The sequence below is a fragment of the Micromys minutus genome, assembly GCF_963924665.1.
Source record: "Micromys minutus genome assembly, chromosome: 3".
Classification (NCBI taxonomy): Eukaryota; Metazoa; Chordata; class Mammalia; order Rodentia; family Muridae; genus Micromys; species Micromys minutus.
This window is the reverse complement of record NC_137972.1, coordinates 75,942,127-76,187,465: the sequence shown is the minus strand read 5'-3', so window position 1 is coordinate 76,187,465 and position 245,339 is coordinate 75,942,127. Positions and strand designations below refer to the sequence as shown.

The following is a 245,339-nucleotide window of genomic DNA, read 5'->3' as shown; positions in this document are numbered from 1 at the left end:
ATAGCTCCAGGTGTTATGTGTTGTTTTATGATCAGAAGCACACTCAGGGCACTGGCACACTGGGAATCTGTTGAATGCTGAGTTGTGTCAGGCTGGGCAGAGTCCTAAAGAGGCAGAAGGAAATATGTTGTGAATCTATGTGATGAGAAGGAAAGATTTCTCTGGAGGGTCAGTCTTGTGATAGGCAGAGTAAAAAGGGCACATCTGTGTAAACATTTCTCAAACACAGAGCAGATCTGTAGAGACCATGAGTTCTGATTTTGCTATTCTCTCTGTTTTTGTTTTATGAGCGCGCGCGCACACACACACACACACACACACACACAGAGACACAGGCTTATATGTCTAAAAATCCACTTTAATAAGGATTCTTAAATGGTTCAACCTCCCTTATAGTGACCAAAGGTAGGGGAGGAAGATGGTTAATAGGATAGGGGGACGTGGGCCTCTCTAGAAGTAGTTCCTTGGGGGTGATTCCGATATTTGTTGTCTGCGGTTCAGTCTACTAGCAAAACACCAAACTTGGATCAGCCGTAGTGGCTTGATCCAGAAAAAAACTGAAAGCATCTATGATAAGAAACATCTGGACCACCAGCAAAAGTTCTTTCTCTCTATGGAGTTACGGCAAGCAAAGGTCAGAGAAGGAAGTGAGGCAAACCGATGACAGAGCACCAACCCCTGTCTGCTGGGCAATACTTACACTCTTCCCGAAAGCGTGTGCTCCAGCAAAACATCACATGTCTTCTCACCAGGCGACTTCCAAAAAAAACACCATGTGTTTGTTCTCAGCAAAACACCCTCCCAAGTGTCTGTTTCAGCATCCTCCCATATGACAGTGTACAGAAAAACATTACAAAACCAGAACGCCCCCCCCCCACCCCAAAGACCTTGTTTTTGAGTCAGGGTCTTTGTGATAGAACTTGAAATCCTCCTGCCTCAGCCTTCTTAATGCTAGGACTACAAGCATATTGATAAAACAAATTAAAATTAGAATCATCTAGGCTTTGGAATTGTACCCAAGAAATAATTGCTGAGTGCAACATACCAAATTTTTTTGTAGGGATTTTTATGATTTTTAGCACGTGTAGTTACATCTTTAATTTATTATGAGTTAGTTTTTACATGTGATATAAAGATCTAATTTTATTTTTGAGATATTTTAACCAGTATAATTATAATATTACTGTTATAATTTATTTATCCAGTTATTTACAGACATTTACATTATCTTTTCAGTTGTGTTCTCTTTACTTTAGTTTTTTAAATAGATATTATCAAGGCTGGAAGGATAGCTCAGTGGTTAAGAGCACTGGCTGCTCTTCCAGAGGTCCTGGGTTCAATTCCTAGCACCCACATGGCAGCTCACAACTATCTGTAACTCCAGTTCCAGGGAATCCGACACCCTCACACAGACATACATGCAGACAAAATACCAATCAGTGCACATAATATACAATAATAAATAATTAAAAAGATAATACTATTTGGGGCTTGAGAGATGGTTAAGAGCACTTGCTGATTTCCCAAGGACCAGGGTTCAATTCCTAGCACCCATATGACAGCTCACAATGGTCTGTAGCTACAGTTTCAGGAAATCCAGTGCCCTCTTCTGACCTCTGAGGGCACATCTACTCATGGGGTGCACAGACATATAAGGACAACACACCCGTACACATAAAATAAAATGACAATAAAAACCTTCATTTAGGCACATGCACTGGGTTAAGTGTGTAATAGACTTTAAGCATATTCCCCTAACCCCTTCTCTTCTCATCCTTCCTTTCCCCAGTAGTCCTCCTATTCTCTTAAGTAGGTTTTAATACTTATTTTTGAGGTTGTCTAAGTTTATGTATTTGTCTACTTAAGGTCATTTGCATGAACCAGGGTGGGAGTTTATTTGCTAGATCAAGACCAACTTTCCATCAGAGACACCTCTAAGGAATATGACTCTCGATGTCCCAACAGCAATTATCTGCTGAGAGCTCCCTGGGGATCTATTATCTAGGAAGGGTATTTCCATTCAAACTATTTTCCTTTTTTTTTTTTTTTTTTTAATAAAGATTCTTTCACAAAGTAAGTATTCCCCTTGCCCTCATCATTGGAATAAATGTCAATTTAAATATACTCATCTACAGACTTGAACTAGGATTCTCATATGAGAGAAAACTTTCAGCATTTCCCCTGTACACCTTTCATGTCACACATTCATATGGTATTTTCTGTGTGTATATAAAATCTAGACACCATAAATGAGAGAAAACATTAAATTAGTCTTTCTGATGTTGACTTGATTTAATCTGATTGTCTCTAGTTGTACCCATCAACACTTAGACAGGTCACTTATGAATCAGCTTTAGCCTTTGTCTTATTTAATGTTTTATTGTTGTAAAGATACACCATGACCAAGGCAGCTCTTATAAAGGGAAGCATTTACTTGGGACTAGCTGATGGTTTCAGAGGTTTAGTCCTCATGGTAGGAAGTATGGCACTGTGCAGGCAGACGTGGTGCTGAAGAAGGAGTTGAATGTTCTACATCTTCATCCACATGCAGCAGAAGGAGACTGTATATCACACTGGGCATAGTTTGAGCAGATGAGACCTCAAAGCCCAAACTTCCGAATACATTGTATAGGGTATCTGCACAACTTCCTAATTCTCCAGTATATGTGGGTGTTTGTAAATGTCTTGACTTATTAAGGAGATTATCTGGATTGTCCTTTCAAGTTCTCAATCAATGGAATACTATACAGCAATAAGAGGGTGACCTACACAATGCCACAGATGAATCTCACAGACATTATTTAGAGTAAAAGAAGACATGGACAAAAGAGCACACATTATATCATTCTGTTCATATATAAGTAAAGAACAGAGACTAAAAATAGTAGTTATGTCTTGAGGCTGACAAGTATAGGCTGGGAAGAAACATAAAGACATCCCTGGATGCTGGAATGATTTGAAATCCCAATATAGACGGTGGCTATGGAAACATACTGAGCAGATACTGGTACACTGTGCCCTGTATGCGTGTGGCAAGAAACTGAGGCATGCCTTTCTAAAGAATCCATTCTAATGGGAAAGGCATTATTGACAACTAACATTGGTCGTGCATTGGCATAGTGTGGACAAACAGGAAGTCTAAGGATGAGGAGTCAATGGCTCAGCTAAGAACAGTAAGGCACTTGGTTAGGGGAAGGGGTTAAAAAGAACCTGGAGAACGCATCAGTCTATTCAGAGGTCAGGAAAGGAGAGACTGAGTTGTGTCTGAAAACTTAGAGCTAGTGAGGTGCTCAGTTAGTGTAATGCTGATATGGGATGTATGTAACTCTGGGTTGGATTCTAGCACCACGAACAACTTGGTACAGGCCTGGAATCCAGGTCATTCTGAGTTACATGCTAAGTCCATGCCAAAAGAAGCAAGTTAGAGGGGAACAGATCAGGGTGAAGCATGGAAGCTGTTGATGTCAGTGGGAAGATGCCTTTGTTCACTCAATGGGGAAGTATTGTTTCTAAGGACAAAGGGAAGCCGATAGCCTGGTTTTAGTCAGGAGGGAATTAGACTTAGATTTTAGGGAATGACTCTGGGAGGGGAACTAGAGAGGCCCTTGCAAGGTGGTCCAGGGTCAAGCCCAGGCTGGGTAAGAGGCCAGGAGCTAGGAAAAGCCTACTGTAGCTGGAGAGGATGATAAAAGGAGAGACCTTGGGTTGGCAGAAGTGCCGAGAGGGGAAGAGGCAGGATTCTTCTTCACTTCCTCCATTTTGACACGATCAGGTACAACGTTCGGTATTTGTTAACTCAACGTAAGCCTACACATAAATGTGGGGAGTCACTTCATTTGAGAAAATGCCTTCATCAGATTGCCCATAGGTAAATCTGTGAGGGCGTTTTCCTAATTAGCAAGGGATAGGATCCAGGTTACTGGGAATGGTGCCAGCCCTGAGCTGTGTAAGAGACTGGGTAAGCACTGGGTAAGCAGTGTTCCTCCACTGCCTCTCCTTCCCTCAGTGGAATGTTTAACTTCAGTAGACTCTTCCCCTACCAAATTGCCTTAGGTCATAGCGTCTTTCTCACAGTTAGAAAAACAGTTAGGGAAGGCCCTTAGCTGTACAGAAGACTTGGCGCCCATACTGTTGTTTGATTTGGACCTTGAACTTCTAGGGTGACTTTATTCATGACTTTACTCTTTTCTAGAAGGAGCTCTGTACTTTTGGAAAGTCTTTCTAGGCTGGCAGCACTGTTGCTGTGAACCAGCTATGAATGGGATGATTTGGTGTGTGTGTGTGTGTGTGTGTGTGTGTGTGTGTGTGTGTGTGTGTGTGTGTTGCATTGGTAACAAAGAAACAACTAGAGTATTTCTTCAATATATTAAATCCTCCAAGTTTTCCTCATCCCCCTCCGGACCAAGCAAGCTTTTTTTCGTTCCAAAGGAGTTAAGAAGGCTGGAGCTATTTCTCAACATACATTATCTCAGGTAGTTTGGCAATGGTGTAATTCGAGGAACCCCATTCCCTGCCCAGGAACCTTCTCCTCTGAAATATTCTGGTCAGGAGTTGGGCACAGAGCATGGAGCCTTATACACCTTTGTGTCTTAGGTGGGATGGTGGAGAAAGCAAGATATTTATAATCAGCTGGGAACAAACCGAATACAAGAAGAACTTTGCAGATCTGTCCATCTGCAAATCCAGAAAGGGCGGGACTGGGGAGGGAGCTCTGGCTCTCCTCCAACCTATCGGAAACTCCTCTCCTTGGATCTGAAAAGGAGTTAGATGCAAAGAGCGTTCTTCAGTGAACACCGTTGGTGCCTGGACTAGGCTCTGGCTGATCCTGCTGAATAGAACCCCGAGAGGGCTGCGGTGCTGCAGGGTACTGGGAGTGCGCTGCAGAGAAGCTCTGCACAGCGGTGGTGGCGGCGGCGGCAGCGGAAGCGGCGACAGGACAAGGCGCGGCGGTGCAGGTGTGCCTAAGGGAGAGCGACTGCCTCCGTTGGGATCCCCAGGGGCCGCGTTAGCCTGAGCTATCCAGAGACCCACCCGACGGTGCTCTGTCACGGAAGCGCTCGCTGCGGATTTTCCACCCAGGTAGGGGACGGTGATCCTCGAGGCGGTGCTCGGCTCCCAGGCCTGGCTGGGTGCGGTTGTTGGGAAAAGCCTCAAAGGACAGCCGAGTTGGAAAGCAGCGCACCGAAAAGCGAAAAGCTAGTACTTGCTGCTGCTTCCGGCTGCTGCGCGCTCCTTTGAACGTGGCTTTCCCCAGGACTTGAAGTGGAGGCACATGAACTATTGGCGCGGTAAATAGTTTCTTAACTTGGGCTACTGACATTTATAGCTGCTTTCCACATGCTTCCTGGGCATTGCTTTAGTTTCGACCTTACTTCTCCTAGACTGGCTTCTTCTCAAAGAAAGGATTAAATACATACCTACACCTGCTGGCTCTGGACTGGGGTTAGTGTGTGTTTCTCTGTGTGGAGGGCGCCCTCCGCGGGCGTGGGAGCTGTTTCTTAGGGTTTTGTTTCTGGATGGATTTTAGCGCAAGAAAAAGAACGTTTGTTTTGCAGGGATGGGTGAGCAAATGCGGTTAGCTAGGGAGGAGCAAGGCGCTGCTGTTCCCTTGGCAGACTGGTTGTAGACTGCATCTGTCCAGGTGCAGCAGATCGGCTACCCAACCGCCTTTATTATCCTGAAATCTCAACTGCATACAGGCTCCAGTTAAAGGTAACTTGATGCCATGTGTTGGGTAAGGGTGGGGCGCTGGGAGGATGCTTGCTGGTCCCTAAGCCTGTTTGGAAGGTGAATGTGGGTGGCCCTCCCTCAGGGAAGGGCAGGTGAGGGAAGAGAGGTGTGTGGATGGTGAAGAGCTAGACATTGCAGCCAGTTCGGTGGTCTCTTCTATGCTTTCCCTGTGCAGAAGAGGCGACTTGTTCTGCTTGCTAGAAGATGCTGTTGGTATGGTGAGGCACAATCTGCATCTTCCCTGAGTCACCAAATACTTGCCCAACGGTTTATGGGTCAGAGGTGGGACTGATCCTTAGGGATGAAGAGGTGATGGAAACAAAATCCTAACATGGCACAAGCTAACACCCAGTGGGGGACAAACACCTGTAGTAAGAAGGTGTGATTCAGGGATGGTGGTGTGAGAAGAGTGGAAGGTTGCAGAGAGGAAAAGGTAATTTTAAAAAAAGGCCCCCAGGGGGCTTAACAGGGAGTGAATTTGTTTTCTGATCTCTTGGTCTTGAATATCCTACAACTCCCTCCCAGCCCACCACCATCACTGCTGATGGGAAGGCAGAGATGGTGCTTGCAGAAGACTAGTGTGAACCAGGCACTCTTTTTTTTTTCCTGTTTTTTTTTTAAACAACTTTATTTTACAAAACAAAGATAAATGTACAGATTTTAAACATTTTTTGCTTAAAATTATACATTTTTTGTCAGTACTTTTTTCAAATTTTAACATAATTTTTATATAAAACTATATGAATATATTTTTTAGTCAGTACTTGATTTTTTTCAAGGTTTGGTTGTATGCCTTGAAAACTTAATAGTTACAATGAGCTAAAGTACATGTAAAACAAAATGTAACATGGAAATAGTTAAAGTTTTCTTGTTTTGTAAATTTTGTTTTGCTTTGTTTTGTTTTCTTTATTTCTTGGACTTCATACAGTCTGTGAGTTGTTTCTGGGGTAGTGCAAGCCTCTGGGGTTAGTATCCCACTATCAGTGACTGCATATTATGTCTGTTCTTTTGTGACTGGGTTATCTCACTCAGGATGATATTCTCTAGATGCAACCATTTTCTTAAGAATTTGGTTAAGTCATTGTTTCTGGTGGCTGAGTAGTATTCCATTGTGTATATGTACCACAATTTTTGTATCCATTCATCTTCTGAAGGACATCTGAACCAGGCACTCTTGAAGGCAGCACCGAGGGCAAAGCACACCAATGTAGGTTGGGGTTTTACCTTTATTCTCGTGAGAAGTATTTTCCCCAAATTTCTGGACTCTGAAATATTGAAATAGTATTTCACAAAGGCAGGGACTCTGGAAAATTTTAAGGGAGTTTCAGTGTAGAACAACTTCTGGTTCCCCGTCCTCCTCCTCCTTTTCCTTCTGCTCCTCCTCCTGCTCTTCCTCCTGCTCCTTTTCTCCTGCTCCTCCTCTTGCTCTTCCTCCTCTTGCTCCTCCTCCTGCTCCTCCTCCTGTTCTTCCTCCTCTTGCTTCTCCTCCTTTTCCTGATCCTCCTCCTGCTTCTCCTCCTCCTCCTCCTCCTCCTCTTCTTCTTCCTCCTTCTCCTCCCTGGTTGTTCATGCTTCAGTACAGCCCAGGACAACTCTGACCCAGTTTGTCCCCCATGGTGGAAAAAAAGGAAAGGTAAAGTTGTTACCATCCCTCTACTCTAGGAGAGGAACATTTATCCTTAGGGTTAATTCCTGTGGGACAAAAAACAGACAGTTTTGGTGGGTTATTCCTCTTGCCACAGGTGTGCCTTACAAGCATTTTGCAATTGAAACCATCAGGTATTTTAACAATAATCTCACACACCTACCTGTAGGTAGTGTGGCTTTGGCTTTTCTAAGAGTTCTGGTGTGGGTCTTAGGCAAGTATCTTAGCCTTTCTTTGAGCCTTGATTCCATCATCTGGAAAATGGAATCAATGGCAATGTCATGATAACTATATAATGCACAAGTATTTGTTCATTGTCGAACAATTATCATATATTAATCATCTGACATGAGGTCACTATTGAAGAACTGAAAGTTTGTTTATTGAGTACCTACTATGTGCCAGGCACTTCTATATGTGGCAACTATAGCATTGAGCAAACTCTGTGTGTGTGTGTGTGTGTGTTTTAATGACCAAAAAATATATATCCCAGGAGAAAAATAAATTAGAATAAGAAGCATGAGGAGTGTTGCAATGTTTGGAGAGGGTTTGGTGTCTGTCTGTCTGCCTACTGTCTATCTGTTTGTCTATAATTATCATTATTTCTATCATCTATTTGCCTATTTTATTTCATATCTATCTATTATCTATTATCTACTTTTCATCTCTATCATCTATCTCTTTCATATCTATCTATCTATCTGTCTGTCTGTCTGTTTATCTATCTATCTATCTATCTATCTATCTATCTATCTATCTATCTATTTTTTTCTGTCTATCTATGCAGTCAAAGAGATCCTTGACAACAAGGGCAACTTGACCAACTCTGGGGAAAGCCAGCAGTGAGTAGAGTAACAGAATCTGCAAAAGCCTGAGACAAGAGGCAAACACATTCATAAGAGAACAAGAAAGAGACCCGGGAAGCCGAGTTGTGTGAATGAGAGGGATGGTGGTGGGAACTGAGGAGAACATGAAAAGGTCATTGTTGTCTTGCTTTATGATTTATGTTTATATATTTGCCTCTAAGACTCAGTACTGATTTCTTGTTTAAGGACTCGACTCAGTTTCTGAGCTCCATGTTTAAAAGAACGTTATTTGGTAGGAAGTGGTACGTGTGCAATTCAAAACATGATCTAATGCAGCAAGCCAGAGAGATACATCTCTGCAAGGCAAACAGGGACTGAGGAGAGAGTTCAATGGCTCAGATTCCTATCACCCAGATGGAGGACAGTGCTTGCACATGTTTCTTTTCCAGATGAACCAGAGTCACCTTTGGTGAACAGTCTGCAGGTGCTGTCCTCACTAACCCACGTTTCTCTTCTTTGGCAAGAATCTCTGTGATTATGGAAAGGATTGGGATGATGTGGAAATATACTGACCTTCAGTGCACGATGAAGTGCATTTATGTATGGCTGGATGGCGAATTTATTTAGGGCTTCCATCCAGACACTTAATATAAAGAGCACAGCCTGCTGCTTTGTCCTTTGGAGAAAGCAGTGTTTGGGGATCTGAGGACTCTATCAGCTCTCTGTGGTGCAGCAAGCCTACTGCAGTGTTCCATGAGTAAAATGAGGGGGGGGTTGTTGATGGCTGAAAACCTAGTGAAAGCATCTGTGAACTAGGATGTCGGGAGGCTGGGTAAAGGTCAGGGTGGCTGGCTGGCTATCATCCACTTCATCTCAGAAGAGAACATTTACTTCTGCACATTTTTCCTATCCAAGGTCTTAGTTATACTCTTTAGTCTCAGAAACCTGATCTGTCTCTCTGGGCGATGTCAGAGTGGCTTTGTTCATCTGCATGCCACGTTATTGATCTCAGTGTGGGAGACACTGCATTCTATGGCTAGTGTATGTAATTTCTGCATACCTCCATCATGTTATCCAAGGTACAGAATGCTGGCTGTTCAAGATCTGCTTAGGAGAGATACCTGAAGAACTGGTCACACACTTGAAGCTTTGACTTAAAAGGCTACAGAATAAACCACCCTCAAACACAGTGACCTTAAACAACCAGCGTTTATTGTTTTTTCTCATGTGTAAGGAGTGGCCAAGAGATCTGAGTTGTATTTGTTTGATCTCTGTCAAGCTTGTTCATGTGACTTGGCTCTGTTGATGGAGAGTCTGAAAAAAAATGGCTGCTTTGGGATGACCTGAACTGGTATGACTTGGTACTGACCATGCTTGTCCCTCATCTATTCCCAGTAGAGCTGCGCATGTCCACATGGCAAAGGCAGAGAGCCAGGAGAAAGCGAAAGTGTGTGGGTTGGGGATGTAGCTCAGTAGAATGCTTGCCTAGCATGCACAGAGCCCTAGATTTGGTCTCCATTACCAAATAAACTGGGCATGGTGATACATGTGTGAAATCTCAACAGTTGGAAGCAGAAGAAGAACAAAGGAAAAAAGAAAGATGATGGAAGTGTGTTTGGTCTTTCTAAGTCTAAACTTATAGCTGACACACCATTCTTGATTCTCATTTATCAACAAACACAGTATACAAGGAAGCCTGTGTGAAGGTGTAAAGAAACAGAGTCCATGTCTTCAGTAGATCTTAGCCAAAAAGACTGAGGAGCAATTAGATTCAGTATTGCAAAGAGCAGGGTACAATGAGGGGGAGAATTTGGAACGTTTGGATCTTAATACTTAAGGTTCCCTTGGGCATGGAGGGGAGAAGGGTTCAGAAGCCCCTAGATGAGGAGCTATGCACAGTTGGTAGGGAGTCAGTCTTAAGGGCGTGGTTCCTATAGGTCATCTGTGCTCTACTGGATGGCCCTATACTGGAAATGACATGGGCAGCACATATTGGACTGAGATAGAGAAAGGCAGTTGTGTATGCTCACACACACATACACAGAGCAAACATGAAGTAGTAGGGAGGGGTTGGGTATAGGCATTGGAGCTGAGAATAGTTAGGGGAATAGAGAGGTGAATATGATCAAAATGCATTGTATGAATGGATGCAAGTCTCAAAGAGTTAAAGAAACACATTAAAAACTAAGTTCTCGTGGCTAGATCTCCTTTCTTTATGGATCCAATTAGAATGAATGAATGATGCTGCGGCAATCGTTCGTGATGGTCTTTTTTCTGTATTTATAGGCATCTTTAGACAGTCATCCACTCAATCTTTATTGGGTGGTCTTTAATGCCAGACATGTCATAGGCAGAACATGCAGCAGTTAAGCATTATTGCAAGCTGTATACCATGAAGCATTCATTCTAGTTGGGGAGGCAAATCTATAAATGCACGAGTAAATGTGTACCTCGTTAGGCAGTTAAGGAACAAACAGGGAGAGGAGGAGAAAGATATTTGAATGGGGTTGAGAAGATGCTGCAAAGTAAAGGGTGGGAATCAGGTAACTGATTGGTCCTGCCGCAACAGAGTGCTGGCACACTTCAGGAACAGGAAGTCAGTCTCTATAGAAAGGACTGGATGAGAAACAGTGGACACAATAGTATCCTGAAGTCAGATAATTCGGGACTTTGAGTGGACTTGGGCTTTGACAGAGATGAAAAGCCCTGGAAATTTCTGAGCACAGGCTGCTTTATCTCATCACTGGAGCTTTAGAGCTCAGACTAAGGAAGTCAGACAGGATGCTACTGCTGTGATCTGGGTAACAGATGATGGTGGTCTGGATCGGATGGAATGGTGGTTGTGATACTGAAAAGCAATCAAGTTCTGCGTATAATTGGTGGGAGAGCAGACACTATTTGTTATGAGTTACACAAGAAAAGAAGATTCATTATTTTTTGGTAAGGGGCAGGATAAATTAGCCATTATTTCTATTAAATATGAGCCACTGGAGAGCCAATGGAGAAGTCAAGTTCATAAATGTATTTAGAGTTCAGGGAAGAAGCCCAGGAGGGAGACTTCAGTCCCAACAACACCAGCACTGTCTTTATTTGTCCCCTCAATGAGCTGAGTCACTGCTATGTGGCCAGGGTCCAGAATTCCGCCAGCATGTGCTCAGTGAGTGTCCGCAGGGAGAAGGAAAGGAACAGTTTCATTCGAGGTAACTGCAAATGCTTGTTCTGGTGGGGCTTTGAAGTGCAACTCCATGAAGAGGTTCTATTTCTCCTCAAGGTCTTATGGGCAACTTACTATGTAGGACTTGGGGAATGAAAACAGGCCTTAAATGTGAAGGTTTCAATTGCTTATGTCTTATAGAAAGCAACAAGGTAGGGAAGAGAAACACGTGGAAACCAAAAAATAGCTCAGACTCTCTCTCTCTCTCACACACACACACACAAATCTTCCAGGGAGAAGTGGCTAAAATTCTGGGGTGTGATGTTCTTGGATTATTATTGTACTGCTTTTAATTTGAGATGAAGCAGGAGCAGTAAGGAAGAATTTTGGAAGGAGGAGAAAGTTATTTTAGTCAACTTATGCTGAGTGAAAGCATGTCACCAGCTTACTTGAAAAATCCCACCTCTACAGTATTTTGCATAATGTGTTTCTGTTTATAAAAGGAGAGACATAGGCAGCCTTTATTAGTGGAAAATGAGAAGGTTGGAAGGGGTTTCATCCCAGGTTATGTGCTGCTCAATGACTCCTCAGGGATTGGCTAATTTGGGGTGAGCATCAGTTTTGTTTGTAATATCTGGGGTAGGAGGACTGGAATAAGAAAAGAGAGGTACTGTAATTGAATGTGAATTTGTGTGTGTGTGTGTGTGTGTGTGTGTGTGTGTGTGTGTGTGATGTATATTTGTCTATGTGGGAATGCACGGTTGCAGAGGACAGAGGAGGATGTTGGGTGTCCTTCTTAGTCACTCATTATCATAGTCCTTTCAGATACCATCTTGCCCTGGAGACTGGTGGCCTGAAAATCCTAGAGATGTCTCATCTCTAATCCCCACAGAGCTATGGTTATAGGTGTTCCTGGGGCCATGCCCAGCTCTCTATGTAGGAGCTGGGATCCAAACTTAGATCTTTAAGTTTGCACAGCAAATGCCCTTACCCGTGAGTTATCTCTGAATCCGACTTTTGATCTTTCTGCCTCAGCTTTCTGCAAACATTATCCTTCTTTTTTTTTTTTGAAAAGAATTAAGTAACAATTGTCTCTAATATCGTGGTGATCGCAAACTGCCTCAGGACTTAGTGTCCTTTAGGACACCACATCTTTCCTCCTGCATCCATGTTAGGGACGGGAAAGCATGAGGCTCAGAGACACAAGCACCTTTATACAACCACATTTCCTTTTCCATCACCTCTGCACAGCTATAGGACAAGTTGGTTTTTCCTGACTTGTAGCTCAGCTGTCCAGTGGGTGAAACAGACTGTACAGTGTGGTAGCTGTGTATTACCTCTGTTGTCATCCTTGTGTGGTCAGCAAGTGACAGAAACTCCAGGCTTCTAGGACTGCTGTAGGTAGGAGGGTGTCACAGTTCTGATCTTTCCATGGTGGAAGTGCTAACGACTTCACTAAGGAGAAGGAAGAGAACCTGCTCTGAGTAATGAGAGCTGTCCATCATTCCTTGCGAGTGGGCTGGCTTTGGTTTAGGGAAAAGTTGAGCAGATTCCTTTTCAGGTCTGGAAAATGTCCAAGGGAGTAAAAGGCCTGAGATGAATTAGATCTTTTTAAAATATGAGTATTCTCTATATTTACATGTCAAATATTATCCCCTTCCTTCCCCTCCCATTCCTCTCTCCCTTCCCCTCCCCTTGCTTCCATGAAGCTTCCTCTCCCAATAACCCCCTCTATCTCAGCACGTTGGCATTTCCCTACACTGGGAAAACATACATTCAGTGGATCAAAGGCTTCTTAGCCCACTGATGCCAGACAATACTGTCCTCTGCTACATATGCAACTGGAGCCATGGGTCTCTCCATATGTACTCATTGGTTGGTATTTTAGTACCTGGGAGCTCTGGAGGGTATGGTTGGTTGATAATTTTGTTCTTTCCATGGAGTTGCAACCCACCTCAGCTCCTTCAGGCCTTTCTCTAGCTACTTCATTGGGGTCCTCGTGTTCAGTCCAATGGTTATCTGCAAGCATCCTCAACTGTATCAGTATGACTCTGGCAGAGCTTCTGGCTCCTGCCAGTAAACACTTTTTGGCATCATCAATAGTGTTTGGGTTTGGTGGCTGCATAGGGGTGGATCCCTAGGTGAGGCAGTCTCTGAGTGATCTTTTCTTCAATCTCCACTCCTTTATTTGTCTGTTTATTTCCTCCCATGAATGTTTTGTTCTCCCTTTTATGAAGGACTAAGGCATTTGCATTCTGGCCTTCTTTCTTTTTGAGCTTCATAAAGTCTGTGAATTGTTTCTTGGGTATTCCAAGCTTTTTGGGGTAGTATCTGCTTATTATTAACTGTTCTTTTGTGACTCGGATACATCACTCAGGATGACATTATCTAGTTCCACCCATTTGCCTAGGAATTTCATTAAGTCCTTGTTTCTAATAGATAAGTAATACTCATTTGTGTAAATGGACCACAATTTATGTATTTATTCCTCTGCTGAAGGACATCTGTGAGATTCTTTCTAGCTTCTGGTTATTATAAATAAGGCTGCTGTGAACATGGTAGAGCATGTGTCCTTGTTATATGTTGGAGTGTCCTTTGGGTATATGCCCAAGAGTGGCATATCTGGGTCCTCAGGTAGTGTTATGTCTAATTTTCTGAGGAACTGCCAGACTGATTTCCAGAGTGATTGTACCTGCCTGAAAGCCCACCAACAATGGAGGGGTGTTCCTTTTTCTCCACATCTTCGCCAGCATCTGCTGTCACTTGAGTTTTTGATTTTAGATATTCTGACTGGTGTGAGGTAAAATCTCAGGGTTGTTTTGATTTGCATTTCCCTGATGACTAGGGATGCTGAACATTTCTTTAGGTGCTTCTCAGCCATTTTATATTCTTCAGTTGAGAATTCTTTGTTTAGTTCTGCACCCCGTTTTTAAATAGAATTATTTGATTCTCTGGAGTCTAACTTCTTGAGTTCTTTGAATATATTGGATATTAGCCTTCTATCAGATGTAGGATTAATAGAGATACTTTCCCAATCTGTTGGTTGCCTTTTTGTCCTCAAAGAACAGTGTTCTTTGCTTTACAGAAGCTTTGCAATTTCATGAGATCCCATTTGTCGATTCTTGATCTTAGAGCACAAGCTATTGATGTTCTGTTCAGGAAAATTCCCCCTGTGCCTATTAGTTTCAGTTTACCTGGTTTTATGTGAAGGTCTTTGATACACTTGGACTTGAGCTTTGTACAAAGAAATAAGAATGGATCAATTTGGATTTTTCTGCGTTCTGAGTGCCAGTTGAACCAACACCATTTATTGATGATTCTGTACTTTTTCCATTGAATGATTTTAGCTCCTTTGTCAAAGATCAAGTGACCAGAGGTGTGTGGGTTCATTTCTGGGTCTTCAATTCTGTTCCTTTGATCTACCTGCCTTTCTCTGTACCAATACCATGAAGTTTTTTTTTTTTTTTTAATCACAATTGCTCTGTAATACAGCTTGAAGTCAGAGATGGTTATTCCCCAGAAATTCTTTTATTGTTGGGAATAGTTTTCGATATCCTGGGTTCTTTTTATTATTCCAAATGAATTTGCAAATTGCTCTTTCTAACTCTATGAAGAATTGAGTTTGAATTTTGATGGGGATTGTATTGAGTCTGTAGGTTGCTTTTGACAAGATGGCCATTTTTACGCTATTAATCCTGCTAATCCATGAGCACTGAAGATTTGTCCATCTTCTGAGATCTTCTTCGATTTCTTTCTTCAGACTTGATGTTTTTGTCATCCAGATATTTCACTTGCTTGGTTAGAGTCACACCAAGGTATTTATATTATTTTTGACTATTGTGAAGGGTGTTGCTTACCTAATTTCTTTCTCAGCCTGTTTATCCTTTGAGTAGTGGATAGCTACTGATTTGTTTGAGTTAATTTTGATTCAGCAATTTAGCTGACATTGTTTATCAGCTGTAGGAGTTCTCTGGTGCAGTTTTTGGGTTATTTAAGTATACTATCATATCATTTGCAAATAGTGATGTTTTGACTTCTTCCTTTCCAATTTGTATCCCTTTGACTTTCTTTTGCTGTCTAATATCTCTGAGTAGTACTTCCAGTACTACTATATTAAACAGGTAAGGGGAGAGTGGGCAGCCTTGTCTATTCCCTAAATTAAGTGAGATTGCTTCAAATTTCTCACCATTTAGTTTGATGTTGGTTACTGGTTTGCTGTATATTGCTTTTACTATGTTTAGAAATGGGTCTTTTATTCCTGACCTTTCTAAGACTTTTAACATGAAGGGGTGTTGAATTTTGTCAAATGCTTTCTCAGCATCTAATGAGATGATCATGTTTTGCCCCCCTTTGAGTTTGTTTATATATAGTGAACTATGTTGATAGATTTCCGTATATTGAACCATCCTTGCATCCCTTGGATGAAGCCTACTTGATCATGGTCAATGATCATTTTGATGTATTCTTGGATTTGGTGTGCAAAAATATTATTGACTACTTTTACATTGATGTTCATAAGGGAAATTGGTCTTAAGTTTTCTTTCATTGTAGGGTCTTTGTGTGGTTTAGGTATAAGCGTAATTGTGGCTTCAAAGAATGAGTTGGTTAATGTTTCTTCTGTTTCTCTTTTGTGGACTAGTTTGGAGAGTATTGGTATTAGGTGTCCTATGAAGGTCTGATAGAATTCTGCACTGAACTCATCTGGTCCTGGGCTTTTTTTTTTTTAGTTGGAAGGCTTTTGATGACTGATTATATTTCTTTAGGTGTTATGGAACTGTTAAGATGTTTTATCTAATCCTGATTTAACTTTGTTACCTGATATCTGTCTAGAAAATTGTCCATTTCCTCTAGATTTTCCAGTTTTGCTGAGTATAAGGTTTTATAGTAGGATCTGATGATTTTATTGAATTTCCCCAGTTTCTGTTGTGAAATCTCCCCTTTCATCTCTAATTTTGTTAATTTGGATACTCTTTCTATGCCCTCTAGTTAGTTTGGCTAAGGGTGTATTGCTCTTGTTGATTTTCTCAAAAAACTAGCTTCTGGTTTTGTTGATCATTTGTATAGTCCTTTTTTAAAAAAACTTGGTTGATTTCAGTTCTGAGTTTGATTATTTCCTGCCATCTATTCCTTTTGGGCATATCTGTTTCTTTTTACAGCTTTCAGGTGTGGCATCATGTTGTTAGTATATTCTTTCTACAGATTTTTTTGGAGGTGCTCAGAGCCATACATATTCCTCTTAGCACTCACTGCTTTTATTGTATCCCGTAAGTTTCGGTATGTTGTGCCTTCATTTTTATTAAATTCTAAAAAATCTTTAATTTCTTTCTTCATTTTTTCTTAACCAAGTTATCATTGAGTAGAGCATTGTTCAGCTTCCATGTGTATGTGGGTTTTATTTTTGTTTTTGTTATTGAAGACTAGGTTTAGACCATGGCGATCTAATGTAATGCATGGGATTATTGAATCTTCTTGTATCAGTTGAGGCCTGTTTTGTGACTGAATATATGGCCAGTTTTGGAGAAAGTACTGTGAAGTGCTGAGGAGAAGGTATATTCTTTTGTTGTAGGATGAAATGTTCTAAACATGTCTGTTAAACCCATTTGGTTCATCACTTCTGTTAGTTTCACTGTGTCTCTGTTCAGTTTCTGCTTCCATGATCTGTCCATTAATGAGAGTGGGGTATTGAAGTCTTCCACTATTATTGTGTGCTGTGCAATATGGACTTTAAGCTTTAGTAGAGTTTCTTTTATGGATGTGAGTGCCCTTGTATTTGGAGTGTAGATGTTCAGAATGGAGAGTTCATCTTGATAGATTTTTTCTATGATGCATAAACATTTTCCCTATCTTTTTTGACAACTTTTGGTTAAAAATCTATTTTATAAGATATTAGAATGGCTACTCCTGGTTGTTTCCTGGAACCATTTGCTTGGAAAGTTTTTTCCAGCCTTTTACTCTGAGGTAGTGTCTGTCTTTGTTGCTGGTATGAGTTTCCTGTATGCAGCAAAGAGCTGGATCCTGTTTACCTATCCAGTCTGATAGTTTATGTCTTTTTATTGGGGGAATTGAATCCATTGGTGTTAAGACATATTAAGAAATAGTGGTTGTTGTTTCCTGATATTTTTGTTGTTAGAGGTAGAATTATTTTTTTGTGGTTTTCTTCTTTTGGGTTGGTTTCAAGAAAATTATTTTCTTGCTTTTTCCCTCCTTGTGTTGTAGTTTTCCATCTATTATCATTTGTAGGGCTGGGTTTGTGGATGGATATTGTGTAAATTTGGTTTTGCCCTGGAATATATTGGTTTCTTCATCTGTTTTGCTGGATATAGTAACATGGTTTGGTATTTGTGTTCTCTTAGGGTCTTTATGATGTCTGTCCAGGATGTCCTAGCTTTCACCATATCTGTTGAGAAGTCTGGTGCAATTCTCATCAGTTTGCCTTTATATGTTACTTGTCCTTTTTCTCTTACTGCTTTTAGTATTATTTCTTTATTTTGAACATTTGGTGTTTTGACTATTATGTGTTTGGAGGTATTTCTTTTTTGGTCCCATCTATTTGGAGTTCTGTAGAGTTCTTGTATGTTCATGGTCATCTCTTTCTTTAGGTTCTGGAAGTTTTCTTCTATAATTTTGTTGAAAATATGTAGTGGGCTTTGTACTTGGGAGTCTTTGCTCTCTTCTGTACCTATTATCCTTAGGTTTGGCCTTCTCAGTAGCCTGAATTTTCTGGATGTTTTGGGTTAGGAACCTTTTGCTTTTTGCATTTTCTTTGACTGTTGTGTTAATGTTTTCTATGGTATCTTCTGCCCCTGAGATTCTCTCTTCCATCTCTTGTCTTGTATTGGTGATGCTTGCATCTATGACTCCTGATCTCTTTCTTAGGTTTTCTATCTCTAGAGTTGTCTCCTTTTGTAATTTCATTATTGTTTCTATTTCCATTTTTAATTCCTTCATCTGTTTGGCAGTGTTTTTCTGAAGCTCTTTAAGTGATTTTTGTGTTTCCTCTTTAAGGGCTTCTACTTTTTTATGTGTTTTTACCTGAGTCTCCTGTATTTCTTTAAGGGAGTTATTCATGTGCTTCTTGGGGCCCTCCATTATCAACATAAGGTACAATTTTAAGTCCAAATCTTGTTTTTCTGGTGTTTGGGGTATCCACTACTTGCTGTGGCAGGAGAACTAGTTTCTGATATTGCCATCTTGTCTTTTTTTTTTTTTTTGTTACTTATATTCTTCCACTTGCCTCTTGCAATCTAGTTATCTGTGATAGTAGATGATCTCATTGTATCTCTATGAAGCTTCTTTCTCCTGTGGGTCTGAGGGCTTGTGGGCTTAGGAGGGCGATTGCTTCTGTGTGTTCAGTTCCCTTTAGGTAGGTTGTGAGTTCCGACGACAGTGGGCCAGCTCTGGCTCTGGACACAGATGGGAGCTGGAACAGTCTGTTCCCAAGCAGCTCCAATATATTTGTGCTCCGAGAGTTCTCAGTGGTCTCTCCCCAGGAAGTCTGTGGAGAGAAAGTGGGGACTCACCCATGGGCTCAGGAGGGACAGAGCTCCTGAAGCTTCTCTGGGTGCTCAGCAATCTGTGGGCAGACTGTGACTCCTGATGGCAGTGAGCCAGCTCTGGTTCTCTGAATTAGATCTTAATATCCCCAAACTGAAGGGAGCTTAGAAAGCATGAAATCTATACTCCACATCTGGCCATGGAGAAGAAAATAACTTACCTAAAATCTTACATCAAGTATATATATACATACATGACCAGAGACCACAGTAGGAATGCAGAAACACAAGTGTCTGTGAAAGACCAAGAGACAACAGAAAAATGGAGCCTGGGTTCATTATACCCAGAAGCCATCTTAGGTGCTTCCCAGCCTCACAGACTAGTTGGGTCCTTCAGTAGCTTCCCTTGAATGCTGTAGTATTCTGGAACTCTCCTGGCGGTTCCCCAGAGTCCACGTCCAGTGAAGGTTACTTCTGTTGTCTTTCATACCTTGCCCAAGGTCTCTGCTCTATTGCCAGTCACAGAAGCCAACTTTTGCCTAATCTGTGGTATAGCAGATGGCAAAGACATGGGGAGCCTAGCTGGCCCAGGTCTGTGGGAGATGAAAAGTGTTATGTTCTAGGTGGAGTTCTGGGCCTAGGTGATGAGGCAGGAGAGTACACAGCAATGTCAAGATTTCCTGATTTTGACCCCAGAGGGCTCAGGGACATTGTACTGCCATCCCTGTGATGATATATTGAGATGGTTCAGACCCAGGGATCCTAGGGCCAGTCTGCACAAGTTCCCATCTGGGCTCTGCTTCTTACTCATATTAGACTTGTGTAAGTCATGTGGAAGTGTTGAGCCTTAGTTTCTCAATGAGAAAAAAACAGGAATGGTGGGCTTACCTACTCTGTAGAACACCGGGAAGGAGTTGTGAGTTCATTTGTATGGCGCTTTAGAGCAGGTCTTTCTTACTGCTTCCTGAGTACATACAAAGCACTCTCCCGGGAAGTTCTTCTGGGTTTCAAACTCATCACTGAATGTATCAAGTAGGAAAAGAAAAACTACTGTGCCATGCAGAGAAACTCAGTGTCTATCCCTCAAAACGTCCCCTTGAATCCTCAGCTTCCCAGCCACAGACTTGGCTATGTGTGACCTCAGTGGATCACACATATGATTTGGCCTTGATCACAGACAGACATCCAGAGAGGAAGCAACAGCACTGACAAAGTATACTGGTCCACTTGGTAAGGCTTTAGGTCAAAGACTCTGGAAAAATTTTTAGCAATGAAAAGGAAGTCTCTAGAACATTTCTGCCCAGAATAGGTGATGTGGAAATACCCGGGTGCTCTATTTGGAGCAGGTGTGGGAGAGGGGCAAGCTTCAACAATACCTCCCTAGAACACCAACATTTTAAAAGGAGGTTCTGATTCACAAGTCTGTAGTGGGGCCTGACTGTTCTGTACTCTAGAGAGGCAGGGAATAGCACTGGCTGGGTTTATTTCCCAACTAGTAGCCTAGATTACATGGTTCCACCTATGATGTTGAAAGTCTTACCAATTAGGGACTTCAGTTCATTCCTTTTCTAAGACATTTGATATACTAAAACCACATTATAGATATCCAGAAAATCAGGAAGAATAAAACCCATCCATAACTCCCATTGTGCATTTAAGCACACTGCATTTATTTATTTATTCAGAAATAACCATACTCACTATGGAGTATGTGATAAATACTGGAAAATTGTTCAAAGGTCTTTTATCCCTTTTCCTGACTATGCAGACTACATCTCCCAGCATCACTTCAGGTGGGTGTGGCCACACTATAGTTTTTTTTGTAGGGTTGAGAATGAGTGAGAATGGGTTGACCACCAACTGACCCTGAAAAGACTGAACCAACTTAAAACAGTTGACATTACCCACTGACATCTTTGCCATGACTAGTATGATTGTTACCAGCATGGAGTCTGGAGTTTCATAAACAGTTTTCTTTGCAAACTTATTGCCACACATGGTAGAAAAGACCTAGTGTGTTTCTTCTGCTTTTACACACACACATGCATTCATGCACTCACTATGGCCGAGATGACTCAGACTGCTTGTTCTTCAGAAATGCTTTAAATTTAAATAAGTACAGAGTTAGGCCCTGGGGAGATGGCCCAGCCATTAAGAACACTGTCTTCTGTTCCAGAGTACCTGGTTTCAATTCTCAGCATCCACATGGCAGATCACAACGGAATAAAACTCCAGTTTCAGGATCTTTCTAGATATTCTTTGTGTTCATATACCCTCTCAAGATACCAAAATCTAGCACCCTCTTTTCTTTCCCCCACTGTTTCTTCTATAACATGTTGGGAATGTTACAGCATTTCCTATTGTTTTGAAACCAAGAGACTTCCCATGATACTTACAGGCTACATAACCGCATACACAATGTTTAACTCCCCAGTCTCAGTTTTCTCACTAGTAGACTGGTCACTGTAAGAGAAGACCTGCTTCCTGGGCCTTCAGAAGAACCCTGAAGAAGAAGATGGTATGAAGTACTGAGCCATGCATAAAACTTACAACAGGAGCATTCCTATTGGTCTGAGTTGAAACTGCCATTTTGGCCGATGATGTCTAAGCTCAATTGTCTGATAAGGTTGCTGGTACATGGTGAGTGTATGCTTTATTTATTTAGTACTGGGCATGGAGAACCTTGAACATGTGTAGTTCAAAGGAGGATCAATGGATGCTGGGTTGGAGAATTTAGGAAGGTAGTGGAGGGACATGGAGGAGATCCTGACAATTTATCCCCTTAGCTTTTAGGTGCTGGTTAAACTGTGTTTACTAACAGCGGAGAGAGTGAGAACACAAGAGAAAAAGCAAGTCTGAGAGAAGGCGGGGTGTGTTCTGTGTCTCATGTGTTCTTGGGGTTGCTCTATATTTGGATGGTGACTGTCTCAGCTGAGGTTAATCCTCTTTGTTCCAGTCATCAGCCAAGGGATTAACTGCTTTAAACTCAAAGCTTTGCTGGCCCCACAGTGTGAGCTTTGTGCTGCCAATTCCTGAGATTCAGGGGGTCAATTTCTGCTGACCTAAGACAGAAGGTCCCTTTGTGGGCATTCCTCCTTATTTCTTCATGTTAGGAAGAAAGAGAAGGAAGGTCCAAGACAGGAAGTGATTTACTACCCCTGGCAGATTTATGACCCAGAATTCCTGGCTTGAAATTCTCTCCTTTGTACTGCTCTCATCTTCTAAGAAGGACTTAGGTCAAGGACCTTTGCTGAGGGAGCAGAGCAGTGAATTTATGGGGAAGAGTCTTCACTGGTGTGAATTCCTTACTGTGTTCCAGCAAAGTCTCAGTATGTCTGTGAACATTCTAGGCATCTGCCGCCCTAATAATAAGCTGTTTGGAAGTACACAGAAGGGACAACCCCCACCAGGATTTCTTCTGGCTTTGTTGTGATTAAGATTCATTTCTGGGCTAAGGGAACACTGCCTGGCCTAGTTGGGGCCCACACCTAGACCCAAAGGTCAAAATGTGAAGAGCCAAAATTGCATGTGGCAAGGATAGGGGGAGTTCTTCAAAGGAAACTACCTAAGTTTCCTTTGGTTGCTAGGCAGGCAAACCTCACAGTTATTTGCCAAATTGAGGGACTCCTCCAGCTAAAATAAGGTTCATGGAATATTAGCTTTATGGGTGAGCAGCATAGACTTCTAGAGTCTGACTATTTCTCCAGCTCTCCTCTAGTACTTAGGAGCTCAAGTGTTCACAATCGTCTTGCCTACTGTTGGATTACATTTAAAACACTAAAATGCACAAAAGTAAAAAAATGCAGACTTCCTCTTTAAATTCCTTTACCTATATTTTGTATGTATGTATGTATGTATGTATGTATGTATGTATGTATGTATGTACGTATGTATTTAATGTTTATTGATGGCCCATTGTGCCAGCTACTGGGATTAGTGGCAGGCAGAGAAGATGTGATCCTTGTTCTTAGGGGGTCTATCACAGCTTAATAAATTATAAGGCATCTCTGTTTATGTACACAAAATATACACAAACATTCTTAATATTAATCATTTATTCTAATCTCAAGGGAAGAGGGGCATCTGCATTGCACTGAGTTATCTGGAGGATGAACATGACTTTGCACATCCTCCCTGTGAGTACATTGGAAATGGAAGAGTAAAACCCCATCCTCAGACCACACTGCCTGCCACTCTGTGACCCTGAGACTGGGGGTGTGGGTGGCCTTCATTCGTGCAGCTTCTGTTTGCAGGCTCTGAGTGGGAGCTGGCACTGCAGGCTGATTTGTTGTTGTGCGGCGATGTTTGAACACGGGGCAGCATATTGCTTTGCTATGATCAATTTATTTGTGTAATCCCAGCGGCTGGCAGTGGTATAATAATTTTCAAGTGAGAAAAATAAAAACTATTTGCTTGGAGAGAATAAAAATAGGCAGAGGCTGAGAGGTATGTCGCAGATGACAGAATTCACAACGACAGGATTGTTCTGTGGCTAGAATTCCCAGTAGGGTTTTCAGAGTGCAGAGAAGGGTCATGCTTTCTGGAAGGGAAACCTTTCTTGCCTTCTTTGCATGCACCAACAAAGCTGGAAAAGTGGCCTTGGCTCTTGGGATTTGGTCAGGCTGTTGTTGATGGGGCATCTGCAAGCAGTCCTGCGTGAGAATGAATCCAAAGCTAGTGGCAGAGTACAGACTTAGGTAGTTGTTGTTCCCCTATGGTAAAAATATAGTGTGTGGAGTCTTTAGAAATATGGTCTTATTATCAACAAGTCAGATTGGGAAACAAGAAGCAATGACAGAGGCCTATATTATTTTAGGAGCCTCTGGGGTCTTATTTACCAACAATTCATAGAAAGGTGTCCTGTGCCCAGCCCTGGGATATTTGTACAACAATCTATGGCTTCTGGGAGGAGAATTATCCACCTGTGCAGGGTGCCTACTTTAAGCTGTCTTTTGTTAAATTATGCTCTTAATTAGCTCCCCATTTGGGTTTCATACATACTCAGCTTTAGCTAACTCTCCAGATACTGCTCCTTTCCCTATGCCTGTTTAAACCTTTCCACCCCCAGAGAGCTCTCTTCCTACTTTCATATCACATGTGCTATCTCCCCTCCCTTAAGAGCCCCATCTAATGCTCATTTTCTAGTTTTCTTACCACTATATACGCTCCAAGCTAAACATACAAACCCGAAAATTTGACAGGAGGATCTATGTTTGAGAGAGAACATTTTTTTTTTTTTTTTGGTCATTATTTTTGCTGAGTCTGTGTTAGCTCACTTAAAAATTTCTAGATACATATATCCCCCACAGAGTTTATGCTTTTATTATTTATAGTTGAATAAAAATATCATTGTGTACGCATAAAACACCTTTAGCTAGTTTCAGTAGCGTAGTGGTTATCGAGTTCACCTAACGCCTTTTCTATTTTTTTTAAAAGACCTTCTTATTGATTCTTTGTGAATTTCACATCATGCATCCCAATCTCACCCACCTCCCTGTCCCTTCATATCTGCCCTCTGTCCTTGCAACCTCCCCACCAAAAGAAAAATCATGTCATTGTGGAAGCTGTAGTGTGCAACAACAGTGTGTCTCCCACCACACCCGTTTATTTACACTTCTTTACTTGTCCAAATATTTGTTGCAATGAGTCATTGGTCTGGTTCAAGACCTCTGCTTCTGCTATGCTATCAACACTGGGTCCTCACTGGAACTCCTCTCAGATACACCACTGCTGCCTTGTGTCATGGAGATCCTGCATCTTGGGATCTGTAGGACTGGCCCCTGCACACGCTCTGGCAGTTCATAGAAAACCTCGTTCTATTTATCCATTTGTGCTGGTTAGACACAAACTAGAGTGGCCTGAGATGAGAGGCCTTTGACTGAGGAATTACCTCCATCAGGCTGGCCTGTGGCATGTGTGTGGGCATGTTCTTTATTACTGGGGCAGGCATGCTCATCCTACTGTGAGAAGTGCTATCTCTAGGCAAGTGGGCTTGAGTTGTATAAAAACCAAGTTGAACATGCCATGGGGAGGAAGTCAGTACACAGTGCATCTCTGTGGTCTCTGCTTTTATTACTCCAGGCTCTTGCTTTGACTTTCTGCTTTGGTTCCTCTCAATGATGGACCATGAAGTGTAAGGCAAAGCAAGCCCTTTCCTCCCCACATTGGTTTCAAGCAGTCTTCTTATACAGTGACCAAAAGCTTACTAGGTCATTAATTTATCTGTTGATGGACAGTTGGGTTGGTTCCATTTCCTTGTTGTGAACAGTTCGGCAATGGCTGTGCATCCACAAATGCTCTGTGGTAGGATACAGAGACACTCTTCCACCTCTGAGGTCCCTTAAGGTTCTCTAAGAGATATCAAATTTGGTCGTGGTGCATTCAGTAGGAGTAGGGCTCTCAAGGGAAGGTAGATTCTTTGGCATCTTCACCTATAGCAAGAGTTTGCTCAAACGCAAAGCAAAACAAAACAAAAAAGCAACAAATGCTTTACTTTACAAAACCTGGTAAAAGGCCTATGAAAGAGTCCCTTATAGACATTGCAGGTGCTTCTAGGACAATGACTTGTCCTTGGGAGCCTGATGATCTGTAATAGCATAAGAATGAAATGACCATTCAAAAGAGGTCTTGGCAGGTCCCCCAACTTTGGACCATGAAGACATAGAGTAAACATTTAGCTTGAAAATTGTTGTGGGCTGATAGCTTAATGGAGAATCCATACCTGCAGGGGAAGATGGGTAACAGTGCTACAAAAAATTGTTTCTTTTGGATTCAGTGAGGGCTTGGGATGGTGCAAGGAAAAAGCCTAGTGGTTAGGGTGAAAGCGGAAGTCCCAGGGATGCTTCAACAGTAGCTGAATCATAAGGAGGGACTTGTATGACCTTAGCTGAGAAGCTCATAGGCCCTGAGGAGGGCCAGTGCAATATGGTCCCAGAAAAACTACCTACAGACAAGCCATCATCGTTAAAGAGCTAGTCTAAGTAGTGCCGGAAATGAACATCTCTCTGTTACAGCTGAAATTATTATTTTTACTGGTATGTTTCACTTAGTCTTCCAGTGGGAATGACAAGCTAAATCTACCTCCTCTACCTCTGGCTCTTCTTTATGGCTCTGTTTTGCTCCCCTTTATGTGTGGAGCCTTCTATTATTTTATATACTGGTTAATGAGCTGTCTGAATAGAGGCAAGGCCTGGGGGTGTGGGTGTGTTGACTGATCTGCTTGGGGATTCTGGCTCTTATTCTTAATCCACGGCTTTTGTCTGGTCTGTAGCAGATGGAATCCCCCGCAGGAGGCTCAGGCCAGTTGCTCTACTTTTTGGAACAAGGTAGAGACCAAAATACATAAATAAAACACAGGCAGGGAGCCTATCTGTGCAATGAACAAAAGGTTGCCATTTCTGAGAGAGTAAGCTTTCCCCAATGGTAAGAGCTGTCTTTCTAAAGATAAATCCTTCTCTAATTTGACAGTCTCTCAGCTTTTGAGAGGAGATTAGATGGTAAAAGTGGATGAAGAAATAAATTAAGACATATCTAAGGCACTTCACAGCTATGGTGAGCATATCTGTTCTCATGCTTAGGTCTGAGCTGCCCAGTGACCTGCCTAGATTCAGCAAACGACTAACCAAACTCCTGGCTCTGATTATTATAAATTGATGGGCCATTCCTGTAGTGATCTGTTCCAGTTTTTTTCTTTTTTCTTTTTTTGTGTGTTTGTAACAGATTAGGAAATGGCCCACGTTTATTGCTGAAGTCAGTGAGGATTCAAGTTCTGCACCTAGGTAGCTGCTTCCTTTATGATTATTATTTTTATGACTAGGAAAACATTTGCTCAGGAAGCCCATTTGGTAAGAAGACCTTGAGACCCAGGTCTTCATTTGTGCTGCTAAGTGGCTTTCCTAAGTGGCAACGCTCATTCCAACTGATAGCAGTGATGGGAGGGTGCTCCCCCTGCACTCCCATGTTCACAGCGACTGTACTCATGAAAGGGGGCACCTGCAATCTAAAGAGGCAAAGCCATACTCTGCTGAACTGCACAGGTCCAGTTCTGTTGGGGTTCTTTTCTTCCCACTACTCGCTGCCCAAACATGGCACCTTAGGTGGAAAATTCCATATTTCTATGTGTGCTTTATACAGGCTTTGTATGTGACAGGATGTAGTAGACACTACAGGCATGCTAAGAATACTGTATGAAATTGCTTTTAGGCTGTGTGTATACAGTGCATGTAACTAGATTTTGTATTTAGGCTTGGGCTCCTTCCCAAAGACATACTATTATATATATGCACATAATAAAACATCTGAAAACCCTAGAATTCTGAAATACTTATTATTATTATTATCATCATCCTCATCATTTTCATCATTATCATTTCTCTGTGTAGCCTTGGCTCTCCTTGAATTCACTCTGTAGACCAAGGCTGGCCTCAAACTCAGAGAACTGCCTACCTCTGCCTCCTAAATACTGGAGTTAAAGGAACGCACCACCACACCCAGCTTCTGAAATAGTTCTGTGGAGCAGGAACATTCTTCAACCTCTATTTTACATTAATATTTTAAAAGTAAAATATTGTTGAGGTCTGTTGACTTCTGGAGTCTTGCCTGAAGACTACTTACAACATGTGTGCTCCCAGGATTCTCCTCGGCTGCGTTCTGTCTGCCCTCTTGTCTTGTTGATAAGTGTCTCATACGTTCAGGGTGTTGTGGATGCAGGTTAGATGAGCAACAGAGGCAGACTCAGAGTAAGGATTTATAAAAAGAAATCTCCTCCTGATCCCCTTGAACAGTTAGAACATGATGCTCACAAATGGGGATCCCAAATGGCCTCCCCGGGGACTTTCTGGGAAACTGGAGTAGCTGAACCCTTCCACCCCCACCTCCCTGGGAGTCTCTCTTGTTGAGTCAGCTCTCTGGTCTCTCTACCTGTGAAGCATTTGAACCCAGCTCCTTGTACCTTGTTTGCCAGCTCACATCATGCCAAGTTAGCTCTCCCAGTTCTGGCTCTGGCTCCTCCATTCCTGATGCCTTTACTTGCCTGATTTGTTTTTTCCAGTGATGTGACCAAACTGTAGGTCCCCATCAAGATACTACAAACTATCTGGGGCTCATCTTCCCTAATTTTTTTGTCTGTTTCTACTCCTGTAATTTTCAAGACATTATGAAATAAAAGCCAGAAGCTGTAGGATGGTATATCACATGAAATAAGCCAGACACAGAGAAGCAAAATGCTGCTCAGCCTCACTTCAGTGTGGAAGCTGGGATCTGAAAAGCTGAACTTGCAGAAAATAGAAGAGGAAGACAGGGTCCGAGGTGAGGGAGATTTGGGAGATCTTTATCAAAGGATACAATGTTTCAGTTAGGAGGGATGAGCTTGAGAGATACACTGTGCAATGATATGGTGACTATTGTTCACAACCACTTAATTCATGGAAATCGCCAAAGTGATTAAGTCCATGGAAGTTCACATATGAATTAGCTTTAACAGATGCTTCTACCATATATACTGATTTCATTTCTTCTTCTTTTTTTTAGAAAAAAAGATAGAAGATTTTTTCCATACAATATATTCTAATTATAGTTTTCCCTCCCCCATCTTGTCCCAGAAACCTTTTTACCTCCCACCCACTCAAATCCATACCCCTTTCTTTCATTAGAAAAAAGACAGACATCTAAAAACACCAAAATTATATAAAATAACAAACAAACCAGAATAGTACAAAACAAACAGAAAAAGGGACCAAGGAAAAAGTATAAGAAACACACACAGATGCAGAGATAAACACATTTGAACACACAAAAATTTTATAAAAATTGAAAATCAGAAATCATAACATATAAGCAAAAGATGTGTAAGTTAAAAAAATGTCCATACAAAGCAATTGAGGCAAAAAATTTTCCCAAATACCACTGATTTTGTTTTGCATTGATCATCTGCTTCTGGGTGTAGGTCCCATTGTTTTGTATCCCTTCATTAGAGAAAAACATTTTTTTCCTTTGTGAGTGATTATCAGTTGGATATAGTTTCTGGGTTAGTGATGGAGGCTTGTGTCCACTTCCCTCTCAGTACTGGGACCCCATCTGGCTTAGGCCTGTATAGGCTGTGTATATGTTACCAGACAATGTCTGTGAATTCATATGTGTATTAGCCCTGTTGTACCTAGAAGGCCTTGTTTCTTAGGTGTCTTTCATTCCCACTGGCTCTTACAATGTTTCTATACTTCTTCTTCAGCAGTTCCCTGAGCCCTGAGAGGAAGGATTCGATGAGGACAACCCATTTAAGACTGACTGCTTTAAGATCTCTCACTCTCTGCACATTCCAGTTGTGGGTCTTTGTATTGTTTCTATTCATTACAGTAGAGAGCTTTTCTGATGATGGCTGAGCTAGACACTGATCTATAAGTATAGCAGAATTTTGTTAGGAGTTACTTTATTACTACATTTCTTTAGCAGAACAGTAGTATTAGGTTTTCCCCTAGGTCCATGGCCTATCTAATAACAGGTTCTTGGCTACCAGAACAGTGTCAGGCATGGGTTCCATCGTATGGAGTGGGCCTTTAAACTAACTAGATAGTGGTTGGTTACTACCACAACCTTTGTGCCACTATTATACCAGTGAATATTGAAGGAAGGTCACCATTGAAGATCAAAGGTCTTGTAGCTGACTGTTTGCTTTTCTGTTATCATGCAGTGTACCTCTCAGTACTGTCAGCTTCAGTCAGTAGGGGTGAAGACTATGTAGGCACCACCTTGACTTGCCCATGTTCAGTGATCTATGTAGGTGTTGTTTTCAGCGATAGAGTCTTGCAATACGTTTGTTTAGAACAGAAAATAGCCTTGGCAATAGCCTGAGCTCTTTGGAGAGGGCGGTTTTCATGGGATGCATTTGCCCAAAAACTCATTTGGATTTAATCCATTCCTGGAACTGGAAGTTTTACTTGGTGATGAGAGATATTGAGTTGGGTCATTGCTTTCTCTATTATTTAGTGACTCCACTTATATTTCTTCTATATATGTATATATTTCTAAGAAGCTTCTGCTGCAGTTGGTTTCCTTATGACCCCTCAAATGGTCATTATTTTAAACCATTTCTCCTCATATTTCATTTTTTAACCCCTTTTCTCCTTCTCTCTATTTAATACTCCCATTAATTAGCTTTATTTGACAGTTTCACAATGTGTACAAATTTAAAAAGAACATGTCACACATGGTAAATACAGTACAATGTCTATTAGTCAATTAAAAAATAAAGAGCTTGAAGGAGATGCATTTTAGATGGGCTTTAAATCAAAGCCCAGATTTATTTCTGGTGGTTTGAATAAAATCAGCTAACATAGGCTCATATTTTTAATTTCTAGTCATCAGGGACTGACAATACTTGAGAAGGATTAGGAGTGGGTGTGGCCTTGTTTGAGGAAGTATGTCTCTGAGGTTGGGCCCAGTATCTTTTTCTTCCTTTTGCCTGTAGATCCAGATGTAGAACTCTCAGCTACTTTTCCAGCACCATACCTGTGTGGTATCATGCTGTCTGTCACAATGATGGACTAGAGCTTTGAAACTATAAGAAAGCCAGAAGGCAGTACTCCTCTAGGGCCTCTGTATCATCTCTTTCCTTTAGGTTCCTGCCCAGACTTTACTCAGTGATGGGTTGTTATATAGAAGTGTAAGTTGAAAAAAACACTTTCTTCTACAAGTGGCTTTGGTCATGGAGTTGAGCCATGGAGTGGTATCTGAGCTTGATGCTGTTCATGAGACACACATTGGTGGCTGAGGACTTGTGCCTTTTTGATTTGATGCATAAAGGAATCAAAGTGGTGAAGCCAAGTCATTGCTCTAAGGTTACACTGCCAATTTGCCTATCGGTTCTGAAAGGCAGATCTCCTACGCTTTATGACAAAGTCCTGTAAGAAAATGAATGTTACTTCCCACAGATCATAGAGGCCAAACCACACCTTGCTAGACACAGTTAATGAGCAGTTGAGTTTTGAGTTTTGACTCAATCTGTTAGATTCCTCCTCCTATGCTTTCATCTTTTTATGGAGTATGCCTTCACTGAGGCACTCCAGAGATGACCAAGGAGAGATTGACTGAAAAAAGGCTGGGTTGAACAGTTGGCAAGAGCATTGATCTCCTTGGAGAACACAAAAACTGGAACAAACTGAAGACTGATGTCTAGAGAGGTCCATGCAGAGAGAAAATAGGGCGCACCATGTTGCTCTGTATGCCACCCCACTGAAAGATGCTTCAGATTCCCTGGAGAAATACCTTTATTGAAACTTTCCATTTCTCAATATGAGACATTTTCCTGGGGTTAAACACCAGAGTGGAAAATTATGTTCTAGTTCTTGTTATGGTACTGAATTGCCATTTTTCTTCACCACACTCATTAAATTATCAAAGTTCTATTAAGATTTGCATGCAGTCTTCCAGCCCCAGGACCCATCTGTTCTCGCTATTTATTCTCCAGGGAAGTCACGAATCTGTCATTTGTGAATTTACAGTTTCTCATAGCTGTGATGCCAGTGGTGTTTCCTCTGCCAGGCTGCCATGAACAACTCCCCACGCAGGTCTCTTTGGGGAATTATGAAGCTAATAGCATCTCTTTCCCCAGTAAGTGACAAACTCTCAACTGAGTGTGAGGCACAGCACTAAGTACTAGAGGTGGGGAGGGGTGGTCTGTGGAAAATATACCAGACAAATTTTCACCCAAAGGATCAGGGCTTTTTATAAGTTATATGATTATGGTATAAATCTGACACAAATCCCACAGACTCATGTTTTGAACACTTGTTTCTAGATAGTGATGTTATTATGGGGTCTATCAAACATTTAGGAGAGAAGACCATGCTGGTGCATGTGGGCCACTAGGAAAAGGGCTTTAAGATTGTAACTTTGAGTTGGAGAGATGGTTCAGGACTTAAGAGTGCTTGCTGTACAAACAGGAAGATCAGACATTGGGTCCAGCACCTACACAGAAAGCCTAGAGACCTACAAATGCTTGTAGCTGATGCTTTATGGGGGATAGAACTAGGAACATCTTTTGTGTTTTCTGGCCTCTAGCACAGTAGAGAAAATATGAGTTACAGGTTCAGGGAGAGACTCTTATTCAGAGGAATAGGTAGAGAGTAATGCCTTGATGCCCTCTTCTGGCCTTCATGTGCATACACATACATGTACTCCTGCACACATATATACATACATACTTACACAGGCACATAGACATACACAAATAAATGAATCATAAAAATTGTAGGGCTGTATGTATTCACTTATAAGCGGATACTAGCCCAGAAAGCTCGGAATATCCAAGAAACCATCCACACAACTTATGAACTCAAAAAGAAGGAAGACCAGAATGTGGATGACTCAGTCATTCTTAGAAGGAAGAACAAAATGCTCAGTGGAGGAAATACAAGGTCAAATAGAGGAGCAGGGGTTGAAGAAAAGATCTACAGAGACTGCCTCACCTGGAGAATCACCTCATATGTAGCCACCAAACCTAAGCACTATTGCTGATGCCAAGAAGTGTTTACTGGCAGGAACCAGATATGGATGCCTCCTCAGAGGCTCTGCCAGAGTCATATAGATACAGATGAGGATACTTGCAGCTAACCATCAGACTGATCACAGGGACCCTAATGAAAGAGCTAGAGAAAGGACTGAAGGAGGTGAAAGGGTTTGCAACCTCATGGGAAGAACAACATCATCAACCAGCCAAAGCATTGAGGTGGAGAGGGTGACTGGGAGAGGGAGCACCTTCATGGAAGCAAGTTGAGGGGGAGGAGGGAGAGGTGTGTGTGAGGAAGGATATAACATTTGAAATGTAAATACAGAGAATATCTAATAAAATTGAAAAAAAAATTGTAGGGCTGAAGATATGACCCAGCAGTTAAGATCACTGGTTGCTCTCCCAGAGGACCTGGGTTTAATTTTCAATACCTACTTTTGGCAGGTCACAACAATCTGTATCTCCTGGGCCCAAAAGGCACTGTATACATGTAGTGCACACACATAGGTAAAGGTAAAACACCTTTACACAAAAAATAAAAATATGAAAATATTATAGCCTGGAATCTGACTCCATTTTCATTCTCTACTTTTGGTTGACCCTGATCATAAGTGTTTCTGTCACACGCTCCTGCTACCATGAATGTTCCCATGTCATGGATGTTCTGAAATATTCTGAAAGAGTGAGCTAGTACACAAGCTACTTCCCTGTTAAGCCATGAGCCAAATATTTCTTCCTGAAGTTGTTCAGTCAGATACTGTCACAGTGGCTCAAAACCAATTAACTTACACATGGAACATTTCTGCTGTCAGAAAATGCCTCTTCCCCCCAACATTTTATTTAAAGGGGAGTGAATTCCTTTTTACATCTGCACAAAAGTCAGACTGGGCAGCTTACACAATAGAAGTTCATTTTCTCGTAACCCTGTCCCTGGCTTCTAGGTAGCTATGCTTTCCTGTGTCTTCTTTTCTTGTCTTAATTTTATCTTCTTGTGCATGTAGTAGCCATGGGACTGGGCCCGTCCTGCCAGGCTCATTTTGGCTTTATCACCCCTTTACTGGGTATGTCTTGAAACTGAATCCCTTTCTGAAGTAGAGGTGAATTGGGAAATTCAACACTAAGTTGAAAGAGTACATAGTAAGTGTATGAGTCAAGGTAGACTCATCTGCTGGGGTGTTAATCTATGTCAGGCACTGAACTTGATTTCCCACTAATTTCCTTGGTTTCCGAGAAGTATCTCATGGGCCATCCAACAATGATCTCAGATGGTATTTGTATAATTATTATTATGATATCAGTACACAGGAAAGGGCATCAAGCATAGAGTGGGCAAACCTTGAAGAGGGGACGCTCCCACGCTCATTGTTTTTAAATATATCTGGGAGGAGGATATTATAAACAATGGTAATGATAGTGATAATGGCGAGTGTTTGGAGAGTGCTCCTTTTAGTTGGTCCATGATCAAATGATGGAAATCCATTGCTTGTTCATATTCAGAAATCACAAGAACACACTTATCCCCATAAGAGGTTGGTTAATCTAGTTATCCACAGGGAAATGGTCTTTCTCAGAAGACAGTGTTGACCATGTTTTCTAAATGTTACCCAAGGAAAAGCAGTTTTATTGCCAGCTACCTCAGAAATAAGTTGTCCATAAAAATACAGTGATATTGTGGGCCGTAGGGTGGTGGGCACTTTGCTAGGAATCTGGACATATAACTCATTTGCCTGCTTTAGCTCTGCTACACTCATTATCTTTTGACTTGCTTCCTGTATCAGATGGTGAATGGTAGAGAAGAGCTTGTCATGGCCAGATGAAGATTCTTTCCTATGTGTAGACCTCTTTTTGTGAAGAGGTGAGTGTAATTACAGTCCATGTCCCCATCTAGAAAGCTTAGGTGATGAGAAAAGGTTCTGTGTTCTACAGGGCTGGTGAAACAGGCTTTGTGCCAGTGTAGTGGTTTGAATGAAAATGTTCTCCACATACTCACGGGGAGTAGAACTACTAGAGGTGTGGACTTGCTGAAGGAAGTGTGCCACTGGCGGTTGGCTTTGAGGTCTCAGATGATTAAACCAGGCTCAATGGCTCACTCTCTTTCTGCTGCTTGCTGATTTAGACGTAGAACTCTTAGCTACTTCTCCAGTACTATATCTGTCTGCCCACCACCATGCTTCCCACCATGATGGTAGTGGACTAAACCTCTGAAACTGTAAGCCATTCCCAACTTAACACTTTTCTTTATAAGGGTTGGCATAGTCATGATGTCTCTTTACAGAAATAGAAACCCTATCTAAGACCATCTGATTTAGGGCAAGTGCTAAAATCTAGCCCATAGTATTTTGTTTGTTTTCTGTGGCTACTGCAACAAATGATTAGAATCTTGGTATCTTAAAACAGGAAAGGTTCCTCTTAAGATTATGGAGTGCAAAAGTCTCATATGAATATCAGTTAGCAAAAATAAAGGTATTTGTAGTATTGTATTTCTTTTGGAGGCTTTATAGAGGAAATCTAGTCTCTTATCTTGGCCAGCTTCTTGAGGCCAGCTGCATTCCTAGGCTTCAAATCCAGAATGTAATATTTTCAATTCTCTTGGATTCCTGCCCTCCTACCGCTCTTATTTTACTTACCAGAATTCCATGGTTGCATAACATCCTCCTAAATGACCTAGAACAATCTCTCCATCCTTAACCTTGCCTGCAAAATAAGTTTACCATATAAGGCAAATATTCATAGATTTTTGGGCTTTAGATGTGAATATATTTGGGAAGCTACCAGTATGCCCACTATAACTGCTCAGTTAGATCAGCCTCATAAAGAAAAAACTCACAGTGGCTATAAACCAAGTAAAGACAAAGCAATAAAGAAGCCTAAAGGGCAGCGATGTCTTTTAGGTAGAAGCAAAGAATCTCTGACAAATGCCAGCATGTCAAATAAGGAACAAACAAAAACTCCAGACAACATGACCAAATGGTGCTTGTTCCAGGATTGAAAAATTGGCCTATACTGAGAAGTCAATCGAAGTGATAGAACACATTGGTAAGACAAAAATAAGCCCATATGATTATCTCAATCAATACAATTAAAAAATTGGTTGGTTAAATTCAAAATCTTTTTATGTTGAAAATAGGGGGGTCTAGAATAGTAGTTCACCAAACTACTAAAGGGCACCTGTGGTGAATCCACAGAGAATGCAATACAGCTAGAGTTGAAGGACCGAATGTTCTTCCTTTGAGATCAGGAGCAAGACAAGGATGCCGGACAATTGTACTTCTATCCAATACTGCAGGGCACACAACATAAACTTTGGACTCAAAGAACTTAGACTTGGGTGTTAGTTCTGTCCAAACATATTGTTTTGGCCAATTTACTTAACCTCCATGATCTTTCTCCTGATCTGTGTTTTCCTTCAAACAACAAGATAATGACTGTCTCTATTGGAGGGTTTATGTGAGGAGTACATGAATGTCAGGCTTCCAATGCTGAGCTGGGCATATGGCAAGTACTCTGAAACTTTCTCTCTCCCATTTCTCATGGTGCTCGCTTCTCCTTAAAAGAAAGACTAGGATGAGTCTCGGGAAGGAGGAAGAAAGGTGAATTGAAACATTTCTAAGATATTCTGATTTAAGAAAAGAGGGGTTTATCTGGAATACAAATCGGCAGAATCTTTTGTGCAGTGTTCCAGAGCCAGCTTGTTTTGTCATGCCCTTGGTGTGAATGTGCCAAGAGAGCATCCTGTTCTCTACACCCACGCATCAGCAGTGCTTCCTCTGAGGCTGGCTCAGCCCAGGAGCTGATTAGAAAGCAGGTTGTCCACACTCCCTTTATTCTGTTCTTTTTGTGGATCACATAACTCCTTGGGAAAGGAATACCTGAGGCTCATCCCATTAAGGGGCTTATGTATAAGGATCTGAGAAGGCAGGGGGTAGAGGTGGGTGGAGAGGACGGGGTGAGGCATTTGGCATAGCTGTTCTTCAGGGCTCTGGCATGCTGTTTCCAGAGGCAGAACTCAGGTATAACGTGTGTCTATGAGAGCATAGAAAGTCATAAGGGCTTACCAGGATGTGTGTGTTGACTCTGCAAAGTTGTCAGGCTCAGTATTAGGTCTCTGAGCTTTCCATTTCTTCAACATAAACATTTTATGGGCTTCTGAGAGACTCAGGAGAAGATGGTGAATTATGGCATTTGGTGCTCTGCAGAGAAATCCTGAGGTATTTGAGCCCACCCCACTGGAAGAAAGAAGGCATGCCTGTGAGAATTCTTGTCTATGTCAGGTTCAACGAACTACCCTGTGAGGGGGGTTGGGCTCAAATCAAATCTAGGATTGTTTATACCTTCTGGGGATGAATCTCATCACCAGCCCCACCCAACTGTCTGATGGAGAGTCCCTCCTTTTCCCAGAAAGATGTCTGTCTCTTCCACAGTGACTCACCCTGAGGCTGTTCTTGGTAAAAGTAGGACTCAAGAGCAGGAGGCTGTGTCAGAATCTGAAGGCTGTTCTGCTCTTTCCTTTACAATTGACTTCATGGCTCATAACAGAGCTTTGTGCAAAGTCTGAGAAAGCAAACTGACTAAGACTCCCCGGGATCCCTGTGTTGCCATATACAAGCCTCCTGTCCTGCCAATGGGTAACTTACCAATGGCAGATAACTTCCCAGTGCTTATGTGTGTATTTAAGACCTGGGAGCAAGTTATTTCAGTAAGTGTTCAGCATGCTCTGAAGTCAATGTATGGTATAGTAGGTAGGACATAGAGGGCAGCCACATAGATGTCTGTCTCCTAAGACAGACTAAGATGAAGATATGGCAGAGAACTAGGGGAGGAGGAAGCTTTGAGGCTGAGCCAAGGGAGGTGGTAAAACTAGTAGAAAGGGGGTGTGGTGGGGAAGCTCAAATAGGCTTGCCCTGATTGCAATAAGTTGGAGGCAATGGAGATTTGGAGGTAGAGCATGATGGGCCAGCACAGACCATGCTCCTGGGAACAGCATGAGGAAGTTGGTAATGGGTGCAAAGCTCCAAAAGGATATTTTGGAAGCTATTGACTTGACCCCGTGTGGTCTGTGGATAGAAGCAGTATGGCTTCACTGTTTGGGACCCGTGTCCTGGAGTCAGTTAGCCTTGTCACTGTAGCCTGGGAACGTCTGTCTTCAGCCTCTGCTTCCTCACCTGTGAAATAGAGGGACAAGTGGGGCTTAGGGAGTGTTGAGTGGGATGGTAAAGAGCTTAATTGTCTTAGTGCTTGATGCTCAGGAAGAGTTCAGCAAAGGGAGCTCATACAACCTAATTCTAAGGGGATGCATATGGGGAGGTGTCTTAGTCAGGGTTTCTATTCCTGCACAAACATCATGACCAAGAAGCAAGTTGGGGAGGAAAGGGTTTATTCAGCTTACACTTCCTCATTGCTGTTCATCATTAATGGAAGTCAGGACTGGAACTCAAACAGGTCAGAAATCAGGAGCTGATGCAGAGGCCATGGAAGGATGTTACTTAATGGCTTGCTTCCCCTGGTTTGCTCAACTTGCTTTCTTATAAAACCCAAGACTACCAACCCAGGATGGTACTACCCACAATGGGCTAGGCCCTTCCCCTCCTTGATTACTAATTGAGAAAATGCCTTACAGATGGATCTCATGGAAGCATTTTTCAAGGGAGGCTCCTTTCTCTGTGATAACCCCAGATTGTGTCAAGTTGACACACAAAACCAGCCAGTACAGGAGGGAAGGATGGATGGGTTGGAAGGAAAGGAACTGAAGACCTGGACCACATAGGCAGCTGGTGTAGATCAGCCTGGCTGAGATCTACAGCTGGGCAGCAGTATGGGAAGGAGGGCCAACAATGACTAACTCTGGTACAATGGAAGGGTTAGAACTTGGTGGTGTGGGGAAGAGGTTGAGGAAAGTAGCTGGACTCAGCCAGCTGAAGATCCCAGGGAAGCACAGCAGGGTGGATGGGTAAGGAACTGCGGGTTGGGATTTCATGGGCTCAGTGGGCATCTGAGAGAAGTCTGCTGCAAATTCATGAGTGTGATCAAGGTGTGAGTCATAGGCATGGCTAGAGCTGAAGTCCCCCAGAGAGACAGAACAGAAGCAGAGGAGGAAGCGCCATGCACAAAAACCACAAAAGACAAAGACTGAGGGAAAAAAATGCTCAGAAGGGAGGAAGAGGTGGGTGAGGGGAGAGCAGGCAGACAACTTAAGGTAGGGAGGGCATCTGAATTCTGTCTCACAGTTCAGGTGAAACAGCCCATGATGGTAGGGAAGGCAGAACAGTAGTTTAGGACTCTATAGTGCATTCAGGAAGTTATAGCTCCTGGAAGCGTTTTTTTTTTGTGGATCCTCTCAATCAAGAAGCAGACATTGGCAAGAAACAAGCAAAGGCTATAACCTGTAAGACCTTCCTCTCCCTGAGCGATCCACTTTTTTAGGCTAGGTCCCACATCTTTTTTTTTTTTTTTTTAGAGGAAGTCTTTATTTTAGCTTACAGTTCATCACAGCTCATCAAGAAGAAGCAGAAACCTGGAGGCAAGTGCTGAAGGGGGTAGGGAAGTATAGGTCACTGGCATTCTCTCCATAGCTTGCTCAGTTTGCTTTTTCACACCTCCTTCTGGGACCATGTTGCCCTGGGTGGCCCCACCCACAGTGGGTTGGACCTTCCCACATTGATTTAAGATTCAAGAAAATGCCCCCTAAGCATGCCTACCGGCCCATCTGGAGGAAGCATTTTCTCAGTTTTGGTTCCTTCTCCTCAGATGTCCCTAATTTGTTTTCAGTTGCCAAAAACTAAGCCCCTTTGTTTCTCCCAAGTAGCTTCCGAATCTTAAAGGTTCTACAACATTTCCCAAAAGCATCACCAATTGGGGTCCAAGTATCCAAACATATGAGCCTGTGGGGACATTTTAGAATAAATCACAAAGGGGTTATGGACATCTAGAATCTGTACACGCTAGTTGTTCATGGAACTGGCACCATTTTACTTAAGCTTAGTGCATAGGGAATAGAAAAGGTCAAACGCTTTGAAATATCTGCATAGTCCCTTTTGGCCCCTTTGATCCTGTTACAGGAGAGGCCACATAACTGTTCGAAGTTTTGGGGTACAGAAACTGAGGTCAAAAGGCGAAGTGAGTTGAATAACATCACACACAGAGGAGGAGTGGAGGCAGAGACACACCCATACATTTGTAGAATTTTTTTTTTTTTTTTTTGGCCTATATCTCAAGCCTCAAATACAGATTTAGTCTCAGGGCTATTTAGACAATAAAGGACAGCATTTCCTTTTGTATCAGATGGATTAGTGATGTTAAAAATAGGGAACAGAACTGAGCCACCACCTGTCTGTTCCACTACTTGGAGGTAATATGTGTGGGAACCTTTTCTTTTGTTGAGCTGTCTGCTTAAATGCACAGGAATTGACAAATTCTAATGTTAGTCTATTTTGGAGGGAGTGTTAAATTATTCAGAGGCAGTCACAAATAGACTGTCTCCAGCAGCCTTGACTTCCTGCTTGAACTTGCAAATGTCAATTTGTTGAATTTACTGAGGGTCTGCAGATGAGGGCTTTAGCCAGGCAGGAGGCAGGAGGTTAGGCTTCCATCCAGAACCCTGGAAAAGAGTGTTGGGTGGATGCTGTCTGGAGTCTGCAACTCTAAACCTCCAGCTCTACCCCACCACAGTTTTAGTCTCTAAGCTGCAGGGTTACTTGGTTCATGGCAACAAAATCCTGGAATTGGCATGTCTGGTTGCTTTTGGTATCTCTGCATGGGGGTCAGGAAACCCCCTAGGTGTCTAGACCACAGGAAACTAGACCCAGGGCAGTGGTGAAAAATCTAGGGTTTTGCATTCTCCGGGATCTGTAAGGCCCACATGTGCAGAAGGATAATTTATAGTACAGTTTTAAAAAGTATGGCATGTTAATGTGCCTTAAAAGTCAAACTCTCTTATGACAGCTTTTTTTTTTTTCCAATTGCTCATCATCTGCTTTTCCAAAAACCTTTGTTCTTGGAGGGAACTGGCAAAGATTCTGGGTGTAGTTAACATTGTTCTGATTTTTGATCCTTACTATGGAAATACCTTGAAAGAGTCAGAGCAGGTAAGGTAAGCTGCAATGTTGAACGGTTATTTAATTTGTAAACCCAACCAGAATATCCAAGGGAGTGAAAGGGAGTTTTCTCTAATAATGGTTTCATGACAGGAGGCACTGTTCAGAGTAACTTGGGAGTATGGCCACACTAGAAAAAACAGGGCTTTGGAAAAGACTGTTTTCATTGTTGATTCAAGATACTGTTTCCTTACTGTGAAGCTGTGATTTGCTTCTAACGGGCAGATTGGCTTGGTGTCTGTCATATGCCAGGCTCAGTTCCTAGTGTATCTATTGTGATCTTCAACTAGACATGATATATAATCACTTCAGAGACAAGCCCCTGGGCACATCTGAGGGGATCTCTAGATTGGGTTAACTGAGGTAGGGAGACCTGCCCTAATTGTATGTAAACTGTGCACCAGAGTAATTTTCTTGGCATCTGACTAGGGATGCAGTGTGATCAGCTGCCCTCTGCTCCTGCTGCCTTGATGTCCCTGCTGGTACTCCCACCTCTGCTTTAGTTGCTTTTGTCAGCAGCAAGAAAAATTATTTTCTTATTTTTCTCAGACAGTTTAGAAAATAAGAATGGGTTTGCAGTGGCTCTTTTTTCAAAGATCATAAAGCTAGCAGCTCATGAGGGGCTGGTTCATAACCTGGGTGTCTCTCTCTCTCTCTCTCTCTCTCTCTCTCTCTCTCTCTCTCTCTCTCTCTCTCTCTCTCTCTCCTATACCCATATATACATGTGTGTATATATATGTGTGTGTGTGTATTTATGTATGTATATTTGTATATATATATACACACACACACAACATATATTTTCTTAAAAAAACAATAAAACCAGCAGCAATAACAAAATTTTCTCTACATCAAAATCCATTCCTTGGGGTTCAGCAGGTGAAGTAGAATGCTCCCTAGTCTTACTGCCTGTCCCTCTCCTACCTTTTCTTATATCCAAGAAGTAGAGAATTAACTCTTTGTCTAGATCCTATTGGGTTCCATAGAGCAATTTTTCAGTTGCTTTTCATTTTTTATTACCTCTCAAGGGGTCTTTTTAGAGCCCTGTTTCTGATAATTGCTATGGTTATCATTAAATTTTGATAGAAGACTAGGCACAGTTCACACACATGTGATTCAGGCTACTGGCAAAGCCAGTGTGGAAGAGTCTTTTGCGTGAGGAGGTTAGGACCAGTCTGCGCAGCACAGGGAGACCACCATCAAAAAATTCATATCACCAATAAGGTGTGTATGTGTTCATGTGTTTTGGGCATTTGAGGAGCTACCAACCACTGTGATGGCTAGGACATTTATTTCAAGGTATAGGATATTTATTTGAACCGCCTTGAGGTTCCAAATGCCCCTCCCCCAGGAGAACTGGCTATTGGTTTTTCCAGGCAGCATCCTGTTTTGACCCAGTGTATTGTTTAGTGCCATCATCTTTTCCTCTTCCCACGTGGTCTCAGATCCTCCCACGAAGGGAATGTTCTGCTTCTCTGCAGAAGCTTATCTATATGGTGGGGGAGAGAAAGCTATGGGGAGGGAAATTGTGCGTGATTAGGTTCTCCTCCCCCAAACCCTTTTCTCTAATCATGGCTCCCAGGAGATGGGCACCTTAGCCTCCCTATGCAGGAGGATGAGAACCACCACACGCCTAGATTTTTTTCTACTGCCAGTTTTTATACATGTAAACATTCTATACATAGCATTTAAAATTTAATATTTAACTAATCGTACGCACTAGTAGGATCTACTGTGGTATTTCTATGCATGCATACGACAGTTACTGCAAAAATGCAGCTTCTTTTCCTCCCCACCCATGCTCATTGTTTCTGTTATGGTTAAACATGAAGATAAATAGAAATACAATGTTTTGCATATTAATCCCGCATTAGATGCTCCTGGTCTTTGAAATGCCAAGGAGTGGTTTGTGTTACTTGGAGATAATCTAGCAGGATGCTTTTCAGGAAGCCACACATAGCTTTGGAGTAAAACCTCAGATCTAAGTAGGTTCAGACAGGCCTGGCCTAGCAAGCTGCTGGGAGGTTGGATTCGGGGTTAACATATTTGGGTGGCTAACTCTCCAGGGGCCTTTGGTGTATTCTTAGAGAAAGAACTTTTATCCATGTATGCTGACCTCAGCTGGCTGAGTACCACCAGGGAGCACATAGCCCTCTGATGCTCTGGTGCTGTCAGTGCCGTGAGGATCTTGGGAGTGGTTGCACTGACATAATTTGCTGAGCCTTAAACTGACAGTACTGTAAGACCAGACATTCCTTCCCCAGTGGTTGGCAAAGTGTGGTATCCATCTCAGCATGCCTGTCTCCTAAGAGCATGGATGCATGCTTTCTTCTCTTGGAGAGACAAGGATGGTGAGATCACTATTCTTGCCAAGCTTGAGAGGCATTGAATATGGTCATATGGAGTCCAAAGTAGAAAACAGTGAAGAAAGAGCAACAGCTTTGTCTATAATCCTGGGGGGGGGGTTTGAGTGGGTTCCCCATTGTTCTCTCAAGCTTACACTGTTCTCTTGCTAAACCTGGACCTCACTGATCGACTAGACTGTCTGGCCAGCAAGATTCAGGGATCCACCTCTTCCAAATCTTTTAATGGTCTAGGATTATAGGAAGTGTATCATTGTCCCTTGCTTTTGGTAGGTGTTGCATGTTAAATTCAAGTCCTTGTGTTTCTGTAGCAATTACTTTTCCAACCAAGCATTTGATCTCTTGAGAAAAGTAGATTTTTCACTACTTATGAAACAGTCTAGGCCAAAACCAAAGCAACAATTCCAAGAACATTAATATAAACATATTAATAATATTAACATCAATCTGAATATTTACCCTAATCTTAACTTGACCATAGCATTAACCGTAACTGTAACACACACATACCCTAAACCTAAATCAAATGCCTAATCCCTAGCTCTAACCCCAATACTAACCTTAGACCCAATTCTAGCACTAATCCCAACTCTAATCCTAACCAGTAGCATTAGTAAGAACAGGGCTAATAGGACTTCCTGTGATGACAGAAACATTTTGTATGCGCACAGAATACATGGGGGAGCCTAGCAGAACTTGCTAGCATCATATGTGTGATGAACATTTGAAATAAGAGTTGTGTGACTCACAAACAGATGTTTTGCATAAGCTACATTTTAGAGACATCTGCTTTTGTGCAAGACTTGAAAAGTGGAGCTGTGGTCAACAGTTTTTCTCTGCAATGAGGGGTGGGGCTCAAGGGAAAGTGAGCTGTGAAGAAACCAACAATTTCAACCCATAGGGCAGAGAAATCCAAACTTTTTAGGTTAATACCTATGTTTATTGCCTATCTATCGTCCAAGATGCCTCCATCAGCCATGTCTACTAGTAAAACAAGGAACAACAACAACAACAACAAATTTGTGTAACTGAGGAACTGAGTTTTACATTGTTTTGATCTTCAGTAATTCAAACTCTAATGACCTCATGTGATATGAGCTACAGCACTGGGCAGTGCAGCTCTAGATCAACCTTGTCAATACATGGGAGACAAGGGTGACAAAAAACAGGTCGAAAGACATCATAAAAATACAGTCAGTGTATTCTAAAGAAATGGGGACAAACCATCTGGTTTCACAGTAAATAGGGTGAAGTAGTCTGGAGACCATAAAAAAAGAGATATAGCCACCAATTACAAGTTATAGAACTTATTTGGCACCTACTATGGACAAACAGAAGAAAACCTCAGTAAAACTATTGAGAAACTTGAACTCTGTATATGTAATAATATTATGAAATACAGAATTTCTTAGATGTGATAAGAGCCCATGGATTTAAAAATATTATTATTTTTTATTATTAATGGTCTCGTTATGTATCTCCTACTTGCCTGAAACTCTCCTTGTAGACCAGGCTAGCCTGCCTCATTTTAGAGATCTGTCTGCCTCTTTCTTCTGAGTGCTGGGTTTAGAGGCCTGAGACACCATGTTGGTTTTCAGTTTTATTCCTGAGAGCTTGTTTGGAGGTTCTGGAATAGGAGTATAGCAACTCTTGTATCTTTGACTAAGAAATAGTCCAGAGAACACCAACCTCTATCACCAAGTGTGCAGCTTCAAGAAGGATGCCTATGAAGTGGAGAGAGAAGAACAGGACCCTGGCCTAGCCAGGCAGCTAAAAAGCATCAGTTTTGAGGATCTATAGGGTTGTGGTTGCAACCAATCTGCTCTCAGATGCAGATTGTTGCATCTGTTGGTTTTTGCTTATTTGTTTTTTTTTTTTTTAAATAGATATCATTGGCCAATTTTAGATAAAAAGCCACAGGATGTTGAGATCTGCTTCAGTGGTTACACAAGGGTGAAGAATTTGGCCAGGGTGCAACTGATACAAGATTTGGAAAGAGTTAATAATTGTGGGACTGTTTGGTGAATGCACAGAAGCCTATTCTATTATTCTTAACGTGCTTGATAGTCTCCATAATAAAACGTGAACTACAGCAACAACAGAAGGAAGTGAGGGAGACTTCTAAGGAACCTCTTTCTGATCTCAGATGACAACAGACACCATAGCAACAGCAACAGAAATCACTACCCTGGAGCTAAAATAAGAGCTGAGCAGTGGGCAGGGAAGAATGTGCAGTAATATCCAAAGAAGTGCAGGGCCTCCAAAGGGCAAACAGACCTTTCAGCAGTGTGGCAAGGATGCAAAGCTGGGTTAAGCTCGGGAACCAGAAGCAGGGGCTCCTCCTTCTGTGCCAGCTGAAGGGAATCACAGAGTCTCCATGTCTCTGACTCTCAGGGAAAACAAAAGCAGGCTTTCCCTGAAGGACATCATTTTCCATTACAGACGAGGGATCCCTATGGGTCAGAGTGAAGTAGCTATTTGAGATATTAGGGTGTATAAAGGGGCCATGAAAACAAGGTCACTTTCAGGATGAAGGGAGATGCTAAGTAATTCACAGGTGGGAACAGACAGCAGCAGTCACTGACCAAGACTGGCTTGGGGAATTAGACCACATGGGATCTCTGACAAAGGGGGGTGGGGTTTGGCATATCTGGCTTCAAGATACCGTCTTATCCTCCTGTTTCTGAAGTTTGATGGGTGAGAAAGAGCTGCCTTTCATCTGGAAGTTGCTCTCAATGATCTGTGTCACTGGCTCTGGATGTGTGTCCTGAGACCAATAGTTTAAGATCACCTGGTGTTGAGTTAGGAATTCAGAATTCTAGGCACTACCCTCGGCACAGTAAATCAGAAACTGTTTTGGAATGAATGATCTGGGTGACTCTTGGAGCATCAAGCGTGAGAGCCACAGGGGTAGGAAAATGTTTCAGGAGCTGAACTTTAGCCACAAGGGCAGCAATGGGTTCTGAAGCAGTTCTGAAACTTGATAGCCTTTGATAAACATTTCCTGACCATTGGCATATAATGGCAGTGTACTTAAGAACTGTAACAGTCAGGGGTGTAGTGGCCCATGTTAACCACTACAGTTAACCCCAGTGCAGAGATGGGCAGATATTTGTGACTTTGAAGCCAGTCAAGTCTAAATAGTAGATCTAGTCCAGCTAACACTACACAATGAGACCTTGTTAGAGAGAGAGAGAGAGAGAGAGAGAGAGAGAGAGAGAGAGAGAGAGAGAGAGAGAGAGAGAGAGAGAGTGGAGGGAGGGAGGAAGGGAAGGAGGGAGAGAGAGAGAGGTTATCAGAATTTTCTTTGCATTTTATATAATCATATTCAATTCCAAAAGTCTGGAATTCTTGAGAAATTGGGCAAAGATTTTTCCTTGAGGTAGGCTTTAATTAGGTGTTTCTCTCACCTATGTGCTGGTTTATGGAGATTTTGTGGTTAAGTTCTCATACACTTCTGGTTGGAGCTAGTTCTTAGCAGGCACTAACTCAAGCCTGGGGTTTTTTATCTACTTGTGATCTGAAAAACAGATCATTATGGTCCACTCTCTTTGTCTTTCTAAAATAATATGGAGAAGAGAGCTTCTGTACATCTTTTTCCACACTGGGCTTCCTGGACCAATCAGAATCTGCTTTGGGGCATGTACCTAGATATGTTTCAAATGTCTCAAAACATCTTCTGCTAAAGGTGTGCTCAAGTTTTTTTTTTTTTTTTTTTTTTTTTTATGCTTCAGTGTCGGCATATCACTTTGTATTAAGCACAATTGGCCGGGTCCCTCATTAATCGTAGCCTTGCTGAGAGTTGACATCTGGAGTGATAGAACTCTGCTTTCTCATGGCCACAGGCACTGTGCAGAATTCCCTGCTGTCTCAGCTGAACATATGCTAACTCTGAGATTCTCCACACTTCCCCCAAGTTCTCTTAGAATAGAACGATCATCGTGATGGAAGTTGGACGTGCTACAAGCTCTCAGGTGGCAGGGGGTGCAGTGGGGAATGGCAGGGAGTCACATGTTCTTAATGCCCTCATCTGGAACTGGCAGCATTATTTGTAGACTTCGGGGGCTGGGGGGGATGACTCAGCCCGTATCTTGCTGTTTGAAATGGGATCTTGAGTTGGGATTCCAATACCCACTTAAAGAGTCAGGTGGCCATATGCATGTTACCCCAGCATTAAGGTAGGGGTGGAGACCGGTCGGAACTCTGAAGCTCATTGTCCAACCAACCTAGTTAGATAGATAAGCCTCAGGTTATGGAGAGACTCTGTCTGAAAAACAAACGCTGTTAGGTGGTCAAGGAAAAACTCCTAACATTGGCCTCTTTGTCTCCACGTGCACGTGCAGAGACATGCGCCTACATGCACAAGTACATATACCACATACACCTTTGGTTGTTTGAACCCAGTTTTCAAAAAATTCCCATCAGTAGGTCTGTGTGGAGGCATGAGAAACTCCAGTTTTGGAAGGATTCTGGTGTGTAGCCCAAATGGAGCTGTTGCTGCCAAGTTCGAGCACTTCTAGCCAGGGCTTAATGCTTTCCCAGATCACTGGCTGGTATCACCCAAGTTCCACAGCATGCTTTTCTTCAGGAAGACATGGAATTTTCAGGCGCTGACAGCAGGGTAGTGAGCTGGTTCAACCTGGTCTCAATCCATGGGACAGGAGAATCTGTCTTGGTGCTCTGAGAAAGAGCCAGGCCCTGCTTCGAAGGTTGGCTTTGTCATTTACCACTGTGGAGACAGTGACAAAATGACCAAGTCTCAAGAGCTTATCAGAATGACAGTAAGAACATCAACCACTTTGGGGCCTTTGGAAATGAGAGAATGAGAGAATGAAAGTAAAGCACTTAGCTCATTGCCTGGCAGGATATGTGCTCTGTAATGAGTGCCTACTGAGGCATTATTTCTTTCTCAGAGGGTGACATTTTTGAGGGTCATTTTCTGGACTTGGGTCATGTTTTGACATTCTTTTTTTCTGCTAAGAGAATGAGATGGTGAATGCTATCAACTTGACAGGATTCAGAATTATCCAGGAGACAGATGTCTGGACATGTTTTTGAGGGAGCACCCAGACTGAGTTCACTCAGATGGGAAAACCTACCTTGCGGGGTCTGGATTGAATGAGGGAGCTGAGCATCAACATCCATCTCTGCTTCCTTACTGTGGATGTGGAGGGGCCAACCGCTTCATGCTCCTGCTACCATGGTTTTCCTTCCACGAGGGATGGTACTCTCAAACCCAAGAGCCCAAAATCGCCTTTTCTTGCCTTAAACCACTTTTGGCAGATGCTTTGTCCTCACAACAGGAGAAGTAGCTGAGACATGGATTTATAGTACATCACATTTGGGAGATGAAAGCGGCAACCTTGGATGTTTATGTTTAAAAGACTGATTGATACCTTCTAAAAGGTATTGGCAACAAAGCACCTAAGGTCCCATAATGTTCATGCAAGGATCCTTCAGCATTCATGACAGAGGCATATTGTATAGAGCAATGGGGACATGTCAGGTGACTTTTGTGGGAACTCGGTGTAGGCTAGACGTTAGTGGGACCTTGGAGGTCTGAGGGTATGTCTGCACCAATTCATCTGACACAGTGGGAAAGACCTGAGAGTTCTCATACTTCACAGGCACTTTTAAAGGTCCCCTTTAATTTGGCCTTCTTGCTTCTGCTGCTTCTCTGCTGCTACCACCCCTGCTGTAAGAATCTTCTTGCCCTTGCTTTCCTACAGTATGACTCTCCTGGTTCCCACCATTCCTTCTTTGTTCTGTTAGTGTGTCCAGTCTTCACATGGAGAACAGTTTCTTCAGCTTTCTTCCTCGCTGTGTTTGCTAATGGGTGTTCTCAGGTCCCCATTGGTCTAACTGACATTCCAAGATCTTATCAAGGGGAAACAGAATAACTTTTTGATAGAAATTACATTGTTTGCTCTTAATATACTATTTTTTCTCATCTCTCTCAAAGACAAATATTTAAGTAATGAGATGCTGAACAAATATAGGAATGCCTACGTGGGAGGTGGTGTTAGTATTAGAGAAACCAACAGGGTCCAAGATTTTGAGAGTTGGAAAAACTCATGACAAATTTATCATAGAGGAAAAACAAGAGGGAGGGGAAGGAGGAGAGACAGTATTACCAAAGCACAGTGCCTCCTATTATCACAGTGAGTGTGTGTGTGAGTGTAACATACCACAGTGTATGAGTGGAAGTCTGAGGAAAATTTTGGGGATTCAGGCATGTAAGAAGACCTCATAACTCCTTGCTGTGCCATTTATTTGACTCTTAAATTGGTTTTAATCTCAAATTTCTTCTATACTCCAGAGATAGTAATATAACCAAGACCATAAGTGAATGATCTGGGACTCACCAGAGTATTAATTAAAACCTAAGTTCTTTGTTATGCTTAGCTTCTCAATGCTTTCACTATAGAAGACAGTAGGGTTTATTTATGTTAGATGAGTTGGTGTTATGATTTTATATGCATGTGTGTATGTCAGGTGCCCACAGAGGTGAAGAGAGGGCATTAGATCTCCTAGGACTGGAGTTACCGATGGTTATATGCTGTCACAATGGTGCTGGAAATCAAGCCCAGGTCCTTGGCAAAAACAAGTGCTTTTTTCTTCACTGCTTTCCAACTCTCCAGTTCTGATAAGGCCCTTAAAATAAGTTTAGTTTATTCCTTGCTTGTATACATATATAAAACCAGATGAGAGTTTTTAAAAGGAATCACCTGGGGAAGGTGTATTTAAAATCAGATACCTGAGTCCTATTAGAGAAGACTCTATGAGCTTTTCCAACTGACTCTAACACACAAGGTTTGGGACAATTGGAACAAGTGGCAATCAAAGTCTATGGCTTCTATCTTCTGTTACAGGAAAGAGAGTCTTCTGTCCTGTAAAGTCTAAGGTCCTAGTCGTGTGAGACATGTGAGTTGTGGTCAAACAATTCCGATATTTGATTCTTGGAAAAGAGGGAGTACTGAGCTGTCTTTTGAGGGTTGGAGTTATGAATCTTCTTTGGAGCGGAGGAAATGAGGTTTGCCCCAACCGTGTTTCTGGGAAACTACAGCAGACCAAACACTTCACATTGAAAGACTTAGCTAGTGCCCATTACACCAGTAGGATCCACAGAGAAAGAGGTTGAGGTTGTATTTACTTTAGGAAACCAAAAGATAAACCTCAGGGCTGCTGTGTTTTGGGATCACAGCACACTTCAATAGGCTTTTTTTCCCTTGGTGTACTTAAAGTAGAAAAAAAAAAAATCTTCCCATGGATGTTAGTGGAGAGTGCATACAGTCTGGCTTTGCAAAAGACTTTTAAATTTATTTGTTAGTTAGTTAGTTAGTTAGTTAGTTAATTAATTAATTAATTATCTTTAACAGTTGATCTGTTAAACTTTTTTTTTTTTTTTTTTGAGAAAGATCACACATATCCCACTGTTCTTTTGGCTTTGCAGCTGAGGATGATCCTGAACTTTGATCCTTCTGTCTGTACCTCCCAAGTACTAGGATTCTAAATGTAGGCAACTGTGACCTGCCTCTTTGTCGTATATATTATATATAAAATATAAGCACACACATAATTGGTTTAGTTTTCTCTGAATAGAAGAATACTACTAATAAATAATGACAAGTTGAATGCCAGGAAAATGACATGCAGTTTTCCTTATCCCTTGATGCAAGCTTTCTTAATAATTGATGCCATCTTTCTAGTAGCTCCAGGACATTCCTTAAAAGAGAGATCCACCACAGGAAATGCCTAGAGAGGTTTTGTGTGTTGGTGGCAAAGTATTGACATCATGATCCCCCAGATTTTCTACTTCCCAGCAAAGAGACATATCAGAGACAAGGATTTAGCTTTTTTATCTTGGATGTAAAGTTAAGCCTTCTTTGGCTGCTGGGCTATTTTTTCCCTTTCTTTTTCTCCTTTAAACTAGGAAGGCACTATAATTAACTCTAGTTTGTTTCTAATGGGATAATTAATGTGTGCCTATAGGAGATTGCTGTTTCTTCTTAAGGTGTGATGAATAGGATTGGTTTTCATGAAAGCCACTTAGAACTCTAGCAGATGTAGCAATTGGCTCTGGAGAACATTCACACTGAATGGCAAGATATAACTAATTCTTCTTGGCAAGGCTTCAGTGGGGATTAAAGAACAGAGTCATTTTCAGACTCATGCTGGGCTTAGAGGACGGTGAGCGAATGGGAAGTCACCCATGCATCCAAGTCAGTCAGATGTGGCTCTAAATGTCAACCTATCATGACTGTGGGATTACTTGACCTGTGAATCTCCTTTTCTTACACATAAATGTGTCACAGAACTACTTTGGTCTGAATCATCTTACCTGATGCTTGGAAAGCTTCTGTGATTTGTAACTCAATCCATGAGCCTACAAGTTGGCTATGAGCCACTGTTCTAATTGTACACTGAACTCTTTTCTAGTCATATCTTCAATGCCTAAGAATTTATATTTCTTGACTGAGAAACAGTTGGTCTTAGTTCATCAGAAATTGCTACAGTAGTGGAGAAGTTAGTGTTGGGCTGTGGACAATTTTTAGTCATATGCTTTTAAAGTAGCTTAGAACTACCATCTAGTCTTCCTTACCATCTTAACAGAATGTTGGGCTTGGCAGCTCTTGAAGGTTATCGCTCAGAACTGAGCTGTCCTGTCCTGCATGGTTCTTTTAGTCTTGGCATCCTCTGCAGCTCCCTGTGATGTAATGTAAAAGTGAATCACTTCTGAGATGTTCTGGCTCCAAACCTTGCATCTGCTCTTCTTTCTTAGCACAGAAATCTCTATGTACTCCGAGTGATGTCTACATCTTTCCTTCCATTCTTTGAGACACTCAATTCATACTTAGAATCACTTACTAGCAGGGATTTGGGTTTGGAACACACCAGCAGAAAAACACTGTTCTCTCCCTTGGCCAGAAACCCCTCCGATATGCTTGAGCAGGACTGCATACTTGTCTGGATAGGAGAAGGAGAGTTCGAATATTGTAGACACAACGGCTCAGAGGGAATTAGTAGACTGGGCTCAGGGAAGATGGCTAGAGCTTCAGGGCTCAAGGGGCTATAGATTCCCTATAGTTGTAAGACAGTGAGTAGGTATTTTCATAAGTTTAAGATGGGTAGAAGAGTGGAATTTTTACTCTCTTTCTTCCTTCTTTCTTTCCTTCCTACATCCCTCCTCCTTTCAATCCCTCCCCCCTCTCTATGTGTGTTTCTTTCTCCTTATTACCAAGGATTTAAAAAATTATTTTCAAGCCCCTTCCACCCAGTGTATTTCTTTCCATGTATTTTTTGTCTAAATGTTTATATCCACCTTGTACTCTGATCCACTAGAGGAGTCTTTATTGAACTGTTGACTTTTCAACATGAACCAAGGTTCTCTCAGGTCTCTCCATCTTTGATGTGTTTGAGGCAGAAAGAGAGGAAAATTACATTATATAAAAGTTCAGCATTGGACAAGGTAGTGCTACCTGTTGATTTCTGATTAGGAAACTGAGGCACAGAGAGGGATTTACTTCAGTCACAGACCTGGAAAGTTCACATGATCACATCACACGGATGTCTAAGGACGAGCCCTTCTCAACCTCTGCTTGTTTTTCCTTGGAATATGCCCTTCAAGTGCTCAGTATGACTTAATAATGGTACAATTATATGCTCCCTGAACGGACTCAAACCAGGACAGTGGCTGAAAGCTGTTTTTCTAATGATGTTTTTCTAATATAACATCTTATATTGACTCTATGTTCTCTCTCTCTCTCTCTCTCTCTCTCTCTCTCTCTCTCTCTCTCTGTCTGTCTCTCTGTCTGTCTGTCTGTCTGTCTCTGTCTGTCTGCCTCCTTCCCTCCCTCATTCCCCCCTCCCCCCATCTGTCATTTGGTTTGCTCTGAGAGTCATGCCCCTGATTTAATCCAATCAACTCAGTTCGTGGTGGGCTGAATCATACACTTTGATCTTTTGATATTTTCTCCCAAAGGGTGAAAATGTTAAGATCTGCATTTGGGAAACAAGATGTGAATGAAACTTGGCTTTTTTATCCTCTGCTATTAAAGTTGACATGAAAGTGGATCCAGAATGCTCTTCTTGCTTTGATCTGTTCCTGATCCACAGACCTGCTCATGGGAGGCACAGTCTCTGTGTTTGTACTGAGTGGGCACATGGCCAAGAAAGAGGGCACCAATCTGACTACAGTTTTGGTCTTGGGAACTGAGTCCTGAGGCTCCCAGAGGCTTTAGCAAAGTCCATTGCACAGTCACGTCTGAGCAGTCCATTAGCAGAGTAGCAGAGCCTGGAGCGAGCAGAGAGCAGATGCTTGCTGGGAACAGAGACAAGAGAACAGATGGCATCCTTCCACTTTCCAGAGAGTCCTGTGATTAAACTAAAACCCTCTTCTCCTGGGAGGCTGGAGAGAGGGTGTGGTCCCCTTTCATCCTCAGGACCCTTATTAAACTGATGTAGTGAGAGCTGTGGCCTTGACCGCAGAGGCTGCCTCATCACATGCATGCAGCCCCGAGCTGACATGGAGCACAAGCAGTGAAGACACCTGGGTAATTCAAGCCCAAGTGATCCCGTACAGGGCCACAGACACCCAAAGTGATGAAGCATGGCATTAGTGGCGGTTCAGGAGCGTGGATGTCAATTGCCAGGTGGTTTCCGAAGAAGAGTTGTCGAGGCTCGATAATGTCTCTGACATAGATTGAGAATTGCAATTTATTTGTTTGTTTATTCTAAGGGATAAAGAAAATCAGACTCAGACTAATGAGAATTAAATATGAATAGTCTTGATTCAGTCAGTACAAGATCATCAGGGACAGATCTATGTCCCAATCAAGTCATTTTTTTTTGGCCCATTTCTATAATACACACTGCATGCTCAAACTGTGTGGAGCATCCCACCAGTACAAGTACAAGAAAGGCAGAAGTAGGGTAGGATTTGGGGGAAAGGTAAAGCTTTGGTAAAATAAAAATGAAAGCTTGTGAACAAAAAGTAATGCGGAGTGGCTTGAATCAAGTCTCTTGTTTCCTTGGAAACGACCAAGTTAAGGTAACTGTGAACTCTGTCTTCAGCATCAGAAAGCCCTGTGTGAAGCTGTACACCTAGGCTGGAGACTTCAAGCAAAAGGAATATGCTTCATTCTTACAGAGTTCCCAACAGGGAGGCTCCGGTAGGGTCTGATTTTCAAGATCAAGGTTTTGCAAGAAGCAAGGAAGCATCTGCACATGCAGTGTGTCCCAGGGAGAAGAGTGCTTCTTCTGATTACGAAGCTGGTTTTATCTGTCTCTTGTTTCCAGTCGGATGAGTGTCAGGATAGTCACTTGTGTGAGCTAATTTGTAAATTTTGTGGGTTTTTTTGGCAGGGGTTAGGGTTAGGGTTTATGTTTTTTAAAACTTGTAGTGAAAAATGTTCTCTCCTTGCAAGTTGCAAAAACCATAGAGTTAGTTTACAGGGCCTAAGGTTCTGAGCCAGACTAGGCAGGGGCCACCGGCTCTGCTGCTGTGACTGTTGGAATTTCCCAACACAGGACACTGTTTCCTATTCAAGTCGGCTGTCCACTGGCTCTCTTGATTTTCTCAGATGGAGAAATATGCACTATTATTTTCTCAATCATTAAAGGGTGGATCCACATCTTATACTTTACTAAATTCACTCCAAAACGAGCCACTTAATGTTGAATTGCTATCACAAAAGCAAAAGAATATAACGTGAAAGAATTCAAAGTGAGTATAGCAAAGAAAGGATGCCAGGATCATTTTTTTTTTTTTTTTTTTGTCTAGGCCTGTTAAATTTCATGAGTTTGAGGCTTACTCTGCTTTAAAAAAATGGTAGATCATGGAGGACTTTAGATGCCAGGAAAGTTTTAAATTGCTTCCCAGTATCACCAAACACATACCTTCTCCATCACATGCTAGGAAAAAGGAAAGGATGCCACAAGAAGGTATCTTACCAGCTATCTTACTTTGTGTTGCTATCACAAAATGTCCGAGTCTGAGCAGTTTATAAGCAACAGAAATTTATTTTCCACAGTTCTAGAGAGCAAGTTGCTAAGATCACAAAGCTATTGGGTTCAGGGTCTGGTGAGAGAAGCTGTGCTTCCAACATGAGGCTATATTATTCCCTCCTAATGTGGCAGAAATACCAACCTCTGTGTTCTTTCATGGTGAGAAAAAAAAAATGGAAGGATTGGGAGACTCTCTGAAGCTCTTGAGAGAAACAATTGGAGTAGTGGTAATCTCACCTCAGAATCATTTTCCTAGGGCATAAATCCCCACATAGGAGATTTAGAGGGACATAGTCATTCAAACCAGAGCCTCAAGTCTCAGTTTTGAGACTATGTTTATGTGCCATCTCCAATATCTCCAATAACTTGTGTCCCACTTTCTTGGGGAACTGGAATGCTTTAGGAACTCTGGCTGCACCGTCACAGCTTCATGATGGAGTCCAGTGCTGGTATTCTATAGATATGTCTTCTGGAGGATCTTTTTTCATCTGTACAAAGGGATTACAATAGTTATTATCTCTCCTGGTTGTTTTGTGGATTTGAGGAACTAGGCCAATGGCAAACCATCAGCACTGCGGTCTGTTGTACAGTTTTTCATAGCTGTGAGTTGCAATTCTGGGACAAGTTTACATCATGGACCTGCCAAATGATCAGTGCATGAATAAGTCTCAGAGCCAGATCTGGGTCATCAGAGATCAGAAAGCAGAAGAGCCGTTTGAATGCTGAAGGTCAGTTCCTATTATATAAAAGGATGCAGACAAGGATCAGGATGAAACGGATGACAGTGCATCATGTGGCCTTGCTTTTGACTCCATCAATTTACAGGGACGTAAATTTCTGTTGTTTTAAGTCACTATCCAATTTGTGTTGATTATTGTTATGGTAGACCCAGGAAAGTAGAAGACCTTCTATCTAAGAGCATGGGTCCTCAAGGTAGGCCCAGAACACCATGATGGGGGGAATCAAATGGAGAGGGCTTGGATCTTCTTTTTCCATGGCTAATCATTTGTTATTGGTGAGCGACCTGCCCTAAATGTTTGCACATATTCCTAATCCCATTTCATGACCTATGCTTGGGACTCAGACTCTTCTCACCAGCCTTCCATCCTTTCCCTGCCATATCCTCTTCCAGAGAAGCTGTGGAGGGAAGGTTGGCATGAGAAATCCCATTGGGTTAAACGGGCATGGTTGGGATTTGAGGCAGAACACGGGAGGCAGAAACAGAGTTCTAAATGATATGTTTATAGCTACCTAACACCACTTAATCCCACGTGTATCTAATTCATCCTTCCCGAGATCCATCTTGGAACTCTCCCTAGGTCCTCCCCTGCCCTCTGACCCTCTCTCTCTTTTCTTCTTCACCTCCCTTCCCCTGCCCAATCACTGTCTCTGGCCTTTATTTTACTAATTAAAATGGGAAAGTACAAATGAAGTCACCTTCATGAGAACTTAACTAGGCAGCCCTTCTTGGGGAAGTGGAATTAACTTTAAAATACGAACAGCTTCAGGACTATCTAGATCTGAAAGTGTGGCCAGAACTTGTTATACATACTTTGTCTCTCTGGCCTCCTCTGTACCTAGGTGCAGGGCCTGGTTGTCAGTCAACGATGCTAGACAAGGCTTTGTGTCCTAGATCTGGGTTTGTATCTCTGGATCTTGTGCCTGAGTGTTTTTCCTAGAAGCTAAAGGTCAAGTTTGGGGACTGACTCAACTGTAACCACTTGTTACAGAGGGGACCCCTCCCCTCTCACGATAGCCTTCATGAAAGGAAGGTGGTTATGGCATGATAACACCAGCAGCCAAACTTCTTCAGTTGAGTTGTAGTTGATAAGAACAAATTTAAGATAAGTTGAACCACTTGACTAAGTTGGAAAGATCAGATCTTAGTGCTTAGATACCATGTGATGGTTCTTGTTCCTGGCAGTTGAGAAAGTCAGATCAACTGGATTTTCACTCATTAATTCTTGAACCTGTATGACTTACCTAGAGACCCATGTTTATTTTAACTTTCAAAGCTATCTTCTCTCTTCTAAGAATCTGTGGGGCCCAGGTACCAATATTTGTGTGGATTATCATAGGCATCAATGTAAAATATGTGCTCCATGGGAGAGAGGCAAGGTCAAACAGAAATCAAGGAATGAGATTTTTATAGTATTTATTTATTCATTTTGCATCTCAATATCAGCAACTCCTCTCCTCCCTGTCACCCCACAATGATCAAGCCTTCATTCCCCTCCCCTTCTCCTCTGAGAAGGGGGAGTCTCCACCCCCACTCCCAAGAGACATTAAATCACTGCAGGACTAGGTGCACCCTCTCCCACTGAGGCCAGACAAAGTGGCCCAGTTAAAAGAGTGGGATCCACAGGCAGGCAACAAATTCAGGGATAGCCTCCACTCAAGTTGCTGGGGGGCCTACATGAAGACCAAGCTGCACATGTGCGATATGTGTGTGTGTGTGTGTGTGTGTGGGGAGGGGATACCTAGGTCTAGTTCATGTTCACTTTTTAGTTTGTAGTTCAGTCCCTGGCAGCCCCCAAGGTTTCATAATAGTTGACTCTCTTGATCTTCTGTGAAGTCCCTTATTTTGTGAAGAGATATTTTATGTCCCTGTCATGGAGGGCTCCAGGCCACTGATGGCTAGAGTCTAGTAGAAATGTCTCAGAGGGATTCAACTACCTGTAATACTTGGGAGTCAGCAGTATTGAGGCACCCCAGTGAGCCCTCTTCCTTGTCACACTAAGAGAGAAAGAAGCCCCATATGACATAGGGACTGCTTGGAGATGGAGTCTCCAGTGTGAGGTTATCTGATGAGCATGTACTCCTGGGAAAGGTTTATGAGAGACTCGGGGACTTACAGGGTTAGTCAACCATAAGAACCACAGAGCTCCCATTTCTTCCTTTTCTAGTGATTCTTCTCAGGGGTCAACATGAGGAGTTCAAGCCCAGAAAAACCCGAGGCATAGAAAATCAGAAGGCTGGGAAACAGACACAGGAGCTGAGGATGTGGGTGAAACCAGAGGAGCAGAAGCAGATTAGTGAGAGAAAGAGGCTCAGGAGAGATTGGTGCCAGTGGCTTTGGGTTTGCCATACTTCCTGGTGACCCACCTGGCTTAAAAAATACAAGGTCAAGCCTTGTCCTTCTCCAGTCATTTCTAGTTAAAATTCCACATCAGATAGTCAGATAAATGGAGATGTGATCGACTCCGTGAGACCATCAGAAATTCCCAGGGAAGCTCCTATGACCTGCTTCAAACACCACCTGGAAAGCCTTTGGGCTCTAACAGCCTGTTAGCCTTTGTTCTGAGGCAAAAACTCCCCAGGTTTATGAGCCACGTGGAGAATTCCTCACTTCCTTTATGTGGGCTGCAAATTGAAATTTTTAGGTTTCCATAAAGTGCAGCACAGATGCCCCACCTGGAAGCTAAAGGCTCAGATAACAAGAACAGGCATGAGCTGAGCCTGGCTCTTGTTACCCAGGGTCTTTTGCTGTTACACTTGACTTTGGTGGAGACTCATCAGGTCAAGACCCTGTGGATGTCACACATTCAACCATGGCAGCAGGTGCCTGGGCTGGACTTGGAAATTCAAAACAAGATCTGGGAGGATGTTTTCCTTGTTCTCCTTATCAAAGCCCTCTGAGACTTCTGGAAAGCATTCTTCAGAGGAAATAAATGCAAATTCACTAGGGTTTGTGTCAGCTCCATCTCGGAGGCTCCTATAAAAAGGTGTGGCATAAGAAGAGATGCTTTAGGTCCTAGAGGGATGAGTTCAGAGACCCTTGGGAGATGTAGCCTTTCTGTCTCTCCTTTTCTTCTCTTCCTGCCCATTTCAGCTACATAAAAAATTTTATTTCCACCATTTTTTTCTGTCTCCAAGATGACCTTATCTAAAGTAATGAACTTAAAACTTAGATTTCTTTGAGACTCTTCTCATAAATTTTTAAATAATTTTATTAGCATATATTAATTATACACAATAATGGGTTTCATTATGAGTTTTTCATGCACATGACGATATACTTTGACTGTATTCAGCCTCCTGTGACACTTTATTATCTCCCCCTGACTCCTGTTGATTACTTCCCCCTTCCAAATAGTTCTTCCTCTATCTTCACTTCCTCTGTCACTGTGTGTGTTGATGGATCTGACCCTGTTCAGTCCTCAACAAGTAACCATGGCTACTGTGACATCATGAGTGTGAGCTACATCATATGCAGAAGAAAACATTCTGTAATAACACCCTTTCTCTAGCTCTTACAATCTCCCTGCCCCTTGTTTTGAGATGATGCCTGAGTCTTGAAGGGGGTGATACACACATCTTATTTAAGGCTGAGCCTTCAATGGTCACTTACTTTCAGCACTTTTACTAGTTACGAGCCTCTGCATATGCATACATATTTAGAGAGCTATTTGATATGTACATTATTATATCCTTTTAGCAAAACAACAGGACTATCCTCCTCAGTAAGGCCCATGGCTTCACCAGCCAGGAAATTTTTGACCATCAGCACAAGAACATTTTTCGATGCTGAGAATGTCCTCGGCACCAATAGCTTGTTCTAAGTACTTTGTACATTGTTACTCATTTATACCACACAACAGATCTGTCATGAGAATGTTGCCATCAACCCATCATACAGAGAGGACCAAAGCACATCAGAGTTAATTAGGAGGCAGAGCCAAGATTTGAGCTGGAATATGGAACAAGGCTCTGTTTGTAGGATGAATAACAAGTTCATCAGACTGGGTGGGATCCAGTGTCTTTTACTTCTTGGCCTTATCTGCCTCATCTCATGTTTACTTCAGAATACACCACGTGCCCTCAATATCAGGTTCTTCCTTAACACCACCAAGTTTTCCCCACCCACACCATCCTCCAGATGTATTGAGTTCTGTATGTCAGGGACAATGACCATGGATTTAGAGAATTTGGATGAGTCCTGACTTTGCTCCCTCTCTGTACCCATGGGTGGTTAACTTCCTTCTTTGACCTTTTCTGTCTTCACCTGTGAAAGGTGGAGCTTGGATTCAGCAATCTCTGCTTATATCTAGCTCAGACATTCAGAAGTTCCATAATATCCACACCATGGTGGTCCAGATGAATGGAGTTCAGGGATGGTTTTTGATTCAGGCCTTTATATCTGAGTCCGGTTTCTGAGTGCACAGAGTCCAGCAGTTCCAAGGGAGGCTCTTATTTGGCTGGCTTGCATTGCACACGTATGACCTAACTAGACAGTGTTTCCTTAGTTGTTGTAGCATGTTTTTGGAGACAAGTGATAAGAAAAGAACTCTGCACACGTTCAGTACATGTGAATGCTTTGGAACACACTTTATGCATGATTACTTGATGTAGAACCCACAGGCATAAACACACTACTTGTCATCACAAAGGACAGAACTAGTGATATATCAACAACATAGACTTCAAAAACATATGTCAAATGAAACAAGCCAAGCATACACAATACAAAATTATGAGATTCAATTTATAGGAAACTCTAGAAAAGGATGATCCTTTATACATAAATGGTTTTTTGGGGGGCTGAATGGAAGTAGGGGTTACTGATAGCAACATCGAATGATGGGGTATTCTAATCCTGTGCTGTGATAATGCCGATAGAATTATGTAACTTCTCACACCTAGAGATATGTAAATAAAGTAATATAAGTCATATGTAAATAAAGTAATAGCGAATCTGAGAGTCAAACAGGAAAAGTCTAAAATAAAATATTGGCGTAGCATACTCAAAGGTTTACATAAGCAAGAAATTACTAAGAGAGATATACTGAGCAACATAAACATTTTTTTAAAAATCATGACAAAGACATTTAAAATGTGTGGCTGGAGAGGTGACTGAACAATCAAGAGCAAGGACCACTTTTGCAGAAGACACGAGTTCAGTTCCCAGCACCCAATCAGCTGGCTGTGTAGCTATGAAGTCATGTAAATAAAACTTTAAATCTTTCCAGGCATTGCAAAATGTGAAGAATTTACTGTCTGGAAATGTAAGTCTATTTATTTTTAGAGATTATTGAGATCGTATTTGTTAACATTTAAAATGTGTACTCCTTTAGTAAAGTCATTCCTGTTCTAACAAGCTGTCTTCCAGAAAAAAAAAATTCACAGGCAAATGTCTAAGATTACTTGTTGGGTTGTTGAAAAATAGCAAGATATGGGGGCAGGTACACTTTTAAAAATAGGGATGTGCTCGAATATACTTTGTTGCATCAAAATAAAGCAAGTAATGTAATATTGTATAGCTCAGCAAGAAGTAGAAGCATTGTTCCTACAGACTAGGAAAGTTATGTGTTACTGATCCCTTTTCTGTTCCTGTAACAAGTCAGACACCCTTGAAATCTGAGCACTGGCTTTGTGCTTCTGTTGTTCTGAAGTTGGGCAAGGTGTGGCTGGGTCTTCCACTTTCTTCTTCAGGCTATCACAGAAGCTCTTCCTAGGCCTCAGCCAGCTGAGCTCATCTGGAAGCCCTATAGCAAAGTGGACATAATTGTCACGTTGAGGTTCTAAGATGAGGTCTCTCTTCACTTCCTTGCTTGTTGTCATATCACCTAGAATCTACACACACTGTCAGCCAAAAGACCTTCTTTATCATTAAGCCAAAATAGTGTATCTCTCCTCATGTGTAGACTCTGATTTCCTGTTTCTGACCCATGGATTCCTTGAAAGGGTATTTGATTATTTGTACTTTAAAATTTTCTGACTTACATAGTATGTGTGCTCATGTGTATGTATGTGTACATGTATGCACCTGGATATTGAGGCCAGAGGTCAATCACTAATGTCATTCTACACCAACTTGTGTAAGACAGGGTGGCAGTCTTTTGGCCAATCAGTAAGCCTTGACTCTTAGAGGTAACTTCCCTGCATGGCACCATTAGACTGGGATTAAACTTGCCATAACCACATATTACAACCCCAAAAAATCAAATAGAGGTTGGTGCTTAGCATTGTTTCTACTGAGAATCAATGACATGATTTTTTTTCTAATTTCCTATTTGAATAATTTAAAATTGACTTTTAGTTTTCTGTTATGAGTCATAGAAAAATGACCATGAACCTTGTGGCCTAAAACAAATTTGTTCTTATACAGGCCTGGTGTTGTTAGGGTTGTGTTTCTTCTACTGGTCTTGTGGTCCCTTCTCTGTCTTTAGAACCCATCACTGACTGGGCTTTTGTCACTTCCTTTTGTTTACCCTTTCTCCTACTCTGCTTTGTAGGGACCCTATGAGGTTGTTGGGTCACCTGCACCACCCAGGGTATTTGCCTCATTCAAGGTCCTTAACCCCATCATGATCCCATACACATCCATAGGATGTAGAGGTTAGTGTCCTTCCACTTTCTGATTATCCCCACACCTTCTGCCTCCCAAGCTCCTTTTCTTGTCCCACTCCCCCCCACTAGAAATATGAGGTTTATTCTTCTTGTTCAAGTCTACACTTTCAGGGGATAGGCCTCTTGAGTCAAAACGGTGAGATAAAACAGAAAGAAATTAATTAAAAGGACTCTGTCCACACGTTGCTGATGAAGGACTTTCTTTCCCTTGGTCATAAGAGAGGATTTTCTCTCAGGGTTTGGTGCTTGTGTGGCTGACCATGATGTGGCTGCTGTGAGGGTTCAGGTTCTTGACTGTGGTTAACTTGGGACATGGACAGCCATGAAGTAAAACGTGAGGAGGCCGGCTGCCTCTTCTTTGTGTTCTGCTTTTCCTCTCCAGCATGCCTGCTACCACTATTTGCCTTCTAGAATCCTCCTGTAGTTGCTCTATCCAGTCTGTGCAGGGGTTTTTATTACAATCATCAGAAGAGATGGAGCAGAGTATATTCCTTCATCCAGCTAGATTGTTAGTAATGTAAATGACAGTGAGCCACTAAGCCCTTAGAGCAAAGTCAAAGAGTGTGGGCCTTGGCATTGGAGTTCTATCCCTCCCTTAACCTGAGCAGTTTACTGTACTTTATAAATGACCCTCTCAAGGTCCATTGGTCATCTGAGGTCTGTAGGACATTTCTTCATCTTTTTGCTGATGAGAAACTACTTCCAACTCTTCCTCCTCCCTCATGAGTTACAAGGTCTCTCTTTTTTTTCCACAATAGCTGAGGGAAGAGACTCAATCACAGGAACACACAGTGTGGATGTGCAGCTACTCCCTTGACAGTATGTGCCCAGGAAATGTTCTGACTGCAGGTGAGTGTCATGGGAAGGCAGAAAGACCTCACCTCGGGGAAGTTCATTCCCAAGTGTGAAAGGTGGACAGGAAATGGGCAACTGAAGAGTACGTAAGTGGTGTTAACACATAGGGCAGTGGGTAGAGTGGGGGCGGGGTGGAGTGGCATTGGTGTGGATAGATGGTGGGTAGTTTATAGAGGTCCCACCTGGGCTAAATTGTGAGAAAGAACTAAGTTAATAATGTGCTCACATGTAGGTCACCTAACCACTTGGCATTGAACTCTTGAGTGATATGCCTGTGATTTTCATTGGTAATATTAGTAGTTAAATAAGACAGTGAGAGACATGTTTAGAACAGAGTCCCTGACTTTCTTATTGTTGAAATGAGTGTAGAGACCATTGTCTTAGGGTTTTCCTGCTGTGAACAGACACAATGATAAAGGCAACTCTTATAAGGACAACATTTTGTTTCGGGTTAAAGGTTCAGAGGTTCAGTCCATTATCCTCAAGGTTGCACCATGGCAGTGTCCAGGCAGGCATGGTGTGGGAGGAGCTGAGAGTTCTACATCTTCATCTGAAGGCTGCTAGGAAAAGACTTGCTTCTACGTGGCTAGGAGGAAGGCCCCAACAGTGACACACTTCCTCCAACAAGGCCACACCCAGTAGTACCACTCTCTGGGCTAAGCATATTCAAACCACCAAAACCATTCATTGTCCATTTTAGCTCAGGTGTTCTGCTGTTTTCTGGCGTAGCAGAAACAGGGTCTTTACAGTGAGACTCTCTGCCTTCAAATCTTAGCTGCTGTTTGATCTCAGGCAGGCACTTGGATCTGTCTGGCTTCTGTTTCATTGCCTCTAAACCAGTGCTTCTCAACCTTCCTAATGCTGCAGCCCTTTAATTTCATATTGTGAACCCAACCATAAAGTCATTTTACTGCTACTTCATAACTCTAATTTTGCTACTTTTATGAATCATAATATAAACATCAGTGTTTTTCTGATGGCTTTAGGGGACCCCTGTGAAAAGGTCATTCAACCTCAGAAGGGTTGTGACCCACAGGTTGAGAATAGCTGCTCCATGGAAGCATGGTATACTGGCTGGTTGTGTATCAACTTGACACAAGCTGGAGTTATCACAGAGAAAGGAGCCTCATTTAGGGAAATGCCTCCATGAGATCCAGCTGTAAGGCATTTTCTCAACTAGTGATCAAGGTGGGGAGGGCCCAGCCCATTGTGGGTGGTACCATCCCTGGGCGGGTAGACCTGGGTTTTATAAAGAAGCAAGCCAGTAAGTAACATCCCTCCATGGCCTCTGCATCAGCTCCTGCTTCCTGACCTGCTTGAGTTCCAGTCCTGACATTCTTTGGGGATGAACAGTGATATGGAAGTGTAAGCTGAATAGACCCTTTCCTCCCCAAATTGATTCTTGGTCGTGATGTTTATGCAGGAATAGAAACCCTGCCTAAGACACATGGATAGTGCTCACTAGTGGCATTATTACTGTGTACACAAGGCATAGTAAGTTGCCCACAGGAGTATTGCTGCAACCTTTCTGAGCATAAGGAGTTTGGGTGTTTGCTCTGGGGTCAGGCTTGGATGGTGGTGAGTCTCTTCATGTCCTTGCCTGTCTGTAGCTGTGGCTGCTCACTGCATTCACAGGGCCATGTGTCAGGCTGGCAGCTAATTTTCTCCGAGCAATGGGCTGGAATGGATTAGAGAGGCTGTGCTCACAGCTGTAAAAATGCACAGACCACAGAAATGGCCTCATCTCTGCTCATGAGGAGAATGGATAGCTGCGGCAGTTTGTATTAGACAGCCGTTTTGCTCTCTTTTGTAAATAAACGCCACGCTTAACCCTCGGAGGCCAGCTCTGCTAGTTTATGCTTCTGGCAGTTTGACAAAGCCTGTGACTTGGGAGTGTTCTGAGAGGATGCTTAAGGGGATCTACTGTTGAATACTCTTTGCCTCATGGATCACACATGGAAAGAGATGAGTCAGGTTAAGGGCCTCATTTTGTGAGTAGAAACTCTCTTGTGATGCAAAAACTTTCCAGATTGGTAGCAGTGCTGATGGTCCTGCTGTGTGATGATGTAGTGGGTACCTACGTTTGTTCAGGCACACCAGCTGTGGCTGAGAAGATAGCTCAGTTGGGAAGGTACTTGCTTTGCAAGCACAATGGATGAACTGAGTTTTATGCCCAGAATCTACATTAAAAACACAACAGAACCGGACTGTGATGTTATGTGTATTTAATCCCAGTGCTGGGGAGGCAGAGGCAGGAGGATTCGGCCAATTAGCCTCAGTGACCCAATGAGCCCCAGTAAAAGATATTGTCCTCCAAAACAAGGTGGACAGAATCTGAGGAAACAGCTAGAGTTATCGTTTGGCTTCCACATGCACACACATGCACACACATGCACCTCCCTACCACGTACAGCTGCACACACACAAACACATTCACATAAAGCAACTAAACACACACACACAAAGTATACCAGCCATCTGAACACTGGGTTGTACATCTTTAATCCAGAATTTGAAGCAGAAGGAGTGTGAGATTGAGACCAGCCTGGGGTAACTCATGAGACACCCTCCCCCCAAAAAAATGTGGGTCAGTGTAAAGAACATATTCATAAAGCACACATGGTCAGAAGCAGGAAGAGCCAGCTTCCCCGACTGAGTGCACAGTGCCTTTTCTACTTGGCTGCAGACTCTCCCTAGCTTATTCCCTCTCTACCCCTCTTTTTACCCTTCACTGTACTCACACCACTTTCCCCGTGGCTTCAGTTTTAGACCTTCTCCAGAGGGCAAGCTGCTTCCCATTTTCTTGTAAGGTCTTTCAGGTAACTGACCCTCTGCTAAGCCCAGACCGTGAAACAGAGCTTGGCCTCTCGGGGTCACCTCAGGCAGCCCCTTCTGTCCCTTACACATCATTTTGTAGTTCTTTTATTCTGCTTTTGGGATGTGGAGCACAGGCTTCTTCAACAGGTGAAAAGTGGCGTTGAGCCCGAAAAAAAGCATAGCGAGAGGCTGGCTGATGGCCATAAGACCCCAAGAGTCCTTCCTCCTCAGGGCAAAGGCTCCTCTCCACTGGTTCCTCACACAAAGGTTCCAGTCTCAACAAGTAAAAGCAGAAAACAAGAGTAAGACTATGTGAGTCTTGTAGGCTCCTTAAGCTCTCTGGGCTATAATGATGAGGAACAGAAAAATTTCCTCCACAATACATTAGGTAAATTAATCTACTTAACATATAATATGAGTATTATGGGTATCTGGATTATAACAAGTTAACATAAACATTGCTATTGTTATTATTATTGCTTATCTGTTACTGGAATAAGCAAGAGCCAGCCTTTGAAAAGCCATCTCCTCTCTAGTGTGAAACTAGGTAGTAAGCAAGTGAATAAATCAATACCAAGATGACCTCACATCATGACACAAAGTGGTACATTTACTAGATTTTAATTATTCTGGAAGAAGGATGAGACTTTTTGATTGGTGGGCTAGGTGGGAGGAATTTAATGAAGAGACTTCATCTGAACTGAAAAGCCAGTACTGGGAGGAGTCAGGCACATGGCCTGGGAAGGAAAAGTGGAGAGCCCAGAGGGAGAGGTGAGCAAGCATCAGAGTCTGGAGTATTTGGAGAGTCTAAGGAGGCAGAGGGGGATGGTCCTGGGCTTCAGGCTTTAGGGATTAGTCATTAACTGTTCTCAGCTATGGCAAGCAGCTGGAATTTGATTCCTAAGAGCCTCATCGTACCAGCACACCAACATTTGAAGTTTCTATTGCAGCTAATCCAGGAGTGCTGTTTTCTATATTGATCCCTCTAACTGCATTATGATACCAGGTACTCTATTATGACACTACCCATCCCCTAGGCATGCGCTATCTTCAGAGACCTTCAGTCCCCCGTGTGTCCTCTGACCCACCTGTCCTGTAACCACACCCTCATAACATCTCTGAGTGACTGCCCAGCTCCAGCCCGGGAGGAAACGTTTCTTGTTTGTACCAAAAGACTGAGAGTTCTTTATCAGGAAGCTCTGCAGAAGAAGTTCAGGTATTCATGGATGGATATCATTGATAAGTATTTCTAACACCAGAATCTGAGTTAGCGTGCAAAGCATCTTGTTCCACTGCTGTGGTTCTCTAAGGCCTGGCCTTGCCTTTCATGTGGAGGTATCATGCTCTAACCCCTTACTCAGTACTTTAATGTGGGTTCACCTTAGTTTCCACCACCCATGGATTTTCATCATCCTTGCAATCTTGATCAAACTGTGTATTAGGTGTTTAAGTCATGCCTACTGTTGCCACTGTCAGTCAATTTCTCATTAATCATTGAGCAACTGATTGCATGAGTTCTTCCATCACGTGTCAAACACATGAAAGCTGAGTAGATTCCTGTAGAGGTGGTGGGCCGCTTTAGAACCTTGAGCAATCCAGGTTTGTGTGTCAACGAGAGTTAAAGGGCCCTGGAAACAAACAGTTCCTAGTGAAAAAAGTTGGGTTGGAGAGAAAGAGAAACCAGATTTGTGATTCTCATCTTTACCCCTTTGTTAAGTTGCTGTAGCCTGAGGTTGGTAATTATCAGTCCTGTATGTGGTAGCTATGTAAAAAGTTCCAGAGTGCAAAATGGTGTCTCTACATATGTTTAATACTTTCCTAGCTGGAAATTGAATGTAGAATGTCATGTTACCCTGAGTTTATGGAGGAAAAACTTAACCCAATGGCAAGGATCATTTCTCTAACTATTTTTCCCCTGTACTGTGAACTGTCCCATTCTATGTCCCATTAACATTTTTGTTTAGGTAGCATCCAGCATGAAAGATGTGCAGGCTACCTGGCCCAGATAGTTTGTACGTTGGGACAGATCCTCTGGCAGTAACTTCAGTTTGGGAACAGATGGAATCAAGTGTAGTCATAGCAGAAGCAAAGCTTTACTGAAGTGGCTTTGTGAATTTGTGACAGTTCTACAAAGTTTACTGAGAGATAGTTGTAGGCTAGTCATGGCTAGTCAAATCTCTCAGCATATATCTTCTGAGCCTGGTGGTCACTGCCCTTCCATGGGATTCATCTTAAGATACAGACCCTCGTTAGAGTGAAACTGAGCTCAGATATTGCTGTTATATCTGGGAGTGGGAGACTTCCACCATTGTAAAGTTTATAAGAGAAATGCTATGCAGATCCTCTTTGTGTTAGTATGATGAAACTTTTGAGGCTGTGCATTTTGGTTCTATATTCTGGTTGAGGGTTGAGGGTCCTTTTCTGGTCATAATCTTGCTAGCTGAGCCCCAACTTGATGAAGACCATCACAAGAACTTGGCAAGGGAGAGGGATCTTGTATATGTCTTCTGTTTTTCCTAAAAGGCACCAGGACTTAGCCTCGAGACTCTACTTGGTGACCTTCTGTAATCTTAGCTCTATCTAGTATGATTAGATTAAGTTGCCACTCTCCTGATTCTCAAGGTGTGGGTTAAATTATAGCATATTAAACTTTGGGGACATTTAAACCATACTCAAATCACCATCAACTCTAAGGAGAGATAAGTTGCTGCTACAGTTTAAATATGAAATGCCTCTTCTGGTTCCTGTGTTGAAATCTTGGTTTCCAACTGGGGGCGGTACTTTTTGGAAGGTGGTATAAACTTTAGGAGATCGCTTCTATTTGGAAGAAAGTAACTGGAGACAAGTCTTTGAAGATAAAATCTGATTCTGGACTTGTTTTTCTCCAGTTCTGCTTATTTTCTACCATGAGGTAAAAAAACTCCTCCGCTCCAGGTTCCCGTCACCATGAGACTCTGCTCAAGAACATGGAGTCAGTGGCTACATCCCAAATCTTCTAAAATCATGAGTCAGAATAAACTCCTCATCTCTTAAATAGTTCTTGGCATGTGTTCTGTCACAAGGAAAGTGGCCAACAAAGTTACCACGTGGTTCTGAAAACTATGGACATGCCATCCTTTCTATAAGCTTAGCAGCTGTTGCCAAAGAGGAGGAACAAATTTCGGGCCCATGGTATAGGGTTCTGTTTAGGCAGATATGAGTTACAAGAACTGAGTCTGAGCTCCAGATCCCACAGAAAATGTCAGGGGTAGGGGGTGTGTTCTTAAAATCCCAGTAAACATGAGGTGGGAGACAGACAAGCAGGTCCCTGGAACTTACTGGCCAGCTAATCTAGCCTATTTGGTAAAATTCCAAGCCAGGGACACATCCTGTCTTAAAGGAAAAGAAGAAGGCTTCTGACTCCTGACCCCCATATATGTGTACACACATAAGCACAAATACATACACACTTTTAACAAAATATCTATTATACTGAATGTCAAGAGGTCTGTGTCTCCACCTTACTTTTATTCTACCAATAAAAATGTAATTTCTCATCACTGACATATATGATTATTTCCAGGGAAAGTAAACAGAACAAACATTTCTCTATTCCTAGTAAGTGTCGATATTTTTGTCTGCAGAGCTGATTTGTTCTTCTGCTGTCCTCCTAGTGTGAATGGTCTTTATCTCTATCTGGTGAGTTGTCTTTAACTCTATTTGTCAGAAACAGCCGAGCCTTAGAACGTTGATCTCTTTTCCAGTGCTTAGTGGCTAATAAAGAGAAGTCAACCTTCAAAACCTCATGGGTCTGACTCCAAAGCCATGAACTTCCCCTCTCTCTTCACCTGGTTCTGAGACATTTGATAAGACACTTTTACTCTGCACTTGCTTTCGGGGCCTCCAATGATGTTTTATGCCAAGATTGATGCTAGGCATTTGTCAATGGAGAGAAATGAGACACATATTCCCGAAGTTGTCCCCATGCATCGAGTTCTCAGTACAGTCTTATGTGTTCTAGGGATTTCATAAAAAATGAAATTGAGAATATTACCCTGTTAATGGCAGTTTCAATTAAATGACTTTAGAAGATACTACAGTTGGTTTTTAAAATGTTTGTTTTGCCCAGGGCATGTTAAGCAAGTAAGCAAGTTGTAAAAATAAGATGAACATGTCAATATTTTCAAAGGCCAGGAGGAAAATTCTATATATATTCTACTCTGTCCTTGGCAAAAACTCTCTTCCCTCCCTCTCTGTTTTCCTGAATGTGGATCTGACTTGTTGGCTTCCTTGGTTTGTTTTCTCAATGGCATCCACTTGGCTTTGGGGCCTGGAGTCTTCAACGAGTGCCCTGACAATCACATAGACAATAACTTTGAGGTTTGATAAAACCGTTCAACAGAGGAACTTCGTCTGGGCAGGTGACATCTTATGATCAAGGGAATAAGCAGTGATGGTGTCTGCCATATGTCGTGGGATGTTCAGGGGAAAGTATACCTTGAACGTGTGACATACAAAGCTATACACCTTAAAATAGACATTGGAACTGGTTATGGGTGATATGGGAACAGAGACACAAGCAAATGTTTGCATAGCTCCTATCCGAACTACTCTTTCTTAGTATCTATAAGAAAGGTTCAAGTATTTTCTGGATAATAACTGGCTCTATGAGATATTTTAATAGCAGACCACAGAGAGGCAGAGGGAATCATCTGAAGAGCTCAAGTGAAGGGAACAGTTCATGATTAGCTAGATTAATTAACTAATCCTGCCTTGACTGTAGTCAGAATTTAGGGCTATCTTAACTTTTTTCTAAGTATTGATCATTGAAGTACCTCAACTCAAAGGGCATTTTACTGAGAACATCTTCAAAGGCACAGGTTAAGTAAAGCCACTCCAAGTGGTGCATTTCCTATTGTTTTTACTGGACTGTGTGTTTGTAATGTCTATCTTGTGTTTGGAGTATGCAACCCATGGAGGTGGCTATACAAAGCTGGTCTCCCTGCTTGTCACAAGACTACAGGAGCTGGGATCTCGACTGTTTTAGCATCCGAGCTTGATTTGAACTCAACTGATGTGCATCAGAATTGTGGCTTTGTTCCCCTCATGAGTGACATTTTTTTTTTAAACAGGAGCCACACAGGTGCTTGGATACAGAACAGTGCTCTGGAATTGTTTCCTTTGGGCTTGCTTCAGGGCTGATGCAACTGAGATGCTGTTGTGGGCACTGATACATTTGAGAGCTGATGGGGTTGGCAAACTGCAGAATGTAGAGGCTAAGAATTCCATGAACTGCTTGACTTTCAGAGAGATCAAATTCATGAAGTCCCGAGTAGTGTCCTCAGGTAAACTTCATCAGTGCAACCACAGCCACATCTTTCTTTTTTTTTTTTTTCTGTCTATGACATTGCGTATAACTTAATTGATTAAGTTTATCATATAACACCTATCATTAATCTCTCTGTTGGGATTCAGGGATGCGTGGTAAATAATTTGTGGAGTCCTTAGGTTCTGTGTTCCCCCATGATCCAGCATGTATTGATTGATCTGAGCATTTGAATTTGTCTTTGACATTGATATTTTGGCCATCTGAGGCTCATGTACAAACCTCATTAGCTGCAGGTACAACACGGGTGGCCAGCTCAGGTCAAACACCCTGAAGGTCATGTTTGTTGTCCTGTTCCAGTTGTACTGTCACATGATTCACAAGTGATTCCCATACATTTCCTTTTTACTTAGCTGGATCTCATCAGAATTTCTGGGGCTGGGAGGCAACATCTTTGCACTGAATGTAGTTTGTCATGTTTCCTCTGGGTACTTTTAGAATGGTGCCTTCTGTACACAGGTCTTTAAGCTGATTTCACAATATTTAACAATACTCAACATAGTTCTTGAGAGTCAATGAGTTACCTGAAGTCCCAGATGCCAGGGACCCAAGAGGTTCCCAGGACCCTACAGGGAGGACATTAGCTGGTAGCCAATTTCATAATCTTATTTCAGAGACTGGAGAGGAGAACTGCAACATTTTGGTTCTGTTTAGCTAGCTTTTATCTATGTATATGGATGTGTACACACACAAATTCAGAATATATTAATTGAGCCCCTGCTGTGCATCCGCTGTAGTGTGAGGCTCAAATGTAGTGCTGGGTCTGAAGTGTGCTGGTGTCCTTTACAGTGACAGTTAGATGGATGGCCATGCATCAGGCCTTGGAAGATTTTTAAGCTGGAGAACAGCCCTCTATGCTGGAACCCACCTTCACTTTACATTAATCATGAGGAAAACGGTCCTCTTCTTGGCTTGCCTACTTGAATCTGTTTTCAAGTGTCAGTATGTTTTTTCATTTGAATCCATTTTTTAACCTAAGAATGACAGTAACATTGTAGTTCCAGATCTTGCATTTGGAGATGTGTGTTTCAAAATGAAGAAAAAAATAGGACAAAATTTCAATGGTTCATTTTTTATCCTTGTCTTTTATATTTAAACTCCTAAGATGCCTATAATGTAAATCTCTCTTCCATCTTCCCCCTCCTCTTCCTCCTCTTTCTGGCTAGGAGACCAGATATTGTATTATGCAATTTCTTATGTTACTTTGCAAATGTTACAATACAAGTTCAGTCATAACTGTTACAGGGAAGGGGTGACTGACAAATGACAGTAATAACAGACACATTGTCACTCAGAAGAGTGACTGCCTCACAACAGTTACCAAACTGATCATTCTGACTACTGTTTATCTGACTCCTATCGGTAACCTGCTATTTAATTATAAGCAGTTGAAAACCACTAACTAAAAAAGCTTTTGGAATTAATCTCATCTTTTTACATTATACACAGTTAATTTATTATCAATTCAAATTAATGTCAGAACATCATTAGAGTAGTTAGAAATTACACTTTGTATTATGTATAGCAGGGGAAGATGGTCAGGTATGGTAGCTCACATGTGCAATGCCAGAACTTGAGAGGCTGAGTCAGGGGGATTGCTGTATGTTTGAGGCTAAACCAGCCAATGTAGTAAGTGCAAGGATAGCCAGGGCTACTACATAGCAAGATCATGTCTGAGGAAACACATGAACAGCCAAAACTAAACTCTAGAAAGTCAAAACAAGACAAACCAACAAAAATTCTTCTCAAACATCATCATCACCACCATCATCATCATCATCAACAACAACAACAACCACAATCACAACAACAGCATTAAGAATGAAAGGTCTAAGATAAAGAACTTGCAATGTGAGCATGAGAACATGAGATTAGATTCCCCAAACTCACATTAAAATGTGCACTTATAATCTCAAAGATGACAGGATGAGCTCTGGAGACAGGCCACTTAGCTTGGCTTATGTTCCAGGCTAATGAGAGGCCGTATCTCAAGCAGAAGGTGGAAGGTGTATCTATGCCTGAGGTTGTCTTCTGGACTCCACATATGTGTGGTGCATGCCCCCACCTCACCCACAAAAGGAAACTCATGGAAGTGGAAATGGAAGTGAAAGAAGCATCACAAAGCCCAGGAAGTCCCCAAAACTTAGGAGACCCCATTCTCAGCATTCTCTGCATTCCCCATTCTCTCTCAGCTCTATTAAAGTTTGGTGTGGAAAAAATCTGCATGGCATTTTTTTTCTCTCATATTACAAAAGGCCTAGTCACACAGTGCCATATTTTCCTAACATTTCAGAATCATTTTTAAAAATCTTTTTAGAAACCCATGAATTCTGAGTCACATTGCCTGGTTCTGCATTGATTTTTCTACATGTTCTTAGGCAGGTTATTTAATTTCTCAGAGGTCCAGTTTTCCATAGGAAGATAATATTCAGATAGAGAGATGCACATCTACCCTATAGTAAATAAAAACACTAGCGGTTCCCAGTCTGATGGATGCGAGAAGACTGTAAGATGCTTGGCACACTGCTCCACACATAACCAATCTCTCAGTCAAAGTGACTTTTCATTGCTTTGCCTAAGCATCGTGACTTGGATGTCAGATGTTGTGAAATCAGAGGAGAGTAGCCAGTTATTTATTGAGGATCGGTTTAGCTTTGGATAATGCTTCTAAGATGTGCTCCTTTCTCTACAATGTTCCTGAGGCAGCCTCTGATCATCACATTAGTACCCATTTCCCCTAACTCTTCTCTATTTTTTTTGCTTGTTTGATTTCTTAGTGTTTGTCCAAAGCTGTTTCCTTTGTGATCTTGAGAAAGAAATGGTTATACTCAGGGCTTCTCTGTTACATCAAATTGAGTTTCATTTCTCCATTGGCACCCACTTATCTACACAGCCATCGCCACCTCATTAAGAATTGAACAGTTAGATACAATTCCCTTCAGTTCTTCAACAATTTCTTTGAAAAATATAAATCAAAATGTCACAGTCTTCTTAAGACTTTTAAGACTATTTTGCACGAAACTGTACTAGAAATATCTGTAAACACTTGGTCTGTTCAAATTAATGAAATAACATCATGGGATATCTGTTCCAAGTGGGATAAATATTCACCGAATGTCTTTCCATCCAGCTGAACATCAGTGATAGGACAATGTAAGAAATTAAGCTTCAAACCTTAGTTTGTTTTGATCTGTAAATCGCAATAGGTGCATGTGACACATGTTTATTTCCCGTTTGCATGTTTTTGGACTTCTGCATGTATACCTTTGGCTTGGTATAATGAATTTCCTTGCTTCCTTTGAAAATATCACAAGGAACATTTGCTGCAGAACCTTTGAAAAGTGAAGCTGTCTCTAGTCACTGTTTAGAAGAGCCCTGGTCTTGTTAGCTTAGAACTCATAGCTGTTTTAGGAAGCATGGTGCTTCTCCAACAAAGTTTAAAGAACACAAGTGGGGTGAAGATGTTCCTAGCCCTCGTGCCTGCAGGTCAATAACCTTTGGGGATCTTCTGAGAAAACAGAGGTAAATGTTTTCAAAGAGCTTGGATGACAATTATGACTAACACTTATTCAGCCATAACCTTGGTCCTGGAGATCATTAGCTTTCACAATCCCCTGCCAGGAAGATATAATTATTTTTCTTTTCCACATGAGGGAACTTTAACAGCAGAGCGGGTTAAAAAACTTGCTAAAACACATGTGAGGCCCAACTTCACATCGTGAGTTCAATGCCCATTGCACTAGCACATTAGGTCAACACTCATTTTATTTTATTTTATTTTATTTTAACACTAGTTTTATAATTTGGGTGTCAGGACACCCAACTGTGCAAACACCAGTAGGATATCATTAGGCTTCTCTTGAGATGTGCTGTCAGTACTGAGGCTGTGTCTACCTATTCTTCTCACCCGCTCTATCATTAGCACCAACAGGTAGAATACATATCTCTACACTGTGGCATTTTTCCTTCTATGAACAAGGATGTATGTTTGGGCATGGAATTATTTGCTTTCTTTATCTCAGCAAAATATGCTCTGGTCCATCAGTGAGATGACCTAGACCTATGTAGCAGACCTGCAGCTTGGTCTTTATGCAGGTCCCCCAACATCTGGAGCAGGGACTTACACTGACTCTGTTGCCTGCCTGTGGATTATGTCTCCTTACTGGGCTGTCTTGACTGACCTCAGTGGGAAATGATGAACCTAATCCTGTAGTGACTTGAGGTGTCAGAGTGTGTTGGTACCCAGGAGGTACCTCACTGTTTTTGGAGATGAAGGGGAGGGAGGGGCAGGGGAGGGACTGTGCAAGGGGGATACTGGGAGGTGGGGGGGCTGTGATAAGGATGAAAAGTGAATAAATAAATAAAAGGGAAAAAAGAGATGACTAAAAAGGAAACCGATGTTGGTTTGTTTTACATCCAAAGGCTTGTGCCACCTCCATGGTATCTAGAGGGTACCTATTCGATAGTTCACTGCCACAGACATGTTTTATTTTTATAGAACGAGACCAGTGAAATAAGTTATTTTCTTTATGTTTTGCTGTGAGGTAAGACACCAGGCAAAGCACGGTGGATCATCTGATTTTAAATGGAAAAAGCATCATACACTGAGTTGGGTAAGGCTTGTTTCAAGCAGTTTGCAGCTTGGTGGCTACACTGGGGTTTCTAATTTTAAAGATCTCTTTTACATGTATTTATTTTGTCGGTATGTATGGTATGTGTGTACATGCACGTGGGTGTGAATGACTCTGCTAGTATGTGGAGGTCAGAGGATAACGATCAGGGCTTGGTCCACTTCTGCAATACGCATCCCTTTCAGGTCACCAGTCTTGGTGACAAGTGCCTTTCATATCTTGCCAGGCTTGATTTTTGTAATTGTTAAGAGAATGTAATTATATCTGCCTCAGGGCAGCTGATTCTAGATGCTTAATAAACTTTAAAAAACATAGAATGCTTCTATCTTTTGTTGGTGACAGAGGGTTGCCATGCCAACTGAATATACAAAAGAAACTTATTAGGGTTTGTTTATCTTTTTTGCATTTTAAAGAAAGGCCTGTTTGAACCTGCTGATTTCTTAGAACCAGGGCCTGACTTCAGTCATGCACAAGTCATACTTTTGAAGAAATTGACAGGCATTAACATTTTATAAACATTCATCCCTGTGTGCACGAACACTGCACTTCAAAAAATCAACAATCTATTGGCAGCACATTTTGTGGCATATGGTAGGAGGTGAATAATTTATCCGGCATGACTGCTTGAGGAAATATTTCTGTATATTTATGAGTAGATGCTTTTTCTCATTACTCAATAGATTTATTGCATGGGTAAAGTTCTATAATGTTCTTAAATGTTTCTCAGTAAGAGATGAATTTCAGAGTCTCAGATTCAATCGATAATTTTCTACTTGTCAGCAAATAGGAAAACATTCCAAGCAGCTTGCTCTCTGAGCCAGAGAACAGACCTAGGTCGCTGTCATCCATGCTGAAGGCTGCTCCTGCTCATGAACTTGATAACTTGCTTTTATTATCAGGAAGGCATCAGATTTGAAGATAAAATCCAATAGTTATTTATTTACGTACGGTCATAGCTCTAGGAAATGAGCTCAGGGTTTCCTGCCTGCTAAGTGAGCACAATACCTCAGTGCTAGATTCCCAGCCCCTTGTTTTATAATAATTCACCACAGGAAATCTTTACATGTTGAAATGCATATTTCAGATTACTGCTTTGACACTTAGAAAAATAACAGCAATCTTGAGATCATTTGATTTTAGGTCTTTTTTGGGGGGGTGTGGTAATATATTTTTTGTCTTTGTTATAAATACATGTGCATTTGCTAATTATTATTGAGTGTCAGTTATAATTAATAACTTTCTATATTCATTTACTAGGAAGAAACTTTGGGGATTTTTAAGAAGGTGTTTGCTGTATTTTCCTTAATCACTGTGTTTTGATGGTTAGGGTCTTTGGGAAAAAAATGAGCCACATAATTGAAGATTAAGGCAGCTTTATTTTTGTGATTCCATTTCTTTCTTATGTATATATGTGTGTATGTATGTATTTATACATGTATGTATATATGTATTTGTGTACATGTGTTTTTATGTTCTGTCTGTCTGTGTATACATGCCATGGTATGTATTTGGAGAGGTCAGCAAACAATTTTGTGGAGTTAGTTCTTCCCTCCTAATTTTATGTGACTCAAGGGATCAAACTTAGTGACAGGTTTGCACAGAAACGGCCCTTGCCTGTTGAATAAAATCATTCATTGGTTCCAGGGCAGCTTAAATTTTTTTATTAAAAATATTTTATGCATAGGAGTGTTTTGCCTGTATGTAAATTTCTGTATTATATCCATGTCTGGTGCTGGCAAGGCAGCTTTAAAAAAAATTACATTTGAATTTAATCAAAATAATAGCCAAAATAGCAGTTCTAGCAAAGATATTTTGTATTCATAAAATGTCTGTACTAAGAAATTTGGGGCCACTGTGTTTATACAGTATGTGGAGATTTCCTACTAGCTTTTATCTAATTATTTTATTGATATGTTCTCCTGCTGGTCCCATTCACACAGGAATGATTATAGACAGATGGAACTGGAGCTTTGCCATGGATCTGCCTTCCACAAAGACCAAGAGGTAATGCTGCTGGGCTCTGTCAGCATAAGGAGCCGGCCACTTCAGGCAGAGAAAATTTGGATGCCCAAACAAAATACTGTTCTCCTTCAACATGAATGTGTACTCAGATTGGTAGAAGCTAGAGATTTGTTTGAAAAGAATATTAATTTGAAAGCACTTGTTTGGACCCAACATGTATTACAAGACCCCTTTCACTTTTTTGCCTGACCCAGCTTTGCTGTTCTATGTCTTCTTTCTCACCTTTGTTTCCATTCTCCAAAATACCATCTCTATGACAGTGCTATGCCAATATTATATTTCATTTCTTCCTTTCTCTGTATGATGTTATCCTTGAAGGTCTGCTCATGTCCACAAATTGGTTCCCATTACTGTGGGTTCTGTATTATTAATGCAGGGACATTTTTATATAATGTACTTTGACTGTTCTCGTAGTTAGGGTTTTACTGCTGTGAACAGACACCACGACCAAGGCAACTCTTAAAAGAACGACATTGAATTGGGGCTGGCTTACAGGTTCAGAGGTTCAGTCCATTATCCTCAAGGCAGGACCATGGCAGCATCTAGGCAGAAAAGATGCAGGAGGAGCTGAGAGTTCAACATCTACATCTGAAGGCTGTCAGTGGAAGACTCACTTCCAGGGAGCTAGGATGAGGGTCATAAGCCCACACCCACAGTGACACACCTACTGCAACAAGGCCACACCTCCTGATATTTCCACTCCCTGGGCCAAGGATATACAAACCATTACAACCATGGTTTGTATATCTCGTTGCCTTCCTCGCTCCTCCTTTGGTCTCCTTCACCTCTACAAATTTTTACTTCTATTTTCAAGTCATACATGTGTATGCCACGGTTTTATGTATATATATGTATGAACATATATATGTATGTATATTTATGTATATATATATGATTTCCCAAATGACAGCAAATCTACAATAAGTGTCTCTCTACAATTGAATTAACTCATTTAATACAAGGGTCTCTAGTTAGACCCATTTTCCTCAAATGGCACAACTTTTTTTTCTTTATGGCTCTATAGGTCAGTTGTGCAATATACTAAGCTTTCTTTATTCATTATTTGGTCCACAAACACATAGGTTGGAACCATAATCTAATTGTTGTAAACAATGCTTCAGTAAACATCAGTGTGCAGGTATCTTCAGGATACAATGGTGTGGAGTCCTTTGCCTAAATTCTGAGGAGTACAGCTAGCATATGGTAGATCTATTTTAGTTTTTTTTCTTTTTCTTTCTTTCTTTCTTTCTTTCTTTCTTTCTTTCTTTCTTTCTTTCTTTCTTTTGAGGGACTGCCTTACTGATTACCATCATGGTTGGACTAATTTGCATTCCCTCCACCAGTGTATAGGGATTCACTTTTCTCTGTATCCTTGTTATCATTGCTCTTGTTTATTTAATGGCTACCATTATGACTGAGGTGACTTAGAATCTCATTATATTTTAATACACATTCCTCGGGTGAGTAATAATGTTGAACTTTACCCACATGTTTGTTGTCTATTTGTACTTTATGCTTTGAGAATTTATCATTCATTAACCTACTCATTGGTTAGCTTGTTTGATTTCTTAGTGTTGTGTGTTTTATGGTGTTATATTCAGATTTATTTCAGTTCCTCAGTTGTTTCCCTTGTTCTGTGGAAACTTTGTAAACTCATCCAACAGCAGATTTAATCAACTGTGGATGGAAAATATTTTTTAAAAATTCCAAACAGTGAAATTTAAACATTCTGTATTTTGTAGACTCTGCTGACTCTACTAAAATGCCATGGCCTGAAACATACCCCTGGTGGCCACAGTCTTTTTCCAACACCCACTGCTTAGAAGTTGCTCTTTTTGTGCCTCTTTGTGTACAATAGAGTGAGGCCTATGATGGCTGCAGCTCTATAGAATAGTAACTAAACCTGGGGATCATTTCCCCCTAAATAACGCAGTGTAGCAAGTATGCACACAGATTTTATATCATGTTGGTATTGTTTGTAATCTACAAATGATTCAAAATACTTAGAAATTATGCAGGGTGGACATGAATATTAAGCAATCTTTTGAAGGCAACTTGAGCACTCATGAATGTTGTATCCAATATTATGACCAGCAACCATAGGTATGGTGGATGACAGAGTGCGAATATGTGTCTGTGTTTGTGTGTGTTTGTTTATATATTTCAAATGCTTCTTGCTTCTGACTTGATAAAGTTATCGTTCTCTGAATTAGCATACTAACACCATCCAGTTCTAAGAAAATGTCTCCCTTAGAATATTATCATAAGTATACATGAAGAACGTAAATCTTTTTCTATGTGCAGATCTGATATATATTATCAATATCTATTATATATTATGATTATAAAGATTTTTGATAGAGTTCTAGGTTTTCCTCTGGAAAGCTCTTGTATATTTTTCTTTAGGATAATTCTTTAATATTTAAGGATTCTATTATTGTAGTATTTTTATCTGATTTCATATTCACTTCCTTATTAGTTTTTGATAAAAAAGATAAATAATGTTTCCCTTGGATTATCGCAAACACGTGAATGACCCACACATCCTATTGCTTTTAAGTCATAATTATTATGTGTTTTTATGTGCCCCCACATACTTTTCTTGCTTAACTGATTTGCAATGGCTAGTACTATGTTGTATATTTGTGGTGAAAGTGTGCATTTTTTTCTTTTCCTTATGGTTTTTGCTTATTATCTTAAATGCATATATTTTTCATTTGTTAAGATTTTTATTTATCATCATAAAATACTCATCCAAGCTGCTTTCAATATCTTCAGATTTCCGTTTTGTTTTTTACTTAAAATATTTTCAGAAACATGACACTGACTTAGGGCTTTTGTTCCACAATTTAAGCCATAGTCCTCAGATGCTTTCATGCAGGCCTGGTGCGTATCAGTTTCAAATGTTCCTTATACACAATCAGACATTTTTAGCTCTCCTGCAACAGGGCATTTTCAGCTTTATCTCTTTCTGGAATGAGACAGTAGAGTCATCGTTACCAGGATTTTGCTCATCTGCTTTCCCTGGTGATTCTTTATATCAGCTGTGCTATGTGGAACTTCACGTTCACGAAAATTCTTGGTTCTTATTGGTTCTTCATTATTGGTTCTTAGGGTAGAGATCCTTCTAGCAGTAAATACTATACTTCATTGTTATTATGTTGATTCTTACCTCAGACGAAGAAGACTCCTGATTTCTTTTTCAGGTTTTCTACCTCTATGGTTGTCTCTTTTAGTGTTTTCTTTATTGTGTCCATTTCGGTTTTAAATTCCTTCTTCCATTCCTTCATCTCTTTGGTTCTGTTTTCCTCTAGTTCTTTGAGTTCTTTGAGAGTTTTTCTTGTTTCTTCTTTAAAAGCTTCTAATTCTTTATGCTTTTCCTCCTGTTCTTGTTTAAGGATATCTATCATCATCTTGAGGTAGGATTTTGGGTCCGAGTCTTCTTTTTCTGGAGTGTTTGGCATTCCACTGTTTGCTGTGATGGAAGAGCTGGGTTCTAGTGTTGCCAGGTTGTCTTGGTTTCCCTGGGGTATGTTCTTTCTGCTTTCCTCTTGCCATATTATTGTCAGTGATTGGTTCTCGCCTTTCCCTTGTTCCTGGCCTGTGTCCCTGGATCTCTGCTGTTCCTGGTGGCAGATGGTCCGAGCGCCTGTTCTGCACCCAAAAGTCACCGGGTGGGAACAGAGAGCCCAATGCTGGGTTCCTGGTTCCCTGGATCAAGCCAGGCAGGGGTGCATTTTTTGCGCACTCGGCAGAAATCTCTCTGCCCCCTGGCTACTCAGAAAGCCTTCTCACCAAGCCTGTGTCCCTGGATCTCCTCTGTTCCTGGTGGCAGATCCAGAGTAAGAAGAACTACAGGGAACTAGTGACTACTGAGAAAAGGAGTTACTTTCTGTAAGGGATGAGCCGGTTATTTGATTACCCAGTGCAGATGGCCAATCCTGAAATCAGATACACAAAAAAACAAGAGTGGAGTCATCATGTTGAAGTTATATATTTGCACACATACAAACACACATATGCATATATACTCACACATCTGTCTGTCTGTCTATCTATGATAATAAAAATCGGGGAGAAAGAGGCTATAAATCTGAGAGGGAGAACACAAGAAAGACTGGAAGGATGAAGGTGAAAATGGAAAGTGAAAGGGGAAGTAACATAATTATATTTTAGTTAGAAACGTATTAAAATAGTAACAAAGAAAACATGAAAACACATGAAACTTCTCAGCTTTTATGTCTGTCCCTTTGTATTACTATAGTGCTAATTCTTAAGTTGAAGTGCATGTAAAGTGACCACAAAACAGATGACCGGGGGACCTATGAATGCTGTGAATTCAGTCCGGAACATCTCAAAATTATTCTCAAAAAATATGCTCTACATACTCTATCATGTTTAGGCACATGAAATCTCTATTTCTTATAGTAAGAACCCACAGAGTTTGCCCCTCCTTTTGAAGCATGATTAATGGGATTGAAAACCCACACTTATGTTTGCTAGTGGACAGTCAAAGATGAAAACTCAACAGAGTCTTTCTCTTGTAGAAACCTAATGAATGGCCATTGTACAACAAACAGTTGAATTTAGGCTCTATTTGGAGTAAGCAAAGGGGAACTTTGCAGGTGTCATGTACTAGGTGACCTGGAGGGGAAGATACTGTGTTTCAGTTAAACAGAAATGGCTGGAGAGGTGAGAGAGCAGGAAGATGTTTGATTGTGACAGGGGTGACAGACAGAGCAATTGTCATTGCACAGGAACACACGCCATCGTCCCCTCTTCTGCCTTTAAAACGTGTAACTGCCAGCTCAGTCTATCTCTGAGCTTTGTGAGTTTTACTTCGCTCTTCGGTGTTTATAAGTAAACATTCCTTCTTTTGTACAAATATGTACTCCTCTTTTCCTGGGGTGACTATCCAGTAATCTTCTTTTGTTTTGATTTGTTTTTGTTAGTTTGTTCGTAGAGTCATGGGTATTTATTGATTAACTAGTTTTCCTATATCTCTGGAAGGTTTTAGAATATGCCAGAACAAATTTTGGTGATTTCAGATGAATTACCCTAGGCCTCTGAAGACTCATTAGACAAGGTTCCATCATTCAGGAAACCCATTAGCAATGTAGGCACAAAATAAATTCTCTATTCTAGAAAGGTGCTGAAAGAAAGGAGGCAGTGTTTTGGGTTGATGTCCTGATACTCTTACTGTTTTTTGTGAGATGTACTGTTTGGAGCCCTTTTGAGTAGGTAAACCATTCACGATTGTTAATTTTCCCTTAATTTGCCTATAGCCATGTGCCGAGTTTTGACTGAGAAAGTATTTGTGAAATGATCTGTGTCCAGGAATGTGTGACTTAGAGAATTAGTTCATACTTTGACAGTTCTTTGTTCCCCTGTGGCACAAGGAGCAGCAATGTCAAAGTAGCTTCTGCTGTGTTGTGTTGCTCTCAGAGTGAAGACAACATGGAGCAGGCTATAGTAGACTAACAGTCAACCTGTAATGGGTTCTGTTTTAAGTCATTGGCATTTGGGGGCTATTTGTTATCATCCCATAGCTTGGCATGTCCTGAATGAAATCTCTTATCCTTGAGTGCATTGTCTACATTTGTTGACTTACCGCTGTCAAATTTATACTATATGGGAAAGAACATCTATTTGGATTGATGAAGCTTGCCAGAACTGTGAAGACTAAAAAAAAAAAAAAAAAAAAAAAAAAAAAAAAAAAAAAAAAAAGCAATCGAGGTTAAGTTTCTGTGAAAATGTAATTTCCACAAATATGATATTTGGTTTATGTTGTTCCCTATGATCTTGCCTAATATTCATGGTTGAAGATGGGCTTTGGAATTAGTATCTGGGCCACTTAATAGCTGTGTGGCTTTGAGTAATCTACTCAAGTTCTTAGGCCTCCTCAGCTTCAAACTATGCTCTGTTGTAGGGTTGTGTGCAGGTTGAATGATTTCAGCTAATACACAACACAGTGACTCATCAACTCATTAATATTTTGATTGTAATACTGTTACATACCTGCTAAAAGCATCTTATTCCCAAGAGTAAATCAATAGACACAGAGACCACCATGCTAACATTCTCTCATTCTTGCTAGGAGTCAGTTGGGAATGAATTGTATTTGATACATTTACAAAGCATTTGCTCACTTTAATGTGTGAAGAGCAAAGTATGTGGTAGAAGTGCAAGACAGGTCCCCCATAAAAACTCACAGTGAAGAGTGGGAGATAGGTGTCTCTTAGCATCGTTAAAATAAGATGCTCCTGTATGGAGCTACTAAAAAAGAATGACAAGAATCTGGTAGAAAATATGGTAGAGTGATATAAAATGCCCATGCTGATGCTGGCCACACATTGAAGAGAAAATGATATTTAACTAAAAAAAAACAAAAGACCAATTGGACACTCCTTGAATATGTGGGGATCCTCTTAGAGAAGGAAAACACTGGGAGGAGGATGTAGATGTGGCTACAGATGAGATGGGATACCAAACTGATGCTGGATGGAAGGCCATTGAAAATGTGGTAGAGAGCCTTGGACACATGTAGGGGTAGTGCTCATTGAGTAAATTCTCATTGCTTGGAGAAACACCAGTGATAAGAATAGAGAAAACCGAGAAATGTCACAAATGAGCTCTATTTATATACCAAGCAGAGATTTTGCTTATGGTTAGGATACTCTTTCTTCACTGTTTGTTGGGTTTTAATTGCTCAAAATGAAAAGTTTGCCAGTTAGGCTTATTAGTGACTTAGTGTGTCACTCGGGTAAGTCTTAAGGAGGGCCCTGTGGTATCAGCCAAGCAGAGGCTCAGGTACATAATGCTAAGAAGGCAAGGATTCCTGCAATGTGGCAAACCTTGGGATAGACACTTCATAAATGGTCCTGTCAAAGGGTAAGTTTGCAGGGCATAGGAATTTTGTCCCCTTTCTGCTTAGCCTGTTGAGTGTGACTGTCAGCCTTCAGCCTGTAGTTGTACATTTTAAATTGCAATAGAATCAAGGCAGAAGGACCTGTATGTCCTGCCCCTGACAGATATAGGAGTCAAGCAAGCCTATTAAAACATTGCACTCCTTCCAAGAGAGTTAAGAACCATAGACATAATGAGATACTCTGATTATTACTTTTAATAGCAAAATTCCAAGTTTTGAAAAGGGAGAATGGGTAGAGGAATTCAAGTTAATATAAACAGAAAAGTTAATTAGAAATATATACATGTTATGGTTATATCTCCAAAAACACATTATTGGAATCTATCTACATCTGTCTGTCTGTCTGTCTGTCTGTCTATGAGTCCTATGAATCCTGGAGTAGTCTCAAGGTACTATGTAGCTCAGTCTTGCTCCCGATCCTTCTGCTTCCTGGGGCTGGGATAACAGGCATGTGCCACCATGTTCTACTATTGAAGAAAAACAAAAGCTACAGTTTTTTTGTGTTTTATTTTTTTGAGTCAGGGTTTCACTGTGTAGTCCCAAAGTACAGGGTGTTTTTTAACTCATGGGGATCCACTGACTGCCTCCCGAGGAGAGTTGAGATTAAAGATATATCCCCAACTCCTTTATTTTAAGAGAAAAAAAGACATGAAAACAAATGTTAAAATTAGATGAAGCAGGGCAATACATTCATGGTGGCTTACTGAGTTATTCTTTCTTCCTATTTTTGTATTTGAAACACTTCAAACTATCCTAAGAAAAATAATGAAAACGATTTCACCAAGGTACTGAGGGCTATTATCGAAGCCATTCTCTGTAGCATTGAGCGGGTTTTGATTACTTCTTTGTGGCAACACTTGGTTTGCATCTATGATGCATGTGTGTAGGCATGTGTTTGGAGGTCTGCTGAATAGGAGAGAACATATTGACTCAAATGGAGTGTTATGTTTGTTCCCAAATCTAAAAGTATATTGTTTTTGTATTAAATTCAAAATATAGTACTTTCATGAGTAGAAGGGCTGCTTCTATGGGTAATCAAAGCTTGGGCTGCAAGGATGAATTGAAGGGTGTAAATGGGGAACAAGACAGGATATTCAAGTGGAAGGGCATTATGTCTAAAAAAGTAATAAGGACAATTAATTATAAAATGTAGGTCTATGTATGTTGTGGTAAAAATAAAATAAAAGGTTCTGTTGCTACCTTCCTGAGGTCTCACTAGGCAGGAACTCTAACTCTGGGAGCCACTCAAACAAGTGCAGTCCCTTAGGTGGTTAGTTACCAAGCCTTTCACACACATCTCATTCTATGAGCCCCACGCTGTATCTGCACGCTCCAGCTGCCTCTCTGCCATTGCTTTCACACACTGTCCTCTAAAGCCTGGTAAAATCATGACTCAACAATCAATAACTTATCAAACATATTTATATCTTAAATCATCAATATACAATACATCTAAACAATAAATTCACTACTGATTAATAAAGATATAAACTGTGCACTTAGACAAGATAAAACCAGTCTAGTTCATTTTGATCTGAACTGTCTTCCTTTGCTGCCTCCATCTTGAATCTCCCACTTCTCCTCCTCCCCTCCTTCCTAGATGTTTTCCCTGCCTATCCTTTCTTCTCATCCAATGATAGTCTTCACCTTATCCTGGATCTGCCTTGTTGCAAAATAACAGCATTCTACATATGTAGATGGTGGGACTTCACCCAGATTATTACAGCTGAAGGCGCATGAAAGGACCTGGTATCTGTAAACTTAAAACCCTGAGCTACATGTGGATGGTTCTCTAGGACCTGCAGAATCTCCTTTGGCTTTCAAATATACATTTAAGGTTTGTGGCAGCATAATCATTATTATAAAATGCAGTTTCCATTTTCAATATAAAACCTGCTTTATGCTGTCTAAATTATCTAGAGGTAATCTTAGTGAGTCTTAAGGGAAGAATTTTTGAAAATAATTTGATTCTTATCTACATCCAAGACTCTTCAGGGAGAGAATGAAAATAAATGGCTGTAAGATTTGCTGAAAGGGAGACATGTAGGTAAATGATGTATTAATGCTGTTGTATGCTACTGTGTTCCCTGATCATTGTTGTTGTTGTTGATGATATTGTTGTTGTTGTTGTTGGCGGTGGTGGTAGTGATAGTGTCAGTGTGTGCATGCAAGTATGTGTTTGACAAACAACAAAAGTTTTTCTTCAAAGTTGCTCTTTTCTGGGATATGGGTGACTATTGATTTTTTTATCAAATATTTTTGTGTTAATAGCTGTGCCCCAGGGTATAAACATCCTTAAGCATCTTTGAACCAAACAAATATTTTGAGGATCTCAGTGGAAAGCCATATGTTTCTTGGGATTTGTTTTTAAGTCACTATTGTAGCAGACAAGAAAATAAGAGTTCTGGGACTTGGGTTTCAAAATCCATGTGAGTCAGTGGGTTATCCATGTAATGAGATGGTGAACAAGTGATATTTATGGAATTGTGTACTGTGGGTGAGGCCTTGACAGCTCATTCCAGACTAAAGGTTATTTCAAGTCTGTCTAACAAAAATAAAGTATCTTTGAGCATCTCACCATCTGAGCACTGTGGCATCTGGGATGGATACATGCATTCTCAAAGAGGGATCCTCATATAAGGATAGGTTTGAAGAATGCCAGTCTTCCCATGGATGGCTGGTGAGACACAGATTCTCCCATAGCTCAGAGGACTGTTTTTCGCTTGACATCTACTGTTGATTCAGAGTGCCTACATTTGTATATCCAAGGTTCATTAAAAAGCATAGAAAATACCTTTATCTTGCACAAGTTCAAGCTTCCCTTCATGTTTATGTTCTGTTACTTGATAATTCACCAAGAGATTATGTTTCTATAGAGGAAACCTGGTGCTTACTTCTGACTGTAGTCTTTGCAGATATTGCTCCTGCAGAATCCAGGAAACATTGCTCTGTTGTAGTCAAGAGTTTGGTCTTTGAATGTATTTCTTCTCTAGAAGTATTAGGAACCAAGATGCAGAGAGAGTTTAGGATTATTTATGTTATTGGAACATATGGCCTTGAAATGTCCAGAGGTAATAAAAACAAATACAGACACTATTGTTATCTTGATGACTTTTGAACACAGTTTTTTCTAGAATATCAGAAAGGGAGATACAGGTTTCAGTAAGAGTGACTGTTAGAGGCTTGTGAGTGAGTGAGTGTGTGTGTGTGTTTGTGTGTGTAACATGTATTACATAAAATATATTATATATTATAATATGTATGTATTATATAAAATATATTGTGCCTACATATGTATATATGTATGTATGTATGTATGTATGTATTAAGACAGGGTCTTGTTATATAAAGACAAGGTATTGCTATATAGCCCTGGCTAGCCTGTAACTAAATTTGTAGCTCAAGCTGGTCTCCAAATGACCCAGTCTCCTATTTCAGCCTCCTTAAATGCTGAGGCTGCTCTCAGCTTCATATGAGTTTTGAGACAATCATGGTTAGTATGGCAGCCCTGGTATAACTCATGATGAAAGGTGGGGATCAGGTGAACAGTACTAGGTTGACTCATTTCTAATGTGTCAGCTAGAAACAATGTCTATTCCTTTTGGACATGAGCTAGATCCTGTGGTAGCAAGAAAAACATAAGACAAGAACTCTAAGTCAACCATTTCATGTTTGGCTTTGGTTGTACGCAGACTGTCATATCAGGAAAAAAAAGATACTGTTTCCTGGCCTGGATGTTCCTACTCCCCTCCCTCATCCATTTGACTGCCTCCTAGTCATCCTTAAAAGCTAAGCCCAGGTTCCTCTAGGTCTGGGAAGCTAGAATTCAGAGCCACTGAATCACCTTTTCCTGGTTGCTCCTACTAATAAACTTTGAAGTTTTAGATTGAGAGCCTTGTTTTAATTTTGAAATCTGGAAATGGTTCTTCTTGAATGAAAGCCATTGTATATATGTTTGTATATATGTTTGATATATGTATGTGTGTACATGTGTTTTATACACACACACACATACATACATATATATGATCACGTTTCTCCTGTTTTGTTTCATAGCAACACTATGAGGTTAGTACAATGTCTTTTTTTTCCCGTTTTACAGATAAAAATTCAAAAATTCAAAAGGAAAGGCACAGCATCTTACCCAAGGCCCAACAGGCAGGAGTTGAAGAGCTGATACTCAACTTTTGTAGTCTGGCTGTGGGGTCTGTGTCTAGTTGCTTGGCTATTGAACTAAGCTGCATTACTACACATCACCTGACCTTGCACCAACTTCTTGTTCCTCCCTCCTTCGTATCTCAGTTCACAGTGCTTTCAAACACTGAGGCTCATATTTTAGAGTCATCTTTGGCTTTTTTTCTCCTGTCACATATTTGGTCCATCTGCACATTTAAATGGCTCCATCTCTTGTGTGGGTCCTTCTGTTCCTAACATGTCCTTGATCCAAATTACTGCCATTCTTTGTTCAGATTATGACCAGAGTCTGCTATCTTTCCTCTCTGCTTCCTTTCTTATTTCAAGATGCCCTTCCGAAGTGTGTTTTCAACAAAACAACCAGAGATATCTTTTTAGAATTTGCCAAATCTTGCTAATTTTGGTCAATAACATTTATGTTTTCCAACTTCGCCATTTCTTCTTTTATAGGACACAATATGCCTTTGAATATATACATGACTCAGCCCCTTTTGTTCACTCAAATGTTTCTGTGTCCCTGGGGATCCTCTCTAAATTGTCTACACAACACAAACCCTGTCTCTCTTGTTCTGGATTCAGCTCATGCTCCTACATAGTCCTCATTTAACCCAAGTAGTTTACCATGTATTCGTGCATTGCTTTAAATTCTTCTTCCAGAAGTGCTCTCTCTCATCCTTCCCTCCTTCCCCATGCATACATTGAGAGATCACCCCCAAAACCCCAATTACCCATCGGAGTAAAACTGCTATAGTACATAGTTGATAATAATTTCTTATTATATCACTTTTGTCCAGTAGTTAATTTTCTGCCAAAGAATTCTTAGCAAGGTGAGGAGCCATTTAGCACAAGCAATTTCATCTATTGGGAGTCTTAGCTTACCCCATAAAGACTCCATCTACAAGTCTTTCTCCTTGTGGTTTACCACCAATGGATGATCTTCCTGTGCTGTCTAATTGCCATGATCCCAGTTCGGTAGGTTTGATAGCTGTTATCCTGTGTGTGGTGAAGGTGAAAAGGTGGCTGCTTTTTGGGGTTTGTTTTTGTTTTAGCAAAATATGTCTAAGAAGTAGTAGTAGTCTAAGTCACCAAGTCTTAGCCTGATCTTTCCTACCACCTGGAATGCCATTGTGTGTTGAAGCATCTTGATATGTGTGTGTGTTGTGTTGAAGCATCTTGATGTGTATGTGTGTGTGTGTGTGTGTGTGTGTGTGTGTGTGTGTGTGTGTGTGTATGTTTTACTTGCATTCAAATAACTGAAAGTCTGAAAGTTCAGGCTAAACTTTTTTCATTCATTCATTCATTTATTTGTTCATTCATTCGTTCATTCACTCACTCACTCATTCATTCATTCACTTTGCATCCTGATCACAGCTCTGCTTCACCCTCCCAGTCTTACCCTTACAAATCTTTCCCCTGATTATCCCTTCTTCTCCTCAGAGAAGAGGAAGCCTCACTTGGGTACCACTGCAGTGAGACATTTTGTTCCACCAGGACTAAACACACCTTTCACTCATGCCCAAGCAGACAGTTTTGTTAGGGGAAGTGGATCCAATGGCAGGCAATGGCCGAGTTTAAGACAGCTTATCCTCCATTTGTTAAGGGACCCACATGAAGACCAAGCTGCTCATTTGCTATAGATATGTAGGAAGCCTAGGTCCAGACCATTCAGGCTCTTTGGTTGGTGGGTTCATCTCTATGAGCTCCCATGAGCCCAGGTTAGTTGACTCTCTAGTTCTTCTTTTGGTGTCCTTAATCCCTCTAGCTCACTCAATTCTATCCCGAACTCTTCCGCAAGACTCCACCTGATGATTGTCTGTGGGTCTGTTTCCATCCACTGCTGGGTGGAACCTCTCAGCGGACAATTATGATAGGCTTCTGCCTGCAAGCATAACAGAGTATTATTAATAGTGTCAAGGGTTAACTCTTTTCCATTGGATGAGTGTCAAGTTAGGGCAGTCACTGGTTGGCTATTTTCTCAGTCTCTGCTCCATCTCGTACGCAGGACAGATTTGGGATTGAAGGTTTTGTGGGTGAGTTGATGCGCATCTCTTTTCACTGGACGTCACACCTGACTACAGGAAGTGGCCACTGTAGTCTCTATATTCCCCACTGGTAGGAATATCAGCATGAGCTACTCTTATAGATTTCCTGGAGCCTCCTTCTTCCCAGGTCTCCATCTAGTCTCAGAGATGCATCCTACTCTTCCATTTTTACTCTCAGCCCTTTTCAGCACCACTCTCCCCACACCTGCTTCCCATCCTTACCCTCTTTCCTACCCAGTTCCTTCTTTCCATCCACATTTGAAAATGATTTGCTTTGTCTTTGTGAGAAGCTCCTTGGACCCTCATTATTATTTAGTTTCTTTGGGTGTGTAGATTGTAGAACAATTATTATGTACTTTATGGCCAATATTTACTTATAAGTGAGCACATGACATGTGTGTCTTTCTGGCTCTGGGTTACCTCACTCAGGATGATATTCTCAAGTCCCATCTATTGCCTGAAAATTTCATGACATCTTTATTTTTAATAGCTAAATAACATACCATTGTGTAGATGTTCTGTAGTTTCTTGATCCAGTCTTTAGTTAAGGAAAATCTAGATTGCTTTCAGTTTCTGGCTATTAAAATAAATCTGCTATGAACATAGTTGAGCAAATTTCCCTGTGGTACAACAGTGCATCTTTGAAGTATATGCCCAGGAGTGATCTAGGTGGGTCTTGAGGTAAAAATATTTCCAGTTTTCTGAGAAATCACCAAATTGATTTCTAAATTGCAGAAGTTTGCACTCCTACGTACAATGGAAAGGTTTCTCTTGCCTCATATTTTTGCCAGCATGTGCTGACACTTAAAATTTTGGTCTTAGTCATTCTAACAGGTGTAAGATGGAATCTCAGTGTGCTGTTTCCATTTTCATTTCCCTGAAGACTGAGGACACTGGTAATTTCTTTAAGTGCTTCTTGGCAGTTTGAGAGTCCTCTATTCAGAGTTTTCTGTTTAGCTTTGTACCACATTTTAAAATTAGATTATTTGGTTTATTGATGTCTAACTTCTTGAGTTCTTTATATATTTTTTTGGATATTATCCCTCTGTAAGACATAGGGCTGGCGAAGATCTTTTCCCATTCTGTAGGCTTCTATTCTGTCCTATTGATTGTATCCTTAGCCTTGCAAAAGCTTTTTAGTTCCATGAAGTCATGTTTATTAACTGTTGACTTTAGTGCATGAGTTACTGGTCTTTTGTTCAGGAAGTTGTTTCCCATGCCAGTGAGTTCAAGGGCAGTTCCCCACTTTCTCTTCTATCAGATTTAGTGTACCTAATTTTATGTTGAGGTTTTTGATCCACTTGCACTTGAGTTTTGTGCAGAATGATATGGATCTATTTGAATTCTTCTACATGCAGATATCCAATTAAATCAATACCATTTGTTGAAGATTATTTCATTTTTTTCTTTCAAATTTTTTGTTTTCCCAAATAGGACTATTCAGATAGATTACTTGATCTTAATTTATTTGATATATATTTACTTTAATATATCACTTTGGTAAGTGATATATTTGTCTAGAAAATCATCAATTTTGTTAGATGTACAGGCTTTTGAGGTAAGACCTAATGATTCTTTGAATTTCCTCATTGTCTTTTGTTATCCTTCCCTTTTAGTTTCTAATTTTGTTAATTTGGATACTGTCTCTTTGCCTTTAACTAGTTTTGCCAAGGGTTTGTCTATTTTGTTGATTTTCTCAAAGAACAAGCTCTTGGTTTCTTTTATTTTTTTGTATTGTTCTCTTTGTTACTAATTGGTTGATTTTTAGCTCTGAGTTATATTATTTAATACCCTCTATTCCTCTTGAGTGTGTTTGCTTCTTTGTTTTAGAGCTTTTATATATACTCTTGAATAGCAGCCGGAGAACTCTGCAATTTCTTTATGAAGACACTTAGTGCTATGAACTTTCCTCTTAGCACTGTTTTCATTGTGTCTCATAAGTTTGGTTATAGTTTACCTTTGTTTTCATTGAATTTTAGAAAGTCTTTAGCTTCTTTATTACTTGCCTTGTCCAGGAATCATTGAGTAGATAGTTGTTTAATTTCCATGATTTTATAGGCTTTTTGGTCTTTCTGTTGTTGAATTCCAGTTTTAATATTTAGCAGTCTGATAAGATAAAAGGAGTTATTTTAATTTTCTTGGATTTGGTGAGGCTTGCTTTGTGACTGACTTGTGTCAGTTTTGGAGAAAGTTTCATGAGGTGCTGAGATGAAGGTATATTCTTTTGTGTTTGAGAGGAATGTTCTGCATGTTTATTACATATCTGTTATGTTTATTTCTTTCATGATATTAGTTAGTTTGATTATTTCTCTGTTTAGTTTTGTCTTGATGAGAGTGGAATATTAAAGTCTCCCACAGTTCATGTGTGGTGTCTGATGTGCAACTTAAGCTTTAGTAATGGTTCTTTTATGATTGTGGTTGACTATATATTTGACTATAGATGTTAATAATTGAGATGTCAACTTCGTGGCTTTTTAATTTCATGAATATGAAGTGTTATTCTCCATTTCTTTTGATTAATTAATCTTGGTTGAAAGTTCATTTTGCTAGATATTAGAATAGCTACTCCAGCTTGCTTCTTAGGTCCATTTGCTTGGAAAACATATTTTCTTCCCTTTATTCTGAGACAATGTTTATCTTTGTTGCTAAGGTGTGTTTTGTGTATGCAACAGAATGATGGGCTCCTGTTTTCACAATCATTCTGTTAGCTCATGTTTTTTTACCCCCCCCCCCTATTTTTTTGGAAATTCTTTGCATTTACATTTCAGATGTTATCCTTTTCCCATAATCCCATCATCCCTCCACCTCCCATTGCCTCCATGAAGGTGTTCCCTCTGACAACCTCCCTCTTCCACCTCAGCACCTAAACTGGGAAAACGAGCCTTTGTTGGACTCAAGGCTTCTCCTCCTATTGATGTCAGAAAATGCTAACCTCTGCTGCATATGCATCTCGGGCCACGGGTCTTTCAATGAGAACTCATTGGTTGACGTTTTAGTCTCTGGTAGATGTGGTATGTTTGGATAGTTGATAATTTTGTTCTTCCCATTGGGTTGCAGAACCTATTCAGCTCCTTCAGGGCTTTCTCTAGCTTTTTCTTTGGGGTCCTCATGTTCAGTCTGATGGTTAGCTGCAATCATTCTCCTCTGTATCAGTATGTCAGTGGCAGAGCCTCTGAGGATGCATCCATATGATATTCTTGCCAGTAAGAACTACTTGGTATCAGCAATAGTGCTTAGGTTATTGAGCCCATATGGGCTGTATCCCCAGGTGAGGTAGTTTCTGGTTGACCTTTTCTCCAATCCCTGGTCCTCTATTTGTTCCTTTATTTCCTCCCATGAATGTTTTGTTCTTCCTTCTAAGAAAGACTGAGGCATCCACTTTCTGCCCTTCCTTTTCTTTGAGCTTCATAAGTTCTGTGGATGGTTTCTTGGGTATTCCAAGCTTTTTGGGCTAGTATCCACTTATAAGTCAGTACATACTATGAGTGTTCTTTTATGACTGGGTTACCTCACTCAGGATGATTGCTTCAAGTTCCAACCATTTTCCTAGGAATTTCATGAAGTCATTGTTTTTGATAGCAGAATAGTACTCCATTGTGTATATCTATCACAATTTCTGTATCCATTTCTCTGTTGAAGAACATCTAGGTTCTGTCCAGCTTCTGGCTATTATAAATAAGGCTGCTATGAACATGATCTGTTGTTGTTCAGAGATATTTATAACCAATGAGTCTTAATTCCTGTTATTTTGATGTTGGTGATTTTAGTGTGTGTATGTGTGTGTGTGTGTGTGTGTGTGTGTGTATGTTTGTGCATATGTGTGTCCTTTCCTTATTTTATTTTTTGCTAGTTTGGAATAATTTATTTCCTGTGTTTTCTTGAGTGTACTTAACATATTTTGTTGGAGTTTTTCTTTTAGTGTTTCCTATAGGGCTCACTTTGTGGATAGGTATTTTTTTACATTTAGTTTTGCTTTAAATATCTAATTTTCTCCATCTGTGGTAATTGAGAGTTTTGCTGGCTATAGTAGTCTAGGTTATCATGTGTGGTTTTCTAGAGGCTACAAGATACCTGTACAGACCCTTCTAGCTTTTAGAGTCTCTTCTGTGAAGTCTGGTATAATTCTAATAGGTCTGCTTTTGTATGTTACTTTAATTTTTTTCCTTGCAGCTTTTAATATTACTTCTTTGTTCTGTTTGTGTTTTGGTTACTATGTGATAGAAGGATTTTTTTTGGGCACAGTGTAATTGGTGTTCTGTAATCTTCTTGCTTGTTTATAGACATCTTGTTTTTAGATTGTGAAAATTTTCTTTTATGATTTTCTTGTAAACATTTTCTTTACTTGGAGATTATACTCTTAGTTCTTCTATTCCTATTATTCTTAGGTATTTTCATAGTATCCTTGATTTCCTGGATGTCTTGTGTCAGGATTCTTTTAGTTTAATGTTTTCTTTGACTGATATACCAATTTCTTTTATTGTGTCTTCTATGCCTGAGGGTATCTCTTCCATCTCTGTATTCTGTTGATGATGCTTGTGCCTTATGTTTCTGTTTTGTTCTCTAGATCTTCGATCCTTAAGATTCCTTACTTTGTGTTTTCTTTAAATCCCTATTCGGGTCTTGAGCAATTTTATTCATTCCATAAATAATTTTATTCATTTCATTCTTTAAGGGATTTTTTTTTCTTATTTAAAGGCCTGCATCTGTTTGATGATATTTTCCTGTATTTCTTTAAGGAATTTATTCATTTCCTCTTTAAAGACCTTTATTATCTTTATAAGATTGGCTTTAAGGTAATTTTTCTTTTGCTTTGATTTTGTTAGGATATCCAGGGCTTTCTGTAGTAGGATAGCTGTGTTCTGAGGTTGCCTTATTGCTCTGGATTTTATTGCTTATGTTCTTATGCTGTCCTTTAGCCATCTGGTTGTTCCTTGATATTCCTAGTAAAGCAGGTATAGGGAAGGAACCTGTTTGCTCATGGTGCTGCAGGCCTTGTGTAGGCAGGCAGAGAGGTAGCCAGACAATTAACATTAAACTTTTATGATGGAATGTCCTTTTGAGCTTTATCCAAATAGTATTAACCTTTTCCTTTGACATTGTTATAAAAATGACACGACTGTTTTATGTTTATATTCTTTTCTTGGGTTTCACAGACTTTTAATGAAATATAAACACCTGTCCTGAAAAATTTCACTTGGGCATTTTCTTTGAATTTTCTGGAGACCTGAAATAGGATGATAATTGTCATAATACACTGGAGATTTCTTATGAACTTCCTCTGAGTCTCTAACACTAGGAATTCTCTTGATGAAGTGAGACTAGTGAAGTTGTTACTGGACACACAACTCCTGGGAGGGTGCTGATGGTGTCCTTATTACTTCTGTTGCCTACCATTTTTAGTAGGAATATTCACTGAGAAGGAACCTTACTCCCCTTTAGTGATGTGCTGAGAGCTGGTGGGTGTGGGCAGCATTTCTTGATGGTCACACATACCTCTGGTGCTTAGCTATCATTCAAATGTTTTTATTTAACTCCTCATCTCCATCCTATAGCTGATTATTCTTTTTCATTTTGGAATGATTGCTAACTTCATATACTCTCCAGTTTTCTTCTTTATAAACTTTAATTGCATTGTTTTATTGCAAAATATATTGCTTTATATTTTGAGATTATAATATTTTCCCTCCTCTGTGTTCCACTGTCCTCTTTCAAAGTTGTGAACTCTTTTTCTTTAATATGTGTGTATGTGTGTTTGTTTGTGTGTGTGTATGTATATGTATATATACAATCTGCATAGTCCTTATAATGTTTCTTGTATGTATATATTTCCATAAATAACTATTTGGTATTGGATAAGGAATTTGGGAGCTCTCTCCCTCAGAAAGACTATTTCTCTCCTGCTCAGCGTAGTTTTGTTGCCTGTAGCTTCGTCCAAGGTTGAGGCCTTGCCAGTGTTCCCTCTGTCATATTAGCTTGTCTGTTGGTGTCATCCTATTCAGTCCATGTTTGGTCAGCCATATTGAACTTCATTGGTGTAGCTTCTGACATTTCTAGGATACAACCTGAGAGCTAATTTTTATAGCTGAAAAAGGAAAAATTTAATAAGTTGCAGGAGATCATTGCTTGGATAGAGACTTGGGTGGGTCTAATTCAGAATCTATCATATCCTGGGCAAAACATAATACAGAATTAACACAGAGAAACTCATCAAGCCTATAATGTGTATAAACTAATACCAACAGATTCTGAGGTGTAGAATTAATAAAACCTAATGTTCTAAATGTATGTAAATAAAGGAAGCTTAATTTCCTTTTTTCTTTTCTTTCTCTCTTCCTTCCTTTCTTCATTTTTTTCTTTTGGTGTTCAGGTCTGGTGATAGAATTCAATGCTTAAGTTTGCTTACTGCTCTTGCAAAGGATGCAGATTTGGTATTCAGTACACACAATAGATGGATCACAACAGCCCATAACTCCAGTTCCAGGGGATCTAATACCCTCTTCTGGTCAGTCAGGGTTCTGTATATGCTTGGTGCATATAAGCTCACAAGGGCTTACACATATAAACATAAATAGCAAATATTATTTCTTACAACTTTATTTTAAAAAACAGAGATACATGTACAGGTTTTTAAAGTCATTTTGGCATAAAACTACATAAATATATTTTTGTCAGTACTTGATTTTTTTTTTAAAGGTTTGATAGTATGAGTTGAAATCTTACTAGTTACAATAAGCATAAAGTACATGTAAAACAAAACATAACACGGAAAAAGTCAAAGCTTTCTTGGTGTGTATAAATTAAACATAATGATTTTTTAAATACCAAAAATTGCAACAAGGCTATCTTCTTAGCTTTTGAGTTAATAATGATTAAGGTCTAGGTGTACCCCAGTCTGAAAGGGTGAATAACAAATATTTAAAAACAAAACAAAACAAAACAGTACCTAATGGATTAATCTCTCCAGGTTTTCTTTTTAACTCTTTTGCCTCATCTTTTAGAAAGTGCTGTGGACATGTTTTAATGAGCATAATTTTTCTCTCTTGGAGATGATAATTGCAAATATATTGTAAAAAGTCTCTTCTCCCAGAAATATATATATATAGCCGTGAGGATGACATTTTCATACATGCATGGCACATAGAGGCTATTTATTCATCGAAGGGCTGACTTGGATTGTCTTTCATTTCAGTGAGGAAATAATCAGATAACCTGACAGGAATTGTTTTTAATTAATAAATAGTTATTAAATAGTTATTAAATTGAATTTAAAAATTATAAATTAATTAATTATGTCCCAAATTCTGCTCTCTCATGTTCCTCCCTCACAGAGTTTCCCCCCCATTTTTCCTTTTCTTTGCCCCCCTCCAGCATCCCCCCCCCCATCTTGGTGCATCGAGTCTGCACAATTAGGTGCATCCTCTCCCACTGAGGCCCGAATAGGCAGCCCTCTGCTACATACATGCAGTATGACTCTTTGGTTGGTGGCTCAGTCTCTGGAAGCTCCCAGGGGTTCAGGTTAGTTAAAATTCTTGGTCTTCCTATGGGACTGCCATCTCTTTCAGGGCCTTCAATATTTCCCCTAACTCTTCTATAGGGGGTCTCTGACATCCATCCAATATTTGGCAGTGGCTATCTGCATCTCTCTCTGTCATCTGCTGGATAGAGCCTCTCAGAGGGTAGCCATGCCAGGCTCCTGTCTGTAAGCATGACATAACACCACCAATAGTGTCAGGCATTGCTGCTCTTTATTAGAATAAAATTGATTGAAAGCTTTGAAGTTTACTTGTCATTTGAGAAGGCCTGTCAACCTGGGCATACAGTGGGCAATGCCCTACTTAAAAGCTAATGATTAGGCATTCCTTTTGAGTAAGTTTGAGTGGAGTTGTAGGGTACATGCTTACTGAAGAGAACAGAATATTTTGTTCTGGTTTGTGACATGATGTTAATGTTACAAATATTTGACCTGGTTTTTGATGTATTTTTTCTTGAATATATTCTACAGTAGAAAAATGACATTGAGCAGTTAGCAGACCTAGGATGGGTTTGTGGGGCTGGGAAGGGGTCCTCTGATCTTGAAGCTTGACAGATTGGTGCTGTAATGTTAGGATACTTTATTGGTGTCTTAGAGTTTTACTGTTGTGATGTGACCAAGGCAAGTTTTATAAAGGACAACATATATTTGGAGCTGTCTCACAGGTTCAGAGTTTTAGTCCATTATCATCAAGGTAGGAGCATGGCACCATCTAGCCACCATGATACAGGCAGAGCTGAGAGCTGTACATCTCCATCTGAAGGCTGCTAGTGAAAGACTGACATCCAGGCAGCTAGGATGATGGCCTTAAAACCCATACCCATAGTGACACACCTACTCCAACAGGGCCACACTTTCTAATATGCCACTTCCTGGGCTGAGAATACACAAACCATCACCGTGTGCATTATCCCAAGTAGAAAAGTGAAATGTTGCTCAATGATTGGGGTACATCTCCCAGAGAGGTTGGAGAAGGCAAGAAGAAATAGTTAAGTTGAAAGTGATAGAAAATTTATAATTCTATAATAGACAAATGCAATCAAAAGCTGGGAATATAGCTCAGTGGGAGAATTCTTACCTAGTGCGTAAAAGGCCCTCAGTTACATTCCCAGTCCTATTAGATGATGGGATGTAAAATTGCATGGAGCAGTTCTCTCTAAATTACTTTTATGTTGGATATTTCTGTTGCTGTTATAAAGGTTGAACCTTAAAGCTCATTTCTAGTGATTGATCTTTTCATCAAACAAAACATCTCTCAATCCTTCCCAAACTGTTCCAGTTAAATGAAGACTAAGAATTCAAATATAGGAGCTTATGAAGGTCATTCTACTTTAAATCAGTAGTATATATACTCAAAGTTTCTTAATCAAAACTCTTCCTATCTTGGTGCTTTTGGTAACAATCCACAAACTTTTAGATGCCTTTTTTCCTTCAAAAATAAATAATTTGCATTGCTTAATATTTTTACAGAGCAATTTATGGTGTTGCTTAAAGAGCACTAACTGCTCTTCCAGAGATCCTGAGTTCAATCCTCAAATACTACATGGTGGCTCATAGCCATCTGTAATTGGATCTGATGCCCTCTTCTGGTGTGTTTGAAGACAGCTACAATCAACTCACATTAATAAATAAAAAAATATATAAATAAATAAATGTCAGGTATTTTTTTAATGTAAGACTGATAGTTTTGTAGAAGAGAGACTGCATCAAGGGCAAATCCCTGGCTTAGGAAGGATTCTCCTAAGTCTCTGTGGGTGAAAACAGTCTGTACAGTGAGCAGGTTGCCCATCAGGAAATGATTTGTCCAGTTTGTGCAAGAAGAGGGCACAGCTCTCTAGTTCGTTTAGTCGGCACACGGGCAGAAAAATAATTTCCTCACTTGCTGCAAAGTTCACGGCTGAGACCACAGAACAAGAAACAGATTACGAAGAACATGCACATTTATTTAATGTATGATTTGTGTGGCTCAGCAGGCTTTGGCAACACAACTTCAAAGTCGTGGGAAGATCTGTGCATTTTTGTGGACAGTTATGCAAACGTGTGATATGATCTAATTGGGGGGAGGTGGACTGTGCAAGAGGTGTTGTTTTTTTGTCTTTTTTTTTTTTTTTTGCTTTGGTTTTCCTGTTTCTTCTTGGTGTTCCTTGTCTTCATTTCTTCCAACTCCAGATGTGAGGGGAGGGAAGTCACACACTGCAGCCTCTGTACTTCAACTTAGAAGTACAGCAACCTGAAAGTAACCTCTTTCTTCCTTGGATTTCTAGAGGGAAATTACGGTGTGGCTTACAATAAAGATGTGCTTTTGTTTGCTTGTTTTCCATCATTGGAAAGAAAACAATAGAGTGTTAGCTGGTTTCAATAAGAAGAGAGAAAGTGGTTACAAATCATTTTCCTGATGACAGTGTTTAGTTGTGTGTTGCAGAAAGACATCTTGTGTTTGGTTTCACTGGGGGTGGATCCTGTGGCTGTCTGATGTGGGAATGTCCTTCCTGCAGTGATATGCCATCTGTTCCTAGTAGCTGGGGGAGGGGATTTGAGAAGCTTTTAAAAACATTCCTGCTAGAGCTCCTCCAAAAAGTCCCTTTTGGAGACAATTCTGTTTAAAAGATGGCAGTTTAGACACGGGAGGGTAGTAAGTATGATAGTATGCACTCTTAATCTTAGCATTTGAGAGGCATAAGCAGGAGAGAGAGAGAGAGAGAGAGAGAGAGAGAGAGAGAGAGAGAGAGAGAGAGAGAGAGAGAGAGAAGACACAGAGGAATAAGATGAAATAATAATTACAGTTTTGAAGTTGACCTGACTATTGCTCTCAGCTTGGTGGCCCTTTATTTCTTCCTTCTCCTGTTCCACACCAGGATCCTCTGACACAGCACTGCCAGTTGTTTCAATAGTCAGGGATGGTTTAGTAAAGGACACCATAATGACTGTTTGAGTTTTCATCACAGTAGGCTTGACTTGGTCAGGAGTCTTGATACATGGCATTTGGGAGGTGTGGGCGGACCCTACCTTCCAGGAAATCACAAAGAGCAGTCTCTGCAAGGATGGAGTCTGTACTCTGTATCTTTCAGGCTTCTTGAAAGATTTGGTACCACTGGAATTTTAAATGTAGCATCATTTGAACAGGAAAAGAGGCATGTGAAGGATGTTCACTCAGTTAGGTGAGCCAGTCAGGCATGCTCAATGGAGGCTCATGTGAAATTTTGTGAAGCTCCAAGACCATAGCCAAGACCAGGTATTTTACTGGTTGTCTCTGCACCACGTTTACCATGGTGCCTGGTAGACAAAAGTTAAGAGAGGAATGGATTTATTTAAGTTCATGGTTTCAAAGGGTTCTCGCAATTAAGATGGAGAAAAGAATAGTAGAGTGTCTCAAAGGAGTGTGGCTGGAGGGTGTGGCAGAGCTCTTCACATAATGGCTAACCAGGAAGGAGAGCAAGAGCAACCAGAAGCTAGGTGTAATCTTCAAAGACCCACCCCCAGTGACCTGCTTCTGCCATCTGTGTCCTATCCCTCCAAAATTAGTGCCACTAGCTGGAGATCAATGGTTTCAAAACATGGCATTTCGGATTCAACTGATAACAGATACAGACCTGGGATGGAACCTCTTCTGCCTTTTTCTAGGTTTCTAACCCTGGCAGTGTCATTTGGGTCTTTGAACTCCCAACAGTCCCTCTCCAGTCTTTGGGAGCATTATGTGAGACTGTGTATTAGACTATCCCAGACATGGACTATAGGCTCATCAAAACATTCTTCCTTTCCTGTCTTTCTCTTGTTCTCTAGCATTTGGAGTAGAGCCCAGAATGGCACAAAATGCTAGGCCCTATCACTGAAAGTGTTTGCATTCCTGGCAACATTTGAGCCCTTTCTAATTAGAAAGTTTATACTTTGCCAAGGCTGAATTAGGAGTGAGAATGGGGAGGGAGGGAGGGAGGGAAAAAGGGAGGGGGTTAATTACACAGAAGTAGTACAGTGGCACAGGGCATGCATGTCAGGGCAGAGGAGAATCATGGGGTCCATATCACTTAGGATTTAGTGAACTGGGGACAATTAAGAGATGGAGGTAGGGATTATGATGTATTGAAATGAGTTTAAAAATTCACTTCAGGGAAATAGATGGGGCTGCTGGATCAGCTGTGAGGCCTTTATTTATAATTTCCTCACTGAGAAAAGTAAGGAGGTTTTCAAAGACCCAAGGAGTTGTAGGCTGACTGAGTTAGACCATAAGTAGGCAATAGAGACCTGGGAACCCCAACAAGCAGAGAGTGATGCCTTAGTGGGTCTGAGATGCACAAGGCACTCACGTAAGGCATCCATAGAAGATGGGGCATCTCTAGGACAGGGCAATTTCAGGGCTAGTTTCTAGATAAAGGTATGTTTTTTTCTTCAAAAAAAAAAAAAAAAAAAAAAAAAAAAAAAAAAAACCAAAAAACAAAAATCAAAAGTATATGAAGACAGAGGCAAGTCAATACATATGAAGTAGGTCTTGTGGCTTGCTAACTCTCTTCAAAAATTTGCCTTTGCAATATGCGAGGGAAGAATAGTCCATACTCTACCTTGATATCTTTTTAGTTTCTCAGGCTTCCTTCTTCTTAAACCAGTAGGGCTATAGCCATAAAATCCCTTGCACATTTCGAAAAATTCCCCTTATGTTATATCTATGGGTATTTTATTTACATGTACATCTGTACAGTGTGTGATTTTGAGAATAACAATGGGAATGGGGTAAGGGCATTTATCTGGGGAGGAGGTACAGAGAGAGGAAAGTGAAGTAGAGAGCTGAAATGTGCATTGTTCAATGAAGGGTAATTTAGGTCAAATTAAGTGTTTTGAAAGTCTTGGGAGGTCACTAAGAAAGGAGGAAAGAAGGAAGAAGAGCCTGGTGGGGTTGGGGTGATTGGGATAAGCTGTATATTAGAGACATGTCAGTAGAATGGTAGAGAATGCTTGTTGCTAGACCTTCTTAGGCTTGGTGACACAATGTAGAAGCTAGTAGTGTCATCAGGCAATATATGTAGCCACAGAAGGAGGGATCATTGAACTCTCCTTTATGGTCCATTTTGTGGTGGGCAAGGGTAATCTCCAAGGTCAGCTGTGATTCATTATTGACTTAGTGGCTTGAACTATTTTATTTTCTATTTTTGAGGCATAGTTTCTACTTGTAGAACTGTTCTTCAGTTGACTCTATTTTGGGAAGAAGAAGGAAAAAAAAAAAAAAAAACAAGTCTGAAAAGCCCAGCAGGTTATAATCTATCTTCCTCTCTCCAGGAGATTGAAGTTTGCTGGAAATATGACTGGTTATTATAAATGCTTTCTTAGGGGGAGCTCACGTTGTATCCCAGGAGCCTTCACATGCATCTGTATAGGAGCAGAGGTTTCTATTGTAATAGCTTCTACTTTCCTTTCTAAAGAAAAATGTGTTTCTCAGATAAAAGAAACAGAAACAGCATCTGAGGCTTTCAAACAGGTCCCCTCCTTCTGTCTGACTCCTAAATTTGCCTCTGCTGATTCCCCCTTTTCAGGCTTTAAGGCATCAATTAGGTGATGTTTTCCATTGTTATTGAAGTTCTTCCCAACCTGACCCAACCCTTCTCAACCCGTTTCCATCTTTTCATTCACACGAGTCTTCTGGCATCTTCCCAAACTTGTCCACCATGTGCATGTTTTTCACCTGATACTTTGACATCACTTGGACCTGCTCGAGTTCACTGTCAGCCTCAGGGTTGTCTTTGGGTATAGATACTCCTAAGTGATTCATCATACAGGGATGTTTTCACTTGTGCCACACAGCGGATGTTCTCGGTTGGGTAAACTTGTAACAGGAAGCAGAATTAGAGAGAAGAGATGAAGATGAAACCCACCTTTAGACCAGAGACAAGGCGCTGTGTAACAAACTGGCTTTCTCAGTGACAGCCAACAGACATACATGTATAATCAGTGTTTTCTGACCTGTTGTTGGTGATGGGGAATAGTCCATGCAGCAGCAGCCGGAGATGCAGTAAACCAGGCAGGCAGGCAGCTTGCAGTAGAAGAGTCATAAGCTGATTTCTGAACTTACTAGCCAAGGGCAAGCAAGTTATGAGCTTTAATTGTGTCATCTAAGGGATGGAAAAGTAAAATTATATGCATCTGAATGTTGCAAAATTGAAGTAAGAAGACAAATTACTCAGTTCAGAAAATATTCCTTTGCACTTTCATTCCTTTGGTGAAGACCATTCCTGTATTCTTCTTCATTACTTTCTTTGGAAATGCCAGCTTAGGGGTAGGGCAGATGGCTCTGTCTGTCAGTAAAAGTGCATGCTGCAGAAAACTGAGGGCTTGAGTTCAGACCACAACACTTATGTAAAAAACCAGGCACAGAAGTGTGCAGCTGTAACACTAGAGTTCTCTCTGTGTGTGGTGGTGGTGGTGATGGTGGAGACAGTTGATCCCCAGAGAGTTTACTGGCAGCCATTCTAGCTAATCAGTAAACTTGGCATCAGGAAGATACTTTGTCTCTAAAAAAGTAAACTAAAGGGTGAAAAAGGGGAACAATGATTGTCTACCTCTGGCTTACACACACACACACACACACACACACACACACACACACACACACTCACACATACACACACATAAACACACCTCACATTTCTTGGCACAGACACCACACATTTATACACTTAGACATACCACACAGATATATGTCATATACACACTCTTACACACACAAATGTAAATAAAATACCAGTCAGATGGATTCATTTAAGAAATAAAGTACATTACTATTGTATATACTGTGTAAATCATAACAGCAAAGCCAATAAACACACCACTATATTGTGATACCTTCTGTAAACTGCTGTTGTTCCTTTTAAAGTTTCTTAGCTTAAGGCCTGTTCCCATTTTATTATAAGGGACAGTTAGAAAGTAAGCAGGAAGCTGGTAAATCTGAGCTGTCACCTCTGAAGATTCTTGCCTCACAAAGAACCAAATGACCAATAGATAAAGACTCACTTTTTCTCTCTGTAATTTGATGCTATCTAAGACAATAAAATCATCTTAGGCACCACAAAGAGCAACACCCCTGCTCTCAAAATGCTTACTTTAGCAATATTCATTTTGGGAACAAAATATAAATATGTGTCCATGACTCAAGGTCATAGAGGAGATTCAAGAGGTGTGGAAGAAGGTTAGGATTTTAGACCACAGTGGCATGGAGATGTAAGGTTCCAGCAGAGTGGGGGTACCCCAAGTCTAAAAGTTCTCCCCAGGAAGACTAAAGAGTTTTGTTTGTTTTGAGGTGAAGCTAACATCCCCATTGTCTTTTTGGCTCTATTATACTTTGAGACATAAATGGTACATGTAGACCAAGGCTTTCTCTGTGTGGTGTATTTACACATAGATGGGAAGGCAGGGGCGCTGGTGCATTCACGGTTGAGTTTCTCCTTGGTTGTGGACACTGTACCAAGTTTTGTGAAAAATGTTACTCTCATAACAAATCTAGGATTTTATAGTCTTCTCATTTCACACATGAAGAAACCAAAGCTCCCAGGGTCAACTATTTATAGAGCTGTGGTCTATACGATGTCAAAACTCTGCTTTCTAACACCGACTCTAAGGCAAGACAATCTGGGGAAAATGTGATAAAGTCAAATCAAAGAGACAGGGACTGGCAAGAGGCCTGTAAATTTGATTTTAGCTTTAGACCAGGTTTTGCCATTTCGCTATATATCTCAGGCAGCCCTTAAATTTATAGTGGCCCTTATACCTTCATCTTCCCAGTGTTGGGTGTACAGCTGTGCACCACTCCATGTGGGCCCATGACTGAGATTCGTTAGGATGTGCTCCTCAGAGGTCTCCTACACTGTGGGATGCCTGGCTTCTTGGTCCATGGTTCCTCAGCATGCTTATGTTGCCTAGGGTGCAAGCCTGCTGGCATCTAACTATTCTGTTTTGGATGAACCAATGGTAAACTGCTCAAAGACTCCTGATCCTTTTGTAGGTTGTATTGTGGGCTGAAACCTTGCTGTTAGTACTACCTCTTCTTGGAAAACTCATATCTTTCTTTCTGTAAGTCTGATTGCAGTGGTTAGGCATCTCTATTAAGTTTGAACAGCAGCTCCTGTCTCCTTCCCCTCTGGCTCAGCTCTTGAAAGCACCTAGGTGTTTGCAGTCAGGTTGTCTCTTTTGTTTTGCCATTGGATCACAAAGATATGATGATTTGCTTCCAGTGCAAGAATGCTTAAGCCAGGGACAGATCTTTAATGTTGAAGGGGGGCGCTTACTACCAAAGCAGACTTGGGTGCTCCTTCTGCTATGGGATACTCTTGCCCAGGAGTCTCCATTTGAGTAGCACTCAAAGGCTTTCCTGGCAGGGTAGACCACTGAAAACATTGTTGTGGCTTTAGAATGCAAGCAAGAAGGGGAACTATAAACTTTTCATAGAGCAAGGAGTAAATACTTAGTTCTTATTAAGATTACTCTGTGAGAAATATTTGTATAAAATAACATCTACAAATGTCTATAACACCATGGATATTGTTCATTTAATAGACAAATACATGATTTTCCTGCTATAGCTTCTCATTTCCCCCTTTTCTAAATAAAACTCCCTCAAAAGCATAGTATTTTTATTACCATATCATTTAACTATATAAATATTTCCAAGTTTATTTGCCTGACCACTGTTTAGCATGAGTTACTTTAATATTTATTATATAAACAATGCTATACTTGATATTCTTCATTGGTTGTTGTCCTACTTTTTCATTTTAAAAGCAGGAGACATTCTCTAACTTCAAACTAAGTCTGGCTTGGCTATAAAGGGTTTGGTTTAGTTTCTAGGGTAATAAGTCAGGGGTTATCAGGGAGTTTGGTCTTGTTTAAGCCCAGTTGTCTCTCACAGAACCCAGCTTTCTGTTCTAATACCATGGAACTGAGATGGGCAGTTTGGCTAAGAAGGATGACATACCCCTAAGGTTATAACACAACCCAAGTGGGGCAAATCCAGAAGTGATTGTTGGAGTTCCAAAGAGTGGTTTCCCATTTCCAGCCAGATGAGTGGGTGAGTTCCGGTACTTTCAACCCGCAGTTGATGCAGCCTCTGCCAGAAACACCAAGACGTTTAAAGAAATACCACAGATTTTATGCTCAGAAACTTGGTAATAACCAACCAAGCTCTCTTAGACCACTGACTGTGTCCCCAGCAGCTTAGCTAGGATGTTGTCTGCATTTGTAGGATGTGAGGAAAGACATGGCAGCTTCCTCAGCATTCCTTGATCCGGCCCTCTCATTGCATTTTTCTTTACAAAATTAAAGTATTGATTTAAGCATTATTAAGCCAGCTGGGTTTATTTACAGTAAGTTGGGGCCCTCTGGCTCACAGGCCTTTTTTTGACTTGCTTCTGGTGAGACGACGAGTAACTGTTAACCTTCTTGGTTGAGCAAATATTTTCAAAGGCTTGCTATGCTCAGAGACTATGCATTTGGCAATGCTGATTCAAAAGTGAAGTAAAAGACACTGTAATTCCTATCCTGGGCTTATCCATAGATTGCCAGCCGAGAAAAACACAGTAAAGAATGAGGCATTAATTACTATCATATAATATGATAATACGGAAATATGCATATACCAGTGGTTTTAGAGAAATTCTAAATGTTCAAGAATTACAAGTCATCAAAGTTGTCAGTCCATGAACATTGCTCTTCATTCGAAAGAGACACTCTCCTAGATATTAAAATAAGAAAACTTACATTATAGATTTCTCAGATGGCACATTCTGTGTTTGCATAAATACAGAAAAAGATATTGGAGCAGATGGCTACACAGAAGCCATCCAGCACTGTCCCACTGGAGAGATAAAGGGCTGGGTCCTCATAAGTCAGGCAATTGACCCAACATCCCACAGTGGCTTGAAGGCTTGAAGACAAGTTTAGGACAGCAGTTCAGTTCTCTCAATACAGTGACCTTTCTCATATCTCCCGTGTCTCCAAATATTTATCATTGGTGTTGACTTTTCAATAAGAATGAAACCCAAGGACAAGCTAGTTAAGGGAGGTGGAGGTTTCACCTACTACTAGGTCCTTGGATGGGTGCAAATGTAACTTTATAGAAGGTGTATTAGCTTTCTCATTGCTGTGCTCAAAGCATCTGATAGACACAACTCAAGCAAAGAAGGACTTACCTGGGTTTACAGTTTACAGTAGTGATTCTCAACCTGTGGGTCATTCAACCTCTTTAGGGTTGAATGGCTATTTCAGAGGGATCACCAAAGATCATCAGAAAACACTGGTAGTTATAGTATGATTCATAACAGTAGCAAAATTATAGTTATGAAGTTGTAATGAAAATAATTTTATGCTTGTGGGTCACCACAATGGGTCATTAGGAATGTTGAGAACCCCTGGCTTATAGCATTCAGTTCATTAAGGTAAAGGAAAAAAAAAAGGAGGAATCCTTAATCTTGCATCATGGTAGGCTAGGAAACAGGAAGTGACATTAAGTGTCACATTAAGTCCAGGAATTATACACTCCCCCAGATCTTCCCTGAGTAACCTACTTCCTCTATCTAGGCCCCACAGATTGACGTTCCCACTGCTTCCCAAAATAGTACTCCCCAGAGACCAAGCATCAGAATACAGGAGATTACAGAGCTATTTCACAGTCAAGCCACAATAGGAAAAGTGAACAGAGGCAATCATATTTCTGTATGATACAGAAGCTTTCCACAATGATGGTACAAATATCAGGAAGGTCTGTAGTGAGTTGTGTGAAGTGTGGCTGGAAGGTAGGAGAAGTGGGTTCAATAGTAATAAAATAATACAGGGCCTGCTTGTTCAGACTTTTCATAGATGAGGCCAGTCATTTCCTTTGGGCATTGGGTGGGCACCTGTGGAATGAAGATTTTATGGTATACTTTTGTAGTAGGACAGAGAATTCTTTTTGTGAGTGGCTTTGGTGGAGATAGGGAAAGGAAAAGCCAGAGAGGTGTTCTTGAGACTATTTTTCAAATACAGAGGTGCCATCTTTGGGTTCAGAATGTCCTGAACTCCAGCAGCATCTACACTCACAGGGATGCACATAAGCATCTCTTTGGTATCTATCTGAGTTTGGTGCCTCATTCCATTCTTGTTCATGATAGAATAGATGGCAATGAGTTCCTCCTCCTCCTTCCTTCAGGTTTTTGAGATAAGGTTTCTCTGTGTAGTCCTGGCTATCCTAGGAATCACTAGGATCATGTAGATCAGAGTGGCTGCAAACTCATAGAACTCTCTCTGCCTGTCTCTGCCTCTTAGGTGCTGGGATTAAAAGTGTGCACCACCACTACTGTACCACCATCAATGAGCTTTTTAAGGAACATTTTGTCACATGTTTCCATGTATGTCACAGTCCTATAATCAGAGGTACCTGAGGGTATGACCTGTCTATACACAGGGTACCCACTGTGTTCTTCCTTTGCCCTCATGAATTGGGGTGAATTCCTCTTTGTAGCCCATTTTAGCTAAAGGCACGACTACCACTGACTTCGGTCAAGCAGGACAGCAATATTCCAGTTCTTCTGTGCTTGCTCCTGTGTCTTTCCTGAAGAATTGTCTTCTGTTAATGCTTGCGCTGAAGTAGACTTTGTCTGTGCCCTTAATATACTACCAGAGAATGACAACCTGGAGAAAAGCTTCACATTTTATTTTCTCCCCCAGCTGTGACCAGGCTATGCCTCCCAACTTTCTTTTCCAATAAAGCTTTCTACTTGGTCCTAAAGTGGATTCTAGGAGGTGCAGCAAAATGAACCCTCAAATCTATACCCCAGATATAAAAATAGCACTTAAATATTTATGAGGGCCTGTATGTATATGAATTGTCAATATTTCCAAGGAGAAAAAGGCTATGGCTGTTGTAAGCACAGAGTTTAGCAGATTAGATAGACTTCTTTTCAGGAGAATCAGTTCTATAGAGGTGCTCTGTATAGATTACAGCAATATTTTCATGTCACAGATCTACACATGGATCTACACAATTAAATAATTTTTAGTGATTATACTGAGTTTGAATGGTAACCACTGTAACCTAATTCGAGGTTGTTCCCATTTCTTCTCTGTTTATCAATTTCATTTGGAGTCAACATTCACTCCTACCCTAGACCACCCCTGATCTATTCCCTCATGTTGTGGACTTGCTTATACTGGATGATTTATGTAAATGGAATGAGACAATATGTGGCCTTTCATAACTAGCTGAGTATCTGTCTAATCTGATGTATGTATCACTAATTTGGTCCTTTTTAATGTCAGCCCATATTGTACTGCACAGACACATGACATTTCATTTATGTGTTCATGAGCTCATGGATATTTATGTTATTCCCATTTTAGAGTTGATGTAGATGTTACTGCTGTTAACATGAATGTGCAAGTCTTTGTATAACCATATGTCTTTGTTTGTCTTGGGTACTTTTTTTGCATTGGAATTGTTGGGGTTTTGTTAAATATATGTGTAATATTTTAAGTACCTGGTAAACAGTTTTTCTAAGTGGTTGAGCCATTTCTCACTTTCACCAGTGGTTTCTAATAGTTTTAGTTTGTCACCTCTCAGCCCACACTTGCTGTCATCTGTCTGCTGATTACAGCTATACCAGTGGGTGTGTGATAGTGTCTCATTGTTGTGTTGAATAGGTTTTTGTTCAGTTCTTACAGCTTTCAATCTGACAGCGTATGTTGTGAATCACCAAAAGAGAACTGTGAATTAAGGATGCAGCATTTACCAAATGTATTTGCTCTTAGAATCCCCTTTTCTCTCTTAAATGAGTATGTTCAAGTACGAATAGTGTTCAGACTTCTGGGAAGAATTACATCTTATTACAGTTTTGTTTGTAACTTTGTTCTAAACAAGTGTCTAGGGCACAATGGTTTTGAACCAAGTAGCCAGGCTAACATTGCAAGATTTAAAGAAAGACAACAAACAGATCAGCACTACGAGGTTTGGGAAAACAGTAGTTTGCAATCAATGTCTAAATGGGAGTTTGCTCTCTGTACTTATTTTGTTAGCCCAGCCCAGATGGGTCCAGATCTTATGGGAAGAGAGGTGGGATCAAGCCAGGATCCTGGCTACATTTTAATTCCCAAAACTCAGATAACAACCTTTACATCACATGGATGATAATAAAATGAGATTTACATTGTTAGACCTGTCAGACAGGAGCTATGTTGACACGTTCACAGATGACTCACCAAATCCCCACAATGTTGTACTTAAAACACCCATTAACAAATGAGGATACGGAAGCACTGAGAGGCTATTAGTAGCTTCCACACAGGTAGCAAGAAACAGCAGAATCAGGATTTGAATCTGGGTCCCTCACAAACAATGTTTGAGATATATTCTACTACCATGAAAGAAGGCAAATCAGTCAGAAAGATCCTTTGTTCTAATCACATAGAAATGACAGAGGTCTGGAAGTACTGGTAATCTAACCTTTGGCTGTTTGGATTCATGGTTGATTCAGTCTCCTTGGTCTTCAGCTTCTCACCCATATGGCATATCCTATTTTTTCTACACATCCAGTTCTCTTGTTTCATTGTCCCCGGCACAGAGTTTTGTTGCTTACATCTCCACCAGTGAGATCTTTCCAGATCTTGGCTCTGTGCACCCTCTTCACTCATTTTCACAATCTCCACTGCATCTTTAGTCAGGGAGCAGAGCAACCAGCATTTTATTATATCTGGGACTCCAGTCCATGGATCAGTGCTGCCTTCATGAATTAAATGTCTTGTAATGCCCTTAGATATTCCCAGAGCTATCTCTCCCAAAGGATCGTAAATCAAGCTGACAAGTGAAGATTAACCAGGTGTAAGTTTTATCACTGAGTGATGATCTATGTTTTTTTCATTTTACATTTTCATAATGGGCCAGCATCTTGAGAATGCAGTTAAGCTGTATCCATTTATGCAGGGCTGTAAGCAGCAAAGATCCTGGGAAATGCATGGTGAGGGTGGGGAGAAGACCTCAATTAAGGAAGTAGAATCTACTTTCTATCAAGATTAGTTCTGAGGCCAGCTGAGTGTGTGGCCCTGGCTTGATTCCTTGGATTCCAGGTTCTTTCTTTCTGAGCAACCCTAACTTTCTGTTTGGATTCAGCTTCTTACTCAGTCCCTGGTACAGAACCTCTGTGTTCACTTGGGCACATCCTTTTATCCTCCTTGACCTCCATCTTTCCATCCACAACACAGATAATCATGATTCATTCTTGGCCCCGAGTGTAGACAAGGCATCATGGGAAGTGATCATATTAGTTCTTAGCTAATGCGTTGCTCTTGTGGGTGTCTTTTCATTGCTGTTTAGTTGGTAAAATTGACTGTTTTTTCAAAAGGCTAAGTAACAGATGCTACAGATTTTATACATCAAAACTGGTTATGCCCCAGTTCCACAGACTCTTAGAAGTCCTAAACCAAGGTGTCAGCCACTTGGTTCTTTCTGAGAGCCATAAAAGACACTGTTATCAGCTCACTTACCAACTGTTAGTGGCCTCAAGCCTGCTGTAGCTTGTAGATGACACTGTCCCTGGATATCTACACCATTTTCTTTTCATGCATATCTATCTCCCTGTCTCTGTATTTGGATTTGCTTCTGCTTTTTCATAGGTCACAGTTACTTCTCCTAAGGTCTTACTTTATCACTTCAGAGGGACACTGGTGTGTGTGTGTGTGTGTGTGTGTGTGTGTGTGTGTTTATGTGTGTGTGTATATATGTGTTTGTGTGTCTATGTGGGTCTATGTGTTTGTATGTGTATGAATAAATGCCTAGGCAGAAAAAGTCATTGGGTACCTTTTCTTCTTACCCCCCTCACATACACTTATTTTGTTGAAACAGGCTCTCTCAGTAAAACTGGAGTTTACATGGAATTTCATTTTCTAACTATGCCAGAGACCAGCAAGTCCAAGAAACCCCCGTTTCCTACCACCCAAGCATTTCCTGGCATCTGAACTCAGGTTCTCATTCTTGTGCATAAAGCACTAACCCAGGCTGGAGAAATGGCTTAGCCCTTAAAGGCTAGGTTCATAACCAATAAAATAAAATAAAATAAAATAAAATAAAGCACTAACCAATTGATCAGCATCTCCAGTCTCAGATGCTATTCTTAATGAGATTATCTCTGAGCTCCTGAGGGTCAGGGTTCAGTTTATCTTTTGTGAAGTAAGCAATTTAATGCACAGGGTTGCAAATGACTAATTGTTGTGTTCTCTAGAATATATTCTGTAAAAAGAAATAACTTGGCATTTGTCAGTGAGGTAGAAGCGTCAAGACATAGTGAAAAACACTTGACAGGGAGACCTTCTACTTCAGTGCACTTGACATTCACAGCCAGATTTTAACCAGATTGGGTGAGTGTGGTTGGTTTTAACAAAGACCCATTTCTTTCCACAGAGAAAGTCCTAGAATCTTTACCTAAAGTGGCATTTCCCACATATGCTTTCAGAATTGGAAATCTTTCCTTCCTGGCTCGTGACATTTTTCTGTGGGGCCTCCAGAATAGAAATAACAGAGCAGATCTCAGGCGGTTGGCACTCGTTCTCCATGTGACAGCATCCTACTAATGTCTCTGCTGTTCGTGTGTGATTTACTGTCCTGGTAGGGTTCCTAAATGCACGCAATGAAAACTAATTTAGAATGTTAATCTGACACTGTCCTGGCCAGCCTTGTCCAATAGAAGTTTATTTACCGGAGACAGCGAACATTTTCTCAAGAGCAGAGGGAGAGTCATTATTCTTAACATTTCTTGCTAACTTCTTCAGCACAGTTGCTCTGAGTCCCCCAGGTAGGTAGTGGTGCTAATGAAAAATGATATTTCAAGGTCTGATTTCCACACTGCAGTTCAGTGTCTTTTGGAGACGGGTCCTAGAATTCCATTCCTAATGAGTACCCTGGTTTGTTCCCCCCCCCCCCCTGCCCCTGTAGTTGATAATTAGTGTTTTCTACTAGCCTTCATAAGAAAATGCATTCCCTCATTGGAGGTAAATGGTTCCCAGAGCTAGAGTCTGTCCAAGGCTTAAGGTGGGGGAAAACCAGGTAGCAGGTATAGAGTAGAGGACCCAGACATGGAGTGTGGGAAGTTAAGAAGTCCAGCAGCTGCTGTAAGGGAAAGTGGGTGGGGTTTAATGTGAAGTAACATCTGGAAGCAGGAAAGGACCATGAGCCCCATATGTGGTAGGAGGTCTAGTAAGGGTTGATGGCTATGAATTTGTTTGCAGGTGGGCAGAAGTGAGGCATGGGCTTCTGTCAGCTCTGATGGGAAGAGATCTGATATCTACCTGAGTCAGAAAATCTGGCTCCTGGGCCACAGCTGGAGTAGAAAAGGGATGAGAGAGAGACCTCACTGGTACTGCTGAGAGCCTGCTCACCTAGACGGGGCCTCAGGGCTACCTGGGGTGCTATGTGGAAACTCAAATTTCTGATGATCGATTGGCCTTTCTGAGAGCTCTGGAGACTGTCTTTTCAAAAACTCTTGTGTGACCTAATGTGTCAGTCACTCGGGACAGCATTCAGCACAGCCCATAAGGGACTGCGAACCTTGCAGAATACTCTACCTTTGTGAAGACTGTGCTTTCTTACTAACCTACTCTGAGTGAAGCTTGCTTTATCCGTGAGATGAAATGTTCCTGCCTGCTTCGTGAATTCTTTCCCCTTTCCTCATCATCACCCTTTCTTTCCTAACTTTCCCTGCCTTCTCCAGTTCTTTATCTGTAGCTCATTTTAAGTCCACATTTAGGTACATATGGTAAGCATCATTCAGTGATGGCTCAAATCTTGTGAGAATTGAGATTTTAGAATAGGAGTTCTCAAATTTTCTAATACTGTGACCCCACAGTATGTTGTAGTGACTCTAAGCTATTATGTTCATTGTTATTTCATAACTGTAATTTTGTTACTGTTAAGGTTGTAATGTAAATATCTGTGTTTTCTGATGGTTTGAGGATACCTCTGTGAAAGGGTCATTTGAAAACAAAGGGTCATGACCCACAGGTTGAAAGCCACCTTTCTAGAAGGTAGCTTGGTCAGGGAATCTACCTCTTGGGTGTTGGACTCAAGAGAAGGAACCTGTGATTAGATCTGGGTTCCTTGGACTTAGACAAGACTGGTTCCTGATTTTCTAGAACTGGAAGTAGGAAAATAATATTGCCTGAAATAATATTGACCTGCAGGCTGGGTATTTCATACATAATCTTATATGTTAAGTACTATTGTCTTTTCCTTACACACAGAAGCCCTGAGGCTTAGAAGAGTTGTATACATGCATGTCTGCTATGTACAAGAGTCAAGTTTCATGAAAATCTGGGAGATATGGCTTTGAGTCTCATATTTGACTCCTGTTGTTACCCACTTGAGCCAAGTACAAGGTCATAGCAACCTCTGAGCCACAATGCTGATCTTAAAAGCAAGCTGTGTCCCAGAGAAAGCTATTTCTGTGTTCTACATTTCTAGATGTAAAGTGATACAATTACTTCATAGAGAAACTAGAAAAGCATGCATTTTTCACAATAGAAATTGACCCATAGGATAGTTCTACTGTTGGAAAAAGCATGATAAGTTAAAAAGAAACCCATAACACAAAATTGCCTTGTATTAAAAATTCCTTAACCACTTTCTTTTGCATTCCTGTATAAGATCTGATCTTTGACCTTCACTGGGTTCTTCAAAGCTCAGACAGCTTCTTAGTCCATGGTTCCATTCACCAGCCACACCAATTCAATCCTCACTTAGCTTATGTGAATTCAAATGCTTAACCAAAGTATAATTTACCTTACACATAAATTATGGGTATTAATAACTATATTTATTTAATTCAAAGAACATGTCAGAATCTCAGCCTTTTGTAACTATTCTCTTTCCTGTCTCTATTCCCAGGTGATAATCTTCAGTAGAAGGACTGTAGCCAGTGAGCTGCCAAGCACTGCCCCGACCTTGTCAAAAAGAGCAGCTGGACCCAGTTTTAGTCAACACTTCTCAGCACAGGCCTCTGTGTCACAGAAGGAGAACAGGCCAGCACTTGACAGTTTCCAAAGATATTTAACACACATCAGCACAAAAGGCTATTAAAGTTGTCTTTGTATGAATTTGGTGGATTAGAGAAACAAATTAAAAAGGTGCTTTGATTGAAGAAGTCACATGGGCAGACTCAGCATTTCAACGATATAATAGATAATGGTTATTGGAACAGCCCAAACAATTACCACGGAACAAAAGATATAGCTTGAGTGGCTGCCAGGCAATCTCAGAACCAAGGAATGGATGACTACAGGTATCGGGACAACTATGAGGGCTATGCCCCCAGTGATGGTTACTACAGGGGCAATGAACAGAACCCGGAAGAAGATGCACAGAGTGATGTTACGGAAGGCCATGATGAGGAAGATGAGATCTATGAGGGAGAGTACCAAGGTATCCCTCATCCAGATGACGTCAAGTCAAAGCAGACTAAGATGGCGCCCTCAAGAGCAGATGGCTTTCGGGGCCAGGCAGACCTGATGGCTGAGAGGATGGAAGATGAGGAGCAGCTGGCTCACCAATACGAGACCATCATTGATGAGTGTGGCCATGGGCGCTTCCAGTGGACCCTCTTTTTCGTCTTGGGTTTGGCCTTGATGGCTGACGGAGTGGAAGTGTTCGTGGTGAGCTTTGCTTTGCCAAGTGCAGAGAAAGATATGTGTCTGTCAAGTTCCAAGAAAGGGATGCTTGGTAAGTAGAAACTTCCAATGGTCATTTTCCTTGTGACATCAAATATATGAAGGTAAAGGAGAATATATATGTATACACACATGTATAGCTTATCACTGTTAGACACCTCAAATATGCCATAAAGTTCCACAAAGTTGTAAGTTTCATAGTCATTTATTCATTAAAATGCTATTATATTATGGATATTGATTAATTTATTGACTTAAACTTTCATGGCTAGTATCATAGCTTGTTTTTCTTTTCAAGCCTTTTTGATTCTTAGCTCTTTCTTTGATTCCTGCATCTTGTTCTCTTGAATGACAGACTATTCTATTAAACCATCTTCCAGATCCAAGTCACAATATATTTTGGAAGGAGTAAGCTAGTGGTCTCCTCCATTATTCCTTCTTTATGTATCTTCCAAGAATTCTATGGCATCTTCTCCCAGCTCCTCTTGTACCAGGAGTTAGTGGCTGAGTGCCCATGTGGCTTGAATAACTGATGGGCTTGAACATACCCACACGCAGAGTCCCCATAGGCAGTTAAGAACCATGGTGTGAAGCACAGATGGATTCTGAAGGGTAGAGGACCAGCTTGCAAGTCAGTTAGCAGACCAGCACTGTCAGATCCAAGCCTTCTCCATCAGGGTTCATGGCAGGGAGGATTTTGTGAAGTTATAGAGAGGATGAGTGTGTAATAGAAGGCATACATCATAATAGAGACAAGAACTTGTCTTGATCTCCAAATGGTCTGAAAAACATATGCACCCTCTACATTAAGTGTCTATATAGATCCCAAGATATATGCAGCTTTTGAGAACTTGCCATGAGCCAGTTTATCATTCAAAAGCTTTCCACACACCAAGTCCATTAATTCAACAAGTAGGAACATATTTCTGGTCTACAATGTGCTGGTACTTGTGACACAATCTTGGAGAAAAAGACTTCCTGTTTCTTCACACTCACTCACACACACACACACACACACACACACACACACACACACACACACACACACACACGACAAGAAGGTCTTTATGAACACAGATTGAATAACATCAGGGATAAACACTGGAGTGTGTCTTGTGTGGTTCTAGACTGTGAATTTGGAGAAGGAGTTAGCAACCATTTATGAAAAGACTGAGATCTTAAACATTTTCAAAGCCTAGATGACCTCTGTCATAGCTATTCAAATTCCATCTCATATAAAAACCTTCTGGAAACAATATGTCAACTATTGGATGTGATTGTATTTCAGTAGAACTGAGACTGAACTTGGGAGGGGGTAGCAGGAGGACTGTGAACTTTAGCACCGCTTGTGCTATTTAGTCAAACTATCACAAGATCAGAAGAAGTAAAAATGCTTAGATAGAGAAATGTGAAGAACTGTCACCAGATAAACAAAATAACAGCAACCAAATCTCCAAAACTAGCTGAATATAAAATTCTACTCTAGACCATTAAAACTTGTCCTATATATTCCTGCTTAAGCTATGCTGCCATTTACATCAGGCATGATCAAGAAAATCAAAGGAGACTGAGTCTATAAAAACAGATGCTTTTAGAAGCAGGAGTGCTACTCAGCTTTTAAAATCCAGTAGAAGTTTTAGTTGTGCATATGTCCCCCGCCCCACACACATACACTATTCACCCTTAAATATTGAATAGTAGGTTTTAAAACATTTATTTATTTTAACTTTTATGTGCACTGGTGTTTTGCTTTCATATATGTCCGTGTGAGTGTCAGATCCCCTGGAACTGGAGTTTAAACACTTGTGAGCTGGCATGTGGGTGCTGGGAATTGAACCTGGATCCTCTGGAAGATCAACCAGTGCTTTTAACTGCTGAGTCATCTCCTCAGCTCCCCATAGTAGAGCTTTGAAAAGGCAAGGAAAAAAAAAACATTTCCAACTGAAACCAGTCCATTTGAAGTCGCCAACTTGTCTTTGTGCTGTGCCTAATAGAAACCCGTGAACTTGTTACTTCTGACATTGTCAGTGGTGTCTTGCCCATCAGTGTTTCTGGAACCACATGCCCAGCAACTGTATTAGTAGGACTGTGGTATTGTGGCAGCTCCTACTTCTCTCAGGACAAATGCTGGGCTGGAGCCGAGCGAATGTGGTTATGATCTAGAGAGCTCAGACCGGTACAATTCTGCCCTCAATGTTTACCAGGAAGATTCTTTGACTCAAGCTGAGAAGAACACATAGACCCTGAGCATATATTTCCATCTTGTATGCTCAAAAGACTTTTTGTATGGTCAAGAAAATGTGAATCTAAAGTTGATCCAGGAGGGCAGATGACTAAAGGGCTTGGAGTCACCTTGAAAGTTAGTCACATGTAGAAATAGATTTGGTGTGTCAAGCAGGGCATGATGGCAGGACTGTCTGATGTCTATGGTCACGGCTTCTTAATCTTGGGCTTTTTTCTTAATCACGAACTATAGAAAAGAAGTCATGCCTCGTGCAGCCTTCTCTCCGTATGGGATAATGCTATACTGGGTAATAACTTGAGCAAGGGAGACTGACCATGTCAGTCTGGCAATGAATGACGTTATTATCAGTCAGTGACCTTAGGCAAGTTCTAACTCCTGTAGCTCAGTTTTCAGGAGGAATAAGTAAGGATGATGACACTAATGTTGGGGGGACTGAGATAATGCAGCAGGCAGATAATGGATGATTTTCTAACGACTCGGCTTTCTCCTTTGTGCCATGATACCCTCCAGCCAGTGTGTGCGTGGGTTCTGATTGTACAGTGGGGCAGCATGGGTGTCAGAGCCAGGCTGATTGGGTTTGAAGTGTCCCTGCTGACTTTTAGTGGGGCAGCCTCAGAAAAGTTACTCAGTTGCTTTGTGCTCTGGTTTCCTCACATGTAAAATGTGGATTAAGGTGATGCCAGCTCAGTCAGATTTTGGTGCAGCTGGACTGAATTCAACTGTACTGGATTTAATGTAGTTACCTTGGCTGAGTTACAAGAGACCCTTACAGCTTTTTATTGTTGTTGTTGTTGTTGTTGTTGTTGTTAACTTGATTGCTTGGTAGTGATTAGTCACCCATACTCAGGACATCAGATTTGCTCTGATGACTTTGCACGTATTCTTTAGCCAAATGATGCCCTGTAGACTCTTAAGGTCAAGCCGCTTAACCTCAACTGGAAAGGGCTTTTGTGTTCCAGAACTTTTCCTCCTCCATTTCCATTATTTTAAAAGAAACTCTCATAGGTTCAGTGTCTAGCTTGACTCTCAGCTAATGGCCCAAAGAAAACAACACAGACAACCCACGTTTAACTCAGAGGTCATTTTATTTTCTTTTGGGAAAGAAATGAATTAGTTCAGAAAACTAAAGATGATCTTTTGTTATCTTAGTTGTTTGTTTTCTTGAACATTTATATTTTAGCAATCCACTCGCGAATAGATGACCAGATTCAAGAACATATTGCTAACACTAAATGTTCAGCCTTGCTTCTATCTGGCAGTGATCACCATTAAGACAAGGAGAATGCACCCACTTGTTAATTAAGCATTCCATTCATTCTTTTAATTGTTTATTTCTTTTATTTTTCCTTTGTATGCATGAGGTTTTGTGTTCACATGTATGTGTGTGCATGTATGTATTTGTGTTTGTGTGTGTGTCTGATTTGCACATCTATGTTTTTGTAGGCTCAGGGTTATTGTGAGATATCTTTCTTGATCTCTCTCTATGTTATCTATTGAACAGGGCCTATTGCTAAACCTTGGAGCTCACCAATTCTGGCTTGTCTAGCTGGTCACCCGAGACTCTCCTATGTCTTACTCCCAAGCACTGGGATTATAGGCATCTACACTCCTGCCTCATCTTTTCTGGTGATCTGATCTCCAGTACAATAAAGACTTTATCTACCAAGCCAATGGCTCATTACTTTCTTAATTTTAAAAAGGGAGGCAGAGGTGGAGATATGGCTTAGTTGGTAAGAGTACCTGCTGAACCCAGGTTCACTTCCCAGCAGCTACAATCATCTGACCCCCTTCCAGTTCTAGGGGGTCTGACACTCTCTTCTGGGATTTCTGAGCACCAAGAATGCAGTTAGTACATTTATTTTTATGTAGTCATAATACACACACACATAAAATAAAAACAATAAACATTTTTAAAGTTTACAAAAGGGTTTTGGCTAATTCCATTCATTGAAACTGAACATCCTAGCATGTATTCCATTTTGATTCTATTCCTAGTCTTTTTCTTTCTTCTATTTACAAAACATTTAATGTTTTGATTACAGGGTCTCTTTTAGCTCAGGCTAGCCTGAAAATTGCCACAAAACCAAGCATGGCCTTGAATCCCTGGCTCCCCTGATTTTACTTCCCAAACACCAAGATTATAGGTGTGTCTCCATGCTTCAATTTTGACTCATTGAACAAAGATATTTTATTTTTAATTCTGTGTAAGTGAGTTGGGTATGTGTGTGTACCATTTCTGTGGAGGCCAGAGGAGAACATCAGATCCCCTGGAGATGGAGTGGCATGTGGTTTTGAGTTGCGCAACTTAAGTTCTGGGAATAGAAATATCGTTCAGTGGAAGAACACCAAATACTCTTAATCACCGAACTATCTCTTTACTCACAATTTATTCACTAAAACAAATTATTGAACATTAATAAGTGTCTATGGTATCTCTGGCTGATAGAAATACTAGGCAGACCAAGTATTATCATTCAGAGAGTCTTATTTTCACAGCAGAAATTGAAATCATAAGTAAATAAAGAACAACATCACAGTAATGTACAGCATAATGTGGTATGGTACAATACAGTACGACACATTACAGTATGACACAGCATAGTATGAGACACTACACTATGACAGTGCAGCATGACAGTACAGTATGACACAGTAAAGTATGACACACTACAGTATAACATAGTACAGTATGACACAGTACAGTATGACACAGTACAGTATGACACAGTACAGTATGACACAGTGCAGTATGACACAGTGCAGCATGACACAGTGCAGCATGACACAGTGCAGCATGACACAGTGCAGCATGACAGTATAGTATGACATAGTACAGTGTGTCACAGAACAGTATGACACAGTGCAGTATGACACAGAACAGTATGACACAGCACAGTACGGCCCAGTACAGTATGGCACAGTATGTACAGTACAGTATGGTACAGTAGGGTATGGTACAGTGTGGTATGCTATAATTGTATGGTGCACTATTCACCAATGGGACTTTTACCAGATAGGAGAGAAATAAAGGCACTGTGAGAAGATGTGTTGGGGGAAGGGAAGCTTTGGACTGAGGGTTTTTGCTCTTACAGGGTTGTTCTGTTCTGAGATGGTTCTGTGACCTTGGGCTGATCTCAATATTTCTTTCTGAAACATAAAGATTTTAGGTGACTGATAATGGAGCTAATAAATCATGCTCTTTGAAGTATATGTGTGTATTCCAAAAAGTGTGTGGGGTGGTCAGATGACAACTTGTAGGAGTTCATTCTCCTCCTCCATCATGAGGTCCTGGGGTCTGAACCCAGCTCATCAGGATTGGTGCCAGTGTCTCTACCACTGAGCCATCTCATTATCCTTTTTCTATCTTTGACTTTTCCTTTACTTCCCTCCTATTTTAACTTCCGTTTAAGTGATAGTAATGCATTTTTTTTTTTTTTTAGTTGTGGAAAACAAAAGCACCCTTCAGGTCTCTCGGTGTAATATTGTGATGCCTGCTACTAGTAAGGTTGAGGCAGGAGCATGGCTAGCCTGGGCATTTTATCAAAAATTTACCTCAAAATAAAAGATGAGAATATTACCGAGAATACAGTTCAGTGTTTAGAATGCTTGTTCAAAATACGCAAGATCCCAGGTCCAGGCCCTAGTACCATTTCAAACAATAAACAATAAACAAACACATAAAGCATTGGCTTTCATGGTAGAGAGTTCTAGACTTCCTAGTGTGACGAAGCATTGATTTGCTTCTTTCAATTGATATTGAATGATTAACAGTTACACATCAGATTTCTTTAGCTAATCTAACACTTAACATGGATGGTACAAAAGACAAACCACGAGCATCCTTTCTGTGTGAGCTTGCTGACATGATACCTGCTCTTTACCTTATAAATGGGGCACTTCAGATTCATGCCTCTCAAAGGAGAGGGAACCTCACTTGTAGGCAAGAGTGTCATGCTTGCCTGCAGAGTCCTGATTTTCTGAAAGGTCTCTTGGTGCACATTCACTGTTTAATGCTTGGTAGATTTTCTGGCTAACTGGAGTTCTCATGCTTTAGATCGTATTCTTAGACTAACATAGGGCCCCTGGGATTTGGAATCTGCCTTGACTATGAGGAGAACATTGAACCATTCCAGGGAGGCTAATCCTCTGGCATAAATTGTGAGTTGAATTTTCATAGTATCTCAGAGATGAATTTGTTACTCTAATTCGTGAAAATTTATCTCTTAATTATTTCATATACAAAGGATTTCTGAGTGTCAGGGCAGAACATTTGATTTATGATCTTATATAATAAGATAAATATTTTTTAGGGTTTGAAATTAGCAAACCAGTTCCTCAGTGGTGAGGAACACTCCATGTCCACAGGTCTAGCACTAGATCATTTTTATGCATTCCTTTCTGTGACCCATTGTTCAGCTGCTCTCGCCACTATGTAGGGCTGCTTAGGTTACCATGACAGCCAAAGGCTCTCTTACTGACTGCCATGTATGGCAGTGGCAACTTGAATCCACAGGCAGTGGAAAGTTGTTCAGTGTTAAACAGTTTTCAAGGCTCTGCCGATCCTAAGCTGGATGGCAGCCATGGCTATCCCTTAGCATCACCCAAGAAGATGTAAATGAATACAGACCTGGGGCTGGGGATGTTCAGTTAGTAATATACCTGCCACATAAACATGAAGCCTTGAATTTGGATACTCAGAACCCATGAAAGTTGGTAATGGTGGACTATAACTCTAACCTTGACAGTGGAGGAGAGCAGTGGTGGGGACAGGTGGATAGCTGATGTTCATTATCCAGCCAGCCATCTGACCAGGTCAATGAATGAACCTGAAGTTCAGTGAGAGAATTTGTCTCCTTGAATCAGCATATCTATATCTATATTTGTATCTCTCTCTATCTATCTATCTCTCTATCTATCTATCTATCTATCTATCTATCTATCATCTATCTATCTATCTATCTATCTATCTATCATCTATCTGTCTGTCTATCTATCTATCTATCTATCTATCTATCTATATATCTATCATCTATCTATCTATCTATCCTTACATATGGAGAGTGATAGAGGAAAAATAGTTAATGTCTGCTGTTGGCTTCTAATCAAATGTGACTGTGCACATGCACATATGCACTTACTTATGTTGACAAGTGCATTCACTATTCACATATGCACATTTACCCACACATATACATACATATATATAAGTATGTAGACCATAGACATATATCACCCCTTTCTCTGTCTCCCTGTCTCTGTGTCTTCGTGTCTCTGTCTCTATCTCTGTCTTTCTCTTACACACACACACACACATACACACACACAGAGAGTATATATCTGTTTCTAGGGTAGTTTCTCTGGTTTTCATTGGAATCCCCAATGGTGGTTTATGGGCATGAAGTGATTTCATTGTGTACTCAGGGGTAGATATCATCATCACTGAACCACTGACTCTTAGTCAGCATGGACTAAAGAGGTGCCAGTACCCTTCTTTACTCTGTGCTATGTGAGATAACATGATTTCCAGGCAGTCTTCCTTGTGTTTTCTTTGATAGTTTGTCTATCTACTGTCTTGGTTGGAAAGAAAAGATGGTCATGCGTTTGAGTCATGTTCAGTACAGATTCCCAACTGTTTCCTTGTCATTATCATTTGTCTTTAAATGATCCAGATATATGAGCAGAGTATGAATCCCAAGTTCCCCAGATGAGGAAGTGTTGCTTAGAGACCTTCAGTGATGAATGCTGGATTCCACTCCCTAATGAAGTTTTCTGGCCCTGTGCTCCCTTCATTGCTCTAGCCTTTGCGTGGGTTGCTTTCTGCGAATGAGGCTGGGAGGTTGATTTTTATCATGTACAGATTTCTGTCAGGGATGTCAAAGAAATGGAATCTAAAGAGTCACCTTGTATAGTCATCTGAGCTATACAAGGGTCTGGTGCATGACATCACTAATCTTATTGCAAGGTAAATAGTGTATCACTTCACAGATGGGAACACGTGGACTCTAAAGTAACTTATCTAAACTCATTGGAGAGAAAACTAGGATTTGAAACTGGTTATATCTAACTTGACCTATTGCTTCTCTGTTCCCTTGATCTACCATCCATGGAATACTTTGTTGTTGCCGTGACATACATAACCTTAACCTTTTGTATATAATGCATCATCTAGTAATTACAAGTGAAGGTGCTGCATTTTCAGCCAGGTGCTGGAATCAGGAACAAACCATCTTCGTACATGAGAGAAGTCTCAGCCAGCTATGTCACAAAGGCCAGGGGACAGCAGGAGTATGAGTAATTCCTTGAGGCATAGACTGTCTAGGACAGACCTCCAGAGAGTTGGGAAGCAACACTTCCAGTTTAAGAAAGATGTCCCCTAGGTCATGTTTATTACCATGAATAATAGACACAACAGCAAGACACAAATGCTTCTCCCAAGTTCTCTTCCAGCAACTACATCATTAGGTGGAGCAGCTGGGTCCCATGTAGAGTTCATGACTACATAGCTAAAATGGCCCTGTGTAGGCTGGTGGGAGTAAAACCTGTCTTTACTTATAAATCTTAAGTTGAACAAGCCCAGATGATCTTATTTTTACTATGCAGATGATTGAGTTTTTAGAGGAGAAAGCATAAATGTCATAGATATTAACGGGGGAGAAGGAAGGGTAGGAGATAAATGGTTCTATAAATGCCATGTCCTTTGATATGCTCCCCCCACCCCTGGGGTGGTGTTGGTCACTGAACAAACAGGATGTGAACACCGTCTTCTCTAGGGGCGAGCTGACCAGGTTGCTCAGATGTGCAGAGTGAGCACTTTCTGTATAACAGCAGGAGATTTGCTGACTCAGGGGTACACATTAATCTCTGTTGGAGATGTGCAGAAAATAGCTCAAAGAAGCCACCCCCGACCTCTCTGCCTCACCTCTCCTTGGCTCTGCCGAAGAGAACTATTACTTTTGAAAGAGGATGTATTAACTGATTATAAGTCAACCACAACACCTAAATGACAGTGTTGTAGAACCATGTAATGTCACACATGAACAGGATAGGGGGGTGCTTCTAGCATGCTTTTTATTTCCAGATTTAAGAAACAGCCCCACAGAGGAAATAACTAGGTCAAGGTCATGAGTCCTAAAACCAGAACCTGGGCCTCCTTTTTACTGACCATCTTAGCTAGGGCTTCTATTGCTGTGGTAAAATACCCCGACCAAAGCAACTTGAAGAGGGAAGGGTATATTTTTTCTTAGAACTCTCAGGACACAGTCCATCACTGAGAGAAAAGTCAAGCTAGGAACTTAAGACAGGAACCTACAGTCAGGAACTAAAATAGAGACCTTAAAGGAATGTTGCTTCCTGGCTTGCTCCCTGTGATTGGCTTAGGGTGCTTTCTTATATACCCCAGGGCCACCTACTTAGGGGATGTATTACTCACAGTAGCCTAGGTTCTCTCATATCAACCAGTAATCAAGAAAATGGTCTACAGATTTATCTATAGACCAATTATCAGGAGACACTTTGTCAATTAAGAGTATATCTTCCCAAATGGCTCTAGCTAGTGTCAAGTTGGCAAAAACCTAGCCAGAACACAGAACTCTTTTCTCTACATCAAATTGTCTTGCCTTTGTTGCTAAGAAAAAACTATTTAAGCCAGTCAGATGATCTTTTATCTGTGTTATTTCTTTTTATAGGAGACAATATGTGCATAGGATATATTTGGCTGCTTTTAACAGTGGCTTTGAATCATAAAGGCACCATTCATTTACTGCTCCAGAATTATCAAAGCATGCGCTCCAAGCATTGATTCAATGCCTTGGTGGTGTCAAGGCTGTAGGTTCATGTCTTCATTTTTGCTATTTCCTTCAGATCCTATGGCTACCACCACAGTTTGAGGCTTTCTACCCACTCCTCAGGGCAGTTTTCTAGGTAGAGAAGGGAGAAGTGTGGTGGGCAGCCTTCATTTCCCTCTGTGTTCCCTTTTAATTTGGCATGATACATTACTCCAAGAGGATGCCTTATCTGCTCCCCTTCTCCTTGGATTATCACCGGCAAAAGAACAGGATGAAGACAGTCATTTTAAGTAAGATCTAAGTCATCCTTGGGGATTAGGAATGGAAGAAAAATTTCAGAAAACATTTCAACACCTGAAAGCAAAAAAACAAAACAGAACAGAACCAAAAAACCAACTTAACCAACTAACCAAACAACAACAACAGCATCATCAACAACAAAAACCAACACAAGGATCTTCAAACAAGGAAGAAGAGAAAAGAAAGTATGTGTGGGAATGCAGTGGACAGGGTTCACAGCATGCACTACACTTTTTTTCTCAGGTTGACTTGATTTCAAAGATTAGCTCTAGCACTACCTCTGTCATCTTAGACTGGCTACTTAAGCATCCTGATTTCTTAATAAAATTAAGATATCATTATACTTGTTTTATACAACATTCATGAGGACTAAATAAGATAGTGCACGGGATGGTTGTAGAGATGACTCAGTGGTTAAGAGCACTCACTGTTCCTGCAGAGGACCAAATATTTGGCTCCCAGTACCCACACGGTAATTTATAACTATTTCTATCTCCAACACAAGTGTTTCTGACACTCCCTCTAGACTCTATAGTCTCTAGACATGCATGTGTGTACATGTATACATGCAGGCAAAAGACTCATATACATAAAATAAATATTTAAAAGGTTAATGCACAGAAAGGCTCAGTAAAGTTTCTGGTATGTAAGGATCTCTCAGATATGATTTTATACCTATATTCTCCATATATTTACTCTGTACAATAAGGAGTAAATATTATTCATTGGACTGTAATTAATAAGGCATATAAATCTTTGTCCTAAAAGGACAAATATTTTCTCTTTGGAAGAAATATAAGAATCAAAGACCACTGTTCCTCTGCCTTCATTTCTCTGTCAGAAATTAAGGAAGTTTCTGAACTCAATGTACTGGCTTTGTTTATGAGACAAGGTCTTGTGTAGCCCAGGCTGGCCTTAAACTCATTTTGTAGAGAGGATGACGTTTAACTCCTCACTTCCTGTTGCTAGTTCCCAGCACTGGGACATCCAGCATGCACTGTGCATGACTGGTTTATGCAGAGCTGAACATTGAACCTTGGACCTCAAGCATGCTAGATGGGTACTCACATCCTCAGCTTCAAGAACTTAACACACTGCTCAGCATGTAGATGGCTCAGCATGTCTTTCTCCACAATGCTGTCACTCCTGCTACCAGCACCAAGGTTATAATAGTTTGTGTTCCATATGTATCAGTCACTCTGGGTGTCTCCTAGGGTACCCCTTATTGTCTATACCTTTATTCACATACAGTGATGTGCCCCCTTTCCCATTTAGGTCTTTTCTGAAAGCCATTTACTCTGTTTCTGTAACCAACTTCTCCCCTCAGAGTGTTACTTAGCTGTCCAGTCTCAGTGTAAACTAATTTCTCTCTCTCTCCCTGTAGGCCATCACTCTTGCCTCCACCCTCTGTGAGCCTCTCTCTCCTGACTAAAAGATGTAAGATTTTAATCAATTTCCACCACAGTCTATCACTTCCTACTCAATCTCATAACAAAAATTCAGTGACCTCTGGGTCATGGTGTTTGGGTATTTTAGGAGTTTAGCTCCAGGATTACTGTCCTATCCCAACGTCAAAATAATTCTTGGTGCTTTCTGTTTTTAATAATGTTTCTTATTTATTATGAGTACACTGTAGCTGTTTTCAGACACACCAGAAGAAAGCATCAAATTTCATTACAGATGGTTTTGAGCCACCATGTGGATGCTGGGATTTGAACTCAGGACCTCTGGAAGAGCAGTCAGCGCTCTTAACCACTGAGCCATCTCTCCAGCCCCTTCTTTTCAGTATCTTGGCCTCTCAGTTTCTCTGCATCCTCTCCGACAGACATCTGATGATGTGACTCTTATTGTCTCTTGTACTCACAACATTCATCACTGAACTTCCCTTTCGTGGCCAGTAATGAGGATCGCTGCACACTGCACTGATTTCCTTGTGCATATTCCTCTCTTGGATCCCCCAGTGCTGATTGCATCAGCTCCGCCATCAATCTGTCTTTGTAATCTACAGCTGAATGGCTGGTGAGGATCATGCTCGGTTGGGTGCTGACCACACTAAATTCCTGATCAAGGACAGATAAGAGTTGTTTGTGTCCCCAGCCATTTCTTTTTCCATGAATGATAATTGCATTCCTTACCCACACTTATCCACTCCTGAGGACTTTGAACCCAGGCTCATACTCTGGCTTATAACCGTACTTCCTCTTTCCCTAAGAATAACAGATGCAACCAGAGGGAAACATGCACAAGTCCTAGGTCCTATGGCTTCCTGACTCCTGACCTCTGTGCTGTCACTGTCCTCAAGTGAGTCTGGGAATGGAAGCTAATCATATAAGCTCTCATCACCTGTCATCTACCTGGGACATCACTTTAAAAATTCTCATTTCTATTCCATCAACAGTTTTTCTCTTTCTATGGATTTTTTTTCCTATCAGCACCCAGAATGCTGTAGTTTCTTCAATGTTTGCCCACAAATATTTTTTTTTTAGTCTGTTTTTGATAAAGCCCACTGAATCCAATCTTCTCGTTCTCCCTTGAACCCACTGAGCAGGTTTCACTCCCAATCCACTGCAGAAGCTTGCCTTCATCACCAATGGGTCCTGTGTGTCCAAGCCTGTAGTCAGACATTTGTGCTCAACATCATGACCAGGTCACAGCAAGTGCTGCCATTATGGTTCCTTTCTGCTCAGCACACTGCACTCTGTAGACTTCTCAACTGTCATCCCCTCCCATTTGTGTTGCTGCTCATTGGCTGTCTCTTGTCACATTCTATCTTGAAGGTTTTTTTTATCCTTCTAGTCTTTAATACTGGAATATCTAGTGCTCAGTGCCCTGCTTTCTCTATCACCCCCATATCTCTGGAGAACTCACTTCACCTCTACTTAGCCTCTACTGCCCTTCTGACTGATGTTACTCTCGATGCATCTTTGGAATCCAGTCAATTCATTTCACCTCTCCTGCTGCCATGGTGACCCACATTGCCAGCACCACTCACTTGGAGTACATAACAACTGTCTCCTTACTGGTTGTCATGATTCACCTTGTTGAAAGGAGAAGCTAGGGGGAATGGATAGTCAGAGGAGGCCACTCAGAATCTAGGTTTGGAGTTTGAGAGGGAACCAACATGTGAAAAACTTCAGATTGAATAATGGCAGTGTGTGCAAGTGCCAGAGGAGACACTGAGGCAGGGAAGTACATAGGACGTCAATATCTAGGGGCCACTCAATGTAAATAACATGTTAACAGTGTTTGTTACAGGTTCGAAGAGCAAGTGATTTGACCTGTGAGTTATATACTTTTTTAAATGTGAGCATTGACTACATTAACATACTATTAAAGCACAAATCAAACAAGGCACATGGGTTCTCAAACAATAGATAAAAATAACTTTTGCTAGTAGAATATTTTAAAAGCAGAGTTTTATTTAGCAATTCAAATTTCTTTTTCCCTTTGAAACGATAATAAGATCTGCCAAACATAACTCAGCAGTTATTTGATGTTAAGTAGTTGCTGCTCCCTTTAGATGAAATATCTGTCTGTCTTTCTGTCTGCCTGCCCACTCTCTATCTCTCTATCTATCTACTTATCTATCTATCTATCTATCTATCTATCTATCTATCTATCTATCTATCTATCTATCTATCTATCTGCTTATCTATCTAATCTATCATCTGTCATCTGTCATCTATGCATATATTTATGTTTATGTATGCATCTGTCATGTATGTAACCATGGATATATATTATCTATTTATGTATCTTTCCATCTATCATCTATTATTTATTTTCATATTTATAAAAGAACACTCCTTGTGTGTATGTGTGTGTGTGTGCATGTAAGTGTGCACATGCATACAAGTGCCAGAAAAAACGGAAGGTGTCAGATTCCCTGGAGCTGGAGTTACAGGTAATTGTAAGCTGTCTGACATGGGCTTGCGTTTATGTCCATAGCAAGAGCAGAAGGTACTCTTAGCCACTAAGGCAACTTTCTAGCCTCCATCTTTATGTTTCGGTTTTCCACATTTCTGGCCACCTACTCCTTATCAATGCCAGACTGGCATTACCCAAGTGTGTTATTTATCTTCTTTAAACATCTGGTTTGGAAACCTCAAGGTCATGATGTATGAAAATTCATTAGTTTGTATAATTAAAGGGATCCACATGACTCATCTAAGTATGTGTGTGGGAGACTTCTACTTAAGAATACAATAGATGAAGAAAAGAAAGTATAAGCAAACACTGAAGACACAAGAGACATCTAGTCATGGACCTGTCTCCAGTTTGGGCTACTTATATTTGTGCAAGAAATATCAGAGCAGGTTAACTCTTTGTAACTGGTTTGCTCTTATACTGCACTAGAAGTACCTTTGAAAGACACACTTTCTCTTTTGGAACTTACTATATATGCAGAATAATTGTAGGTAAGGCAGGTTAGGGGCAATGACACCTGGGCCATAGATGTATGACTCTTCTGGTAGCTCTTCTGAGCACCATGGATGGAAATCTCAGATACAGTCACTACCCAGCAATGCCTTAGCCCTTTGTCTTAAGGTTATGTTGTGATGGCTGCTGTGGTTCTTGCTGAGAGGGCTTAAGCCAATATCTGGTGAGATCTTAAAACAGTCGAGGAGTGTCACAACTGGCTCAATCTCAGAGTAAAGCTGAGGGACATATCAAGAGATCTGGAAAAGGAACCAAAGTCTATATGGCAATCTCTAAGCCCATGTAATGATTCGCCATGACAACAACATGGAGACAAACAAGTCAGAATTCCTCTGAGTGGCCATACTTATATATTTAGAAATATTTGTAACAACTATTAATGAAAGACCAAGTTTTTGTTATTCCCCTTTCTCCTTTGTTTTAACTTAGGGAAGTTCCACCTTCCAGCAAACTAGGAAAAACTCATTTATTTGCTCTTATTGCTCTCCTGAAAGGTCATGAAAGCCTAGTGTAGCGATTCCATGGTAATCCCCACTAGACAAAACGGAAAGCTAAACCTCTTAACTATGACATGTACAAAATGTTAACTCACCCAGAGGTTTTTTAGGATCTAGGTATGATATATAAATAAAGCACCTGTTAAATTTACCCAGCACTTCTTTTCTAAAAATTGGTTATTTTATTTATTTACATTTCAAACTCTTCTGGTTTCCCCTCTGCAATTTCATATCTCATCCCCCCCTTCTATGAGGATGCTCTCCCACCCACCCACTCATCAACCCACTCTCCCCACCTCACCACCCTAGCATTCTCCTACGCTAGGACATAGAGTATACACAGAGATACCTTTAAGTTCTCTTCTTGATTTGAAAGCAAGGTAAAGAGTTTCTAAGCCACATGCATTATAAATAGACCTTCACAAATTTATCACCATGTAAGTCTATAAACCCAGACCCTAGACCAAGAGAATATCTTCCTTTCAGAGGAAGGTATTTTTTTTTAATTTAAACAACAACAACAACAATAACAGAAATGTACTGTCAGGAACTATCTTATATAGATGGTAGGTGAAATGGAGATAGTTTAGATAGGAGAGCTTGATTTTTCTGTGGGACTGTGCTGCTAAAAATCAAATTCAGTCTAGCCTGTACTTAGAAGGTCTATTCTAAGCTATATAGGTATTCTACAGTTGAAACCAGGGAGTTATAAGTATTTTTCTCTGCAAAGTGTGTTCATAGAGTAAAATAAATATTTGGAATGGTAACAGGGAAAAAGAGCTAAGAATACTCCTAGGAAAAATTTTTCAGTATAATTAGCACATTTAATTTCTATGTATTTAGGCAAGAACCAAAGGTTAGGAATGGCTTCTCCATCCTGGGATAATTGCTAAATAATATGGCTAACCATATAAGGTCTCCTTTTTATTCATGTCACTCTAAGTAAATACAATCGGATTATACATTTCTTTATAATGCTTAGAGGAAGTATCTAAGTGTGTGGGAAGAAGAATCTTCTAGCAGGTGAGGGGGCCTGGCAGATGCCTGCTATCTGGAAAGCAATTTGCCCTTCCATGCTGGGGACCACAGACTTACTGATCCCTTTTAAACCCATGGTTCTGTTTCTCAGGCCCTATTCTGAGCAAACTAGGAAGGCAGATAAGGACATATGCACCTTTCCTGGGTTATTTATGAAATGGAAAAAAAAAACAGACTCTGGATTCTCCAATGCTTGAAGTGATGTTGACCCTGCAACCACAGAATGCAGTATTATATCCACAGACACACTAACAACCATCTTCTAGTGGCACTAAGATACGCAGGTTTTCCTTTATTGTTACACCTTTTTCAGGGTGCTGTTCATGGTTTCCCATGGAGAGTATGAATTATTTTATATGACTTTATTTATGGAACAAATATTAATAGCTTCTTTGTCTTTGGCAGTACTGGGGATGGAATATAGGGCCTTGCATGGCACTTTTCCATTGAGTTACAGCCCAAGCCCTGAGAAAATATTAATGGGACACCTACTATGTGCCCACTCTAACAGTGGGTGACTTGAGCAGAATTGACAAAACTCCTGCAGTCAAATGAGTTTGATAAGCCTTAAATACAAGGTTGTCTAATAGCAAATAGAGACATGTGGATGGAGGAAGAGCTTGTTGTGGAAAGGTGAGCTGGGTAAACATGTTTGTTTGGGACAGGTGTCAGCAAGCCATGGCCAGAAACCCTGTGATGTATTTCTATTTGTACTACATAAAGGGATTTGTATATTAATTTAAAATTAAATAAAGGTATGATAACGACACATGCTTATGAGTGATAACTTAATATATGTTTGTGATATAGAATTATCAAATCTAGATAATAGCATCCCCCATGACTATAAAGCAGGTCTCCTTGTATAGGCCTGGTTGCCTTGAAACTTGCCTTGTAGACTAGTCTGACTTTGAACTCACAGAGATATGCCTGCCTCTCCTTCCCAGGTTCTGGGATTAAAGGCATTACCATACCCAGCTCTTTTCAGTCTTTTTTTAAAAATTAGATACTCTCTGTATTTACATTTCAAAGGTTATCCCCTTCCCCTTTCTATCCCCCTCCCCCTCCACTTGTCTCCATGAAGATGCACTTTCTCCCAATCACCCTCTCCATCTCAGTGCCTTTGCATTCCCTTACATTGGGAAAACATGCCCTCATTGGACCAAAGGCCTCTTCTCACACTGATGCCAGACACCGCTATCATCAGCTACATATGCAACTGGAGCCATGGGTCTCTCCATGTGTACTCAATGGTTGCTGTATAAGTCCATGGGAGTTGTGGAGGGTTTGGTTGGTTGATAAAGTTGTTCTTCCCTTGAGGTTGCAAACCCCTTTCAGCTCCTTCAGTCCTTTCTTTAGCTTCTTCATTATTATTCTTTATAAAATAAAAAAATAAATCTCTATAAACTATAGCCACCTTCCTGTGTTGTAGAACACCAGAACATACCCCCTCTATCTAAGTGTGTTTTTACATAAAGCACAAAGTTAAAAGGAGGAAGGAGGACAAGAAGGAGGAGGAAGAGGAGTCAGCAAAAGCTACATAGCCAAACCCCTGGGATGCTATGATCCAACTGCCGAAAAGTGGGATACGTACTTTCTGGCCCTTAGCAGAAGAAAATCAGTGAAGCAGAGTTTAGAACACTGGGGATATCTCCCTGACGGAGTAGCATTTATAATGAGATATTTAAACATTGAAGAGCTGGTTTGGGGAAAAGGATTTTCTTTCAAGCTCTGTTAGAATAATATTCTAGTCAAAAGAAGCTTTATATTGGAATATGACTTCGTTTCCAGGTCTGGAGGAAGGAAAGTCTACTTAAAGGGCGAGCTACTATAAATAAGTACCTTCTGCAACTCTCTAGCCTCCTTTGTGATTCCTCTCATATATGGCTGGCTTGGTTTTAAAACGCCACAATTACACCTTCATTTCCCTGAGCCCTGGCTTCTGAAGGCAGTAGCCCACAGCCAGATACAATAGGAACTTAATATCAGTGATAACAATAGGAACTTAAGGTGGTTGTACAACTAGGCTGAGCCCCTACTCCTTCTCCATATAAGCTGTTATCCTAACAGCTCTGCAAAAAGACCATTGGCCGAGGCTTATGACGAAGTAACATGGTCTGGGGTAACCGTAGTCATGTTGCTGCTCATTGTGCACAGGGTGAAGATGTCTCTGACTTTCCACCATGGCTACTATTGCAGATCACCCCCCCCACACACACACACAGGCAGATACCATGACTTCATCACGTTGTCAATGGTTAAAACAACAGCAACAACAAAAAGACCATCCTGGCCATACCCACCACCATTTGACATTATTAGCTCTACTCTTCAAATAGCAACCATAATTTTTAATTTCTTTTTAAAAAAATCTCAGTGTAGTTGGGTGGGGAGGAATGCTTTCCTAACCTCCCAGTAGCCTGCTGAATGGAATTGAAGGATGATAGTTTCTAGCTTTCTACGTGGTCTCTCATCTGCTTCAGGCGAAAGTAATTTTTTGATAACTCTATTGCACTCTAATTTTCCAAATTTATTATCTTAATTTCTTCATCTAGAGATGGGTTTTAAATGAGTTTAGTAGTGTGCAGTTATTTCATAGGCTCCGTTAATTTCACATTTCTCTTCCCTTGTGGAGAGGATCATTTTTCTTCCATCACCCTCTCCCATGCTCAAAGGCAGCATGTGCAGAGCTCTCCTTGCTCTTCCTGATGCCACCATTAACTTGGACAGGGAGGTTTGCTGCTGAAAGCTCCTGGCTCGGAGCCAAGGAACCAGGGATTCAGTGATTACAGATCCTCAGCCAACATCAAGGGTCTGGGAAAGTCATGAGCTTCTTAGGGTTAACCTACTTTATCGGATAAAATTGAGGGTGGAATGGGTGTGAGTCAATATCTAATTTTTAAGGTTTTTGGGTCCTGGTAAGTTTGCATCAGTCAAGGAATAGCAAGGACATCAACGTAATACCAGTTATCTGAAAAGAGACTTTGATGTAAAAGGTTAGTAATTGGGTAAGTGAAAGGCTTCTGCATACGTGGTGAGAGCATCCCTAGGACTATAGACATGGAGAGAACGTCGTGGAAGCTAAGCGGATGACAGAAGGGATAACCAGAGATACATCTAAGAAGACAGGCCCCTGGCTGGTTCACCCTGGTGTGAGAGAAGAAGATGTGGGCACAATGGAGCGTCCTCTAATCGGATTCAGCTGCTACCATAAGAAGGAATTGCTGCTGTCATCAGGGTGTCGATGATAAAACTATCATTAACAGGATGGAATGAAGAGGTTCTTCATTTCTGTTCTTCAAGCCTCTCGCTATCATCATCTGTGAGAAGAGCTTAGAAGCAGCATCAAGTAAGGCCCAGGATAGATTTGGATTAGGAGACAATAGCTTAATACCTGGTGTAGCTTTTTTCTGCTGGGCTAGCAAATAGGTAACCTGGACGTCACTTTTTTTAGAAACATGTCTTATGTGTCCTTCAGTATTGTCATTAGACATCTGTGTTTAGGCTTTTGTCTATCTATCTATCTATCTATCTATCTATCTATCTATCTATCTATCTATCTATCTATCTATGTGTGTGTCTTGTGCCATGGTATAGATGTGGAACTCAGAGGACAGCTTCAGGAATCCAATTCTCTTCTTGAATTCGGGTTATCAGGCTCAGTAGCAAGCACCTTTACCTGTGAAGCTTGTTTTTAACCTGAAGAGCTTCCTTCTATGTGTCTTAGTTAGGGTTGCTATGATGCAATGCCATGACCAAAAGCAACTTGAAGACAAAATAGTTTATTTGGCTTATGCTTCCACAACCTAAGTTCATCACTGAAGGAAGTTAGGACATGACACAAACAGGGCAGAACCTGGAAGCAGGAGCTGATATAGAGTCCATGGAGGGGTACTAATTATCAGCTTGATCCCTGTGGCTTACTCAGTTTGCTTTCTTAAAGAAATAAAGACCACCAGCCCAGGGTGGTACCACCCACGATGGCCTGAATCTTTCCACATCAATCACTAATTAACAAAATATTCCACTGGTTTGTAAGCTTACAACCAAATCTAATGGAGGCACTTTCTCCACTGGGGCTTCCTTCTCTCAGATGACTATAGGTTGTGTCAAAATGACATACAACTATCCAGCACAGTGGTTAAAAACTAACAGCAAACAGATGAAGAAGGACGGTATACTACCATGGTAAGAGCAGTGAGTGACAAGCCCAGAGCTAGTATTGTGCTTAATAGTGAACTTTTTTTAGTGAGATCAAGGGCAAGGTCAGGTTGGTCCTTTGTTTGCACTCCATTCTGGAATATCCAATCAGAGCATTCAGGGAAGAAGAAGAAATGAAAGCATCTAAATTAGGAAGAAGCAAAAGCATCTGTTTGCAGATGGTATGACCCTATAGCCAAAACCCCCTACACACCATAAAAACAACATGTTAGAACTAATAAAGAAATTCAGTTAAGTTGTAGTATGGGAAATACATGTGCAAAAATCAGTAGTGTTTCTATATGTGAGAAATGAGCTACCTGAGAAAAAGAAATTGAAACCAGTGCCATTTATAATAGTATCAGCAAACAATTCAGAATATATTTTAGCAAGGAAATAAAAGAGCCATATACTAAGAGCTATAAAACACTGAAGATGAAAAATGAGCATACAAATGAATGGGAAGATACTTACTGCCCTGACATGGGAAGAGCTGATACTGTTAAATGCTCATACTAACTGAAATAATCCATCATGCAATCCTTATCAGAATTCTAATGACATTTTTCTCAGTGTTAGAAAAAAAATGTAAAACGTGTATGGAACACAAGACACTGGCTAGCCAATGAAATCTCAGAATAAATGAACAAAGTTGGTGGCACACTACCCAACTTCATATATGCTTCAAAACTATGAAGATTGATCTTCATACTGGCACAGAAATCAAAAAGCAGTAAAACAGAGTTATGACCTAAAAATAAGTCTACAAATTTATGGTGATTGGTCCCTTTACTATACATATATATTATAAAATATACTTAATATATATGGGTGTTTGCTGGCATATATGCCTGTGCACCATGTATATGTCTGGTGCCTGAGACAGTCAGAAGAGGGTGTTCAATCTTCTGGAACTGGAGCTACAGATGGTTGTGAGCTGCTGTGTGGGTGCTGGGAATTGAGCCCAGGTCCTCTGGAAGAGCAGCCAGTGCTTTTATGCATGAAGACTTCTCTCCAGCCCCATGATGGATTTGTCTTTGAGAAAGATGCCAATAAAGTACAATAAGGGAAGGATAGGCTTTTGAGTAAACAGTGTAGGGAACACTGCACACCCACATGCGGAGGAATGAAGTTAGACTCATTGCACATCGTTATAAACTGTACAACTATATTTCCCTAAGACATCCAAATGCTATGGCTTGAAAAATGTTGTTCACGGGTGTGTCTAAGTCAATCAATGCTGTTCCCCGTTGCTGTTTATCATTTACCTCATTTTCTTCCTTTGCAATGTTTCCCACACAATCTACCCCAAAGATGCTTTCCTTAAATATTAAATCTCCTATGAAGGCCTTTAAAGTACACTTTTTATTTAAGTGCAAAATTACAGCATTTAATGTGTGGATTGTGAGACTAAATAGTAGTCTTTAGAATGGGGTGATAATCCTAATTTTTGTTGATCTGTGATGATGTGTCTGCTTGTATAGCTGGCCAGCTTATTATTTTGTGCCAACAGCATATACAGAAAATCACCTTTGGATAGTTTCTGATCTGCCATGGGAGTCTTGTTCCATCTCCCATTTGAATGAGGTTGACATGGAAGTGGTAGGGTAGGAAAAGTGAGCATTGGAGAACGATTGGGTTATTTCACCACAAAGCCTATGTTGGGATATATGGTAATGAATGGTCTCTAATGTCTCGTCTTTTCTCTTTAACCCCTGTTTTTTTCTTCTTCATAGGGTTGATAGTTTACCTAGGAATGATGGCGGGAGCCTTCATCCTGGGGGGCCTGGCTGATAAATTGGGAAGGAAGAAGGTCCTCAGCATGTCTTTGGCCATCAATGCCTCCTTTGCCTCCCTGTCCTCCTTCGTGCAGGGATACGGCGCCTTCCTCTTCTGCAGACTCATCTCAGGCATAGGGTATGTACTGGATCTCCATCATGAGTCCTCTGGTCCTCTCACCATGGGATACCTCATAAAGCATTTCGATTGCATTTTTTTGTTTGACTTTAAAGATACTATTTTAAAAGGCATTCAAGATGGCTCAGTGTGTAGAAACGTTTGCTACCAAGCCTGATGGCCTGAGTTCAATACCCAGAATGTACAGCGTGGGAGTGGAGAACTAACTCCCACAGGTTGTCTTCTAATGACTATGGATTATACTGTGTCTTGTGTGTATATGCATGGATGATACTAACTAACTAACTAACTAACCAACTAACCAACTACCTACCAACCTACCTACCTACCTACCTACCTAACTAACTAACTAACCAACTAATTAAATAAATGTAATAACTTTTTAAAAGTCAAAATAACCCATAATTGCTTTGCAAATGTAGGGGAAGCTCCATTGATGGTCTCTTAAATTAGAGGTTTTTACTACAGAGCCCAAAGGTACTGTAGAAGGAAGTTTTGTTTCTTCTATGACAATTTTAAGTTTAATACTTGATGATCTCTTTCTGGTGTTTTTTTCTTTCTCTTCAGTATTGGGGGCTCCCTGCCAATTGTTTTTGCCTACTTTTCTGAGTTTTTATCACGGGAGAAACGTGGTGAGCATCTTAGCTGGCTGGGCATCTTCTGGATGACTGGGGGCATCTACGCATCTGCCATGGCTTGGAGCATCATTCCACACTATGGTGAGCAACAGACTTTAAGATAGTTTCAGGTTTTCTGTCTCTATGGCAACCACATCAAATAAATACATGCTCTTATTCCCTATCTTGTACACAGTTTCTGTATGTGGTTTTTTTTAAAAAAAAATGTTGCAGACAATTGAAATTGCTAATATCAATTTAGAAATAATGTAATCTCTTACCTTCTTCTTCTCTAACTATTTCTCCTCCACTTCCTCCTTTCTCTTCCTCTCTTTTAAATTGTCTTTCACCCATGTCTTAGTGTGTGTGCTCACTTACATACTTGTGAAGGACAACCTGCAAGGTTCAGTTCTCTACTCACACAGCCTTCCTTTCCTGTGATCCTCTTCACTTCAATGAGTGGGGCTTTTCGAGGAGTGTTTTGTAGATGACAAATGGAACAAAAATTAAGAGCTATGGCTTGGTCACCTTAGGATTAGCACTGAAGCTAGTGTAGGGTGGAAACCTGCTGTTCCTCCAGGTGTAGCCCTCTTCTTGTGTACTTTCCATTTTCTTTCTATTTTTACATTTCAAGTCAGCATACAAAACAGTGGCTTTCACTGTGGCATCTTCACCCTTACGTGTCATTATGCTTTGTTCTTGTTGATTGCCCCCCCCTTTGCCCTCTTCCTCCTGTTGACTTGTTCCCTTCGCCTACTAAGTGCAACCACTCCAATTTCTTACCACCTATAGTTCATGGCTCTTTACAGTTCCCCACCTTCTTTAAGATCTCTTCTTCCTTTCTTGTGATCCATATATATATATACATACACACACACATAAGTGCACACACACATATAAACACACAATTTATAAGCACATATGCACATACATACCCTTTTCTTTTATCTGGTCACTGTTCTTTCCTTTTGTATTATATTTTAATTTTTCTTATTATAATTACATCATTTTACCCTTTCTCTCCTCTTCAAAGCTCTTCCATGTACACACTTACTGTCTCTCAAATTCATGGCCTCTGTTTCTTTAATCATTGTTACATATATATTTGTGCATGCATATGTGCATTTCTAAATATATAAATACAGTTCATACAATGTTACTTGTATGTTTTCAGGGTATATATTCATATGTATTCATGCTGTAAAAGAAAACATAAATTCCCTTTCCTTCTGGCTTGATTCACTTTATGTAATGATCTATAGTTCCTCCCTTCCATTTCCCTAAAAGGTCACCCTTTTTCTTTATGAATACATAACTACCATTGTGTATATGCTACACACTGTGTTTATCCATTCACCTTTGATAGACATGTAGGTTGTTTCCATTTCATGGCTGTTGTTGATACTTCAGAAATAACATGGATGTGCAAGTATTTGTAATGTGCCTACTTAGAATTCTCTGGGTATATATTCAGGAGTGGGAGAGCTAGGCTATTTGGTAGTTCCATTAGTTTTTAAAGGAAATTCCATACTTTTCTATTGAAAGTTACATGCCTGTTAGCAGTGAATCAAAGTTCCTCTTTGCCTACATCATCATCAGTATTTTTTTTTTCTCTTAGATCTCAGAGAGATTTTAATTTTTGTTTCCATGATGGTGAAGGATGTTTGACACCCTTTTAAGGTACTTGTTGGTTAATTGGTCTTTTGAGGACTGTCCATTTGGTTCATTGGCCCATTAGTTAACGGGATGACTTGGGTTTAGAATGCTTATTGCAGTTGTGTATATTCTCTGAATATGAATCTCCTGTCCAATGTGTAGCTTAAACAATGTTTTTATTCTGTGGGTGGCTCCTTGGCATTGTTTTTTTTTTTTTGTTTATTGTGCAGATTTTGTACAACTCATCTGTTAGTTCTTGGGATTATTCCCTATATTGTTAGAGTTCTTTTCAGAAACTCCTTGTCCATGCTAAGTCTTCAAGAATTTGACCTCCTTTTCTGTCTGGCAGCTTTGTGGGTTTCATTGAAGTTTTTGACCCATTTTGAATTGATGAGCAGGTAGAGAAATAGAGATCCAGTTTCTCGTAGAAACTTGTGAAAATCGAATTTTATTTAAAAGGCTCTTTCTACCAAGTATGCTCTTGACATATTTGACAACGACTTGTTTGCTGCAGCTATGTAGGCTTGCGTCTGAGACCTGTCTTCTCTTGTTATTCACTTGCATGTCTGTTCTGTGCCAGCTTCATGTGTTGTTATCATGTGTCTGTCTATAATGAACTAAGCCATCTGATGCTTCACTGTTCTTTCTAAGGATTTCTTTGTCTCTTCACACCAAAGGGTTGTTTTGTCCTTTCCCTTGCCCCCCACTCTCTGTGTGTAATTTCCTATTAATTTTAAAACATTTTTTTTAGTTCAGTATAGGATATCATTGGGATTCTAATTGAAACTTCACTGAATTTGTAGAGTTTTGGTAACCTGGCCATTTTAATGATATGAATTCTACTAATCAATCCATGAACATGAAAGTCTTTTTATCTAATATCTTCTTCAATTTATTTTTTTCCACACTTTACTTCCTTTGCCAAGTTTATTTGTAGGTATTTTTGAAACTATTGTGAATGGTATTAAAAGGTTCCTTTGTAAATTTTCTATTGGCATGTGGCAGCATACCATATTATTGTATACAATACTGATGTTTTTTGCATGTTGCTCTTTGTATCCTGACACTAAACTGAAACACACCACATTCATGTCTGATGTCATTCCTGACTGTCCACAGAAGGAAAGCCATCCATGATCATTGGTCCAGTTTTATCATCCCCAATAGGTAAACACTGTGATCTCTGCAGAAAGATCTGGCAACATTGGCTTTACTATTAGTTTTGCTGAGAGTTAAATAGGGAATAAGCGGCAGTTTTGATTTTTTGATGCCTTTTGAGTATTCTGGTAATGTCAGGGGTATTCTTCAAAAGTATTTATTTATTTATTTATTTATTTATTTATTTATTTATTTATTGATTGATAAGTCTATGCTATGTAGTATTATACCATCCTAGTATCGGTATTAGGTGCCAATTTCTAGTTTTAACTCTGACTCTATATGTAATCTGTGACATTTACACTCTAATTTAGATGTAGATATTTAATCCAAGCCGGCATTAGCTCCGAGGAGCACTATTCTAGACAAGTTTTGGCAGAATCAGAGCACAACAAGAGCAATTACTTACTTTCAGCATCATTTTACCATGGCCAGATGTTTGATGCACAGCAGAAAGACATTTGATGGCATGTCTCAGTATGTTTGAGACATGTGTCCTCTAACAAATTGGAAGGGTGACTTTAGGAAGGAGACTGAAGCTTGTATATGCACAGCTTGTATAATCTGTTTAGCTGCCTTTGCAGGGACTCATGGGAGTCCTGGTTCCAGAAATTTGGACAACTAAGAAAGAAAATGATCAAACTCAGAATCCTTCCTTCTCCTCCTCCTTCTTCTTCTCCTCCTCCTCCTCCTCCTTCTCCTCCTTCTTCTCCTTCTCTTCCTTCTCTTCCTTCTCCTCCTTCTTCTCCTCCTTCTCCTCCTCCTTCGCCCCATTCTTTCTCCTAGTCTTTCTCATGAGAACTCACTGGGGCAGCCCAGTCAACACTAAAAACAAGTGGGTATAGGATGGAAGAGCAGCTCTCATTATAGTCAGCCCCGCCAGATGTTTGTGAAATCCTGACAGAGAAAAGTAGGGCAAGCTGAAAGATCAGCCAGCAGAGCAATCCGTGTCTCGGAATTGATGTTGTTCCAAATATTTGGAGGCAGTTCGCCATTTAATTTTATTCAGTTTAAGGCCCCAAAAATGTGCCTAATGAATGCAGTAATGCAAATGACTGGTCTCCAGAAAAGCCACAGAAGCATGAGGGAATATGGAGGTCAGGTAGTTTACACATATTATCATAAAGGAAAAGTCTTTCTGATGCAGGATATTTTCTAAATATACCAACATCAGTCCCTCTTTCCTGGTCATCCATGGAAGTTTTACTCCCTGGGAAGTTTTGATCAACTTTACTTTTGATGATGCCAGAACTGCTTTTGGACCCGAGCTGAGAATGTGTAAATAAGGCTATGGTTTTATCTTTCCTTGACTAGTATTACTCCCAGGTGGAAGTAAGGGCTTTTAATCAAAATGAAAATGAATCAACCAACCCCAGTGAGGCAGGAATAACCAAGCTGTGTGGAAAGAGGGTTGGCTGTAGTGGAGCACACTGGGTGAGGTGTGAGTGCCCTCTCAAAGGGCCACCTCCACCACCTGGACTTTGCTATTGTTGTTTAGTTGTAAGTGCAGTAGGAAATGTCTGTAGGCATGGAATATGTGGGTTAGAAGGCAACTGTGGAAACACAAGCTGAAGCACGATGGGAAATCAGAAATCTCAAGATGTGAGCTTCCCACCACCTGACCTAGCCAGAAAGTGGTTTTTTTTTTTTTTAATTAAAGGACTAAAAAATTTTTTTGTATCCAAGTAGTTACTATCTTCTACATGTTAAGAGTGAGTGCATTTATTTTTAGGCTTTATCTGTTAAAGTACTTACTGATTGGGCTGTTTTCAGATAAGCCTGGAGGGCATTGTAACTTCAGCCTTTGCTTTTCCAAAGAAACTCATGGATTTTATTTGGCAGCTCTTACACGTAGTTACTTCTAAAACCATTGAATCCAGTCTTGAAGCTGGTGAGTTATTATGGGTTACCAGGAAAGGGCACGCATAGCAAGCTTGCAGGGGACCATTGCCTACATTCTGCAGTTATGAAGACCCATGGAAAAAATGATATGCTCAGTATTTGAACTCTGACCTATTTGACTATAAAACCCCAAGACCTTGGGCTATCCGTGAGAGTGTTATAAGTTAATGCTTGAGTAAACTCACACAGCCACTATGGAAATCACAACAGAGCGATCAAAACCAAACAAACCTAGGGCTCTCCTACAATTCAGTTATGCCATTCTTAGATTTATACCCAAAGAAGCCTAAGATACTGCAGAGCTTGGTCTTCATCGTTATTCACTATCATGTTTTGCAGTAGCTATGGTATAGAACCAACCTGTATGTCCATCAACAGATACTGAATAAAGCAATGCTATAGAATGCTATAGGTTGAAGATTTGCTCAGCCATGAAGAAGAGAATTAAGTCATTTGCCAAAAAATGGATGGAGTTGGAGATTATCATAAGTAAAAGTATGCCAGGCGTTGATAGACAAATATCACATGCTTTCTTCCATATGTACAGCCTAGATTTAACTTCAGACGATGTGAAAGCGGGAGGGGCTAATTTGGGAAGACGACGGGGACTACAGGAAGGAGGCAGATGACAGGAGAGTGGGATGTGACTACAGACAGAGCACAGGGCATGCTGGGATAAAAATGTCATGATGAATCCATAACTTCATGCTATGTGTAAGTTTACACCAATAAAGCCTTAATGTGCTTTCTCAGTGTAACCTCTGAAAAAAAATTTAGTGACACTTTGCACAACAGTTTATAGAGCTTAGGCACATTCCTTGAATTGGATTCATCTGAATGGAGAAGAACGTTTGCTTTTGGAAACACATTCACTCATGTCAGGATCTGTGGTGCTTTCCAACGTGTGTGGTCATGAATCCTACTCACTATAGCCACTTGGCACTGGTATAATTCTTTGCAGGAACACTGACCCTTGAGCCATAATAAGGCCTCCTCTGGGATGATGCCAGGAGTGTCACTTGGGTTCCCCAAATCCCTCTAAACAAGATCATGCTTTGGGCACTCAATCCTACTCAAGCCCTGTGATTGAGATGGGGCATCCATTTTCACCATGGCAGTCTTGGGTGTTTCTTCCATTCAGTGGGAGAACGGAGGCCACTTACTGTGTAGGAAGAGAAGGGCATCCAGGAAAAGTTGTTTATGGAGGTATGGCAGTAGAGCATCTTCAGTTAATAGTTTAGTCAGTAAAAATTAGATGTCTACACAGGGCTGAGGATATAGCTTCATTAGCATGTGTTGTCCAGCATGCACTAGGCCCTGAGTTTATCTCCAGCACCATATAAACTGGGTATGGTGGTGCATGCCTGTAATCCCAATATGAGGCAGAGGCAGGAAGACTGGAAGTCCGTGGCTATGGCTGGAAAGATGGTTCAATGGTTCTGAGCATTTATTGGTCTTATAGATGACTGGGGTTCTAGTCTCAGAACCCACATGGTTGCTCACAACCATCCATAAGTCTGTTCCAGGGTAGCTGATATTCTCTTCTGACCTCTTTATGTGCTAGGCATACAAATGATGCTCATACACAGCCAAAACACTCATATGCATGAAACAAAAATAAATAGTAAAGAAGATAGAGATGTTTAAGATGATCCTTGACAATCAAGCTCCAGGCCAAGTTGGACTATATATGAGAGCCCGGGGGAGCAGAGAGAGAAAGACAAAAGTAAGACAGTGATTTTTTTTTCTTTTAGACAAAGTCTCATCATGACTTAGAGTCATCCTCCTGTCTCAGCCACCTGCGTACTGACATTACAAGCATGCACTCCCAAGTTTGAGTGAGGGTGTTGTTTTTCTATTAAACATTTATTTAAGGCCCTGTAAATGTCAGGTAGGCCTAGAGCTCAGGGTTTGCTACACTGCAGACTTCCAGCTCATATCCCAGGCTCATAACTGAGAAGCTCTGGTGTAAACAGGGAGTCTGCATTTGTTTCTCGCAGCTTCTCCTCAAAGGCTGGCGTGCCCTCGAGCCTGAGAGCTGGTTCTTCCGTTTTGTCTGCAGTGGGAGAGCCTATTCCACAACCATTCTGCTTCTTTGCAGGCTGGGGCTTCAGCATGGGGACCAATTATCACTTCCACAGCTGGAGAGTGTTTGTCATCGTCTGTGTTCTGCCAGCCACTGTGTCCATGGTGGCCCTGAAGTTCATGCCAGAAAGCCCCAGGTTCCTGCTGGAGGTGAGTCTTTACGAGTCACAGGAGTCCTGGCCTAGTTTACTCAGTCCCCGGCTGTGCGTTCTCTCCTTGTTGCTTGCTGCACACTTTTTTTTGCTGATGACCCCGCCTCTCACTAAATCTGGCTCCCTTCCTCTTGGTGATGGTGGGAGGTCATGAATTGGAGCTCATGGTGCAATAGGCAGGGACCCTCCCTCAGGCTTGGAGGGTACTGAAGAATAGGTCCTGGCTCGCCTTATGGTACTGTCTCCTCACAGAGGTACTGAAGAGGAGACCCATTATATATTCATGCATGCTGTTTTTTTTTTTTTTTCCTTTGGTACAGCCACCGTAAAGTCTTTGTTAAATCTTGGCACTATCCCAGGGCCTCCAGGACTCTTATCTCTGTAGGGTTTCTACCCACTATAAAGCTGCTGGTGTTTTAGTCCTTGAGAGCTCTGGAGGGTTTGGTTGGTTGATAATGTTGTTTTTCCCATAAGACTGCAAACCCTTTCAGCCCCCTCAGTCCTTTCTCTAGCTACTCCATCGGGATTCCCGTGTTCATTCTGATGGTTAGCAGCAAGCATCCCCATCTGTATCACTAAGGCTCTGACAGAGCCTCTCAAGAGACATTAATATCAGGCTCCTTCCAGTAAGCACTTCTTGGCATCAGCAATAGTGACTAGATTTGGTGGCTAAAACACCAACCTTTGAGCACACATGGAGAGACCCATGGCTCCAGTTGCATATGTAGGAAAGGATAGTGGTGTCTGGCATCAGTGGGAGGGGAGGCCTTTGGTTCAGTGAAGGCTTGTTTTCCCAGTGTAGGGGAATGTCAAGGCGCTGAGTTGGGAGTGGGTGGTTAGGAGTGAGAGCATCTTCATAAGAAGCAAGGGGAGGGAGAAGAGGGATGGGAGTGAGGGGAAAGGGAATAACATCTGAAATGTAAATACAGAGAATATCTAATAAAAATGCTAAAAAAGAAATCTGCTGGTGATCTTATGGAGGCTCTTGCGTCTCCAGTAGTCAGAAAGCGGGAGCTGGCAGCAAGTGACAGGACTCAGTCTCACACAGCCTCAGTCCCGGAACAGCCTCTGACTATTGTGAAGATGATCCGTGTTTAGTTCTCTCTTGTGCCCTACGTTCTAATCACATATATCAGGGATATTTTAGCCAGGGTCATTGCAAAATGCAACTGTTGTCTATATATTTCTTATGGATGCCTTAACAAAATGCCAGATGTTGACATCAACAAGTTATCTCACAGTTCCATAAGTGAGAAGCAGGAAGTGAGGGTATCAGCAGGGTTGGGTTCCCTCTGAAACCTGCAGGCAAGGGTATTCCATTTCTGTTCTTCACAAGGATACCAACAATTATCTGGATTGGAGAACCACTCCACTCCAAGATGAACTGGTGTTAACTAATTCCATCTGTGGCAGCCTTCTTTCTGAATAAGGCCACACTCTGCAGGGCAGTGCCAGTGTGGGGGTGGTACTTACAACCTCACTCATACTATATTACCGTTTGCCTCATCTCATCAGTGAGGACCATGGTTCCTGCTCCATGATCCACTCAACTTTTAAGCCATTACACGTGGCACTTACCCCTTGAAGCCAAAACCTAGCTATCCTTCCAATACAGACTGGGGACTTTCTGTAGGCTAACATAGGCTTCACCTATGGCTATTGGGTCCATGTCTGATCCTTTGGACCCAGCACACTGTGTAGGGGTGGAGGAATTCCTATCTCAGTGAAAAGAAGGCATAGGCAGCCATGAAGTTTCATGTCTCTATTTTTGAATTTTCCAGATGGGCAAACATGATGAAGCCTGGATGATTCTCAAGCAAGTCCATGACACCAACATGAGAGCTAAGGGGACCCCTGAGAAGGTGTTCACGGTGAGTGTGCTAGCCTGTACCAACAAGGCACTTTATCACTGTATTGAAAGGAAAGCATTCCCTTAATGTTCCCATCATTTTCATACTTGAAAGATTTCTCTATCAGACTTATTTGCAGTGTGTGTGTGTGTGTGTGTGTGTGTGTGTGTGTGTGTATGTGTGTGTGTGTGTGTATGTGTGTGTGTGGCGTGCAGGTACATGCATACCACAGCATACATATATGTCAGAATAATTGTCAGGAGTCAGTTCTCTTCTGCCACCTTGTGGGATTCAAGCATCAAACTCAAGTCATTAGGTTGTATGCAAAAACCTCTACCCACAGCATTATTTTACCCATCTTGCCAGCCCTACGTAGTTTTCTTTACTATTATCATTTTCTAATAACATTGCATAAGGAAGGTTGAGAAGGTGCTTCAGTCAGTAGAGTGCTTGCTCCACCTGAGATTGATTCCCCAGAGCCCACAATAAGAAAACACAGACACAGATACAGACACACACACACACACATACACACACACACACACACACACACACACACCGACACAACAGACACACACACACAAAGACACACACATACACACTAAACCATCAAGAAAGAAAAAACTTAACCACATTGGAGTTGGAGAGAAAGTTTAGTTAAGAGCATTTGCTGTCCTTGCAGAGGACCAGGGTTTAGGTACGGCCCCTGCATGACAGCTCACTGTAACTCAGTACAGAGGATCTGATTCCTTCTGCTGGCCTTTCTTAACAGACACTCTTGTGATGCACAGACTCACCTGCAGGCAATACCCACCCAGTCCTACCCACAAAAGTAAAAGTGAGTGAATTTAGAAAAAGAAAACGTTAGCTATACTCCTGTGAACATACATCCACATGAAGATTGTACTGTATTTAGCTGGATGCACTAGCATTTTGGAAATTTCTGCATACATCCACAGACATTGTTTCTCTCCATTAGCCTCTCATGCTGTTGCTTTAATGAATGATGATACCACCATTTTAATGAATTCCAGTGCTCAGAACATTAACGCCATTTCAACACGTCTCTAATGTCAGAGCTTAATTTATATCATTTTATTGCCTGTTTCTATAAATATCATTGTGATGAACCTCCTCATTCATGTCGTTCCTGTCTCTTCGTGTTCTGTAGAAACAAAATTTCTGGCTCAGATGGCACTGATTATTTTTATTATTTAACTTTTTGAGATTGTCATATAATCACAACATTTCCTCCCTTTCCTTTCCTCCCTCAAAACCCTCTCAAATTTCTCCTTGCTCTTTCAAATTTATGGCCTCTTCTTTATTAATTATTATCACACATACACAGACAGACCGACAGACAGACAGACAGACAGACACACACACACACACACACACACACACACACACACACACACACACACACACACACATTTCTAAGTGTTTAAATAGAACCTTGAGATGTTGTTAGAGTTATGTTAGCCCAAGCAGAAGGCTACCCATTCCACTCCACCCTATCAGCACTGGCTGCTAGCCTGGCTTTAGAACTAGGAAGTGGTGACTTCTACGAAGATGTCATACTCCTGTTCGCCATACTTTGTAGCCAGACACCAGCAAGGCTTGGCCCAGGCAGCTCTTTGCACTTATAATGGCCTTTCAGGCCGATGTTTCCTGAGAAGCCGTTCTCGATGAGGTCCCACCTAATTCCCATTCATCTACTTTTTTCCTTCTTACCCTGTGGCTTAAAGGCCTGAATTCTCAGGTGGGATCACATGGTTGATCTTGAGTTTCATCATAGGGAGAGGCAGATAGTGTGCCTGCGAAGACATTATGACAGAGATTAAACAAAGAACCTGAAACAACGCCTGCCTTGGAGTATTCCAAAATATTAACAGCTATGAAAAATATTGTGGCATACATTTTTTCCCTAAATTTGCTCATTATTATGTTTATAGAAAATTACTTAATGGCATATTTGCCCAGTTCTAATGCTCCTAACATATTTAAAATAATAAAAATTTTATTTTACTTGTAATTTAAAATTATTTTCCACATATTCATAAATGTGTCTACTGTACAAATTAACAAAACCCCATCCTCCCCCACCCACCTCTTCTCTCTTCCTCTCCATTACTCTTTGTTCTACTTGATACTTTTGCTTATAGTTTTATGGGATCAGTACATCCGTTACTAAAATGTATTGCGGTAGAGCAAACAGTAAAAATACTCCAAATGAAGATGCTATTGGTCAATGGCTCTCCCTCTCTTCTCGCTACACAGTCTCTCTGATGGACTGGGCTGCATGGGAAGTCTACAGTTGTAGAAATCGGGTGTTAGGGCAGACCCCCTGCCCACTGACATCATCCTCCTGCCTCGTCCCACAGCCTGGGCAAGTGCAAGCTCCAGGGTCTTCCTGGGAGGTGTGTCCCTCCTTCTCTCTTCCTCCAGTCTCTGAATCCTCTTCAGCTGTGATGGCTTTTGAGCCATATCAACGTGACATGGAGCACGTATCCAGACACACACCTGCCACCTGCAGCAAACATTTGTGAATTCGGTGGAAAAGTTGACAATAATGAAAATTATATCAGAACACATAGCTTGACCTTTCTTCCTTCCAGACCTTTCCTTAAAAAAAAAAAAACAAACAAAAAAAAAAAACAAAAATAAAAACAAAAAAACAAAAAAAAAAAAACCTCTTTTTGTTCTCTGATGTCCTCCTCCACACCGTGCCCTAAATGCTACAAAACAGGAGAATTTTCTTTGGCTCGTGTATGGAAGGATGATGGTCTTTGAAGTCTCATTGTGTCTTTAGAATCCCTACCTAGCCTATATATTTTGTTAAATGATTTCCTCACCATTTTGGACTCTTCTAAGAGGGGTCACTTCTTCTAAGAGGTAGTTTTTGTCCCACTTCACTTTGTGTATGCGTGCACGCATGCATGTGTGTGTGCACACAGGAGCATGTGTGTATTCTTTCTTTCTTGGGACCGTACTCACTGGATTCTCAGATTATGCCTGGTCACCTTTCATACATAAGCCTCTCCCAGGGCAACCGGACTGTTACTTCTGTAAGGAATACTTCTGGAAACCTGGCTTGGCTTTTGAGACTAGCTGTTTTTTGTACAAAAGCAATCCCACATTCTCACTTGGCCAAGTGCAAAGAGATAAGATCTGGTACGTTACAATTAGGCTTTTATCTGAACAGAAAGTGGTTTGCTGGTCTGCAGCTCCTACTCAGAGGTGTCTGGGATTCCACTGTAGAAGTTCAGGGGAGAACTTCCCCAGGGTGAAGCTCTGGCAGCCAGCTAGTTCATATTCTTCTAGGATGTTTGAGGTGATAAAACCAACAAGCACCCCAACTTCTCTTTTTCCTCTTTTTTTCTTTTAAAAAAATTGGATATTCTCTGTATTTACATTTCAGGTGTTATTCCCTTTCCACCAATTCCATTCCCCCTCCCCCTCTCATTGTCTCCATTAAGGTGGTCCCTCTTCCAACCACCCTCTCCCACCTCAGCACCTTGCATTTTCCTACACTGGAAAAAAGACCCTTTGATGGACCAGTCTTCTCCTCCCATTGATGCCAGAGAATGCTATCCTCGGCTGCATATGTACCTGGAGCCATGGGTCTCTCCATGTGAACTCATTGGGTGGTGTTTTAGTCCCTGGGAGCAGTGGTGGGTTTGTTAGTTAATAATTTTGTTCTTCCCACGAAGACCTTTCAGCTCCTTCAGTCTAGCTCCTTCATTGGGGTCCCCGAATTCAGTCAAATGGTTAGCTGCAATCATCCTCCTCTGCATCAGTATGGCTCTGTCAGAGCCTCTGAGGAGGCATCCACATCAGATTTCTGCCAGTAAGCACTACTTGGCATCAGCAATAGTGTGTGGGTTTGGTGACTGCATATGGGATGGATCCCCAGGTAATGTAGTTTCTGGTTGATCTTTTCTCCAATCCCTGCTCTTCTATTTGACCTTGTATTTCCTCCCAGGAATGTTTTGTTCTCCCTTCTAAGAATGACTGAGGCATCCACCTTTTGGCTTTCCTTCTCTTTGAGCTTCATAATTTCTGTGAATTGTTTCTTGGTTATTCTGAGCTTTTTGGGCTAGTATCTGCTTATCAGTGAGTACATACCATGAGTGTTCTTTTGTGACTGGCACTCCAACTTCTAAAGGCAAAGGCTAAGCTGTTTACTTCAGGACCAGAGTTCTTCATGTCAAAGATGGGAGCACGCTGGGAAGGAAGCCCATGGAAATCAGAATGTCAGGGGCTGCTCAGATTCTGGGGTTTTCTTACTCTAATGTGTATGTCACCTCCTAGACCTTGGGGCCTCGAATTTGCTTTTGATGATTTTTTTCCCTTCTTTTCTTTTTTTTTTTTACTGCTTTACCTAACAGGAAAGGGGAACTAAATGGTTATAGGTTCAGTGTTGCAAACTTACTTGTTGATCATGACCTATGCTGAAGTGGGAAAGTGGGTAGTTCAGGAAAGAGAGAAAAGGGGATGGGTGGGGGGACGTAAGAAAAGGAAGGAGAAAAAAAGAGAGGGAAGTAAGAAGAGAACGGGGAGAAAGGAAACAGAGGAAGGGGCAGAGGGAGAAAGAACAGGAGAGAAGAAAGCCGAAAGAAGAGAGAAAGGGGAAATGAAGGAAAAGGTGGAAGGAAAATGAAGGGAAGAGAAGTAGAAATAACCAGGAAGGAGGAACTGAAAGTTGACCGACCTCAGGCATCTGGTGATCAGCAGGGAGTTGCCTACTCAGTCCACAGCTGGTTCTCATGTGTCCCCTTCAGTGAAGCACTCATAAATGTGTTCAGCCACCTACACCAGAAGAGGGGGTCAGCCCTGAAGCTGATTGGCCGGGTGCTCACCTCTCCTTGATCCAGGAGCTACAGGCTTTTGCAGCTCTGATATGGTTCTCCCACGTGCCTGGCCAGCCACAGCGAGAAGCTTTCCCTGCAGAGAAACCTGGGAGGGTTTGGGACTTGGAGCGGTCTACTAAGAACTTCGGTAGGGTAAACAGGAACACAGGCCATATGCTCTTCTTCGTGGCCCCAAAGAATGTGTTCTAATTAATTGTAAATTCGAACACTTGTGCTAGAAATCAACACGCCCACTCCCCAAAGCCAAAGAACAGAGTGTTATTTTTTCCCCAAGGAGCAAAGCAAAGAAAATGTACACCACGGCCTCTACTTGGATGATTTGGAATGTGCTTTATTAAAGGCTTTCAAATCTGCCATCATCCTTTTCCTGGGGCCTCCTTTGGCATAGCTGGTGCTATGATGTCCAATGGGGTTAGAAGATTTGAAGCACCACTCCATCCGCTTTTGATGGGTCCTTCTGCAGTGACTTCTATGATTATTGCCTACTCCCCGGGCTAACTCCAGAGGAAAGAACATTTTCACAGGCCGCGCAGCTGCAGCTGGGATCCTCGGAGGACAGATGACTGTCAGGCTGTTGAGTGGGTGCATGGCCACGAAGATTATCTAGCCCCATCCGTGTTTCTCGTTTGCACCTTCACAGTCACAGTTTATTGGCTGAGGAAAGAAATGGAGAACTTGGATCTATTGTATCCCAATCCAAACGCTTTGCTAGAAGACCAAATAAAAACTGTTTCTGAGTTTTATTGCGCATGCGCTTCTTCTGGTCCTATGAATTCAGGGAGAGTTTCTGCATTGTAGACCTGGCTAACTCTACTAGAAGAATTTGTATGGCCTCCTTACCACTGACTAGGTCTGCAATTCAAGGATTAGGTTAAAAACCGCATTGGCTTAAAGGTTGCTGGTATAGTGAGTGAGGCTTGATTACATTAGACTTTTCAGGTTTTTATCCTTTGAGGAGAACTCAGACCTATTTCACTTTACCTGACTCTATAACTCTCATTTATAGCAAGACAATCAGGAAGCCATGATTTCTCTCCTTCTGTTGTGTTTTTAAAACATCTGAAGAAACAGTGTCTCTACATTGTTGCTTGCCTACATTCTAAACTTTCCTGATGTTTATACTCACTAGTTAATAGAAGTATAAATTTTAATGCAATAGCAGCCTTAGCCAGTCAACGTATTACAGACCTGGTAACACACATTTTTCAATGGCTTGATTTCCTAAAAAGACAATACTTCATTTTGCTTGTAGTCAGATATATCCACATGGAAAAGTTCACCAAGAGCTGCCGTGTAAATCTTTATTTAAAGATCATAAAAATCAGAGGACTGTCAAACACTTTTAAAATTCTAGATAATCCAATAAAGCCAATTACATTCAGCATATAGAAGAGAGAAAAAAACCTGAAGATAAATAGTGTTGAGATAGTCACATCCATCTTTGCTTTCCAGGTTTCCCACATCAAAACTCCCAAGCAGATGGATGAATTCATTGAGATCCAGAGTTCAACAGGAACTTGGTACCAGCGCTGGCTGGTCAGGTTCACGACCATTTTTAAACAGGTATGATCTGTGAGAGAAAGCGGCTCTACAGGAGTCTACTATTTCAGAGAGTGAAGAATAAGGACCATACAGCATCCTTAGACTAAGGCAGCATGAAGGAGAGGAGGCAAACCCGAGGATAGAGTCTGCTCTAGACATGGCCCCCTCTAAACTTGCCCTGTATCTAGAGATGGAAGTGTTTAAACTGTAGTGTCTCCAGCTGCCCTTTCTTAGCTCCAGGGTTTCAATAGTCTAAGCAAACACCCTTCTCTCCAGCAACTTCTCTAAATAATTCATAGCAAGGGAGATATGGTAGAAATAAATGACTCTGGGGTTCTAAGCGACTTTGGGAAGGAGTCATTAAGGCGGCTTCCATTTCTGCAGGAGTCTTTCAAGCCAGCTATTGAGCACTGAGGTAGCCAGCTAGCTTCTCCTGAGACGGGATGGGTTCATGTTTTATGGCCAATGAATATTTGAAGCCTTAGCCTGCTTGCAGGGTAGAGGCTATAGAACTGACTGATCCAGGTTCCTGAATGCTTTAGAATTCCAACTCTGTGGTTTTGGTCACATTTACCAAAGTACCATGTTCCTAGGGGAAATACTACAGCTGTTCAAAGCTGGACAGAAGGAAGAAATGAACCTTCCTTGTTATATAGACAGGGCTTCCTCCTTCGGAGGAAAATGGGCTACCCCTTTCTTCTGTGATGTCCTAGGCAATTTATTTAATAAATATTAAGAAATGAGTTCTTCTGTCACCTGTCCCTTCCTTTAACTGTTTTTTTTTTTTCTGCTGTGCATCTTAGGTCTGGGATAACGCCTTGTACTGTGTGATGGGGCCCTACAGAATGAACACCCTGATTCTGGCTGTGGTCTGGTTCACCATGGCCTTAAGGTAAGTTCTATCCCATGCTGGTCCCTTAGCAGCCTGGCTTATAGATTGAGGGTTATAATTTGGTCTGGTGCACAGTTTGTCTCAGAGCAGATGCTTTGAGCCACAAGTAACAAGCGACACAATCTAGTCATTCCTATGAACAGAAACCTCTTTTCCCAACAAGAATCCTTAGAGCAGTCAGGAAGAGTTCTAGCCTTAGGCTAGTCTGGCTGCTCTGTTGCAGAACAAAACATTTACCTTCTTCATCTGCATTGAGGCATAGCAGACAAATAGAAAATCGGTATGCTTACAGAGTACAACTTAGTTTTCTAGTATACATAAGCTTTGTGAAATAATTATAATTGGAAAGTGCCTTACCACTTTTTCTCCTCCTTCTCCTCTTCTTCATCCCCACTCTCTGTCAACACCAAAGACCCCCTGTTTAGGAGAGTTTAAGTAAGCACAGACTGCTGATTGTAAGCTTCTTGTTACCATTCGCTGTAATTGTTAATTATTGAACTTCTGGCTTTTTTTTTTTTTTTTTTTAATTTAACCAATGGTACCTTTCTCAGAAGATCTGGAACCAAAATTTCCTTTTGTTCCAGTAGCCAGATGGTGGTCTCCTTTTCTGTTACTGGTTAAGGAATTTAGATTGGCCTGTGGGTTTTGACTCATTTGGATTGGATTTACCCCCAAGCTGAAGGTTGGTGTCTGAATAAGGTTTTAGCTCTTATCTTACGGTGCCCAGCAATAAGGAAACAAAACAAAGTAAAACAAATCAAATCAAAACAAGGATCAAGAGCTGGCTCTGGCTTCAGACTTCAGGCTGGTACCCTAGGCTTGTCATCTTCAGATTTCATCACCTTGCTTCCTAGGTGAGTTCTGCAGAGTGTGTACGGCACTCAGAGGCTGTTCAGCTGTACACATAAAGAACTTCTGGTACATGATGCTCAATTAGGAAGACTGTAAACTTAGATCTGTGAAATTGCTTTGTTCTACAGCCCCATGTAGGGAACCTCAGAAGTTGGCTCAGGACACCCTAAGACTAAGTTCCCAGTGCAAATGAGATTCATCTGCTCCAGAGGGAGAGAGGGTGGGGACAAGGAAAGAGATAGAAGAAGAGGGAGAGAGAGAAGGGAAGGGAACAAGTGAGAGGGGAGAAATGGGGAAGGGAGAAGAGGGAAGGAGTTATTTGTTCTGTTGGGGTGGGCAAGACAAAGAACTATCTTTAGACAGAGGGAAGGCAGATGTAACCCATGGGTAAATGGTAATTTATAAAGGTAAAAGGGGATGAGGTATTTGTTTTAAATGGGTGTGTTCATTAGATGAGCCAAAGGGAGCTTTTGATTGCTGGACTTGATGGGTGGATCTTAATAGTCAACTCAGGAGGAGAAAGAGGCCAAATAAAGAAAGAGGCCATGGGGTCTAGCTTTAGGAATGTAATCTAACAGTTCTTTTAGCAAGGCAGGGGGAATAGGGAGGACAATGGCCTGTCAAAGACATGTTTGTCAGTCTTGAGCTGGTCACAGTCCCTTCATCATGGCCCCAAACAACTTCTTTACCCAAGGAAAACAAGTGGGCTCTAGTGATCTCTTTGATAGTTATGTAAACATAGGTAAATTAATGAGATCTAGTACCTAGGAAGAAGGGATGGAAATCAACTCTTTCAGACCCAAACAGGCTGATTATAGAGGAAGCCTATAGAAAAATTATTCAGTCCCAACATTTCAGAAGTCAGATATACTGGGCACTAATATTCAACTCACCAAATGTTTAAAAAGTGAGCTTCATTTATATTTATTTATGTTGAATTTAATTTCATTTAATAGATAATGCATTCAAAATATTGGAACACCAGGGAAATCTTACTTCTGCTCCCTTCTCTCTCTTGCACCCACTTCCTTCTGACTCCAACATGTAATCATCTTTTAGTTCCTGTTTTTCTTGTAGTCTCTCTCTCTCTCGCTCTCTCTTTCTCTCACACACATACACACACACAAACACACACAAATGTAAGCAAATGTATACATATACACACATGTAGCTTTTTCCAAGTTGTATGTACATATGTAAATGTTTCCTTGTATCTATATCTACATCTACATCTAAATCTACATCTACATCTGCATCTATATCTATAATATCTATATCTATATCTATATCTATCTGTCTATGTCTATACCTATTATCTATGCCTATGTCTGTACCTATATCTGACTGTCTGTCTATCTATTTCTCTATCTATCTCTATATGTATGTATGTATGTATATATATATATATATATATATATATATATATATATATATATATATATATATTCCCCCACCCCAAGGTCTATGTATATACATAGCTGTTTCCCAAAGTCTGTGTATATATGCAGATGTTCCCATGGTCTATGTATGTGTGTAGCTGCTATCCAAGGTCAATTTACGTATGCAGATGCTTCGTTCTCCTTTCTTATTAAAGGAAAAACACTTAGAATTTGCTTGCCATATTCAGAGATATATTCTAAGTATCTATCCACACCCATCAACTAAAGTTTTGGTTTTTTTTTTTTTCCTTCTTCATTCCTTTTACTTCCTGTTTTGAGATAGAGTTCATGTAGCCTAGGATGGCTGGAAATTCACTATGTAGCTGAGGCTTTTCTTGGACCGCTGACCCTCCTACCTTCTGCTAAGTGCTGGGATTGTAAGCAGGCCCTGCCATATGTGGGCCTGCTTTCTCTGAAGAAGAAGAGTATGTCTGAGTTGTACCCCACACTACCCCATCCACCACTCTTCAGTAACCCAGGCAAGACTTCTGGGAGTTTCCAGATTTTTGCTGTTATAAACAACAATGCCTAGACGATGGTCTATGTGATCGTACTGGTAAATAAAGGATCCGCAGCTTTTAGTTCTGAGGTCTCTGAAATAATCTCTGGCCTGGTTGCACTGGGGCTTATTTGTCAGTGAACTAGATTCCTGGAAGTGGAATTCAAGGCTCAGAAGAGATGAGCCATCAGAAATATTTTTAGGCACCAGGGAGGTCTTCTCCATATGTGCTTTTCTTGATATCCATAGAACAGAGCATTTTCTTTTTCTTTTGCTGCCAGTCTGATATCTGTTGCTTTGAGTTGTCATCTTAGGGTTTGGGGTATACTTTATATCATTCAAAAGGAGAGCTATTTTTTATAATTTTTTATGTTTCTATGTTTGTTTCGTGTGAATATGTGGTATGTGTATATATATGTGTGTGTGTGTGTATATATTTCTCTCTCTCTCTCTCTCTCTCTCTCTCTCTCTTTGGGTGTGTGTGTACATGTGTGCATACACATGTGTGTGTAAGTAAAACATTAGGTGTCTTACCAGCTTGTTTCCACAATATTTACTGAGACAGTATGTCACGGAACCCAGATCTTGCTGATTTGCCTAGTCTAGCTAGCCAGCTTGCTTGGGGATGTCCTGTTTTTACCTCTCCAGGCTATCTGGTCTACCTTGGATTTATGCTGGTGCTGGGGATCTTAAGGTCACTTCTCAGCCTTGCATTAGTGAGCACTTTAGCCACTGAACTGTTTGCTCAGCCACCCTTCCTGTTCTCTGTCTTTATCTACCCAGGTTTTCTATGTGTTGCTCAGTCAGCGGTGGTGAGCATGTGGTCCTCACACTAGTGGGAACATCTTTAACCTGTCCCTTTTTACTACAGTTCTAGATTTTGAGTTAAGATGTGTTTTGTTTAGGTTGAAAAAGTGTCCACGAGTCGCCAATCTACTGGTAGTTTTGTTGTTGTTTTGAACAACAAATGAGCTTTTAATCAGGTGCATTTCAGAACATCATTTTCTTCTGTCTTTTAGGTGTGTTAATGTGATGAATTTTGTATTCTATTTTTTAATAATCAACCAGATTACTACATTAAGTGTAATCTACATTAAGTCATGGATGCAGGTTCTACTGCTGAAAGAATGGGCCATCCTGGGGGCTCCTTAGATTCTCTGCCTTCTCTCTTTCAGTTACTATGGCCTGACGGTGTGGTTCCCAGACATGATCCGGTATTTCCAGGATGAAGAATATAAGTCTAAAATGAAGGTGTTTTTCAATGAGCATGTGCATGACGCCACGATCAACTTCACCATGGAAAACCAGATCCACCAACATGGGAAGTTTGTGAATGATAAGTAAGTGTGTGACCATGGACTTTCCTTGGGCCCGAGTGTTAGTCATTGGGGGTTCCCTTGTAAAAGAGCATTGGGTTGGTGAGAGTTGAATGTACTAAGGATGAACCCCAAGAATATAGTGGCCTCACAACCCATCCTGGGTTCAAGAGATACTATAGTCCCTTGATACCTGAATCTGTATTACGCTGACACCTCAGGTTCCCCTCATTCCCTAACTATAAGATGGCATGCCATTTGGTGGAAGGTGACCAATGTTCCCATCTCTCCAGAAAACTCCATCATTTGATGAAAGGGAACAGAACGCCAAATCCCTTCAGGTGCCGTGTTATTCACTAGGTTGAGCATGTCCTCCTTTGAGATCAACTGTGCTTTACCAAGCTCCTGGAGTTTGGGTGACAACCGTGTGAGTGACCACAGGCTTTGATATTGCACCAGAAAATAAAGGATCCACAGCTTCTAGTGCTGAGGTCCCTGAAAAAAAAAAACTATGGCCTGGTTGTTGAGAGTTTTCTTTAATTCTGAGCTTCTCTGTGCTCTTAAGGAACCACCTTCTGTTATTCCCCATATAATACAACCCCAGAAAGTAGAGCAGTGTGTTCTGTGGTTAGTAAGAGTCTTGTTTTTAGGGAAGAAACTAGTAGATTTTAGAAAGGTCCTGCCTACGTCTTTGTGAGGTTGCTTTCTCAGTCCTTTTGACTCATCTCCCTCCTTGCTGCACAAATGACATGGATAGTCCATACGGCTGAATTTCCCCTGAGGCTGACCCTGGAGGTGAAGTGGTAGACAGAGGCAGGACATTAGAGAAGAGGTGCTCCAGGTCATATTGTTCTTCAACATGAGCATGGGCCCCTTGAAATTGCCTTCAGGAGTAAGGTCACTGAATTAAGTGGTATGTGAGTGACCTTAGAATTATGTAGGATTTCTGGAGATGCTATGGACTAGACCCATTGCTGTAAATTTCATTAATTCCCTATCCACCACCTTATCACAGAATCAACACTGTCATGCTACGTACATAATATCCCCTCTGAAGCCCACTGAATTCAAAATTTAATCTGTCTTCATGGACAAATTTGAAACTATAGCATGCTTGTCTACTTGTCTTATGCTGCCACCTGGTGGTCAGGACACAACAATACATTTTCCTTCAAAGCCCCAAAGCTGTTTCCTTAGCATCCTTTGTGGGGTATATTTCCCCCTGGGACATCACGCACATGTTACTGCTTTAAAACGTAGACGGAAGTGAGGAAGTGATTTATTTTACTGACTAAAACACGTGGAGGAAGTGACTTCTGTAGAAGGGGCTCCGACTTCTTCCATGTACTGTAGGTCCCACTGGAAGCCAATTCTTATCCTTCCGAGAAACCTATTCCCTTGGCCTCAAGAAGAAATCAATGTGTACAGATCAGTTTTGGCCCCACCCCAAGGGATTAGCCACTGATACATTTTATGAGCCATGGTACCTCTGCATTCCAACATAGAGTTTGCCTCAGAGTTTGTGAGTTTTTCCAAGTGCAAGAAAGGCAAAGGATTAAATTAATATTTTATACGTTTAGCCGAAATGCCAGGTTAGGCTACCCTTACTAGTAATTAAGAGGAAGATTGGGCTCCCATATGTGTACGTATTAACTAAGTAGGTAACTAATTGATGTGCCTACTGCAAGGAGACAGTCATTTGACAGCACCGGCTTGGGGGTTAGCCTGGGGAAGAATACCAGGAAGAGGTGCCTGATTCCTGTGTATGGAAGTTCAAGATCCTGGAAGCAAGACCCTGATTTCCATTTTTCTACATAGTAGAAGAAATATGAGGCTGCATTCTGAGCCCTCAGGGTTGTACCTGTAGTGGGACCACATCACCCTTCAAAGAGGTGACTTGCCAGCAAGGAGTAGAAAGACTTTTATTAAAAGTCATATACAGTCACTTCCCTTAAAGGTCAGTCATGAGTGGCTCAAAGGGCAAATGAGGCTCATGAGATTTAGCTCTAGATGAGGCATAGACCATGGCAGGGAGCACGGAGAGCAGAGGGGAAGGCAGAATCACGCAATGAGCAGAGACAATCACCATGCACTGTTGGAAAGGTCACCACGCCACCAGGCCCCTTTTAGTAGCACATAAATACAATGCTTTAAGCACTAACTGTGGCTAATTTCAATACAGTAAAGTCCCTTACAAAAGCATAGGCAGTTGCTGGGATATACAGGGCTGCCTAGTCTCACAGTCTGCATTTGGAGGTTACAGTTCAGATATAGAACACATAGTAGATTATGTGGTAACATTTCTCAGTACCATCTCTCGCTTTGTGTGGGTCATGTGTCCGTTCTTCTTGATAGTCTTTCTGGGCACTTTGTATTTTTGCTGGGCACTGAAAATAGGATTTCTTTCCCCCAATAAAAGGTTTGAACACACAATTGCAAATACATAAGCACCCCATTGATTATCAGAGGCTTCCTTTGTGCCTAATTGACCTCCTAAGAGTTTTCTTCATTATTGGTTCTGTAATCCTATCAATCTTGAATAACTATTGCCTTCTTTTCTTTTATGGTATAATATTCTGTACTTGAGAGACTAGGAAATCATACAGATAAAACTATTTGGGATACTTAGCCTTATAAAGCATCACCTCTAGGTCATTAGCTTAGGTTTTAAGAACTCACTTTGTTAACCTTGTTACCTTCTGGTAACCCCAGCACGTCTCACACGTCAGGCATGTACTTTACCGTAGAACAACGCTTCTCAACCTGTGGGTCACAATCCCGTTAGGGTTCTCAGATCAAATATCCTACCCGTCAGATATTTATATTTTGGTTCAGGACAATAGCAAAGTTGCAGTTTTGAAGCAGCAGCAGGATAATTGTATATTGGGGGAGGGGCGGCACACGATACATATTAATTGTTGTTATTGGTTTTTCTGAGACAGAGCCTTGTGTGGGCCAGGCTGGCCTCAGACTGCTCACGTAGCTGATGATATCCTTGAGTCTTTGATCTTCCCACCCCCATCCCCCATTAGGATTACAGCTGTGTGCTTCTATTACTTGCTTTGCACAACTGTTTTTTTTTTTTTTAAATTCAGAATCACTTTTTCTAAAATTCATTTATTCCATGACAATTTCATAAATGCATAAAATAGATTCTAGGCAGACTCATTTCCCTCCGTCCCTTGCCCCTCTAACTCCCACCAACATTCCTCTTCTACCAAGTCCCTGTTCTAGCTTCATGGCTTTTTGTTTTGGTTTTGTCTCTGCATTTCGACTCACCGGGTTTAACAGGGGCCTGTGCACAGCACTATCCTTGGAAGTTTGTTCCCTCACTAAGGACAAAGACCTTCTGTCACCCACAGCCTTCACTGCCTACAGCTCCCATGGGGAGGGCTGGGCCCGTGGACCTCTTATGGACCAACTCTTTGCAGAACCTATTCAGGCAGCTGCGGCAGTGTGATGGTTAGCATACTTTTACCACTCACTTATTTTAATTTGAGTTTCATTGTATGCATATGCTGCTGTCTAGCTGTCTGTTGGTGGCCATGTCTGGTGGTAATTGTTCCCCATTACAATACTGTTGCAAAAATGTATTCTTATGTGAAAGAGTTTTTCTAGCAAGTATAACTAGAAGTAGAGTTCCTGAGTGGGAAGGGTCCTTCTTAGATATGCTCACATGAAAACCCTGCTTCCTCAAGCAGTGATTGAGAATCAACCTGTGGGTATCGACCCCTGTGGGATCAAGTGACCCTTTCACAGGTGTTAACCAAGACCACCAGAAAACACATATATTTACATTACTATTCATAACAGTATCAAAATTATAGTTATAAAGTAGCAATAAAGATAATTTTATGGCTGGAGGTTATCACAACATGAAGAATTACATTAAAGGGGGTTTTGCAGCATTAGAAAGAAACCACTGTTCTTTATTTTAAATAAAACATTTCGCTCTATATATTTTAAGTGTGTGTGTGTGTGTGTGTGTGTGTATGGATGCATGTGTGGCATGTGTGTTGGAGAACACATATGAGCCACAGCATGCACAGGACAACTTAGTGGAGTCAGTTTTCTTCTCCCACTTTTATGTGGATTCCGAGGATTAAACTCATGTCCTTAAGTTGTATGGTAAGAGCCTTTACCCACTGAGCCATCTCACGGGCTCCTGCTACAGTTTTATGTGTTTGTCTGTCTATTTGATGTGATTTTAAAAATCTTCCTCCTTTAAATATTTCCTCCCTGCCTTCCTTTTCAGACAGGGTCTCTCACTGTAGCCCTTGCTGTTTTGGAAGTCACTATGATGTTGACCAGGGCAGCCTTGACCTCACAGGCTGCCTGCCTCTGTGTTGGAAGTACTGGAGTTAAAGGCACAACCCCCCATACCTGATCTTGTATTTGCTTATCAATTAGTGTGTACAATGCTTCTTCCTTTTCTTCTTTGTTTTCTGGTACTTCCTCTGTGAACGTCTCAAGTTCCTTACCAAACATACTCTTTTGTTTCCATTTTCCTTTGGAAAAATTATTCACCATTATCTCAAGTATTTCTCCTGACAAATTCTGTCCCTTTTCAGTCTTGAATTATGAATGCTACCTATAATAGACTGTCCTGTATTCCCTCATAGTTTTAAAATATTATTTCCTGTCCTTATTCTTTCTCTGTGTTTCCATTTTGGTAATTTCTTTTGGATCATGCATAATTTCAACAATTCCTTCCTATTGTTTTGTCCTGATGAGTGTATCAAATACATTTTTTTTTCAAAAAATAGTATTATTGATTAATTTTTGACCATTTCCTACATGTATATACTGAATTTTGAACATATCTGACTGTAATTTCCCTCATACTCCCTCCTGGGCTCCCCCAATACTTCCCCCTCTCACGTTCATCTTCCCTTCCTCCCACCTCCTCCTCTCTTTTGTTTTTATAGCACATTAACTCAAATTAGCACTGCACATGGGTGTGAGACCATCCACCACAGCCTGGACAACTCCAGCAGACATAAATTACCAACAGCTCCCTAGCTAGGAGTACAGCGTCAAGAGCCCCTCTCCCATCTGTGCTGGTGTATGTGGGTTTGCCTTTGTGTCAGTAATCATGGCTGCCCTTAGTTTATGGGTTCAGCAGCTCTGCCCTGCTCCCTAGACAGTATTTCATGGTATTCTTCCCAATCCTCTCCTTCTCACATTTTTTTTTTTTTTTCTGTCTGCTCTACTGTGGGATTTTCTGAGCTGGCTTGCTGGCTGGATAGTCTAGCCTCTGATTTGGCAATGATCACAGTCAATTATAATCAACCTTTTCTATAGAGTCAGTCTCATGACAGTGACACCATCAGACCACAGACATGAGGACTACATGAGACACACTGGTATGCGCCTGGTGACCTTTATATCATTGGGTGGACAAAGCATTGAGTTTGAGGGTGAATGAAATAGACTATCCAAATAATGATTTGTTTCTAAAATTTTTAAATGTATTAATTAACCCTGATCGTTGACAATTTCATACACATATAAATTGCAATGCATTCAGACTACTCTCCCTTCTGCCATGTTTTACCCCCATCTCACCCTCGACAATCCTACTTCATGTGTTCAAGTCTTTCTGCTTCGTTTGGCATCCACTGGGTATAGCCAGGGATGCCTGCTTAATCACAGATTTAGAACTAACCACTGGAGCCTGTTGGGTTCAACAAAGTTGTCATAATAATTTTGTCCCAGACTCTGCATTACTGGTGTCTTCTCTTTCCTTAAAGGAATAAAAGATACATTGTTTTTTGCTAGCGCACTCCCTAACCCCATCACTGTACTTAGAGACATAATCTCACTTGTAGCCCAGGCTGTTCCTGAACCCATAATACTCTGGGATTGAAGGTGGGTACCACTACACCTGGTTTTTTTTTTTTTTTTTTTTTTTTTTTGGTCGCATTGCTTTCAGCCTCCGATCCTTCCAAATGAGGACTCTTGGGATGACTCAGTGTGTAAGATATGGGAAGAGATGATTTATAGAGAGACTTCTGAAATGTGTTGATCCTTTCTACTTTTATCTTTTTTTTTATAACGTTGGCTTTTTATAACCCACTTGGAGACACATTTTAAGGTCCCCCCTGCATCAGATTTGTTTTTGATTTATGGCTCAGCTTTCATAGCTACCCTTGGAATAATATTGAAATACCTCTAAAGGCCATGTCACCAGCCCATTATTATATTAAAGAGAAGGCTATCTTAAGAGAGGCAAAGACTGAGACAGGAATAGCTGTCCTGTGTAACCACTTTTGGTGTACAATATTTGAAACCACAGGCATCTTCCTGTACTAAAAATTTCCACATTAGTTTTCTGTTTCTCTCTTCACCTCGTGTCTTCTACTGCCCCCCTTTCCCTCTGTGATACCGTCTTGAATAGGCCAAGCTGGCTATAGATTCCTACCTGAGGGTGACTTGCATTCCTGCTTTTCCTGCCTCTGTCTCCCAAATGCTGGGATGCTGAGAGGCTGAGATGCTAGGATGCTGGGATGCTGAGATGCTGGGATGCTGGCATTCTTGGATTATAGGCAAGTTCCACCTAACTCCCCCCACCCCCCACAGAGTTTCACCCTGTAGCTAAGGCCTGGCCTCTAACTCATAGCTATTTTCCTACCTCAGTCTCCTTTGTGCTAAGTTGATAGCTATTAGCTTTCATGTCCAGTTTTCTATAGAAACTGGAAAGTTAATGACAAATTCTATAAGCTTGATTTTAAATGTCCAACCAAATATGTACCTAAGGGAAAAAAAAGACTCTAAGTCACTGGGCACACAGCACGAAAGGCCTTGTACTTACAGATCTCCAGAGGAACTAGGAATTGTAAACATTCAGGATTTAAAACTCGTTCTCCTATCCAGAAAGCTAGGAATTGGAAGTGATTAATAGACCGTAGTGTGGTCAGATGTTTAAGCTGCAAGCCTTTGGATAAGTTCTAACTCATGAACAATTACAAGCCACCCAATTCCTTCACACATTTGCACAGTCAGTCTTTAGCTAACCCTTTTTAGAGCATGGCACTGATACTCCAGACAGCAGTTCCCATCCTGAGAGTAGAGAGAAAAACCATGTTCCTCACCCTTCAGTCTAAGTAGTGGGAAAAAGCGATGCTTTAAATGAAGTAGACCTCTGCCAGATACTAGAACCCCAGAGACAGAGCAACACAGGCGCCAAGGGTCATTGCTCCTTTTCAGCACCCAAGATGATGCATTTTGGGGCCATGTGTGATGTGTTCTGTTGTGCACTCCTCAGAGCCTATTCTAGAAACACTCATCATTAGCTTCTGCAAAGGGACCCCTCTCTCCCGAAAAGAAGGCTTGGGCCAGCGATTGCCACAGTGATTGCCCCTGAACACATCATCAGAATAAATCTAGGAAACTAGTGTTAAATACTTTGTTTCCATTGCTGGACATGGTGGTGACCACCTGTTATACCAGCGCTGGAAGTCCTGAGGCAGGAGGATCACGAGTTCAAGGCTAGCTTCAACATCTGACCATGCTAGTGGAGGATATAGACATGCTCAAAAGGGACCGTCTTTCCAGGCTGATAGTGGAATTGGAGCTGTACTAAGCGGCTCCCCAGTGTGGCGGCACCTCCTAAGTATCCAGATGCCTTGCCTACTCATTATTAATGGGATGTGTTTAAGTAAAAGCAAACAAACCAAAACCAAACCAAATCAAACCCAAACCATAACAACAACAACACCTATACACCTTTGACTTAAAGTGAAAATTAAGTTGATCCAATTTTTATTCTTATTATATGAATTCCAGGCCATACAACTGCTTTTATTTTGTGGAATAACTCTGAAGATGCATTTGGAAACATGTACCATATTCTGTCAACTCTGTATTATATCTTGATTTAAATTTCTTTTTACTTATTATATAAGTTCTTTCTTTCCTTTTTCTTCCTTTCTTCTTTCCTTCCTGGACAGAGGCTTGCTTGCAGCCCAGACTGTCTAGTAATTCACTATATAGTCCCAAACTCAAGGCAATCCTCTTGTTTCAACCTCCCCAAGAGCTGAGATTACATGAAGACCATCACACTTGGCTCAATTGACATATCTTAAATATTGTTCCATATTAATACAACAGATCTGCCTGTATGGTATCTGTCTGTTTCTTTCTGACTCTCAGGTATGCACATATATACACCTGTAGTTAAATGCATGTAGTAATCGATTGCTATTATAAGCAATATTGTTATGAGGATCAGCATGTATCTTTTTGAATACATGATCCAATTCATGCAAGAAAATTCCTAGGTCAAAGGAAGTGTACAAGTTAAATTTTGTGAAATTGTTCTCCAAAGACCTTGCATTGATTACCTTCTGTACAGGACAGTGCCCATTTGCCCACATGTAGGTCTAGCCTGGGGATCTGCACATGTTCAAAGCTCAAGGAAAAGTGAGCTGTTGGTGATATCTGCATTTCATGCTTTCCACATTTCGGTTACTCTGATGGGAAGGATCAGAATTTGGGAGCTATGCCACGGGCGCAGGCCCTTCCATGCACATCTGGATGAGATGCTGTCTTCCATGGCCCCAGAGCCTATTGCCAGCAACAGAAAAGCAGCTGTGAGAATGGGTCAGTGGTCCGGATGGCAACCATGCTCTACTACCTTTGCCAAAGTTCTTGATTTTGTCCTCTGTGCTTTCTATTTGGTCACCAATACTGTCCTTCCCCTGGGACGCTTCACTCAAGGATGCTGTTCTCCTCGCAGGTTCATAAAGATGTACTTCAAACATGTCCTCTTTGAGGACACGTTCTTTGGCCATTGCTATTTTGAAGATGTGACATCCACAGATACTTATTTCAAGAACTGCACCATCGAATCAGCCGTCTTCTATGACACAGGTAAGAAGGAGGACACACTGGGTGGAATACACAAACGTGGACTGGGGCTTAGACCCGAAGCCCATAGTCAGAGCTGAAGCAGGAGTGAAGGGATTTGTAGCCATCAGTGCCAGCTTTCGTGGGAGAGAAATGGCTTCTACCATACATTAGGTACGATTCTGGCATTTGCTTAGTCTATACCTTGTTTTTCTTTTTTTTTAAAATCACATCAAGTTGAAGCAAAAATTCTAGCCAAATGACCTTATGTGAACAAGACTGATGCTCTACAGCATCACAGTATGACATTCATAAAACCATCATTCTGGGAGGCCTGCGTTTCCCCCCAGGATTCATTCCTGAAGACTGTGCATAACTTAAAACTTGCATGGTTAAAATCCAGTAATATATCAAAGAGAGCTGTTACCACTGTACGGATTCAGTACATAAGGTAAGACACAAATAACAGCTTTAGAACCACAGTTTCAGATGTTCCTGATTTTTTAAAAGCAAAGCACAAGATTCTACTGCTTTGCCAGTCTTGCTACTTCTAATGTGCTCACCATGGCTTAACAACTTCTTCAGGCAGCTGAGACACAGGGGAGCTCCCCAAGTATTGCCAGAGCCCTCCCCACATGGTTCTCAGTGGAGAAATGTATTCTGATTATCCCTGCCTTAGAGCCAAGGAAACAGACTTAAGCAATTGATCAAGGCCGCAGATAGCAAAGAGATGGAGTTTGAATCCATTTCTCAGTTACATGGTTTAACAGTCTCTTTGCACTGGATTTCTTACTTCATCTCCATGTTCATGCTTTCTCCTTGTAGACAACAGATGGTTTACACTTTTCTCCTGATGTTCCCAGCCTCAGAAGCTTCACTATTTAGCCTCTAATAATCTGTTATTAGACACACCTTCCTAGATTTACCTTAAAGAACAATGGATTCTAGAAGCCCTATTGTCATTAAAAACCCTTTTATCTTTTCAAGTTCAAATGATGCTTCTTCATTTGCCTACTTAACACAGTTTTTTTTTTGTGTGTGTGTGTTTTTTGTTTTTTGTTTTTGTTTTTGTTTTTTGTTTTTTTGCCAATATTTGTAGGTGGGAAGCATTATAACTAGGAGAAGCAAAAGTCATAGTCAAGTGTATACCTCCAATTGTGTGTGTATGTGTGTGTGTGTGTGTGTGTGTGTGTGTGTACATTCGAAAGATAGATGTTGATACTGAATAGATTTCAATCACTTCACCAAACATTTTTAGACAGGGCCTCTCACTAATCCTGGAGCTCCCTGACTCAGTTGGACAACCTGTTCAATAAGATCTGGAGTTCCTCCTGTGGGGCCGCTTTCCTAAATCTAGGATCATAAGAGCATGCTACTATACTTGGGGCTTTATTACATGGGGGATAGGGATCTGAACTCAGACCATATGCTTGCATGGCAGGCACGTTACCATCTGAGCCCAGCCCCTGTACACCTTTGGTTTTATAGGTAGAAGGAAGATAAGTGTTTGTGATAGAGTCAGCCATCCCAACCCAGATTTCCCTCGTTCACATTTTTTTCTACTAGGAAAGTTGCCCTTTGATAGTGTTAGAAGATGTGAATTATTTTTAGAGCAAGTGCTATTTTCTTCTGAGAAGGTTTAGGGTTGAGCTAAGATACTTACTGCCTGGACTCTGCAGTAGGCAGTTCAGGCTGGTCCTAATCCATGTGCGTGGACAGTTTGTATGTGTGCACCATGTAAGCATGTCTATGTGTGTGCATGTGTGAGTAGTCAACCTTATGTGTTGTTCCTTAGTTGCTCTCCACTTTGCGTTTTGAGGCAGGGTCTCTTTCCGAAACCCGAAACTCAGCTATGCTAGACTGGCTAACCAACAAGCCTCAGCAATCCCTTTGTTTCTGGATTACAGTTTAATGCCCCCATACTCAGAGTTTTATGTAGATTCTGGGGACCAAACTCAGGTCTTCATTCTTTCACAAATAACACTTTATTATTTTGCCAGTCCCTAACTCCAGTTCTTAAGTTCTACTCCCTAAGATAGATTACTTCAGAGCAGTGTCTCTGCCATTCCATGGCTCCCTGTGTCACATTATTGGGACAGACAGCATTCTCTGGGGCTGGAAAGATTGGTTTGGATACTGTACTTACCACACAGGTATGAGGACTGGAGTTCATATGCTCAGAAAAAGACTGGGCTAGTGTGGCTGATGTGTGTAATCCCAGCACTAGAGCTGCAGAGACGGGGGATCCCCAGGGCTTGCTAGCTAACTAGACCAGCTAGAATAAGTGAGCGCCCATGTCAGTGAAGGACCCTACCTCAATAGGATGTCCAAAATGGAGAGTGATTGAAAAGGGTATTCAACAACTTCAGGTCTCAATATGCATGTGCACACACATGTAGGCCCCTACACATGTGAACCCACATACACACATGCACACACCACACAAACATACACATGTAAAATTGTCTCTAAAATTGGCATTAGTTTCATTTCTCCTTATTATAGGAACTTGAGCAGATTATTACATTTTTGGCCCAACTTTACTGTGATACTGAGGTCACAGCTTATCTATAAAGATGTCATTTATATGTCTGCTATCTTTACCCAGCTCCCATCCACTCAAATGAACCAAGGCTTCTTTCTCTCCCCAGACCTCTACAAACACAAGTTCATTGACTGTCGGTTTATCAACTCCACCTTCCTGGGGCAGAAGGAGGGCTGCCACATGGACATTGAAGAGGACAATGATTTTCTGATTTACCTCGTCAGCTTCCTCGGCAGCCTGTCTGTCTTGCCTGGGAACATAATTTCTGCCCTGCTCATGGACAGAATCGGAAGACTCAAGATGATTGGTAAGTTGATCCTGATGGAACATTTGGGTCCCCTGGACACAGTGGCTGTTTCCTTCTCTTAAAGAAATATTGCATGTGGTAATGCTGGATCTGATGCTGGAAAAGCCAGGAAGCACAGTTACAGACTCCTAGGGCTTCATATAAAGGCTCTGAGTGCTGGGAAGGGACTCTGTCATTTCTAGAGTGTTCTATTAGCACTCCCATAATGATGATGAAACAGATCTACCATGCTTGCTTCATACTTTTATTATGGGGAATATGTAAAATGTCCTTTAATAATAATGTGATGGCTTAAGGCAAATCGTGTTACTTTTCTTATTTGACAGTGACTTTCTGTTGTTTTATAGTGAAAGTGAGAGGGACTAAGAGACATGATTAATTTCTATTATGTATGCAAGAAGTTGTGAATGAATAGGTGAATAAATAAGAAAACTATTTTTATATTGCAGAAAATTAGTTTAGGCTTTTTTGGACAGACCTCTGCTGAGATCCTTGCACATACAGCCATTTGATTTGGAATACAGGCCTTCCTTTGGGTTTTGGTTTCCTAATAACATGAGGAAGAATAACTGGAGGGACCTTGTGAGGGTTAAACCTAATATAGCCTGACGTCTTATAGCACTTAGTTGTAAGCTCTGGGTGTGGTGGCTTCCTTTCAGCGGAATGTGCACTGCTGGACACTGAAACACAGTGCTGGGAGGAGTCGCTAGAGGTAAAGTGTGTGCACTGAGGGTCAGTGAGCGTGTGCTCTAAACGTGAGCCAAGAGCAGTGCTAGGAAAGCAGGCGGGAGGCACACTAATAAAGAAGCCATCTACGATGTGCCTTCAGGATGTTGTTGGCTGAGAAAATAAATCCTAAGATTTCCAATGTTAGAATACAAAGGAAAACAAAAATCAATCACATTGTCATTTTATTGGAGAAGAGAAAACAAATCAGGTCTTGGTGGGAGGAAACCTTCCTTGGCGTTTGGATTGTACTTGATATTATTATTGTAACTAGTAAACAAATATTCAGAATGGTGAACACAAGATGTGCCTGTGATCTTGGCTTTGGTATCTTAGAAAGATGAGAAGCTGTCTCATCGGTACTGCAGACTGAGCTGCCTCTGTTAGGAGAAAGGAAGTGTCCTGTGAGGAGACTCTTGAGTGACACACACACACACACACACACACACACACACACACACACACACACACACAGGGTGGGGGAGAGGGGAGAGAGAAGAGGAGGGAGACAGGAGGGGAAGTGTAGAGAGGGAGGAGAGAGGGAAATATACATATACACATACTCAATCACATACACATATACATATACATGGGGGGAGAGTGAGAGGAGAAAGGGAGGGTGGGAAAGAGGGAGAGAGGGAGAGAGAGAGAGAGAGAGAGAGAGAGAGAGAGAGAGAGAGAGAGAGAGAGAGAGAGAGAGAGAGACGCCAGGCCTTTCTGTAACTGTTGGAATGTTGACCAGCTATAACATTCTCAGTTCATAATGAACACTAGATGTCCTGTGAAGCTTCCCTTCTTCTATGTCACCATGAGATGCAGAGAGCTGCTTTGAAGCAGCTTTTCCTGTGACCCTCAGAGCAGCCTGGTCCTGATACTCCTCAGAGCTCTCGTCTGGGAGAAGTCATTCCTTGTTCGGGGCAGAGTAGAAGTTCTCATAGTGAATCTGCTAGTTACACACTCATTTAATCATTTAATAAACATTTATTTATACAGTCCTTACTCTGTGCCAGACCGTGGAGGAAGCTATTGGAATAGAAGAATAATTGAGACAATCAACATCTTCACGTTTAAAGAGCAAAAGATAGATGGAGAGAGACAGAAACAAACTAGAGATTTCATTAACTAACACTGGGATGCTTGTCCACCAGGCTCTGTTCCAAGCACTTGATGAATCCCACGGGGTGGGTACTATTGATATTAACATTTTACAGATGGGGAAATGATATACACTGCCAAAGCGGGGAAATGATCTTCTCAGAGTCACACAGACAGAAAGAGTGAGGCTTGAACTTGAACGCAGACCTCTTAATAAGAAGAAGAATCATGTTTATGGAAATGATGAGGCATTGGACCATGTGCACCTATGATAGGAGAAGTTAACACAGAGTCTAGGAAACTCCTCGACTATAACTTAATTTGACAGTGGTGTTTTATTAGTCAGAATTTATTAACGAAGCATCACATTGGTTTGTCAGAGCAGAGCAAGTGTTTGGAAGGAATTGTTCTCAGGACTCTTGTGGCCCATAGATGGGAGCCTTCTTCCCCTGTGCTTCTGTCCTGGCTGTTAGACAGAACCTAGAATGTCTGCTTACAGCCCTGACCCTTCCCAGAGGGGGCAGTATCCTGGTGGAGAGTTATCATTCCTATCCCCCCTAGCCAGGTCTACACTTCCCTCTGTTCTTACAGCTCCAAGTCCCTGTGTGATTCCAGGGTGAGATCCCATCAGGAAGGTGATTCTTGATAGAGTCAGAAAAGCATCTGGATTCCTGGCAGGGAGGATGCTTGTTCCCATTGCCATAACGGTGGGGGGTAGCTTACCCACTTACTTATTGGGGCTCACTGCTTTGGCTTTCGTTTCTTTGGCCCCATCCCCACATGATTCTTGACTCTTTCAGGACTGCAGTCTACTCAGTCACGGCCAGAACCAACCCAAGACTTCCCAAGCTACTCTGAGTGAAATTCCTGGGTTTGGAAAGGGTTTACTACAGCCATTTTTAAAATGGGGTCTCTTATTACCATCTCTGTCAATGGGATCCCTAGTTAGGGAATTCACCTCGAATGTCCTAGTGAAAAACATATTGTTGATGAACAGTTTTATGCATGTGGCCAAGGCTGAGAGGACAAATGAGGACACTGGCAAAGGTGGGAGGCAGCTGTTAACCAATGGTGGCAGGAATTGGGAGAAAACAGCATTCACAAAGTCCAGTGGGGCCTCAAGCCATAGTGGAAGAATAACCTGGAAGGAGCTGTGGTCCTTGAGGGACTTAGACATTGCCAAAAATAAAGCTTCTAAAATGGGATAGTGGTCATTGAGCAGTCCCGTCCTCTCTCTTCTCATCATGGTAACAATGGTTTCAACTTTCTCAGGGGGTTGTAGTAGGTTCTGTGAGGGCAGAGAGATCTCTTGGGTGGAGATGGGGATGTATTAGTCCTATTTCTATTTCTGTGACACCCCAGATTTTGCACTTAGAAGGAAGATGTATTTATTTTGATTCCCGACTTTAGAGATTTTGGTTCATTGCCTCCATTGTCTTGGGGCTTGTATTAAGGCAGAATGTCATGGCAGGGCGAATGTGACAGTAAAAAGTTGCTCACCTCATGGCGGCCTAGGAGCACAGGGAGCTTACTTTTATTAAAGGACTTTTCCTTCAAATGCTATTGAACTATAAATCCCTAAATAATTAATCCATTCATGAGCCCAGAGCCCCCCAGAGGCTCTGCTTCTGAGTATGGCTGCCTTGTGGACAACCCTTCATTCAACATATGTGCTTTTGATGGACATTTAAAATTCAAACATGAACAGGTCATAGATGGAGAATCAGAACAGCCCTTCTAGAATTTTCCCTTTGTAGCCCACCTGCAAACATGTTCACATTGGAATGTAAGCTATATGAGTTCTGGTTTTTAATTTACATTTTTTACATTTCAAAAGCAGTTAATCCTTGATATCTTAAATTTTGAATTGCATATAAATGTATATCCCCTCTTTCTGTGTGTACATGTCAGCATTTACTTGTCCGTTGTATATGCTTGTATTTAAAATATGATTGGGTTTATTTTGTCCATTTGTGTTCTTCCCAAATAGGAGTTGGACTTAGTACCTCAGTTGACATGTTACTTCACCTGAGCCTGTGAGATTGATGGGTAGGAAAGTCTCCAGGACACAGGCGTCATGTTTTCTACCTTTGTCTTATCTCCACAGGAGGCTCCATGCTCATCTCTGCAGTCTGCTGCTTCTTCCTGTTTTTTGGCAACAGCGAATCTGCAATGATCGGCTGGCAATGCCTGTTCTGTGGGACCAGCATTGCAGCCTGGAATGCTCTGGATGTGATCACAGTAGAGCTGTATCCCACCAACCAGAGGTCAGTTCTTCCCTGGGATTTCCTCTAGAAATGGTTTGAGTTATTTTGCTCAGAAGCCCACCTCCCACTGAACCTGGATGACATACAGTCTTGGTCTTCTTGGAGTCCATGTTTCAAATGTCTTCTGGGCCACTGACTCTTTCTGCCAGATGGTGGCAGTGGCCTGGACCTGGGTAGCCTAGGGTTTGATAGGATTGAGTGAGAAGAACAAGAGGACAAGAGTAAGCTCTCTCAGCAGAGGGATACAAATGACTAAAGCCTTTTGTAACATGCAGTTCTCACGGCTGCTGAGCCCAGGCCTGCCAATGGGAACTAAGGAGTAAATGTAAGGATTTGGAACAACATGGATGGGGTTTGACAGGAAGGAAGAGAAGGTGGATAGAGGCAGAGTGGTCTAGGGCTGCCAGGGTTTACTCTTTGTTTAAAAGCAGAGAGTCAAGTCCATTACCTGGTAGGTGTTTCTCTGCAGAAAGCTGAGCCTGAGCTCTATGTACAGTGGATAAGTACTCACGAGCAATGGGCATGGTATGGAGCGTGGGGAAATGGAGTTCTGAAAAGTATTTTAGAGATGTTCCCAAAGCCAATGACAAAACTTCTGGGTTTTTGTTGGCTGGCATACCATATTTGAAGCTTCTTTCCTGAGTTAAAGAATGCTAAGTTTTACAAAGAGTAAGGACAGGATAGTGGTCATTGTTGAATGAGGTATGATTTTACAGGTAGAAAGTTTAGGAAAGTGAAATGAAGAGATACTTAGAAACAATAGGTGATCATCAAAGGGGGGAAAACACCTTAGAACATCTAATTGGTTAGTTGTAGAGAAAATGCAATCAAAATAATCTGATAATAGCAGAAATGACAAAATATCTAAAAACCAACCCAAAACATGAATAAAACCATAAACCTCTGCTACACTATAAAGGGAAACATAAAATAAGAAACCAAGACATGCTTCATTGTGGACAAGATAATTTACTCTTATAAAAATGCCAAGTTTCATTTAAGTTTTTTCCAGTTACAATTGTCCACTCAAAGTTCAGTGAGACTCCCTTTGCCCTGGAAAGTTGGAAAAATCATTTTAAATTTTATTAAGAAAAGCAAACATATGGAAATAGTAAACAGAAGAGCAAATACAGATTGGCTAGGGGTGGGGCTGGAGCTTATAAAACCACCTTGCTGCTCAGCTATAGGCAACAGAACACACATCTCTAGCTGTAAAGGTATGCCAACATTCTTAGACTTTTCATACAAAAAGAAATATTTTAACTGCAGCCCAGGAATGACCACCTTGAGAATACTGTCCCTATATACCGGTGGTTTTCAACCTTAATGCTGTGACCCTTTAATACAGTTCCTCATGTATGGTTGTCCCCTCCCCCAACTCACACACCATAAAATTACTTCCGCTGCTACATCATAACTGTAATTTTGCTACTGCTATGAATCATAATCTGAGTTTTCTGATGGTCTTATGTGACCCCTGTGTAAGGGTCTTTTGCCCCCTATAGAATGAGAAACACTGCTCTATACAAGTCGTGGCAAGGGCAAGCTGTGTGGCCCATAAAGATTATCACTGAAGTGTGGTCTAGGGATAGTAACTGGTCCTGGGGTCTGCCATGGGCAGCAGAAACTCCAGAAAGGCACAGGAGATTAGGCATCGCACAGCCTCTTCAGTGGCAGTCAGAGAAGAAGGCTTTGTCTTCTATGGTGTGACTCTCTCTTGCTTGGATCATCTCTGATGCAGGAAGTAAGACAAAGAGAAAAAAAATAATAAAGGAAGAGAGAGTAGAAGCCACCTCATAACCCCTCTCAGGAAACTTCTCAAGTACATTTCTGTCTCATTGGCCAAAACTAAATTACACTCACATAGCCAGCAGCAAGGGACTCTGGGAAATGTAGTCTTACAGTTGGGGACCTGCATTGAAGGGTGAGCTAGCGGTCTTTGTCACATGCCACAAGAGTGTGCTCACACTTTGTTTTGCATGCAGCCTTATTATTATTATTATTATTATTATTATTATTTTGATAATTTTTCTGTAAGCAAGTACCACTTGAAACTATTTCAATTAGAGGTGTGCTTGGGAAGATAAAGAAAAAAGCTTGAAGGCAATCTAAGGTGTTAATAGTGGCAATGAGTTCAGATATCCTTACATCTTTATTTCATTCAGTATTTCCAGTGTTGGTGAAAATGACAGCGGTGTTTTTATATTTAGGCAAGAAGTTCACTCCCACACCTCCTCTTACAACAGGGAAGGAACGTACTGCCAATCATCTAGCGAGACCCAGAGTTTCAGAATCCTTTCCTGTCCTCTTGTTTTGCAGAGCCACGGCTTTTGGCATCCTCAACGGACTGTGCAAACTTGGCGCCATCCTGGGAAACACTATCTTTGCTTCTTTTGTCGGGATAACCAAAGTGGTGCCCATCCTTCTGGCTGCGGCTTCTCTGGTTGGAGGCGGTCTGATTGCTCTCCGACTGCCGGAGACTCGCGAGCAAGTCCTGATGTGAACAGCCCACCGGGGAGAGAAAGATGGGAAGATCACTTCAGCACAGCCACACCTCCTGCCTCTCACTGTCCAGAGGACACCACGGACAGCACAGAAGGAGAAATGGACTTTGTGATCCCTAGTTTAGGACCCATTTCAGTTGTTGATACATTTTAAACTCAGGTGATTGACTAGGGGTGCCCAGAGCCATCCTTAGGATCACAGAGCTGTGTACTTAGCTTCGGGTCTCCCCATTCAAGGCAGGGAGACGACACTCCAGTAAACACATATAGTAAGCAAGGGGTATATATGCTTCTCCAAATGAGGTGCAAGGGATTGTTTGCATTTCAGACGGAAGTTGAGGACAAAAAACACCTAAGCTCCTCGTGTAGCTTCTAGGAGCCTAGCAGATTGCCTCAGTTGGGAGTGGAGTCAACACATCTATACCAGGCTCACAGAACAGACTATACACTTGCATTTGAAAACATCACCTATCATATTTTTCCTTTTGAAAATTGCCACAGTAGTATTGAAGACACTCTGGTATAGAAAAACCCAATATTTAAGCAAAATGTATATAGGCTGACTTTCCCCCCAAGCGTCCTGAACTTCACACAAGGAAGAGGTGATACGTGAAGAACGACCTTTATCATAGTTTCGTTCTAGTCAGGGAAACTTGAGGACTAGAAACTAAGTCTGTATATAACAGTTTTGCGGTTTTATTCCCACAAACGGTAGCTGCTAAGATTGCCAGCATTTTAGCCATATTTGGGGAGGACCCGTCCTTCAAGGTCCCAGGAAACTCGATGCAAATGGATGACATGTAAGCGCGATTTCGATGTAGGCATCTTGCTTGCTGTGGATGTACTTGGCAAGCCACATGCCGTTTCTTTTACCTGGGAACTTTTCTTCAGCTTGGTAGGGCAGTTACTTTTCTTGGCGATGCTGATCGCTTATAAACTCAGGACTACAGGTCGTTTCATGTTTACTCTGCGAAAAACTGGAAGAAAGTTTATTTTTATTTTTATTATCTTTTAATGGCTGCTTGCACGATCTTTTTAGAAGGAAAGAAAAACGAAAACCTGAAGGTCACTGACTAAGGGTGGGGAAATGGGACCACAGTTCTTCAGAGCGTGAGTTCTTCCCGCTTGATTTCAAAACAGAACACAATGCACATTTGTTATAGTGTTTAGGGCCTACGAGAAGTGTATGTTCTGTGTGCTGGCTCAGGGCTTGTGAAACAGGCCGTTAACACGCACGTCAGGAAATAAAGGGCGTGGCATACATTCGCCTCTTCAGTGCTCCAAGGAAGCTTTTCCTGAGATCCAGTATGGAACGTGAATGTGGAAGTGGAAGGGGAGAGAGAGTCAGGACACAGGTGTAAGACATCATCTGTAGTCTGGAGGCCATGCGGAGGGAGCGGCTTTCGTTCATCAGAACGCTCTGCAATGGGCAGGGAGCCAGAAGTTCCTGCCGCCCGAGCTACGCTGGCCTAGGCCGGGGAACGTCTGACTGAGCTGTAAAGTGCTAACCTTTGCCGATTAGAAACCCTCCCAAATTCAAACCAAACTAACGGCTACACTGAGTGTTTTCTCTGTTTTGTGGAAATCCTTAGATGCCCAGGACAGTTCAAGCCATCTTTTCCTAATCCTCTGGAATATAAGTCTACATCGAGAAAGTGTGAACATCTTTGAGATCTCCCCACCTTCAAGTTTGGCTAATGCGTTTCCTCCGATTCTCTGGTCCTCACCTTTTTATCTGCACCGCCATTACTTTCTGTACAGGGAAGGAAGACGCGTCAGGTCTGATGTCATACCCTGACTCCCCCAAATATAAATATATATATAAATATACAGGATGTATTAATGCTTCTCTTGGTGTCTTATAGGAATTAACTGATAGTGCTCTGCTGATAGCGAGAAACTTTCTGTAACATACCTGTAATGTCCTTGCACATTTTCTTGTGATACAGAATGCACTGGCTAGGCTCATGAGAGAATTATGTAAACCCGTGCTTATGTACCCCTCATAACAGTCTTCTTTAATGGGACAATAGACCTCAGTGCGCAGCTGCCACTCAAAGCAATGTACAAGGCCGTCGGAATCCACCTGTACAGCCAGATCTATTCTGCAAACTTACAATCTGGTTAAACGTTTTAAGCATAGGAGTGACGGCAGTCATTTTAGGCTAACTGTACTTGGTTTCTAAGCTCTGTCTTCTACATTCATGGCTCCTTAAACTGACTGCCTAACCAACCAAGGGCAATTTTCATCCATCCATCACATGGGTTGTGGGAAGGATGTAGTCATGGTCTGCAGCTTTTCTCGTGAACGATTATCTGGCCATGGTACCTGACTGCTTCTTAACTTGCTGCCACTTCTAGTGAGATAAGTGTGTCTTTAAAAACAGGCCCTGTGGCAGGCCTCTGGGACATAATGCACAACATTCTCAGCCATCCATTTCTTTTTTTTCCATTTTGTTCTGTATTGCCCTGAGAGACTCCTAGTGGCTTCTACAGAGGGCTGAAGAGAGAAGAGCCGTTCCCTCACTGAGCAAGACCATTCACAGTTCAGGGTGTGTTTTATGAAGGCCTGTTTTGGGAGTGGATATTTTCAACAGTCTAGACTGCCCTGTGGAATCTGCTGGTGTTGATTTTTGACCTTTCGTTTTATTAAAACTAATTAGTGAAAGAGGTGTCCTGGTTCTGAAATTTGTAGCGTGTGAGCTTGAGATCACGTAATAATCCACTCTCTGGCTTCCCTGGCTATTGGCTCATGACAGAAGAATAACAGAAGCCGCGAGTGAATCTCCAGCAACTGAGGTCAGAGATGATGTTACCACACCCATGTCTCGCCTGCATTTCTAAAGTGTCCTAAAGTGAAGGATTCTCTTCTCCAAACTCTCTTACTCTTTCATTTGTCCAATGATGTGGCCCAGGTACCCAGGTGTTAGCACCATGTAGCAAGGCCTATGATGATGCTGTCTCTTCTTGTGGATTAACCCTCCTAGCTAAACCAGTCACACCTGCTTTGTCAGCCGCCCCTCTCAGTTACGAACATGGATATCTTCTTTCTCCTTTGCTGCAGGGCAGGCTGCAAAATATATTTACTGGATACATAATCACCATTTCTTCAAAGTGGAGTTCTTGGTGCTAAAATAAAATAGACCAATGAGTCATTCCTCAAATTTTCTTGTTTATCAGGATCATCTGGAATGGAGTCAGCGAGGTGCTTACTTGACAAACATGGGACCCTGACTCCCCCCCAGGACCTAACTAAGCCGGATGTAGTTGGCTTGCTAATAATCCAAATACTGGGAGATGGAGATGAAGGATTCCTGGTATTGATGATGAGTCAGCCTAGTCTGATTATGAAGTTCCTGGTGATGGAGAGACTCACATCAAGGGAAAAGTCAACAGTGCTTAGAGAGTGACAGCAGAAGTTGTCCTCTGTGCACGAGCATACTCATGTGCACACGCACCCCCACAAACTCCAACATGGATCTGAATGTACTGCTTGGCCCCATATCCAGAGATTCTGGTTTTGTTTTTATGGGATAGGGTTTGAGAATTAACATTTTCAACAAACTTTTACACGACATGGCTGGTGTTAGTCCCCCAAATCGTGTTTGGAGAAGCACAGACAACCTGCCTATACTGGGGGTGGGGTGGCAGAGTTCTTTTGTCCCAGTATCAGCCCAGCCAGAATCTCATTTGAGACTATTAGAACTAAGAACATTAAAAAAAATATCAAAGATATTGACTAGAGGCAGACATCAATTACTCGAGATGGTGTCAGTGGTGACGTTTTCGTCCCTAAAAAGCATGGTTTTTCCCCAGGCCATGGGGTGGTCAATGTCTCGTGGTCCAGTTCTGCCTCTTCCTAGACTTACAGGGGTAGATCCTACCCCCCATCACTGATGTTGGCCTTGACTATTTCCACTCTGCATGTATGTGGTGGCTGCATTTATAAACTTTCACAGACAAAGACACCTTTAGCATATAACCCCCAGGGCTTTATAGTGAGAGTTTGATCCTAAAAGCTTTTCCTTATCTGGTGAAGTGACAGAGTGAGGGGGAACATGGTCGGCTGACCATCAACTGACCTTGCTTGGGGATGCTCTTGACAAAGATGGAAAGGTTTCTCCTTCAGAGATAAGGCAATGTAGGGCACTGCCCTCCATGCAGACCTTATGGGGCATAGTTTATAGACACACCCCTCCCCGCTGGCCTTATTCCTGCTCTTATGTAGTGCCAGGTACCTGATCCTACCAGGATTTTCCCAAGCTAAAAGGCTGTGCGGCTGTAGGTAACTCTGTCATCTTTGGACCTAGCCCCAGAAACATTTGCAAATCAATCACCAATCACCTTTGAATTCAAGCGAGCTTAAAGCACATTTTATTTAATTTGCAGAGGCATGGTGAAGAATTTATAAGCCTGGCTTTTGTGCAGCAGGGAGGCTTCTCCAAAGATTAATGATGGAATGAAACACAGACTAGAGCCATCTACAGATGTTAAATTGAAGAATAATTGTTGTTAGTTATTGTAAGTTATGGGTCAGGCAGGGCATTTATTTAGCAGACCCTCTGCACAGTTCAGTTCATGAATAGAGAGGGAAGACTCTCTATCACCTTAAATGTGCATTCAGCTGCATACTCACCTTTGGGACCATGGGCTTAAGATGCTTTAAAAATTTAGAGGTCATAATGACATAGGATGTTGTCTCCTGAAGTGAATGTGGTCACCATGTTTGCTAATTTCCCTTAGGTTGGGAGGTTTACTGAATTACGGTTACCGTCCCCCAGGAGTACAAGAGAACGAGGCTTTCAAATATGACAGCCCTGACCTTCACTTGCGATGTGTGCGCACAGACACTCAGATTTCTTCAGATCAGCACTTGTGGTGATTTCAGTGGAGTCCGAACACAAATGACATTTTATTACAGCAAGAGGGAAAAGAGGATTAGTGTGGAGTTAAACAGCTCGAGTTAGCCACCTATTAATGTATATACATACGCATGTGCTTAGCCAGGGAAAGAGGTGCGTTCTAAGAAATGAGTGTCAGGCAATTCTGAAGTTGTGCAAACATCAGAGTGTGTGCACATACTAACAAAACTGGGCACAGAGTTGCCAGGCAACCTAATCTTAGGGGAGCATCATTATTTTTGTAGTTCATTGTCATGCACTATGTATCTATGTTTCAAACAATGTTGCACATAATGCATGCATGTAACTCGGACTCGTCAGCTTAAAAGTAAATAAAACACGGCTTCCCATTTTATGGTATCATATCAGGAAAGAATTGCTTACAAATGAGTAGAAAACAAACTGTTAAGCAATTGTCAAATGGATTAGAAACGAGTCCCAGTGGTTAAAGTCCTCCCAAAGCACTGCCAGGTTTTACTAATCTCTGGGGTCCTGGAAGTAGGAGAGTTTCCATTAGAATGCTTGTGATATGTTTGCTGCCACAGTACTAATGGCTTTAAGAAGGTTCAGTTTTATATAATCTTGGTAGTGTGTTGCTCAGCTGTGACTAGTGAGCCAGAGGAAGCATGCTGTACACATAACTCGGAATGTGTGCATGCCCATTCTGGGGGACTAACAGCTGGCTGGAAAGGAAGCTCAACATCTTTAAATTACATTTTGGGAAGTACAATGTAGGTACTTATGACTTATAAAAACAGGAAAAATGTCACATAATACGCACACATGCTAGACACAGAGAGAGACATAATTTTTTTATCTAATATACATGCTATGTGTCTACATATACATGCTTTTAAAAGTCTAATTTTTTTACTGAATCTGGGCCATTTTTGCATAGGAATAAGACAGGAAAAGACACTTTAAAGATTGGAATATTTATCAGACATCTTATGCAGATTTCTCAAGTTTGCTTTATTTCAAATGGGTCAAAGAGTGATGTGGAAGATAAGTGCATTTAAGTGTCAAGAGTGGAGCTATTTAAGGCTATTTTTCTATGCAAAACATGGCCCAGATGAGTCCTGGAGTTCTGCAATCTTAGCAGACCAGAAACATCCCCACGTGTTGTTCTTGGTGGGTTAAACAGAGTGAGATACTAGAAAGGAGTCTTACAGTTTTATGACCCATCATTTACAGTAATGCCTGCTTGTGATCTTTTGCCTTTTCCTTATCCCAAAGTCATGTCCTAACTTTGGAAAGTTTGGGACTCTATAGAGAAGATCTTAAGGGCTAACCCATTGTATTCCTCAGTGGGAGATAGTGAGAGAGGAGAAAGTGTATGCCAGTGACTGCCTCCGTTCATTGAGTGTTTCTATAGCAGAATGTTTGGTGATGGTTAATGTGTCTTGAAAAGAGCTACATATGGCTCATGATTCTGGTGGTTGTAAAGTTTGAGCAGGATGGTGCTCAGTTTACCCTAACTGGTATGGAAGCCTTCGGTATTTCAGCAAGCACGGAAACACAGTGTGAACGAGATGATTGGACACTTTGGAGGCACAATGAGTCAACTCCACTGAGGTAACCTTTCTGGCAGTGTTTTCCAAGTTACCTGCCAAGGTTGCTGAAGCTGATTAAAAACTTAAGTCTAAGGCTGCTTTATTCCAGTACGAACACTAGAGGGCAGTAGTTACCTGGACCATACAAGGCAGTATTTACTCCAAGGTTGGTTAGCTTTGTCATCCAGCAGAAGACAGCCTTGGAGAAGTGCTTCTTTCCCCTCACTCTATTCTCTAGGTTATCTGTGGATGTGAAGATGATTCCGGAAGACGTTTTCTGAAGGAGTTCCTTCAGACTCCGGGCCTGCTCAGGTCTGAGATAACGAAGCCTCTTTATCTCCGGAGGAATTTGTTAAACAGTAGCCATTTGTTAAAACACTCTCCTGGACATGCCCTGCTCCACCCTAGTACACAGCTGAGTTTGACCTAGGCTTATTTCATCAGATTTTTTTAACCTGCCTCCTGTCTTTGATTAATTTTTTTATAAACCCATTGGGCATTCCTGGAAATTCATGAGAATCATGTGTTTATGCAAGACCTCCCTTCAAAGCCTGAACTCTTCCACATACTGGAGGAGGCTATTAACGTTAGCACTGTTAGAAAACCAGATAGCCACTTACCTAGCTGAGGTCATGGTAATGGACATTTTTCCTCCCTCAGCACAGTGAATTCATGATCAGATAATATCATGAACCAGAAGATGCTCCTCCTGGGAGCTTCAGAGTCCCTGGGCTGTACTTGTATCAGCCAGAGAAAAGCTTTGAGGTCTTTGACTGGTTGCTTGGTCCCATTTGCTTTATATTTCACATAAAAAAAGGTTTAAGCAAAAAGGCTGAAACATGACCACACGTTTTGAGTCTCTAGGATGAGAACAGTGCCCACCCAGGAACCCATGCCAACCAAGGCACAGACAGAAAGTGCACATAAGGCACATGGGCTATGTGGCATGATGACATGTTTGAGAATCTGTTTTGCTTATTGCTTAGCAGTGGAGGGAGCAAATGAGCAGCAGGAGATTTGTGTTTTATAGAAGGAAACATGGGCTCAGGATTCATTTACAGGAGAAGGTCGCAGAAAAAAAAAGAACTCAGCTTTGAATGACATTTTAACTGCAAGAGGGAAGTCCTAGGGAAGTAGCATGTTTTGGGGGGAGGGGGAGGGAGAAAGAGAGAGAGAGAGAGAGAGAGAGAGAGAGAGAGAGAGAGAGAGAACAAGCTTTCTCCAGTTTGTTCTAATCAGATGACACATGACTATTGTTAAGCAACCTTTGTGATCCCTTGAATCTGAACCTGCATTTCTTGAGACTTAAGTTTATCTATCCAGTATAAGTAATTCTTCACAGGCTGAAACACATAGGAAGAGTTTGGCGGAAGAACCAGGGTACTGAAGAAGCCACGCTTCTTTCAGAAAGATGTGTGAGGGGTCAGAAGTTGGCTTAATTCTAGTTCACAGTGTCCCTGTGAACATGAGCTTCCTGACATTAACTTGTGTGACAGAACTTATTGGGCTCTCAGAAATGGAAACAAAACAAAAACAACAAGGAAAACAAATGAACAAAGAAACCAGGCACACTGTGTGGGCAAGAAGTGCAGAAAAGTTGACAGGACCTGAGATCTTTTCCTGGGTCTCTCTGGATCTCCTCAGATGCATGAAGGAGGAAGGCTGTAGGTGTTGCAGATCCTGAGGCTGCAGTCATAGCAATGGAGAAATCAAGAAAGATCCATGACCCAGGGCTTGAGGGTGCATTTTGATGACAGGAGCTAAGGTTGGCACAAGGCTGGGAGGAAAACACAGGTTACCTATGGTACTCTTAAAAGTACTTTTTTATTGTTTGGGAATTTCATACTTGTACCATATACTGTATTTTGGTCAAATGGACCTCCATTTCCTCCCTGCCCATCCTTCCCTACTCCCCACACTGTGATCATGTTTTAAGATGCCTTGGGTCTGCTGAATACTACCTCTATTTGAATGGATGTAGGGGCATCTACTGAAGCTGCCATAGCTCATCAGGGCCTGGATGCACAAAGGAAAGTTACTTTCCCTCTTCCAGAAGCCGTCGATTGCCAATAACTCCTCAGCTAGGGGCGGGATGACATTGCTGTTTCCCCTGTGCGTGCTGGGGAGATCCTGTATAGTTCTTGCCCATGCAGTCACAGCGGCTGTGTGTTCATGCGTGCAACTCCCTGCCCATCAGATACCGGCTGGCTGATCACTGCGCACTTGCTCACTGCTTCTGGGTCTTACAATCTTCCCACCCCTTCTCCGTGATGACACTTTCAGGAAAGGGGTGTGATGCAGATGTCTCATTTAGAGCCAAGCACCCCACAGTCTATTTTCTGAACATCGACTGTGTATTTCCGTATCAACTCCTATTTGCTGTAAAAAGAAGCCTCTTGGAGGGGTTGTTAAATGTGGCACTGCCCATGGGAACTGGTGTGGCATCTCGCCCCAAACCCAGAAATAGATCTCTGATCTAGCTATACCATTCTCAGGAATAAGTCCAAAGACTCCACACCCTACAGTGGAGAGACTAGTTCCTCTGTGTTCATTGCTGCCTGCCCAACTGACAAAGCCAGGGGATGGAGACTGCCTAGATGCCCATCAACAGATGAATGGATAATGGAAATGTGCTACATTTGCACAATGAAATGTTATTCGGCTGCCAGCAAAACGTGAAACTAGAAAGTAAACGCTGGATCTGGAAATAATCCCTTTGAGTAAGGGGACCAGGACCCAGAAAACCAAATATTGCCTGTTCATAGGTGGATGCTCAGTTTGAATTTTTACATGGGTATGTTTGAATTTCAGTACCCCTGTGGCTTGCAATGACACTGGAAATCCTATGTAGACATTTCCTAATGTATACTAGTTTGATTTGCAACTTTAAAAAAGTTTATGATGGTGCAAAATAATACATATTCTTCAGTAACCGTTCTTTAAAATTTGAATTTTAACCCATTTCTGGCTGGTGGTATGTGGTATGTTTTCATTTTTCTATTGGATATTGGCTGTAAGCTTTATGTCCTAGTCAGCCACAAACTAAAGTGAGGTGCATTAAATGTGTCCCCCCTCTCTTTTTATCTCCCTCCTTTCCTCTCCCTTCCTCCGTCTCTGGATTGTGTGTGTGTGTGTGTGTGTGTGTGTGTGTGTGTGTGTGTAACATATATGTGAATGCAAATATACATACATATGCCACAGCATGTCCACCAAAAACACATGACCACTGTGGAGTTGGTTTTTTTCTACCTTTACTTGGACTTGGGGATTCAGTTCAGTTATCAAACCAGCAGGAAGCACTTGTACCTGCTGATCCATCTTGCTAGGCTTTCACTGCATTTCCCACTGCATTTCTGCTGGAGGGGAACTCCATTTGGAATTGAGTCGCTTCTGTATTACCAATACCAGAGTGGGGAGAAAGCTAAGAAACGTTGAAGAAGACTGAATGTGGTCTAGCGTATAGGAGACCTACAAATGTATAATGAACAGTTATAATGAAGCGACTGGAGGAAAATGGAGTGTCTCACACAGGTGAGGAATGTGAAGAGACTGGACACGTAATTCAGTAAATTACTGTGCTTCAAAATTCTGGGCGTTGAAGTTCTATCAAAGTGGCAATGGATGATTTAGAAGCATGGGACTTCCTGTACTGGTCATTGTGAATTTACTTAAAAAAAAAAGGCAGCCTTATTTTAAAGAACTTCTGCTTCCTGATTTTGTCAAAGAGACTCCAGCAAGAAGAATAAAGTCTCAGCAATTTTCATAATCTTGCTTCTGAAATCAATAACGTATTTTCGTCAAGTTCTCAGATTTAATTTACACCGCATATAGGATTTCCCCTCAGGAAGCCAGGTCAAACAGAAAGATGCTAAGAAGAAGTGAGAGAGAATGACTGAGAACCGGGGGACAGAAGGAGTCAGAGGCAAGAGGGCCAGAGCCTGGAAGCAGGCCAAGTCAGAAAGGGGCAGTGGTGCTTCATACAGAAGCAAGAAAGACGTCATCACAGGAGATTCTGGAAATGCGGAAAGTGTGCAGAGACCCTGAATCTTCCAGGAGGCTAAACAAAAAGACCCAGCGTGTGAGCCACAGTCCTGGGCCTGGGTCAGAGATACAGAAGTTGAGTCTGAAGGCAGGAAACATTTCAGTACAATGCCTGGAAAAGACACGGAGAGAATTGCATCCTGGGTCAGAAACGGACGGCCCAGTCATCCTAAGCAATGACTGAGCACCCTGCCTCGTTCTTCCTCTGTGGATGTGATGGCTCCATCCTTTGTGCCACATGTGCTCCTCTTTGTGCTACCTCAGTTTACATGGTAGCTGCTTTGGCTGTCAGCCACACAGGCTGTGACAAGCTTCCTACAGTAAAGTCCTTTTGCTTCCTGTCACACCCACACCCTTCTCAACACACACCCACATTCACACATAGACATTCACACAAACATGCACAAACACATTAACACACACACACACACACACATTCACAAACACACATTCACACACACATTCACACACATATTCACACACACATTCACACATACATTCACACTCACATTCACACTCACATTCACACACACATTCACACACACATTCACAAACACATTCACACACAAACACACACACATTCACATACACATTCACACACAGACATTCACACACACATTCACACACACATTCACACTCACATTCACACACATATTTACACACACATTCACACACATATTCATACACACATTCACACACATTCACACATACACTCACACACATTCACACATACATTCACACACACATTCACACACATTCACACACATTTGAACACACATTCGCACACACACTCTCTCTCTCTCTCTCTCACACACACACACACACACACACACACACCATGCATTCACTAGCCACTAAAGTATAGCACAACTAAAGAAGAAGCCCATAAATGCTCACATAAAATGGAGGAGAGTTTATGGTCTCATGTATAAGACAGAGAGGGGCCAAAAGCCAGCAGCTACATGCTTTCCTCTTATCTCAGACAGATCATGGTGACAGCTCATGATGATGTGTTCTATCTAGAACAAGAGCCACATAGATAACACCAGTGCATGCTGATACTGGCTTTCTTTCCCAGCATTTGTATCTTCCAAATACCGTGATCTCTGGATCATCTTCCCAGAGGATAAAAATTCACTTCAGGCTCTACTCCAGGTAATACTGGCTAGAAAAACAAGAGACTAAGAGAGCGAGGAGAGGTCCTTGGAGGGCATCTTTAATGAATTACTGCAGAGAGCAGAGAGCAAGCAAATGGAGTAACGTAACACCAGCACTTCTTCCATGGAAGTGAGGACCTGGAGCAGTCTCCTTGGACCTCATGCTCCTGGAGACATTGTGCTTTTATTACCTCCTTAGGTCTCTCACATATCTGCAGGTCAGACTGAATAAAGTGTGCGTGCGTGTGTGTGTGTGTGTGTGTGTGTGTGTGTGGTGTGCGTAAGTGCAGGCCTCAGGCATGCTCATGTATGTGCATGTATGTAATTTTTCAGAAGACAGTCATTATCATCTCTACCACACAGGCTCTTGGGATTGAACTCAGATTCTCCAGCTTGGCATCAGCTTCCTTTCCCACTGAGCCGTCTCATTGCTTCTCCTCATGTCTTTTTAATTTAATTTAATTTAATTTTTATTTTTTCACTGCCCCCATCCTGGTTACCCTCTCCCATAGTTGTTTTCCCATCCCATATTCTTCTCTAAGTATGTGGGTTCCCCCTCTGTGTATCCCTGACCCTGTCACTGTGACACTAGGGACTAGTCCAGACAAGGCATCCCAGCTAGTAGCGTTTATTCCACATACAGGTGCAAACACAGGGGTGTGGGGAGAGAGCAGAGACTGAGGGAACAGCCAACCAATAATCAACTGGCACAACTTGAAACACATCCCATGGGCAAGCACCAATTCCTAACACTATTAATGATGCTCTGTTACGTCTGTAGACAGAGGCATGTTGTCCTCTGAGAGGCTCTACCCAGCAGCCTACTCAGATAGATACAGACATCCACAGCCAAACAGTGGACGGAGCTTGGGGACTATTATAGAAGAACAGGAGGAAGGATTGCAGGTCAGGAATCAGATAGGAACTCCACAGGAAGACCAACAGAATCAACTAAACTGGGCCCCTGGGGCTCCCAGAATCTGAACCACCAACCAAAGAACAACCTCAGCCGGACCCAGATGCTCCCATTCATACGTAGCAGATGTGCAGCTTGGTCTTCATGTGGGTCCTGAACAAGGACCCCACTTTTGGAGTGGGGTCTTTTCCAAAAGCTGTTGCCTGTACATGGGATATGTTCCCCTCAAAACAAGTTTTTTTTTTTTTAGGCTTAGTCTCCTGCTCCCAAATGTGGATCCATCCATCAATGCTTGCTTCCCCAAAACCATCTCCTGAGGACTCTTCTAACTCAGGTGTGGCCTAACCACACATTTAGGGGGATTCTTATCTCCTCGTATTGAAATTTAGCTCCTGGTCAAATAATGGGGACCCGGATTGTAGAATGCAGCTCTTTTGCTTCCAGGAAATTAAATTACTGTGTTGAAAGCACTAATTACTTGCCTTAAAAACCAACTCTCGTCTCCAAGAATAATTATTACTGCAGAGCAAGTAAGAGCAATCAGGAGAGTGCACCTTTAAGTCTGTGCTCAATTTCAAGCTTCTGTTTTAGCTCAGAGGATTGTATGGATTCTTTGTTCTCTATCCACAGGAAGTTTCTAGCTGCAAACAGCCTGCTACCCATTTATGGTTTCTACCTTTGGTGCGAATATTAGTTAGACATAGTGACAAAAAGTACAACATGTGGGGGTTCACACAATTTCTGTGTCTGTTACTTCAAGCTCACTTGAAAGATGTAGATCATTATTGAAGTTGTCATTGGTGAATGAAGCTTGTGCTTTTGTTTGTGGCATGGTGTGTATTTATGTGTGTGGTGTGTGTAGTGTAGTGTAGTGTGTGTGTGTGTGTGTGTGTGTGTGTGTGTGATGTGTGTATGATGCAGTATGTGTGTATGTGAAGTGTGTGTATCTGTGTGTATGTGTGTGTGTGAGTAGCATAGTAACTTTTAGGGCTACTATGACTACATCACATAACCCCCTTGTCACTTGAACAGCCTGTAAATGCCACAGCAGGGGGAGGGGCTTAGCAAGTCATATAAATGAAATCAGGAGTGGTTACAAACTCCCAGTTTGTAAAACTGTATTTCCTTAAATACCTCTACCATCTGGGCACAATCTCTGAGAAGATGCTCTACTCCAGATGCGATTTTGTCCAACAAAGCAGAGTTATCTTTAGTTCAGTAAGATTAAGGGACTGTGACTGAATGGGACTGTTCTAAGGAAAGTCAGACCTGCTCTGAAGTGCTGTGTCATAGTGGACATGGTGTGGACCTCTGGCTTTAGAAATAGGACATCTCTTCAGTGGGTGCTCTTTTTGTTGAAGTAGGGCAGGTAAGCAGACAGAGGGAAGATTCCCTTTATCACCATCTCTTACTCCTTCTGGAAGGCTGAACCTGTCTCATCCCCTCCATGTCACTTGGGTTCCATTGAGATCTCAGCCTAGAACAAGAGGAACCTGACAACAAAAAGAACTAACTAAAAAAAAAATCTGGCCTTTAGACCACAAAATAATGAATTATACCGTGTACAGGTTTATTATTATTATAACTCACTATCCCATTTTTCTATTGTTCCTGTCCCCTCAACTCAACAGATACATATTTTAAAATTTTTTTCTGCTTAATACAAGTTTTTACTGGAGAAAAAATTCCATTCAGAAAAGTTCACAAGTTCCACGTGCACTTCACTGACCTCTGCTCTGTATCCCTAGAACTCAAAGCCACTCAGCCGCACTCCCTAGGATCCTGACCACTCCTACCTGAGAAGCCACCGTCTTCCTCAGTCTGTTATGACTGTTTGTGAAACTTACACGTGTGAAATTCTTTCATTAGTTTTGTATCCTCATTTACATCTCTGGGTTTGTGGTTTGATTATTCTGTAATGTCTTTCCTTGGGTGAATTTGCCTCGATGAATTCACCATGTTTTGTCATTCTGTTGTTTTGTCTCATGCAGATTCCTTCTTCAGATCAGAGGATAAAGTCCTCTGCTTTGTTGGCTGAGAACTGCATTGCCCAATGTCCAACATGACTGTTGGGGCAGGCACACCCAACGCTGTAGACATTCCAAAAAGCACAGCCAGCCTCTGTTTTCACCTGGACTCATAACTCCCTGTAGAGTAGTCACAGAACATGTGATTGCATTCTAGCCCAACAATCCCCCTTGCGGTCCATTTCTTTTTCCTTTGTTGTGGTGATGATCCCGAGAGAGATCTTTTAAAAACACACTACAGCCTCTAAGGGAATAGGGACTCCACAGGATAACCTGGACCTTTGGGGCTCTCAGAGACTGAACCACCAACCAAAGAACATACATGGACTGGACTTAGGCCTCCCAAACATATGTAGCAGATGTGCAGCTTGGTCTTCATGTGGGTCCCAAACAACTAGAGCCCCGACTATCTCAAAACTGTTGCTTGTAATGGGACATGCTCTTCTAACTGGGCTGCTTTGTCTGGCCTCAGTGTGAGGATCTACCTAGCCTCATGGAGACTTGATGTGCTAGGATGGAGATACCCAAAAGGGGCTACCTGCTCAGTGGAGAAGGGAGAGATGGAGAGAAGAGGGGTGACTGGGAGGGAGCAGTAAAATAATAATAATAATAATAATATATAATAATAATAATAAATAATATAATAATAATATCACTGCAAACTACTGCAGCTTCCTGCAGAGCAAAGGAGTCCAGTCATTTTAAACTTTAGACTTCCAGTATTGTTGCTAAGGACACTCTTATAGTCCTGTTGAATGTGCATCTCACATCTCAGTAAGGTTTACAGCTCATAGTGGAACTGCTGGAAATCAGAACTAGCATAGGTTGAAGTTTGACAGGCATCAGCACATACGTTTCCAGGGAGAGTTGTAGGAATTATTAGTTTACCAGCAGTCTGGTTGCTCTATGTCCTCACCAAAGCTTGGCATTGATCCTTAACATATTACCTATTGTAGCTGGTGTCATGCTGCTCATGTACCATTCCCCTCATAGGATCACACATTTGAATACTAGGTCTGCCGCTGGAGGGGTGCTACACTGGTGGCTGGGCCTTGGGATGTGTGTAGAAGTAAGCTGTTTCTGTCCCACCTGTCTGTGTTGTCACCTGGGAGAAGTGAGTGGGCTCCAAGCCCCTTAACTAGCTCATTCAGACTGTGAGATGTAAATCCCGTTTCCTTAAGCAGTCAGGTATTTGGTCACAGGAAGGAGAAAACTAGCTGGTGGGAATGCCATGCGTTTAACACAGTTAATTGGCATTTCTATTCCATCCTGAATACATTTAAAGCCTCTTTCCTGGGCCATTAAAAAGACACTCCTTGGTTTTAAGACTTAATTTTGGGGCAGGCAACTTTAGAAAAATGGAGAGAAAGGCATAGGGATTTGTCCACAGGTAACCCTCAGAGACAGTGCCCTAGAATGACACATTGGTGAACCTACATTGACATATCTTGTCGCCCAAAGTCCACAGTTTGTATTTGCATGGCTCTTAGCACTGTACAGTCTATGGGTTTTCACTAATGTGTGATGACATGGATCTATCATTAGAGAATCACGGGTGCATTTCTACCATGTTCAATACCCTCAGCAATGATCACATTGCTTTGTCCAGGAAAAGCACAGATTATTCTTGTAGATAGAAATATATTAACTTCAGTTGTTGCATTCCATTGATTATAGTGAGGACTGGCACTGTTTTCTGTGGGCTGGTAATATTACTGGGCTCATTAAATTGCTATGGTGCTTCAGAGTGACAGGTGGCAGAAACTCCACAAGAAATCCCAGGGAATGTGACCACACAGCAAGAGAAATATGGTGACACTAGAGGAGACTTGGAGCTGGAAAGGGAGTTATGATACCTGTAGAAATTGGATGGAGCAGCAGATGACTAGGAGAGACACAAGGAACAGAACACAATTTTGCATTATACATTCATATGAATGAATCTAAGCCCCACTGTTAACTACTGGGATAACCTTGAACTAATGACTTTGGGCCTCAGTTTCTACACCTATTCATGAACAGGCCAGAGCAAACTTATTTCATTCGTTTGCTTGTCATGCATATTTGATCATGGACTGCAAACATTATTTATGGAAGGTTAGCGACTGATATCAAGTTCTGGTCCTAGAATGGAACTCTAGGGGTCCACTTGCCAGTAGTGAAAACCTCTTGTGCTTTGTAACCCTTTTGGGGGTCAAACATCTCTTTCACAGAGGTCACCTAAGAACATTGGAAAAACATAGATAATTGCATTATGACTTAAAACAGTAGCCAAATTGAAGTTCTGAAGTTGAAATGAAAATAATTTCATGGTTGGGTGTCACCACGACATGAGGAACTGTATTAAAGGGACATAGCATTAGGAAGTTTGGTCTGTGGGCATCAAACAGGAAAAGGGGGTAGTGTCTGTTTCCTTTTTGTAATGTCATCCCCTCAGCATGATTGTTCTTCAAATTCATTCCCATGTCTGAAAGCTGCAGCCCAGAATTCAGGAGTCCCTGTTCCTTTACTCCCTGTCTGAGGCTTTTGTTTTGAAAGGAGCAGATACTAGCAATCCACATCTTGTTCCTATCTACTTGCTGCTAAGGCAGAGAGACTCAGTCTGAGGCCTTTTTCTGCTTACCCTGCAATGTGAACCAGGGATGGTTGAGAACACAGGGGCCTCCTTTTATTCCATCTTGTAAGTCATGGCTCCATCTTAGCAGGCAAGCCACAAAGACCCAATTTTATGGTGTCCGTCTCACCGAGCATCCATTTTAGGCCAGGGAGAAGCTGGCAGCATCCTCACATTACCTCCAGAGCCATGTCCTACTGATTTTGCAAAGCTGTCCATACACAGGTACTCCTAATATCTTTTTGATGCACAGACATAATTATAATACAATTACTACTATTGGCCGGCTATTTTGCTTGCACTTGGGAAATGGAGATCCCTCTTGGGGGCAAAACAAATCTCCAACATGAACATCAGGAATCCAGCTGGATTAGGTTTGAGCACATTTCTACCTCAGGGGACTGTGGAAGGAAATGCATTAACTGGAGGTTTCTAGTGGAGCTAAACTTCTTGGAAAGGTAGAGGAAGGAAAGCAAGCCCTACGAGTACTCCTGCTAAGTGATTATGGCACATGCACATATACCTCTCTGAGGAACATCAGACATGTTGCAGTCATATTAAATTCTGCATCATTTGAACAACAAACAAGAGAAAAACAAATGCAAGTTTTCAGGGATACTGGTTTCCAGAGCTGTAACAATATAAAAAAGATTTACGTTCCTTCAGGAAATTAGAAGGTACACAAAGGAAGACTCTCTACGTGGCAGTTTAGATAAGCTGTTTTCCCATAAAATGTAATGGCTAGAAAATTATATGTTGTTTCTGTAAATCATCGCATACAGACTGTTCGCTTTATAAATACTGTCTGCTTGATTTCAAGAAGCCCCATACCAGAAACTCTTTCATATGCCTGGCTAAAATTAAAGGTGCACTTTTGTGTTATAAGCTAGTGCTATTTAGAGATACTATTAACTTCTGAAAATAAATACTTGCTACAAAAAGATCTACAGAAAAATATTTCTTTACATGTTGGAAATCAGAGAGATGTAAAAACATGTTTGGGAGAGAGATCAGATACCATACACATGTCTGGACGTGTGCACAGGCAAACATGCATACTGAGGTCATAGGGAAACTATGGATGTTGTTAGTAAGGACTATTCATGTTCTTCTTATTATTTTAAGTCAAATTTTCTTTACTGACTTGAAGCTTGACAAGTAGTCAGGCTGTTTGGCCACTAAATCTCAGAGATCTTTCTGTGTTTACCTTTATAGCAATAAGATTACAATGCACACATTTTTTTTTGTTTCTTTGTTTGATATTGTTTGGTTTTGCTTTTAATGTGGGTTCTGGGGATTGAACTCAACCCCTTGTGCTTACAGGTGAGTTCCTTTTCAAACAGACTCTCTAGGCTCAGATATCCTATTTTGACAATAGACAGCTTCCTATCATGTAAGTACGACTTTTGGAGTTTAAGGAAGGTAGGATGTCAGTGGTACATCAAACAAGGAATATTAACACAAAATATACATTATCTAACAGAAACTAACAGAACTGAAAAATTCATATATCAAATAAAACATTTGCCAGAGGGGGTTTGAGATTTGATCTGTCATGGAAAAAAATGAGAATCATCCAAATAGAGTATACATTAGTAGAGATTATGAACAAAGCTTTGAGAGACAAAGAATAAAGATGAGCAGGGGCTCAGACAGTCACGGGAGAGCACTGAGTTCATGTTACCCTGGGAGAATGGGAAGGAAGCAGAGAGGTATTAAAATGCACAATGGCTGAGACGTGATTGTAGACAGTGTTATCAGGCAAGGCAGAATACAAATTCGTTAAGTAAATGCTGATGAACTTCCTCTCCTGTTCTGGAAACATCACTCAGTCCTAGTGTGTGCAAGCACAACACACCATGACGTGAGCTGAAGAAGTGGACAGACTCAGGATTACACAGTCACCTCCAGGCGGTTTGCACAGCCACAACTCAGTCAGGGTTTTCTTGCTGTGAGTGGATACCATAACCAAGAGAACTCTTACAGAGGGAAACGTTGAACTGGGGCTGGCTTCCAGTTTCAGAGGTCTAGTCTGTCATCATCATGGTGGGGGGGCGTGGTGGCATGCAGGCAGACATGGTACTGGAGAGGTAGTTAATAGTTCCACGTCTATATCCACGGGCAGCAAGAAGAGACAGTGAGCTATTAGACAGACATGCCTTGAGCTCCTGAAACTTCAAAGCTCATCCTCTGTGGCACACTTCCTCCTGCAAAGCCACACCCACTCCAGCCAGGCCATGCCTCCTGTAATTCCACTCCTTATGAGCCTCTGGGGACCACTTTCCATTCAAACCAGCTTAATGGCTGTGACTAGGCCAAGCTGGATCTTCTCAGCTGTGCTTTCCATCCAGGTTGATCTGATCAACGTGATAGTTTAGTGCAGCTCCTATGCTTTCCCCTGTTTATTCATAAATAAGAAAAAAGTTACTTAGCCATCACGTAGAAAACAGTGAAGGCTATTTTAGTGCTTGGATGGACTGCAGCCATCTTCCGGTTAGGATCTCTGGCAATAACAATTCTATTCTGTTTGTTTAATAGCAGATGTTACTTTGTAAAATCTATTTTATTCTAATCACATTGAATTCAATTTTAAATATGTATGGCAAAGCTTGTCGTGCATTGGTCCAACAGCCTTATTATTTTTAGGGTAGGGAGGATCTCGATAGGAAAAGAAAGAATGAGAAAGATTAACTTGTTCAATATTCTTTTTAGCTAATTACAATTTCCCACACATTAAATATTCTTAGGCAGACCTTTCTGCATCCCTTTGAGACTCGCCAGATCTCAACCTTATAAGGGTCTCTAAAGGTTCTCATAAAGCTATCAGAGATCACCTAAGACCATAGAAAAACTCAGATATTTACATTATGATTCATAACAGAAGCAAAATTATATTTATGAAGTAGTCAAGAAAAATGATTTTATGGTTGGGGCTCAGTATAACAAGAGGAACTCTATTAAAGGACTGCGGCATTTGGAACCGTGAGAACTGCTACTCTATAAGATTGCACTGTAGGCAACTCTGTGGTGATTGGTGTGGGAGAACTCAGCCCATTGGGAACAGTGCCACTGCTGACCCCAAACTTTCTAAGAAAGCAGACTGAGGAAGCCACAGAGAACAAGCAAGTAAACAACTTTCTCCATGGCCTCTCCAGCTTTCTAAACTGCTTGATTTCCTGCCATGACTTCCCCCAGTGTTGGACTATGATTGAGAAGCCAGGCCCTTGCTCCTAAAGTTGTTTGCGGTCATGTCATTTTATCCCAGCAATAGAAAAGGAAGACATAAGGGATGGGGAGTGGGTGCCATGGGAGAGGTTTCCCACTGGGAACAAAATCATGGTCAAACAGGACTAAGTTCTGAAGTTTTATTACATGGTAGGGTAGGTTGACTCTGATCAGCAATCATGTGCTGTAGTTTCCAAACAGGAAGAAGAGAGGGCTTTGAATATTCTTTCACAAGGACATAATAAATGTTTGACTTGGTATATTACTGATTATTGCATGTTATGGTAGGATCAAATTGCCATAATTTGATCATTACACAATGGATTTGTAGATGAAACACAAAACTGTGTCCAGTGAACTTGTTAGCTTAGTTGTCAATTAAAAACAAAATGTTACCTCCCCAAACACTGTGAGGATCAATTTACGTCACATCTTCATGGGGCAGCATGAAAGTAAGTGAATCTCGGATGGGGGTTGGGGTGTAGATAGGATTAATTATATTTCAATAAGTATATATTAACTAGACTTCTAATTCATGAGTCTCTTTGTGTCCAGAAGACCAGACTGGTGAAGCCAGAGAGGTAAGATTGTAGGTTTACCTGCAAAAGCACATTCCACTTCCCTGCTGGCTTCCCATCTGCTAACACCTTAGGAGCCCAAGCGTTCCAGCTAGCTGATCTCAGAGTCAAAGGAGGTCTGAGTATTCTCCCCAACAGGCGATAGAGGTGTAATCCTATTGCTGGAGAGGGAGATAAAACCTGGGCCTTGATTTATTGTTGTCATCTGTTAGCAATTTCCTTTGTGTTCTATGAAGAAGAAAAGGGAGACAGAGCTATCCACCTTGTAATTTTGTTGTGAGGGCTAATTGTAACATTGTAGGTACATCCCTTGACATCTCATATATAATCATTGGCTATTAGCTTCCTTCCTTTACAAAAGCTATCATGGATAATATGGTTCTTTGATGTTCAAACTCCTAAATGATATTACTAAACTGATAAAATAAAAAAAAAGGTACACCGCAATTTAAAAAGCCTTTCCTCCAGTACACTAGTGCATAATAGAATTTCACTCGCTGTGCCTAGATGTTCCCATCAGGGACTCAATTAGTTCCAGTCTCATAAATACCTTTGCATTCAGAGTGTAAAAACCCATTCTGGATTTTGATATTTAAATTTTTTCCTCACATCAAAACATTGTCTGCTTTCTTTTCCCTTCATCCCTTGTGGCTATGAGACAGTTTGTCTCTTCACAGACTCACGATGAGGTCTTACTATTTCTCAGAGAGGGTTTGAAGCCTGCTGCCTGAGTATACTTACCTGAGCTGGTGTCCTGTGGGTTTCAGAGAGCTGACACCTGCTGAGAGATGATGGGGAGGTTTGGGGCATGGGACCCTCAAGCGCTCATAAATCCTCTCTTCTCTGAAAAGTCAAGCAACTGTTCTAGAAAAGCAATAAAGTACTGTGTGCTATATTAGCGTGACTGCTGCCCTGGGGGAGGAAATACAGCCATCTGCAATGTCAGTGACAGTCACACACTGCACCAGGGTCCAACCCTACTGACTGGATTTTGTGGTCTGAAATTGTTTTAGTGAGATATAGAACTAAAGCCGTGGCTTAGTGGGTCTGATGGAGTCATGTAAGCCCAATTATTAAAATTTAAATCATAGATGACAAGAGCTTAGAGCTGGTTTACCGAAGGTTCAGGCAGCCAAGGGCAGTCTGTGGTGGATGAGTTCTGCCACTTGGGCAGATTTGCTTGCTAGGGCAGGCTCACTATGAAACTTGCTCTCTTTGGAGGCCACATGGCAAGTGCCTGTGTGTTGGGACTAGTTCCATAGCTAGACTAGAGAGGATTCATGCCAAGATAGTTCACTTTAGGTAGGGGAAGAAGACACTTTGTTCAGAGGTGTCTAATAAGAGTTTGTGACGTTTTGCCTTAGGAGCTTCCCCAAATAAGCTTCGGTCCTTGTGAGTTTTACTTCTCTATCACATAATATTTGACTCGCTAGAGACAACTATATAATGACTTGGGTTTATAGGGATATTTGGTTTAGAAAATCCTAGAGAATGACCTATATTCATACTTTTTAGTGATGATTCTTTTGTTTGGTTTAGTTCAATTTAAACACAAACTAAAATCACATGGGAGGGGGAACCCCATCAGATATCCCTGTGGGCAGGGATAATACTATTCCCAATAGACAGGCCCCTCCCACAGTAATCTTGAATCAACTTGTTGGTCAGTGTTTTACTGCAACAACAGAAAGCAAACTAGGACAGGCATCTTTCTAAGTCCTTATGAAATGTGTCTTTCTGCCTTACTTCATACACCCAGGGAGGGTTTCTAAATGGTCTTGGTACTTGGCTTAGGCACTTTGGAGTTGTCAGGTTCAGCAAATCATCTGCCCTTATAGGATTGTCCAAGCTTCAAAGAGCATCAGGTTTCTGTAGTTCAGTGGCTTGAATCTTTATCTCACTTAGGAAAGGACTCTGGGTGGAAACAAATTTTTGTTTGGTGCCAGTGAGGAGGCTCAGTCTATAAAGGACCTTTCCACCAAGCCTGACACCCTGAGTTTAATCCCAGAGCCTCACAGTAGAGAAAACTGACTCCTGAAAGTTGTTATTAGATCTAACCCTAACCCTAACCCTAACCCTAACCCTAACCCTAACCCTAACCCTAACCCCAACCCTAACCCTAACCCTAACCCTAACCCTAACCCTAACCCCAACCCCAACCCTAACCCTAACCCTAACCCTAACCCTAACCCTAACCCTAACCCTAACCCTAACCCTAACCCCAACCCCAACCCTAACCCTAACCCTAACCCTAACCCTAACCCTAACCCTAACCCCAACCCCAACCCCAACCCCAACCCTAACCCTAACCCTAACCCCAACCCCAACCCCAACCCTAACCCTAACCCTAACCCTAACCCTAACCCTAACCCTAACCCTAACCCTAACCCTAACCCTAACCCTAACCCTAACCCTAACCCTAACCCTAACATCTTCATACCACAGAGCTATTTTGCCTAAAGCAGCTATTGAATTTTTTTCTGAAGCTTGGTATTTCAGATGAGACAGTCACTGGTAGAATTGTCAATCCTTCTGAAATAACTATAACCAAGGAACCTCCCTCCTCACTACTGGGAGATGTGACTGCCCTTACTAATAACCCCTGTATATCAGAACTTGTCACACTAGAAGACACATTATACCCAATAAAAACATATTATAGTTATTACTGATTGACTACCTGAAATGTGCCACAAGTTTTAAAAGCCAAATTCTCTCTAACTTCTCTAAAGTCTTTTGTAGAATGTGACGATTATCTTTGATTTCAAGAGGAGAACACTGAAGGTCTGTGGACAGCAGGTTACAGCTCTGAAGGCTTCCGATGATCACTTGGATAGATTATGATGGTGGTATTTGGCATTCTCTATACCACATAAGTAGATTAGGAGAGAAGAGCTAAGAAGCAGTAATTAACAGGGGCATAGTCATGTTACAATTTAGAAAATGCTTCCCAGGAGTTTCTTACTTGTTTCTTGGTATGTACAACCTGGGCCACACTCTCTCCATGTCTGCTCCTGCCCCCTCAGCTTCTCTTGACTCACATGACTCCTGCCTTTTCTCATATTCCCATTCCCTCCATATGGTTCCCTTGCAAGGTCGACCTGCATTCATCTTCTCTGAGCAGCCTTTCCCCAACCCCTCCCGACAGGATCAACCACTGCCTCCCTGCATACCACGGTTTTATTGAGAAACGGAATGATGGAGCAAGAAGGTGCCTGTCTTTCAGATGAATGCTAATAAGTTCTTAGAATTTTAAGTATTTCTTCTGTTTTATGTGTATAGGTGTGTGCTCTTGCATAAGTTCTTTTGCATCATGTTGGTGCAGAAACCCAAGGAGGTATGAAAAAGGGTATTTGATTTGCTGATATTGGCATTTACAGTCAGTTGTGAGATGCCATGCGGGTGGGTTCTGGGAGCTGAACCCATTACTCTGCAAGAGCAGTAAACACTTAACCACACATCCATCTCCCTGGCCCCACTGTCTGGATAAAAAGAGAAAGTTCACCGTCTTATTTTGAAAGCAATTGATCCCCCACCAACCCTGTTGTGTTGAGAATTGATCATACAGAATTCCACCTGTGAACTGAGCACTAAAGCCCTGAGCTATACCTATAGCCCTATGAGATCTCTTACAAGATGAGTGAATGTGTAAAAGTAGTTTGTAGCCCCTTACACACACACACACACACACACACACACATGTTAGTTCCCAAACTATTTCTATTCTCTCCAATTCTGCAGCTACACAAAGATAGTCACTCGGCGAGTATCCTATCTCCAAATTGATTGAAATCAGCATATATGTCTCTTGGTGTGTCTTATATTAAAGGCAAAACTCCCATAACCAATATCTCAGCATCCCCTGTGTCTTTCCATCAAAGGCTGGCTTTGCACAGACTCCTTCTTTTCTTACTCTGTAGGAAACTCTGCATTTTCACACCTTTACAGAGGACAATTAAAAGAAACCAGTTACAGTCAGACTTGTGAAGGCAGTGGTCCAACAAAGGGGGGATAAAGGAGCAATGGTACTCACTGTCATGGAGGCTGAGAGGCTGCTCTCTCAGGCATGAGACTGACGGCCTCAAACAACCTAGGAGGACATGGAGAGGCAAGGGCTCTGCACTTCAGCGTGCTCTTCAGCTTTATCTCCTGCTGGCTGCTGTAGAAATGTTGTTCAGCCGGGTGAGACAGTGAGGCAGAGCGCACCCACTGAGGCAGGCAGGCTGCCTTGTCTCCCCTTTGCACACTGAAGTTCAAAGCCATATCACCAGCAGCCAGCTCAGTATAACTATGATCTGCATGGCTAGCCTTCCTGACTGTTTTTGGTAAATTTTCATTGGGGACAAGACAGAAACCATTAGATGTAGACTATGATTCACAGGTTCTAGAAGGGTCTGTTCAGGCACCATCTAACAGTGCTCTAGGCAATGCGAAAAGCAGCCATTGGATCTTGGGCCCATAGAGGGAGCTGCATTGCCTTGCTGAGATCTCCAAGCCAGGCCTGGTACCTCCTCATCCTTCTCCATAACCAGAGCCCTGTGTTCTGCTTAATATGTAAAGATAGTGGGAATAGGTTTAAGACTTCTCCAGAAAATTTACAAAGCATCTTTGCCTTTGTCTGTGTATGTGTGTATGTATGTGTATAGATTGTGTGTGAGTGCGTGCGTGCGTGTGTGTGTGTGTGTGTGTGTGTGTGTGTGTGTGTGTGTGTGTTTGTGTAAACCAGAGAACTTCAGGCATTGTTTCTTAGGTGGCATCCCCCTTGGGTTTTTTGACAAGGTTTTTCGTTGGCCTAGAACTTGCAAAATAGGTGGGTGTGGTCGGCCATGCAGCACCAGGAATTCACCTATTCATTTATCTCCAGGCTGGGATCACGAGCGTTTGCCATCTCACCTGCCTTCTTAGTGTAGTTCCGTGGGTTGAACACATCATGTTTGTATGACAAATGCTTTCCTAACTGAACTATTGGCCCAGCCCTTCCCTTGGCTACCCTTTTTGAGAAATGGGGCACTAGATTAAGAGTAAATGCTCATTAGGAAAGCAACTCCACCACTAAGTTACATGCCTGCTCTCTTTTATCTTCGGTTGTTGTTGTTGATGGTGGTGCTTTTAACATTGTTTTTCAATATATTTTGGCTGTATTGTTTTCCTTCCCTTATTCCTCCTGTTTCTCCATGTCCCTGCCCATCCAACTTCATATTCTTTCTGTCTCCTAAACAACAAAAACAACAACAAAAGCAAAGAACCAAATCCCAAACAGAGGTAAATCCAAACCAAGTCAAACCCAAAACGAACAAACAAAACCAACACAGAAACCAAGCTGAAACATACGTGGAGTTCATTTTGTTTTAGGCAATTTCCTAAGCATGCAGCATGCCTTGGGGTGTGGTTAATATAACCAGTGTCACTCCATCCACTGAAGGAAGCTGAGGTTTTCTTTTCCAGAAGGTATCAGTTACAGAGAGCTTCTTGGCTAGGAGTGGTGTTTAGTGTCCACCTTCCATTCACCATGCTGGTTTTTTTTGTCTGGTTTGGTCCTGTGCAGGTCTTCTGTATGCTGTCACAGTTTCTCTGAGTCCTAGCTATCTCTATTATTATTATTAATTATTTTCATTTTGAGATAGGGCCTCAGTAAACTGCCCAGTTTTACCTTGAGTCACTCTGTAACTCAAAAGGTCTTGAACTTTTCATTCTCCCATTTCAGCCATCAGAGCAGCAGAGATTCCAGACCACTAGGCTAACTCTCCTCCCCACGTTCTGTCTCATTGAAGTTGTTGGTAGTATGTTCCCATACAGTGTAATAAGCCTTGATTCTTTAGTAATCATGGAAGACTAACACACTGTTTTCTTATATTGAAGCTGGGATCTCAGAGCTGCTATGATTAGTGAGCTTGGCCAGGCCTGAGATAACTTCTCTCTCTCTCTTTTAAGATTTATTTTTTATTATATACACTGTAGTTGTCTTCAGACACACCAAAAGAGGGTATCAAATCTCATTACAGATGGCTGTGAGCAACCATGCAGTTGCTGGGATTTGAACTCAGGACCTCTGGAAGAGTAGTCAGTGTTCTTAACCACTGGGCCATCTCTCCACTCTCCAGCTTTTCTCTTGGTTAACTCTTTTTCATACCAATGGTGGGCTTTATGATTCAGACTTTGACCTCTGGCAACTTCACTTTTTTTTTTCGTATTGAGAACTGAACATTTTTATGATTACATCTTAAATAAACAGCATAAAAGTTGTCTGTATTTTTCATTGGTTATTTGTAAACATGAACATTCATTAGAGGGTCCTGAGTAAGCTACTGTTACACCTAGTGAATGATGACCCTTTAGCAGTTAACCACTTACCTTCATTGCACATGCCATTGTTTAGACTTCACTGAGGTACAAGAGAAACAAAGTAACACTAGTAAATTCTATGTTATGAGTTAGTTTATGTTTCTGATGTGTATCATAGAATCCAAGAACACACATATGGCCATGTCTCAGGACCCTCAACGTCAAGAACTTATCTCTCAGGGGTGCCTTTTTTAATCTATAATTCTCTCAACATGTTAGCTCTTTTCTTCTTATATTTACATGTGAAGACTGACTTTATGTGCATTCCATGCCACAGATGATAGGACTGTAAATATGCCACAAGATCCCAATCTCACAGCAAGCATTCACATGCTGACTTTCTTGGATCAAGGTCCAAGATTTCTATGCCCTCACTGTCGGTGACTGGCAGTAGATAGTGGCCAGACTAACAGGGCTTACATCACATCAATCTTGATTGAGGGCTAAGACATGGTAAGAAGGCCTTGGAAGAGAGCCATAGGTTCTAAAGATGAAAGCAGGCATAAAAAGCAATAAACATGTCTTTGTTATAAACCATTTCCTAAGAAAACATTGATTTCATTATTTCTGGTAAGTTAAGTGAATTTATTTTTAATTAGCTAATTAATTTTGTGCATCTGATTGATTTGATTTCATGTGTGTCTGCATGCCATATTCATGCCTGGTTTCCTCAGATCCCCTGGGACTGGCCACAGATAGCTTTGATCTTCATGAAGGTACTGGGCATAGAACCTGTGTCCACTGGAAGAGCAGGCAGTTCTCTTACCATGGAGCCATCTCTGCAGCCTCAAGTCATCTTATTTTGTAGTAAGTATGTTGTTGTACATGTTTAATCTATGAGCTGTTAGCTTCCATTATTCATTGAATTTGGTTACTTAGAGAAATCAATCCTTTTCTCAGACAACCATTACCTGAAAAAATATCTATTTACATTGATCTTGTCCCTAAGCAACTTACAAAAGCAGTAAACACTTGCAAGGATGACTACATTGGGACTTGTTCTCTTTCTCTGTCTGTGCATGAGTGTGTGTGTGTGTGTGTGTGTGTGTGTGTGTGTGTGTGTGTGTGTGTATGCCTATGTGTGTATACCTTTTCCATCCTCAAACTCACATGAAAAAAGTGAGTTTGCAAATTTGCCCAAAGTGTTTGAAAAAAATTGTTTAAGCTCAGGAATAACTTGTGGAGCTTGGATTAATAAAATGTGGTGGAGAAATATATTTAAATTAAACATGTCAAATAATAACATTATATAAATGTGGTATAATATACTAGAATTTTAAGAAAGTTTAAAGATGACACAATAATTTCATGAAAAATAACATTAAAAAAGACAGTTACTACTGTTCCACTACCCTCCCCCCCCAAAAACAATTTAAAAAGTTTTCAATATTTTTTTTTTTGTGGTAGCCTACTTAGAGGTAATTATTAAAGGGTAGGGAGGAATAAGAATATTTTGGCAGTAGTCAGATGTAAGAAAGCACACTTGAAATCATTAGAACAAAAAGAATCAAGCACACCCAGTTTGAGTAGATGGAAAGAAAGGATCAATCTGAGGCCTGAAATCAATAGAATAGAAAGAGAGAACAATACAAAGAATCAGTGAAACAAAAGAGTTGCTTCTTTGAGAAAATTAACAAGATAGACAAACTCTTATTCAAACTAACTAAAAGGTAGAGAGAATATCCAAATTAACAAAATAAGAAACAAAGAACCCCAAACATACAGAGACATAGCAACAGAGAACCATAAGAACACACTTAAAAAGATCCGTACTCCACTAAATTAGAAAATCTAAAAGAAATGAATAACTTTCTTAATAGGCACCATTTACCAAAGTTAAATCAGGATCAGGTAAGCAATTTAAATAGACTTATCATTACTAAGAAAATAGAAGCAGGCATTAAAAGTCTCCAAACCATAAAAAGCCTAGGGCCAGATGATCTCAATGCAGATTTCTACCAGCCTTTCAATGGAGAGTTGATACCAATACTCTTAAATTATTCTAGAAAATGAAACAGAAGAAACATTACCCAGTTCATTTTGTGAGGTCACAGTAACCACGATACCTATACTATATAAAGACTCAATAAATGGTATAGACTAATTTCTCTTAGAGAAGAACATAGATGTAAAATCCTGAATAAAATATTTGTAAACTGAATCCAAGAACACATCAAAAGATTATCCACCATGATCATGTAGGTTTCATGCCAGAGATATAGGGATGGCTTAACATACAAAATTGTATAAACAAACAAAAATCTAATGATTATCTTATCAGATGCAGAAAAGACCTTTGACAAAATCTAACACCCTTAATGATAAAAGTCCTGGAGAGATTAAGGATACAAGTGACATGCCTCAACATAATAAAGGCAATATACAGCCAGCCTATAGCCAACATCAAACTAAATAGAAAGAAACTCAAACCAATTCCATTAAAATCAGGGGAAAAAAGGTTGCCCACTCTCTAAGTATTTATTTAGTACTTGACACAGTACTTGAAGTCATAGAGCAACAAGACAACTGAAGGGTATCTAAGGGATATAGATTGGAAAGGAAGAAGGATGAAAAAGTCACAGGACCAAATTATTTGCAGGTGGTATGATAGTGGCATATAGTCACTTATATAGAGGTGACTCTAAGCCTTCTACCAGAGAACTCCAACACCTCATGAACATTTTCAGCAAAGTATCTGGATACAAAATTAACTCACAAAAATCAGTAACTCTTCTTATATTCAAATGACAAATAGGCTAAGAAAGAAATCAGGGAAACCACACCTTTCACAATAGCCGCAAAGAATGTAAATTATTTTGATGTAACTCTAACCAAGTAAGTGAAAGACCTAACCAAACATAAATGCATATGGACATATGGATATATGGACATATGGGCATATAGACACCTGATTTTTTGATAAAGAAGCCAAAAATACATACTGAAAAGGTGCTGGACTAACTGGATGGCTGTATGCAGAAGAATGCAAATAGATAAATATTTATCATCCTGAACAGAACTTAAGTCCAAGTGAATCAAATATCTCAACATTTATAAGACCCAAATTGAATATTATCTATTTGAGGCTCCTATGAATGAGACAAGGGATCGGGGATTGATGCAAAAACAAGGGGTTTATTAGTCCAAAGCACTGGGGTGGCTTATATCCAGAGGAGAGGCGACCCCAAAAGGCTGTTACAAGAAGTTTTTATAGTCTTTATGGGCACAGGTTACATCAACAACGTTATTAAATTCATTGGCTTAGCATGCTAGCCTTTGAATTTATTGGCTAGCAAGCATGTGGCAGGCCATGTGGTCAGAGGGTCAGGTGATTATCAGTCAGTACATTCTGTGTTTTTTAAAGAATGTTCCTGTTCCTCCCAAGAACTGTGGGTGGAGAACGGAACTTGGCCTAGCCTTGACCTGAGTCAGTTGGTGTAAGGCTGGCAAAAGCCCCTTGGGTCCTTTACATTAAACAAGATACACTGAAGCTGATAGAAGAGTAAGTGGGAAATAGCCTTGCCGGAATTGGCACAGGGACACTTTGTGAATAGAACAGAGATAGTTCAGACATTAAGATCTGCAATTAATAAATGGTGTGTTATGAAACCAAGAAGCTTCTGTAAGTCAAAGGACACTGTTAACCAAACAAATGGAACTCTACAGAATGGGAAAAGATTTTAACTAACTTTGATTGGACAAAAGGCTAATTTCCAAAATGCATAAAGAATGGCTAAGATTAATAAAACTAGTGACAGTTCATGCTGGTGAGGATGTGGAGCCAGGGAAACACTTCTGTATTGCTGGTGGGAGTACAAACTTATACAGCTGCTATGAAATCAATATGGTGGTTCCTCAGAAAGTTGGAAGTTGATTTACCTCACAATCCAGCTATACCACTCTTGGGAATTCATTGTGACTTTATTCATAATAACCAGAAACTGGAAACAGCCTAGATGTCCTTCAGTAGAACAAAAGATAAAGAAAATGTGGTACATGTACACAATGAAGTATTACTCAGATAAATATGGTATATATATTTGTTTATAAGTAAATATTATTATTAAATAAATAATAACCAAGCTACAATCCAGGGACCCAGAGAGGATAGAGATGAAGTTACAAAAGGCAACACATGGAATTCTTTGGGAGAGAAAAATAGAATAGACATTTATGAGAAGACTATAAGCAAGTGGACATGGGAGTAGGGGATCAGGTATGGGGTTGGGGAGTTGGAGTGGAGGGAGAGATTTCAGAAAGAGATAGATGGCTGAAATTGAGTGGCATTTTGGGGGTGGGTGTGAAAACCCAGTAAAGTGGAAACTTTCTGGAATGTATTAACATGATTCTAATGACCACTAGTAATGAGAGATATGAAATCCCAATTGGCCATTTTGTCACTAGGCAAGATTTCCAGCTGCAGGGGTGGGTTGTATTCAATTGAGCTGTTGGCCAAGTGTGTCCAGAGAAACCCACAAACAGCCCAGGCTGATGCTGAGTCAAAGGATTGCTCTCCACAAACTGATAATGGGCTCCTTGACTGAGGATAGCACCCACATAATTCACTGAACTCAGAACAATCAAGTTCTACATGGAGCCTTTATACTAAATTTCTAGTTTCTTTGGGATGGGAAGATACTCTGTAGTCTGTCAAAAGAGAAATGCAGACAACAACCAAACCACAATACCTTTGACTGTTTGTCTGCAAAATATAGTCGGACAATGGTGGCACAGAACCTGTGTGAGTCACCAACCGATATTTTATTTGACTTAAGGCACAATCTACAAGAAGGAACCTATAACAGACACTGCTTAGGTAACAAGAATAAGAGACTAGGTAACCCAGAGATCTAGGGTAAAACCAAACACTATTGCTCTAATTAAAAAAGGTATCAATAAATTGACTTCCAATGATAATCTGTTATACTCATACATCAGTGTCTTATCCAGCTATCACCGGAGAGGCTTCCTCAAAGCAGCAGATGGAAATAGACACAGAGACCCATAGTCAGACATTTCTTGGAGACTCTAAATAGGAAGTGTCCATATCACATCCCTTCCCCCCAACTCAGAGTTCAGAGAATCCTGAGGAAGGGGAGATGGATTGTAAAAGGCAGAGGGGCTGAAGGACACCAGGAGAACACTGCGCTCTGAATCAACCAAGAAGGCACGTGCGAGCTCACAGATACTGAAACAGCAAACACAGCATCTGCAGCAGCGCTCTGTGTGTATATTAGAGCTTTTAGCTTAGTATTCTTATGAAATTCCTCACTTTGAGAATGAGTGGGTATCTGACTCTTTTGCCTGGTCTTGGGACTCCTTTCCTCCCATTGATTTGTCATGTCCTACTTCGATATGATAATTTTTCCTTTGCCTTATTATACTTTATTTTGTTATGTTTGACTTCTATCACTTAGAAACCTGTTTGCTTTAAATGAGAAACAGAAAGGGAGTGGATGTGGAGGGAAATATAGTTGGAGAGGTACTGGAAAGAATAAAGGGAGGGGAAACTACAGTTGGGATACATTGTATGGGAAAGGAATCTATATTTAATAAAAGGAAAAAGGTTATTTTCATGGAAAAAAAAAGAAAGGAAAAAATCAGACTCTCCTTCTTCCAAAAGCCCATCAATAGTCAATAGCTCCTCAGTTAAAGGAGGGGCCTAGTGAGCGCCTCAACCATTTCTGCCAGATCCTTGCCTGGCTCGGTCAGTGCAGGTCCTGTGCAGGCAACCACAGCTGCTGTGAGTTTATGAGCCAGTCTTGTTTATGTGCAGTACTGTTCAATTCACAGGTCTCTGATCCTGTGTTGGAACAGTATTTATCATTTTTGACTGTAAGTTAGAATCAGACCTGAATTCAGTTATGTGTGTGTGTGTGTGTGTGTGTGTGTGTGTGTGTGTGTGTGTGTGTGTGGTCAGTTGGTGATATCTAATGAGTGATGTCTAAGTCATTCACACATACCTCTAAGGTTTCTGAGGTGCTTAAAGGTACCACTGACTGGAGAAAGGCCTATTCCACAATCAAGAGAACTTGATTTAGTCCAACTACCTCTACTTACCAGCAGGTGATTTATTCCTATCACAAAATAAGATGATCATAGAAACAATTTAGCTTAGTTCAATTTATTCATTTTGCCAATGGAATAAAAAATGAATGAAAATGGTTAAGAGCACACGGTTACAGAATGTCAGCCTCCAGGTTTTCAGAATTACCTGAAAAGTCACTCAGAAAGTTTCCATTGCTTCTTGTCAGTGCCCAGTTTATCTCATTGTTCTAGTTCCGATAATAGAGTGACATTTATGTTCTTGCTTAAACTTGTTAGAGACGAAATGCACATCAATTGAAAAGCATTTTCGGAGATTAAAACGTTGCAGATTATTCAATGCCATTATCTTCACCATTGATTTTTATTGTAACTTCTGTCCTGTATATTAAATATCTTCTAGGCATATAATTTTATTGCTGAAAGGTTAATTCCTTCCAAAACCTCATTTTGGGCGAGGACACCAAGGCTGCAGAAGGTCACAGGTAATCAAACCTCCTGCATTGTGATTCCCTGAAGACCCACATCTTGGGGAGTGGCTCCCTTGAGATGCTGATGCTGTTGTCTACTTCTCTTGTAATGTCCCCTCTGGTATTTGACACTACAAGGGGAAACAGGAGGCCAGATGCTTAATAGCTCCTAAGTGGAGCTGCCAAATGATAAATTGACCTTTCTCCATCTTTTCTGTGGGTCATTGTGTGTCCTTTAAAGTCACTGATTTTTGTTGTTTGTTACCATATTTCCAAAACTGGGAGTTACCTAACTTATTTTGAAGCAGCAGACAACTTATGGAAAAACCATATAGTATGGCGTGTCCAGATGCTTTATGGAATGTGTACCTAAGTGATGAAAATTGTCATACTTCTACCAGAAGAGAAAACTATAAAATATAAAGGAAAAGCTATTCTTGGTCATGTTATCCTTTCATTCTTTAAATAGTAGAATTTATTTCTCTCATATCATGCACAATGCTTTATCACTGCAGAGAAAACTTAAGAATATTTCTCCTTCTTATCTTTACTAAATGAATACCCCAGGTTCATTCTATGTATTTTCTACCTCAACTGTAGAGTCAGCATGTCTCCCAGGAGCTCTGGTTCTTTTGACTAGGAAATAGATTAGAAACCAAGTTGTGCCCTTGGCTAACAGAGCCAGGAAGTGTGTATTGTTAACTGTAATGCATGTATCCGTAAGTATGGATGTTATACCTATATTAAGAATGACATGAGCTTTCATTAATGTCTACAGATTCAAGTCATTACTGCATAGATCACTGTAGCTTTCTTGCTTGAATTTCCCACTCCATTAATGAAAATCTTGGCTGACACCATCTGCTCTCCATTTATGTAATTGTTCAGTTCTTGCTTATATACGTAGCAATGCTAGAATTCTTATCTCAGTCAATGCATTTTCATTGGATGATTTTGTTTTCAGTTCATATTAGTAGTTATTACAACAATGGTCGCATGCATACCTAACCTAACACTAAAAAGCAACATTTAATGAAATTAACTCTCATCCTGATTAAACCTTGGAACACTTGAACATCAGCTCTCTTGCCAGTATATTCATTACATAGGACTTTAATTCTCTCTGTGTATGCATGTATGTTTATATGTATACATTATTGAATACTGTTTAGTTTACAGTTAATCATGTGTGTAGCTTCCTTCCCTCTCCATTCTTTCTTACATCCCGGCTTTTAATCTGAGGTACTCTTCATTTGAAATTTATCTTTAGTCTTTCCTTCAGTGGGAACCATTTGATTATGAATTTCTTTTTTCCCCATTTTCACTGGATATTCTTTGTGTATTTACATTTCAAATGTTATCCCTTTTCCTCCCAGTCCCATCCTGCCCCTTGCTTCCACGAAGGTGCTTCCTCTCCCAACCACCCTCTCCCAACTCAGCGTCTAGGCATTCCCTTACACTGAGAAAATGCACCTTAACTGGACCAAAGACATCTCTTCCCATTGATGTCAGACAATCAATATGTAGCTATCCTCTGCTGCATATGCAACTGGAGTCATGAGTCCCTCCATGTGTATTCATTGGTTGGTGTTTTATTTCCTAGGAGCTCTGGAGTGTTTGGTTGTTGATAATGTTCTTCCCATGGGGTTACAAACCTTTTTGGCTCCTTCAGTCCTCCTTCATTGGGGTCCCCATACTCAGTCTGATGGTTAGCTGCAAGCATCCTCATCTGTATCAGTATGGCTCTGGCAGAGCCTCTGAGGAGGCATTTATATCAGGTTCCTGCCAGTAAGCACTTCTTGGCATCAGCAATAGTGTGTGGTGTTTGGTGGCTGCATATGGGGTGGATCCCCAGATGAAGCAGTCTTTGAATGATCTTTTCTTTAATCCCTGCTCCTCTGTTTGTCCCTGTATTTTCTCCCAAGGGTGTTTTGTTCTGTGAATTGTTTCTTGGGTATTCCAAGCTTTTTGGGCTAGTATCTGCTTATCAGTGAGTATTTACCATGTGTGTTCTTTTGTGACAGGGTTACCTCACTCAGGATGATAGTTTCTAGTTCCATTCATTTGCCTAAGAATTTCATGAAGTCATTTTGATTCTAATAGCCAAGTAGTACTCCATGGTATAAATGTACCACAATTTCTGTATTCATTCTTTTGCTGAAGGACATCAGGGTTCTTTCCAGTTTCTGGATATTATAAATGAGGTTTCTATGAACATGGTGGAGCATGTGTCCTTATTAGATGTTGGAGCGTCTTTTGGGTATATGCCCAGGAATGGTATAGCTCGGTCCTCAGGTAGTACTATAGCTTGTGTGAAAAGATTTATTTTGCCTCTCATTCTTCTTGGCAGATAATCTTGTTAGTTATAGAAACTTTGACTGCTACAAAGTTTCTTTCAACTCTGCAAACTACAGCTTTCTATTTTGGCTTCCCTTATTGCTACTGAATAAAGTTTATCCCCATTTAACTCCCACCCATTGAGGGTGATCTATCTCTTTTTACACAGTACTTTAGGTTGTTGTTATTATTATTGTTATTATTATTATTATTATTATTATTATTATTATTATTGGCTGTTTGGCTAGTCACAACCATTTCCACCACTTGAATGTGTATATGCATATATACATGTCGACACACATGTGTACATACACTCACACATGTGTATGTGTGCATGCACACCCACATACACTCAAACTACCCTTCAAACAGAACTCTTTCCATTTATCCTGATGGATTTTCTAGGTCTATGAGGGTCATTTTCATACATCAAGTCTAAGCATCTCAGCTATTATTCCCTTAAACACAGTCATTATTTTGTTTTGTGTTTTATATCCAGAAATTCTAATTGCGTCTTTTAAATCTATTACAGCAAGCTGTTTTTAGTGTCCCAGTACCACTGAAAATCTCTGCCTCCTATTTGTATACGTGTAAGAATCGTCGTTATTTTATTAGTTGGTAATTGAACGGTCTGCTTCCTGCTTCTGCTTATTCTACATGTTTACCTGGTTATCTTTGATCACTAGCTTGTTACTGCCCAAGGAAAATGCTTTGACCAGATCCCCCTAGCTCAAGGATGAATGTGCTTTTTGAATTTCTTACAGAGCGACTTACAGTCATGTCCCCGGCCCTCACCAGGTGTGGCATGCCTGAGAAGAGGAGGGTAATAGGTAGTTTTCAGTGCATCATTCCAGCCTTATGCTCCTGGTATTAAGGATGCCTTGGGATCGAATGTCCCCGTTCTTTCTATGCACAGCCAGATGATGGAGTCTAAGTACCTACCACTGGCAAATAAACTCAGGGCACATGATCTGCTACCCACAATTGTGGCTTCTGCACTTTTGCAATAATATTGTATATCTTGACATCTTTGTCTTAACATTATAGTTGTTGCTTTGTCCCATCTAAACGGTTTGTATTTTTATGTTTTCCATCACATCATTAATATGTACAATCTTTAACACTGCTGTAGATCATCAGTAAATTGTGGTTACTCTTTTAGCTGTCTCATGACAGAGAAAATGAAAGTGTCAAGAGAGCACCATTAAAACTTCAACCGGCAAATGGAAAACAAAAAAATTGAATTTAATAATTATAGCAGATGAGTCACAAAAACGAGGGCATGTCAATTCCACTCAACATTGCTGAGAAGTTAAATAGGAGGATGTGTGTTAAGAGGTGCCTGCCACTAGTTAGATTTTTATTTCTGGACTACCTTTCTCTGGTGTGTGCTGATGTGTTTGAGATGATGATAATGATGATGATGATGATGGTGTTGATTGTGTGTGTGTGTGTGTGTGTGTGTGTGTATGTGTGTGTGTGTATACCAGATAACAATATCAAGTTTCATTTCAGCAGTCACTTAATTTTTTTAGGGTCTCATTTCCTTGGGTTTTTTAATTATTCTAGGCTGACTGGCCAGTGAGCCCCCGAGACCCACCTGTCTGCCTCTCCAGTGAGGGAATTATAAGTGTTTGACATTGTGACTACTTCTTTAAGATAGGCTTTCTGGGCTGAACTTTGGTCCTCAGAATTGAACCACAGATATTTTAATAGCAGAGCTTTCTCCCTAGCCTTTGGGCCACCTCATGTTCTAGATGGACATTCCCCACTGTCTCCTGCAGTTCTAATGTCAACAACTACAAGAGAATGAGGACTGCTTCAGTGTGAATTAGGTAACAGTTTTCAGGCCAGACTGCCTTCATTCCAGGAGTGTAAATTGCTACCATGGTTCTGAAGATCATTTTAATACCATTATGTGCAATTAAGTGTATGGATAGCCCACAGCCTGCAATTTCACTTCTGAATAGGGTTTCCAGAGAAACGCTCGCACAGGCTGATAAAGATATGTACGTGAGTATGTTTGCAGAGGGGAAAAAAAAACTGGAGGCAGTCCAACTGCTCATTCCTAGAAGAATGGAGACGTTAAATATGACATGTGCAGATGACAGAATGCCACCCAGAAGCCAGAAGGAGCGAAATGGAGCTACAAATAGAAAATTCTCAAGTACACAGTGTTAGATTGAATAAACAAAGCTGAAACTCATCCTGGCTTCATCATATCAACTGCTGGTAACAAACCAGTCCAAACTTACTGCTCTGTAACGCCTGTTTACTACCTCGAGATTTTGGCTTAATCTAAGTGGTTGGGGGGGAGTAATTCTGCTAGACTTATGTGGCGTCACACAGTGTCCCTAAAGTTGACCGACAGCGTGCTCTCTGCCTTGACTCTGTAAAACGGCTTCATCCACAGAAGTAATCACTGATATTTACTCCTTATATCTGGGAGAACCTCTTGCCTATAGCAAGTTAGTTTAGGTTTTCTCATGCAATGCTAGACAATGTGCCAGCACCGAACAAAAGAAAACAACAGTGAATAAGATGTTATCAAACCTTTGCCCAAATCATGTTTGCTGAAGTCCCATAAATTGAGTTATGTTCTAAGCCTTTGGGGACCACAATAGACAGGCACAGTATGTGGTTCATTGGATACTGTGACTGCAATATCATCCACCATTAAAGGAGACTTTTAAGAAGTCCTTTTTTTTTTTTTTAAAAAAAAAAAAAAAAGAAGAATTGCGTCGAGTGAGCCAGCGGTGAGTAGACTAGCCTGGGTGCAGAGAGATCTCTGCCAAGCACGCAAAAAAGTGCAGTCCCCCTGATCCCCTTCCCCACCCCAGCTTGCTTCAGGGAACCAGTAAACCGGAATCGGCATTGGGCTATTCCCTGCCAGAAAACAGAGTGCAGAACACGCACTCAGACCATTCGCCACCAGGAACAGGAGTGATCCAGCAGTGATCCAGGGACACAAGACTGACAACAAGATGGCAAGAGGAAAGGGAAAGAACATACCCCAGGGAAATCAAGACAACCTGGCAACACCAGTACCCAGCTCTCCCATCACAGCAAACAGCGGAATGCCAAACACTCCAGAAAAAGAAGACGCAGACCTAAAACCATACTTCAAGATGATGATAGAGATCCTTAAACATGAAGGGGAGGAAAAGAATAGAGAATTAGAAGCTTTTAAAGAGGAAACAACAACAAAAAAAACACTCAAAGAACTAGAGGAAAACAGAACCAAAGAAATGAAGGAATGGAAGAAGGAATTTAAAACATAAATTGACACAATAAATAAAACACTAAAAGAGACAACCCAAGAGGTAGAAAACATAAAAAAGAAATCAGGAGTCACAGATGCAAGCATTTCCACTAGACTACAAGAGATGGTAGAGAGAGTATCAGGGGCCAAAGACAACACTGAAAACATACACAAAACAGTCAGAGAAGATGCAAAAACCAAAAAGCTCCTAACCCAAAATGTCCAGGAGATCCAGAACACAATGAGAAGACCAAACCTAAGGATAATAGGAATATAAGAAGGCGAAGAATATCAACTAAGAGGCACAGTAAATATCTTCAACAAAATCATAGAAGAAAACTTCCTTACCCTTAAGAATGAGATGACCATGAGCATAAAATAAGCCTACCGAACTCCAAATAGATTGGACCAGAAAAGAAATTCCTCCCGACACATAATAGTCAAAACACCAAGTGCCCAAAGTAAAGAAAAAAATATTGAAGAAGTAAGGGAAAAAGGCCAGTTAACATATAAAGGCAGACCAATCAGAATCACACCCGGTTTCTCAACAGAGACTACGAAAGTGAGAAGAGCCTGGGCAGACATCATGCAGATCCTAAGAGAGCACAGGTGTCAGCCAAAGCTGCTATATCCAGCAAAACTCTTAATCACCATAGATGGAGAGACTAAGATATTCCAAGATAAAACTAAATTTACACAATATCTGACAACAAACCAGGGACTACAATGAATTATAGGTGGAAAACCCAAAAAAACGAGGGGAAGTACATCCTAAGGAAAGCAAGAAAACTTCTAAGCAAGAAAACCAAAAGAAGAAAGACATACAGGTACAATTCAACCTCCAAAAGCAAAAATAGCAGGAAACAGCAACAACTATTACTTGATATCTGTTAACATAAATGGACTCAACTACCCAATAAAAAGACATAGGCAATCAGACTGGATACATAAACAAAACCTAGCAATTTGCTGCATACAAGAAACACATCTCAGAGACAAAGACAGACACTATCTCAGAGTAAAAGGGTGAGAAAAAACTTCCAAGCAAACAGCCCCAAGAAGCAAGCTGGAGTGGCTATTCTAATATCGAAAAAAGTAGATTTTCAACCAAAATTTATCAAAAAGGATAAGGAAGGACACTTTTTACTCATTACAGGGGAAATTTGACAGGAGGAACTCTCAATTTTTAACATATATGATCCAAATACAAAAGCACCAATATTCATAAAAGAGACCCTACTAAAGCTCAAAAAATACATTGTGCCCCACACAATAATAGTGGGAGACCTCAAAACCCCACTCTCACCAATGGACAGATCAGAGAAACAAAAACTGAACAAGGACATTGTAAAACTAGCAGATGTTGTAAACCAACTGGAATTAATATATATCTACAGAACATATCATCTTAAAAAAAAAAGAATACACCTTCTTCTCAGCACCTCATGGCACCTTCTCAAAAATTGACCACATAATTGGTCACAAGACGAGCCTCAATAGATATAAGAAGATTGAAATACTCCCATGCATCCTCTCAGATCACCATGGTCTAAGGTTGGTCTTTAAAAAAAAACAAAGACAACAAAAAGCCCACAAACACATAAAAACTAAACAATGCTCTATTAAACGATAGCAGGGTCAAAGAAGAAACAAAAAAGAAATTAAGAATTTTCTAGAATTCAATGAAAACGAAAACACAACATACCCAAACCTATGAGATGCAATGAAAGCAGTATTGAGAGGGAAACTCATAGCTCTGAGTGCTTCCAAAAAGAAACTGGAGAGAGCATACATCAGCATCTTGAAAGCACAGCTGAAAGCTCTAGAACAAAAGGAAGCAGATACACCCAAGAGAAGTAGAAGGCAAGAAATAATCAAACTTAGGGCAGAAATAAACCAAATAGAAACAAAAAGAAGCATGGAAAGAATCAACAAAACCAAGAGCTGGTTCTTTGAGAAAATCAACAAGATTGACAAACCCTTAGCCAGACTAATTAGAGGGCAAAGAGAGTATCCAAATTAACAAAATCAGAAAGGAAAGTGGAGAAATAACAACTGGAACTGAGGAAATTCAAGAAATCATCAGATCCTACTACAAAAGCCTATACTCAACAAAGCTGGAAAATCTGGAGGAAATGGATGAATTCCTAGAAAGATACGAGATACTAAAGTTAAGTCAGGACCAGGTAAAGCATCTAAAAAATCCCATAACACCTAAAGAAATAGAGGCAGTCATCAAAAGCCTCCCAACCAATAAAAGCCCAGGTCCAGATGGGTTTAGTGCAGACTTTTATCAGACAATTATTGACGAGATAATAGCAATACTCTACAAACTATTCCACAAAATAGAATCAGATGAAACACTACCTAACTCATTTTTTGAGGCTACAATTACCCTCATTCTTAAACCGCAAAGAGACCCTAAAAGATAAGAGAACCTCAGAACAATTTCACTTATGAACATTGATGCAAAAATACTCAACAAAATCCTTCCAAACCGAATCCAAGAACACATCAATACAACCATTCACCATGATCAAGTAGGCTTCATCCCTGGCATGCAGGGATGGTTTAACGTATGGAAATCCATCAATGTAATCCACCATATAAACAAACTCAAAGAAAAAAACTACATGGTCATCTCACTAGATGCTGAGAAAGCATTTGACAAAATTCAACACCCCTTCATGTTAAAAGTCTTGGAAAGAACAGGAATCCAAGGCCCATACCTAAACATAATAAATGCAATATACAGAAAACCAACAGCCAACATTAAACTTAATGGTGAGAAACTTAAAGCAATCCCACTAAAATCAGGGACTTGACAAGGCTGCCCACTCTCCCCCTACCTATTCAAAATAGTACTGGAAGTCCTGGCCGGAGCAATCATACAGCAAAAGGAAATCAAAGGGATACAAATTGAAAAGAAAAAAAGTAATACATCACTGTTTGCAGATGACATGATAGTGTACTTATGTGACCCCACAAATTCCACCAGAGAACTCCTGCAGCTGATAAACAAGTTCAGCAAAGTGGCTGGATATAAAATTAACTCAAACAAATTAATAGCCCTCCTATATTCAAAGGACAAACATGTGGAGAATGAAATTAGGGAAAAGATACCCTTCAAAATAGTCACAAAAACTATGAAATACCTTGGTGTGACTCTAACTAAGCAAGTGAAGCACCTGTATGACAAGAACTTCAAGCCTCTAAAGAAGGAAATGGAGGAAGACCTCAGAAAATGGAAAGATCTCCCATGCTCATGGATTGGAAAAATCAACATTTTAAAAATGGCCTTCTTACCAAAAGCAATGTAAAGATTCAATGCAATCCCCATTAAAATTCCAACCCACTTCTTCACTGAGCTGGAAAGAGCAATGTGCAATTTGTTTTGGAATAACAAAAGACCTAGAATATCAAAATCCATCCTCAACAACAAGAAAACATCTGCAGGAATCACTTTCCCTGACCTCAAGCTATATTACAAGGCAATTGTGCTGAAAACTGCATGGTACTGGTACAGAAATAGGCACGTGGATCAATGGAATAGAATAGAAGATCCAGAAATGAGCCCTCACATATATGGTCATCTGATTTTTGACAAAAGAGCTGAAAACATTCAATGGAAAAAGGACAGCCTATTCAACAAATGGTGCTGGTCCAACTGGCACTCAGCATGCAGAAGAATGAAAATAGACGCTTTCTTATCTCCTTGTACAAAGCTCAAGTGAAAGTGGATCAAACATCTCCACATTAAACCACGTACACTGAAATTACTAGATGAGAAATTAGGGAAAACCTTAGAACTCATAGGCACAGGAGAAAATTTCCTAAACAGAACACCAATAGCTTGAGCTCTATGGTCAAATATCTAGAAATGGGACTTAATGAGATTGCAAAGTTTCTGTAAGGCTAAAGACACTATCATGAAAACAAAAAGGCAGCCAGCAGAGTGGGAAAAGATATTTACCAACCCCACATCAGATAGAGGCCTAATATCCAAGGTATACAAAGAACTCAAAAAGCAAGATACCAGAGAGTCAAACAACCCTATTAAAAAATGGGGTACAGACTTAAACAAAAAGTTCTCAATCAAGGAATGTCGAATGGTTTAGAAACATCTAAGGAAGTGTTCAACATCCTTAGCTATCTGGGAAATGCAAATCAAAACATCCCTGAGATTCCACCTCACACCAGTCAGATTGGCCAAGATCAAAAACTCAGATGACAGCAGATGCTGGCAAGGATGTGGCGAAAGAGGAACACTTCTCAACTGCTGGTGGTGTTGTAAACTGATCAAACCACTCTGGAAATCAGTCTGGCGGTTCCTTAGAAAAATGGACATAGTACTACCTGAAGATCCAGTTATTCCACTTCTGGGCATTTACCCCAGAGAAGCTCCAACATACAACAAAGATACATGCACCACAATGTTCATTGCAGCTCTATTTATAATAGCCAGCAGCTGGAAAGAACCCAGATGTCCTTCAGTAGATGAATGGATAAAAAAATTGTGGTACATTTACATAATGGAGTTCTACTCAGCTATTAGAAACAATGGCCTAATGAAATTCTTAAAAAATAGATGCATCTAGAGAATATCATCCTGAGTGAGATAACCCAGTCACAAAAGAACAGACACAATATGCAGTCACTGATAATGGGGTACTAACCCCAGTAATCTCTGAACACCCCAGAAACAACTCACAGACTGTGTGAAGTTCAAGAAAAAAAAAAGAATATATTTTAATTAAAATAGATCTGTATCACACCCCGTTTTTTTTCCTACAGCCCCTCTTAATTTCTCTTCTATCCCCTCAAATTAATAACCTCTCTTCCTATATTATTGTTACATATATACATATGTGTATGTATATATACCCACAAATACTTAATTACAACCTTAAAAATGTATTTGTATACTTTTTTGCAAAAATGCTTTGTACATTTATCTTTGTAAGAAGAAAAAAAATAACTCTTCTGACAACAACAACAAAAAAAGAAGAATTGCGTCATTTTTTTTTGTTCATGTATTGTAGCTCTCTGGGCCTGGTAGGTGTAAGCTTATATTCCCAGAACTTGGGAGGTGAGGCAGGAGGATTAGGAGCTCAGAGTCTTCTTTGGGTATATAATGAGCTTGGATCCATTCTAGGCTACAGATCTTCTGACTCAATAGACCTAAAAAAAAAAAAAAAAAAAAAAAAAAGCTTAGCATAGATAAAGAAGTGTGTCATGGAGTCCTATCTGTGGATTTGTACTCATTGCCAACTGGTGGCTTCGTGGAATAAGGGAGTCAATGTTCTTTAGGGATGCGTCCCCTAAGAGGCTGCTCCTCTCCAGCAGAGGGCCTCACAATGAGGCATATACTGGCACTACTAACTGGACTCAGTGGGATTAAGAAAAAAAAATACATAAAGTTGGAAGGGGACAGTGTTGGGTGATATGGGAGGAATTGACGTGAAACAAATGGGGCCTGAGTTGGATCAAAATTTATTATGTACACATATCAAATTCTCAAATAGTAAAACATAACACAAACATTGGAGCTTTAATACCAGTAGCTCAGAATATAATAATATTAAAGACAAGATCTTCAAAAGGATGCTATTTAATATAAGTATCTTAGAGTTTCCTTTTTTTTTTGAGACAGAGTTTCACTGGAGCTCTGGCACATCTGAAACACACTTTTTTGACTAGGCTGGGTTCCCAGTCATAGAGATACCTCCTGAATGTTGGGATTAAAGATGCGTACCATCTTACCTGGTAGAGTAGACTCTTTAATAGTAGGCTTTAGTCTAATGTGATAAGTAGTCTTATAAAGAGGGGTCATTAAAACAGAGAGTTCCCAGGGTTGTGCACAAGAGCAAGATCACAAAGATCCAGGAGAGGGTGACCATCTGCAAAGCAAGGACAAGGGCCTGTCAACACTTGGATATTGGACTTTTAGTCTGCAGAACTGTGAGAAAATAAATACAGATTATTTTTTACATGTAGTATATAATATTTTATAGTGTTAGTCTCAGAATGTTATTCAAGTAAAACTCTAAGATGTGCACTTGGAAATCACATTAAAGAAGTTCTATAGATAGAATGATAATTGAGTAAACATATGTATTGATGAGAGATGTGTGCTAAACTCTAAAGTAAGTGTGCTTAATGCACAGAAACAAAGGAGATATCAGTTTAAGAAGTTTAACCTGAGTAAGGTGACTCAGTCACAAAAGAACACACATGTTATAAACTCACTGATAAGCAGATATTAAGCAAAGAGCTCGGAATACCCACGATACAACTGACAGAGCACATGAAGCTCAAGAGGAAGGAAAGCCAAAGAGTGAATATTTCAGTCCTTCTTAGAAGGGAGAACGAAATAATTATTGGAAGTAGAGGGTGGAGGGACTTGGGATGAAAGGAGGAGGGGGAGAGGAAAAAGAGGAACAAAATCAGGTATGGGAGGAGATGGAGATGCATAGAGGACCAAGAAATTGATCAGAGGTATGGAGCAAGGGGGATAGGGAACTGGGGACAGCAACCAGAAAGTTCCAGATGCCAGGAAAGCAAGAGCCTCCCAGAACCCATGAGAATGATAATAGCTGAAACACCTCACAAAGGGGAGAGAGAACCTGACAAGACCATACTCAGAGGTTAGGCATGGACCCCCAGTTAAGGGATGGTGCCACCCAGTCATCTCCAAAATTTTAACCCAGAACTGTTCCTGTCTAAAGGAAATACAGGGACAGAGAGTGCAATAGCAACTGAAGGAAAGGCCATTCAGAGACTGGCCCACCTGGGGATTCGTCCCACACCAAAACCAGATACTATTGCTGATGCCAAAAAGTGCTTGCTAACAGGAGCTTAACACAGCTGACTCCTGACAGGCTCTGCCAGATCCTGGCCAATACAGGTGCGGATGCTTGAAGCCAACCATTGGACTATTCACCGGGACCCCAATGGAGGAGTTGGGGAATGACTGAAGGAGCTGAAGGAACCTTATCTGGCATCAATGGGAGGGAAGGCCCTTGGTCCTGTGAAGGCTTGATGCCCCAGTGTAGGGGGATGCCAGGATGGTGAGTTAGGTGTGGGTGGGTGGTATGGGAAAACCCTCATGAAAGCAGAGTATGGGGGATGGCATAGGGGGGTTGCAGAGGAGAAACCAGGAAAGGAGATAACATCTGAAATGTAAATAAATAAAATATCCAATTAATAAAAGAAGGTTCTGATGGGATGGATAGCATACATCATGCTAAAGAAGGTGATCAATTCTAGCCAATATACATAAGCTCCAAATAGTAGGCTAAAATAAAATAAATGCAATTTTTCCAAAAAGAAGGAGAACTGTTACTGGATGATAGATTCTCATATCATTTAACTGTTCCAGAAGATAACATTGCTTGTGCTTACAGGAAAGAAAACTGAGGTCAAGACAATGCTGATAAACTCCTCACAGGGGCAGAGCAAGAAGCATTTGGGCAGAGGGTGAGCCTAATGTTTCTGCTTCTCTTCCTTGTACCCGGACAATTTTTAGATTATTATTTAGTTGGCTCCTTGTGCCTCTCTCCTGCTTGGGCCTGCCCCTTGTGTCTGCAATGTGATTTCTCTTCATTCATGGCTACCAGTGATATCTCTCCTTCCTTCCACTCCTCACACCCGGCTTTGCCTTCTGCTGTTTGCCCATTCCGATTTATAGCCTGGCTCTTGTATGTGGTTGCCTGGCAGCTCCAACTTACTTCTCTCTGTGTTTCAGAAGACGCCTAGCTTACATTCACCAGGCCTGAGAAAAACCCAGAAACGGGAGAGCAAAAGAAGAACAATAACAAGGGACAGAAGGAAGCAAGGTTCGGCCTTAACTTCCCTAGCTGTGGGCATTTTGAAAGACATGTAGATTGATTTCAAAAAATGAGGCCAGCGCAAACTGATGGTGAAATAGGGGACCATTTCAGAAGCTGACTGCTTGTGCTTGGCATCAGCAGGTGTGATTTACACCACAGGCACTGGCAAATGTGACAGATCCTATCTTGCTCTCTGGGCAGACTAGTTTGTCAGAACAAGGACTGTGAGTTTCTTTCATGTGAACAATATAATGCTGTAAGGTCTGATCTCAAATCAAAACCTCCCAAAGTTTTTAGTCAATTGTTGAAGGGAATGACATTCTATTATACTTACTTCTGTTTTCATTGACTCGGCTTCTAAATATGAGTGATCATTATCACCTCCACTGAAGTACTGTGAGAACAAGACAATATTCATGGAAGAATTTAGTCTTGTGCACACAACAGGTACTTGAAAAATATTAGTTGAGTTAGTCGAAAGAGAAAAGGCTTTGGGAAATGCAGACAATAATGATGTTGTCTACGAATGTTGACTGAATGCTAGATACTATGTTGTGGTGTGCTGGCTTACTACAGTTTGAGATAGGTACTCTTTCTTTGCCACTGTTTTAAAGATGATTAAATTCACAAGAGGATTTTTTTTTTTTGTTTTGTTTTCTGACCTAGCTTGGGTCTGTCAGATTTTAGAATGTTTTCAACTACCTCGGGTTGCCTGTAAAGTCATAACTGCTACATGAGGATAACACATGCAATGGGTGTGACAACGTGGGGCATGCAGGTCTGCTTGTGCAATTAGGTGTGAGGTCATCTGGAAAACAGAATCCTTGTATCAATTAACGTGGCGTCACAGCTTTGCTGACCTCTCAGAGGTTGCCTGAGATCCTTGCCATAAATTGTGAGTCATGTTTTATGCAGTGAGGTCACTCTCTTCAATCCTGTGGGGATTAGAGCCTTCCCAAAAGAGGTTTTTAGGGTCTCCAGCTAAAGCACCTTAAAGCTCGATTTTCATTCCAAGATCCTATTAGCAGACTTTGATATGGCATTGATAACCGCCTGTCACTCTGTGATTAGTCTCTCTGTCGTCCTCTAATCCTAGCCTGTTCCTTTAAAGAATATATAAAGTGAAGTTTCTCGTTTCATCCCTGACTCCATGCTCAATCAATTTTGCTGAGCCATTAGATGATCTGGGCCATTAGATGATCCCAATTTGAAGGATGATGAAATGGATCAGTGAGTAAAGTAAGGGTGTTCACCATTGAGTCTGACGACGTTGGTTCAATCCCTAGAACCCACATGATAATGGAGAGAGCTGACTCCCCCAAGTTATCCTCTGACCTCTATAGACTTGCTATGATGCCTGTTGAATCATAAAATAAATAATAAATGTAAAATAAAATTTAGAGACCAGAGACATAGCTCAGCATTTGAGAGCACTTAGAGAGGTCCTAGTTTTGGTTCCCAGTACCTACATGGTGGTTTGCAACCATATGAAACTGTAGTTCCAGGGGGTAAAAAGCTAATGTCTGACGTCCACTGGGCATTAGGCACATATGTGATGCACATACATTCAGAAAAATATATACAAAAAATAAAACACAAAAATCAGAAGTGAATTAAAAATTTTAATAGAAAAAAAATCTATTCCTACTGCATCACAAATAAGGACAGTATTTTTATTCTCTTTTGGTATTTTGTCTTCTGCCTGGCATCCTGAAAACATAGGCAGTGCAAGAAACTTTCCTTTTCATGGAGAAGTGGCTGAGAAAGAGGATTTCATTTCCTTACCTCTGGCTTTAGTTATTCAACAGCTATACTTTTTTAACTTAAAAAAATGTAAAGAATTTTATACATAAATACTGCATTTACATGATTTCTAACCAACCCAACTCCTTCTGTATCACCTACCTACTCCATCTCAAATTCGTGATCTCTTTGTTAAATATTGTTATATATATGCATATGTATCTGTGTATATATAAAAACAGCTTGCTGAGTCCAGTTAGTGATGCCTATATGTGTTCAGGGCTTGGATATCCAATTGGGATTGGATAACCTATCAGAGGGCTGGAAAAGAATAATGTTCCTTCTCATCATTAGATACCTGTAGCTCTTCATTTAAGAGTATAGATTCATATTTCCTGCACCTGTGTTGGCATGCCAGGTCTTGTTTAGGCAAGCATGTTGTTGCAATTTTTTTTGAGGGGTGGGGTTGGGGAGTGCAGCTTCCCGAATATAGAGCATCTTATCTTACCGCAGACATCCTGGTCCTCTGGCTCTTTCAAACTTTCTGTTCCTCTTCTGCAATGTTCCCCAAGTCTTAGGTGTAGAGTTGTATTGCAGAGGTATCCACTAGGTTTGCGCAGCTCATGGTCAATTTCCTTCTGCATTGTGACCGGTTTGGATTTTGTAGTGTTCTTGTCCCCTGCAAAAATAATCTTCTAGAAGAGAGGTGAGAACTAAAGTTATCTGCTTGGAATTGTCAATATTTTGAATGCATCTAGACCATACAGTTTTAGGAGACTGACAACAGTAAGTTCTCTGGGGTGCATGGTCTCACCTGCAATGGGTAGTTAGCCAGGTTTCCAGTCAGGCATTAATCCCCACCTACTGAGGGAGCCTTAAGTCACACTCGACAAATATAAGTGCACTACTGCCCCATTGGGCATAGTTTGCCAAGATGATCATGTTTATTGTGCGTAGGCTTCACAGCTGTATAGGACTTTTGATTGCCTTTCTGTCTTGGTACCTTGCATAGCATACTGTGTGGCCCAGTCCTCTAGGAGGAGAATCCTAGGTCAGTTCCAGCTCGATTCATCTAAGTCCTATGCCCAAAGTACTTGTACTGTGTCTTAAGAAGTAGGGTTTCAGGAGACGATCAAGGGCAACTGCAGTAGCCCATGTCATTTTAGGAGCATGACTGACACACTGAACAATTTAAAACAGTGTCGTTTCCTTAGGACAGTGTATCTCACTCTGTGCAATCCAGATTGCTGGAGTGTTTTTCTTTAAACCAATGCATGGTAACTGCTCTGTGGGTTTTATTAACATCACATTAATTACATTAGTGGGTTTCGTTGTGACAATTTCACATAAGCACATTTCATGTCTGATCTCCTACTCCCCTCTCTATCTCCTTTTCTCTCTTTCACACAGAAGAGAAAACCTAGTGATTGTTTTTTTGAGTCTGGATTATTTTGCACAATACAATCTCAGATTTTATCCATTTTTGCAAGTACTAATACCTATTTGAAAAAATAAATACTCCCAGCTAGCAAGGAAGTGCAAATCAAAACTTCATTCAGATTCCATTCCATTTCAGCCAGGATGGTTATTATCAAGAAAACAAAACACAATTCTGATGAGGATGTGGGAATAAGGACCTGCTCTCCTACCTTATGAAAGGAAATGTGATCACATATGGAAATCAGCGCACAGTTTGTGGGCAAATTGTGTGTGTGTGTGCCTGTTTGTGTGTGTGTGTGTGTGCGTGTGTGTGTCTGTGTGGTGTGTTCACAGTACACTTGAGAGATTTTGAAGACTAATTAAGAATGATTAAGAAATGCTGAGAGGTTTAAAATTCTCAGTGGAGGGCAGAGGCAGAAACAAGCTGATGCATAGTATCCTAACTTCAGGGAAGCAGATTATGCAACTCCCTAAGTACAGAAATACATAGTGCTTAATGGAGGAGTGTGTCCTCTTTCCAGACACACAGCTACCAACTCAGCCAGCAAAGCTCTAGTACTAGCATTTGAAAGGAAAAAGAGGTATCTGGCCTTGAGGAAATCTAATGTCCTCACACAGGTCACCAATGAAAGGAAAAGTCACTGAAAGGAAAAGACACGGGGCACCAATGTTGTGAAAAGATGATGTCCCGGGTTTCAGCACCAATGTTAGGGGAAGGATGAAGAGAGTGGGGGGCATATGGCCCATGGAGGTGTGGCAAGGCCTGGGGGCAAGAGAGATGCCTCTGGGGGGCCCATGTTGGGAATCCTTTCTCCCTGAGGGACCAGCCACACGACGGTATAGTACAGAATAGAGTTTATTCAGGTAATGGGAGAGTTAAGAGGGTGGTAGAGGCAAAGAGAGGGAGAGAGAAAGAGAGAGAGAGAGAGAGAGAGAGAGAGAGAGAGAGAGAGAGAGAGAGAGAGAGAGAGAGAGAAGTAGAGGAGTAGAGGCCGGCCATGAGCATGTGGAAGGAGAGGGGGGAAGGGAAGGGGAAGAGAAGGAGTAGAGGTTGGAGAGCAAGGCTGCAAGAGGCCTAGAGAGGCAAGAGAGAGAGAGGAGGGGGCAAGAAGCCCTTTTTATAGTGTCAGATCACTGGGGCGGAGCATACCTGGCTACTGCCAGATAATTGAGGAGTGGGGTTTACAGAATGCCAACAGCATTAATTATCATTGATCCCTCTGTCTCCTCTTTTATTTCTTCTACTGGACTCTATCCCAGAAGTGAACAGTACCCACAGATGTTCTATGTAGTCAAATTTCCTTAGCTCTCTCCTTCATGCCACCGGATCCAGTACATTGCCTAAGCAACTACTCACACTGCCGCTGGCATTTAGATACCTTGGCTGTGCCCTTCTGCCTGACCTGAGACCTTACTCAACTTCTGAATATGAAAAGTTAATTCATCAAAGAGATTGAAAAGCTGAAGAAAATCCAAACCAAAATAAAAAGGGAAATAAAAAAAATCCAACAACTCAATTAAAAAAATAATTTAGTAGTCAAGATAGAGGAGTGAGGCTTATCAAAAGTACCGAAAACTTTTTAAATTCATGAAAGGACTTTGCAGGAACTTTGATGGGTATAGAAAAATAATAATTCCAGGTCAAAGACACAGATCAGCTCTTCAATGAAATCATAGTGGAAAATTTCCTAAAATAATAGAAGCAGATGCCCATTTAGATATAAGAGCCATAGTCAAGTAGATTGGCCCAGGATGAAAAAATATGCTCCTCACAGCATACTATAGTTAAATGATAAATATACAAAATAAAGAAAAGCTGTTGCAAATGGCAAGCAAGAAGTCACAAGTCACATATTAAGGCAAGCCTATCAGAATAATAGCTGATTTCTCTATGGAAGCTTCAAGAGACAGGAAGCTTCAAAAAAAAAAAAAAAAAAAAAAAAAAAAAAAAAAAAAAAAAAAAAAACTTAAAACTTAAAACTATGTACCTCATATTCAAAAAACAAAATAAAACTAAACAAAATACAAACAAAAAACTACCAGCTCCCAAACCCCACATCTATTATAATTCATATAGAAAGAAACACCTTCCATGATAAAGTTGATAAAGGTACTCATGCCCACCAAACCAGACCTACAGAGAATACTGGAAGGAATACTTACAACTGAAGGAAAGAATATGCATGAACAAGGGGCTTCAGGAAGAAAACGCATGATGGCAGGGCAACTGGTAGAGAATACAGGATGAAAATGACTGAGCACAAAGCCACAACATGGCCGTGATCAACACACTCTCTTTAAGTCACTAGATCTGTGCTGTAAATTGGGGTATCAGTAGAAGCCAGGAAAGAAGGGATCACTAAGGGATCAGAAAGAAGGAGCTCAAGAAAAGGAAAAGAACAAGACAGATGAGATGAAGGAGGAAATGGGAAAATGGTGGAGAGGGAAAGAGGAAGATGAAGCAGAGGGTGTTGGTGAAAAGACGAATTAATAGTGTCAAGAGTGTTTGGAAAAATCACATGGAGACAAATTTTATAGGCTAGGAGTGGAGAGATGAGTCAACCATGAGTTCTTGCTGCTCTTGCAGAGGATCCATTTATTTTTTCAGAACCCACATGGGTGCTCACCATGATCTGCAACTCAAGTTCCTGGGATCTGCAGATACCAGACATGCATGTCATACACTGTATATAAGCAAGCAAAATGTTCGAACACATAAAATGAAAATATATGATAAAAACCAGTTTAATTGGAATTATTTCTTACCGGGGAACAATGATCTTCCTGAGAACCACTGAGTACTGGACACAAAGACAAGTTCTTTGTGCAGGCTATCTCCCTTGGCATTTTTGTTCCAAAAGGATCCAAGAGACCCTCAAACAATACAGGTTATTTACATTGCAAATTTTCCACCAGGACTTAAGAATAAGATATTATTGCTGATGACACCACATACTTTGGTCACAAGACTTGGAGAAATCAAGCTTGCTAGTAGTTCAGAAGCCTTTTGATGGTGGCAACCTTTCATGGGTTCTCAATGTTCTAGGTAGGCTATAAGAGAGAAAAGGTAACAATCGAACTGATCTGGGATCCTTGCAAACTCCTGTAATGATTCACCTGGTAAGGGACAAGCATTGGTGCAGTAGTGGCACAGATGTCTTGTAGGGCAACCAATAGCTGTCTGATTAGACTTAAGGCCTGCTCAGAAAGAGGGATCAGGCCTCGTAACATTAACCTGGCCAAGAACTCAAAGATAAAGTTTCCATAGAGCCTATCAGAGAACCCACTGCTATCATTTGCTACTATCCCCACTAATGACCTTCTAAATATTCATCCTTACATGCATTGATTAACTGAGTTCTCACCACTCACCACAAAAGCCCCTTTCTGCAGTGGAAGGAAGGTAATACAGAGAACACCAAGTGACCAAGTAAGTATGGCAAGTAAGTGACTGTGGAGTGTCCATTCCAATTGGGACATTTATATTACACTTCTCCAAGGCTCTTGGGTGAGGGGGAAGTAAGATTGTAAAAGCCAGAAGTCAGGGAAGACAGCTGCAAAACAGTGTCTTCTGGACATGACAGGTAGATGAACTCAGGAACTTGGTTCATACAGAAGACCGGTACAAGATCAATTTGATCAGTATTTTAGCATGGATGGTGAGGGCAGGGGCACAAGGCCTTAGTTGAGAGGATACAGGCTATTGATAGCTGCCAGAGAAAAGAAAGTGTTCTTTAGGGGTTGGGTCCATAGCAGGTTACCTAGGCTGCAATAGACAGTTGTACACTCCTCAGTATACAGGTAACACACACACACACACACACACACACACACACACACACACACACACACACACACCCCACATTAGGAAAAGTCTGAGGGGAGAAATAAAGGTGGACCTGGTAAAAATAAAGTTCATTTATATGTGAAAGAAAAATGCTTTATGAAAAAACTTGTAGTTTCAAAAACTTGATTTAGATACTTTTTAATATGTTATCTCTTTATGTTTCTCCCTGCCTCTGTCTGTCTGTCTGTAGGGGGGTGTGTGTGCGCGCACATGCATATGCAAATGTGCAACAATTTGTATGTGAAAATACCCACCTTGCCCCACAGCTTTCTAGGAGTTTTTATCCCTCCCAAGGGACGATTCCCTGTTAAATCATCGGCCTCCTGAGGAACAAACCAAGTTTGCTTTCTAAATCACTAAACCACTGACTTCTTCTCTTCTCTTCTCTTCTCTTCTCTTCTCTTCTCTTCTCTTCTCTTCTCTTCTCTTCTCTTCTCTTCTCTTCTCTTCTCTCTTCCCCTCCCATCCCCTGCCCTCCCTTCTCTTCTTCTTTCATCCCTCCCTCCTTTCTTTCCTTCCTCCCTCCCTCCCTCCCTCCTTCCCTCCTTTCTTTTCTTTCATCAAGAAGATAAGCAATCAAAAGAGACCAGAATGCACATCTGTTCACCCAAGCAATACAGTATTTTGAAAATAAGGCAATGACTAGTTTCTCTTAAAGTTGTAGTAAAAGGATAGTACACATATAAAGATCTATAATGATTAGTTAGATCACAGAAAAAATTTGGGCAAATGAATATTTTTTTAAATAATTATTTCAGAAAGAATGGTAAAATTCACTACTTTATGGTTTATCACTGTCCTCAAATAGCAGACTCCTCTTCAAACAATGTTATTTTTTATCAAGTACAAAATTATCTTGTGTGGTTAAACATGCAATACTGTGCAGAGAAACCTCCAAATCTTGGCTCAGACAATTACAAGTTCCAAGTCTCAGGTAGACATTTAAACTCTCTGAATCTTCATTTTCTACTATTTCACAGTGTTGTTGCAAAGAACAGATAGCATGATAATCATTCAACTCTGGGTAGAATGTCAGTATTCAACACTATTAGCTTCTATTTGATGCCCAGTTAAAGGGGTATAATGCAACATTGTACAGTACAGATAAATATAAAATTCAAAGTATGACCCCCCCTCTGTATTTATCTATCTATTTATCTATCATCTATTTATCTAACTAATGTGTGTATGTATAAACATGACTACACACATATATAGTCAAATGCTTGAGAATCTTAGTTCCTTCTCCAGACACCACATAAAATACCTAGTGTGAGTGTAATATTTGTCATTTCAGTGTTTGAGAAGTGGATTTCCTAGGACTCATTGGCCAAGCATCCTAGCCTAGCAGTTAACTTCTAGGTCTCTGTGAATGTTACCAGAAGAATAATATTCAATATTGACTTCAAGCCTCCCCACACATGCTTACATGCCTGCGTTCTCATACAGAATAACTAATAAATGGGACCTCATGAAACTATAAAGCTCTATATAATAAACTGTACCATCATCCCAGTGAAGAAGCAACCTATAGAATGGAAAAATATTTCATCAATTAAGCATCTGACAGAAGGCTAATATCTAGACTATATAAAAGATTAAAAAAACCAAAATTCAAAATAAAAAACTCACAAATAACAGTAAAAAGCAATGAAAATGTGATATAGAGCTAAACAACTCTCAAATGATTAAATAGACATAACTAAGAAATATTTCTAAATGTAACTCTTAGCCCTCAGAGAAATGCAAATTAAAACTACTTCGAGATGATCATCTTACCTCAATCAGAACCAGAATGTCAATGATTAAAAAATGTCTGTTATGGAGTGAGGAAGGGGACCCATATGCACTGTTGGCGGGAATGCCAACTTTTTTGCATTTTTATTGGATATTTTATGTATTTACATTTCAGATGTTATCCCCTTTCCCTGTTTCCCCTCTCCCACTCCCCTCCCCATTCCCTGTGCTTTTATGAGAATGCTTCCCCTCCCACCCACCCACTCCCACTTCACCACATTGGCATTCCCCTACACTAGGGAAATGAACCTTCAAAAGACCAAGGGCTTCTCCTCCTATTGATGCCAGACAATTCCATCCTCTGCTACATATGAGCCATGGGTAACTTCCATGTGCACTCTTTGGTTGGTGGTTTAGTCACTGGGAGCTCTGGGAATCTGGTTGGTTAATATTGATGTTTTTCCCATGGGGTTACAAACTCCTTCAGCTCCTTCAGCCCTTTATCTAACTCCTTCATTGAGGTTTCTGCACTCAGTCTGATGGTTAGCCTTAAGCATCCTCATCTGTATCAGTAAGGCTCTGGCAAAGCCTTGAGGAGACAGCTATATCAGGCTCCTGTCAGCAAGAACTTCTTGGCATCAGCAATAGTGACTGAATTTGGTGGCTGCATATGGTGGCTGCATATGGAATGGATCCCCAGGTTGGACAGTATCTGGCTGTCCTTTCCTTCAATTTCTGCTCCACTTTTTGTTCCTGTATTTCCTCTTGTGAGTATTTTGTTCCCCCTTCTAAGAAGGAGTGAAACATCCACACTTTTGTCTCCCTTCTTTGTGAGCTTCAAATGGTCTGTGAATTGTATCTTGGATATTCCTAGCTTTTGGGGGGTCGTGCAGACTTTTAAAGCCACCATGAACATCAGTATGAAGATTCCTCGAAAACTAAAAATAGTTCTACCCCATGATCCTGCTAGCTTACTCTTAAGCATATACCCAAAGAAAATTTATGCTATTACAGAGATGCCTACCCATTCAAGTTCATTTGTTTCTTTTTTACAAGTAGTCAAAAAATGACAATACCATACATGTATATCATCCAGTGAGTATTAAAAAAATGAAATAATGAAATTTATAGGTAAATGAAGAAAGCTGGAAACACTCACTCTGAGTAAGGTAGCTTAGACCCAGAAAGACAAATGTCATGTGTTCGCTCTCATGTATGGATGTTAACTTTGTTTCTTCAGATAAGGGTGCTTCATTGAGAATATCCTTAGATTAGAAAGTCAGTAAGGCACTGGGAGTATATAAAGGAAGGGGACATAAAATGCAGTGAAATAATGGATAATATATGGACCAAGAAGAGGCAAAATGGTGGAATGGTAAAGGGGGCAGGGTAAAGGAATGAAAATGGGGATGTCTAACTAAGGTTAAAGGCACTGTGGAAAAGGCCATGCAGAAACCCATTGTTGTAGAAGCTTCCTATAATATATACATGCACACATACAAAATTAATTTAAACACTCTCATCCTATATGGAGCAACAATGTCACTACTAAATGCTACAAGTTAACAACTAAAAAATCTATATTAGGAATGGGTGGTCTCCTTGGAATTGTTGACCAGTAAGATGCTATAGAGTTTGAAATATAATGGGCTATGGGCTATTGATTTCTCTTTGTTACCCAGTCTACTTTTATGGTAAGACCCTACTGTAAGACCCTATTGCTGAAAGCAAAATATTTGAGTCATAGAACATGAAGGAACCAATCTTTCCCTACACACTTCCCTTCTACTGGATAATTTTATTGTGCTGTAAAGTGCTACACAAGTTATCAGAAGAGAAAAGGAACCACTGAGCTCTGAACTCTGGGAGTACAATAATGACCAGTCTAATAGACATGCCCACTGGTAACATAGACATAATGAAGCTAACCATCCATATCTCATTGGATGTCAGACCAGCTACAGGTTCAACCATGCCTGGTACTATTATGAACGGAAGAAGTAGGTGTGAAATCCTTCTCCTACTTATGGAGTTTGGGGCAGTTGATAGTTGATGGGAGAGGGAGAATCAGGCCCTGTTGGTGACCACATTCCAGTGGAAGGCCACACTTCTAAGAATATAAGGACAGCACAAAGTGTACTCAATGAGTTTTTTAAAAAGAAGACACAAGTTGGGTGGGTAGGAAGATGGTAGCAAATCTGGGGGGAGATGGGGGAGGAAGTGGATATATATAATGCAATACACATACATACATAAATACACACACTGTGTGTGTGTGTGTGTGTGTGTGTGTGTGTGTGTGTGTGTGTGAACAAACATTTAACTGGGAGTAATTATCAGGGGGCATACTCATTCAGTTCCCTAACCCCAATCCTGGATTCTTGAGCTTCATTGCCCAAATATAGCTAAGAAATCAGGAAGTTTGTCATCCTGCTCAGCCTCTGGGCTGAGAGATGAGTGGTGATTTGAAAATTTGTTGTGGTCTTCATCACTGTGATGAATGAGCTGTACCATGTGCTTTGTTTTAAGTGATGGTGAAGCGAAATACTAATTTTCATGTGTGGAAAAGTAGAGTGGGAAGTCCATTTATCTCATGTTTTCTAAAAGTCCTTCATAAACCGTCGGAAAAGGCTGATTTCAATGGATAGAGAACCACGGTTACTACTGTTCTGAAATGCCGACACAGACCTTGAGGCCAAGTCAGCACAGCTGCATCTATGAGTTTAGGAAGCACCAGAAGGTTAACCAACGTCTTGAAAGGGTCAAATCAAGAATAAGAACTGTTATTTTTTCAATATAAACTTAAGTCATGAGATTTAAGAGTCTGGTGTGCTTTGCTTGGGTTGGTGAAAAATTTATGCCTTCAGACAGAGAATACAAGGCAGTTGAGCAGGCTCATTTCAGATGAGTCTGGACATAGTGATTCAGACTCTTGGTTTTCACAGCAAAGAATTCCAGCTTCCAAACATTTTTTTTTTGATCCAGCTGGTACAATTTTGTTCGAATGCTAGAGCTCAGAGAGAAGCTGCCAGGGAAGAGGGGAAGCCCTGCTGAGCATGATTTATCCCTTTCCTTGATGAAGTGATCCTTTCATGGAATTAGTTTAACTCTGTGAGGTATGGCCATTCCTGTGCAAGAGTCTGGCTTTCTAATTCAATCAACTGATTGAACAGCTAAAATAAACTGAGAATTAGAACAAGGAGGGAACCCACCTCTACAAATAACTGCATAGTACCCCCAATATGTTGAAGGCACCCTTCGAAGCACTTGTCAGATCAGATGGCTCTAGTTTGCTACCAGACACAAAAGGATTTAATGAGGGGCCTTGAGAATGAGGTGGGTAAACTTTCAACTTGAACTTTCTCCTGATGATGTGAAATCAAGTTTAAGTGCTTGAGCAAAGCTGTGCCTGTAGAGCGGTTTTATTCTTTTTAATGGCCACGTGTTAGCTGTTCATGACTGGACATCTGTGTATGGATCTTCACGGCCATGACAGATGTTTCACAGCTGGCTCCTATTGTTTTCAGTTGTGTCTGTTCTTATTTATAGTGATGGGTGGGTGTAAAATACAGTTAATTGCATTGTTCCATAGATGTGCCATTGCCTCTTACATCAGTCTCATACTGGCTGAGACTTTCTCTTCTAGTTATTTGCTACTGTGTATAATGCTTCAATAACTATCACTACATGTTATTATATATAAATAAATATGTATATATATATATATATATATATATATATATATATATATATATACATATATATGTAATGTTTTATGTATTTGCCAGGATGTTTGTTAGACAAATATCTAGAACTTGAACTGCATTGTCAAGTAAAGTCTTAATTTTGAAAGATACTATAAAATCTCTATAGAGGTTGCCCAAATTCTAATGTGAAAGGAAAGGAATGGGGTCATGGTATCTATCCTTAGCAAATTCCTTTGTTGTTGCTTTTCACCTATAGGATGTCTGGTTTGTGAATCATATGTGCCTGGTTTGGACACTGTGTACCAGTTATGATATCCATTTCTTAGGCATTAATAGCCCCCTTTCACCTTCTGCAGAGCTTTCCTTGATGCTCGTTGAGATGATGAGACTGCAGCAACCTTGAGGTGAGGTTGGAAGTAGCTAACACTTCTCTGGCAGCCCTCTCTTTGGAGGAAAAAGAGTTAAATAGGAGGCTTCTGCCCCTCCACATGGCAAAGTTAAGAGTCTAGGCCAGCTGCTTTCCTTGTTTCTTTCTACTTCCTCGCTTACATTCTCTCTCTCTCTCTCTCTCTCTCTCTCTCTCTCTCTCTCTCTCTCTCTCTCTCTCTCTGTGTGTGTGTGTGTGTGTGTGTATGTGTGTGTGTGTGTGTGTGTGTGTGTGTGTGTGTTCATGGACGTGGTCAGAGGACACCCTCGGATATTGATCCTTGATTTCTATGCTATTGCCACTGTGTACCCCAGGCCAGCTTCCACCTCTCTCAGAGATTTTGAAGTCTCTGTCTCCTATTTTTCTTTAGAAACATTAGGATAAGGTCAAAGATTGACAAATGGGACTTAATGAGAGTGCAAAGTTTCTGTAAGACAGATGAACAATACACCACCTTGTTTTATATATGTTTTGAGGATTGGAACTCAAGTCCTAATATTTCTTCGACAAGTATTTTAGCCATTGAGCCATATCTCCAACTTCCCTTACTTGAAAATTTATATTTTATTAATTTCTTCATTTCTGTCTAACATTCTTTATTCTTTCAATCCTATCTAACCTATCTATCTATCTATCTATCTATCTATCTATCTACTTTTTTATATCAATCATGTATCTATCAATCTGTTTGAAATGATTTATATATGCTTGGTGTAGGAAGTGGCATTATTTATAGGCGTAGCCCTGTTGAAGTAGGTGTGGCCTTATTAGAGGAAGTATATCACTGCTGGAGTGGGCTTTAAGACCTTCTTCCTAGATTCCTGGAAACCAGTATTCTGCTAGCAGCCTTCAGATGAAGATGTAGAACTGTCAGCTCTTCATGAACCATGTCTTCCTGAATGGTGCATTGTTTCTACCTTGATAATAATGGACTGAACTTCTGAACCAGTAAGCTAGCCCCAATTAAATGTTGTCTTTATAAGAGTTCTCTTGGTCACAGTGCCTGTTTACATCAGTAAAATCATAAATAAGACTCTATATTCCTTCCTTCCTTCCTTCCTTCCTTTTTTCTATCTATTCATCTATCTATCTATCTATCTATCTATCTATCTATCTATCTATCTATCTATCTATTATCTATCTATCTATCTGTCTCCTTTCTCCTCAGGGGTATTTGACCACCAGCTCCCAAAGGCAGAGGAACAGAAGTGGTAAGTAGGATTCAGACAGCTATGACATAAGGACTTCTGGAGTCAGCTTCAGTGAAACATTTCTATTTATTGTATAGATACAAAGGACTGATGGGACATTACATAGCACCTAATTATCATATAGGCTGGAAGCTATAGCAGGAGTTGTGTGTTGAGTCATGCAGTTTTTGCAAAGAGCTCTACACAGGGTCAATTTTCAGATAAGGTTATGCATCTGTGCTCAGAGACACTCTTCAAGTAAGGTTAGGCAAAGAAAGGGAAACCCTGCTAAGAAAGGGAGTCCTCCATTTTGTGCCAAGCTCAGAGAGCTATATGAACATGGTGATGGAATCCTTAGTAGCAGTGCTCTGCTAGTAAGCAGAAAGTGTGTATGTGTGTGTGTGTGTGTGTGTGTGTGTGTGTGTCCATATATGTAGGCATATATTTTTCACAACCTTCATTAAAAAGGGTTCAACCTCTCCTCTAGTCCAGGACCCACCTGAGGTATTGGAAAACAAAAGCTATTAGGATAAGTGGGCAGTGGACCTATTTAGAAATAGTTTTCCGTGGTGATTCCAATTTCCAAGTGAAGCACAGTTACACAATATACATTGAACCTATACATGTGCATTGTCAATAAAGAACAGTAAGGTAGAGTAAATCAAACCAATGTTCAAGTTCCCAGCGTCTGTGGGTTCATGTTTATATTCTTTCTAAACACTATGCAACCTTTCACATGTTTGCTATGGCAAGATATGCGTTCACCAATGTCTGCTTTAACAAAACATTCTTTTACCTGTGTGCCCCAGCAAAACTCATTTGACCTAATTTACTTCCCAATGAAACCAGAAGTTTTCACTTCAGGAACACATGTGTTTGTATATGAATATGTGTGCTTGTAGTGTGTTGGTTTGTGTGTGTTTTTGTATGTTTTGAAGAAAAACTGCTCATTTTATAACAAGCAGGAAGTTTTTACAAAGAGAGAACATGGAGATCTATAGGCTTTTATAGTCTTTAAGGTCACATCTTCAATAACAACCTAAATGACTCATACTAGGTTATACCTTCCAATAGTACCAACCTCGTGACTAAGACTTTGACACACGAGTCTTTCCAGGGATAGTAAGTTTACTCAAGCTTTAGCTAAACAGTGTAACATAAGACTCAATATAATCATTTGGTCACATACAAGACTATGATGCGTATCATTAAAATGTAAAACTACCTTAGGCTAATGAAAACAAGTGGAAAATCTGTTCTGTGCCTTGTACTTTTCTACTTTTGCAGCAAGGTCCCCACAATGTAGGACCTTACCTGTCATTAGCTAGTACTCACAATGTCATATGGAAATATTCATATTCAAATATATAACAAAGAAATATAGGGGAGGTACTTCCAGTGGGGAGAACAAATGTCTTCATTCAATAGCTCAAAAGAAACCAATCATTCACTGCCTTCTAAGTTTTCTAAGTTAATGCCTCACTTCCATTTTCTTCAGTAATGACTGAGTATGTCCATATACCTTACACTCTAGGTTGGGTCCTATGTTTCAACATGACCATTAATGAAATAGAGAACATGAGATTTTTTTTTCATTGTATGAGAATTTTCAAGTTTCACATTTCCCTTTGGAGATTTTCCAAGGGGAAGTTATGCAGCTAATGACTGCCCTGTGTAAGACACAATACTCTATGCTGTGTAATAATAACATGTTCAAGACACTCTAATGATTCTTCAGCTGGAAAATGACTGCTTTATTTAAAGATAATTTTAAATAAACATTTTCTTTGGAAGACTATCGTGAGAGATGGGCAGATGGACAGACACTTAGCTAAGAACCTGGTGATGGGCTTAGGACTTGAAACTCCATGCTGCTGGTGTCTTTCAAATTATCAAACTTCAATTTCTTAAGTTATTCACACAATGCTCTTTCTTTTCCTCCATGGAATAAGAATTAAAAGGAATAGAAGGAAAAGAGAATCAAAATTAAAAAAAAAATAAGTTAGGGATAAAATAATTACTAGCTGTGAAAAGAACAAAATGATGATAAATGGAAGCTTTGTGTTTTGTTTTGCTGTTGTTGACTTTTTTTTCCTGATCAGAATTTATTCTTAGGAGACAATATCAGTGTTGGAAGGTTTTAGAGACTTAATGTTGCTCACACATTTTTAACAAATTCTGCCCTTGTAGTTCAAGTAGTTCAAAGCTTCAGTACACTCTTTATTCTCCTTTGGAAAGACGGTCTTACTATGTATCCCTGGCTGACCTAGAAATCCTGGTCATCAGACCCAGAACTCCTGAGTTCTGACATTCCAGATGTGCATCACTATGCTGGCCTAAGATTCCTGGTTCTCTTTGTTCTTAGAGTGTTGATTCTGTGATTATTAGCCAATGGCCCCAACTAACCCTCTTTTCCCAGATATTGTAGGTTTTCATGAAACTGGTGGAGTTGGCTTTAATTGAAAACAGGCCACAGTTTCTCATCTGGCTGAGGATGCATGTCTTCTGTGGGTGTACGGAAATGTGTGCTTGCTCCTGAGAGCTAAGATCTATAATCTGATTTATAATTAAATCACATGGGTGTGTGTGTGTGTGTGTGTGTGTGTGTGTGTGTGTGTGTGTGTGTGTTTTATCTCTTTATATCAGGTATGTCTTAAAGAGAAAGTGTGGTTGAACATAAAGGAGTAAACCAATCTACCAAGGTATCACCAGGATTTAAAACTACGTGTTGTTAGCAGAAAATAAGGCAAGAGAAAATAATCTCATAGAAAGCAAAGGTCACTCTCTGTTGACTCATTTGTCCTCCTAACAATTTTTTTTTTCAGAAAGGGAACCAGGGACCAAGTATCAGAGGAGCTAAAATCTTCTCTAAATATCAGAGTGATTACCTTTGTAGGGCTGTATTTATATTTTTTACAACATAGTCAAGTAGTTTTTCTAAGTATTAGTTTGTCTGCCCATTTCAACAGCCTTGAGAAGTAAGTGGTGTAGCCCTATTTCCCTGTATAGATGCAGGACAAAGAAGTCAGTTCACTTGTTGGCTCACATGCAAAGAAGTAGACACTGTGGCTCTGAGGTTTGCCAATAAAGAACCTTGTGGAAAACTAACCAACAAGTAACAGAATAAAATTTAAATATACATCCCTGAGAATGAATTTAAGTGATCCTTCCTGATGGAATAGTCTACACACAGTATCCAATGTCCAGGTGCAGCTTGTTTTTCATTCTGGTTTTCACCCTTGCTCCAGATTTAGACCCATAATATTTTGTTTTAAACACCCAGGTTCTGCCCTCTAAAGACTGTTCTGACAGGTTCTCAAAGCACTGTCTAGATTAGATCTTACAGTTCTGTATTTTGTCTTAAAAAGAGCAGGAATCAATTTTAGAAACAATGAGGTTATATTTTATGGATTGGTTTCAGCAACTTTCCTCAGTGCATTTGTGACCTGGGTGCAAAACCAGGTTTTGTGATGAAGTCCAGTGTAGATTTTATTACATTACCACATTTCCCAAATAAAGATGGCAATAACTGGGGGCAGGAAGGCCACTATGTAGAAACTATTGTCACATTAGAGGCAGTAAAGAAGCCGAATATGGCTCAGAGATAAAGTATTTTCCTACCATCGAGTCTTTAGATTCATGCCCTAGGACTGCACTTAACAAACAAACAAAACTCACACAAATTTCTAGCAAGCTGCTCATTTTATTGAATGCTTTATTCAAAGTGTAATTTATTATATGTAGTTGTGTGTATGTGGTGATGGTGCACATGCGTGGCCACTATACGGAAGTCAGAGGCCAAGTAGCAAGAGTCGGTTCTTTCTATCATGTGGGTCTTGAGGACTGACTTTCTGTTGTCAACTCTGTTGACAGATGCGCACTGAGTAAAGGTTTGTATAACTAAGAATCTTGGCAATAGGGTGTATACTTTGGACACTGAAGATACAACCTCCCACTTTATTTCTCTTCATAGTCTTTCATACATTTTTGCTTAGTGATGCCGAACCTCTTGCTTTCATCAGATAACTTCAATTGACATAAAAAAAAAAAAAAAAACAGATTTGCTTTTAATGTTGCCTCTGCTTATTGAAACATGGAAAAATAAGTCTTTCTATTTTATAATTTCTTTAGAAGATGAGCATAGATCTTGGCGAAATAGGAGTGACAGATGCATTCTCCATAGGACTCCTGGAAACATTACCGTGGTGATGCTTTTACAGCGCTCTGCACAGTGCCTGGGACAAAATCATAGTTGTTATTAGTCATAGCTATTATTACTGCAGCTTTAACTAGCTGTGATTATGTGTATGTCAAAGGGTCTCAAATTTCCACCAATAGTTACTAGTGCATTTCCACCAACTCTCGGATCTAAGGTGCACACTTCCTAAAGAGTATGATGTCAAATAATCAGAGTGTGAGGGCTTCTCTTGCTCTGAATTTGTCTCTGCTAATATTTTCAAAATGCAGTAACATAAAAAGGCAAAGATCTCTTGCCTCAGAAGTGCTGTGAGTATAAAAGTAATCATGGCAGATTCTTCTTGGCTTTACTGTATCAGGTAGAGGCCATCACTTCATGTAGTTGCGGTGGAATTAAACCCAAGGCTCAAGTTCTGGGTTTGTTTAATCTTGGGAGTGAAATAGCTCCTTGGGATCCCTGGTTGGGTAGTGCTTAATTGATTCTAATGGATATGTGACCTCAGCCCTGTACTTCCCTGAGATGGGACCAAGCAGGTTCATTGTCCATCTCTTGATTAATCGTTTTCATCATCATTCTAAATTAGGCCCCAATTTTCATCTTTTATTGAATTTCTCCTTGCTGGCAGAAGTTACACGGGTGCTCTGGAAAGTCCTCAGCATGAACCAGCGCTCTGGAAGCAGCAGTGAGCGTGTATAACAACTCTGCTGAAATCATTTCCTGGAGCCCATTGATGTTGAAATATTTAGTAATCCGAAATATCACTCAAGAAGTCCCCCGGCTGTTGGACAACTGGTCAGTGAATCTAAAATGGCAGCGCCTGACTGTACTCCAAGCATGTTACTTCTACTTTGAAGAAATACTTAGGGGCCAGGAGATGGGAGATAAATAATGGGGTTTGTATTTTGGCTCTACCTCTGTGTTCTTGCTATGAGAGGGCCCTAACATATTAACACAGTCATCACTAAGTCATTTATATCCTCACTTCTCCAAACATGGTCCATGGATCAACAGTATCTGTGTT

The 245,339-nt window shown here is 41.0% G+C and overlaps 1 protein-coding gene across 1 annotated transcript; it reads left to right on the top strand.

Moving 5' to 3' along the window:
• Nucleotides 1–11,319: 11,319 nt before the first annotated feature.
• SV2B (synaptic vesicle glycoprotein 2B) lies at nucleotides 11,320–181,400 on the top strand. The gene is made up of 14 exons (XM_080913689.1): nucleotides 11,320–11,381; nucleotides 62,897–62,987; nucleotides 116,399–117,229; nucleotides 139,418–139,598; nucleotides 140,166–140,317; nucleotides 147,033–147,166; nucleotides 148,950–149,039; nucleotides 155,345–155,455; nucleotides 156,238–156,326; nucleotides 160,292–160,456; nucleotides 169,173–169,306; nucleotides 171,934–172,134; nucleotides 176,063–176,222; nucleotides 178,542–181,400. Exons 3-14 carry the CDS (start codon nucleotides 116,779–116,781, stop codon nucleotides 178,723–178,725), a joined length of 2,052 nt encoding a protein of 683 aa, XP_080769815.1. The 5' UTR covers nucleotides 11,320–11,381; nucleotides 62,897–62,987; nucleotides 116,399–116,778; the 3' UTR covers nucleotides 178,726–181,400.
• The last annotated feature ends 63,939 nt before the right edge of the window (nucleotides 181,401–245,339 follow it).

What these genes read in the sequence shown, in the direction of transcription:
- SV2B (XM_080913689.1), top strand. Translation starts at nt 116,779, where the DNA reads ATGGATGACTACAGGTATCGGGACAACTATGAGGGCTATGCCCCCAGT. An exon ending in AGACTCATCTCAGGCATAGG is followed by an intron (nt 139,599 to 140,165) that starts GTATGTACTGGA and finishes CTTTCTCTTCAG; the next exon opens with TATTGGGGGCTCCCTGCCAA. An exon ending in CCCCTGAGAAGGTGTTCACG is followed by an intron (nt 149,040 to 155,344) that starts GTGAGTGTGCTA and finishes TTTGCTTTCCAG; the next exon opens with GTTTCCCACATCAAAACTCC.